Source organism: Oncorhynchus tshawytscha, linkage group LG20 (assembly GCF_018296145.1).
Source record: "Oncorhynchus tshawytscha isolate Ot180627B linkage group LG20, Otsh_v2.0, whole genome shotgun sequence".
NCBI classification, from domain to species: domain Eukaryota; kingdom Metazoa; phylum Chordata; class Actinopteri; order Salmoniformes; family Salmonidae; genus Oncorhynchus; species Oncorhynchus tshawytscha.
This window is the reverse complement of record NC_056448.1, coordinates 13316714-13553519: the sequence shown is the minus strand read 5'-3', so window position 1 is coordinate 13553519 and position 236806 is coordinate 13316714. Positions and strand designations below refer to the sequence as shown.

The 236806-nt window shown below is 41.7% G+C and overlaps 13 protein-coding genes across 31 annotated transcripts; 6 read left to right on the top strand and 7 right to left on the bottom strand.

Annotated features, from left to right (window-relative positions):
- The first annotated feature begins 34827 nt into the window (after positions 1-34827).
- Positions 34828-57645, top strand: LOC112219440 (E3 ubiquitin-protein ligase RNF34). Of its 4 annotated transcripts, none has more exons than XM_024380676.2 (9): positions 34828-34954; positions 35159-35194; positions 49720-49938; positions 51694-52074; positions 53914-53979; positions 54175-54376; positions 54606-54641; positions 54842-54883; positions 55710-57645. In XM_024380676.2, the coding sequence occupies exons 2-9, from the start codon at positions 35186-35188 to the stop codon at positions 55892-55894; spliced, it is 1140 nt and encodes a 379-aa protein (XP_024236444.1). In that variant the 5' UTR covers positions 34828-34954; positions 35159-35185; the 3' UTR covers positions 55895-57645. The 4 variants fall into 4 exon arrangements, with proteins under 4 accessions (XP_024236444.1, XP_024236441.1, XP_024236443.1 ...); XM_024380673.2 differs by having other exon boundaries at positions 34829-34954; positions 51640-52074; XM_024380674.2 differs by having other exon boundaries at positions 34833-34959; positions 51640-52074.
- Positions 57646-59439: 1794 nt separating this feature from the next.
- LOC112219441 (lysine-specific demethylase 2B) lies at positions 59440-110830 on the bottom strand. Of its 8 annotated transcripts, XM_042302213.1 has the most exons (22): positions 110363-110830; positions 109712-109778; positions 108921-109065; positions 108584-108662; positions 108115-108161; positions 107025-107203; positions 106824-106930; positions 100163-100256; positions 99593-99746; positions 99293-99408; positions 87412-87538; positions 86686-87107; positions 86476-86574; positions 66171-66407; positions 65876-66019; positions 65534-65632; positions 65043-65381; positions 63680-64752; positions 63272-63435; positions 62429-62590; positions 61938-62156; positions 59440-60355 (listed from the first exon to the last, which is right to left on the bottom strand). In XM_042302213.1, the coding sequence occupies exons 2-22, from the start codon at positions 109742-109744 to the stop codon at positions 60174-60176; spliced, it is 4221 nt and encodes a 1406-aa protein (XP_042158147.1). In that variant the 5' UTR covers positions 109745-109778; positions 110363-110830; the 3' UTR covers positions 59440-60173. The 8 variants fall into 8 exon arrangements, with proteins under 8 accessions (XP_042158147.1, XP_024236453.1, XP_024236448.1 ...); XM_024380685.2 differs by lacking the exon at positions 109712-109778; XM_024380680.2 differs by lacking the exon at positions 110363-110830 and having other exon boundaries at positions 63680-64749; positions 109712-109901.
- A 10305-nt stretch (positions 110831-121135) lies between these two features.
- On the top strand, positions 121136-125505 carry orai1b (ORAI calcium release-activated calcium modulator 1b). The gene is made up of 2 exons (XM_024380689.2): positions 121136-122250; positions 122484-125505. Exons 1-2 carry the CDS (start codon positions 122137-122139, stop codon positions 123042-123044), a joined length of 675 nt encoding a protein of 224 aa, XP_024236457.1. The 5' UTR covers positions 121136-122136; the 3' UTR covers positions 123045-125505.
- Positions 125506-133294, bottom strand: morn3 (MORN repeat containing 3). The gene is made up of 6 exons (XM_024380688.1): positions 132949-133294; positions 132415-132561; positions 126902-127059; positions 126598-126757; positions 125831-126015; positions 125506-125689 (listed from the first exon to the last, which is right to left on the bottom strand). The coding sequence occupies exons 2-6, from the start codon at positions 132557-132559 to the stop codon at positions 125627-125629; spliced, it is 711 nt and encodes a 236-aa protein (XP_024236456.1). The 5' UTR covers positions 132560-132561; positions 132949-133294; the 3' UTR covers positions 125506-125626.
- Positions 133295-133356: 62 nt separating this feature from the next.
- Positions 133357-142301, top strand: LOC112219442 (transmembrane protein 120B). Of its 2 annotated transcripts, XM_024380686.1 has the most exons (12): positions 133357-133510; positions 134387-134505; positions 134628-134744; positions 134839-134898; positions 134993-135088; positions 135181-135270; positions 135394-135459; positions 135621-135682; positions 135825-135917; positions 139159-139223; positions 139546-139614; positions 140013-142301. In XM_024380686.1, the coding sequence occupies exons 1-12, from the start codon at positions 133448-133450 to the stop codon at positions 140127-140129; spliced, it is 1017 nt and encodes a 338-aa protein (XP_024236454.1). In that variant the 5' UTR covers positions 133357-133447; the 3' UTR covers positions 140130-142301. The 2 variants fall into 2 exon arrangements, with proteins under 2 accessions (XP_024236454.1, XP_024236455.1); XM_024380687.2 differs by lacking the exon at positions 134628-134744.
- Positions 142302-146222: 3921 nt separating this feature from the next.
- rhof (ras homolog family member F) lies at positions 146223-150597 on the bottom strand. Its single transcript, XM_024380696.2, has 5 exons — positions 150079-150597; positions 149269-149356; positions 147846-147955; positions 147055-147189; positions 146223-146836 (listed from the first exon to the last, which is right to left on the bottom strand). The coding sequence occupies exons 1-5, from the start codon at positions 150211-150213 to the stop codon at positions 146672-146674; spliced, it is 633 nt and encodes a 210-aa protein (XP_024236464.1). The 5' UTR covers positions 150214-150597; the 3' UTR covers positions 146223-146671.
- A 4219-nt stretch (positions 150598-154816) lies between these two features.
- On the top strand, positions 154817-178477 carry setd1ba (SET domain containing 1B, histone lysine methyltransferase a). Its single transcript, XM_024380690.2, is given in 19 exon segments — positions 154817-156815; positions 157000-157154; positions 157449-157547; positions 157989-158259; positions 160890-160999; positions 164692-165210; positions 165212-165291; positions 165293-165821; positions 169970-170713; positions 171176-171346; positions 171471-171755; positions 171924-171999; positions 172099-172530; positions 172653-174023; positions 174333-174499; positions 174674-174799; positions 174918-175037; positions 175211-175348; positions 175465-178477. Coding segments are annotated over 19 exon segments (5628 nt in total). The 5' UTR covers positions 154817-156754; the 3' UTR covers positions 175639-178477.
- A 15-nt stretch (positions 178478-178492) lies between these two features.
- Positions 178493-185130, bottom strand: car15 (carbonic anhydrase 15). Its single transcript, XM_024380695.2, has 8 exons — positions 184211-185130; positions 184067-184096; positions 183697-183873; positions 183341-183486; positions 183107-183199; positions 182929-182995; positions 181884-182044; positions 178493-180060 (listed from the first exon to the last, which is right to left on the bottom strand). Exons 1-8 carry the CDS (start codon positions 184290-184292, stop codon positions 179836-179838), a joined length of 981 nt encoding a protein of 326 aa, XP_024236463.1. The 5' UTR covers positions 184293-185130; the 3' UTR covers positions 178493-179835.
- Positions 185131-186255: 1125 nt separating this feature from the next.
- dgcr2 (DiGeorge syndrome critical region gene 2) lies at positions 186256-202058 on the bottom strand. Of its 6 annotated transcripts, XM_024380700.2 has the most exons (12): positions 201732-202057; positions 198897-198978; positions 194332-194364; positions 192685-192807; positions 191238-191324; positions 190855-191065; positions 190666-190742; positions 190341-190523; positions 189900-190103; positions 189507-189659; positions 189043-189279; positions 186256-188897 (listed from the first exon to the last, which is right to left on the bottom strand). In XM_024380700.2, the coding sequence occupies exons 2-12, from the start codon at positions 198958-198960 to the stop codon at positions 188662-188664; spliced, it is 1608 nt and encodes a 535-aa protein (XP_024236468.1). In that variant the 5' UTR covers positions 198961-198978; positions 201732-202057; the 3' UTR covers positions 186256-188661. The 6 variants fall into 6 exon arrangements, with proteins under 6 accessions (XP_024236468.1, XP_024236467.1, XP_024236470.1 ...); XM_024380699.2 differs by lacking the exon at positions 198897-198978 and having other exon boundaries at positions 189507-189656; positions 201732-202058; XM_024380702.2 differs by lacking the exon at positions 198897-198978 and having other exon boundaries at positions 189945-190103; positions 201732-202058.
- A 1061-nt stretch (positions 202059-203119) lies between these two features.
- Positions 203120-204202, top strand: LOC112219458 (testis-specific serine/threonine-protein kinase 1-like). The gene has a single exon (XM_024380721.2). It carries the CDS (start codon positions 203120-203122, stop codon positions 204200-204202), a length of 1083 nt encoding a protein of 360 aa, XP_024236489.2.
- Positions 204203-204416: 214 nt separating this feature from the next.
- LOC112219461 (splicing factor ESS-2 homolog) lies at positions 204417-217147 on the bottom strand. 2 transcript variants are annotated; one of them, XM_042302208.1, is made up of 10 exons: positions 216920-217147; positions 208889-209057; positions 208692-208781; positions 207411-207577; positions 207125-207242; positions 206578-206711; positions 206305-206407; positions 206014-206123; positions 205792-205907; positions 204417-205092 (listed from the first exon to the last, which is right to left on the bottom strand). In XM_042302208.1, exons 1-10 carry the CDS (start codon positions 216956-216958, stop codon positions 204813-204815), a joined length of 1326 nt encoding a protein of 441 aa, XP_042158142.1. In that variant the 5' UTR covers positions 216959-217147; the 3' UTR covers positions 204417-204812. The 2 variants fall into 2 exon arrangements, with proteins under 2 accessions (XP_042158142.1, XP_042158141.1); XM_042302207.1 differs by lacking the exon at positions 216920-217147 and adding an exon at positions 210452-210890.
- A 9244-nt stretch (positions 217148-226391) lies between these two features.
- LOC112219463 lies at positions 226392-228329 on the top strand. Its single transcript, XM_024380728.2, has 2 exons — positions 226392-226629; positions 227281-228329. The coding sequence occupies exons 1-2, from the start codon at positions 226500-226502 to the stop codon at positions 228048-228050; spliced, it is 900 nt and encodes a 299-aa protein (XP_024236496.1). The 5' UTR covers positions 226392-226499; the 3' UTR covers positions 228051-228329.
- A 184-nt stretch (positions 228330-228513) lies between these two features.
- rnf185 (ring finger protein 185) lies at positions 228514-231732 on the bottom strand. Of its 2 annotated transcripts, none has more exons than XM_024380730.2 (7): positions 231576-231732; positions 231079-231301; positions 230750-230768; positions 230487-230599; positions 230310-230364; positions 229789-229906; positions 228514-229628 (listed from the first exon to the last, which is right to left on the bottom strand). In XM_024380730.2, the coding sequence occupies exons 2-7, from the start codon at positions 231252-231254 to the stop codon at positions 229531-229533; spliced, it is 579 nt and encodes a 192-aa protein (XP_024236498.1). In that variant the 5' UTR covers positions 231255-231301; positions 231576-231732; the 3' UTR covers positions 228514-229530. The 2 variants fall into 2 exon arrangements, with proteins under 2 accessions (XP_024236498.1, XP_024236499.1); XM_024380731.2 differs by having other exon boundaries at positions 231627-231722.
- Between the last annotated feature and the right edge of the window lie 5074 nt (positions 231733-236806).

The window sequence follows — 236806 nt, the reverse complement described above, 5'->3', positions numbered from 1 at the left end:
ACTGTTCTTTCCCCATGTCTGTCTCTCTGAGAGGAATAGGACTGTTCTTTCTCCATGTCTCTCTCTGAGAGGAATAGGACTGTTCTTTCCCATGTCTCTCTCTGAGGCTGAGAGGAATAGGACTGTTCTTTCTCCATGTCTCTCTCTGAGGCTGAGAGGAATAGGACTGTTCTTTCTCCATGTCTCTCTCTGAGGCTGAGAGGAATAGGACTGTTCTTTCCCCATGTCTCTCTCTGAGGCTGAGAGGAATAGGCCTGTTCTTTCCCCATGTCTCTCTCTGAGGCTGAGAGGAATAGGACTGTTCTTTCTCCACGTCTCTCTTTGAGGCTGAGAGGAATAGGACTGTTCTTTCCCCATGTCTCTCTCTGAGGCTGAGAGGAATAGGACTGTTCTTTCCCCATGTCTCTCTCTGAGAGGAATAGGACTGTTCTTTCCCCATGTCTGTCTCTGAGAGGAATAGGACTGTTCGTTCCCCATGTCTCTCTCTGAGTAGAAATGGACTGTTCTTTCCCCATGTCTCTCTCTGAGAGGAATAGGACTGTTATTTCCCCATGTCTCTCTCTGGGAGGAGTAGGACTGTTCTTTCCCCATGTCTCTCTCTGAGAGGAATAGGACTGTTCTTTCCCCATGTCTCTCTCTGAGAGGAATAGGACTGTTCTTTCTCCATGTCTCTCTTTGAGGCTGAGAGGAATAGGCCTGTTCTTTCCCCATGTCTCTCTCTGAGGCTGAGAGGAAAAGGACTGTTCTTTCTCCATGTCTCTCTTTGAGGCTGAGAGAAATAGGACTGTTCTTTCCCCATGTCTCTCTCTGAGGCTGAGAGGAATAGGACTGTTCTTTCCCCATGTCTCTCTCTGAGAGGAATAGGACTGTTCTTTCCCCATGTCTGTCTCTGAGAGGAATAGGACTGTTCTTTCCCCATGTCTCTCTCTGAGAGGAATAGGACTGTTCTTTCCCCATGTCTGTCTCTGAGAGGAATAGGACTGTTCTTTCCCCATGTCTCTCTCTGAGAGGAGTAGGACTGTTCTTTCCCCATGTCTCTCTCTGAGAGGAATGGGACTGTTCTTTCCCCATGTCTCTCTCTGAGAGGAATAGGACTGTTCTTGCCCCATGTCTCTCTCTGAGAGGAATAGGACTGCTCTTTCCCCATGTCTCTCTCTGAGGCTGAGAGGAATAGGACTGTTCTTTCCCCATGTCTCTCTCTGAGGCTGAGAGGAATAGGACTGTTCTTTCCCCATGTCTCTCTCTGAGAGGAATAGGACTGTTCTTTCCCCATGTCTGTCTCTGAGAGGAATAGGACTGCTCTTTCCCCATGTCTCTCTCTGAGGCTGAGAGGAATAGGACTGTTCTTTCCCCATGTCTCTCTCTGAGGCTGAGAGGAATAGGACTGTTCTTTCCCCATGTCTCTCTCTGAGAGGAATAGGACTGTTCTTTCCCCATGTCTGTCTCTGAGAGGAATAGGACTGTTCTTTCCCCATGTCTCTCTCTGAGAGGAATAGGACTGTTCTTTCCCCATGTCTCTCTCTGAGAGGAATAGGACTGTTCTTTCCCCATGTCTCTCTCTGAGAGGAATGGGACTGTTCTTTCCCCATGTCTCTCTCTGAGAGGAATATGACTGTTCTTGCCCCATGTCTCTCTCTGAGAGGAATAGGACTGCTCTTTCCCCATGTCTCTCTCTGAGGCTGAGAGGAATAGGACTGTTCTTTCCCCATGTCTCTCTCTGAGGCTGAGAGGAATAGGACTGTTCTTTCCTCATGTCTCTCTCTGAGGCTGAGAGGAATAGGACTGTTCTTTCCCCATGTCTCTCTCTGAGAGGAATGGGACTGTTCTTTCCCCATGTCTCTCTCTGAGAGGAATAGGACTGTTCTTGCCCCATGTCTCTCTCTGAGAGGAATAGGACTGCTCTTTCCCCATGTCTCTCTCTGAGGCTGAGAGGAATAGGACTGTTCTTTCCCCATGTCTCTCTCTGAGGCTGAGAGGAATAGGACTGTTCTTTCCCCATGTCTCTCTCTGAGGCTGAGAGGAATAGGACTGTTCTTTCCCCATGTCTCTCTCTGAGAGGAATGGGACTGTTCTTTCCCCATGTCTCTCTCTGAGAGGAATAGGACTGTTTTTTCTCCATGTCTCTCTCTGAGAGGAATAGGACTGTTTTTTCTCCATGTCTCTCTCTGAGAGGAATAGGACTGCTCTTTCCCCATGTCTCTCTCTGAGGCTGAGAGGAATAGGACTGTTCTTTCCCCATGTCTCTCTCTGAGGCTGAGAGGAATAGGACTGTTCTTTCCCCATGTCTCTCTCTGAGGCTGAGAGGAATAGGACTGTTCTTTCCCCATGTCTCTCTCTGAGAGGAATGGGACTGTTCTTTCCCCATGTCTCTCTCTGAGAGGAATAGGACTGTTTTTTCTCCATGTCTCTCTCTGAGAGGAATGAGACTGTTCTTTCCCCATGTCTCTCTCTGAGGCTGAGAGGAATAGGACTGTTCTTTCCTCATGTCTCTCTCTGAGGCTGAGAGGAATAGGACTGTTCTTTCCCCATGTCTCTCTCTGAGGCTGAGAGGAATAGGACTGTTCTTTCCCCATGTCTCTCTCTGAGGTTGAGAGGAATAGGACTGTTCTTTCCCTATGTCTCTCTCTGAGAGGAATAGGACTGTTCTTTTCCCATGTCTCTCTCTGAGAGGAACAGGACTGTTCTTTCCCCATGTCTCTCTCTGAGGCTGAGAGGAATAGGACTGTTCTTTCCCCATGTCTCTCTCTGAGAGGAATGGGACTGTTCTTTCCCCATGTCTCTCTCTTGGGCTGAGAGGAATAGGACTGTTCTTTCCCCATGTCTCTCTCTGAGAGGATTCCTGCATTTTGGCTTCAATCACCATGATGTGTAGTGAGTTGGAATGAGACTGTATCAAAACAACAACCAGTGTCTGACATTCGTGTGAGTGGATATCAGATAGGTTGGGTGACTGAATGCATGTTTCTGTTTCTGTTTCTTCTCTCTATCTGTAGCTGGTTGATCCTGGAACAGCTTGTCATAATTGTGTTCAACCAGCGGAGTGGCTGAGGAGTCCATTGAATAAGTGGAGGAAGCGAGAGAATGTGTGTGTATAGCTGTTAGCCCAACAGCTTCTCTCAGTGTGTGTTTCTCTGATGTGAGACTGAGTGGCTCCACTATGCCCAGGGTCTGTGGCCCTCACTGTTGACCTGCTGTAGTGACGGAATATTATTTTTGGTAAAGCAGGCTCCACACACACACACACACACACACAGACACACACAGACACACACACACACACACAGAGCACACTTTTATGTAGTTAAAAGCATCGACATGGAGGAAACAGGTGGTTAAACAAATATTGGAGTGAATGTGTGTGTGTGTGTGTGTGTGTGTGTGTGTGTGTGTGTGTGTGTGTGTGTGTGTGTGTGTGTGTGTGTGTGTGTGTGTGTGTGTGTGTGTGTGTGTGTGTGTGTGTGTGTGTGTGTGTGTGTGTGTGTGTGTGTTCCCCAGGATATGCTTTAGCAACAGCTTGTCCAACTTTTCCTTGGTAGAGAATCAAGAACAGGAATCAAGGACCTTTAGTTGTTCAGCTTCCACAGCTTCAACATGTGGTTTTAGTAGTTGACTATTGTTCCTGATTAATAAATTATTCATTTTTATAACATTATTATAACAACCTAATCATAATACTATCATCTATCGATTTAAAGTAACGCAGCTGAGGCTTAAACTTCTGTAATCAATAACCAGAAGTAATTGTTTCTCTGACATCACATCTTCAGTAAACCTTTGATTGAAATTTGGGTTAGAATGATATACACTGAGTGTACAAAACATTAAGAACACCTTCCTACTATTGAGTTGCACCCCCCCCCCCTTTTCCCTCAGGACAGCCTCAATTCATCGGGGCATGGAGTCTACAAGGTGTCGAAAGCATTACAAACCGGTGCGCCTGGCACCTACTACCATATCTCGTTCAATGGCACTTCAAACTTTTGTCTTGCCCCTTCACCCTCAGATTGGTACACAGAGACAATCCTTGTCTCAATTGTCTCAAGACTTAAAAATCCTTCTTTAACCTGTCTCCTGCCCTTCATCGTCAGCAGTCTTTGTTTGATGTTTCAGGCTTGTTTCTTCCAAAACAAGTAAGAAATATCAGTTTTACTACAGGGACATAGACTTGGAAATGCGTGTATGCGTGCGTGATGAAGAGGACGCGAACCTGCTAATATCACCTTCCTATTGAACATACTTCTTTCCGTAGGAAATATTATAGTTTAATTACATTTTAGGGTGACGGTTAAATAGAGACGTATTTTGACTTGTTGAAACAAAGTTTAAGGGTAGATTTTCGGATTCCTGTCTTGGCATGTTGAACGAGTGGATTACTCAAATTGATGGCACCAACTAAACAGACTTTTTGAGATATAAAGAATGATTGTATCTAACAAAACTACACTGCATGTTATAGCTGGGACCCTTTGGATGAAATATCAGAGGAAGATTTTCAAAGTAAGTGAATTTTTAATCGCTATTTGTGAATTTATGAAACCTGTGCTGGTGGAAAAATATTTGGATGTGGGGCGCCGTCCTCAAAGAATCGCATGGCATGCTTTCGCTGTAAAGCCTACTGTACATCAGACAGTACAGTTAGATTAACAAGAATTTACGCTTTCAACTGATATAAGACACTTGTATGTACATAAATGTTTAACATCCATAATTTTTATGATTATTTATTTGAATTGCGCACCCTCCAGTTTCATTGGAAGTTGTCCCACTAGCGGGACCCCTAGCCTTGTGTTGGGGGAGTGTCTGTTTGAGGTTATGATAGAGAGATCTGTGTGTAGGTAGACGTAAGGGTAAGGTGAGGAGGTTAGGGCTGAGAGTTAAGGATAGGGTGAGGAGGATAGGGGTGAGGGTTACGGATGGGGTGAGGAGGATAGGGGTGAGGGTTACAGATGGGGTGAGGAGGATAGGGGTGAGGGTTAACAATGGGGTGAGGTGCGGGTAAGGTGAGACTAGGGGTTAGGACTGGTCAGAGTAAATAGGTAATAGAGAGAGATGGAGAAGAGTGGTTGATGACCTCTGCTTCCTGAGGAGTGACTAAGTAGAGAAGTAAAATGGTGAGTGAATTTGAGATTTCTGAAGCTTTCAGATGTCCATGGTCTAGTGAATCTGGTGTCTCTGGTTTCCACAGCTGTCTCTAGAGACGACTGTTACATCAGCGTGGGAAGCGTTCATTTCCCATCTCTACTATCATAGATGCTACTGGTACTAACATCTACGATACCCATCCAGTCCAGCCATCTCAGACCCAGTGTGTTCTATACTGAAGGCCCTTTGTAGGATCCATGGTGGTTAACCTGCAGAGGAACGAATAATACCTCACCTGGAAATGAATACCGAAGTTCCCTGACCCAGGAATAAATATAGAAATACGTCATCTAGGAATAAATATAGAAATACGTCATCTAGGAATAAATACAGAAATAAATCACACAGGAATAAATACAGAAATACAATTAATCTCTCTCTCTCTCTCTCTCTCACACACACACACACACACACACACACACACACACACACACACACACACACACACACACACACACACACACACACACACACACACACACACACACACACACACACACACACACAGAGAATGTTTCAACCCCCCAGCCAGACGAGGCACTACTCTCATGTAAGTTCAGGAGGACGTTGGGATCGATAATTACAGTAATCAACTGAATCAGCACATGATTAGAGAAAACAATGTCAACCCGATGTCATACATTCTCGCACTCTTTCCTTCAGCAACTTCAAACTGGGAGGAGTTGATTACTGCAGGTAAGAAGTCACAAATAGACCCTTGTAGAAGGTCTAATATTATAACTCTGTCCTATATTAATAGGTCTAATATTACTACTCTATATTAACAGGTCTAATATTACTACTCTATATTAACAGGTCTAATATTACTACTCTATATTAACAGGTCTAATATTACTACTCTATATTAACAGGTCTAATATTACTACTCTATATTAACAGGTCTAATATTACTACTCTATATTAACAGGTCTAATATTACTACTCTATATTAACAGGTCTAATATTACTACTCTATATTAACAGGTCTATGTTACTACTCAATATTAACAGGTCTAATATTAGGATATGCATATGCACGGTAAACCTTATTTGAAGTGCATACTCATACAGTTACGACCAAAACAGTCATTTATTGTAATAAGATAAGTATGTCAGGAATGTCTTTTGACACAAAAGTTTAAGTTTGTGATATTCAGATGTACTGCTATGTCTAAATTAGTGATCTGTTTTAGTGGGTCCACTTCCTCCTTCTCCTACTTCTTTATGTCTCAGTGTCTGTCTATTGTTCTGTGATTCTGTTCACCCTGTTCACTGAGCCTCTGGATCTGAAGGGGGGTCAGGTGCAGGTCTCCCAGCTGACCTCATCCTCTGTGTACTGGACCCTGTGTATGGGCCTGCTGGCCTGGACCCCTAACAGAGCCAGACTGGACCACCAGGCCAAGGTCAATGCATGGACCGCAACCACCAACGACCACAACCTGTGGATTCAGGTATGGGGATGAAGGGGAGAGGTAGGGGGTGAAGGAGGAAGGAGAGATTGTATTTGAATTAATGAAATATCTCTCCTCCTCTCTTTCTCTCTCTCTCTCTCTCTCTCTCTCTCTCTCTCTCTCTCTCTCTCTCATGGTATAAACACATGATCATATGGATTGGTTGGTTGATTGATTAAGACACATCAACAGAAAAGAGATCTCAGACATGAGAGACAGAGACCAATTTATACCTGGTTCTAACATGTGTCCTTTCTCCTGACATAATATTAGCCTTTTTTTCTGAATGACTTACAGTCATACTTATGGATGGCCCCAGCAGGAATCACACCCACAACCCTTGGTAGAGCAAGCACTATGCTCTACTGACTGAGCCACACACATTTTCGGATAGGTGTAGATGATTAAAAGACACATTACTATCTGGTTGTGATCTTCCTGATGTAGTCAGACACACAATGTGTCTGGATATCGTAAAAGTATAGACTATTTATAAGTGAAACTATAAGTGAAACTATTTAAATCCTTATTATCCCACCTTTTAATATCATTGTCAGGTGGCACCATTGACTTATGACATCAATATGTGTCTTAAATAAATACAAACAAAAAAAATAAGAATAGGGAAGGACCTGGAAATCGGGTCACAATGCAGAAGGATATGAGACACATTTTAATACCATGTGTAGACACATCTGAAAATGTGGCACAATCAGAATGTGGATAAGGTCAGGACCAAGGACACATTGTCATGATCTTCGTAGTGATGAGACCAAAGCGCAGCGTGACGTGAATACATCTTTTTAATGAAGGACGAAAAAACACAAAGTACACTAAACAAACTAACAAGACGAATGTGGCCGCTATCAAAATTGAGTGCAAACAGGCAACATCACATAGACAATAACCCACGAAATACCCAAAGAAGATGGCTGCCTAAATATGGTTCCCAATCAGAGACGATAAACAGCTGCCTCTAATTGAGAACCAATCTAGGCAACCATAGACATACATAAACACCTAGATGGCAAACAACCCCATAAACCTACAAATCCCCTAGACAGTACAAAACACATACATCACCCATGTCACACCCTGACCTAACCAAAATATATAAAGAATACAAAGAATACTCAGGTCAGGGCGTGACACACATGTTAGCACCAGCTATAAACAAGGCTTTAGTGACCGTGTGTCTGACAGTAATTTGGATGTAAAGATCACAATAAGTGATTTTGATTTGATTGGTTTACAGTGTGTTATTGATTTATTGGATTGTAACGTTCCCTACTTCTGCTCTTAAATGTGTTTAACTATATCATCCTCCTGTGTGATACCATTTCCAACTGTTGTAAAGTAGTGTAGTGCCAAACAATACAGGGTTAGCTTTTCCATAGCCAACCTGACTGTTCCCTCCCTGACTGCTAAGGGCCACAGTTCCTGATGGAAAAACAGCCCTGTCAAAGCACAAAGCTCCACTAAATAACCATAACATTTGAAAGGGGACATCCTAGATACATTGTAAAAGAAAAGTTACAACATTATTCATGCATTATTGGGAGAATCAAGGTATTTTTTTCAGACAGAAAAAGTAATCCAAAGTGTGCTTACTACTGTACAACATAACCAGTGACATGGAATTTATTGATACTGATTTAATAAAATATTGACTGAAGTAACATATATACTTTCTATATAGTAAAACAAGCAACATAATACTTGTATTTCTCTCTGTCTGTTTGGTTACCAAATCAAAAGGGGTTGGAATCAGGTGTTGAATGGACTACTGCTACTCTTATGCTCCTCATGGTTCCTCCTGCCCCTCTAGTGTTGTAACAGAGACATCTACTGGTCAGAGAAGGTTACTGCATGTCTCTTTTAATCCTCACCTGTCAGTCATTTGGACATCTCCGTTCAGATTGAGGCTCCATCACTTCCTCTGGTCTTCTCAAACTGCTGTCCTAGAGTATGAGTAGGTGTGCGTGCGTGCTTGCGTGTCAGGTAAAGAGAGAGACCAGCTCACTGTTCAAATCAAATCAAATTTTATTGGTCACATACACGTGTTTAACAGATGTTATTGCGGGTTTAGCGAAATTATTGTGTTTATAGCTCAGACAGTGCAGTAATATCTAGCAGGTAACATCTAACAATTTCACAACATATACACAATACACATAAATCTAAGTAAAGGAATGGAATTAAGAATATATAAATATATGGATGAGCAATGTCAGAGCGGGATAGACTAAGATACAGTAGAATAGTATAGAATATAGTATATACAGTGGGGCAAAAAAGTATTTAGTCAGCCACCAATTGTGCAAGTTCTCCCACTTAAAAAGATGAGAGAGGCCTGTAATTTTCATCATAGGTACACTTCAACTATGACAGACTAAATGAGAAAAAAAAATCCAGAAAATCACATTGTAGGATTTTTTATGAATATATTTGCAAATTATGGTGGAAAATAAGAATTTGGTCAATAACAAAAGTTTATCTCAATACTTTGTTATATACCCTTTGTTGGCAATGACAGAGGTCAAACGTCTTCACAAGGTTTCAAGAATCAAAATCGAAGGGTGGAACCAAAATCCCAGAACCACACGGGGGGGACCTAAGTGTACTGCAGATCTCATTTAGATGATCCAGAAGAAGATTGGGAGAATGTCATATGGTCAGATGAACCAAAATAGAAAAACTCTTGTTTTTTTTTTTCATTGTATTATCTAAACCAGATCTATTGTGTTATATTCTCCTACATTCAATTCACATTCAAATGAAACCAAGAATATGCATATCCTTGGTTCTGCGCCTGAGCTACAGGCAATTAGATTTGGGTATGTCTTCAGGCGGAAATTGAAAAAAGTAGGGGGGTAGCTGTAAGAGGTTTTAATGGCTGTGTGTTGAGTTATTTTGAGGGGACAGCAAATTTACACTGTTATATAAGCTGTACACTCACTACTTTACATTGTAGCAAAGTGTAATTTCTTCAGTGTTGTCACATGTAAAGATATACTCAAAGATATACCCCCCCAGATACGGGAAACCTGGAGGGGCTCTCCTGTCCTATCTCCCAGAGTTATAGCTGGGTCGGTTCATACATGGGTTAACATTCCTCTTCGTTCTCTTTCGACACACACACACAGTCCTTTCTTGTGAACAAACATTATTTATCATTATAGAAAGACACGGTAGAATTCTGTTAGTTATAGTTCTACATTAAATGTATAAATCATTTAGTCATTATTCATACAAATCATAACACACTTCCAATAATCTACATTGGTTATGGATTCTGGCATAAGTCTCATCAAGATCTTTACAGACCTCGCTCCCCTCCTTCTCTTGACACAGTAGACAGGACCAGACATTATTTTGACCTGTCTTCCCCATGGTTGCCATGACACTCACATCAGAGACACATTAAAAAACATAGGACAGAACAGCTACAAATACATTACACATCATAGTAAAATATAAATTATTGAAGAATCTCGTGAAAATCAAGATTGATGTTAATTTGAGACAACATTGATAACTCACTAAGTGAAGGATAGTCCACTATAGACTGGAAACAGTAGGAGAAAGCAGGGCAATATTGATAACTCTCTGAGTGGAGGACAATCCATGCTCTGTCTCTTCCTGATTGGGAGTGTGGAACCTGTATCTGAGGTGTCTCCCCATGTTCTAAAAAATCTAATAACAACCATTTAGAATGGGAACATTTACCTCAGTGACCTACTTAAGACCTGCATAGACCTACTTAAGACCTGCATAGACCTACTTAAGACCTGCATAGACCTACTTAAGGGTAGTTCTGGGTTTCTTGTGACATGTTAATGCTAAGTATCACATATTGTGTATCTCACTCACCAGTCATCTGGGCCGAGGTCTGTCTTCTCAGTCTCTCTACCTCAGTCTTCACATCACATATCTGTTGAGCTGAAATAACAAAGGAGGACTAAGATCTGAATGCTATGTTAAAGACTTTAGACAGCGGAGTGTCTACAATAACCTGAGAATTGAGGAAATTACAGTCGGCTAAATGTATTAATGGTTGGAATAATCTTACCCTGTTCAGTATTTTCATTGTTGACATCCTCCACCTGTTTGTCTCTTTCCTTTAACTGCTTTTGTCTCTCCTGTAGTAGTTTGTCTCTCCTGTAGTCGTTTGTCTCTCCTGTAGTAGTTTGTCTCTCCTGTAGTCGTTTGTCTCTCCTGTAGTCGTTTGTCTCTCCTGTAGTCGTTTGTCTCTCCTGTAGTCGTTTGTCTCTCCTGTAGTCGTTTGTCTCTCCTGTAGTAGTTTGTCTCTCCTGTAGTAGTTTGTCTCTCCTGTAGTCGTTTGTCTCTCCTGTAGTAGTTTGTCTCTCCTGTAGTTGTTTGTCTCTCCTGTAGTAGTTTGTCTCTCCTGTAGTAGTTTGTCTCTCCTGTAGTCGTTTGTCTCTCCTGTAGTCGTTTGTCTCTCCTGTAGTAGTTTGTCTCTCCTGTAGTCGTTTGTCTCTCCTGTAGTCGTTTGTCTCTCCTGTAGTAGTTTGTCTCTCCTGTAGTAGTCTGTCCTTCTCTCCCAGTCTGTGGTTCCTGCCCTCTAGGTGAAGGTCTTTTTCCTGCAATAGAACTCTAAATTCCTCTACTTGGCTGTTCTTGTTCTACAGGTTCTTTCTAACTGCCTCTAGTTGAATCTCTCTATCATTTAGTTGCTTCTCTCTTCTAATAGTTTCTCCCTCTGTCCCATTATCTGGTTCTTCCCCTCCAGGAGTCTCTCTGTCTCTCTCACTTCCTGGGTCATATCTTCCAGGTGTGTGTCTTTCTCCTCTAGTGGTTTCCTCATCTCCTGTCTTAATATCTCTTTTCGTTATTTTTCCATCTTCAACTCTGAGAGAGCAATTAACATATTGGATTGGTTGTTTGATTCATGAATTCATTCATTCAATAGTATGCCTATAAAGACACATGATCATTTGATGGAGGTGGTACAATTATTTTGTTCTACAGTCAACCGTTATCTGAGTTGAACCAATCATCGTCTGATCTATTGACTATTTGATACATTTCCAAATGAATAAGTCTGAAAATCTAAATGACATCCCCCATGTTCCCTGAACCAATCCTCCCTCTTCCAGACTCTCTCATACTTACCAAGTTCACCAGCTGATCCCTCACTTTTCAACTTGTCCTCCTGGGTCTCACGTTGTAAATACACTGTACCTGAGTCGATTGTGTAAAACAGAGAGGTGAGTTCTGTGTGGTAGACTACATCACTATATGCAGAGAGGTGAGTTCTGTGTGGTAGACTACGTCACTATATACAGAACAAACAGGACCAATCAGATTTCTCCTGTCACTCAACCCTCCCTCAAGAAGGGACTGTGGGCACCAATGAGGTCTGGTTAATTTCATTAATAATGTTATTCTTTTTATTGGTCTATTTCTGTTCAAATGAATTATTTTCATTTTTTGTGATGACCAGCATTGGGCTCGATGGCAGATACTGTTTATTGTGGCAGGAGGCAGGGTTCTATGGTATGTACTGTACATTCAGTATAATTTGAAGAATGTCTTTGCATCATCATAATTCAACCTACCTTGAGAACATTTGGGGAGAGTATTAATAAATGTAAAGAAATTGATTTCATTTGTAGCCTTGAAGAAGACACACTGCTGTTCACAAGGCCTGTGCTTCTTTACAGCATCAGATTAACACTCTGGTCTTGTTCTTTGTCTTGTGTTATTTGTTGTCAATAAACAAAACAGACAAATAAGTAATTATTTGTAATTAGTAATTACTCACCTCCAAGATGGGGAGTCATGAATAATGGTCATGAAAAACAAAATGTATTCATTTATTATAGTTACATTCAATCCCATTTCTGTCTTATTACATCATTTAATCAAATACCATACAACTAATTGGAATGGCTGTTTGTCACCTTCCTTACTGATGTACATCAATGGAAAGGGATGTCAGCAGTGCTGTGAGCAGTCTGAGAATGACTGTCACCTTCCTTACTGATGTACATCAATGGAAAGGGGTGTCAGCAGTGCTGTGAGCAGTCTGAGAATGACTGTCACCTTCCTTACTGATGTACATCAATGGAAAGGGGTGTCAGCAGTGCTGTGAGCAGTCTGAGAATGACTGTCACCTTCCTTACTGATGTACATCAATGGAAAGAGGTGTCAGCAGTGCTGTGAGCAGTCTGAGAATGACTGTCACCTTCCTTACTGATGTACATCAATGGAAAGGGGTGTCAGCAGTGCTGTGAGCAGTCTGAGAATGACTGTCACCTTCCTTACTGATGTACATCAATGGAAAGAGGTGTCAGCAGTGCTGTGAGCAGTCTGAGAATGACTGTCACCTTCCTTACTGATGTACATCAATGGAAAGGGATGTCAGCAGTGCTGTGAGCAGTCTGAGAATGACTGTCACCTTCCTTACTGATGTACATCAATGGAAAGGGATGTCAGCAGTGCTGTGAGCAGTCTGAGAATGACTGTCACCTTCCTTACTGATGTACATCAATGGAAAGGGATGTCAGCAGTGCTGTGAGCAGTCTGAGAATGACTGTCACCTTCCTTACTGATGTACATCAATGGAAAGGGATGTCAGCAGTGCTGTGAGCAGTCTGAGAATGACTGAGTGCTTCATAATAGAACATCAAACTTAATTCAAGCTGATTCCATTTTAATGTTGGACTGTGAAATGTTGAGCTCCATGGCAGACATATTGTGGGAAGGCTGCAGTATGTCAATTCAGGATAATTTTTTTCTAGATATTCATCATAATAAAAGCTACCATTGAAACAATTGGGACAAGTGCCGAAACATGTAAACAACCATATTTACTTAGAAATCTTGAAGAAGACACACTGCTGTTCTTTAGAGTATCAGATTAACACTCTGGTCTGTTCCTTGTCTTGTGTTATTGGTTGTCAATCAACAAAAAAGACAAATAAAGGGATGTCAGCAGTGACTGTCACGCCCTGGAATGTATTTTGTGTTTATCTTTATGATTTGGTCAGGCCAGGGATGTGGCAGGGGTTTTTGAGCAGTCTGAGAATGTCTGTCACCTTTTGGTGGTGGTATCAATGGGATTGTCAGCAGTGCTGGGTTGTCTGAGAATGACTGTCACCTTCCTGTCTGATGGTTCATCAATGGAAAGGCAGGTGTTAGCAGTCTGTCTCTGATTCCTTACTGATGGTGGAACCATATTTAGGCAGCCATATTCTTTGAGTTTGTCATGGGTGATTGTGCTGTAGTGTCTTGACTTGTCACCTTCCTTACTGATGTACATCAAGAAAGGCTGTTTTCGGTTTTCTGTGAGCAGTCTGATTGTTTTGTAGTGTTTCAAATCAAATCAAATCAAATTTTATTTGTTTAATAAATATGGTTAGCAGATGTTAATGCTGCAGTTTGGTCCGCTTGTGCTTCATCACCACTGCAGTAATAACGAGCAAGTAATCACCCAACAATTCCAACGGAAAAAATAGCGTGTTAACAGGCAGGAAAAGGATATGTACATAAGGATATATGAATGCAGTGATGGTACAGAGCAGCATAGGCAGCTGCAGTGGATGATATCGAGTACAGTATATACCACCTGGAGAAATGGACATGGGAGGAAGAACTGGCTAGTGATACATGACCCTGGGCTCAGCCTGGAGACAGTATCAACGTATGCCCCATAGGAAGAACTGGAGGGTAAGCTGAACGCAGATATAAGGTAGGCATTGTTTAAAGTGGCTAGCGGATGGAATTGAGAATCATTTCCAAAAATTTCCATGATTAAAGTGGCTGGAGTAGAGTCAGTGGCAGAGTCAGGGCAGTCAGCCACTCAATGTTAGCCAACTCTCCCTGTTTATCGTCTGAGGCCTTGCCATAGAAGCTGTTTTTCAGACCAGAACCAGAGACTGTGAAGGAGTTAATGGGGAAATCTGGAGGAGAGAGAAATGAGGCAGTTGCTGTGGTTTGATGTCTTTTTGATCTTTATGGCCTTCCTGTAGCATCGGGTGGTGTAGGTGTCCTGGGGGCATTTGATGGCACCTGATGGTTGTGCGCCTCCATACCCTCTGAGGTGCGTGTTGAGGGCTGGTGAAGTTGGTGCCAGGCGGTGATACAGCCCGCCAGGCCTCCTGTGCATCTGTAGCCTTGCACATCCTGTGCCAACACTGCTCTCAAGATCTCAGCCTCCTGAGGTTGAAGCCGCTCCTGCGCCCTCCACACTCCAGTCCTCCGTGTGAGCTGGACCAATTCCAGTTTCCTGTCTGTGATCCTGATCCAGTACCACCAGTTCCAGCACCATGCACCAGGCCTTCAGTGTGCCTTGCCTGTTCCAGCGCAGTGGAGCGGGGGTTTTCTCCTCTCCTGCGCTGCTGGAGTCTCCATCTCCTTAGTTTTGCGCAGCCAGTGCCTTATTTCCTGACACAGCGCTGCCGGATCCTCCCGCCTGTTCCCAGCCAGAGCCGTTCCTCCTTGTTGGTAATCAAGCCTCCCACTGTTTAGCGCAGCCAAACTTTCTCCTTGAGTTGCCGGAGTCTCCCGCATGGCCAGCGCAGCCAGAGCTGAACAGGGAGTACATGGAGAAGCCAGAGCTGCCAGCCTGCATGGGGCAGCCAGAGCTGAGTCCGCATCAGAGGGGAGCCAGATGCTGTCAGTCCGCACCACCTGGGCAGCCAGAGATGTCAGTCCCAGTGGAGCAGCCAGAGATGTCAGGGTCTGCATGGAGCAGCCAGAGATGTCAGTCTGCATGGAGCAGCCAGAGATGTCAGTCTGCATGGAGCAGCCAGAGCTGTCAGTCTGCATGGAGCAGCCAGAGCTGTCAGTCTGCATGGAGCAGCCAGAGCTGCCAGTCTGCATGAAGCAGCCAGTCTGGAGGTGATAGCCAGAGCTAGTCTCTCAAAGCACTTCATGATGACGGATGCCAGTGCTGCATGGAGCGGTAGTCAGTTTAGCTGTTACCTTAGCTTTCTTGGGAACAGGAACAATGCTGGCCCTCTTGAAGCATGGAGAACAGCAGAGCTGCCAGTCTGGGATTGATTGAATATGTCTGCAAACACACCAGAGCTGGTCAGTCTGCATGAAGGCGCGGCTGGGGATGCCAGTCTGGGCCTGCAGCCTTGCCAGGGTTAACATTTAAATGTCTTAGCTGCCAGTCTGCATGAAGGAGCCAGATGCTTCCGTCTGCATGGAACAGTCAGTGGCACTGTCAGTCCTCATGGGCAAGAGCTGTTTAGTCTGCCTGAAGCAGCCCTGGCTGCCAGTCTGCACTGAAGCAGCCAGTTTCTTCATGGAGCAGCCAGAGATGTCAGATGAAGCAGCCAGAGCTGTCAGTCTGCATGGATTGAGCCAGTCTGCATGGAGCTGCCAGTCTGCATGGAGCTGCCAGTCTGCATGGAGCTGCCAGTCTGCATGGAGCTGCCAGTCTGCAAGGAGCTGCCAGTCAGCACGGAGCCGCCAGAGCGGTTCTGTAAGAAGCCGCCAGAGCTGTCAGCCTATATGGAGCAATAGTGCACTGTTTGTCTGCCCAGTCATGTTACCAGACCCTTGCCTGATTAAAAGCAGTGGTTCCCAGCCTTCAGTTTCACAGCGAATGCTGCCATCAATCCAGCGGTTTCTGGTTGGGAATGTTTTAAGTCTGCCCAGCGCCGACATCTGCCCAGCATCGCCAGTGAACTGCCACTGTATCAGCCAGTCTGCCAATGTTGTTGTCTGCCCAGCGTCGTCATCTCCCAGTCCACGTGATGGAAGCAGTCTTGGAGTGTGGAGTCAGCTGCCCAGCCTTGGACAGACCTCAGTCTGCCCAGTTTTAGTTTCTGTCTGTAGGCAGGGATCAACAAAATGCGCCGCTTTTCCGTCTGGGCGGGGCAGGGCCTTATATGCGTCGCGGAGTTAGAGTAACAATGATCCAGGGTCTTTCCACCCCTGGTCTGATATGCTGATAACCAGTCTGCCCAGCGCCGCCAGTCTGCCCAGCGCCGCCAGATCTGCCAGTCAACCAGACTCTTCCAGATCTGTTCAGTCAGCCAGACTCTTCCAGATCTGCCTGTCATTATAATCTAGAGAATCTTCTTGGTAGATAATGCCAGTCTACATTTGATTTCCAGATCTGCCAGGTGAACAGCCAGGATTTGAGTTCCTGTCATGTTTCCAGGACCATGCCAGTTGGCCAGGATCTGCTGAAACCACCAGCCTTAGCCAGAAAGATGTTTGTTTCTGTCTACCTGCCTGAGCCCCTGGCTGCACTCCTGAGCTTGCGTCTCTCCAGTTAGCCATGTTTCCTGAGCTTCCTCTCAGTCTCTGATGTCCCTCTGGAATGCTGAGCTTCCTCGGATTTCATCAACCTTGTTGTCAAGAGACTGGACATTGGCAAGAAGAATGCTAGAGCTTCCTGCACGATGTGCCCGTCTCCTCCTGAGTCTGACCAGAAGACTCCTGAGCTTTCTCTCTTTTTCTGAGCTTTCTTTTCCCGATGTGATCCACTCGGTTACACTGGTTGTAAGGCCACAGGATCGGTCGCTGCATGTCCCTGAGCACAGGATGCCTATTCTTGGTCCCTGATGGTGAGTTGAGTCCCGATCTTATATTCAGTAGTTCTTCTGGGTGTATGTAAAGCCATGATGACCTGGGGTACTAGTGGGAAAGGGAGAACACGTAAAAAAAAAAAAAACTGCATAGTATCCTAGGAACGCAAAGCGGGCGGCCATCTCTGGACAGACGCCCACCCGGACCCTGTCACCTTCCTTTTGATGTACATCAATGGAAAGAGGTGTCAGCAGTGCTGTCAGCAGTCTGGAAAGATTTTGTGTTTATCTTTATGTATTTGGTCAATGGAAAGGGATGTCAGCAGTGCTGTTTTTGCAGTCTGTGGAATGACTGTTTGTCTTGGGGTTTTGGTCAATGGAAAGGGATTGTCAGCAGTGCTGTTGTCTGAGAATGACTGTCACCTTCCTTACTGGTTCATCAATGGAAAGGGATGTCAGCAGTGCTGTGAGCAGTCTGAGAATGACTGTGCTCTGATTGGGAACCAAACTTAATTCAGCCATGATTCCATTTGAATGTTTGTCTGTGAAATGATTGTCCTTAGTGTCTTATTGTAAGGCTCTGTTATGTTTGCACTAGGATAATTTTTTTCTAGATATTTCATAATAAAAGCTTATTGTTTTGTAGTGTTTAAACATGTAAACAACCATATTTACGTTTTGTTTAATAAACACACTGGATCTTTAGAATCAGATTAACACTCTGGTCTGTTCCTTGTCTTGTGTTATTGGTTGTCAATCAACAAAAAAGACAAATAAGTTATTACTGACCTAGTGCTGATCATCCAAGATGGAGAGTCATGAATCATGATCATGTGAAACAGAATGTGTTAGTTATTCTCATTACCTTCAAATCACCATATGTCACATTATCCAATCAAATACCACAGTGATGTGATATACATCAGAGGGGTGTGAGTGTTCATCACATTCATTACTAATGACAATCAAGGGATGTGACCAGTAATGTTGAACTGGTTCAAATGCTTTTAGGACAAAGCTCAAATGATTGTAATATGCATTCTAACTAGTTGATATTCAGAATTCATCTAGTCTATTCATCTGTAACTCCGACTTTGAACTCCTACCTACATGATAAAGTAGGAGTGTTTTGTACAGGGAAAGACGCTGGTTGCTATTGTTGTTGTTTAGGTGTTTATAAACATTACAGGAGTTACAGAACACTTACCTCCTCTGACCCTTAAACCCACTGCAGCCTCCTCCTTCTGTTCTCCATGGATGACCTGACAGATGTAGACTCCTCTGTCTGACCACCTGATGTCTCTCAGCCTCAGAGACACGTCGCCTCTCTCCAGATTCTGGGTGTTCAGACTCACTCTGCCCTTTGTCAGGAACACAAATCCTCTCAGTACATTTATAAACACAGCTGAATAAAAACTACAATATACATACAACAACCAGGACCATGTCAATTCTGAAATGCAACACACACAATTCCAGACAGACATATTCATTTGGAGAAAAGTATATATACATAAATATGTCTTAGAAGAATGGGAATGCTACTATCTAGAGTGATATTATCCCATTTGTTCCCAAATCTTTCCCAGGCATGCCACTATGCAAATCTTATGTCACCAGTAACCCTAAGATGTAATCCATTTAGCTTCTTCTTTTTTTTATTGAAAAGTAGGTAAAAAAGTATGTTTTATTCTCGGTCACAATTGTGACATACAATGCTCTGCTTATAATAAGATGAAAATACATTCACCCCTATTCCTCAGCCTCAATATCTATATAGAGTACCTCAGCCCACTTACCCACACACCTACCCAATTACCCACACACCCCAGCCCTGTTACCCCCATGCCCTAACCCTAACACCCACATGTATACAATTAAGTACCGTTACACCCATATCTTAGCCCTAAATGCCCTATTTGCTACTTAAGACCCCAGTTCCTTTGTCAATTCACCTCATCCCTGTTACTTGCCTATCTCAGCCCTGTTACCCACTTCCCGTATTACCCAAGTCACCAACAGCAACCTATTTCCATCTATTCGATGTACACCCCAACACTGTTATTTGCATTTCTTAGTCTTGTGACCTCTGACCTGTATACACTAATCATTTCATAGATGAGCTCATAGTACAGTGGTATAAGACATGTGCCCCAGCCCCATTCACTTTTTTCCCCCTACCACTAAAGTTGTTGCCTAAAAGGATTTGAATGGGCAACAGACGTCCATCCAGCGCCATTACCTGTAATGAGCTTTGTGTATCCCTACACCCCATTACTCATTTAAACCAGGTAAATCCATGGGCATACTCATATAAAACAGGTCAACCCCAGTACCCAAGCCTCAACATTTATACAAACCAGGTCCACACTTGTACTTCAACCCCAATATTCATACAGACCAGGTGTACACCTGCACATCTAACCCAATATAGAGATCTACTGCTGCATTTCAGCCCCAATATTCTTACAGACCAGGTGTACACCTGCACATCTAACCCAATATAGAGATGTACTGCTGCATTTCAGCCCCAACATTCATGCAAACCAGGTGTACACCTGCACATCTAACCCAATATAGAGATGTACTGCTGCATTTCAGCCCCAATATTCATACAAACCAGGCCTACACCTATGCTTCAGATCCAATGTGCATACCTACAAAGTCTGCACATGTGCTTGAACCCAATTAATCAACAAAGCCAAGTCTAAATATGTTGACGCCTGAATACTCATAAACTGTAAACCAGGTCTACCCCTGCACCTCAGTTCCAGTACAAACCAGGTCTACACCTTTGACTGAGTCCCAATACTAATCTAACCCAGACTACATTGGTATATCTCAGCCCAAATACCCATAAAAACCAGGTGTACACCTGTGGCTGTGTCCCGGTACTCTGATAAACCAGGTCTATCATTGTGAAAGAGATACTAAACAAACCTAATTGACATTAAATATTTGTTCAATTATGCTAATTCAGTTTATCGGTCTACACATGGCCAATTCCCTCTGATGTTCTCCAGTCAAAATCATTGATTTACACATGTGTAACGGCTAATGGATAATGGTAAAATATTCTGTAAGATCATCTTGATCAAGTATATCCATTACCCAACTCAACTTCAATCTACTGAAAAAATAAATAATCTGCTATAATTAAATATATATAATAAATTAGGGCCCCTGTATTTTCCCATTGGTCACAAATGTGTGGCAAGTAGTCTAATGGTTAAGAACATTGGGCCAGTAACCAAAAGGCTGCTGGTTTGAATCACTGAGCCAACTAAGTAAAACACCTGTCGATGTGCCATTGAGCAAAGGCACTTAACCCTAATTGCTCCTGTATGGTAAGTCACTCTGGATAAATCATGTAACTTATTTGTGGATTAAGTACAACTTTAATGTCTCTGGAAGCCTGTGAAGTAAAAAAGTGTTTTTTCTTCAGCATTGTGATCGATTAGGTTAAATGGGTTATATAATGAAAGGAGATGTTTAGAGGGAGAGGTCACTGTGGAGCAGTAGAGCTTTTCTCACAGACACAAACTCAGCTACAACTCCTCATGTTCCTAACACATTTATTCCAATAACACACATTTCCACATAAAGAAAAATAAAACCACAAACACATTTCATTTTCAATAGTTGCCTGTACTGTTGTCCCAGATACACAATTGTAGCATGGTGACTTACTATGAACTTTGGACTAATATAATATAAAAACTTTATATTTACATAATTACACCATCTATTCATAAAAATCTCTCTTTTTCTCAATCACACAGATTACAAACATCACTTCCTCTTTCTCCAGTCCTCATTATTTTAAAACAGGAGTGTTGTATCTAGTTTGGAAAGTGAAATATACTGAGATCTCCTATTACCTTTACTGTAATTGTTGTTTTAAATCCATAACCATGCTCTAAAATTCAACAAACATATTGTACACAAGAATGTCCTATACACATACAGTGGGGCAAAAAAAGTATTTAGTCAGCCACCAATTGTGCAAGTTCTCCCACTTAAAAAGATGAGAGAGGCCTGTAATTTTCATCATAGGTACACTTCAACTATGACAGACAAAATGAGGGGAAAAAAATCCAGAAAATCACATTGTAGGATTTTTAATGAATTTATTTGCAAATTATGGTGGAAAATAAGTATTTGGTCACGTACAAACAAGCAATATTTCTGGCTCTCACAGACCTGTAACTTCTTCTTTAAGAGGCTCCTCTGTCCTCCACTCGTTACCTGTATTAATGGCACCTGTTTGAACCTGTTATCCGTATAAAAGACACCTGTCCACAACCTCAAACAGTCACACTCCAAACTCTGCTATGGCCAAGACCAAAGAGCTGTCAAAGGACACCAGAAACAAAATTGTAGACCTGCACCAGGCTGGGAAGACTGAATCTGCAATAGGTAAGCAGCTTGGTTTGAGGAAATCAACTGTGGGAGCAATTATTAGGAAATGGAAGACATACAAGACCACTAATAATATCCCTCGATCTGGGGCTCCACACAAGATCTTACCCCGTGGGGTCAAAATGATCACAAGAAGGGTGAGCAAAAATCCCAGAACCACACGGGGGGACCTAGTGAATGACCTGCAGAGAGCTGGGACCAAAGTAACAAAGCCTACCATCAGTAACACACTACGCCGCCAGGGGACTCAAATCCTTCAGTGCCAGACGTGTCCCCCTGCTTAAGCCAGTACATGTCCAGGCCCGTCTGAAGTTTGCTAGAGAGCATTTGGATGATCCAGAAGAAGATTGGGAGAAAGTCATTTGGTCAGATGAAACCAATAATGTGGATGGGGTTATAGAGTTTAATTATAGAGTTTAATTCAGGAGATGGTAACTCTTTAACCTCTTAGTGCGGAAATCCCGTTAACGAGATCAAATTCAACAACAAATCCGAGCCTGGGAAATTATCTGAGGGCAGCTCCCCGCGTACAAAAGCATTACAAACATTTTCCAAACAAGCAGAGGCGTCACGAAAGTCAGAAATAGCGATAAAATAAATCACTTACCGTTGAAGATCTTCCTCTGTTTGCAATCCCAAGGGTCCCAGCTACACATCAAATGGTTGTTCTGTTCGATAAAGTTCTTCTTTATATCCCCAAAAAGTCTGTTTAGTTGGCGCGCTTCATTCAGTAATCCACCTGTTTCCCTCGTTCAAAATGCATACAAATGAATCCCAAAAGTTACCAATAAACTTCGTCCAAACAAGTCAAACAACGTTTCTAATCAATCCTCAGGTACCCTAACTTCTTATGGGCAGGTGGGATGGTAGCGTCCCACCTGGCCAACATCCGGTGAAATTGCAGAGCGCGAAATTCAAACTACAGTATTATAAATATTTAACTTTCATAAAATCACAAGTGTAATACATCAAAATAAAGCTTAACTTCTTCTTAGTCCAGCTGCTGTGTCAGATTTCAAAAAGGCATCACAGGGAAAGCAAACCATGCGATTATCTGAGGACAGCGCCCTGCATACAAACACATGAAAAACATATTTCAAACAGGCAGGTGAGACACGAAAGTCAGAAATAGCGACATAAAAAATGCCTTTACTTTGATGATCTTCTTCTGTTGGCACTCCAAAAGGTACCAGCTACATCACAAATGGTCCTTTTGTTCGATAATGTCCTTCTTTATATCCATAAAAACTCAGTTTAGCTGGCGCGCTTCAGTCAATAATCCACACAGTTTCCCTCCATCAAAATGCATACAAAATTAATCCCAAACATTACTAACAAACTTTTCCAAACAAGTCAAACAACGTTTATAATCAAACCTTTGGTACCCTAATATGCAAATAAACAATAACATTTAAGACGGAGAATCGTTATTGTCTTTACCGGAGAAAAATACCAAAGAACGCACTCTCTTCCACGCGCTTGGAAACACTACAGTCAAAAAGGGAGCCACCTAGAAAAACTACCATTTCTGGCTCATTTTTCCAAAACCCAGCCTGAGACACTTTCTAAAGACTGTTGACATCTAGTGGAAGCCCTAGGGACTGCAATCTGGGAGGACTTGTCCTTATAATTAAAGTGATAGCCATTGAAAATAGAGGTAGGCTGAATTTAGCTTTTTTTGGGATGGTTTGTCCTTGGCGTTTCGCCTGCCATATCAGTTCTGTTATACTCACAGACATAATTTTAACAGATTTAGAAACTGTCAAATGTTTTCTATCCAAATCTATTATATGCATATCCTAGCTTCTGGGTCTGAGTAACAGGCTGAGTACTTTGGGCACGCTTTTCATCCGGACGTCAAAATACTGCCCCCTGCCCAAGAGAGGTTAAGCGTGGTCTGATATGTTAATTCTTAACCCATCATTTTATACAGTTCATTCAAAAGGGAGGTTCCATCAGGCTGACATGCTCTCTGACATCACTCAGGGGCTAGGCTTTTATCTATTATCTATTATCTCTTATGGCTCCTCAAATTATGTCCCTCTCTTAAAAAAAACACTTTCATAATTTTTCATATTTCATGCACAACGCATCGGATGAACACTTTACACATATAGTGTGTATACTTTTCAAGTTACAGTATTTCCTTTATAACATTTGTAATGACGTCACAAAATAACACAAAATATGACATTAGTGTTATTTTAGGTCACCTCTCTGTAAGATGTTTACATTTGTTACATAATTCAGCACAATGTCCGTTTTAAACTGTCCTATGTGTGCCTTTATAATTATTTTGAGAGGACACAACACCCCACTTGTTGTTTATGGTCAGTCAAGCCCCCACAGACGTGTTATTCTCCATCCCTTGGATGTGTACAGTTAGGGGCCAGAGGTCAGTGAACAGAAAGGGCTTTGCACCGGGGTTTAACAGGTCAACCTCACACTAATTGTACCCATACTTCCTCATTTATCAGTGAACATAGAAATGCGGGGGTACTCTCCCTGTCAAGGAAGAGTTACTGGAGGAAGCAGTTCATGGAATTCTAGCCCTGCAGTCTAAAAATATGTTTAATGCAATCCAATTGCACTCATCTTTGACTGTGGATAAGCAAAGGGAAATAACTTGTCATGTCAAGGAGTAATCGCAATGTGAAAAGCACTTCATACTTTATTTGTATTTTTTTAACTTCACACTGTCTTTGGGTATATGAACATATTCACATGTATTCACATGTATTAATGTCTGGTGGTATAAATAAAACATTGTGTTGTTTCACATTACTCTTTTATGTTTATGTGATATCTTTGCTCTAATGTTGCAATGTAATGGTGTCATTTTGTCATTTTGCCCCTGAACAAGGCAGTTAACCCACCGTTCCTAGGCTGTCATTGTGAATAAGAATTTGTTCTTAACTGACTTGCCTAGTAAAATAAATACAAAAAAATATGGATGGTCAGAAACCAACGCTACAATGCAACCCCTCGCTGACCTGAAATCCAGAGAGGCAGGACTGGTTCACTATTAACGAGACAGGAAAAGTCTGTTGATTTACCCCGGTGCAACGCAAGCTGTTTATTCAATCTCATAAACACATGACACTGTGACAAGATAAACATCATAAACACCATAAACATCATAAACACCAGTAAAACTAAGAGACAAACAGTTCCAAAAAAAACGTATTCCTAATAACACAGCTTGTGAGTCCCTGCATGTGTATGTAGTTATGTGTGTTTATGTCTGTGTATGTGAGAGTGTTTTGTTAGTTGCACCTAATTACTCAATCTCAGTTTCCCATGGCCCCAGTTTCACAATTCTGACAGGAACAAGAGAGATGGATGATGGGGTTGTTCACCAGGGTTGCTCTGCACAGCTCCAGTGTTTTTTGATTCAAACCAATCAGGCTTACTTTGGGGGAGAAGAAAGCCTCTTATCGAGGGGTTTAGCAGCATGTTAAAACAACAGGGCATGAAACAAAGCCAGAAAAAGACTGAAATTCCAAGACCTGATAAAAATCCTATTCTATTCTTGCATGAAAATAGGAATGAATGATCAGTTCCCCAAGTAAATTGCAGAACGGCGCAAATTTCTGTAACCACCCTTCAAGGTGAATAGACTTATAGGAAAACGTGTAGCTCTCGTTGTCAATAAACTTTTTATTGATAACCCAGCTAGCAATGAGGAATCGTCCCTGAAGCGGCCGTCTTCCGGGGGCAGGGACTGATTGAATCGGCCCGGAATCGGGTGTCGGACTCGGCCCAGAATCAAAATGAATCACTGCCCAGAATTGACCCAAGTACATCTGGCCGTTTCCGTCTATCGGAATTCAGCCGAACTTTGCCGGCATCTTACCTGAATTCCCCCAGAAGCGTCCATATGCCGGCATGGGTATCGAACTAGCATCTGTAGCAACGCAGTTTGTACTGCGGTGCAGGGTCTTAGACCGGGGCTCAATCCCCGCATCGTAGCCATAAGTAATACTGTCTAAGGCGGCCCAGACTAGGGCCACGTAACATCGGCCGAGTCTGACTCTCAGCCGGAATTGGCCCAGATCCACTGTACTAGCTGGGAACCAATTGTTCCGAGACTCCAAGAATACTCTATGGCTATTCTAAAAAATACAAAGTTCCCATAGAGGAGTCGAATAATGGAACACCCAATACTATCCATGGTAGGGATTGTAATAATTTATATAAAAACAATCAAATACAACAATTGATAAAGAAATAAACTAAAAATACACTACACCATTCAAGATAGGGAATGTTGTAAAATAATTAGTATTGAACTTTCTATTCATAATATTTAGAAATAGATCAAAGACAGCCTCAGAAGAAAGGATAATTATTGAAATAATGCATCTGGAACACGAAAATACTTAGGGGCCCGAATTTAGGTAGGAATCAACATGGTAGGGATAAAAGCACAGCGAACAGAGGATATAGAAGGCACCGTATGTGGGTATGGGCGGGTGTATTGTGATGTGGTGTGTAGTGTGTTTTTGTGTTTGGAAAAGTCTGGAGTTAAGTGAGTCAAAACGGAAAAGGGTTGCAAATGCCAGAGCCTATGTGTGTCTGCGACTTGGAGTTGTGAGAGAGAGAGAGAGCTTTCAATTTCACTGCCTGATACGGCAATTGCTCGGCCTCTGACCGCAAGGCACTACAGAGGGTAGTGTGTACGGCCCAGCACATCACTGGGTCTAAGCTGCCTGCCATCCAGGACCTCTACACCAGGCGGTGTCAGAGGAATGCCCTAAAAATTGTCAAAGACCCCAGCCTACCCAGTCATAGACTGTTCTCTCTACTACGCATGGCAAGTGGTACCAGAGTGCCAAGTCTAGGACAAAAAGGCTTTTCAACAGTTTTTACCCCCAAGCCATAAGACTCCTGAACAGGTAATCAAATGGCTACTTGGACTATTTGCATTGTGTGCCCCCCTCCCTCTTTTACGCTACTGCTACTCTCTGTTCATCATATATGCATAGTCACTTTAACCATATCTACATGTACATACTACCTCAATCAGCCTGACGAACCGGTATCTGTATGAAGCCTCGCTACTTTTATAGCCTCGCTACTGTATATAGCCTGTCTTTTTACTGTTGTTTTATTTCTTTACCTACCTATTGTTCACCTAATAACTTTTTTGCACTATTGGTTAGACTGTAAGTAAGCATTTCACTGTAAGGTCACCTATTGGTTAGAGCCTGTAAGTAAGCAGTTCACTGTAAGGTCACCTATTGGTTAGAGCCTGTAAGTAAGCATTTCACTGTAAGGTCACCTATTGGTTAGAGCCTGTAAGTAAGCAGTTCACTGTAAGGTCACCTATTGGTTAGAGCCTGTAAGTAAGCATTTCACTGTAAGGTCACCTATTGGTTAGAGCCTGTAAGTAAGCATTTCACTGTAAGGTCACCTATTGGTTAGAGCCTGTAAGTAAGCAGTTCACTGTAAGGTCACCTATTGGTTAGAGCCTGTAAGTAAGCAGTTCACTGTAAGGTCAAAACGGAAAATGTTCTATTCAGCGCACGTGACAAATAAACTTTGATTTGATTTGATATAGGATATAGATTTTAAAATAGATTATAAATATACTTTATTTATTTATTGTCTTATAATGATGGAGCAGTCCCCAACCCTGTACCCTAGACACCCACTTGAGCGACCCACACACTAAGGAGAAATCCTTATCTGTTTTATAGTCCTACTGAAAGTAGCCTATACGCAGCCAAGACAGAAAGATAAATGCGGTCAGAGACCCAATAAAGCAGCACTGCCACCTTTAAGAGTCTGAGCCTGCCTGGCAGGCTTGGTCCAACAAAGCTATAGCACCCGGACGGGTGAGCATAATATACATGGAATTTTTCAAAGCTGCTAATGAAACCTTGACGACCTTGTACCTAACTGGTGGGGATTCCAGTGAGGTGCCCCCACCCTGGTAGTGACAGTGCAGGCAACACTAGCTGCAGTAAGCCATGGGCAGGGGGTCACACTTGGACAATCAGAGAGGGGGCAAATTATTGTGGCACTGGTGGCACAAAATAATCAAAAGTGCACAGAGATGATTGGGAAAATGGTCACAACGGAGGACCAGTGTGTGTGTGTGTTTCAGGGTAGGGGGTGTATCTGAGCATCATCAGCTAGGACTTGACATTGGTTCATCAAATCTCCCCATTCTTTCTCAATTGTGCATGCCTTCTCAAACAGCTACAACTGTATGCATTCGCACATCAAGTCTTCTCTTGAGTTGGGCTCGGGGATGGAACAACAGTTGAACATCTGAGCTTGTGGTTGTTTATGGGGGGAAGTGTGTGTGTGTGTGTGTGGTGTGTGTGTGTGTGTGTGTGTGTGTGTGTGTGTGTGTGTGTGTGTGTGTGTGTGTGTGTGTGTGTGTGTGTGTGTGTGTGTGTGTGTGTGTGTCAGAACTCTTCTAATGGGGTAGTGATATTAGGGATAATACAGGATGAACCACAATAATTGTTTGCCAAAAATGTAATTTTTGTAATGCCAATCCTGGTTAAAAGTAACAATCCTTCATATCTCCCTCACCAACTTTAAACATCTGCTATCTGAGCAACTAACCTGCAGCTGTACATAGTCCATCGGTAAATAGCCCACCCAATTCACCTACCTCATCCCCATACTGTTTTTATTTATTTACTTTTCTGCTCTTTTGCACACCAGTATCTCTACCTGCACATAACCATCTGATCATTTATCACTCCAGTGTTAATCTCCTAAATTGTAATTATTCGCCTACCTCCTCATGCCTTTTGCACACAATGTATATAGACTCTTTCTTTTTTTCTACTGTGTTATTGACTTGTTTATTGTTTACTCCATGTGTAACTCTGTGTTGTTGTCTGTTCACACTGCTATGCTTTATCTTGGCCAGTTGTAAATGAGAACTTGTTCTCAACTAGCCTACCTGGTTAAATAAAGGTGAAATAAAATCAAATAAAACAGCCAACATTATGACGCATATTATTCGTTAATTTTGGAAATAAATTAAAATATGCAATGTTTTTCATATACAGCGTGTATATTTTTTATTAACTGTATACAGTACAATGGAGGTGAGTGCGTAGGAAATTATTTTGGCAGTTAATCCGCTTCTGTTCTGTGGGTGGCACTGTGTGCTCTTTTTAAATGATGGGTCTCAAAGGCCCTAGAATACAGGTGAACAGGGGTGGTCTGCCAGTCTCTTGGACGACAATTCAATTTGGGATGAAGGTTTTAGAGGACGGAATGGTGAAGAACAATTGAAGGTTTACTCAGTAGCAGTGCAAATACCATGGACTGTCAATCATTATGGTACTTTTTAATAGTAAGTTCACAAACATATATTAATTGGAAATTATGCAGACAATTACATTGAGGGAAGCCACACTCTATCTGCAATATTAAAGCTGATCCAACCCCCTAAAAAAAACAACACAAAAAAATAAAAGGATGTCAACACTTTGGAGTTTGTTTTACGATAACCCATGTGTCCATTCCTGTAAACAGAGTGCTCTGCTTCCAGTAACCTCTGCTAGATAGTGGCGTCATATGCAAGGTTATTGTAGTAAACTGAAACTAAAATGAATATCAAATAAAAATCTTCAAACTGATAGAAATTAAAACAAATGTAAAAACACAAAACTATAATAACCATGGTGCCATGCCCTGGATATGTGTTTGGGGGTTTCTGGTTTAGACTTGAGGTGGTGATCCCACTTAGCATAACTCTGTCCCATGTTCAAATCAAAACGCTTTCCATATTGGGGCCAGTAATAACACAGAGACATGCCAATGGCATCTGAAAGTCTCCTGAATAGCTTTTTATACGCAGCAGAATAACAAGATCATCTTTAAGGTAAGCTGTATCTAGTTGGAGTTGTTTCTCACTTCACAGTAAACCTCTATGAGGGCCAGGAACAAAGAAATCCCACTCTCACTTTTGATTTGTGTTTGTTAGCCGATGTTTTGGCCTACTACAGCGTTGCTGTACTCTTTACAGACCCCTCAGGAGGTCAGAGTGATCCACTTGGGAGGCAGTGAGGGGGAGTAGTTGAGTATTTATTTGCCACAATAGCCACGGGTCAGCTCTTTGGCTGAGATTTGAAAGTCTTGGTCTAAAACAGCCCCATGGAGACCTACACTCAACAAACACTCAACAAACTGCTATGTTTTCGGTATACTTTATCAGCACCAAAGGCATTCTCACAGCATTTACCATGCATACAGTGCCACCGTATGGTCGTTTGAGTGTACTGTACTGTGAGCCCATATCTTACATGGGTCTTTTCCTCAGCATTCACGTTCACTGTGTAGGGATAGGGCTAGGGCTAGGCGTTAAGGTTGAGGCTGGGGTTGGGGTTGGTGTTGAACCGGAATGTGGACATGAAGGTAGGGTTAAGGTTAGGGTTAGGGTAAGATTTTCTTTCCCAATTCTGTCTTTTTCAGTACTTCTGTTGCCATGTAATTTGATACATCCTATTTGAACCTCAACTGGCACAGAAGTCCTCATTCTACATACACTTGACACATGTCCAAATATTTAAGCATTTATCACACTGCATGACTTTGGGAACGAAGGCTCTTTTACAGGGTATCTTGTATTACCCCAAAATAGGCTAAGTGAGAAGGGAAAGAGTTTTCTTCAGAGAACAATAGGGACAGTTGACCTATATGGGTCAGTTGGCATGCACCAATCACTCTGTTTCTTCAGTTGTATCCTTTGTATTTACTTTTAGCTCCACCCCAGGGATAACACCCTTTTAGGAAAACAGATTTTTTTTTAAAGGAAAACAGCTAACTTCCTGCATTTCAACACATTTTGCCACGGGGCCAAGAGACAATGTGTAGTTTTATAATTAAATTACATTTTGTCATGATGCTGGAGATAATTTTAGATTTTTTTATGTACATTTCCTGCAATTTGACACATTTTGCCCTGGGACAGAGAGAAAAATGTGCTGTTTTATAGCTCACCTCATATTATTCTTCACATTTTGCCATAAGACTGAGGAAAATTGTGCAGTTTTATGATGGAGGCCTATTGGTAATGTGTACACATAAGCCTACTACAGTGCCTGATGTCAAAGTGGAATGATGTTTTTTAAAATGTTTTCAAATTAATAAAAAATGATAAGCTGATTTTAAAAAAAAAACTTTGTTATGGCAAGCCTAAATACGTTCAAGAGTAATAATTTGCTTAACAAATCCCCGCCACCCCCACACACACATTCTGATAGCATTTTTGTGCCCCCCAGTTTTATGATTAGAATGTGATTCAAAACCAAGCAACGGTGTGCTTTAGGACCATGTGGACGCCTCCGAGCGGTCAGGTAGGCTGTTTGCAGTGTTTATCCGACTGGATGAAAATAAAATATATATGGCCTACCGAGTGACGCAGCGGTCTATGGCCACGATGAGGTAATGCACAAGGCCCAGCATTTTCTGGGTTAGGAGAGGGTTTGCCGGCCAAGATGTCCTTGTTCCATTGTGCTCTAGCGACTCCTTGTGGAGGACATAGGCACGCTGACTTCAGTCGCCAGTTGTACGATGTTTCCTCCGACACATTGGAGCAGCTTGCTTCCAGGTTAAGTGAGTAATGTGTCAAAAAGGGTCGTGTTTCAGAGGACGCATGGCTCTCGACCTTCGCCTTTCCCGAGTCCGTACGGGAGTTGCAGCGATGGGACATGGGGGAGGAAGATATATATGGAAATATATATAAATATATATATATGGTTGAATCTGTTTGTAAAAATTCACTGCTCGACTGACGTTAAAGATACAGTAATTGTATATATATATATTACTGTATCTTTAACGTCCCTCAGTCGAGCTGTGAATTTCAAAAACAGATTCAACCACAAAGACCAGGGAGGTTTTCCAATGCCTCGCAAAGAAGGGCACCTATTAGAAGATGGATATCCCTTTGAGCATGGTAAAGTTATTAACTACACTTTAGATGGTGTATCAATACACCCAGTCACTACAGTCGTGGCCAAAAGTTTTGAGAATTGAACAAATATTAATTTTCACAGTCTGCTGCCTCAGTTTGTATGATGGCAATTTGCATATACTCCAGAACATTATGAAGAGTGATCAGATGAATTGCAATTAATTGCAACGTCCCTCTTTACCATGCAAATGAACTGAATGCCCAAATAAACATTTCCACCGCATTTCAGCCCTGCCACAAAAGGACCAGCTGACATCATGTCAGTGATTCTCTCCTTAACACAGGTGTGAGTGTTGACGAGGACAAGGCTGGAGATCACTCTGTCATGCTGATTGAGTTCGAATAACAGACTGGAAGCTTCAAAAGGAGGGTGGTGCTTGGAACCATTGTTCTTCCTCTGTCAATCATGGTTACCATCAAGGAAACACGTGCCGTCATCATTGCTTTGCACAAAAAAGGCTTCACAGGCAAGGATATTGCTGCCAGTAAGATTGCACCTAAATCAACCATTTATCGGATCATCAAGAACTTCAATGAGAGCGGTTTAATTGTTGTGAAGAAGGCTTCAGGGCACCCAAGAAAGTCCAGCAAGCGCCAGGACCGTCTCCTAAAGTTGATTCTGCTGCGGGATCGGGGCACCACCAGTACAGAGCTTGCTCAGGAATGGCAGCAGGCAGGTGTGAGTGCATCTGCACGCACAGTGAGGCGAAGACTTTTGGAGGATGGCCTGGTGTCAAGAAGGGCAGCAAAGAAGCCACTTATCTCCAGGAAAAACATCAGGGACAGACTGATATTCTGCAAAAGGTACAGGGATTGGATTGCTGAGGACTGGGGTAAAGTCCTTTTCTCTGATGAATCCCCTTTCTGATTGTTTGGGGCATCCGGAAAAAAGCTTGACCAGAGAAGACAAGGTGAGCGCTATCATCAGTCCTGTGTCATGCCAACAGTAAAGCATCCTGAGACCATTCATGTGTGGGGTTGCTTCTCAGCCAAGGGAGTGGGCTCACTCACAATTTTGCCCAAGAACACAGCCATGAATAAAGAATGGTACCAATACACCCCCTGAGAGCAACTTCTTCCAACCATCCAGGAACATAAGGCAAAAATGATAACTACGTGGCTCGGGGAACAAAACATCGATATTTTGGGTCCATGGCCAGGAAACTCCCCAGACCTTAATCCCATTGAGAACTTGTGGTCAATCCTCAAGAGGCGGGTGGACAAACAAAAACCCACAAATTCTGACAAACTCCAAGCATTGATTATGCAAGAATGGGCTGCCATCAGTTAGGATGTGGCCCAGAAGTTAATTGACAGCATGCCAGGGCGGATTGCAGAGGTCTTGAAAAAGAAGGGTCAACACTGCAAATACTGACTCTTTGCATCAACATCAACAATGTTATTGTCAATAGAAGCCGTTGACACTTATGAAATGCTTGTAATTATACTTCAGTATTCCATAGTAACATCTGACAAAAATATCTAAAGACACTAAAGCAGCAAACTTTGTGAAAATTAATATTTGTGTCATTCTCAAAACTTTTGGCCACAACTGTACAAAGATACAGGCGTCCTTCCAAACTCAGTTGCCGTAGAGGAAGGAAACCACTCAGGGATTGTATCATGAGGCCAATGGTGACTTTAAAACATATACAGAGTGTAATGGCTGCAATAGGAGAAAACTGAGGATAGTTTCACAACGTTGTAGTTACTCCACAATACTAATGTAATTGACAGGGTGAAAAGAAGGAAGCCTGTACAGAATACAAAATTCCAAGACATGTATCCTGTTTGCAATAAGGCACTGACGTAAAACTGCAAAGAATGTGGCAAAGAAATTAACACAAGGTGGCCTAGTTATAGTTTTGACTTAAATCTACTTGAAATTCCATGGCAAGGCTTCAAAATGGTTGTCTAGTGATGATCAACAACCGATTTGACAGAGCTTGAATAATTTTTTAAAGAATAATGGGCAAATGTTGCACAATGCAGGTGTGGAAAGCTCTTAGAGACTTACCCAGAAAGATTCACAGCTGTAATCGCTGCCAAAGGTGGGTCTACAAAGTATTGACTCAGGGGTGTGAATGTGTTTGTAAATTAGATATTTATCTATTTAATTTCAATACATTTGCTAAGATTGCTCAAAACATCTTTTCACTTTGTCATGGGATATTGTGTTTAGATGGATGAGAGAGAAAAAAAATCTATTTAATCCATTTTGAAATCAGGCTGTAACACAACAAAATGTAGAATACGTGAAGAGATAGTGTATGAATACTTTCTGAAGGCACTGTATAAATAGCTTTTTGTTGTAGGGACAATTTATGGTACAAATGTCCCTAATATTTGGAACAAGCTAAATGTATTTTGGACAGGCTTACTGTTTACCCATAAGAAGTTTTAAAAAAAAAGCAACTTCTGAAGTATGTGGTTTTTGCAGGTTGTGGGTTATAGTGTACATATGCACCTCTCTGTGCATAGATTATTCTTTGTATGGCTAATGCTGTCTGCATAGGTTTGTTTATTTACTTGTTCTCTTTTGTGTAGGCCTAATGTTTTGTTGTGCTGTAATCTCTCCATTGCAGCATCTCTCTCTCTCTCTCTCTCTCTCTCTCTCTCTCTCTCTCTCTCTCAGCATCTGCAAGCCTAGGGCCCATTTGCATTTCTGATCACCCTGACACACACACAAACACACACTTGCTTGTTTCCCCTCCTACTTTGAAGTTTGTAGAGCCAGATGCATAGCCTCACATTTATTTGACATTGGTTTTAGAGATTAAGTGATCTGATTAAGTGTTTTGTGAAATAATACTTATTCAAGACATCAGATGAAAATCATGCAAAATATAGTAGATATTATTTGTTTCCCAAAGAAGTATGTTTTGTGTATGCATTACTGATAATCATAGGCGAATCAAATGACCATTCAGAGGTTCACTAGGCTCTATAATTTGTTTTAGACTTCTAGTGCAGTGAAGTGATCCGCAGATATGAAGCCACAGGTGTGTTCGATGGCTCTGAGTTTGGCTAAAATGAAATCATAGCCTACTGGGATATAACTCACCTGTGCACTGTGCACTAGTTTCATGTTCACCCCTAAACATGTTGCAACATAATCAAGTTAACATCTTAATAAAAAAATGCTGAAACAGCGTTTCATAAATTCCCAATTTCTAAATGAAATATCGATAGTGCACGGCGGGTTGCCCGTATCAAGACGTGCGCGTGTCTAAGGATAGTTTAGAACGCCTACTATGCGGCAATTGAAAAGGCGATTGGCTGGTAAAGATAACCGTACCTCAGGTTATTTGCTGATTGGTCCAGGGTGACTTGTACGTTGCGTTATGCTCATTCTGCAAATACACAGAGAGCTTCTGAGAGGGAAGACGTAATGGTGTGATTCCTTGTGCCCTTGCAATGGTCATCATTCTAATATTACTCGACAAATTCCAGAACCGGGAGTCGGAATGAAGGTATGGTAAGCCTATTGCAATGTCAAAGTGTCTGTGTTATTATATTTATGCACAACCGGCTTGCATTCTATCTATTTTACAACTTTCAATTACGGTTGTCGACAAAATATTTAAACAAAATGTCAATTTCATATGCAGTCAAACCCATGCAATGTTATAAAATTACAATACATGAATTATGTTGTTTTGTCGTTTGCTTTAAAGGGTTGCAAACTCTGATTATACGGATGCATGTATAAGGTGAGTAACATTCATGTTTTTACCGGTTGGAATATTTTCTCAGGGTTGAAATATTTATGTTGCGTTCTATTTATAATGGCATCCATATATGATATTATATGTTGATGGTCATGAGCGCTTTCTGACCCTCAGTCTGACACTAGTGGACTGTACCACTGTGCACCAGTGTCAGACTGGGACCACAGTGCGATGTCTATTCCATTTCCCAGCGTTAATCTGCTATAATGAGATCAGTATACTGCAGTCAATGAGTGAGGAAATATTTGTGAGATTTCTGGTCTGTTGATAAATAAATACCCGTACTTAGTTAGCCTTTGGACTCAGTAATCTCTACAACTCACTGACCGGTAGTGCTACAACAGGCGCGAACAATAACAATGGTGATGGTGAGGTGGAGGATGGATGATTATGAAAAATAACCCCCTTGCACTTTGTCAGTGAGAGTATCCAACTTGCGGGAAAGTTATTTACCACGTTTTAATTAACCACCTCTACCCCCTTTTTAAAAGTCCTGCTTCTTGCAACACTAATGAGTATCAGAATATAGAATTTGGAGTAAAGATGTTCTAAATTGAGCAATTATTTCCAATGGTAATGTTTGGCTCCGATCCAGCATATCAGTGTTATGTTATGCAGCAGGAAGTTGTCTTTGAAATTGCAATAGTATCACAAGGCGCTTTGCAAAGTAAACATACGGAGTTTATCCCCACCCATTGTAGGGAGGTGAATACTTTACAGTGAAGACGTACTGTATCTTCCTTGTATATGCAATGAAGGAACACATTGATGTTAGACAAGTGTCGATACAAATGCTGGCGGCTATGATTGTTCAAAGGCCTATCATAAACACATGTGTATTATTGCATGTTTGTGCAACATCTATATCTTCAGGTATGCCATATTGTCCTTGTTGTCTCAGTGCAGGTGAAAGGTCATCTGGTCTTCTTTCTGATCATGACAAACCATAATCTGTCCCAGAGAGAACGCCGTGATGTTTTGTTGACTAATCTGGTTTATATTGAAAATGAGCTTTTCAGTTCATGAGAAATGGAGGATGATAGCTGAAATACAGTACAACTCATGAATTGATACTGCATTCTGTTATTCAACATGACTTCTCTTGAGTTCCATTGAATTGTCATGGGGACTTGTTCGAGACAGGTCTGTTGCTCATTGGGGCATAATTGTTTTATTGTGCAAGAGAATTCACTCAGGATAGGTTGACTGCCATGACACAGTTCTGAAGTCCAAAATGGATTTGGACCTGTGAGAAGAGCTATGGTCTGTTGGAATGAAATGTGATACATACTCAGAAAGGTATCCGTTTATTAAATACAGCAGTCATACTGTATTTAATATCACAGGAGCAGACACACCACTTCGATTTTATTTCCTGCAAACAAAATATTCCCTGATCCAAATCACTATTTTTCATTAGTAGGAGCTGTCCTCTTCCACCCCAAGAGTAAGTGTTTGAAGCAGTTGTTCTTCACTTCTTCTTTTTTTGACTGCGTAAGAATGAGGTCTTATTTCTAGATGTGCCAACAGCCTTTAACCCATTTAATCTCATCAGTCACAATATTTTGGTACTTTAAAGGTTTTAGAGAAGTTAAAGTTGTACTTATCAACAAATAAGCAATATATTATGGTGTCTAGTATGATTCAGAGAAGTTTCATATGATTTCTCAAAATGGTCACAAGACCACAAGCAGAAATCTCCAAGGTGTCCTTTTCCTGACGAATTTGGCACCAGAAGTCTGTATTCAATAGCTTAAAAACTAAGAGTTTCATTCCAAATTTGTCTGTAAAATGTGCTTTTATTGTTTAAAGAAATTCTGAAATACATTGGTGTGTTTTTTCCCACAATCTAATCAGTATGTTTAAAATCTATCACTTGACGGTTTCATTTCAGAGAGACAAGTAATCATGTTTTTTTTTTTTAAATATCCGCCTCACTCTGAGAGGAAGAAGTAGTACTACTAGGTTTTACACAGTCAAAATGTAACAAATAACTACATTTCTAAAAAGAAAATAATAATTCAATACAGTAATATGAGGTCTATACATTGGACATTTTAGTCATTTAGCAGATGCTCTTATCCAGAGTGACTTACAGTAAGTGCATTCATCTGAAGATAGAGCTAGGTGAGACAACCACCTGTCACAGTCAAATATACAGGATACCAACATTCCATTCCAGCTAAACAAAGGATACATAGCATTTTGCACACCAAAAATAAAAACAACAGCTGAGAACAGTAATATTTTAAACACACATGAAGGGACCCATTAACACAAATGTGAAAAATTTGTTGAATAAGGCGTTTTGGGAATAAACTCTTCAAATACATTCATTTAAAAAATGTATATTTTTAAAAATTGTCTTTTGTAAATCTAATGTTTAAAGGGTCTAGTTTACATATGTGCCTTCATTTTTGATACATTGAATCCATGATGCTTGTGGCATATACATATCTTAGTGGTCACATTTGTGATCTAATTTAATATATATATTTTATCATAGCAGATGATTGCTTTTTTCAGTAGATTTAAGTTGAGTTGGGTAATGGATATACTTGATCAAGATTATTTTACAGATGGTTTTTCCATTAGCGTCAACATATGTTTATGGGGAATCGGGGAATTGGCCATGTGTGGACCCATAAACTGAATTAGTGTAATAACGTAACAAATATTTAATGTCAAAAGGTGTCTTTAGTGTCTCTTACACAATGGTAGACCTGGTTTATGTGAGTTTTGCTGAATAGTCACAAGGGTTGACCTGGTTTATCAGAGTACTGGGACATAGCCAATTATCTTGGTTCGTATGGGTATTTGGGCTGAGATATACAGGTGTAGATCTGGGTTATATTAGTATTGGGACTCAGTCAAAGGTGTAGACCTGGTTTGTACTGGAACTGAGGTGCAGGGGTAGACCTGGTTTACAGTTTATGAGTATTCAGGCTTTGCAACATGATATCATAGGAAAACGTCATCTTGGCACATTTTTGCAAAAAGGTAAAATGTCGAATTAGCTAATGTTTTCTTAATAGATTGCAGTCAATGGGAAAAGATGAGCGTCACAGGGTTGATATTTTTCCTAATACTTTGTAGTCATTGGGAAAAGATGGAATGTAACAAGGTTAATGTTTTTCTCGTTTATTTAATGTCTGCCTCTCACTATTTACTTCCTCTTTATCACCCCCTCATTCTCTTTTCACTCCCTCCCCCTTTTGTAAAACTCCTCCCACTCTCACCCTCTGTCTCTCTCCCCCTCCCTCTCTCTCCCCCTTCTCTCCCTCCTCTCCCCTCCATTCTCTTTCCCTCCTTTCCCTACGTCCACCTCCTCTCATCTCTCTATCCCTCTCTCTTCCCGTTCCTCCTTCACCTTCTCCCATTTTTTCTCCCTTTCCCTCCGTCCACCTTCTCTCTCTCCCTCCGCCACCTTTCATTATCTCTCCCTCCTTCTTTCCCTGCCTCCCCCTTCTCTTGCTCCCTCCTCTCTCCAACCTCTGTCTCTGTTGACACTCTCTTCCCCCCTCCTCTCTCTCTCCTCTCCCTCTTTCACCCTCTCCCCCATTCTCTTTCTCTCTCTCTCCCTCCCTCTTACCCCTCCATTTGATCTCCCTCCTTTCCCTCCCTCCATCCCCCTCCTCTCTATCCCCATCCCTCCTTCACCCTCTCTCTCCCCTTGCCTCACTTTTTCTTTCTCTCCTCCCCCTTCATTCTCTCTCCCTCCTTCTTTTCCTGCCTCTCCCTCCTCTTATCTCTCCCTCCACTCTCCCACAGACAGGCCGATAGACTGACAGACAGACAGGCAGGCAGGCCAGCAGTTAGACAGACAGACAGTCAGTTTCAAGTCAAAAAAAAGAAAAAAAATACCAATATCCTCTTCTGAATTCATTCAGGAATTCATAACAATGCTCTTAGTTTCTGACCTGCAAGACCATTGTGTCCAATGGTGGTGAAACATTATTTTGGGTCGATTGACTTTCATATGCCAGGTCCCCCAGTCACAAATATGTACAATTTGGGAAGATTCAACCTTTTTAACCCTTTGAAACTGCCCATATGACCCCCTATTAAGTCACTTTCTGTAATCATAGGATTAAATGTACAGCCTCCTGGGGACACTCTTTAATGATGCCCTGAGTTTCAAGTCTTTACGTTAAGAATTGACCGTTCTACAGAGGATGGAAGACAGTGTTTTTGTGTAACTGCAGGGAGAGAATGAAGGACCATGTTGAGGATGAATTAAGACACTTCCTTTTGCCACAGGAAGCTGAACCACAACACAGGGCATCCCTATAAGGTCACAATTGGTTGCGTGCAAGGACGATTAGCTATCTCAATCGCAGTTTACGGAGCTTTATGATTATGTGAGGGGTGTAGGTAATTTCTATGGAGAGAAATGCCTTGTTCTCTGTAGGACCAAGTATTCAATGTGAAGAGTTCATTTCACATGGTCAGATATAGGCTTGGGTTCATCGGTAGTCTCTGTTGAACGATCCCATGCGTGAATTTTGTTTCTAGCCTCAACCATTCTGCCAATGTCACTCAAAAGCACATTAACTCTAGTTCAGGCTTCAAGCGAGGCCTAACTTTCTCCCATGTAGTGGGGAGAGGGGCAAATTAATTAATTGTTAATTTGATTAAGGTTAGGGTTATGGCAATCTGTCACATTTATTTATAAAGCCATTTTTACATCAGCAGATGTTTGTACAGAAACACAGCCTAAAACCCCGAAGAGCATGCAATGCAGATGTAGAAGCATGGTGGCTAGGAAAAGCTTCATAGAAAGGCAGGAACCTAGGAAGAAACCTAGAGAGGAACCAGACTCTGAGGGGTGGCCAGTGTGTCTAGGGTTGAGGCATTAACCCTAGCTTCATGTCCACATTGCAGCTCAACCCTCAACCTAGCCTCAATCCTAATCTTAACTTCATATCAACTCCCGGCTCAACCCTAACTTCATATAAACTCCCAGCTCAACCTTATCTGTAACCCTGTCCCTAAATCTAACCTTAACCCACACTTCGTCTCCACATTTTGGCTCAACGCTTCTGCCGATGTCACTCAAAAGCACATTAACTCCTGATGATCAGGCTTCAAGTGAGGCCTACCTTTCTGCCATATGTAGTGGGGAGAGTGGGAATTTAATTTGAGTATGGGGGTTACCTGGCCTCCACAATCATCCGACCTCAACCCAATTGAGATGGTTTGGGATGAGTTGGGCCACAGTATGAAGGAAAAGCAGCCAACAAGTGCTCAGCATATGTGGGAACTCCTTCAAGACTGTTGGAAAAGCATTCCAGGTGAAGCTGGTTGAGAGAATGCCAAGAGTGTGCAAAGCTGTCATCAAGGCAAAGGGTGGCACCTTTGAAGAATCTCAAATATATTTGATTTGTTCAACACTTTTTTGGTTTCTACATGATTCCATATGTGCTACTTCATAGTTTTGTTGTCTTCACTATTTGTTGTCTTTCTATAATGTAGAAAATAGTCAAAATAAAGAACACCCCTTGAATGAGTAGGTGTGTCCAAACTGTTGACTGGTACTGTATATGTATAAGGAATTTGAAAATGATTTATACTTTTACTTAAGTATATTTTAGCAATTACCTTTAATTTTGATACTTACGTATATTTAAAACCAAATACTTTTAGACTTTTAACTCAAGTAATATTTTACTGGTGGACTTTCACTTTTACTTGACTCATTTTCTATTACGGTATCTTTACTTTTACTCAAGTATGAAAATTGGGTACTTTTTCCACCACTACAAAACGCTATATAATTTTAAAAAATTGAAATGTTGATATGTTCACTTTTATTGTATGAAGAACTTATGAAAGAGATTGGTGTGTTTTTTCACTATCTACTCATGGTATGGGGTTGTTCAATGACAGACATGCATTTGTTTGAAATCTATCACTTGATGGTTTCATTTCAGAGATAAATAATCATTTTATTTTGCTGAACAATATTCGCCTCACTCTCAGAGAAATGAGTAGTACTGATAGTTTATACACAGCCAAATGTAAAAAAACAAACATTTTGAATAAAGAACTGTACATTTCTGACATCAGTATAAACAGTATAGTAAAATGAGATCTGTAGGTAAAACATTTCCATTAGACATTTTTGTAATTTAGCAGATGCTCTTATCCATATTGACTCACAGTTAGTCCGTTGGGCTTAAGACAGCTTGGTGAGACAACGGCATGTCACGGTCAAATATATAGGATACGAACATTCCATTCCATCTAAAGAATGGATATATAGCGTTATTTTTTAATACGCATCTAAAATCTATGAATAAAAAAACAGTAGAGGAGAACAGTAATATTTTGCACACACATTAAGGTACCCATAAGCAATCATTTCTAGTAAAAAAACACAAATGTAAAGAATTGGTGGATTTTGCGTTTAGGAAGAAAACGTAAATTATTTGCACAGTTTGTCAACCTTGTCTGGTCTTTGTTCTTTAGGGAATGTCTTACACTGTCATATAGTCTGCAAAAAAGGATGATAGTGTCACGGTCGTCCTCCTCTTCATCTGAAGAGGAGAGGCGAGAAGGATCGGAGGACCAAAATGCGGCATGGTATGTGTTCATGATGAAATTTAATAAAGAAAACACTGAACACTGAAACACACTATACAAAACAATAAACAAATAACGACCGTGAAGCTAAATGAGAACTGTGATGACACAAGCAATCAACATAGACAATCACCCAAAAACAAACAATGCAACCCGGGCTACCTAAGTATTATTCTCAATCAGAGACAACTAATGACACCTGCCTCTGATTGAGAACCATACTAGGCCGAAACATACAAATCCCAAAATCATAGAAAAACAAACATAGACTGCCCACCCCAACTCACACCCTGACCATACTAAATAAATACAAAACAAAGGAAATTAAGGTCCGAACGTGACAGATAGAAGTCAAAGGTCAGAAGCATTTAATATCCCAATGCTCATCAGCAGGTTCAGCACATCATGAGATAGACATTTTAACAGTGTAGAAAACAGTCAAACATGACAGGTGGGGTTAAGGGCCCTAAATGCCCCCCCCCCATCAGATAAAACTGCCCACAACCAGGCATGTTATAGTAATTAATATTTCATCTTCATGATCAGTGGATGAGACATTAATAAGCACAAAGAAAGTGTAGATATTGGTAACAGAGTAGTGCACTGTAGTGTAACTCTTGTTTGCAGGTATCTCTTGTATGCTTTGGCAGTCCCTCCCTGCAGAGCTTACTGGGTGCTAATTGAGGTGACAGGGGAAAGCTCTGCCTCTGGCACTGGGCCAGATATGAGTGATTTTATGGCCAGACCGCTGTGCCTCATCCTGGTAAATCTAGCAGAAAAGAGGAGGAAGGGTGTAGTAATGGCCCACTGAGTGACTTTCCAAAGGGAAGGGGCGCAGCTGAGTCATGGTGGCTCATTTACATTTTAAAGTCGAGGGGTGTGAATACTGTAGCATTGACATGCAGTGCATTCGGAAAGTAATCGGACCCCTTGACTTTTTTCACATTTTGTTACATTACAGCCTTATTTTAAAATTGATTAAATAATTGTTTTTCCCCCTCATCAATGACAAAGGGAAAACAGTTTTTTAGAAATTTTGGGAAATGTATTACAAATAAAAAACAGAAACACCTCATTTACATAAGTATTCAGACCCTTTGCTATGAGTTGAAATTGAGCTCAGGTGCATCTTTTTTCTATTTATCATCCCTGAGATGTTTCTACGCCTTGATTGGAGTCCACCTGTGGTGAATTCAATTGATTGGACATGATTTGGAAAGGCAAACACTTGTCTATATAAGGTCCCAGAGTTGACAGTGCATGTCAGAGCAAAAACCAAGCCATGTGGGTGAAGGAATTGTCCGTAGAGCTCTGAGAGGATTGTGTCGAGGCACAGATCTGGGGAAGGGTACCAAAACATTTCTGCATTATTGAAGGTCCCAAGAACACAGTGGCCTCCATCATTCTTAAATGGAAGAAGTTTGGAACCACCAAGACTCTTCCTAGAGCTGGCCACCCGGCCAAACTGATCAATCGGGGAGGAGAAGGGCCTTGGTCACTCTGACAAAGCTCCAGAGTTCCTCTGTGGAGATGTGAGGACCTTCCAGAAGGACAACCATCTCTGCATCAATCCAATCAGGCCTTTATGGTAGATTGGCCAGACGGAAGTCATTCCTCAGTGAAAGGCACATGACAGCCTGCTTGGAATTTGCCAAAAGGCATCTAAAGACTTTCAGACCATGAGAAACAAGATTATCTGGTCTGATGAAACCAAGATTGAACTCTTTGGCCTAAAGGCCAAGTGTCACGTCTGGAGGAAACCTGGCACATCCCTACGGTGAAGAATGGTGGTGACAGCATCATGCTGTGGGGTGTTTTTCAATGGCAGGGACTGGGAGACTAGTCAAGATCGAGAGAAAGATGAACGGAGCAACTTACAGAGAGATCCTTGATAAAAACCTGCTCCAGAGCGCTCAGGACGTCAGACTGGGGCAACAGGACACACAGCCAAGACAACCCAGGAGTGGCTTCGGGAAGTCTCTGAATGTCCATGAGTGGCCCAGCCAGAGCCCGGACTTGAACCCAATCAAACATCTCTGGAGAGATCTGAAAATACCTGTGCAGCGACGCTCCCCATTCAACCTCACAGAGCTTGAGAGGATCTGCAGAGAATAATGGGAGAAACCCACCAAATACAGGTGTGCCAAGCTTGTAGCGTCATACTCCAGAAGACTTGAGGTTGTAATCGCTGCCAAAGGTGCTTCAACAAAGTACTGAGTAAAAGGTCTGAATACTTATGTAAATGTGATGTTTCAGTTTTTATTTTTTATACATTTGCAAAAATGTATAAACCTGTTTTTGCTTTGTCATTATGGGGTATTGTGTGTATATCCATTTTAGAATAAGGCTGTAACGTAACAAAATGTGGAAAAAGTCAAGGGGCCTGAATTTAAAATTGATTCAATTGTGATGTTTTTGTTACTGGCCTTCGTACAATACCCCCTACACACAATGTCAAAGTGGAATGATGTTTTTGTTACTGGCCTTCGTACAATATCCCCTACACAAATTAAAAGGAATTGTCCAATGTTTTTTTTTTTTAATGTAACAAATTAATTAAAAATGAAAAGCTGAAATGTCTTGAGTGATTAAGTATTCAACCCCTTTGTTATGGCAATACAAATGTGCTTAACAAATCACATAAGTGGCATGGACTCACTCTGTGAGCAATAATAGTCTTTAACATGATTTTGTTATGACTACCTCATTTCTGTATCCCACACATAAAATTATCTGAAAGTGGATATCAGTCTAGCAGTGAATTTCAAACACAAGTTTTACCACAAAGACCAGGGAGGTTTTCCAACTCCTCGCAAAGAAGGGCTCCTATTGGTAGATGGGTTAAAATAAAAAAAACAGACATTGAATATTTTTTGAGCATGGCGAAGTTATTAATTATACTTTGGATGGTGTATCAATACACCCAGTCACTACAAAGATACAGGCGTCCTTCCTAACTTAGTTGCCGGAGAGGAAGGAAACAGTTACAGAGTAATGCCTCCAGCGTGGCGCAGTGGTCTCAAGCACTGCATCACAGTGCTTGAGGCGTCACTACAGCCCCGGGTTTGATCCCAGGCCGACCGTGACCAGGAGACCCATGAGGCGGCACACAATTGGCCTAGCGTCATCTGGGTCAGGGGTGGATTTGGCCCATCGCGCTCTAGCAACTCCTTGTGGCGGGCTGGGCACCTGCAAGCTGACACTAGTGGCCAGTTGTATGGTGTTTCCTCTGACACATTGGTACGGCTGGATTCTGGGTTAAGCAAGCAGTGCGGCTTGGCAGGGTTGTATTTTGGAGGACTCATGGCTCTCGACCTTCGCCTCTCCCGAGTCTGTACGGGAGTGGCAGTGATGGGCCAAGACTACCAATTGGGTAAAATTAAATAAATAAAAAAATATAATAAAAAATTGTTACAGAGTTTAATTGCTGTTATAGGATCTACATTGTAGTTACTCCACAATACTAACCGAATTGACAGAGCGAAAAGAAGGAAGCCTGTACAGAATACAAATATTCCAAAACCTGCATCCTGTTTGTAATAAGGCCCTAAAGTACAACTGCAAAAAATGTGGCAAAGAAATTAACTTTATGTCCTGAATAAAAAGTGTTATGTTTGGGGCAAATCAAACACATCACTAAGTACCACTCTTCATATTTTCAAGCATGGTGGTGGCTGCATCATGTCATTGGCAAGGACTAGAGTTTTTTAGGATAAAAAGAAACTGAATAGAACAAGCACAGGCAAAATCCTAGAGGAAAACCTGGTTCAGTCTTCTTTCCAACAGACACTGGGAGACTAATTCACCTTTCAGCAGGACAATAACGTAAAACACAAGGCCAAATATACACTGGCTTACTAAGACAACATTTTAATGTTGAGTGGCCTAGTTAAAGTTTTCACTTAAGTAATGTGCAAATATTGTATAATCCAGGTGTGTAAAGCACTTTTCTTTTTTTCTTTATTTACCTTTATTTAACTAGGCAAGTCAGTTAAGACATTCTTATTTACACTTAGGGACTTACCCAGAAAGACTCACAGCTGTAATCGCTGTCATAGGTGATCCTATCATGTATTGACTCAGGGGTGTGAATACTTATGTTAATGAGATATTTCTGTATTTCGTTTTCAAGAAATTTGCTAACATTTCTAAAAACATGTTTTCACTTTGTCATTATGGGGTATTGTGCGTAGATGGGTGAGAAGTTTAGCTTTATTGAACCCATTGTGAATTCTGCCTGTAACACAAGACATTTTGCAATAAGTCAAGGTGTATGAATAGTTTCTGAAGGCAACAAAGCAAAATGTTATCAGGAAAACTGGAACTAGAAAGTGAGCTGCTGTTGTCCTTTCTGTTCAGTTTCACAACAAGCTTGTTGCTGTAATGTATTTCCGAGAAGACCTTCTCTTTCTCAGTGCAGTCAGTTCCACATATTCCATCTAGCCATCTGACATGCACTTATGTAACTGAGGTGAGATCACAGAGCACAGGGCAGGCCTGAGTATTGTGGCAGGTCATGGCTGAGCAGAGCTTTATTTGTGGACAGCGGCGACCCCTGCTCATAAAATATACACTGGCTTCTCTTCTGAACTCCGACAGAGCCACATACTGTATGCTCATGTCAGCTCTTGATTCCCCAGACCATGGAACAGAAGACATATTCTCTCTCTCTCCCTGCCCCTCCCTCATCCTCTCATCAGTATGCTCCAAGGAGCTACGTCTGAGATCACACCATCTTGGGTCTCAGGCTCTGGAGTGGACAGTCTTGCTGTCAGTAAAACATTGATCAGGAAAACATGTCACATGCACTGTACGGTCCTCTTATGGTCCTTGACCACACTAATATCCCTAGGTGCACCTACTCTACCAGGTCATAAGGCTGTCATAACTGAGAAATTACCCCACTGCTCCCACAGCAACCATAGAAGTCTTTATGTAGAGAAGATGTTTTCACTTTCCTCTCATCTGGTGTTTTTTGTCTATAAGAGCTGTGGTCACCTTCCTCTCTTCAGGTGTTTTTTGTCTATAAGAGCTGTGGTCACCTTCCTCTCATCAGGTGTTTTTTGTCTATAAGAGCTGTGGTCACCTTCCTCTCATCTGGTGTTTTTTGTCTATAAGAGCTGTGGTCACCTTCCTCTCTTCAGGTGTTTTTTGTCTATAAGAGCTGTGGTCACCTTCCTCTCTTCAGGTGTTTTTTGTCTATAAGAGCTGTGGTCACCTTCCTCTCTTCAGGTGTTTTTTGTCTATAAGAGCTGTGGTCACCTTCCTCTCTTCTGGTGTTTTTTGTCTATAAGAGCTGTGGTCACCTTCCTCTCTTCAGGTGTTTTTTGTCTATAAGAGCTGTGGTCACCTTCCTCTCATCTGGTGTTTTTTGTCTATAAGAGCTGTGGTCACCTTCCTCTCTTCAGGTGTTTTTTGTCTATAAGAGCTGTGGTCACTTTCCTGCTGCAATGTTGTTATTCATTAGATAATGGACAGAAATGTATTGATTAATCCCCTTCGGACTAGCTCATTAGGACAGGCTGTTTGGGCTCTGGTGTAGAGGTCGACCGATTATGATTTTTCAACGCCGATACCGATAGCGATTATTGGAGGACAAAAAAACGGATGCCGATTAATCGGCCGATTACATTTTTTTTCTTTTATTTGTAATGATGACAATTACAACAATACTGAATGAACACTTATTTTAACTTAATATAATACATCAATAAAATCAATTTAGCCTCAAATAGATAATGAAACTTGTTCAATTTGGTTTAAATAATGCAAAAACAAAGTGTTGGAGAAGAAAGTAAAAGTGCAATATGTGCCATGTAAGAAAGCTAACGTTTAAGTTCCTTGCTCAGAACATGAGAACATATGAAAGCTGGTGGTTCCTTTTAACATGAGTCTTCAATATTCCCAGATAAGAAGTTTTAGGTTGTAGTTATTAAAGGAATTATAGGACTATTTCTCCCTATACCATTTGTATTTCATATACCTTTGACTATTGGAATATCTTATAGGCACTTTAGTATTGCCAGTGTAACAGTATAGCTTCCGTCCCTCTCCTCGCTCCTACCTGGGCTCGAACCAGGGACACATCGACAACAGCCACCCTCGAAGCAGCGTTACCCATGCAGAGCAAGGGGAACAACTACTCCAAGTCTCAGAGCTAGTGACTTTTGAAACGCTATTAGCACGCACCCTGCTAACTAGCTAGCCATTTCACATCACATCGTTACACCAGCCTTATCTCGGGAGTTGATAGGCTTGAAGTCATAAACAGCAGAGCTGCTGGCAAAACGCACGAAAGTGCTGTTTGAATGAATGCTTATGAGCCTGCTGGTGCCTACCATTGCTCAGTCAGACTGCTCTATCAAATATCAAATCATAGACTTAATTATAACATAATAACACACAGAAATAAGAGCCTTTGGTCATTAATATGGTCGAATCCGGAAACTATCATCTCGAAAACAAGACGTTTATTCTTTCAGTGAAATATGGAACCGTTCCATATTTTATCTAACGGGTGGCATCCATCAGTCTAAATATTCCTGTTACATTGCACAACCTTCAATGTTATGTCATAATTACGCAGAATTCTGGCAAATTAGTTCGCAATGAGCCAGGCGGCACAAACTGTTGCATATACCCCGTCTCTGCGTGCAATGAACGCAAGAGAAGTGACACAATTTCACCTGGTTAATATTGCCTGCTATCCTGAATTTCTTTTAGCTAAATATGCAGGTTTAAAAATATATACTTCTGTGTGTTGATTTTAAGAAAGGCATTGGTGTTTATGGTTAGGTACACGTTGGAGCAACGACAGTCCTTTTTCGCGAATGCGCACTGCATCTATTATATGCAATGCAGGACAAGCTAGATAAACTAGTAATATCATCAACCATGTGTAGTTATAACTAGTGATTATGATTGTTTATGTTAAATACTAGCTAGCAACTTACCTTGGCTTCTTACTGCATTTGCGTAACAGGCGGGCTCCTCGTGAGGCAGGGGTTAGAGCGTTGGACTAGTTAACTGTAAAGTTGCAAGATTGAATCCCTGAGCTGACAAGGTAAAAATCTGTTGTTCTGTCCCTGAACAAGGCAGTTAACCCACTGTTCCTAGGCCGTCATTGAAAATAAGAATGTGTTCTTAACCGACTTGCCTTGTTAAATAAAGATTATATAAAGGTGTAAAAAAAAAAAAATCGGCAAAATCAGCATCCAGAATTACCGATATCCGATTGTTATGAAAACTTCAAATCGGCCATTCCGATTAAACGGTCAACCTCTACTCTGGTGCTTGACTCAGTCATTTTCAACCTCAAACAGACCCAAAGAGTTCTCATAATAATGTATTTGCAGCCAGCGTCCTGTCTTTTTTTGTGTCTTTCACCCTGTTCGTTCCAGTCTGAGACACTATTAAGTCTTTCTTCTGAAGCTCTATAAACCGTAACATCCGCCTCTGCTGCACCACTGTTCACAGGCCTCTGAATACGTTCTGTTCTGAATACGCCGGCTGCCGCCATGCACTGCTACACAATTTTCAATGCACTAGGATCCCGGAGACTGTATTACAATATTTCAATGCCTTTTGTAGAGGAACTCAGGAGCCACAAAGGCATGTAGTTCATTGAGGGGAAAGGTTGTTGAGCAGCGGGAAGATCACACTGAGGCATTGTGGGATTCAGGGACAAATGACAAATAAAGTGTGAAGTCTGCGATCCTTTCCCTTAGTGATGCGACCTGCAACAAAAGTTGTAAAAAAGGGATGAAATTGGGGCACTGTATTGATTGCATTGCAGGCTACTATGATTTCAGGACTGCCAAAGGCATATTGTTTATGAACCTACTGGGATGGATAATAGGACTCTAAACTAGGCATTCAAACTTGGAGAACAGACGTGCATGCTGTGTATGTTTGTGTCGTAGGCAGGGGCATCGTCCATGTGGGCATCATGCTGCGGGCTGCTGAACGAGGTGATGGGCACAGGGACGGTGCGCGGGCAGCAGCCAGGGTTCGGGGCCGGGGCGGGGCCCTTCCGCTTTGCCCCCAGCGCCGGGTACTCCACCTACCCCCCCACCAGCGCAGGGAGTGTAGGTCAGCTCTGCAAGGCCTGTGGGCTGGCCTTCTCTGTCTTCAGGCGCAAGGTAAGTGGTGAGGGGGATGATGTTTTTAGTGTGTAAAACAATGACGATGATGATGTTGTTTATGATGAGAACGCTGATGAGGACAGTGTGTAAGAAGATGAGGAGGAGGAGGAAGAATGCGCCCCTTAAAAATAAACAAATAAAACTAACTTCCATATGAAGTACTCAATCATAATGGCCACACCAGGGCACCAGCTTAGACTGCAGACAGGTAAATGGCAGAGTGTCTCTAGGCGTTGTCTGACAGTGTGGCATGCTGGGACAGCGATGGAAGCCCCTGGAGCGTTCTCTGAGCTTCCAGGCTCAGACTGCTCTATCAGCCCGCTCACACCTGTTGCTATGCCGATGGCAGATTCAGTCCCGGGTTATATTATAACCACACGTGTGTGTGTGTGTGTGGCTCAGCTTGATATTTGTGTCATGAAAGCAGAGGTTCAGGGGGATTAACACTGATGATTGAAGAATAGATCTGTCAGAGTGGTCCGCAGCTCATTTACACACCAATGACATGGAAAAATCTCCATTCAAACTGGCTGTCTGTCAGTCGATTCATCTGAATTGCCTCAGTAAACTGAGATAAGCTTGTGAATGTCATGAATATCTGGGCAATTTGCCATATAGTATTATTTAGATTTTATGTGCCAAGAAATGAGATAAAGTCCTCCTCTGTCCTAGAACATGGTGATGTCATAGGGAATCAAATCAAATTCCCTCTCTCCCTCTCTATTCCCTCGCTCTCTCCCTCTCTCCCTCTCTCTACTCCCTCTCTCTCTCTCTACTCCCTCTCTCCCTCTCTCTACTCCCTCTCTCTCTCTATTCCCTCGCTCTCTCTCTCTACTCTCTCTCCCTCTCTCTACTCCCTCTCTCCCTCTCTCTCTATTCCCTCTCTCTACTCCCTCTCTCCCTCTCTCTCTCTACTCCCTCTCTCTCTCCCTACTCCCTCCCTCTCCCTACTCCCTCTCTCCCTACTCCCTCTCTCCCTACTCCCTCCCTCTCCCTACTCCCTCTCTCACTCTACTCCCTCTCTCTCTACTCCCTCTCTCTCTACTCCCTCCCTCTCCCTACTCCCTCCCTCTCTCTACTCCCTCCCTCTCTCTACTCCCTCCCTCTCTCTACTCCCTCTCTCTCTCTCTCTCTCTCCCTCTCCCTCTCCCTACTCCCTCCCTCGCTCTACTCCCTCTCTCTCTCTACTCCCTCTCTCTCTCTACTCCCTCTCCCTCTCTCTACTCCCTCTCTCTACTCCCTCTCCCTCTATCTACTCCCTCTCTCTACTCCCTCTCCCTCTCTCTACTCCCTCCCTCTCTCTCGACTCCCTCTCTCTCTACTCACTCTCTCTCTCTCTCCCTCTCTCCCTCTCTCTACTCCCTCTCTCTACTCTTCCTCTCTCTACTCCCTCTCTCTCTCTATTCCCTCACTCCCTCACTCTCTCCCTCTCTCTATTCCCTCTCTCCCTCTCTATTCCCTCGCTCTCTCCCTCTCTCTACTCCCTCTCTCCCTCTCTCTACTCCCTCTCTCTCTCTCTCCCTCTCTCCCTCTCTCTACTCCCTCTCTCTCTCTATTCCCTCACTCTCTCTCTCTACTCTCTCTCCCTCTCTACTCCCTCTCTCCCTCTCTCTCTATTCCCTCTCTCTACTCCCTCTCTCTACTCCCTCTCTCTACTCCCGCTCTCTACTCCCTCTCTCTACTCCCTCTCTTTCTCAGCACATTTGCTCGGACTGTAAGAAGAGTTTCTGTGCCCTGTGCTCGGTGCTGCAGGAGAACCTCCGCTGCTGCACCACCTGTCACCTCCTGCGCGGCACGGCCTTCCAGAGACCACAGCTCATGGCGCTGCGCGTTAAAGACCTGCGCCAGTACCTGCTGCTGCGCAACATCCCCACAGACACCTGCAGGGAGAAGGAGGACCTGGTGGACCTGGTGCTCTGCCACCTGGAAGCAGGGGAAAACACCTCCACACAAGGAGCTGTAGAGGAGGAGGAGGAGGAGGACACAGACAGCCTGCACTCCCTCCCCCACTCCCTCCACGCCTCGCCCCCCTCAGCCACACGACGCTCCGCCTCGGAGCAGTCGGTGCTCTCTGCCTCCCAGGGAGACGCTCCTCTCAGCCGGAGTGACAGCTCAGGGACCGCTCAGAGCCAGGTGTGACGACACACAACACACACACACACAACACACTCACACACCCACACACTCACACACGCATGCACAGTCGCACACGCACGCGGACACACACACACAACACATCCACACACACAACACACTCACACACGCACGCCAACACACACACACACAAAACTTGGTCCCATTCCCTCACGTCTGCCCCCCTCCGTTACTGCCTTCCCTGCTCTTTTGACATCTGTCCTACTTGTTTCAAAGCTAATTAATGTGAAGCTTGACGAGCACATGGCACGGATGTGGGAAGCATATTTGTCAGTGTGAAGTCACAGCTAAGCATAACAATCAGCAACGTGCAATCTGTTCTAGATCTCTAGTGCTGGTTTGTAGGACTATGATTGTCCCCAGTCCTACTGAAAGTAACCCCCTGGGAAAACCATGTAGGCTAAATATAGGAGCATAAAAAGCTCCCAAGCGGTCTAGTAATTGCAGTGTAGTATTGCAGTCAGGCCCTGTTCTTTGCAGCCAGAAAAAAAAGCCAGTTTGATACAGTCTGGTGCTGTGTGTGTTTGACATGAATGAGGTGCCTCACTCACACAGGCAAAAGCCCAGCGCCACTGCAGTGAGCTGACGTCCACTTGACTGACTGCTGGAAACAGCTGCGTTTACAGTGTCACCCTGGGAGCTGGGGCCAGTCAGCAACAGTCAAGGCTTAAACCGTTTGCCTGTTAAGCTGAGTCGGTTATGTCACGCTCAGTCGCACACAGGCTGGCTTCTGATTCCTCTCAACCGCACAGCTGTAACTGAGAAGACAGAGAGAAAGAGAAAGACAACAGTACTTCTCACATCTCTGTCCCTGGGGTCATCTTCGGCATCCCAAACATCAACATCCTCCTATTGTGATACCGCTAGCACTGTCTTTGCTGCTATCGAGGAGAGATGTACTCTGACAGTGATGTGTGGTTGTCTCACCAACTATCTTAAGATGAATGCACCAACTGTAACACCCTCGGCTGGTTATGGGCATCGCTGGTGCCCGGTGCTTGCACAGCGGTTCGATCGTTCGAGCGTGACATCTGGGCTGGGGAGGCTAGCACGCCACCAACAGGACTGCTGATGCATTATTAACGCAGGTGCATGCTGGGAGCCTGCTGGCTTATTGGTCCAGCGGAATGTGACGGAGGGAGCGCGTGTGTGTGCATGTACGACCAGGGACGTCAGCGTCCCCCGACCCCTACACACCCATCCCTCATTGTGATGTCACACCAGAAGAATGCCCGGCGCCTGCACCATTAGCTAACTGCTTTATGTGCTATGGTCCAGTGGAGACATAGACGAGGGGAGTCTAGGCTACTCTCTTCATTGCACAGAAAGGGCTGAGTTAATGCAGGGCAATATGCCGCAAGCCAAACGCATTCTCACCAGACTCACTCTGCGTTTTTGCTGCATCCCTGCCCAGACCATTGGATTCTGGTCGCAGGCAAACTCCTAATAAAGCCATCGCCTTCAAGAAAGGGAATAGTTAACCACTGATTTGAAGATTAGAAGAAGCAAATGATGCTGAATACTAAGTGGAACACGGGCAACCTTTTAGAGGACACGCCTCCATACCGAATTTCCTTATCAGACATTTTAAGAGAGCCATCAAATATCAATGGGATCAACTGCAAGTGGAAGTCTCGTGATTAGAGCCCCACCCTGTGGTGTTTTATAGACATTCTGATTTGTGGGCGAAAGAGTGAGGAGCATCCTGTCGGGGGGAAACACAAGTATTTCAAAGCTGCTTATCTGCTTTCATACCATTTCAAAAACTGAATCTGACCGTCTTTTTGATCTATGTTTTGTTTTCTGTGGAAACCCCAGCCGCATGGGGAAGCTCCAACCATCCCCCTCCTGCACCTGGAACCTGCCAGGGAACCTACCATAGAGGTGAGACAGCCAGCTCTGCCTCTGTCTCCCCGCATGTGTTTAACTGAAGAGAACTCACTGACCCACTCTTGTGAGAGGATTCACTCTGTGCTATTTGCTTCAATGACCATGGCGTTCACTACAAAAACCTAGTCGTAGTTGAACTTGTTGGCTTGCACATGTTTTCTGAAGGGCCTCCTCTTCTCTCTCTGGTAGGTCAGTCCGGTGACGCAGAGGAGGATGCGGGCCTCTTTGTCTGACCTGGATAATGAGGGGGACATTGAGAGCCTGTCTGTTCGGCAGCTCAAAGAGATTCTGGCCCGTAACTTTGTCAACTACTCTGGCTGCTGTGAGAAGTGGGAGCTGATAGAGCGGGTACATCGGCTCTACAGGGAGAACGAGCAGAACAGGAAGTCCAGTAAGCACCACGTTGAATCATTTCCTCCTTCACCAACCAACCTTAACCTCACCCAGAACCCATAGTGATCCTGTTAATAACGACCATTGTAGCTTATCAATCTCCAGTTAAACCCTATTTTCAACCATATAGAAACTGTCCAAGTTGAAACATCTTTTTTTGATTGGTGTTATTTACAGTTCCAGATACAGCACAGTATTAAAAATGCATTTCTTGATTTTTATTTTAGTGGAAAATGTCAGTAACATCAACAGCATGACCGCAGGTGAGCATTCAACTCTATCGTTGGGTTGTATATAACATGCACATATTTGTGTGGAAGTGTGACTTCTCATTCACTGCTGGATCAGATGACTTGTGTACAAGAGTTGTTCTCAGTACTACGTGAGGTGGAAGAATTGGAGTAAGAGCTTGTATCCTGTTAGAATCACTAATGGCTCTTTTGGTATGTGCTTTCATTCTAAGTGGTGGCATATCCTCCACCTATATGCACTGGTGCAGTGGGAGGTAAGGCATTATTGAGTAAAGCATGTCTAACTCCACCATCATCCCACCTGCAAAACCACAGAGTGCTCAGCACTGTCTTAAAATACAACTCTCCATATTGATGCATGCTGAAGTCTAATTCCCGTCGGATCCTGATCATATTTCCCGGCATGGTTCCATGTTGTTCTCATTCCCATCATCTCATTAGTACTGAAGGCTTGTCGTTCATCCTGTCATTAACGCGGTCCCTAACAACTCTTACCTCGTTACGACCCGTCATATTATTTGAATCCCACCATCTTCATCAGGTTTCATTGTAGTGCAGGTCTTTGAGACACCCTTCCTAATAATATAAAGGGCTTGAGGGTTGCATTATACCCTGCTGTTTAACACACTAAGTGTTGTTCTGGAGAGAGACCAGTTAACCCTGCTGTTTAACACACTAAGTGTTGTTCTGGAGAGAGACCAGTTAAACCTGCTGTTTAACACACTAAGTGTTGTTCTGGAGAGAGACCAGTTAATCCTGCTGTTTAAACTGACTATTGACGCACTACATACACCATGTAGCTACTGATCAGAGGAGGCTGGTGGGAGGAGCTATAGGAGGATGGGCTCATTGTAATGGCTGGAATGGAATGAATGGAACAGGTATCAAACAGATCAAATATATGGAAACCACGTGACTCTGTTGCAATTATTCCATTCCAGCCATTACAATGAGCCCGTTTTCTGAGGGCTCCACTGCTACCGATGTAGGGTATGTGAATGAACCAGAGAAGACGGCCATCCTCAGGCTGCGTACTGCGTAGGGTAATGCTGTTTCCTCATACCTTGTTTCTCTCCACAGATAGTATGAAGGCTCAGCTGGCCTCTGATGATCACCTGTGTCGCATCTGCATGGACGCTGTGATCGACTGTGTGCTGCTGGAGTGCGGCCACATGGTCACCTGTACCAAATGTGGGATGAGGATGAGCGAGTGCCCCATCTGCAGGCAGTACGTGGTGCGGGCCGTGCACGTCTTCAAGTCTTAACTCTGCCGTGGGCGAGCATTTCAGCCGAGGACATTGAACCTGCGGCAGAGTGTGCACATGCTCGAAAACCTGAATCTGTAGTGAGGGAGTGTGAATGGGCTGTGCACGTTTCCAAGGATGCAACAGACGTGCACATCCTCCAGTTGAAATGACATGCAGAGCAGACAGCTTCACACAGCCTAACTTCTATTACTAGAACTACAAGTCCCACTCCCCCCCCAGTGATGGTCTGGACCCCACTGGCTGCACTGACTGACCTTCTACAGGTCTTTAGTGTAACACACAATGAACCGTTCCAAAAAATAACTACAATATCTTATTTTACAGTGCTTCATTTCAGTTTGTAGCATTTTAAAAAAAACAACGTATAACGTATAAATAAACAACGTATAACGTATAAACGTATAAATAACCATGGAGTGGAGTTGGTCCCATGGATGCTTGAATTGGATGTGATCGTTCATGATGAGTGGCTGAGGTGATCAAGGTGGAAATGATGACGATATCCCAGGGTTAGAGTCGATATGGTTTACACACTCCTGTCACACCAGGCTATACTGTACGTATCTCCTTCACTGTTCTTTAGTATGTGCAATATAAAAATAAAAATAAAAGACTTCTATGTGTGAGTGAGGGACTGTCTGTCTATAAACCAGTCTGTATGTTTCTGTGCTGTTTCGTTCTACACACACATCGTAGGGTGTTTTAGGTGCCAAACTTCACACCACAACTACAGTACATTACTGATGGCATAGAAACCGCAATCAGACAAGTGCCACTCCTCACTTCAGGCCGTGCATTGTAGATTGGAGCAGCATCCAACCCAAACTCAAATTAATCAAATGTGTTCAAGCTCCGTGATTGGTTAGATTGTAGGGAAACACTTGAGCCACATTGCTATGGGTTAGTAAGGGGCTTCAGTTCAGAGTTATTCCACCCATCTCTTCTTGCATGTGTTTAGTCAGTCACAAGTGATATCACATTATGATCAATATGTACTATGTTGATGATCTTGTTTGGCTTGGATAAGGCTCCCGTCTACTGCACGCTGTCTACTGTGGTAACATGCCACTGTGGCTGGGTCATCCCGTGCTTTATATTCCTGTGCTCTGTGTCGCTTTTATTAAAGTCAGGCATGACTGGCAATGTGTCTCTGCCATTTAATTAAGCAATATCATGCCATTTATTTTTCCATAGGTGTTTTGTCCGCTTGTGTTGTCCATTGGCCGTGTTCAACTCGAGAAGTAGGTAATCGGTGCCTATACTTAAACATATATTTTATCATGTTGTGGGTGTGTCTTGTGATATCTCTAATATTTTTTTACGAGAATAAAAAGGAAGCATAACCTAAGTCTATTCTACATTAACCAGTTAATAAAATACAGCTTCTGTTCTTTCAGATTTTTTGAATGACTTTAAAAAAAAAGTAGCTACTGATGCCTGTGGTACGTTATAGCAGAAAAGCTTATTGCTGTATAATGTATTGCATATGATATCTAATATTGTTGTTTACTGATATGTAATCTATAGACAAATATATTTTTCCATTTGCTTTGGAAGTCTTATATAATTTATGAGCATTAATTGATATTTTTGAGAGGTTGAATTGCAATTTTTTTCAGAATGTAAATGCACTTATTTTGATCAGATGAATATGATGTTCTGCCAATCAAAAACAGAGCACTTACTGATCATGTGACAGCTCACAATTAAAGTTCTCTCCTTTTCCTTTGGAGAATTTCTTGTTCTTACCTGCTGGGATCCATTTATACATCACGCACGGTAGCGAACTCTGTCACTGTGTTTACATGTTTGTTTATTGTAATCCTGCTACTTCTCAAAAAAGATGCCACTTGTAGGCAGCTATATGATATTAAAGTATAATGAGTTATATGGGCATTCAATGGAATCCTGGATCTTTGAACTTCTTATTTTGGTCATTACAAGATTATACCATAAAATAATAAGCAAAGATCCTGTAATTCTTTTAACACACTTCTTGCTGTATCCGACTGGCTACCATCAATGAATTGTTTATTCCCAGTTTAATGAATGCAATATTGACGGAATGGCATACTACTCTAGATTTGATGTTTAAGGTATTTATTTCAGAACCTAAAAAACATTCATAGATACTCCAATGTATGACATTTTAAACATATTTCACACATGTTTTGTTTACATATTGCACAGACTGGTTATGAACAAAAAGATCAATTAAGACGATTGTGGGGGAAAAAAAGTGACCAAAAATAGAGAGCTCGGTATTTAGGATGAGTTTTTAATAACTCAAAAGTCACAAACTAGTTTCTCTAAGCGGAAGATTTACAGTATATACAGTTGAACCAATTATATACTAATACATTTCCCAACCACACAGGGAAGACACGGTGATTGGTAGTTAGACCTGTCCACATACAAAAAGGAGATTTATCAAAACATCGATTAGGAGCCCCTAGTAGTCATACTTTTGTCATTTCCTGTACATACCCTTTTTTTATACACTCAGTGTATATAGTCTAATAATAGCCTGCATACACAAAAAAAGCCACTACTTACAACCAGTGTAATTAAGGTATAATATAAAAGTAGTTAGTTACCTGTCAGACACTGACCGTACAGTACCCAGTAGTACAGTAGATCATATACACTGAATGTACAAAACATTAGTAACTCCTGGCTCTTCTCCAAAACAGACTGACCAGGTGAATACAGGTGAAAGCTATGATCCCTAATTGATGTCACTTATTAAATCCACTTCAATTAGTGTAGATGAAGGGAGGAGACAGGTTAAAGAAGGATTTTTAAGCCTTGAAACAATCGACACGTGTGTGTATGCCATTCAGAGGGTGAATGGGCAAGACAAAAGATTTAGTGCCTTTGAACCACAGGAGGCTTTGGAGGGGAGGACGGCTCATAATAATGGCTGGAAAGGAGTCAATGGAATGGGTATCAAACACATGGGAATCATGTTTGATACCATTCCATTTATTCCGTTCCAGCCATTACTATGAGCCCCGTCCTCCCCAATTAAAGTGCCGCCAGCCACCTATACTTTGAACGGGGTATGGTAGTCGGTGCCAGACGCACCGGTTCGAGTGTCAAGAACTGCAACGGCGCTGGGTTTTTCACACGACAGTTTCCAGTGTGTATCAAGAATGGTCCAACAGCCAAAGAACATCCAGCCAACTTCACACAACTGTGGGGAGCATTGGAGAGAAAACATAGGCCAGCACCCCTGTGAAACGCTTTCGACAGCTTGTAGAGTCCATGGCCTGAAACTGAGGGTGTCCCTAATGTTTTGTACACTCAGTGTACATACTGTATTGGTTTTATTCAAAAGCAAGTGTCTACTTAAAACGTGCATCCATAGGTGTGGGAATCCCTTGTGAAAAAACAACACAGACCATGATAATGTCACACCGGCCTGGTATATGAAGACGGACAGATTCTTGGTATGCAGTAGTAGACTTTAAATCAGCCTTATGATGCTTCCTCTTGCAAACAGTCACTGGTGCCCACTCATACGGACTTGATAAACCTTGGAAAGGACAGTAATATTTATTTGTCAAACAGTACAAATAGATTTTTTTTCTAGATATTTCGAAATTTAAGTTGAGTAAAACATGAAAAGGACAACGTATCTGTGTACTGTACAGACAGTTACACGCATAAAAATGAACCTCAGCACTTAAATAAATGACATATAAAACAGCCGTACAGAAAACAAGCTACTGCTCTTGGCATAAGTCTACAGTCTAAAGAATAAAAAACAAGAGACAGATTGAATACTGTCCATCAAAAATGGTACTGTAAATCAGTGCATTCAACCCTGCACATAAAAGTATGAAACACTTTCTGATACAAAAATATTGATGTGTAATGCATAAACTGTGCACTGCAACAACAGTACATACTAAACAAAAGAAGTCAAACTTCACCATTGTGAACATACACTGCCTGTTCATTTGCAGAAATAAAAAAATAACTTAAATATCTTGGCATAGACAAAACAGGGGTGGGGGGAAAAACATGCTTTGTCAAATGTCCAGTAATGCCAGGTGGCTTTTTACATGTTGAAAATCCTGTTTTGGAAAACATGATTGTTTCAGCAGCACAAGAGGCATTCAATGAGTATCAGAGCCACAGTCACTTGTAAAAATGTCCTCTGTCAAATGCAACACTTTCTCCATGGCGATGACGCCACCCTTGACGGTTCCTTATTCTGAAGAGTGTCCTAACTAAGCGAGTGCATACAGCGCAGTCTCTCTCTCAACCGCTAGCAGAGTTTCTGCAGTAGTTTCTCCTCTACAAGTCCGAACTGTACACTCACTGACATCTCAGCAACGAACTGCTCACAGCCCTCCTTGGTCACCTGCTTGCAGTAGCGCAAGTCAATGTGACAGATGCTTCCACAGCGCTTGAAGTAGGCCAGCGACTGGTCCGTGACTCTGTTGCACACTGCAGAGGGGAGGGAGGAGGAAGATAGGTTGATGTAATAGGAGACCATTCAGTATCTTCAGTGCGTATACAGACAGATAGGCTCCTCCTATACACCTACCGCTCGTTTGTTTTCTAGGATATAAGATTCAAACCAAAATCTCACCGTAGTCATGTGCATGGGGATTTCAAGTGCTCCATTAACAAGCTTTCAAGCGGTTCCGTCAGTGAGTGACTGACGGGGGGATAAGACATCAGTGGTGCCAGAGACCTCATTAGTCTGACTGCCACACGGTTCCCCCTGACTGTCTCATAATGGGAATGTCTATCTCTCATTGATCCAACCTTTAAGGGCACTACTCAGAGTGGAGAAACATGGGGGGGGTGATTCAGTTATGGTTTGTAGTGGAGCTTCACTCCGGGGGGACTGTGAGCCCTAGTTTTACTCCACCCCATTGGCTCCAATAGAGCATCACAAATAGGCACAATTAAAGCTATTTATATAGGGCTGCGCAATCTATAACATTTATTTGAATGTATGTTTTAGCGCGATGTTCCAAATGTCTATGTTTTTGAGCGTTCTGTCTTTTTGGTCTCGTGTCCTTCGCACCTTCTGTGCTGCGTGCACATTTCTAGTCGCACAAAGACCCCAAGTCCCTCCCCTTGCCACTCATGACAAAATAGCTTCTTCCTCTCTGACAACAATCGGTTTGAATTTGAAGTTTGGTCCAACAGAATCGCTATGTTGTTCACACAGTTGGAGACGGACAGGAGGGTGTGTTCATAACAGTTCAACTGTTCTGCCTTTTTAGCAAGAAAATAGATCCAAGTTGGCTAGACTCGAAATATGAATATTAGCTGGCTCCTCGCTAGCATGTGGGCTTGTGTTTGAGATATTGTTTATGAGACCTGTGTTCGTTTTCTATAATGTCCGCCTGAAGAAGTTCGTCATCATTAGTGGATTTGCATTACACATGGTTCTGGGTAATTTTAAAACAAAAAGGGCTTTGTCATTAACACACTTGAAAGCCAGATCAGTGATTATTGCAACACCACAAAAGTAGGTTAAACTATTTTAATGAAATAATTACATTATTAGTGGGTCTTACGGTTGTGGAACGATTCTATTTAGCCTAGGTTTAACTTAACAAGCCCTCATTAGATCATTCCTGACTGTTTGAAATGAGGTGTATTGTCTGTTAATGGCTGTGTCTTATTGTGAGAAAACATTTGAAAAAGATATATCGTGAACCGCCCCGCCCCATAAGTTAGAAAAAAAATCAAGACATGATTTTTAGGCCATATCGCATATTGGCATCCATGGGGGGGTGCATTCCTCTCAGTAAGGAACATGCCATGAGCTATGCCATGAACCAATGAATAGGAAACATGCCAAGACCTATGCCATGAAGCAACGATTGAACGTTGCAACGGACAGTCAATGGCTGTGTCTGGATTCTAACCAATATGTTCTAACTAGTGACTAGTACTGTTACTGTTAGTCGTAAATACTCTCAGTAAACAGGAGGCTGTAGGGACATTCGGACATAGTCATTGTCCGTAGTGATAGTAGGCATTGTAACACGGCCTTGTATCCTCCTACCAGAGAGGTTGATGTCAGTGAGCGAGTCTCTGGTGGTGGTCCCAGCCGTGGTCAGGATGTTGACCGACTGGTCAGTGACGTGGTTGCAGTAGCTCAAGTCCAGCCTGGTCAGCTGGGGCGTGTAGCGGATGAGGAGGCGCAGGGAGGTGTCTGTGATGTCCAGCCCGGCCAGACGCAGGTCCACCACATTCCGCAACTTACTCCTGTTGTCCAGCTGACCTAGAGAAGGAGAGACAGAAAGAGACGGAGAGATTGAATGTGTCAAGTTGTTTTTAAGCTTCCTTACTCGGAGCACAATCAGGTCCAAGTGTTTCCAGCTGTGTGGCCTGTAAAGACAGCCACATGGGGGCACCAGAGAGCACAGCAAGACCTGACATGGATGGGCTGCAGCAGCCTGACTGGATCGCAAAACACATGGACATGCTGTTCAAAACTCCCCGCCACGTGTCCAGACGGTCATTCTAACACACTGGAGGATGGTGGGAATATACCTGGCCTGTTGTCTGTGGGGGGTGAGAGTAGGTCCCTCATCTGGGCGTCTTTGAGCCCCTCTACCCACTGGACATCTAGGGTCCTCAGCAACGGGCAGCTGGCGGTGCAGAGGGCAGACACAGCCACCCAGGAGCAGCCTGAGAGCAGCAGCATCCGCAGACCTGCAGGGACAACAGTCAAGGGTTAACAGGGGTCAAAACTCGACATCACTCTCTCTCTTGCTAACACCCTAGCACTGTCACAATGCTCCCCCCACCCAAAAAAAAAAGAAGCACGACTAATACATCAGCAGGGCTCCCTCCCTCCAACTAGTGTAACATTCTCTGCTGCTATTTTCAATCCTTGGGGGGGGGGGACTAATTGTGATTTTCCATTAAGGAATCATATTAGTCTCCAACAGCTCGTTAACCTGAGGCTTCAAAAACAAGGAAACAAAAACAAATCACTATGCAAATGTAATTATAGTCGCCGCATAAATTAATAAGAAACAAAGCAAATGGGCTGAAACACTTAAGGAAACCCTGGGGATACAAGCGTCAGACATGCCGGAGCAGCTCGCCCAGCCATGGAAACAAAGACAGCATTACAGTATTGCCAAACATAAACCCATCACAACTAGTCACATTAAATATGTTCCTGTCAATGCCCTCAGTACAGAGAAGCACTGTAATAGAGAGTGGTGGTGACATCAGGTTTCCAGTGTGTACCCAGAACCATGGACAGAGATACAGACACACACACACACATACATACATACATACTATAGTTCAGACCATTCTGTTATAAAGGCACATAGGGATTTGCACATTGCCTCAGTTACAACACTGCTGGCTGGTGTTTACCTGGCAGCCTGTTGATGAGCCAGCTGAGCTGCTTCTTGGAGATGTTGGTCCAGCTGAGGTCCAGAGCCACAGGCTGTCTGCGGATGATGCCACTCAGCATGAGGGGAGTGATGGACTTACAGCGGTTCAGATCGATCCGCGTCCACAGCCTCTTATCACAGCACCTGGGGAGGCAGGGGCGAAGGTCAGCACACGATCACACAGCCGCCATAGCTACAGCTGTGGAAGGACTACACTGAGGTGAGAGCTCTAGGCTAGAGAGCCTTACAGCTTAGTGTTCATACTGTAGTTCCAATGAACAAGGTCCATTATGAGAAACACAACCCACTATTTCACAAGACTGACTGGTTTAACTTGGTATCAGACCCCTTGCTCTATCTGATAGCCACAGCACATCTGAAAACTCACCATCTGTTCCAGGTTTTGCAGACGCGCATGCAGACACAAAGGTCTCTGTGTGCGAGGTGCCCGAACACGGCCATCCACACCTCCCTGTGCATCATGTGGGTCTGTCCGTCTTCCAGGGGCAGTCTGTCTGGCGGGGGGCTGATGGGAGGCGGCCGGATCACGTGACGCTCCATCTGGACACACTTGGGTGGTGAGCGGCAGGGAGGAGGGCGTGGGCAAATAGGTGTGATCGGAGGGCTGCGATTCCACCCCAGGGGCGAGAGCTGGCGGGGCGTCCCGTTTAATTCCCGCCCCCTGGGGTGGAGCCAGTCTCCGAGGTCACTGGTGCAGTTGTTGAGTGGCCGCTTGGGCTTAGGCTCCTCCCCGTCGCTCTCAGGCTCTGTCTTCATTGGCCTGTGGTTCTGATTGACTAAGCAGTCCTCGGTCCTCAATGGCCGGCGGTTGTGATTGGATAGACCATCCTCAGTCTTAATTGGCCTGCGGTTATGATTGGCAGGAGAGTCCTCTGTTTTTGGTGGTCTGCGGTTCGGATTGGTCGAGGTGTCCTCAGTTTTCAAGGGTCGACGGCTGTTATTGGCTGGGCTGTCCTCCCTCTTCAGTGGTCTGCGGTTCTGATTGGCCAGGCAGTCCTCGGTCTTCTGAATCTCCAGATTGAGCTCTTTGCTCAGCTCCTTGCTCAGTTCTTTGTTGGGGAGGCGGCGGCGTTTGCGTGCCTTCAGCTGGCCAGGTGTCTTCTCTGGGGCATCGCACCCTACACTGCTGGGCCCTGCCCGGGGAGAGCTGGAGCAGGACTGGTCACTCTCTCTGGCTCTAGACGTCCGTAGCAGTGGACTCAGCATAGTCTTTACTGTACCGTCTTTACTGTCCTCTACACCACCACCTTTCTCCTCCTCCTCATCTCCATCCTCTTCCTCCTCTTCTCTTTTCCCTTTAGTTACAACCCTGTCCGCTGTGCATCTGTCCTCCTCTTCATCTTCATGGTCTTTGTGTTCGTCGTCCTCATCTACTTGCTCTTGCTTGATGGTCTTTAACAGCTTGGGGATCAAAAGGTCATCAGGTTTTGGGGGCTTCTTCTGTAAAGGAACATAGGCAGCAGATCAGTTACTCTGACATTCATTTCTTACAATCCACTTTACAGTTTGAAGTGGCCTTATACATATAATCTTCTACATTTTTCTCCAAATAGTGTTTCACAAGTAAGGGGTTTACCATTCTCAAATGGCAAGGGTTACGGTTTGGTAATTGAATCTTGACTAAATAAACTTGTCAATTTTTCTCAAATTAAGAGGAATGCTCAGTACAGATACTTCATCATAAACGTAATTATCCATGATCAGGCTGATCAGTCTGTTGGATAAATCACCTTTTTCTTGACAACAGGAGGCTCGTCCTCATCTTTGATGTCGAACAGCATCCTCTTCTTCCTCAGAGGGTTGTCCTCAGGCCTGGGTCGGGGCAGCCCGCCCAGAGACAGCATTGGAGAACGTTTCTTCAGAGGAGGAGATTCCTCTGCTTTCGTTTTGGGGGTGTCATCACGCTCCGCCTTCCTCTTCACTGTGGCCACGGTTGCCGTGGTCCCAGTGGGTGATGTTGGCAGACTGGGTGGGTCGGGCTCTTCCTTGATGTCACGGTTCAATCGTGAGTCCTTCAGCAGCGACCCGGGAAGGTTGGACGCGTACTTGAACCCTGGTCCTCTTTTTTGCTTGACGGCCAAAAGATGAGAAACAAGAGAAGACTACTTTATATCTTTTGCCTATTTGTTTCCGGACACTTTTAATTCTAAAGTATTTTTACGATACATTTGATGTCTTGAACAGAGGCTAGATATTCAGAGTATTCCGGTTCCACACCCACATAGATGCTTACTTTCCCTGTCTTCCCTGAATGGTTGCATTTTGGACACTCCCAGCAGTTTGGCAACTCGTCATTTACAACTCCACCAGAATCTTTCACCTGAACAAAAGAACACAATGTACTGAGTGGGTGAAGGTGATAGGAAGCACAAGTAAAAGTGAGACAGTAAGAAGCAGAGCTATCATTTATCATTTGCAGCATAGGAGTCCTCTATAGGAGGAAGGGCAACCATAAACAAATACACTGCAGTAACGTAAGTGCTCACACTGGTTCGATCGATCACGTACAGAGAGATATGAGAGGCTCAGTGACAGCATCCACACACTGCATTGAGCCGTTTACCTTGAGGCAGAGAGGATGGACTATCTCATTGCAGATGGAGCACTCCATGAGCATGCGGTTAAACTTGTCCTCCTCTTCCTCCACTGTGTCCTCCTTCCCTGCCTCTCCACACACCAGACACACCGCTGTGTGGGGCAGTACAGGCTGGAGACCACAAACATCATCTTAGGAACTCACTCTAAAACGTCCACACACATAATGTCCCTTGCAGGATAGTTTTAGTTTGACCATTTAAAACATACCACAATAAAAAGCCAAACAGACTTACTGTAGTTAAGATTAGTCGGAGACCTACCGCTATACACTGCCTCATGATGCAGGACTGTTTCATGCGACCTGGCCCTCCGAACTTCTTCATGTCTTTACAGAAGTGGCATTCTCCACACTCTGTCCTCAGGCAAGCCTCGCACTTCCGACAACGCGTCCTTCTCCTCCTGGCGCCAGACGTGCTCCGGCTGGCCGACAGCTTGACCGCCGCCGCAGGAGACGAGGCCGCCATTTTGGGTTTGGGTCTGTTGGGAGGCCGCTGCTGCTGAAAGTAGAAGTGGAGGGAGAGGTGTCTTTATAGCCCAACACTAAAAAGGTACAGAGACAGATGGAGCAGGTCTATGGTGGGCTGCAGCGTCTGCAGTATTGACCCCTGAATAAGCAGCTGATTAGGGAAACCAGGTGAATTGACTCATCTAATCAATGCTAGCGGTTGACCAATTAAGTGCCGAGTCATAAGCAGCAAAGTCTTTATTATGACCGGTTGTACAGCTGTCTGGTCTAACTAGCTACTTCCACTTTCTATGGAAAACACAGGACCAGGGAAGAAGCCATCATCCGACCGCACTCAAGTGAGAACATGACATTTTGTTATTTCTTTAACAAAGTGTTAAATAAAACAGGGAGAGGGCATAAGTTTAAATTCAATTGAAGGCAGTGAGAGATGAGGGGGACTGCTTTGATGTGAAGCACTTTCCATTATTGAGTTTATGTTCTCCTGTTATTACTGGCTGAGCCAACACTGAGACAATACTGTACATGCTGCTCATAAACACACACGTTATATAGATGTACTGTACGCAAACAAGAACACACAGGCTTTGCCTGGCCAGGAGATATTAGCTACTGAGGGTACTTGTGATCTCATCTATATAGGCAGGCTACTGGAGGTTGTTCCTACATCAAAAATATGCTGCAATCATAACCACCCTTTACTCATAGTATAGATCACAGGCACATACTGATGTATGGTTATGGCATGACCAATACCCACTTTAAGAGGGCTGTACACAAGAGGAAATTATGTTAATGTGAATTCAAATGGCAAGTATCCAACAGGCACTTGTTTCCACAGCAACCCACAGAAGAATACATGTGTTTCACCCATCAGACTATTGTCAAATTGAATCTGGTCTTTACATACAGTGCATTCTGAAAGTATATAGACCATTAGACTCCTTCCACATTGTGTTACATTACAGCCTTATTCTAAAATTGATTAAATTGTTTTTTTCCTTCTCATCAAGTTACATACAATACCCCATAATGCCAAAGCAAAAACAGTTTACATTTTTTTGCTAATGTATTCAACATAAAAAAAAACTGAAATATCACATTTACGCAAGTATTCAGACCCTTTACTCAGTACCTTATGGAAGCACCTTTGGCGGCAATTACGAGTCTTCTTGGGTATGCCGCTACAGTACAAGCTTGGCACACCTGAATTTGCAGACTTTCTCCCAATCTTCTCTGCAGATCCTCTCAAGCTCTGTCAGGTTGGATGGGTAGCATCACTGCACAGCTATTTTCAGGTCTCTCCAGAGATGTTCGATCGGGTTCTGGCTGGGCCACTCAAGGAAATTCAGAGACTTGTCCAGAAGCCACTCCTGCGTTGTCTTGGCTGTGTGCTTAGGGTCGTTGTCCTGTTGGAAGATGAACCTTTGACGCAGTCTGAGGTCCTGAGCGCTCTGGAGCAGCTTTTCATCAAGGATCTCGCTGTACTTTGCTCCATTAATCTTTCCCTCAATCCTGACTAGTCTCCCAGTCTCTGCCACTGAAAACATCCCCACAGCATGATGCTGCCAATACCATGCTTCACTGTAGGGAAGGTGCCAGGTTTCCTCCAAACGTGACACTTGGAATTCAGGCCAAAGACACTCTTGGTTTCATCAGACCAGAGAATCTTGTATCTCATGGTCTGAGAGTCCTTTAGTCATGTGTCTTTTACTTTCGAGTGGCTTCCGTCTGGCCTGATTGGGGGAGTGCTGCAGAGATGGCTGCCCTTCTGGAAGGTTCTCCCGTCTCCACAGAGGAACTCTGGAGTTCTGTCAGAGTGACCATCGGGTTCTTGGTCACCTCCCTGACCAAGGCCCTTCTCCCCCGAATGCACAGTTTGGCGGTTGGCCAGCTCTAGGAAGAGTCTTAGTTATTCCAAACGCCTCCATTTACAAATGATGGAGGCCACTACGTTCTTGGTGACCTTCAATGCTGCAGAATGTTTTTGGTGCCCTTCCTCAGACCTGTGCACAATCCTGTCGCGGAGCTCTACGGACAATTCCTTCGACCTCATGGCTTGGTTTTTGCTCTGACATGCACTGTCAGCTGTGGGACCTGAATAGACAGGTGTGTCCCTTTCCAAATCATGTTAAATCAATTGAATTTACCACAGGTGAACTCCAATCAAGTTGTAGAAACATCTCAAGGATGACCAATGGGAACAGGATGCACCAGAGCTCAATTTCAACTCTCATAGCAAAGGGTCTGAATACTTATTTAAATAAGGTATTTCTGTTTATTTATAATGTGCAAACATTTCTAAAAACCTGTATTCCCTTTGTCATTATCGGGTATTGTGTGTAGATTGATGAGGATTTTAATTTTTTTAAATCCATTTTAGAGTAAGGCTGTAACATTTTTATTTTTTTTAAAGTCAAGGGGTCTGAATACTTTCCGAATGCACTGTATAGCCTACTAATATACAGTATCAGTCAAAAGTTTGGACACCTACTCATTCAAGTTTTTTTTTTTTTTTTTAATTGTAGAATTTATTTTATTTTTATTTTACCTTTATTTAACTAGGCAAGTCAGTTAAGAACAAATTCTTATTTTCAATGAAGGCCTAGGAACAGTGGGTCTGTTCAGGGGCAGAACGACAGATTTGTACCTTGTCAGCTCAGGGATTTGAACTTGCAACCTTTCGGTTACTAGTCCAACGCTCTAACCACTAGGCTACCCGCCCCATAATAGTGAAGATAGTGAATAGTGAAGACATCAAAACTATGAAATACATATGGAATCATGTAGTAACCAAAGTGTTAAACAAATCAAAATAGATTTGATATATTTGAGATTCTTCAAAGTAGCCACCCTTTGCCTTGACAGCTTTGTACACTCTTGGCATTCTCTCAACCAAATTGACTTAGAATGCTTTTCCAACAGTCTTGAAGGAGTTCCCATATATGCTGAGCACTTGTTGGCTGCTTTTCCTTCACTCTGCGGTCCAACTCATCCCAAACCATCTCAATTGGGTTGAGGTCGGGTGATTGCAGAAGCCAGGTCATCTGATACAGCACTCCATCACTCTCCTTCTTGGTTAAATAGCCTTAACAGTTTGGAGGTGTGTTTGCGGTCATTGTCCTGTTGAAAAACAAATGATTGTCCCACTAAGAGCAAACCAGATGGGATGGTGTATCGCTGCAGAATGTGGTGGTAGCCATGCTGGTTAAGTGTGCCTTGAATTCTAAATTAAATCACTGACAGCGTCACCAGAAAAAGCACGCCCACACCATTACACCTACTCCTCCATGCTTCACGGTGGGAACCTCACATGCGGAGATCCTCCGTTCACCTACCCTGCGTCTCACAAAGACAGCGGTTGGAATTTTAAAAAACAAATGTGGACTTGTCAGAACAAAGGACAGATTTCCATTGGTCTAATGTTCATTGCTCGTGTTTCTTGGCCCAAGTCTCTTCTTATTGGTGTCCTGTAGTACTGGTTTCTTTGCAGCAATTTGACCATGAAGGCCTGATTCACGCAGTGTCCTCTAAACAGTTCATGTGGAGATGTTTCTGTTACTTTAACTCTGGAATGCATTTATATGGGCTGCCATTTCTGAGGCTGGTAACTCTAATGAACTTATGCTCTGCATCAGAGTTAACTCTGGTTCTTCCTTTCCTGTTTCGGTCAACATGAGAACCAGTTTCATCATAGTGCTTGATGGTTTTTGCGACTGCACTTGAAGATACTTTCAATGTTCTTGAAATGTTCCCGGATTGACTGACCTTCATGTCTTAAAGTAATGGTGGACTGTCATTTCTCTTTGCTTATTTGAGCTGCTTTTGCCATAATATGGACTTGATCATTACTAAATAGGGCTATATTCTGTATACCAATCCTACCTTGTCACAACACAACTGATTTCCTCAAATGCATTAAGGAGTAAAGGAATTCCACAGATTAACTTTTAACCAGGCACACCTGTTAATTGAAATGCATTCCAGGTGACTACCTCATGAAGCTGGTTGAGGTAATGCCAAGAGCATGCAAAGCTGTGGAAACTTTGAAGAATCTCAAATATAAAATATATTTTGATTTGTTTAAAATAATTGGTTGCTATAGTTTTGATGTCTTCACTATTATTCTACAATGTAGCAAATAGTAAAAATAAAGAAAAATTGAATGAATAGATGTGTCAACTTTTGACTGGTACTGTAGGTGTGGAATAATTTTTTGATTGATAATGGCCCACAGAAAATTATAAAAATCTGTAGCCTGCACTCGAATAGCGAATGTAGGTTACGCGCGGTTCCGTTTTTAATATGCAAGCATAGGCGGCAAGTTCATAAGGCGAGGGGAAACTAAGCTTTCTCTAAAGTAAATACAATTAAAATGCCAAAATTAAATAGCCGAATTAGCCTACTCCTGTCCATAAATAAGTAAATAAAATCATTCAAAACAGGATACTCATTATCTTTTTTAATTTTTAATTTTTAATGTGGTTGTGTATTGTTTTAAATCGCATTGCCTACAGTCGTAAGGAAAGGATTATTGTTGTGTTGCGACTGTCTGAAAAGTAGGCTAGAGGCCAAGCCAGGCATATTTAAAAAATGTCAAATACAAATCGCGGGAAAACAGTTTGGAAAGCAAATGGTTATTGCAGGGAAGAAAGAAGACTAATAGGTCTTTTAGTTATCAAAATTATCAACTTAATTGAGCGAATAGTGGAGAGCATAGGCAATATCCCTGGTGAGTGCGCACTGCACATATTCACTATTTATCAATGTTGGGTCAGTGATACTTAAAAGTTTGTTTTTGGACAATCATTTATTCCTCCAGCAGGAAGAAGAAACGTATCTGATATAGCCCAGGCCTACTCTACACGCTCAGCCATGCATTGAACGCTCAGCCATGCATTGAACGCTCAGCCATGCATTGAACAGTCTTTTTTGCAAACAGTGATTGAGTTACATTATTAGCCTAAATTATGACTATTCAATCTACTCATCACATTGCAAAATAGTAGGCTACCTTACACAAGTCTGCAAATGCGATGAAACATGGAATGGAATGCTTCATTATAAAAGGTGCATTTATGGTGAAAATGTTATTCCCCCAAACTTGAAACTCATGCACCGCGCCTATGTATGCCTGGTAGGCTACACCGGTTGGAATGCAGATTGACGTGCTTCATTTTAAGAATTTAGCAGCACAAGAAAGCTGGGATTATCTTTTGAATGGTGGCCAGTCAAAAATCTGTTTTCACATGCGATTGCGCAACGACTCGGCTTTTAAGAACAGCGGCATCAGAGAGCAGTTTTGGCGAAGCCTAGTTACCTTGACTAAGTGGTCACGTGGAATTTGACTGCGGTCATGACTCGTGAATGCTGGTGTGGCGGTAATACGGTCAACGTAACAGGCCTACCCGAGACACCTGTCCATACGAAATACATGGTGAAACACTCAAATTGATTGTGTTCCTTGTTCAAATGTGTTGTGTCTGACTATTCATTAAAGACTGTTGTATTATCAAATACATTTTTCTGTGTAATTATTAGTATGTGATTAAACTAATCATGTAAACTTTAATTAACTAGGAAGTCGAGGCACCACCGGAATTTTTTTATAGAGTTTCTCTTTCCCGAATCGACTATTCAGATATTATCATATCTTATCGATTAGTCTTCTATTAATGTAGCATTATTACCTGAGTTCTCATTACCTTCTCGAACCTTAGCCTAAATGATGAATCAGCAATATACAAATTGGCTTAATTATTTATCTACTAACTAAATAATCACAGAAATAGTAACCAATATCAACTGTTTATGTAACACAATGCATTGATAAGTCTCAAGTGGGCTAAACAGGCATGATGGCTTGGTAGACAATGGAAAGGGGTGGGGACAGATAAAAGGGCGGGAAAGACAAAATGGATTCACTACATACAGCTGATAATTATATTAATTGAAATGCTAATCCTTTGCACATGAACGGCAGCTCATTCGAGAAAAGTTGTATGTATATATTTACGTTCATATGTTGCTGTTGTCTTCTCTGTTGGAATCGCCGGTCTGACTGCTGGAGAGTCAGTTCATCAGAGAGTCTCTGATTAACTTCCCCAGAAGTCACAATGTCTTTCGTAGTTGTCGCTTTCGCAGCGGCTCTGGATAGTGTCTGTTGTAATGGATATGTCAGGCATACAGATGGTCGTTGCATAGAATAGATGCTTCCGCGGTTGTCAGTATTCTTGTACTAGACTTAATTTCCAGCTGCAGACTAGTAATTCTACACCTAGGATTTGCTCTTATTCTGAAGTGATCGATAGTCTCAGAGTTGAACCATTTCCAGCCGTGTAGCCAACGCTATACGCTGTATGGCCTCCAGGGCCTATAGAGTTGTAGTTCTTAACCATTTCACATGTTGCGTCACCTGCATGTTTTCTAGTCTTGGAAATTCAACCATTTGCAACCTTAGCTTACACTGTGGTTTGGTGGTCTGGTGTGAATTGCGTCACGGGGGCTTTTACACTTGGGTAGAAAAGGGCCATCTTGTCATATTTGTGCCCACCTGGGCGTGGCTACTGACTGTACATAAGTTACCATAAAACAACTAATTCTTATTTAGAAGAATAAATCACATTGTTATCTTTCCAAAAGTATTCTTATACTTATTCATCTTATACAACCTTCAGATGTAAACCTAACAGCTGGAATATGTACACATTAAGAGAAATAGTTGTGTGTTCCCTGTCCTTCATGAGATCACCAAATGAAACACACTCGACATGACTGTCCCTTAACTGTCTACGGACCATTCCCACATTCTCAAAAATATAAATACTGTTTAATTCTCCCATTTTGGGGATTAGGAGTTTCTAAAGAGAAGCTCTTTGTTCTCCATAGACTCTCTCCCTCAATACTACATGGCAGTTTCTACCAGGTATTTACGACCGTTGTAAAAACCTGATTTGTGAGAAGGGGGAGGCACGATATACACGATATATAGTGACAAATGTATACGCATGAAACGTACATTATGGAAAACATGCCTCATACTCAGTAATAGTTGGTAAAATAATAAGTGGCAAGAATTTGGAACTGTCAACATTTAAGTATTTGAAACTCAATTTCACAACTGCCTTTTCTATAATCCTGGAGACTATCATTCTCCATAGCATAGTCTATATTCCAATGCATCAAACATGCTGCATGCCCACAACGGAATTAGGCAGCTGCTGACATTTGATAACTCAACTGGATTAGAAATCAAACACTGATCATCTTATTGCAGAGCACAGTGTAAACATTTCTCCCTGCTGTTTTTTAGAGAAGATTGTATGGCAAAGTACGCTATACATGTAATATATGCACTGCTGCCAGACCCTGAGCTCACCTGCGTCAATTGTTGGTTTGTTCATAGTGATATCGCTGAATTTTGTTTTGTCTAAGTCCAAGTGCATCGCAAGTTTGAAAGTGGATTGTACGTGGCATGCGTGTCCCTCTTAATCTCAATTGCTGTGATATGCAAAAAACTTTACAATCACTACCGGAGGTTGTATGTACAGTGGTTCGTCCTTTAAAAGTTGCAGCGTACTGCGGCACAGCTTGCATGGTGCCGCAGAATTCTATGGCACAATATTTAAGTGCCAACCACTGGTACCATTAATGCTAGTTTCACCACCAGAGGGCATCTTTGAGAAGCATTTGATGGCCTTCAATAGTGGCTGTACTAGAGAATTTAAAACCTTTTTTGTAAGAATATAGTATATGGGACTGATTTTAACCTTTTATAACTAGGGGCGCTATTTTAATTTTTGGATGAAAAACGTTCCCCTTTTAAACAAGATATTTTGTCACGAAACGATGCTCAACTATGCATATAATTGACAGCTTTGGAAAGAAAACACTCTGACGTTTCCAAAACTGCAAAGATATTGTCTGTGAGTGCCACAGAACTGATGTTACAGAAAAAACCCAGATAGAAATCCAATCAAGTGCCCCATTTTTTGAAACCGCCTCATGGCAATGACTCCTTATATGGCTGTGGAGGAGCTAGGAGTCAGCTTACGTTTTCCCCAAAGTGTCTGCAGCATTGTGACGTATTTGTAGGCATATCATTGGAAGATTGACCATAAGAGACCACATCTACCAGGTGGTTGTTTGGTGTCCTCCATCGCAATTATTGCGTAATCTCCAGCTGCAGTATTTTTCTGTTTGCCTTTGATGAGAAACCGACTGCCAGGAATGATTTTTCATCGAATAGAATTGTGAAAAACACCTAGACTAGGATTGATTCTAAACAACGTTTGCCATGTTTCTGTCGATATTATGGAGCTAATTTGGAAAAAAGTTTGGCGTTGTGTTGACTGCATTTTCGTTATTTTTTCTTAGCCAAACGTGATGAACAAAACGGAGCTATTTCTCTTACACAAATAATCTTTTTGGAAAAAATGAACATTTGCTATCTAACTGAGAGTCTCGTCATTGAAAACATCCGAAGTTCTTCAAAGGTAAATGATTTTATTTGAATGCTTTTCTTGTTTTTGTGAAAATGTTGCCTGCTGAATGCTAGGCTTAATGCTATGCTAGGCTATCAATACTCTTACACAAATGCTTGTGTAGCTTTGGTTAAAGCATATTTTGAAAATCTGAGATGACAGTGTTGTTAACAAAAGGCTAAGCTTGTGTTTCAATATATTTATTTCATTTCATTTGCAATTTTCATGAATAGGAAACGTTGTGTTATGGTAATGAGCTTGAGGTTATGATTACGCTCCCGGATACGGGTTTGGAGTCACAAGAAGTTAAGAAATGTTGCTTAATTAATTAGATTAATATTATGGTGCCCCCCCCAAAAAAAAAACCTCTAGTTTTAGATGGAAGGAAAATATGGAACGGAAAATATGGCGCTGTACAACGTGACGGTCGGGAGTAGGCTACAGTACTGGGCTATTTAGCTAAAGAATCCCAGTGTCGTGCGGGCACGCAGGAGACCGTGGTTCAATTCCCGACCGGGAGGAAGGAGTAGGCTGTCCTTGTAAATAAGAATTTGTTCTTAACTGACTTGCCTAGTTAAATAAAGATTATTCTAAGAGCATAACATTTATACACCCTAATTGTAATCTAACCAATACTCAAAAGGAGATTCAATGAAAATAAAAATCTCTTTGATTTATCAAAACCAGTCCCCATGCTTGTCTCAGAGCAGCACTATAAATGGTGCTAAAATAGTTGTAGGCTATTGCTTCAAATCCTATTGCTTCAAACTTTATGCTCTTTAAATAAGAGCTACAACTACAGTAGGGCTACAGTGTATCGAAAAATATGAAAGACTCTCCGCCAATAATTACATATAGAGGATTGGAGGATATTTCAGCGATATTTATTCCCATAGTAATTCGTTATGGATCCATAACCAAATAAACATTGGCATTTTGAAAGAGTATTTTTTATCATAAATTTGACTAGCGAAAGCATAAAGATGCCATTATTAGTTACATTGTTTTAGTTTGAATGTGCAGACTGGCACTAAGCACAGCGGAAATGTTTCCCTATTCAGTGCCATTATTAGTGTAATGCCCCTTAAAGTGTTGCTCTGTGCTACCCAGTGTGGTGGGGGTCCACCCTCCCTCCCCCTTCCTTCCCCATGGGCTAGTCCGTCTTCTGTTCGCGACTCTGTGGCCCATCCCGTGCCCCCTGCCCTTGTGCCTTGAACCTCGCGCGCTTTCAGTGGATACAGCTGGAGAACTGCAAGGCAAAACCACTGTGCGCCACTCGGGAGCCATGATATATTGTCCTGCTAATAACAGGGTTAATAATGTACCTGTGAGAATATCCATGGGGCTTTCATGTAATTCTATTATTAATTTAATCGCTTTGTTTAAAAAATAACAATATTTTGGAGATGATTTTGTTTTCAAATAACGTAAAATGAGTGAGAAAAAGGCCATGGGGTGAGACATTGTTACTAATTTGTAAATAAAGCCAGTTTGTTATTCAGAATTATTTATTTATGTTTTTAGAGGGAGAGAAAACAAAAACCTACAGTCATCTCATGGGTCTCCCAGTCAAGGCCGGCACGGGTATTGAACCAGCATTGGTAACAACACAGCTTGCACTGCTATGCAGTGTCTTAGACAATTGCGCCACTCAGGCACTGTACAATGTAACCGGTCGGGAGTGGGCTACAGTACTACAGTAAGAGCAAAATAATCCTAACAAAATAAAATAATAAAAACCTCAGTGTAACAACAGTTTCAGTAAGTAATACTGAAGTCGTGCACAATTAGCAGTTTCTATGTAGGTTTATGGTCGCCCATTCATTATCAGTTAGAGACACAGTAGGACCCAAAAGCATAATCAGTGCTCTAACTCCCCCTTGCGCTGGTCTGGAGCAATGAATTGGTGACGCAGGGTACCGTACTAAACCACAAATTACCTCTAAGTCCCGCAGCATAATCCCTAAATATTTAGTGGAGCAACCACTATAGTCAGTGAGTAAATCAATAAATCAACCATCATCATCTATTCCTGTGAGTTCCTGCTCCCTTTCCGAGATAAAGCTCAAAAGCAGCCTGGCCTTGTCAAAACGTAAAGAAGAAGAAGCAGCCGCAGCGAGGCTCAAGAGGTGGTATTAGCAACAGACTACGGAGGTAGGGAAGCCATCACCCGCTCCCCGGTGATCACCCTGTCAAACGTGCAGTCACTACCTCATAACCTGGATGAGTTAGCGGTTAAATCCTTTAGGAGAAGATATCTAAAAATCTGCTTTATAGAAACGTGGCTCACGCAGGACAATATTGATGTGAACATAGATGGGATACAATGTTATTAGAACAGATTGAGACAAAACACATAAATCAATAGCCCGGGGGGGGCTATGCATCTTTGTAGATAATACAAACCACATTTTATTGGGCACATACACATGGTTAGCAGATGTTAATGCGAGTGTAGCGAAATGCTTGTCCAGGCAGTGTAATGTCATTGAACAATTGTTCACCAGAGACTGAGATTCTCGTTGTATCATTCAGGCCATTCTAACTACCCCGCGACTTTGGACAGGTTACCATTACTCTGGTCTATGTGCCTGGACTTAACAATAAGCAAGCTGTTGCCAGGACTGTTTCAATGCTTCAATGCAGCTCTTTCACCATCGGCTGACCTGACTGTGCTTGAGGATTTTAAATTCGCTCTCCCTCTCCGCACACCTCCCCAGTCTGCAACAGTACGTCACCGGTTTCATCGCTCAACTACATTGTTATGGCAATGTAGATGACACATAGAAGGCAGTGTGCAGCGCATCCGAGATATTGGCAGTAGGTGAAACACGAAAAACCTGTGGAGAAATCCATTCAGGTATAGACAGAAGGGGGCAGGGAGGAGCTTTGATGTCACAGACTGAGAGGTGTTCTTTGATTCGCGCAGGGATCCCCATGAGTCGACAGACAGCATCACATCGTACATCCAGTTCTGTGAGTATACCGTCATTAAACACAAAAACTGTTAAGAGTATTTCCCAACTACAAGCCCTGTGTGTCTAATGACTTGGACATGTGCCTCAATGAAAGGAAGTTTGCTTTCCTGAAAGGAGATGCTGAAAAAGTGAAACACGAATTCAGGTCAAAAATCAAAAACAGATATGCATCTTATTTCAGTCTTTGGGGGCTAGCTAGATGATCATCTTTATCACAGTTTTCACGTGAGAATGTGTTTACATCCTACATAGAAGCAGGCCATTGGCTGCCTTCATAACGAGGGGTAAGTACAGGAGTTCTGATTGGGTCCAAGTTTAGCAGTTCAGCAAATTTACCTGAGCAAACAGTGTTGAAATATACTTTTTACGAGAAAATGTGCAAGAATTGAAGGTGCCAACAAATGTTATAGTCATCAGAAGAATGTTTTACTGTCATAAACAAAGAAATCAGGTTCAGTAACAAACCCAGCTACCACAGAGAAAACACAAATGAACAGCAGGGTCCGAGGATAGATCCTTGCCTTGTTCTAGACTTATCCTCAAACAAGTGGACACTAAGCAGAGTGTCCAGGCTGGGGTGATCAGAGATCCAGGAAACAGCCAGAGAGGATTATTTTGGATATTGGGGGAAATCTAAATCAGTGGTGGAATCCGAGGGACTCTGTTAGTACTATAGACTGGGGGTCTGACTGATCCAAGGAACTGCTAAAACTAAACAAAGCATGGACATGTACAGTGCTCCATGACCTGTCCTGTGTCACCGGTCACTTCCTTGGAAAACACCATATATACACAACAGTATGTGGACACCCCTATTTCAGCCACACCCGTTGCTGACGGATGTATAAAAATCAAGCACGCTGACATGCAATCTCCATAGACAAACATTGGCAGTAGAATTGGACTGAAGAGCTCAGTGACTTTCAACATGGCACCGTCATACGATGCCAGCTTTCCAACAAGTCAGTTTGTCAGCCCTGCTATAGCTGTCCCGGTCAACTGTAAGTACTGTTATTGTGAGGTGGAAATGTCTAGGATAAACAACATCTCAGCCGCGAAGTGGTAGGCCACACAAGCTCACAGAACAGGACTGATGAGTGCTGAAGCACGTAAACATTGTCTGTCCTCGGTTGCAAAACTTGCCTCTGGAAGAAACATCAGCACAAGAACTGTTCGTAGGGGAGCTTCATGAAATGCGTTTCCATGGCCCAGCAGTCGCACACAAGCCTAAGATCACAAGGTGCTATGCCAAGCGTCGGCTGGAGTGGTGTAAAGCTCGTCGCCATTGGAGTCTGGAGCAGTGGAAAAACACTTTCTCTGCAGTGATGAATCACGATTCACCATCTGGGTTTGGCTGATGCCAGGAGAACACTACCTGCCCCAATGTACAGTTCCGACTGTAAAGTTTGGTGGAGGAGGAATAATGGTCTGGGGCTGTTTTTCACAGTTCGGGCTAGGCCCATTAGTTTCAGTGAAGGGAAATCTTAACTCTACAGCATAAAATGACATTTTAGATGATTCCATGCTTCCAACTTTGTGGCCACAAAGCGAGGTTGAGATCGGTGTGGAAGAACTTGACTGGCCTGCACAGAGCCCTGAACTCAACCCCATCGAACACCTTTGGGATGAATTGGAACGCAGACTGCAAGCCGGGTTTAATCGCCCAACATCAGTGCCCGACCTCACTAACGCTCGTGGCTGAATGGAAGCAAGTCCCCGCATATAAATGTTCAAACATCTAGTATAGAGCTCAGAAGAGTGGAGTCTGCTATAGCAGCAAACGGTGGGACCAACTCCCTATTAATGCTCAAGATTTTGGAATGAGATGTTCGACGAGCAGGTGTTCACATACTTTTGGTTATGTAGTGTACGTCACAAGCAACAAGACACTGATGTATCATCCATCAGATTCCCTTATGTAACCGATTACCTGACATCATTTAGTGATCTTGAAGTTAACCTGCCTTAAAAGAGTAGCTCTATCGCTGTCAGATCATACCTCGGGCCAGGAGGCCAAAGGACCACAGACCTCTCATGAGAAAAGATTTTCCAGACAGCCCTCCACATTGTCTCCATAATCACCTTGGTCTCCCACCATGTCTGGATGCAACACCCCTTGAAAGGATAAACACACAATGAGATTCCTGTAGAGCAGTGATATAAGGGGTTAAATCTCCCTCGACATAGAGGGAGAGAGTCTCAGTTACCATAATCACGGACACAGGAAGCTAGGATCACTTTCAGTGACAGATGTTCCTCATCATATTCCAATGGAGATTGTATAGGGAGCATGCCATCTCCTTGCAAGGACATGCAATGACATCAGAAGTGTAGCCTCTCCATCTCATCGGCAACAAAGCCTTTAATGCCTAGTAGTTTGACAACAGGTTTGTTATCTCTAAACTATGTAATGCATTCCCAGACCACAGACGCATATTATGTAAGGTATGAAGATGAGCGTTACTAAGCAGGCTTATTCCTTAGATCAGCAAAGCTGAGGTTCAGCAGAGGAGTAGAAGCAGATGCCACAGCATAATAATCTACTGCACTACAGCTAAGCACAGGAGAGGACCTACTCAATCTGCATTGGCCATACCCACGCATTCCCAGTCATACAGTACAAACAGACGTCTGGATCTTAGATAAAATACTGCTGGAAAACCTCAAGAGGAAAAAAGCGAGCGAGGAATAATAGATGCAGAGCTCTCAGAACCTGAGGCACTGTGATCGCCCAGGGGTACGGTCAGAAAAAGATGAATCGTTATCACGTCACCATATTTATTTTAGGCTACTTCATGAATATTCATGTTAACGGGGATCAAAAAGGCTTGTTGCCAACTGCTGTCCAAACATTGACGACACTGACACTTTCTATTGTAATCTTCTGGATTTACAAGCCTATGAAACTTGCTCTTGATACAACAAAAACTCAAAAAGGACAAGGAATTCACAAGTGACTGACTGAACAACTTCTTGTAATTTATCTCAGATCAATCTATCCATATCTCATAGCACTGTAAAAACATCTGCAACCAGACCCTTGAAATGGTGATATGTTTTCATCTGACATTGAACGTCTGCAAACTTGCACAGGAACACCACATACAAACTGGTTGTGTAAATATCTACAGCAATAACGGGGGGAAATCTTCCGCCATCTCATCTGTGGAAGGATGGAAAAGAATTCAACTGTATCCAATGATATCACAACCCAGCCTGTGTATAATTGGAAGGGGGTGTGGAATGCAGTCAGGGATATGACTGTGTGGCTGAAGAGCCTATACACAAACACAATATCTCCCTCACTGTTTACATGCACAATTTGCAGGCTGTGCCAAACCCAATTCATACGATACACATGAACTTCATTTTCTCTCATTACCATACACAATCGCAGGCACAGTAAATCTATTCAAATGCATCTGATTTATTCTTCCCTGTTCATACATGCTTACACAAGCCCATACGAACCATTTAAATATTCATCTCTAATCTGCATCTTTCTGTCTGATCACACACACAACATTCTTGTTGTTTATCTCATTTTTCTTCCCTGTTCTGGAACAACCAGTAGCTGCCCTGAGAACTAACACTGCTGTCTGAACACTCAGTGCCTTCTTCCTGCACTTACCAGGTACACACACGCACACAACCTGTCAATGAAAAGTACAGGGGAGAAAAGAAACAAGAGAAAGGAGAAACGGCATCTCTTTAGGTGGCTCCAGTTCCACACAACATCTACCAATGCTCAGCTCAATTCACCGTGCCTCACACACATACACATTCCTCTCCTTTTCTTTGTCCCGAGGGTTTGGGTTCAGTGCGCTAACCAACCTGCTCAGCCTCTGAGTCGTAATCCTCATCGTCAGCGCTCAGCGACATGGCCATGGCCGGTTTTCATACCCCGACCAGCTCACAGCAAACTGACATGGCTGAAGGCAGCCCCAGCCTAAAGCCTCCTCCTCCTACTGCTGTCTACCCCACGGCCCTCCCTCCTGCTCCACAATCACCAGCAAAGGCAAGGCACACAGCACCGCACCACAGATCAGGCTAGCTCATGAGTAGAGAAAAGCTAGGTCTGGGAGGGAGTACAGGAAGACAGTGCAGCCAATTGGAAGACCATATGCAGATAATGTATTTGAATATGTGCAAGGGAGCCCCACTTCTTCCAGTCAGGAGAGAGAACACAAAACCAATTGGGGGATATTCATGAGCAGGATCACTGGGAAGGAAAACCAGACCAGACCAGTCCAGCCAATAGAGAGACAGATGGGGTTTAATCACCAAAGGTGCACACAGAATCACCGGCTGGCATTTAAAGGGACCGACGGTGAGGAGCAGCAGTAGACCACAGATTTCTATTCTCAAAATTCTAGCACAATGCAGAGCTCTGCTATTGTGTCTCAATCACACGGCTCTGTGAGTGATTCATCTAGTCTGTTGCTTTCCTCCCTGCCCGCTGTATCAGTGGATCTGGATTTGATGGCTCTGCTATGGCATCTACTATATTTCCAGTAGCTTGGAACTGAACATGCAACACAGGAAGTTAGAGAAGATCAAAGAGCTCCACACAGACCATGTTCTATTCTGCTGCATTCCTTCCCCATTCTGTCTTAACACAGCAGTGGAAATGTGTTATTTGGTATTTTATTAGGATCCCCATTAGCTGTGGCAAACACAGCAGCTACTCTTCCTGGGGTTCACATAAACCATGACATAATACAGAACAGCTCAAGGATAGAACTACATGAATATATTTCTTTTTACAAAAAGGCACAGATGCTGTGACACAATTTCGCATTTTTGGACCTGCTACAAAAGGATACATCAGACTTTTTGTCAAGCTGGTCAGTATGCCTAGGTCATCCATAATGTACAGTTATGAATATAACTAATGTTCCCTGAAGGAGGGAACATACCATGAAGAGTCAACGACCGATTCTATTCACCTGAATCAAGCTGAAATCACACACAGCCTTCCTGGCTATAATACCGGGGCTTGCATCCATTTTCTCAATTCAGTACCGCTCTTCAGCGAGCCCAAAACCCCTGACGGCGTGGGGCCAAACATGTTATATACCTTGTTCCCTCTTTCAGGGAACAGTAATTATAATCATAACTGTACGTTACCTTTCAGTCGGTGACTCTGTATAACATACTATGGGACACACAATCACGTCATACTATGGGACACAGAGTCCAAGTCATGCATCCTAAGAGCATGTAAAAGTTTTTTCAATTCAAGTAAAAAATTAAATAATTATTAAATCTACACATGCAATGACTTGTTCAACTACAAATCGTGACCTTGGGATTACAAGGTTGACCTTGTCAAATGAGTTAGTTACATATAACAGAGCTTCAGATGGTTCTTCATACAGTATATCTGTGAAGATCTATCTGCATAAACCCATCTGAACACAAAAGCCATACCAAGGCCCCAGGCCCAAAACTTGCAACATCTAGGGGGACGAGTACTCTCTCCCCGCTAACAGACACCTAATTCGGAAGCAAATCTCGTAGCCTTCGTGTGCTTGGAAAGTTTGCAAATTGCGTGACATGTTCTTCCTTCAGGCAACCTGAAGAGCAAAGAATTAAGGAAATGGTTGCGCCATCTATTTGCCCGTTGGGCGTGATTTCAGTTTGCTTCAGGTGAGCAGGATTGATAGACCGCTGCGCCACATCGAAGGCACTGCATCTCAGTGCAAGAGGTGTCACTACAGTCCCTGGTTCGAATCCATGCTCTATCACATCCGGCCGTGATTGTCCCATATGGCGGCGCACAATTGGCCCAGGGTTGTCCGGGTTTGTAAATAAGAATTTGTTCTTAACTGACTAGCCTAGTTAAATAAAGGTGAAATTAACAATTCAAAAATACAAAATTGTTGACTCCCCATAGTATGTTATACCGAGTGACTGACTGAAAGGAAACCATTTATCATTTAGCGCAAAGCTCTTGCTTGGTAAACAAGAACACTTCAAAACAGTTTTAATTATCCAACAAACACTGATGAGGAGACCCAGCTGTGACATGAAGATGAAGAGCAACAAAGAGAATCTCATTGTGTTCCTCGTTAGGCAACCCTGCAGCCTGCTAAGTCAAAATTATGGAAATAAGTAAAGCCTCTGTTCTAGGGAAGGAGACAATGAAGTGAGAGAGTGACACACAAGCACCAGAAATAGGGGAGAGGGGTAAGTTGAGCCATTTTTTACATTCAGCATCACTCCGTCAAATAAATATAGTTTAAATATAGAAAATATTCTTTCTAACAAAGATATTTGCATATGTTTCCAGATGTTGTGTATCCCTGGAAATAATCAGAATTCATGTCAACATTAGTTTTGAAAACATAGCTTGTCCTAAAAAATGGTCTCTTGGCACAACTTACCCTGGGTAATTTGCCACTTTCAAATTTCTGTACTGAATGAAATATTACTAGGGATGCACGATATATCGGTGAACATATCAGAATCTGACTATATTAGCTAAAAATGCCAAAAATCCGTCCCGATGTCAAAGCTGACTTGCATACCTATATTATGCAAGTACATGACATAATGACGGCACGTAAAGTTTTGAGCTACACGTGCGACACAGCATTCCAAACCTAGCACACAATGTCTGCTGTGTGAATCGAGCAGTCAAGTCGAGCAGTCATTTGAAAGACTAAGAAAATTTCCGCCAGACAACTCAAAGGCGAAATCGATTAAAGCCAAGATAATGGAATTCATTGCCCTTGACAATCAACCGTTCTCTGTCGTGGGTGATGTTGGCTTTCGCCGACTGGTCGAGCACCGGTACACACTACCAAGGGTGCTATCTTTCAGATGTTGCCCTACCTGAGTTGCACAGTGATAGCTACACTGCTATTAGCTTGACGACATACATACATACATACTATGGAATGCCATTTGGGTCTATGCGTGTCAAAATAGATACAGTAGCACTGTCAAAGCAGTACAAAAAAGTCTGCAAACAAGCAAACACCGGCCACGAATTATGTGTTTACAATACCGCGTTGGTAATAAAGCATAATTTTTCAACCGCAACTTCTGGGGTAGCTAGCTATACAACCAGCCTGAAAACAATGACCAGTAGAAACTGCAGTATTTGTCATTATTCTTAGCAATGATTTAGGAATCCTTGTGAGTGTATTAGCTAGGTTGCCACTTGTTTGCCTATTGAAATTAAACTTCAGTTCATGAAAATAAATAGCTAGCCAGCTACTTAACCCTGTTGCCCAAAGCTAACGTTATAAGCAGCCAGATAGCGTCATCTGGCTAGTGAGGCTCGACCAGACTTTTATTTTGAAGGCTAACCGCAAAGTCCACTATTGTGACAAATCCTTATTGTGGCTAGCTTCACATTAATGGTGTTCAGGCCCATCTATGTGAAGCTAGCCACAATAAGGATTTGTCACAATAGTGGACCTTGCGGTTAGCCTTCAAAATAAAAGTATGGCATTGTACTATTTGTATTCATTTACATCACTGTTAATGACATACTTTTATTTTGAAGGCTAACTGCAAAGACCACTATTGTGGCAAATCCTTATTCACATAGATGGGTCCGACCACTATTAATCAAATAAGAACTGCCTTAGAAATTAGGGTTCTTTTAGATGATGACACCTAGCTATATATAGTTAGTATATGTGTAACCTTTATTTAACTAGGTAAGTCGGGTAAGAACAGATTTTTATTTACAATGACGGCCTAACCCGGCCAAACTCGGGCGACACTTGGCTAATTGTGCGCCGCCCTATGGGACTACCAATCACGGGCCGGATGTGATACATCCTGGATTCGAACCAGGGTCTGTAGTGAAGCCTCTTGCACTGAGATGCAGTGCCTTAGACCGCTCGGTCAATGTGTGTGTTAACTCTACTAGAATGCTTAAAAGGCCACTAAAATGTTAAATATCGGTTTCGTTTTTTTTAGGGGCAAGGAAAATATCGGATATCGGTATCGGCCAAAAATGTAATACCAGTCACTAAATATTTCCACTACCTTTTCAAAACCATCTTTATTTCCCAAACACAATTCCATACAATCACAATCACTTTCTTGTCTTTTAATAATTGTAAGTATATTTTAACCGCGCTTAACACCTAACAAACACTTTGTACTTTAACATAGGCAAGGCCTTGCTGTTACCTCATATCCCAGCGATAATGCCTGGCATTACACCTGAGAACTTGCCATTGGCTCAACGACACCCGAGGCAAAAAAAAGGATGCACTTTCATGCTAGGTTTAGGACCTCATGTTGACGCTTATAGAGACCCCAACTGATGTATAGAACAATATTAAACATGATCTACCTTGGTTTAGATAGAAGCATCATGAAACCTCTAACAAATTCATTTGACTTGGTGAAAATCAATTTTTTGGGTCCTAACTTGTTACTACTTTTCCCCAGGATATTTCTTCCTTCACAGACTCCATGAAATGATGACCTCTTCCTAAATATTTGGTCAAATGGTTAATTTTCTGTATAGTTTCCAATAAACAATGGTGGCTCAACTTACCCCACTCTCCCCTAGGACATGCTCACTACTTCACTGGTCCAAGACAGAGAGAATCAGGATGGGCAGGATATCAGATGAAAAATGAATAACAATTCTAAGGAAACATACATGCATTCTCACCTTGGCAGACTTCTTGGGCCAGAACACCACAGGTACTCCAGTGGCAGCCATTTTGGGGTCATCATCTTCATGTTCCTTCAAGACAACCTGGGGAACGGGTAGAAGAGTAAAGTATGTTCCTGTGTTTTGTAATGGTTCATCCAGATATATACACAAGACAAAAAAATACACGAGAACTAAGCTGGATGAGGCACATACCTTCATGTCCTCCAGCAGGGCCTGGGGGTCCTTGATGCCATCTGGAACACCCTTCTTATTTTCAGGGAGGGCTTCCAGTTTCTCCACAAGGGCCTTGAGGCCCTTCAGTTCAAACTCAGTCAGATGAGTCCATTTACTCAGAGACTCTGAGACTGGCGAGCCAAAGGGGGTTTTGGGGAACTCTGGAGGCTGGGTGGAGGTGGGGATGCAGCTGTCCTCAGAATCATTGGACAAGGCAGCTTTGAGGTGTCGAAGGCCGCTGGATTTACCCTTCCTGTTATCAGGAGAGCAGGGATCATCAAATGCTGACCTGTCACCCTGTTCATCCCGTCCCTGCTGCGTCTCGCAGGAGTCCTCCTCGTCCATGTCCTGACTCCGGGAGTCAGAGGAGGGGCTCTCTGTGCTCAGCTTAGTTTCCAAGTCTGAGGAAGACAAGGATGAGAGAAGACGAGGGGACCAATCGGCTGTGCTCCATGTGTAACCATTCCGGTCAGATTATAATTTCAGTCACTTTCATCATGCTATCATTTATGTGAGAAGGCAAACTAACTGATTAAACAGATGAGTTATATCATTGGCTCTTTCCAAAGCATTACCCACTTGTGAGTGGTAATTACAACAAGAGTGCAAGGCAAGGCTCCCCATAAGAATTCTCAGGATAGAACCGGTATTCATAGACACACTCTGGGTATTGGTTAAATAGCGGCATTAGCTGGGCTCACTCACCGATTAGCAGAGGCTCTCTGCGGAACTCCGGAGTGAGATGGGAGCGCTTGGTCAGGCAGTGCACGTACCTCTCCAGGACATACCAGCACATCTCATGGTAGAATGGGTAGCGGAACTTGGAATGAACCTGAAACGAGTTTGGAGAAACTTTCACAGACTGAGAGAACAAAAAGCTTTAAAAAAAAAGACAATGGGGGTTTCATTACTATGTTTAATCTAGTACCATTTTTGTATGATTAACAAGAGTTGATACCTTATCTTTACTGTGAGTCTAGTGATGCATTCACTGTGTTAATACCCAGACAGTAGATCTACTGTGACTGTCAAGTATTGTAAAAAAAAAAAAAAAAAAAAAAAAAAAAAAAGATAATAAATCCAACTTAAAATCAACATGGATAAAAGACAAACGTTAAAAGGTTATGAACAGTAAAAATCATGTTTTTGAAGAAATTGGATGATATTTTAAGGAACCAGATCAAAGTATGATGACCCAAGTATGAAAACTGACTTGCTTGTACATTGATTGAAAGTTTGATCATAAAGTTACTGGTCCCCTCCCCCATGTCGACCACTTGGATTCACTATAAAGGGGACAAGGTGACATCACCTTAACTCTCATTTTAATACAGCATGATATTCTCTTACCTAATATAAATAAGTACTGTCTTGTAACAAACATCGGAGAAGAAGTGTTGGCAGAGGAGCGTAGTTTATATAGCTACTCTTCTGGTGCCAAAAATGTGACTGTAGGGTGTCAGCAAATATAATTTTAAAAAGTGTACCCTATTCATCTATGGCAAAGATACTTATATGTTTGCCCTTACATCTGTGTCTGGTATTAGGTCTTCAGCCAGCATGGAACAAATCGGGCGCAGCTGTCAAGTCAACACATCCGTCAGTGCTGCTGTGAACCGCATCACAAGATACATACAAACCTAGAGATGTATGAAAAATGTGATATAACTGATGCAATTTCAACATTGTTTGAGTTGCTTTGTGTATCACCAAATTTGCTTGAGATGATTTTACTGCGACACTGCATCCAAGTTGCTTTTGACATAGGCGTTTCAATGACTGGTCAGTCAAGGCGAGCTCCTGAATATAAGCTCCCCGCCCACTCAGCCAGTATATTTCAAACTTCCCAGTAGTTAGCCATTTGAGAAAAAGTACTTTCAAAATGACTGTTCAGGACCTTTAAGTTAAGTGACACAAATGTAAGACACACTGGCAAACCAGAGGATCTTCTGAAGGCCAAGCTCTTCCATTCATTCACTTCTCCAGGCAGAGCTTGGCCTCTCATAGACACAGCAGCATGATCTGATTCCCACTCTCCTCTTAGAAACACAGCTATATTTATCTCCCAAAGACAATTTCACACAGATCAACACTTGTCAAAGTGATGATCCTTTCCTTTCTTTAGCTACATTTCTCTCTCGAGGTGTAAAAATAGAGCGAGCACAACGTGCCGAGCCCTGGGGAGCATATGAAACTGTCGCCGTTGTTACACTCATGCCTCTTTTCCAGCAGAAACAAAAATAGTACGGTACTTCCTGCAAAGCTGACTCTTCCTACAATCTATCCATCATTTCTGAGAAAGCCACATTTAGCCAAGTATCCACATAAATCGCAAAGCCTGCAGGACTAGCATCCATATTATTACAATAACTACTCTGATCATATTATTGTAAAGAATATCCGAATAAGAAGAGTGAAATCTGTCTAGGAATTCCTCTATATAGGTCATACAGTACAAACAAACGCATACACACAAAACCAATCTTACACAATATCTGATCACCATAAGAAGCCCTTGGGAGTTTGTGTGAAAAGAAGAGATAAACAAATAGGCCTACAGGCTTGACCCTCTTTCCTTGAAGTCCGTCTCTGGCTGATAATATGAAACAAGCGCCATGATTATTTTCAGCCTTTGTAAAGCTGTATTCTGATTCAACATGCACTCCTGTCACTGACTCCATTTCCACATGAATATGGATGGCATTTTTAAAAATAAAAGCAGGGGGGCAAAGCCCTCATCCTCATCGGCACCACCATTAGCATCAGTCTGCTTCTCAATTGGACGGTAATGGAAATTACTGCACTTTCAGCACTTGTGTGACTTACGGTGTCACATTCCTGCACAGTTCCATTCAAATCCCTAGCTTCCCAACAGTTTATTTCATATTACTTAAACCTATCCTGATCAGATCTGTGAAAACCAAGGAGGTCTGGCTGAGGAAGGGCCTAATGGTATTTCTATTAATTATGGATCCCCATTATCTGCTGACAAGGCAGCAGCTACGCAGTTATACAATTTTTAAAACATTACAATACATTGACAGATTTCACAAACACACTGTGTGCACTCAGGCACCTACTCCATCGCTACCACATATCTACAATACAAAATCCATGTGTACGTGTGTATAGTGAGTATGTTATCGTGTGTGTGCATGTGTTTGTGTCTCTTCACAGTGCCCGCTGTTCCATAAGGTGTATTTTTATGTTTTTAAATCTAATTTTACTGCTTGCATGAGTTACTTGATGTGGAATAGAGTTCCATGTCATCATGGCTCTATGTAGTACTGTGAGTCTTCCATAGTCTGTTCTGGACTTGGGGACTGTGAAGAGACCTCGTGGCATATCTTGTGGGGTTGGCATGGGTGTCCGAGTTGTGCGCCAGTAGTTCAGACAGACAACTCGGTGCATTCAACATGTCAATATCTCTCATAAATACATGTAGTGATGAAGTCAATCTCTCCTCCACTTTGAGCCAGGAAAGATTGACATACATATTATTAATGTTAGCTCTCTGTGTACATCCAAGTGCCAGCTGTGCTACCCTGTTCAGAGCCAATTGCAATTTTCCTAAGTCCATTTTTGTGGCACCTGACCACACAACTGAACAGCAGCCCAGTTGCAACAACTAGGGCCTGTAGGAACTGCCTTGTTGATAGTGCTGTTAAGAAGGTAGAGCAGCTCTTTATTGTGGACAGACTTCTCCTCATCTTAGCTACTGTTGTATCAATATGTTTTGACCATGACAATTAACATCCAGAGTTACTCCAAGCAGTTTAGTCAACTTGCTCAATTTCCACATTATTTACTAGATGATTTAATTGTTTAGTGAATGATTTGTCCCCAAATACAATGCTTTCAGTTTTAGAAATATTTAGTACTAACTTATTCCTTGCCATCTACTCTGAAACTAACTGCAGCCCTTCGTAAAGTGTTGCAGTCATTTCAGTCGCTGACTTGTATAGTGATAAGTCATCCGCATACATAGACAAGTGGCAATTCATTAGTAAAGATTGAAATAAGTAAGGGGCCTAGACAACTGCCCTGGGGAATTCCTGATTCTACATAGATTATGTTGGAGAGGCTTCCATTAAAGGACACCCTCTGAGTTCTGTTAGACAAGTGACTCTATCCACAATATAGCAGTAGGTGTAAAGCCATAACACATAAGTTTTCCCAGCAGAAGAATATGATCGATAATGTCAAAAGCCGCACTGAAGTCTCAACAAAACAGCCCCCCCAATCTTTTTTATCCTCAATTTCTCTCAGCCAATCATAAGTCATTTGTGTAATCAATCCATCAAATGTATTTATAAAGCCCTGTCTTACATCAGCTGATGTCACAAAGTGCTGTACAGAAACCCAGCCTAAAACCCCTAGGAAAAACTACCTAGAAAGGCCAGAACCTAGAAAGAAACGTAGAAAGGAACCAGGCTACGAGGGGTGGCCAGTCCTCTTCTGGCTGTGTAAGTGCTGTGCTTGTTGAACGTCCTTCCCTATAAGCGTGCTGGAAGTCTGTTGTCAATTTGTTTACTGTAAAATAGCATTGTATCTGGTCGAACACAATTTTTTCCCACAAGTTTACTAAGGGTTGGCAACCGGCTGATTGGTTGGCTATTTGAGCCAGTAAAGGGTGCTTTACTATTATTAGGTAGAGGAATGACTTTTACTTCCCTCCAGGCCTGGGGGCACACACTTTCTAGTAGGCTTAAATTGAAGACATAGCAAATAGGAGTGGCAATATTGTCTGCTTTTATCCTCAGTAATATTCCATCCAATTGTCAGACCCATTGGCTTGTCATTGTTGATATACAACAATCATTTTTTAACCTCTTCCACACACATACATTACAGAATTCAAAATTACAATTCTCACCTTTCATAATTTGGTAAGATATACTTGGATGTGTAGTGTCAGCTTTTGTTGCTGGCATGTCATGCCTATGTTTGCTAATCTTGCCAATGAAAAAAATCATTAAAAGTAGTTGGCAATATCAGTCGGTTTTGTGATTAATGACCAATCTGATTCAGTGAATGATGGAGCCGAGTTTGCCTTTTTTCCCAAAATGTAATTTAAGGTGCTCCAAGACCTTTTACTATCATTCTTTGTCATTTATCTTTGTTTCATAGTGTAGTTTCTTCTTCTTTATTATTCAGTTAGTCACATGATTCCTCAATTTTCAATACGTTTGCCAATCAGTTGTGCAGCCAGACTTATTTGCCATTCCTTTTGCCCCATCCCTCAACCATACATTTTTTCAATTCCTCATCATTCCACTGAGATTTAGTGCAGCATTTGTTTGCTCCTCATTAAACACCACAGACCAACAAATATTCTTTACATCAACAACATATGAATCACTAAAAAACATATTGTATGACCTCTTATACACTATATTAGGCCCAGCCTTTGAAACTTTCGTTTTCCTAGATATAGCAACTATATTGTGATCACTACATTCGATGGATCTGGATACTGCTTTCAAGCTAATTTCTGCAGCGTTAGCAAAGCTGTGATCAATACATTCCTGGGTTCATTCCTGGGCTGTTTTTAACTACCCTGGTAGGTTGACTGATAACCTGGACCAGGTTGCAGGCACTGGTTACAGTTTGAAGCTTTTTCTTGAGTGGGCAGCTTGATGAAAGCCAGTCAATATTTAAATCACCCAGAAAATATACCGCTGTTGATATCACATACATTATCAAGCATTTTACACGTTATCCAGATTCTGACTGTTAGCACTTGGTGGTCTATAGCAGCTTCCCACAATAATGGGCTTTAGGTGAGGCAGATTAACCTATAGACATATTACTTGAACAGTATTTAACATGAGATCCTCTCTAAGCGTTACAGGAATGTGGTTCTGAATATAAAACAGCAACACATCCACCATTGGCATTTCTGTAAATGTTCTAACCTTGTATTGCTACCACTGTATCAAAGGTATTATCTAACTGATTTCAGAAATAGTCAGAATATGAATGTCATCTGTTACAAGCAAACTATTGATTTCATGAACCTTGTTTCTTAAGCTACATATAAAATCAAATCGAATTAGTCACATGCGCCGAATACAACAGGTGTAGACCGTACAATGAAATGCTTACTTAAGAGCCCCTAAACAACAATGAAGTTTTTTTTAAATATAGATAAGAATAAGAAATAAAAGTAACAAGTAATTAAAGAGCAGCAGTAAAACAATAATAGCGAGACTATATACAGGGAGGGTACCGGTACAGAGTCAATGTGCAGGGGCACCGGTTATTTGAGGTAATATGTACATGTAGGTAGAGTAATTAAAGTGACTATGCATAGATGATAACAACATAGAGTAGCAGTGGTGTAAAAGAGGGGTAATATGTACTTGTAGGTAGAGTAATTAAAGTGACTATGCATAGATGATAACAACATAGAGTAGCAGTGGTGTAAAAGAGGGGTGGGGGGGGCAATGCAAATTGTCTGGGTAGCAATTTGAGTCTTATGGCTTGGGGGTAGAAGCTGTTAAGGAGCCTTTTGGACCTAGACTTGGCGCTCCAGGTACAGCTTGTTGTGCGGTACCAGAGAGAACAGTCTACGACTAAGGTGGCTGGAGTCTGACAATTTTTAGGGCCTTCCTCTGACACCACCTGGTATAGAGGTCCTGGATTGCAGGAAGCTTAGCCCCAGTGATGTACTGGGCCGTTTGTAGTTCCTTGCGGTCGGAGGCCGAGCAGTTGCATCACTCCGTACCAAGGAGTGATGCAACCAGCCAGGATGCTCTCGATGGTGCAGCTGAAGAACCTTTTGAGGATCTGAGGACCCATGCCAAATCTTTTCAGTCTCCCGAGGGAGAATAGGTTTTGTTGTGCCCTCTTTAAGACTGTGTTGGTGTGCTTGGACCATGTTAGTTAGTTAACTTCTTGATGCACCCATCCCGTTAACGAGATCATTTTAGTCAACATTCGCTGAATTGCAGAGCGCCAAATTCAAATTAAATTACAAAAAATATTTAATTTTCATGAAATCACAAGTGCAATATAGCAAAACACAGCTTAGCTTGTTGTTAATCCACCTGGCATGTCAGATTTCAAAAAAGCTTTTGGGCGAAAGCATACCAAGCGTTTATGTAAGGACATCTCTCTCAGCAGACAAAACATTACAAACAGCTAGCAGCCGAGTAGATTGGTCACAAAAGTCTGAAAAGCAATAAAATTAACCACTTACCTTTGATGATCTTCGGATGTTTGCACTCACGAGACTCCCAGTTACACAATAAATGTTCCTTTTGTTCCATAAAGATTATTTTTATATCCAAAATACCTCCATTTGGTTGGCGCATTATGTTCAAAAATACACAGGCTCGAGCGGTTACGACCGGGCAGACGATAATTCCAAATAGTATCTGTAAAGTTTGTAGAAACATGTCAAACGTTTTTTATAATCAATCCTAATCGATAATATTTAAACCGGACGATAGCTGTGCCAGCAGCGCATAAAAAAACGCTGCTGGCACCCAGCCATCCAATGACGCGATGTGATCTTTCTCGCTCATTTTTCAAAATAAAAGCCTGAAACTATGTCGTCTAAAGACTGTTCACAACATGTGGAAGCCATAGGAAAAGGAATCTGGTTGATATCCCTTTAAATGGATTGAAGGCAGGCAATGGAACAGAGAGCTTTCAGGAAAAACAGCACTTCTGGGTTGGGTTTTCCTCAGGTTTTCGCCTGCAATATCAGTTCTGTTATACTCAGACAATATTTTGACAGTTTTGGAAACTTCAGTGTTTTCTATCCTAATCTGACATTTATATTCTAGAGTCTGGGCCTGAGAAATAGGCAGTTTCATTTAGGCACGTTTTTCATCCAAACATCAAAATACTGCTCCCTACACTCAACAGGTTAATGATGTGGACACCAAGGAACTTGAAGCTCTCAACCTGTTCCACTGCAGCCCCGTCGATGAGAATGGGGGTGTGCTCGGTCCTCTTTTTCCTGTAGTCCACAATCATCTCCTTTGTCTTGATCACGTTGAGGGAGAGGTTGTTGTCCTGGCACCACACGTCCAGGTCTCTGACCTCCTCCCCATAGGCTGTCTCGTTGTTGATCAGGCCTACCACTGTGTCATCGGCAAACTTAATGATGGTGTTGGAGTCGTGCCTGGCCGTGCAGTCATGAGTGAACAGGGAGTACAGGAGGGGACTGAGCACGCACCCGACAGGCCCGTGTTGAGGATCAGCATGGCGAATGTGTTGTTACCTACCCTTACCACCTGGGGACGGCCCATCAGGAAGTCCACAATTCAGTTGCAGAGTGACCTGTTTAGTCCCAGGTTCCTTAGCTTATTGATGAGCTTTGAGGGCACTGAGCTGTAGTCAATGAATAACATTCTCACATTGTTATTTTTGTCCAGGTGGGAAAGGGCAGTGTGGAGTGCAAAAGAGATTGCATCATCTGTGGATCTGTTGAGGCAGTATGCAAATTGGAGTGGGTCTAGGGTTTCTGGGATAATGGTGTTGATGTGAGCCATAACCAGCCTTTCAAAGCCCTTCATGGCTTCAGACGTGAGTGCTATGGGTAGTCATTTAGGTAGGTTACCTTAGTGTTCTTGGGCACAGGCACTATGGTGGTCTGTTTAAAACATGTTGGTATTACAGACTCGGACAGGGAGAGGTTGAAAAATATGTTAACGTTGGCTATTTTGAGCACTTTTTTTCTGGGATGCTAACTTGTTTTCATTGCTTTACGGTGAACCTTAGCAGAAGTAGATATGCTCATGTTATTTATGTGTGTGCATGGTGAGCTGCACACAGTGAACTTCCTACTAGGGAACACCACCTCGGTGCTAACAGTATATATCTGGTTCATATGCACATGATTACTGCACACAATAGCTGAAGGATCAGCAGAGGCATTCAGGACAGCTAGAGGGACAAAATTACGCTGTTTTTGAATGAATTATTTCACCTTTATTTAACCAGGTAGGCCAGTTGAGAACAAGTTCTCATTTACAACTGCGACCTGGCCAAGATAAAGCAAAGCAGTGCGACAAAAACAACAACACAGAGTTACACATAAACAATGGATAACAATAACACAAACAATAAACAATAACACAAAAGAAAAGACAAATAGAAAAATCTATGTACAGTGTGTGCAAATGTAGAAGAGTAAGGAGGTAGGCCATAAATAGGCCCTAGAAGCGAAAAAAAATAATACAATTTTGCATAAATACTGGAATGATAGATGTGCGGATGATGATGTGCAAGTAAAGATACTGGGGTGCAAAAGAGCAAGAAGGTAAGTAATAATATGGGGATGAGGTAGTCGGATGTGCTATTTACAGATTGGCTGTGTACAGGTACAGTGATGGGTAAGCTGCTCAGACAGCTGACGCTTAAAGTTAGTGAAGGAGATATAAGTCTCCAGCTTCTTGCAATTCGTTCATGCCATTAGCAGCAGAAAACTGGAAGGAAAGGCGGCCAAAGGAAGTGTTGGCTTTGGGGATGACCAGTGAAATATACTTGCTTGAGCGCGTGCTATGGATGGATGTTGCTATGGTGACCAGTGAGCTGAGGCGGGGCTTTACCTAGCAAAGACTTATAGATCACCTGGAGCCAGTGGGTTTGGCGACAGATATGTAGCGAGGGCCAGCCAACGAGAGCATACAGGTCACAGTGGTGGGTAGTATATGGGGCTTTGGTGATAAAACGGATGGCAATGTGATAGACTACATCCAGTTTGCTTAGTAAAGTGTTGGAGGCTATTTTGTAAATGACATAGCCAAAGTCAAGGAAAGGTAGGATAGTCCGTTTTTTGAGGGCAAGTTTGGCAGCATGAGTGAAGGAGGCTTTGTTGCGAAATAGGATGCTGATACTAGATTACATTTTGTATTGGAGATGCTTAATGTGGGTCTGGAAGGAGAGTTTACATTCTAACCAGACACCTAGGTGTTGTCCACATATTCTGGGTCAGAACCGTCCAGAGTAGTGATGCTAGTCGGGCGGGCAGGTGCGGGCAGCGATCGGTTGAAGAGCGTGCACTTAGTTTTACTAGCATTTAAAAGCAGTTGGAGGCCACGGAAGGAGTGTTGTATGGCGTTGAAGCTTGTTTGGAGGTTTGTTAGCACAGTGTTCAAAGAAGGGCCAGATGTATACAGAATGGTGTCGTCTGCATAGAGGTGGATCAGAGAATCACCAGCAGCAAGAGTGACATCATTGATGTATAAAGAGAAAAGAGTCGTCCCAAGAATTTAACCCTGTGGCACCCCCATAGAGACTGCCAGAGGTTCGGACAACAGACCCTCCGATTTGACACACTGAACTCTATCTGAGAAGTAGTTGGTGAACCAGGCGAGGCAGTCATTTGAGAAGCCAATGCTGTTGAGTCTGCCGATAAGAACGCTGTGATTGACAGAGTCGAAAGCCTTGGCCAGGTCGATGAAGACAGCTGCACAGTACTGTCTTTTATCGATGGCGGTTATGATATCGTTTAGGACCTTGAGCGTGGCTGAGGTGCACCCATGACCAGCTCGGAAACCAGATTGCATAGTGGAAAAAGTACGGTGGGATTCAAAATGGTCGGTGATCTGTTTATTAACTTGGCTTTCGAAGATTTTAGAAAGGCAGGGCAGGATGGATATAGGTTTGGGTCTAGAGTCTCCCCCTTTGAAGAGGGGGATGACCGCGGCAGCTTTCAATCTTTGGGGATCTCAGACGATACGAAAGAGAGGTTGAATAGGCTAGTAGCAGGGGTTGCAACAATTTTGGAGGATAATTTTAGAAAGAGAGGGTCCAGATCGTCTAGCCCAGCTCATTTGTAGGGATCCAGATTTTGCAGTTCTTTCAGAACATCAGGTTACTTACATTGTGTCTACCAACTCTCCTGGTATAATGTACATTTGCTGAAGAATTATGACAACTCAGCATCACAATGGTAGGGATTAGCTGAGCTGGGCTTGAGTCATTGATAAGTCATTGTCTCAATGCAGCCTTAATGTTGTAAAAGGATCCAGGAACCCAAATGATTAGGGTGGATCACATCCTCCTTATAAAATGTGTTTTGTTTCCAAAAAGTTATTGAAATTGTCAACAAAAAGTTACACCAATTGAGCTGCAATAATCATGTAGCCAGTTGTGAAGAGAAAGAATCCTGCAAAAGCATTCAATGCCACTATTCAGAGGGCACAGAGCCAAATATGATGGGTATTTAATTAGCGTCTAGCAGAGAGTCAATGACCTCGTTAAAATCCAGTTTCAACAGTTCAGAGTTGCCCTTCATAATGTTATTAAAACCCACATGAACTACGATAGAATCGATTTCCATGTCCTGAAGTAGTACATTCGGTAGCAGTTAAGTAATGTAATTTACTCAAGCTCTGGGATAGGACATTGTTCCTGGTGCAAAAACATTCACATTTCTTACCACGGAGCAGCACAAAATCACGGCTGGCGAGAAGGACGAGGACACCCACCCACTCCCATGCCTCGGAGAACACTTTATGGGCGGGCGAGAGGTAGGATAACTTGAGCCCGTTGCTCCCGGCACAGGCCTCCGACATATGGAGAATCCCCGTTCGATCCAGAGCAGGGACGGAAGGTTGCCGATGTCAACTTTGAAATCGTAGGAGTAGGCACTGCGGCCGCAGACATAGGTACCCCCTGCGACCAAGGTGCAGGAAGATCAGGCTCCAGGACGCCAAAACTATTTGTTGTTTGTATCTGCTCCGGGCCTATCGTTGGGAGTGTAGACTGCTTTGCGGGAGGCCGCTGTCTTTGCCTTCCACGGCTCATGACATGCGACCATCTTTGATTGCCTTGCTCCTCTTGCTGTGCCCCATTCGACTCTGCTATCAGATGGGGGAGCTCCAGGCAACACAGGCCAGTCGGATAATGACAAAAGACAAGGCGGAGATGCAGCCAACAGGCGAGTACACCGTCCAGCCACTGGCGTAGAAAAGGTAAACATTCCACTCTGCGTTTTAACCAGTTTCTTAGGTAGGCTGGCAACCTGCGTGATCAAGGAAGCCACCTCAAGCCTATAATCCCCGGCAAGCAAACAATTGCCGCATTGGAACTCTGAGTGATCCGGTTTGTCCTGAAGCGTAGTAGACACAGCTCCTACAGCACTGGAACACTACAATTATTTCTCCAGACAAAGAGGGCTCCATTGCAAAACTCATCTGGGACTAACTTCGTTAGCTTGGTGGCAAGCAGCTTAGCGGCTCTGTCAAGCAGGCTTCAACCTGTCTGCTAAGCAGAATTTCTGGGACAAGAAATAGCGGTCCTAGCTGTTAAAAGCTAACCACGTCACGGAATCCACGCAAAAACAAGTTTGGTATTTATATTTAACGAATATTAGTTATGTTTTAATAAAAAATAACAAATTGAGTGTTTCCAGCATAGTGTTCAGCTGCGCACTCTGATGACATCACAAGGTTGGTTTGACATTCTCACACTCATTGACGCAGCAAACTAAGTGACCTTGACTTGTTTGTATGAGGTGAGGCTGTTTCCTCATCCATCTTCATTGTAGAGACACAGTTTAGTTTAACTAATGGTCATAGGTGGAGTGAAGCGTCAGTAGTGGGACACCTGTATGACAGCCTACCTTAGTCCTATTCTCTATCTCATAGATGGAGAGTTGCATGGGAATGTTAAAGCTGTGCAGAATGTTGCCTCCAAACACCAGCGTGTCCTCAGGGGTGTAGACTGCATGAATCCAGCCTGAAACAGGACAGCCAGCCAAACATCATGAGAACCGGCTGACCCACTCAAAACAGATAGCATGCCCAAACATGTCCTCAAACACATGCTTGAATAAAGCAGAGCATGTAATGTATGGTTTGCTACAATAATATTAACGTCAATATGATAGGAATACATCAAAATTAAATGCTAGGCAGTTCACCAGAGGGGATGAAGAAGGTGTAGCCCTGTTTCAGCTCCACCCTCTGGCAGCCATCTGCACGGTCTCCCAGGAAGATGTCACTCTGCTTGCCTGACAGAACCCAGTCCTCATACAGGGCAAGGTTATGAGGCGTCGGAGGCACCAGCCAGAACACCTGGGGACAGGACAGGGTATGAAAAGCTGTGAATGTAGCTTTGGTAGTCATCTAAAACAAGGGTGATATTTCTATGTTCACAGCACTCAATGTTACATCTTATACTAGAGAAGCCGGGACATTTCTTAGATTTGACTATCCTACCGCAACATTTCTCTTCCTCTAGCTTGAAATTTGCACGTTTATATAATGAGATCCCTCAACGGACTACCTAGCAACAGTCCTGTGATTTCTGCAGCCGTCGCTAAGAAAAACAGGGGGCAGGTTCGTTTGTAGCGCCTCTGCAGAAATCTGATACATTTACAGTACCGGCATTGGGGGAGGGTACATCAGAGCCTCAGGTGGATGCACTGCTGTTATCCACATACTGTGAAAGAAAAACGAATACAAATAATAATACAAATAAATTAACTTACCTTCCCTCCCTTGAAAACGTGATACCACACAGACGTGCCCCCGAAATCAATGTGGAAGTCAGTATAGCAGCCCTTCACGCTCATCAAACAGTACCTACAGAGGAGGGATGAGAGGGATGGTTGATGAGACCCTGCATCTATCATAGTTATGATGAACCTGAGGGATCAGACCGTGGGTTAGATACTGAGCTGAATGAACATCATGAACAGAAATGGGTAAATAAAACATGTGCAGTATGGTCACCAACTTTGTCAAAGAAGCGCTCAGTGAGCAAACTTTTGTTCACTGTTCTTACCCCAGAAACTATCCAGAAAGTGTAGCATTGCAACATTCCAGTACATGAAACGGAGCTTGAGTATGGAAGCTATTTGGCCGAAAATGTCTATTTATTCCTTCAAAACAAGCAGTTCAACCAATTTGGAACAGCCCCAATACCTGGTTGAAATCTTCTACATCTACCAATATCAATCAATAACCACAAATGTGTGGACACACACACACAATACCCCATAATGTCAAAGTGGATGGTTATTTGCAGTTTTTACTAATTAATTAAGAAAGAAAAGATGACATGTCGAGTCCATAAGTATTCAACTCCTTTCTTATGGTAAGCCTAAAGTTCAAGAGTAAATATGTTGCTTAGCAAGTAATATAAGTTGCATGGACAATTATCTGTAAGGTCCCTCAGTCGAGCAGTAAATTTCAAACACAGATTCAACCACAAAGACCAGAGAAGGGCCCTCGCAAAGAAGGGCACCTATTGGTAGATCTTTTTTTAAATTTTTAAAGCAGACGTTGAATATCCCTTTGAGCATGATGAAGTTATTAATTATACTTTGGATGGTGTATCAATACTAGAGGTCGACCGATTAATCGGAATGGCCGATTAATTAGGGCCGATTTCAAGTTTTCATAACAATCGGTAATCGCCATTTTTGGACACCGATCACGGCCGATTACATTGCACTCCACGAGGAGACTGAGTGGCAAGCTGACTACCTGTTATGCGAGTGCCGCAAGGAGCCAAGGTCAGGTGCTAGCTAGCATTAAACATACCTTATAAAAACAATCAATCTTCACATAATCACTAGTTAACTACACATGGTTGATGATATTACTAGTTTATCTAGCTTGTCCTGCGTTGCATATAATCGATGCGGTGCCTGTTAATTTATCATTGAATCATAGCCTACTTCACCAAATGGTTATTTAACAAGTGCATTCGTGAAAAGAAACACTGTCGTTGCACCAATGTGTACCTAACCATGAATATCAACGCCTTTACCTGCATATTTAGTTAATATTACCTGCTAACATGAATTTCTTTTAACTAGGGAAATTGTGTCACTTCTCTTGCGTTCCGTGCAACAGTCAGGCTATATGCAGCAGTTTGGGCCGTCTGGCTCGTTGCGAACTGTGTGAAGACCAACTTAGCCAAACGGGGGATGACTTAATAACAGCGCATTTGCAAAAAAAAGCCCAATCGTTGCACGAATGTACCTAACCATAAACATCAATGCCTTTCTTAAAATCAATACACACAAGGTATATTTTTTTAAACCTGCATATTTAGTTAAAAGAAATCCAGGTTAGCAGGCAATATTAAACTAGGGAAATTGTGTCACTTCTCTTGCGTTTATTGCACGCAGAGTCAGGGAATATGCAACAGTTTGGGTCGCCTGGCTCGTTGAGAACTAATTTGCCAGAATTTTACGTAATTATGACATAACATTATAGGTTGTGCAATGTAACAGGAATATTTAGACTTATGGATGCCACCCGTTAGATAAAATATGGAACGGTTCCGTATTTCACTGAAAGAATAAATGTTTTGTTTTCAAAATGATCGTTTCCAGATTTTACCATATTAATGACATAAGGCTTGCATTTCTGGGTGTTATTATATTATAATTAAGTCTATGATTTGATATTTGATAGAGCAGTCTGACTGAGCAGTGGTAGGCAGCAGCAGGCTCGTAAGCATTCATTCAAACAGCACATTCGTGCATTTGCCAGCAGCTCTTCCCTGTGCTCCAAGCATTGAGCTGTTTATGACTTCAAGCCAATCAACTCCCGAGATTAGGCTGGTGTAACCGATGTGAAATGGCTAGCTAGTTAGCGGGGTGTGTGCTAATAGCGTTTCAATCAGTGACGTAACTCGCTCTGAGACCTTGAAGTAGTTGTTCACCTTGCTCTGCAAGGGCCGTGGCTTTTGTTGAGCGATGGGTAACTGGCTGTTGTCAATGTGTTCCTGGTTCGAGCCCAGGTAGGGGCGAGGAAAGGGACAGAAGCTATACTGTTACACTGGCAATACTAAAGTGCCTATAAGAACATCCAATAGTCAAGGGATTATGAAATATAAAATGGTATAGAGAGAAATAGTCCTATAATAACTACAACCTAAAACTTCTTACCTGGGAATATTGAAGACTCATTTTAAAAGAAACCACCAGCTTTCATATGTTCTCATGTTCTGAGCAAGGAACTTAAACGTTAGCTTTTTTACATGGCACATATTGCACTTTTACTTTCTTCTCCAACACTTTGTTTTTGCATTATTTAAACCAAATTGAACATGTTTCATTATTTATTTGAGGCTAAATTGATTTTATTGATGTATTATATTAAGTTAAAATAAAAGTGGTCATTCAGTATTGTTGTAATTGTCATTATTACAAATAAATAAATGTTTAAAAAATAATAATAAGCGGACAATTAATCGGCATCCAATAATCGGTATCGGCGTTGAAAAATCATAATCTGTCAACCTCTAATCAATACACCCAGTCACTACAAAGATACGAGCGTCCTTCCTAACTCAGTTGCCGGAAAGGAAAGAAACCGCTCAGGGGTTTCACCATGACGACAATGGTGACTTTAAAACAGTTACAGAGTTTAATGGCTGTGAAAGGAGAAAACTGAGGATGGATCAACAACATTGTAATTACTCCACAATACTAAACTAATTGACAGAGTGAAAAGGAAGCCTGTACAGAATGAAAATATTACAAAGCATGCATCCTGTTTGCAAGAAGGCACTAAAGTACAACTGCAAAAGTTTTGCCCTGAATATGAAGTCTTATGTTTGGGACAGATCCAATACAACACATTATGGAGTACTACTCTCCATATTTTCAAGCACAGTAGTGGCTGCATCATGTTATGGGTATGCTTGTAATCATTAAGGACTGGGGAGTTTTTCAGGATAAAAAAAGAAATGGAGCTAAACGCAGGCAAAAGGAAAACCTGGTTCAGTCTGCATTCCACCAAACACTGGGAGATTAATTCACCTTCCAGCAAGACAATAACCTAAAACACAAGGCCAAATCTACTGGAATTGCTTACCAAGACAGTCAATGTTCCTTAGTGGCCGAGTTACAGTTTTGACTGAAATCTGCTTAGAGATCTGTGGCCGTGGCCAATGGCGCAGTCTCTAAAGGAACATTTTTAAATGCTGTTCTCTTGGCCGCAGAGACTTCCTGCAAATTTTGCCTTCGGAGGGGAGAAAATGTTAACGTTTTAAGCTCATTTCCTGCAATTCTACACATTTTGCCGAGGCTTATGTAGTGTTCTTATGCAGCGGAGTGAATCAAACATTCTAGCAGCAGGCCGCAGCTGCTAAATTTATATAGGGAAAACTATGCAAATTATGGTTAAAGCCACATTCATGATTGTTGTAAGATGGTTTGATGTGTATGTAGGCTATTGCACAATGGTGCATCCATTCTCCTGGTATCATTTTAAAGTCAGCACGGGTATTCTACTCGCCAGGTTTCTCAGATCTATACCCTACAGTAAATCAGGCAACAACAAAAATTCTAGCTACAGGTCCATACATACACTGAGTATTTGATGAAAAAGGTTATGACATTTCTAATTCAAAGCCTTTCACAGGGTTGTAATTCCACTATTCAAGCCATGGGACATCCATCATGAATGATGAACAAACAATACACCAAATCTATACCAAACACTGATCGACACAACCCATTGTTCCTGTTGTAGGACAAATGACCTCTCTTGGCAGCACGAGTCCACCAGGGAGCCTCCATAACACCAGTTGATCAATACAAGCTTGTTTGCCTCCTCTGATCCAGTCAGTTGCAAGAGCTCATAAAATACAGACCACTTCCCATCCTGTCAACGCGGCTAATTTCAGCCATACATATTTAATTTGGTCTATTACATAAGTCGGGGGCTAAGATATAGTTCTCCAGCCTCCGCTGGCTCCTACTGTCTGACGCTAGTCAGAAAGATACAGGCTTGTCATCCATCCTACAGCAGTGTATCTGCTCCCTCCCACAGAGAGACCTGAGGAAAGGGTTTACAGGAGTATGACCTTGACTGAGGTAATGGGTGAAACTGCCAGTTTAAGCACATAAATACTCAGAGAGAAGGACACCTCATCCATTTAAGTGATAATGCCCAAGAAGCCGGTGTTTGGAGGTTATATTGCCACGAGTGTCGTAGAGGGCCGGCAAACCGTGCCAATATATCCTCCAAACACTGGCATCGTGGGCATTATCATTTTTATACAAAGGGTTACCAACATATTCAAATAATGATTGACATGTTTTCATAAAAAAAAAATAATAATAATTTATTCATACTATTTCATCCTTCCACAAGATATAGTCCCAACACAAATCTAAGGTTGCCAGCCAAGCCGACTGGTCATTCGTTCTATCGGTTCGGTTGCAAGAGATGTGACCCATCCGTCATTTCTGTTCTCTATCTATGGACGCGACCCAGTCACTCATTCTAAATGTTCCATTACCATACTGGCTGGCAACGTTCTTATTCCTTGCTTGCTTGCTAGCCAGTTATGGCTAAATTACAGTCACGTCAAACAGTGCAGCCAGAATAACAGCAAAGTAGCGGCATTTGCGTTTGTTTAAGCTGTTTTCTAGTGACATTTATTTGGATACATCCATAACAATGAGCTAATGGGGCGCGATTTCGCCTGGCATAGAGAATGTGTTCTCTCGTCAGGACACTGTTGTTCAGAGGAGCTAGCCAACGACACAGCTAACACAATCACAACAAACTGAAGCTGGAAAGACTGCAAACAAGCTGCATTTCGTTTTGTTTTACCTGTTTTCTGACATTACCTGTTTTCTTGACATTTCTTTGTATATATCCATAAAAATGATGCCAGCTGATTCATGAATTTAACTGGCTGAGAAAAGTGGTCTGTCTCGTCCCGACACATTCATTACTATGGGACAGGTGGAGAAAGAATTTCAATATTGAAATAATGTTGCAAATGTCAGAGGTTTATACAAATCTCAGCTGTGGAAAACCAACTGCTTGTCTAAAAAAAATGGGATATAATGTCTAGATGCTTTTTATAGTGGAGATCAAGTTTATAAATTGCCTGGCTGGGTTGATGAGACAGTGAATTGCGCAGTGAGATGGATCAGAGTAAATATGCATTTCAACGTCATAGCTTTAGCCGGTGGTAACTTGTTGAATAGACACCAGTTGGAATGCGGTTTTAAACAATCAGTGTCCAGGATTAGACCACCTTTTGTATAACTAGACACAAATATCACCTACACTCAACGGAACATGTAGAGACGCATAATACTGTATGGCTTACATACTTCACATTCACTCTCTTTATATTATGAATACCATACTTGCAAACTAAGACAAATCATTTTCAAAGAAGCACATATAGATAGGCCTCCTACACATTCACAGATGTTTATGATAGAACTATCTTCACCCACGTCTGTTGCAATTATCATAAACTGAGGGCCCATCTGCTGAACCTGTGAGACACAACATAATCACACACATAGATCCCCATCCTATTGGCTGCACAGCAGTTTCCCCTATGGACAGAGTGACCAGACCCTGGGCTAAGAGCCCAACATCCCACTACAAACACCACTCACAATCAATCTCAGCACCCCATAAGCGTCTCCATTAAAGAGGGGGTAAATAAATCGAAGTCAAATGACATGGTAGAGTACTCCCGACATCTCTAAACCCCAGTAGCTTTCCCCCAATGAAAGACAGAGACGTACCCGATAGCTATTCCTCTCTCTCTGAGGACCAGGACCCCCCCCACGCGCTTTTCACCGACCGGACAGGAGAGAACTGCTATAGCTTTTATTTCTGGCTTTTATTTCCCTGCCTCTCCATCTGCGGAGGGCTCCATTTAGTAAAGAGAAAGAGTGAGAAACTGGGAGGAGAGAGAATATTATAGTGAAAGAGAGAGAGCAAGATAGAGTGTGAGAGAGGGGAAGAATGAGGATGAAAGGGAGGGCACAATTGGCTCTGGAGTGCGGGTTATGCCCTAATGCTGGCAACTGATTGGCTGAGGAGGATCTAGTCACTTCTGCACCCTGTGAAGAACCGCCCTCCACCATGAAAGAGCCCCGCTGCCTAGCAACCATCTAGAGCCATAAGAGGAAGTGAACAACAGCAGTGCGCAGCGGGCAGAGGGACTTTGGAAAAGGGAGGAGGAGTAGGCTAATATTTCCTCCCAGCAAAGCAGCTTTTAAAAATAAAATTTGCCCTGTGCTTGAGCATTTTCCTGTTAGGTACAATCCACTACGTTTTGCAAACAGGTTAAAACATCCAAAGAAACTTTCTGACATTGCATGGCAAATACTATGCAATAACTAAGGACATTTCTAAAATACTTACTTCTGTACTTTGGGGTACTTCATCTCTGAGATGACATTAGTGGCTTCGGTTTGTCTTCGTTTCAGTTTTAGGGGCCACATGTTGTCCACCCAGTCCACTAAATCCACCTATAAGAGAGTTGACAGTTGGCTGGCATTCACTATCAAATTTGCTCTCGTTCATAATGAACCAATGAAATAAAAACTGCCAGCGTCATCTCACCACAGTGGGCCTCTTGATGAGGTTCTCCAGTTTGGTGTGGCTGAACTCTAGGCTGATAACATTGAAGAGTTTGTCCCTCTCTTCCTCAGGCGTCTCATAGTAGCGGACAAACTGGGCCATGCTCATCTCAGAGCCTTTCTGGGTGCTCACATCCATCACATCAACGGCACGACGGCTACCTGCAAACACCAACACAGCAGTCTTACGGTAAACCTGGGTACAACTGTACAATTTGTATGCGCTTTGTTCATAACCTTTACCAACAGGTGGAGTTGCTGAACCACAGCACACATACATTATGTACCATAATTTTAAAAAAGTACACCCTGTCCTGAACACTTTCATCATCTGACATGAGCAGGGCTAGCCTACGCCGGGCAAATAAACTAATGTATGTAGCTGTCCTTGAGCTGTTCTTGTCTAATGATGTTCTGTATTTTGTAATTCTGTATTTATGTTTCATGTTTTGTGTGAACCCCAGGAGGAATAGCTGCTGCTTTTGCAACAGCTAATGGGGATCCTAATAAAATACCAAATATGTGTGCACTAAGTTGAAAATGTAGGCACTTACAAAGAAATGTAGGGGCACAATTAAAAATCTTTGAGGTAGTAAAGCTAGAATGCTACATTTGTCTGGGCACTGGTAGTCCTTAATTAAAATTCTAGGGCGCACAGAAAAATATTTAAGCGCTTATGCGAGTAACATCGTCGCACTGAAGAACCCTGCCGAGATCTAATAAGTGGTCATTTAGCCTAAGTAAAAAGTGCCATTTAACTGATGTCAGTCTGATTAAAATATAGAATCTATATGACTAGGCCTATATCTATTTTGTCTGTAATGCAAATGTATAGAAATTGTCTTGGTACAGTGAATCATCTCATTTTTGCATTACAGGCTTATAGAAGTTTACATCAACACCCACATACTTTTTTGACATAACACCTTTTCCAGTAGCATGCTTTTCATTCATCAAGAAATGCAGGGTATTGTGGAGTACATCAGCACTGCTGACTAAGATAAGAATTGATGGAGGGAAAGGAAGCATTTAGCAACTTTTTTTGCCTGCTATTTAAAAACAGATAGACTTACCAACCAAACCTTTAATCTCACTGACGGTGAACTCCGGGTCTGGCATTCTGTTTTTGTTTTTTTAAAGAATATAGTCAAGATAAGCATATTAACGTCAAACCATTTCATAAAGCCCAATATTTAACCAAGGCAGAAAAAGAGCATGTAATAGGATAAACATGATCAAATCAAATTATATTTGTCACATGCTCCAAATACAACAGGTGTAGACCTTACTGTGAAATGCTTACTTACAAGCCCCTAACCAACAACGCAGTTCAAGAAAGAGTTAAGAAAATATTTACTAAATAAACTAAAGTAAAAAGTAACTGTAAGAGTCAATGTGCGGAGGTCCAGGTTAGTCAAGTTATTTTGTACATGCAGATAGGGGTAAAGTGACTATGCATAGATAATAAACAGTGAGTAGCAGTAGTGTAAAAACTAATTGATTGTATTGGTCACAGGTCATCATATTTGACTCATGTCTCACCTGATTCCCAGTCCATCTTTGGCTTTGAAAATAAGAGGGGTCTGAAGTGCCTCTCTCTGAACATACTCATAAGTGAAATCTGAGAAGAAGAAAGTGTAAGTAGTCAGTGGGCCATAACTTCTGCATATATATTCAGGTAGAGCAATTTGTGATGTGTTTGTATGTCATGGATTTGTGAGGACATCCTGCACAAAAAATGAATTAACCAACAGGAACTTTTCCCTTATCATGTGTGAATTCATAAAAGGGTAGAAATTGTGCATGTCCAGTCAGTTATGAGTCTGCTTGGGGGACTGTGAGTGTGTGGTAATATTTTATGAATGAAACAGATGTGTACCTTTGCCATCCATCAACTGAACGAAATGTGTGTTGTATGAGTCACTAACAAGTTTCTCCTCCAAATTGAAACCCCTGACATTTGCAATTTCTTCAACGTCAGAGAAGTCCTCGTTTTCGTCATACATTGTCCGGCAGATGGAGCGCTAGAGGAATGAAAATAACTGTTATAAAAGTATATATCAATATCAATATATTAATTTATCACATCTCACTAACCGCGTTTAAAAAAAAATGCATATAATGAATATGTATGCATGGCTTGGAATAAGAGCTGTCGTTTCAAATTAGAAAAGAGTAGGCCAGTCAGTGCATTGTTGTGTAGGCTCGAAATAATTCACAATAAAACAGTGGTGCACGTGCACATGGCTAGGCTAAACCTCTGAATGTGTGGTTGTAGATGGGCCTTCTGCTGCAAACACCTTTACAGATGATTAGACAATGTTCGTTAATAACATCAATCGCTGATATCATGTCCCGGATCAACATTGACATAACGTGCTAAAATAGATGCAAAACAATAACAACAACGTTGGAACTGCTGCACTTGCCACAACGTTGCGCTGAGTGGGCTTGTGAATAATGTAATGTAGCCAACTACCTAGCTATATAATTTACCAAACAAGTCAAATGTAAGCAACTACATTAAGTTGAACTTTGTCAACATTTTAACATGGCACTTCTTCTGACTAATGAGGATCACTGTAACGCTAGCTAGCTATTGATGATAGCTCAGCTAACGCGTACACAGTAGTCAAACAAGGCTAGCTATAATAGGGTAATGCTACACACCAGTTTGCGTCCAGATTCTGCACTCGCTTCCATGATCTGAGCCCTTGCCTAGTATATCCGTTTACACCTTAATTTAAAAAAAACAAATAATCACATTGAAAGTAATTATCACTTTACGTTTCGACACAAAACTAAGTGGGAACCATATTTGTTGTGTTCTGGATTACGTCACCGATTGAATCAAAACATTGTTGGACAACGTCATCCGTAGTGGCTGATTTCCAACACTACTTATTCATGTCAACCCAAATAGTTGTGAACGTTTATAAAAAACACTACAATTTCTTTCTGCGACCATTCCACACTGTCCGTCACAGATCTGCAATTTCATGAACGGCATGGCATTCATGCGCGATATCCGTAGCGGAGACATTGAATTATTTAGACAATCTATTATAACAATTTGTTAGTGTGTAACTACAACGTGTGACACGTATGGCTTCGTTATAATCACCCGCTACAATTCAAATAATTTGCAATTGGCTTGGTGCGCATTCTCCAGTATATGTTTCCGATTAGCAAACTAAACTCAACCCCACATGGTGAATGAAGTTTCTGATGAACTGCAACAGAGCTGAGCAGGGACATATTCACTAGAACGATCCGGCTGCAAAACGTTTCTTAAACAGAACGAAACCGGGAGGAACCTACCTTAATTTGTCTAATATAAACTCATTTTTCTTCCATTTTCTTCTTAAAGTGGTAAACGATTTTCGTTCAAAAATCGTTGTACCTGTTTGTCCTCTGTATTGCCTTTAATTGTTTACTGAAATCCAAACTTTTTAACAAAACATTCAAATATAACCACCGACCGTTGACTAATTTTCTGTTGCTCTAAAATGACTTAATGCACATTACTTAACGTAATCTGCGATTGAATTAGCGTATTCTTCCTGATATGCCATTTTGGAGACAGAAACGAGGAAACCGAGGTTGTATTTGACGAACGTATTGTTAAAAAGTATGGATTTGAGCAAACAAATAAAGGGACATAACTACAGAGGTTAAACATTGGTACAGGGTAAGATTTCAACAATTTACATGTTTAGAAGTATTGACCTTGGGCGAATCGATGTAGTCGGGGCTAAATTTCACAAGAAATCATCTTCTATGGTATTATGGCGGTCCGTAAACGACGTTTGTGGTGTGTGCCGCCACCTACTGGATGGGGTGAAAATGTATCACTTTAACGCAAAGTAGTAGGGAGAAGGGAAGGGTGAAACAATATTTCTTATATTCAAAAGTACCCCCCAGCTGCAGCTGCCTACAACCCTAAATTGTTTAACTTTTATCTCGTTTTAATAGATGGTCCGAGATGCCCTGACAAGTAGACCTGGTGGGCAAGACGTATTGGAAGAGTACCAGACAACCAAAACATTAGACCACAGAACCAGGAGAGATGATTGCCATCTTAGTCAGCCACATCCAGGCGTTATCACATCCGGCTGTTATTGGGAGTCCCATAGGGTGGCGCACAATTGGCCCAGTGTCGTCCGGGTTTGACCGGAGTAGGCCATCATTGTAAATAAGAATTTGTTCTTAACTGACTTGCCGAGTTAAATAAAGGTCCAATAAAAAATCTAAAACATTTAATGAAAGAGATGCGTTGGTAAGCTTCTCATTAGCCAATCTGGACACAAACACTGGATCAAAACAATCAAACTATACATTAATGCTTTTTGGCCTGATTATGAAACTAGAAAGATACAGTACCTTCATCAACAAAACATATTTGGCATGTGTATGCTTTAATATGTGGACTGAAAGGGGCATCAAACAGTCATAGAATCAAGTCTAAAAATAACAATTTGACGACCATGTTGGTCACCTTTTCCCACATCTAAGTAACACTTCTATGTTCCTGACACAATTCAGATATCCTTTGCCTATCAGCTGAAGACTGTGTCAAGGAAGACCTCACTTCGACCCATCAAGAAGAGTATTTCACCCCAGTCGGGAGGCACAACCCATAGGAGGAAGACTGTCCTGGACCACCAGCTTGTTGGTGATGCTTGCAAGGAGGCTATTTTATTTTATTTTTTAAATATATATATATATCACCTTTAATTATCCAGGTAGGCTTCTTTTGGGGGTTTGTCTCTTCATTGTCTTAACATGTGGGGAGTGACTTAGAAAGACCCTTTGTGTGTTGCAGCATTGTAGACCATCTTGATGGGAGCCATGGTCGACAGACATACCTCCTTGCCGTCGGAAGAAGACAGAGCAAGATTGGCAACTACTACATCATGGTGGACAAGAGGTTTGTTCCCTGCCAGGCAACTAGCGGTCTGTGTGCGTTTGATGAACTGTTCAATGCCCACTTTGTCTTTAACCTGACGTATGACGATGCTCTTGTCAACTTCTACACATTTGTGCAGACAACCATCGACAACATTGATGTAGACAAAACAAGAGAGGCCCCTAGCATGATAGAGTTGAGGAAAAAAACTTCTTAACTAGATAAATGTAGGTTACGGTGCTTTTGCTGTCAAGTGTTGCACAGAAACAGCCAGTCCTTGATATCTCATTTGAGAATTAAGCACAGTTTCTATCCCTCCACCAAGTTTAGATTGGTCGGTGCTCAAGATAATTGTAGATGGCAGTTTTCAACGTACTCCGGTTTCAGAAAACATTTGAATAGTATTCATAAGGATATATTGGTAAAGTAGTTGATGCATTAATCTTAAAAGTGCCCTCTCATGTTGCTGATTCTCCAGTCCAGTCAGAAGCTCCACAAATGGGTGGCAACATTGGTGTCCCACACGATAACACTCAGTGATTGTTTTGAGAAGAATGGACAGTCTTGCTAAAGATATGTGAGCCTCCTTCATTGCCATGTTGCAAGCTAGCGGTGTTGCAAATAGTTGTGTCAACAGTAGTTTGTGATTTAGAAGAGCTCACTACTGGGCTGCACTCCCAAATTGAACAAGATGTTCTGTCAGTTATGCCTATGGATAACCCCTCTACATCTGCTGTAAAGGATCGTTTGGAGAACTTTGAAAACCCATTTGCCAGTTTTAACACAGAAACCAAGAGATGTTGTGGAGTCAGTAGAAGTAGTGTTGAGAGTTAGATACGACAGCAGGCAAAATAAACAAACATGCATGTATGATCAAGTCCCAGTGAAAGATACATTTGTATTCCTACACTGGAAATATTGACGTTCATGTGTCGACAATTCTGAAATCTGTAAGTTATTGGAAAATGCACCTAGGGATAGATCTGTGGAAGACACATATGAAGACTTTTGTGTTGGAAGTTTCTTTGAGACTCATCCCTTGTTCTCAAAACCTAGAAATGCTTTACAGATCCAATTGTACTATGATGACTTTGAAGCTGCCAACCTGCTTGGATCCAAGCGTGGTGTTTACCAGATAGGCACCGTTTATTTTGTCCTCACGAATCCCCACCAAGTTGAACTCTGCAGTGATGAATATTCATTTATTTTCATTATTTCATTATCAAGATCTAAAAGAAATATGTATTTTATGCCATTCTAGAGCCCTTGGTTAATGATGTTAAATTGGAGTGATGGTGTAAAATTACTTTCAACTGATAGAGTTTATGGCACTATCTGCCAAATAACCGGAGACAATTTGGGGGTGCATGCAGTCCTTGGTTTCAGAGTCCTTCAGTGGTCATTACTTTTGCCGGTTCTGTTTGATAGAAAAGTCGAATGCTCAGACGGTTTACAGTGAGGATGACCTTTGTGTGGTAAATATCAATTTGAAATGCATTTGAATCAGTTGCAGTCAGACCCACAGCTCCCGTCTGTGAATGGTGTAAAGAAATTCTAAACTGAACAGTTTGCAGCGCTTACATGTTTGTAGTCATTGTTCTGTGGACATAATGCATGACATTCTTGTAAAGGTGGCTCAGTTTGAGTTAAAATTGTTTTTTGAATATGTCTCTGAAAAATTTCTTTAGAAACGTGCACTTCTCTCTAGAATCTACTCATTTGACTATGGGTACTTGGAACGCAAAAACCATCCAAATAAAGTCAACCTATAGAACAGTGGAACTGGCATAGCACTTAATTATTTTCCAATTGTCTTGTGAGAAATGTTCCCTTGATTTTGGGGGATGTTTTTCCACCAGAAAATGAGAACTAGAATTTGCTGCTCATCTTACTGCAATAATCCATTTTTTTTCTTAGCCAGGGCATGACTGTATCTGAAGCATTTGATAACTGAACATCACACACTTTTCAAACAGTTGTTCCTACATAACTTAATACCCACACATCACTTTATGAAAACACCCAGCATGCATAAGACAAATCAGTCCTGTATTACATATGAGGTTTGAGGCAAAGCACAAACTCTTTAGAACACCCTCAAAAACTTCAAGAACATTACTAAGTCCCTTACCAAAAAACACCAATTTCCTATAGGTCATCACTGGGAGACATCACCATTGCGACAAACGGAGTATGGACCGATGAAAGCATTTTCCCTGAGTGATTTTACTGCTGGTGAGGAGTTTGCAGCGTCAGTTCAGGTCACTATGCAGAAAGCCATTTACTCTACCAGCTGGGTTAAGATGGATGGCATGGAGTACATAGAGGGACTGTTAGTTTGCATTAAGATGGAGCATGAAATGCCAGTCTTGTGTAAGAGTTGGGTCACACCGATGGGTCATTTGAACAACACCTGAAGTGTTGTATCTTAACACTCGAGGGTGTTTCAATACTAACACTGAGTGGACCTATATAAACACTGGACGAATGTTAAAATGAACACGCATGGTGTTAAATAAACACTTTCAAATTTGCTGTGAAGGCGAGGTCAGTACAGGTGCATCAAAGCTGGGACCGAGAGACTGAAGAAGCAATCTCAAGGCCATCAGACTGTTAAATAGTCATCACTAGCCGGCTACCACCCGGTTACTCAACCCTGCACCTTAGAGACTGCTGCCCTATATACATAGACATGGAATCACTGGTTACTTAAATAATGGAACACTAGTCACTGTAATAATGTTTACATACTGCTTTACTCATCTCATATGTATATACTGTATTCTATTCCACTGTATTTTAGTTAATGCCACTCCGACATTGGTCTCAATGTAATCAAGATTTCTCTTCAAACTATTGCACGCACAAAGCTCTTATGTTATCTTGAATAAAAGCATAAACATCAAACTGGTTTCATTCGGTGAAGGGAAGTGTGAGCTGAGACGGTGACAATAGTTTTAAGTTTAATCAACATCTTTAATCATCCAGTTCAATTGCAACAGTGGACACATTTAATTAGAACACCTCAAAGTACACTATAATTTCACGTCTGTCGTTTGAATGAGGAGACCAAGGTGCAGCGTGGTAGGCGAACATCTTACTTTTATTAAATGACACCAAAAAAAACGAACGTAAAGCTATATGCAGTGCAGAAAGCAACTACACACAAACAAGATCCCACAAACTAAGGTGGGAAAAAGGCTGCCTGAGTATGATCCCCAATCAGAAACAATGATAGACAGCTGCCTCTGATTGGGAACCATACCAGGCCATCATAGAAAATACAACAGATTGCCCACCCTAGTCACACCCTGACCCAAGTCAAATAGAGAATAAAAAGGCTCTCTAAGGTCAGGGCATGACAATAACAGGACAAAACAAGTATTTCCCCCATTTTAGAGCTGGCATAATATGGACATGTTATGCTTTGCAATGTTGATGACAATGGACTATTTATCTACTAGTAGCACACACCACAAAACATATTTAAACTGGCATAAAATAGACATCTTATGATCTACTAGTCAACAACTCAAAGTTCACTGTAATATAGAATAACCAATTATTTTACCTCATGTTTTAAGCTGGCATAATATGGCCATCGTATGGTATGCAATGGTCATCACACTGGATTAATGATCTACTTGTGGCACACTTTAAAAAAAAAGTATACCAGCCATTTTGAAAGTGTTTTTTTATTACATTGGGATCATCAAAGTTCACTGTAATATAACAACTTAAACACATGATAAAGAATGTGGGGGACCAAGTAAATGTTGTTATTTATTTATTCATTTTTATTTATTTATTTGACACTTTTTTAATGACATACAAAGAGAAAAATATCAAGCACACTTAGATATTGCTGTGTGTGTGTGTGTGTGTATATGTCTATAGTGTTTATCATGACTTATGACTATGGGTGTGTTCTTAAATTCTATCTGGAGTGCCAGAGAACGCTCAGAGTGCGCTCAGGGTGTTCGTAAATTCAGAACATTGTCGGATTGTCCTTTGGTAAATTCAGAGTGTTTCGTACTCGGAGCATTCAGAGCGCATTCTGGACACTCTAGAGTAGGGTTGATCCGAGCATTCTAACCTCACAATGGCAGTCAAGCAACCAAGCTAACAGGCTAATGTTGGCTAGCTTGCTAGCTACTTCCAGACGCAAATGAGAGAACAGTAGAAAGTCTAAACAGTATATTTGACCTCTGAGCTTCCCTATCAAATCAAAAAATATTCAATCAGAGAACCTAAAAAAATAACAACAATGACAAATGGTTTGATGAAGGAAGCCAAAGCTGAAGAATGAAATTGAGAAGCCTATCCAGCCAAAAACATAAAGACCCAGGAAACCTGAGTCTACGCCTTCACTATGGTGAATCACTAAAACAATACATAAATACACTATGGAAAAAGAAGGAGCATCATGTCAGAAATTAGCTTAATGTAATTGAAGAATCGATAGACTTTAAAAAATATAATATTAGTTTACCTTTTTTTAACCAAATAGGCCAGTTGAGAACAAGTTCTCATTTACAACTGCTACCTGGCGAAGATAAAGCAAAGCAGTGCGACAAAAACAACAACACAGAGTTACACAAACAAACGTACAGTCAATAACACAATAGAATAATCTATGTACAGTGTGTGCAAATGTAGAAGATTAGGGAGGTAAGGCAATAAATAGGCCCTAGAGGCGAAATAATTACAATTTAGCATTAACACTGAAATGATAGATGTGCAGATGATGATGTGCACGCAGAGATACTGTGGTGCAAAAGAGCATAAAGATAAATAACATATGGGGATGAGGTAGTTGGATGTGCTATTTACAGATTGGCTGTGTACAGGTACAGTGATCGGTAAGCTGCTCTGACAGCTGATGCTTAAAATTAGAGAGGGAGATATGTCTCCAGCTTCAGTGATTTTTGCAGTTCGTTCCAATCATTGGCAGCAGAGAACTGGAAAGAAAGGCGGCCAAAGGGGCTGTTGGCTTTGGGGATGACCAGTGAAATATACCTGCTGGAGCGCGTGCTACGGGTGGGTGTTGCTATGGTGACCAGTGAACTGAGATAAGGCGGGGCTTTACCTAGCAAAGACTTATAGATGACCTGGAGCCAGTGGGTTTGGCGACGACTACGTAGTGAGGGCCAGCCAACGAGAGCATACAGGTCGCAGTGGTGGGTAGTATATGGGGCTTTGGTGACAAAATGGATGGCACTGTGATAGACTACATCCAGTTTGCTGAGTAGAGTGTTGGAGGCTATTTTGTAAATGACATCGCCACAGTCAAGGATCAGTAGGATAGTTTGTTTTATGACGGTATGTTTGGCAGCATGAGTGAAGGAGGCTTTGTTGCGAAATAGGAAGTCAATTCTATATTTAATTTTGGATTGGAGATGATTAATGTGAGTCTGGAAGGAGAGTTTACAGTCTAACCAGACACCTAGGTATTTGTAGTTGTCCACATATTCTAAGTCAGAACCGTCTAGAGTAGTGATGCTAGTCGGGCAGGTGGGTGCGGGCAGCATTTAGTTTTACTAGCATTTAAAAGCAGAAGACTCTAACTACTTTGGGAAAATTGGAACACACTAAACAAACAACAACACGAAGAGTTATCTAAACCCCTTCTCCAATCTTTTTGGTTCTTTAACAAAAAACAAACAGCGAAAACTTTACAAATCTTAGAATCAGCTATTAAAGACTACCAGAACCCACTGGATTCTCCAATTACATTGAATGAACTACAGGACAAATTACAGGACAAAAAGGCCTGTGGTGTTGATGGTGTCCTACATAAAATGACAAAATATACAGACCACAAATTCCAATTGGATACTTAAACTCTTTAACATCATCCTCAACTCTGGCATCTTCCCTAATATTTGGAACCAAGGACTGATCACTTTTGTGGATTGGGGTTGAGGCAAATTTGACACCAATAACTTCCGTAGGATATGCATCAACAGCAACCTTGGGAAAATCTTTTTCATTATCATTAACAGCAGACGTGTACATTTCCTCAGTGCTGTACTGAGCAAATGTCAAATTGGATTTTTACCAAATTACCGTACAACAGACCACATATTCGCACTGCACACCCTAATTGACAAACAAACAAAACAAAGGCAAACTCTTCTCATGCTTTGTTGAGTTCAAAAAAGCTTTTGACTCAATTTGGCATGAGGGTCTGCTATTCAAATGGGGGGAAAGTGGTGTTGGGGAAAAACATATGACATTATGAAATCCATGTACACAAAAAACAAGTGTGAGGTTAAAATTGGCAAAAAACACACAGATGTCTTTCACAGGGCCGTGGGGTGAGACAGGGCTGCAGCTTAAGCACCACTCTCTTCAACATATACACGACCGGTCAAAAGGTTTAGAACACCTACTCATTCAAGGTTTTTCTTTATTTTTTAAAACATTCTACATTGTAGAATAATAGTGAAGACATCAAAACTATGAAATAACAAATATGGAATCATGTAGTAACCAAAAAAGTGTTAAGCAAGTCAAAATATATTTTACATTTGAGATTCTACAAATAGCCATCCTTTGCCTTGATGACAGCTTTGTACACTCGTGGCATTCTCTCAACCAGCTTCATGAGGTTGTCACCTGGAATGCATTTCAATTAACAGGTGTACCTTCTTAAAAGTTAACTTGTGGAATTTATTTCCTCCTTAATGTGTTTGAGCCAATCAGTTGTGTTGTGACAAGGTAGAGGGATATACAGAAGATAGTGTGTCTTTGTGAGATGCAGTGTGGGTGAATGGATATCTCTGCATGTGTATTTCCCACCATAAAGCATGGAGTAGGAGGTGTTATGGTGTGGGGGTGCTTTGCTGGTGACACTGTCTGTGATTTATTTAGAATTCAAGGCACACTTAACCAGCATGGCTACCACAGCATTCTGCAGCAATACGACATCCCATCTGGTTTGGGCTTAGTGGGACTATCATTTGTTTTTCAACAGGCCAATAACCCAACACACCTCCAGACTGTGTAAACAATTTTACCAAGAAGGAGAGTGATAGAGTGCTGCATCAGATGACCTGGCCTCAACAATCCCCCGCCCCGACCTCAACCAAATTGAGATGGTTTGTATGAGTCGGACCGCACAGTGAAGGAAAAACAGCCAACAAGTGCTCTGCATATGTGGGAAGTCTTTCTGTTGGAAAAGCATTCCATGTGAAGCTGATTGAGAGAATGCTAAGAGTGTGCAAAGCTGTCATCAAGGCAAGGGGTGGCTTTTTGAAGAATCTAAAATATATTTTGATTTGTTTTACACTGTTTTGGTTACTACATCACTCCATGTGTTATTTCATAGTTTTGATGTCTTCACTATTATTCTACAATGTAGAAAACAGTAAAAAATAAAGAAAAACCCTTGAATGAGTAGGTGTTCAATTTTTTTTGACCGGTAGTGTATATAAACAAATTGGCGAGGGCACTAGAACAGTCTGCAGCACCCGGCCTCACCCTACAAGAATCTGAAGTCAAATGTCTGCTGTTTGCTGATGATCTGGTGCTTCTGTCCCCAACCAAATAGGGCCTACAGCAGCACCTAGATCTTCTGTACAGATTCTGTCAGACCTGGTCCCTAACAGTAAATCTCAGTAAGACAAAAATAATGTTTTTCCAAAAAAGATCCAGTTGCCAGGACCACAAATAGAAATTCCATCTAGACACCGTTGCCCCAGAGCACACAAAAAACTATACCAACCTCGGCCTAAACAATCAACCCCACAAGTAACTTCCACAAAGCTGTGAAAGATCTTAGAGACAAGGCAAGAAGGGCCTTCTATGCCATCAAAAGGAACATAAAATTTGACATACCAATTAGCATCTGGCTAAAAATACTTGAATCAGTTATAGAACCCATTGCCATTCATTGTCTTGGGTCCACTCATCAACCAAAAATCAACCAAATGGGACAAACACCAAATTCAGACACTGCATGCAGAATTCTGCAAAAATATCCTCCCGTGTACAACGTAAAACACCAAATAATGCAGGCAGAGAAGAATTAGGCCGATACCCGCTAATGATCAAAATCCTGAAAATAGCTGTTAAATTCTACAACCACCTAAAAGGAAGTGATTCCCAAACCTTCCATAATAAGCCATCACCTACAGAGAGATGAACCTGGAGAAGAGTCCCCTAAACAAGCTGGTCCTGGGGCTCTGTTCACAAACATAAACAGACCCCACAGGGCCCCAAGACAGAAACACAGTTAGACCCAACCAAATCATCAGAAACAAAAAGATAATTACTTGACACATTGGAAAGAATTAACAAAGAAACAGAGCAAACTAGAATGCTATTTGGCCCTAAACAGAGAGTACACAGTGGCAGAATACATGACCACTGTGACTGACCCAAAATCAAGGAAAGCTTTGGCTATGTACAGACTCAGTGAGCATAGCCTTGCTATTGAGAAAGGTTGCCGTAGGCAGACGTGGCTCTCAACAGAAGACAGGCTATGTGCACACTGCCCACAAAACGAGGTGGAAACTGAGCTGCACTTCCTAACCTCCTACCAAATGTATGACCATATTAGAGACACACATTTCCTTCAGATTACACAGACCCACAAAGAATTCGAGAAAAAAAAATCTAATTTTGATAAACTACCATAGCTATTGGGTGAAATACCACAGTGTGCCATCACAGCAGCGCGATTTGTGACCTGTTGCCACGATTAAACGGCAACCAGTGAATAACAAACACCATTGTAAATACAACCCATATTTATGTTGATTTATTATTCCATTTTTCTTTAACTATTTGCACAATCATTACAACACTGTATATAGACATATTATTTTGGTACTTGTGTGAGTGTAATATTTACTGTTCACTTTTTATTGTTTATTTCCCTTTTGTTTACCAATTTCACTTGCTTTGGCAATGTAAACATGTTTCCCATGCCAATAAAGCCCCTTGAATTGAACACCTCACTTTGACCATTTACTCCCCCTAGCAGGACTGGTTAGACTGTTTGCATGTTTCCTAGAGTATTGGTAACTGTGCTAAAACCGGTGTTGACCGTTCTTAAATTCATCAGTATTATGTGCTCTGGCACACTCCAGACGCGAGTGCTCTAAAATCGGAATAGATAGCCAGAGCGAATTTACGAACGCACCCTATAACTAAACACATGTTGCTTTCACAATTTAACATTGGCGGAACAGCACCCCATGGAGGCTACTGCAATCTCACTCTACCCGTGACGTTAAAGTAATAACATGAAAAAAAGCGTGCTATTTAAAACAAATACGAGTTGGTATCATTTTTATTGGGGAAGATTGAGTAAGCGTGTGTCAGACTGTTTGCTTGGAATGATTTGTAGCTATCGTCTCAATCTATGCATGAGAGTGCATCCGAAAACACGCGACACCGTAAAGTGTTTGCGCACTCAAATTCAGGAGGACACAGATTGATGGATTGACTGCGTTTTGCAAGTGTCGGCTCACTTGGCCCCATTGTCTCAGTGCATATCTCATATACCCAAGTGTTGCATGAGTCGGGAAAAACTTTTGTCTTGATCAAATTACAATAAAACCGATAGACTTCACTCTTTTCTTTCGATCTATCATTCGGGTCAGTCGACGTGCGTCTACCAGTTCTGACGTGTTCTCTCTAAACCACGAAGACCCCTTCGAGACGCCAGAGAAAACATCTCCTGGGTGATCATCTTCAAAATCTTCCTTCATCATGGGGTCAAGTAAGCTTGGTGACATTTTGCACAAGTGACCCTACATGAAAAACAATGACCGTAATCTAATCATTGTACGAACTAGAAATAGTTTTGTGGTGAATTAGGTAACTACCTTGTTTGTATGATCAACTATAGCAATAACTCACTTATTTTACATAGGCAAACTTGTTCCAAGTTTATTTATCTTTACCGCAATGGTTTATGGGTAATCCGGGGGTGCAGCCAGCCATCCAGCTCGATCGAAACCGCGGTGCGGAAGAGGTGGACGTTACAAAGGTAAACAGGAATACTAGCGAGAATCGATAGAATGGACCTCAACCGATAATTTTTCTACATCGATGTCCGTGGACACCGAGGATGTTACTATCTAGGCTAGCTAATGCCAATTGTTGAACAGCCACATAGGCTACGAGTCAAACAACAATCAGCCCGTTCAGTCTATTCAATTTCAGCAGTGCAATGAGTCTGAACGAACATTCATTACAAGCACTGTCGTGGAGGAAGCTTTACTTGAGTCGAGCAAAACTGAAGGCTTCCAGTCGAACGTCTGCTCTACTGTCTGGGTTCGCTATGGTAAGGAATAAACTGGCCCAAAGTCAGATGCATAGCAGCAGAGGCAATTATTTGATGTGCATAGCATGAGGACCAGCATCATCCAAAACCAGAAACGTTATGTATTAATCATGTATGGATTTCTTGCACTCCCTAGTTAAAAAAAAAAGAGTTCTGCTTCATTTTGGAAGGTCATGTTCCAGACAGCCTGTCTTGTATGCTTATGCCACAATGTTCTTCCCCCCTTCTCTCAGGTAGCAATGGTGGAGGTTCAGTTGGACACAAGCTATCCATACCCACCTGGTCTCCTCATTGCCTTCAGTGCCTGCACCACAGTGTTGGTGGCTGTTCACCTCTTTGCCCTGATGGTTAGTACCTGCATCCTGCCTAACATCGAGGCAGTCAGTAATGTTCACAACCTCAACTCGGTGAAGGAGTCGCCACATGAGAGAATGCACCACCACATAGAGCTGGCCTGGGCCTTCTCGACAGTCATTGGCACCCTGCTCTTCCTGGCTGAGGTGGTGCTCCTCTGCTGGGTAAAATTTTTACCCATTAGGCCTAAGAACCACAACCCCAATAATGGGACCATATCTGCAGGTGTGGCTGCCGCCATCACCTCCACCTCTATCATGGTGCCTTTTGGCCTGATATTTATAGTCTTCGCTGTACATTTCTACCGTTCCCTTGTCAGCCACAAGACAGACAGGCAGTTCCAGGAGCTGGAGGAGTTATCCAACCTGACCAGGCTGCAGAATGAGCTGGACGGTAGAGGGGAGTCCCACTTGCAATCCCCTAGCTCTCATTTCCCATAAAGACTGACCTCTCGTTGATAATGTCTATTTCAAGCCAATCCTTTGTTGCCAATAGTTATACATTTCTGTTAAAACGCTACATAATCTGCTCATAATTTCAAAACATTTGAGATGTTACTCACCGTTTCCAAATGTTCACATTTCTAGAGATTTTTTTAAATGATTTTTAAAAGAATGATTCCAGACAGTGTTACTTTTAACTGTGAAACTATACCAGTTAACAGTCTTAAAGATGCACTCCAACCAATCGCAGCGCTCCAATGGATAGCACCTGCCAGCAATTCCAACACCACGGATAAGCTCATATGTGAAACGCATGAAAGCCATTACAAAAACAGAATTTCTAACCAAAAACAAATCGTTTTAAATGGCTTTACAATTGAAAAGTGCGCAGGTACTTGCTACTGTGATTCCTGAAATGCAGAGCCTGTTAAATTATTTTTCTAATTCAAAATTATACTTTAGTTACATTGTTTGCTAACTCAGCTTGCTTAACTAGCTCTGTCTTATTGACCACCTAATATTGCAGTTAATAACTTTTTTTTTATATAAAAAAAAAAGCTAAATTAGCCATGCTAGAATACAACTCTCATCTGCTGTCGACATCGGGATACGATTTAAGAGCACTAGTTAGCTCCAAAAGTGGTTAGTAACTTTGGCTGCATGCTGACAGTGCATTCAGAGCTGTCCAGTGGCTAGCCACACTACAACCTTCATTTTACCAGGTTCCCATGAAGCAATTGCAATGACAGTCAACCACAACATACCCAAGAGTCTCCTGACTTTCACGGGGTAGTCTGTGTTTAATTTCATTGTGTATTAAAAACACAGTTTGTCATTGTGAGGGGATTACGCCAGTGGTTCGAAGGGGGAATTAGGCTTCCTGGGAAAACGTGGTCCAAGGTTGCAACAGTAACCAAGGGGGCCGGGGGCTTAGCAAAGGGTCATTTGGATTCGTAACATACCACACAAATTGCTAAATCTTATGAAATCATACAAATTGCTATATTTGTAACATATCACACAAAATGGATGACATAGCACACAATTGGATGAAGTCGTACACAAAAAACGGGTAGCACTTTTGTCTCGTGACCAGCACTTTCAAAACTACTGGCTGAAGTTATACAAATGTTTGAGAATGCATCTTTCACTGGCACTTGGAGCATTTAGGCCAGTTTTTTTTTTTTTTTACCTTACAGGTAATGGTAGGAGGGGGGCTAAAGAGGCCTCTCATTAAAAGGATCGTTCACCCAAATTACAAAATGACGCTGTTTTCCTTACCCTCTAAGCAGCCCAAGGACAAGGTATGAAAGCAATCTATGCTTTGGTGTCCCTGGCACTGTTTCCACATGTTAACGTTTTAGCATTTGTGGCACAAATCACATTGATGGGTCGATATTAGCAATTTTCACGCATCGTGTCCAAATCATAAGAAAGTATCTCAAATTGGTAGTAAAGCTCAAAAGTCACTTAAGTTTTGAACATGATGTGCAAAAAATGACGAATGGGATTTGTGCCTCAAATGCTAAAACGTTAGCTTGTGGAAACAATCCCAGAGAAATTAAACCAAAGACTGGATTGCTGTCATACCTTGTCCATAGACTGCTTAAAGGGTAAGGAAACCAATATGTCATTCTGTAATTTGGGTAAACTATCCCTTTTAACTACTATATTGTGACACGGTGGCTTGCCTCATTGTATTCTATGAGCACCAATGAACGGGCACGTACCTCTGCCCAGGCGTTGCTGATGCATGCCAGATCTTACAATGCCTGGATAGGTATTTTAAGTACCAGCTAACCACATATGTTATAACAATCTGGTGTCCGAAGGCGCAGTCGACGATGTGGCATGCAACCATTGGTTGATGCATGCAATGTCTGACCAGCGAAACGCGACCATTGTCTTACTTCTGTCAGTTCTGTATTCAACCTAAGGTTCAGGTTTCAATTCATGTTTGAGAGATTAAATGTAATCAGCCTGCTTAAGTTATTTTTAGTCTAATCGGTTGGCCAAATGTTGCTGCATAAACTCTACAAAAAGTGTTTTCATAGTTGTAACCTGTGGTATTGAAATAGCATTTTGTACCATGATTATTTGGTCGGAAAATATGAATTTGTGACTAGAAAAGCGTCAAGTTATTTTCACTGCTGCTTAAACAGTGAATACAGAGATTAACTGCACATATTCTTTCTAAACACAATTGGCTTTGTAAAAGTGTTATCTGTTGATTTCATTTTCTGTTCAAAGTGCACCCTTTGTGACTTGTTTGTACACTGAGTGGGTTGGTCTTGGCAAATGTAACTTTACTTTTTGTTTTGCTTCTAGGAATGTGTTTGTAATACCTCGAGTTGCCACTGGGAATGATATCCAGATGGCACCATGATCTCATTACAAGTCAAATCATGTTCAGTGGTCCCGTTTCATAGAAGTAAAATTACTCAAATCTTCCTCATGATGATGTGCTCTCTTTATTCGTTACATGATGGCATTTAACAGCATGGTAAGTGAGCATGGTGTGCAGAGATCAGCAGAGATGGAGCACTTTAGGGTGTTCTGATGTTCTTCTTTGGCTTGTCCTATTCACTGTGGTATGTTGATTGTGTTTCCATTAAAACTGATCTCACATCCAACAGATGTACCTTTTTAAATAGAGAAAAGGGGGAGACCTCACCATACTGTGAATTGATATTCACATAAGCAGGTAAAGTGGCTTGGCTCAACACTTGCAACACCCGGTAAAGACAAACCTCTTAAAATACTTCAAAAGACAACGTATGTACCTTAGGAATTGGGTATATTGTTGGTGTTGGTGCCTCAGCTCTTCCAAAGTCAGAGACTGTTCCACATTTGGCCACTCCGTCCACCCAGAAGCCCTCATAAAGCTGACCTTTGTCCAGGTAAAAGAACTTTCCATGCCCATTCTTCTTCCCATACTTCCAGTTGCCTTCATACCTGTTTTCATTGGCTTCAAAACAAATGAGAGAAGTCGCAACCTGACATACTGTATATAGTCTACGGCTAAATCCATTCAAACCCACACAGAATTAATTAAAACCAAATTACAACTTTTTTTCACAAAAAAATCACTGTTGGCACAGTAGTAAGACTTGTGTGCAATATTGATGTCTTAGTGTTTCATTGAATTACATCCATATTGTCAAAGTACACTAATGAAGATGCAATAAAATGTAGTCTACAATTACTTCATCTTTCTCACCCATCCACTTGCACACTCTGGAAATCAACTTATGTTGTCTTCCACACACCCCTGACAACAGTCATTCCTTCTTTTTTTAAATGGTTATTTTTTTAAAAATTTAACCATTTTAACTAGGCAAGTCAGTTAAGAACAAATTCTTATTTACAATGACGGCCTACCCATGAACAGTGGGTTAACTGCCTTGTTCAGGGGCAGAACGACAGATTTCTTGTCAGCTCGAGGATTCAATCCGGCAACCTTTCGGTTTCTGGCCCAACGCTCTAACAACTAGACTACCTGCCGCCCCAGTCATGAGATAGTCTTAAATGTAAAATAATGTGCCCTTACCGAGACGAAGCATGCCCTGTCCGTGATGTTTGTTTTTCAGCCATTCTCCCTCATATATGTCTCCATTTTCATAATACATCCTGCCCCAGCCACTCCTCTGATCCTCACTCCATTCTCCCTCATAGCAGGCAGTGTCACTGTAGAAGTAGGTCCCAAACCCCTAAGGTAGATGAGAAGACATAGAAACCTGCCCTTGTTTCACTGAGGCCAGGTGTCTTATAATAAATGAAGAAATAGAATAGGCCTAGGTTAACATTATTTACATTCTTAGCCTAACAAAACAAACATTGTCCTGTGTACATACATGCTTTTTGTCATTTTCCCATCCACCTGAGTATTCCCTTGAATACTCATTGGTTACAGACAGGAGTTTGCTGTAGGTCCCGTATCCATCACGTTTGCCATATTTCCAGTCTCCATCATAAATGGCCCCGGCCTTCTTCCAAATTTGAGTTCCTTTGCCTAGAAAAATTAAAGGAACAGTGAGAAAAGCCACCCACATATTCATTGCAGATTTAAAAAATAATAAAAGGTCTAGCTGGTAACAAATTAAGTGATGACCAATACTATTGAAGTTATAGTGGGAAAGAAAAAAAGTTATCTACAGTACCTGACAACTTTGGAAACACCTACTCAATCCAAGGTTTTTCTTTATTTTTTTACTATTTTCTACATTGTAGAATAATAGTGAAGACATCAAAACTATGAAATAACAGATATGGAATCATGTAGTAAGCAAAACAGCGTTAAACAAATCAAAATATTTTATATGAGATTCTTCAAAGTAGCCACCCTTTACCTTGATGACAGCTTTGCACACACTAGGTATTCTCTCAACCAGCTTCATGAGGTAGTCACCTGGAATGCATTTCAATTAACAGGTGTGCCTTGTTAAAAGGAATTTCTTTCCTTCTTAATGTGTTTGAGCCAATCAGTTGTGTTATGACAAGGTAGGGGTGTTAGAAGATAGCCCTATTTGGTAAAATACCAAGTCCATATTATGGCATGAACAGCTCAAATAAGAAAAGAGAAACGACAGGACATCATTAGTTTAAAATATAAAGGTCAGTCAATATGGAAAATTTCAACAACTTTGAAAGTTTCTTCAAGTTCCAAAACCATCAAGCGTTATGATGAAATTGGCTCTCATGAGGACTGCCACATGATTGATTTGATTTGATTAGGATCTTTTAGTCCTCATTTGGACTAATCTTCCAAGAGTCCTTAAACATTAAAATACAATTTATAATACGATCACATTTTCACATATAACACACTGCTACAAACAGACATAATACACTAACATATTGACCCGATTAATACCCTAACAGTCTAACAAGATAGATTGATTCTTCATCGACCATAGTCCAGCACAACTTTCATATGTATTATATTTAAATGGTTTTAAAGTATTGTTTGAATTTATATATTGAAAGGTTTCTGGTTTGCTCAGCTAAATTATTCAATTTCTTTATTGGTCTAAATCGAAATGTTATTTTGACTATTTCTCTTTTCTGTCTGGATAACACATACAGAGCCTTGCGAAAGTATTCGGCCCCCTTGAACTTTGCGACCTTTTGCCACATTTCAGGCTTCAAACATAAAGATATAAAACTGTATTTTTTTGTGAAGAATCAACAACAAGTGGGACACAATCATGAAGTGGAACGACATTTATTGGATATTTCAAACTTTTTTAACAAATCAAAAACTGAAAAATTGGGCGTGCAAAATTATTCAGCCCCTTTACTTTCAGTGCAGCAAACTCTCTCCAGAAGTTCAGTGAGGATCTCTGAATGATCCAATGTTGACCTAAATGACTAATGATGATAAATACAATACACCTGTGTGTAATCAAGTCTCCGTATAAATGCACCTGCACTGTGATAGTCTCAGAGGTCCGTTAAAAGTGCAGAGAGCATCATGAAGAACAAGGAACACACCAGGCAGGTCCGAGATACTGCTGTGAAGAAGTTTAAAGCCGGATTTGGATACAAAAAGATTTCCCAAGCTTTAAACATCCCAAGGAGCACTGTGCAAGCGATAATATTGAAATGGAAGGAGTATCAGACCACTGCAAATCTACCAAGACCTGGCCGTCCCTCTAAACTTTCAGCTCATACAAGGAGAAGACTGATCAGAGATGCAGCCAAGAGGCCCATGATCACTCTGGATGAACTGCAAAGATCTACAGCTGAGGTGGGAGACTCTGTCCATAGGACAACAATCAGTCGTATATTGCACAAATCTGGCCTTTATGGAAGAGTGGCAAGAAGAAAGCCATTTCTTAAAGATATCCATAAAAAGTGTCGTTTTAAAGTTTGCCACAAGCCACCTGGGAGACACACCAAACATGCGGAAGAAGGTGCTCTGGTCAGATGAAACCAAAATTGAACTTTTTGGCAACAATGCAAAACGTTATGTTTGGCATAAAAGCAACACAGCTCATCACCCTGAACACACCATCCCCACTGTCAAACATGGTGGTGGCAGCATCATGGTTTGGGCCTGCTTTTCTTCAGCAGGGACAGGGAAGATGGTTAAAATTGATGGGAAGATGGATGGAGCCAAATACAGGACCATTCTGGAAGAGAACCTGATGGAGTCTGCAAAAAACCTGAGACTGGGACGGAGATTTGTCTTCCAACAAGACAATGATCCAAAACATAAAGCAAAATCTACAATAGAATGGTTCAAAAATAAACATATCCAGGTGTTAGAATGGCCAAGTCAAAGTCCACAACTGAATCCAATCGAGAATCTGTGGAAAGAACTGAAAACTGCTGTTCACAAATGCTCTCCATCCAACCTCACTGAGCTCGAGCTGTTTTGCAAGGAGGAATGGGAAAAAATTTCAGTCTCTCGATGTGCAAAACTGATAGAGACATACCCCAAGCGACTTACAGCTGTAATCGCAGCAAAAGGTGGCGCTACAAAGTATTAACTTAAGGGGGCTGAATAATTTTGCACGCCCAATTTTTCAGTTTTTGATTTGTTAAAAAGTTTGAAATATCCAAAAATGTCGTTCCACTTCATGATTGTGTCCCACTTGTTGTTGATTCTTCACAAAAAATACAGTTTTATATCTTTATGTTTGAAGCCTGAAATGTGGCAAAAGGTCGCAAAGTTCAAGGGGGCCGAATACTTTCGCAAGGCACTGTAGATGGTGGACAATCTATTCCTATTATTTACTGAATGTCTGTCTCTTACCAACATTCTCTTTTGTCCAAATGATTTAATGATCCACTAAATCAAATGCTTCACTAAAATCTAAAAATAGTACTCCACAAAGCTGCCATTATCCATAGCATTGAGCCAATGGTCAGTCATGTCAACCAATGCAGTGGTAGTAAAATGTTTTTTTTTTGCGATAAGCATGCTGATTGGCTGTAATCAGATCATTCTTTTCCATGTACTCCCATATTTGTCAACTCACAATACCCTCCAATATCTTACTGAGTGAAGGGAGTAGACTAATTGGTCGACTAGTGGGAGGAGTAATTGTTTTTTTTTTTGCTGTCTTTCAGGATAGAACACAGTTTAACATGCTTCCATACATTTGCAAATGTCCCCTTTTCCAGTTACCAATTAAATATGTATTTCAGTGGAGCTGCTACCTGGGGAGCAGCATAGCGAAGTAAAAAATTGTCCATAAGATCATAACCTGTAGATTTACCATTGGGTAATGACTTCAATAGGTTTAACACCTCTACTGACACCATTTGTAGACTAAAAGAGCATGTTGTTTTGCTCATAATATGATCATCAATCCATTGGACAATAGCTTGTTTGGAAGAATGGGTGTTTACATTATCGCTCATTAAATACATTTTCTTTGTAAAAAAACCTGCTAAATTATTGGCAATATCAGCTGGTTTTGTGATTGTTCTCCCATCAATCTCCACACTAGATGGGTATGATGAGATAGATGTACCAAGTAAGCCCTTCACTGTATTCCATACCTTTTTACAACCACTAAAAGCATTTTTGTAAAATAACGTTTTTTTCTTACGATTTAATTTAACTGCATAATTACGTAATGTTCTATAATTCTGTTCATCAATTTCTATTTCAGATTTGGCTGCTAAGACTTTTGCCATATTTCTTTGAGAAAAAGCTGCACCCAGTTCCTCATCAATCCATGGAGATTGACGAACCTCAACTGTACTCTTTCTTACTGGTGCATGATGGTCTATTACCTCAGTGAGCAAATCAATAAAGCATTCAGTAGCGTGATTTAAATCATCCTCTAGATAAATCAGCGCCCAGGGTACAGCAGCCAAATAATTTTGAAATAGCTCATGATTACATTTTTAAAAATGTATCATGACCACAATCCTTTGGGGTTTCTTTGGAACATTGGTGTTCATGGTAATGGCCACAATATTATGGTCTGTCCAGCCCACTCGCATTGATCTGGCTTTTAAGCATTGCAATGGTATATTACAGAAGATCAGATCAATGCATGTATCTGAACGATGACCCAACTTAGTTGATGATCTAGTAGTATCATTAACCATTTGTTTCAAACCACAGTTCTACATCTCTGTTACTATCTGTGGCCTGGTCAAACCCAGTGCATAAGTAATCCAGATAGGACACCTTAGAGCTAGGTCTATACACACAACCTACCAATATGGGTGCCTGGTGAGGCAGATGTACTTGAGCCCATAGTGCCTCTATTTGACATACATTAAGGTCATCTCTCCTCTCAAAAGGTATATGATTCTGAATGTACAGTGCTACACCCCCACCATTCCTATTTCTGTCCCTTCTAAGTAAACTATATCCATGAATGTTAATTTGCCCATCATTTACAGATCAGGAAAGGAAGACCCAGAATTACCTCTGCTGCAGAGGATAAGTTCATTGGAGTCACCAGCCTCAGAAATTGCAGCCAGAATAAATGCTTCAAGTAACAGACACATCTCAACATCAACTGTTCAGAGGAGACTGCGTGAATCATGCCTTCATGGTCGAATTTCTGCAATGAAACCACTACCAAGGACACCAATAAGAAGAGACTTGCTTGGGCCAAGAAACACGAGCAATGGACATTAGACTGGTGGAAATCTGTCCTTTGGTCTGAGGAGTCTCAATTTGAGATTCTTGGTTCCAACCGCTGTGTCTTTGTGAGACGCAGAGTAGGTGAACAGATGATCTCCACTTGTGGTTCCCACCCTGAAGCATGGAGGAGGAGGTGAGATGGTGTGGGGGTGCTTTGCTGGTGACACTGTCTGTGATTTATTTAGAATTCATGGCACTTAACCAGCATGGCTACCACAGAATTCTGCAGCAATATGCCATCCCATCTGGTTTGCGCTTAGTGGGACTATCATTTGTTTTTCAACAGGACAATGACCTAACACACCTCCAAGCTGTATTAGGGCTATTTAACCAAGAAGGAGAGTGATGGAGTGCTGCATCAGATGACCTGGCCTCCACAATCACCTGACCTCAACCAAATTGAGATGGTTTGGGATGAGTTGGACCGCAGAGTGAAGGAAAAGCAGCCAACAAGTGATCAGCATATGTGGGAACTCCTTCAAGACTGTTGGAAAAGCATTCAGGTGAAGCTGGTTGAGAAAATGCCAAGAGTTTATTATTCTACAATATAGAAAAAAATAAAGACAAACACTTGAATGTGTAGATGTCTCCAAACCTTTGACTGGTACTGTATGTTCTTAGAATCTGTTGAAAGATTATTATTTTTAAATTGGAGAGAACCAATCACAGCCCATGTGTCTGAACGGTGACACAGTAAGCCTAGGCCTAATACTTGGTGTGTGGAAAATCTATGTCATGCTACAGTAGTACCATGCTTCTTGCTGTCCAGCCAATCCCCGGTGTATTCATCTCCATTGACTGAATAAACAGTGTGTCGCAGTCCACACTTTTGTGCCTTTCTGTCCCATAATTTTGACAGGGGCTCCACTTTTCGAGGTTTCTTCAGATGAGGCATGGCTGTAAGCAGAACATACATGATTTTCAAACATTGTTTATTAACTTAAAGGCACAATCCTTAATCAATTTACAGCATAACTGCAGCCCCACCACCAACTGGTTTGGAGGATGCTGTAGAAATAAATGTATCTGGTAACCACTAGACTACAGCTATGGATGCAAAGACTTGACAGTCCATTCATGGAACAGGTAGTTGAAAATAGTTTATCATTTGAAGCTAGCTATAGCTACATTGTTTGTTTACATTGACTGATCAAATGACAACCAAAACTGAAACAAAATAAGAACATTTCGCAGATTATGCCAACAAAGTTAGCTAGCTAGCAAATGTGACATTTTTATACATTACTTTTACAGCTAAAAATAATTGATTAACTCAAATTGTACCTCGTATGTGTCCAAGCGAACGACTCCTATTAGCTCAATCCACTTGTCTTTTCAATTTTCAAAGTGAAGTCAAATTTAACATTAGGTCAACATAGCTGGTTAGCTAGCTAGGTGGTAAAAGACAAGCGAGGCCACAATGACCAAGCGTCCTATCCCCATAGCAACTAACTTGCATAGATGTACAAATACTAGATTTCGTTCGGGCTGAGAAACTTTCTCAGTTTTTGTAAATGTGTCATTATATTGCCCTCAAAATAATTATTCAAAACATTCATACAAATACAGTTCTGTTTATGAAAATGTTACTGTAGTAGGGGTTCCTGTCTAGTAAGTTTGTTTCTGCACTTTAGAACATGTGACGACACAAATGTACATTTTTTCAGTAGTAGGCGGTCGGACGCATGCGCTCTAAATGAAATAAGAAAATAATCGTGGACAGCTGTACTGGCGGTTGGAGGTTCTGTACAGTGGGAGTCGGCGAGTGCCGCTTACTGACACAATGTCACTGCAAAGGTGTCAAACTGAATGGGGAGAAATTGACCAAGAATATCAACAGTTACAGGTAGGCCTATGTGAAGCCAGTTTGATAACTAGCGAGGTGCGTGGCATGACGTGGACTATCGCCAGTTCAGAAAGAGAGGTTGGAGGATGATAACTGATATAACGTTACTATTGTCAGCTCAGCTAGCTTTCTAGCTAGTTTAGCTAACCCAGCCAACATGGCTAGAAGCTAGCTAGCATACTAACTTGATAAAGGGTATTTTTGTACACAACATCAGGTATTTTTGTACACTATGTTGTATTTAGGAACTTTCCAATATAACTCATTCGTATACTGCGGTATCTGCTAGTCAGATTTACTTAAAGTGGTACAGCTAGCTTTTAATATCCGCACATTTGAAACAATGAACAGGCGAATGTTAGCTAACGTTAATTATCTAGCAATAATAACGTTCGCCTGTTAAAGTGCTTATAACCAGCAAGCTAGCTAGCCAACTCCGATTAATAACAATGATTAGGTAACGTTAGTTGTGTTTTAAGTGAAATCCACCAAGTTTTCACTTCGGCGCAGTTAAATCCGTCAACCAATGCGGATAAGTAGCAAATAAATGTCACTTAACTCCGGGTGTAGTCGTGTCTTCCTCCCCGCTTAACGTTATTTCCTTCTTAATTGCTATCATTTGAAACGACTGGATAGGTTTCAATTATATTTTAATATTGCCTTCCATCCACCTGTCATATACTGCTAGATCAGGGACCATAGAGAGAGGAAAGATAGAAAGTAAGCCACTGAGACAGCCTCAAACTGCAAGAATAAGAGGGGATCTGTCCTAGACCTTCACAGCTTGTCTAAATTTGGACTTTGAAAATAATTATTCAACATATTTGAGTACTGGTGAGCAATGTGCAGTCATTTGCGTTCCATTCTTATTTCTAGGAAACTCACAAAGTGTACAGACAGAAGCTCGATGAGCTCACCAACCTCCAGGCAACATGCAGCAGTGCCATTAGTAAACAGAGGAAGGGTCTAAAAGACCTCCGGCACAGTCTGCGCAAGTAAGTAGCCTATTATTAGTGCTTGCAGTTATTGACAAAGAATGGTCCATCCAGTCTTGTTTTCCTGTACCAAAGGTCCTCATAATTAGGACCTGAGCATTTAGTGTGTTGTTCTCCTACAGATGTACAAAAACAAGCGATGAGAAAGAAACAGAACTGATCAAAGACATCCAAATGCAAATTAAAGACAAAGAACATTTCTTCTTTGATATGGAAGCCTATTTGCCAAAGAAGAATGGGTCAGTGTATTTGAGGACATGGTTATTTTTTGGTTGGTTACAGATTTGATGCAGTTTGTCATTAGAGGGTGTAAAAGTATGTGTCTCTTTTCAGATTGTACTTAAATTTGGTCCTTGGCAATGTGAATGTCACACTCCTCAGCAACCAGGCTAAGTAAGTGTTGCTTCAGCTTTAACAAAATATCTGTATTCAGTCATCTGTTTGGTTGCTGCATCTGATTCCTTGTTGCATCTTTTCGCACGAGCAGATTTGCCTACAAAGATGAATATGAGAAGTTCAAGCTTTGCATGACAATAATCTTGATGTTTGCTGCCATAACCTGTCTCTTCTTGTTCAATTACCGGTGAGTTGGTTATATTATACATTTTGATGTTTCCTCGTAGCATCTTTTAATGTTTCGTTAAAGCAAGGTAGTTGTAAATGTCTTTGTTTCAGTGTCACAGATGAAATCTTCAACTTCTTGCTGGTTTGGTACTATTGCACTTTGACCATAAGGGAAAGCATCCTCATGAGCAATGGGTCCCGGTGAGCTACTAAGCTTTTTATGTGACTGAATTATTTATTTACTCCGTGAGATTCAAATAATAGACTAGCATGTCGACCTAGTTCTGCTTCTTTATTCTAATTCCACTCAATGTGTCCTTTCAGGATCAAAGGGTGGTGGGTCTCCCATCATTACGTCTCTACCTTCCTATCAGGTGTAATGCTTACCTGGTAAGTCCTTTTTTATTTATTTTCAACTTTGAACACTTTCATTAATTGCTGTCGGTCAAAATCGATTGGCAGTTATCATCAAAGGTTGCTTGATGAGCAGTTTGATTGATAAATGTTATTTGATTGCCTGTATTGATTGGTTCCTCTGTTTCTTCTCAAAGGCCAGAGGGGTCCATGTATCAGATGTTCAGAAGTCAATTCCTTGCCTTCTCCATATATCAGAGTAAGCATCTACTTTCTCATTTTATCTTCAAACGAGTTTTTTGAAAACAAGTCGCACAATATAAGTCCATGTCATTACTCATATATGATTGATTGTAAAATTATTTGATTAATTTGTTGAAATTCATCCCTGTGTTTTTCAGGCTTTGTGCAGTTTCTTCAATATTACTATCAAAGTGGCTGCTTATACAGGTTACGAGCTTTGGGGGAAAGAAATCAGTTGGACCTCACAGTGGGTAAGATGAGTTCCTTTTCAGTTAAGACAGTTTCTAAGGCTTGCTTATTTTGTTATGACTTGGGAAAGCTTTTGAACCATTAAGTCACAACCAAAATTATTGGCACCCTTGATTAAAAAAAAAGTTTTTTAAAGGCTGTATAAAATAAATAATACATACTGAGCCATATTGTATGCAAAAAAAAAATAGAACATTGTGTTTGCATTTGTTGGATGACTCTTTGGCCACGCACACCACGCGCATATACAGAAAAAAAATCCATACCTACTGTAAAATATAGCGGGGGGGGGGGTTGCTTTATTAAACTGTCGCCAGTTCAAATAAACCCTATTCCTTGGCCAGAGTGTCCAGTGTGCGCTCAAACGCTTCAAGAGCAAAACGCTCAGAATTTATGAACGGACAATCTGACAACGCTCTGAATATACGAATGCCCAGGGCACTCCAGCGTGAATTTACGAATGCATCAGAATAATCTGGAAATATTCTCAATGGAGGAATGGTCTCTTAAAATCCCTTCCAATGTGGTCTCCAATCTCATAAAACATTTTAGAAAAAGGCTCTGTGCCGTTATCCTCGCAAAGGGAAGGTGCAGGAGTATTGAAAACACGGGTGCCAATAATTCTGACCCCTATCTTTTTGAGAATAGTTTTTTATCACTTATTAAATAAAATATTTCTCTCTGAGCAATTGTATAAAATGATATAATTTTTGCATACAATATCTCATTACTTTTTAGTCTTTTTCTCTCTCTCATCTTGATCAAGGGTGCCAGTAATTTCAGTCATGCCTGTAAATCAAATAACATTTTATTGGTCACCAACACATGGTTAGCAGATGTTATTGCGAGTGTAGCGAAATGCTTGTGCTTCTAGTTCTGACTGCAGTAATATCTAACAGTACTCTAATAATTCCACAACAACTACCTAATACACACAAATCTAAGTAAAGGGATGGAATAAGAATATATGGATGAGCGATGAGCGGGCACAAGCAAGATGGTATAGAATACACATGCATACGAGAAGAGTAATGCAAGACATTATTAAAGTGACTAGTGATCCATTTATTGAAGTGGCCAATGATTTAATGTCTGTATGTTGGCAGCAGCCTCTGTGTTAGTGATGGTTGTTTATTAGTATGATGGCCTTGAAAGAAGCTGTCTCTCGGTCCCAGCTTTGATGCACCTCGCCTTCTGGATGGTAGCGGGGTGAACATGCAGTGGGTCGGGTGGTTGTTGTCCTTGATCTTTTTGGCCTTCCTATGACACCGGGTGCTGTAGGTGGCATGGAGGGCAGGTAGTTTGCCCCCGTGTGATGCATTATGCAGACCACACCACCCTCTGGAGAGCTTTGCGTTTGTGCGCGGTGCAGTTGCCGTACCAGGCGGTGATACAGCCCGACAGGATGCTCTTAATTGTGCATCTGTCAAAGTTTTAGGTGTTAAGACAAATTTATTTAGCCTCCTGAGGTTGAAGAGGCGCTGTTGCGCTTTCACCACACTCTCTGTGTGAGTGGACCATTTCTGTTTGTCTGTGATGTGTACGCCGAGGAACTTGAAGATTTCCACCTTCTCCACTGCTGCCCATTTCGCTGTGGATAGGGGGGTGCACCCTCTGCTGTTTCCTGAAGTCCACGATCATCTCCTTTGTTTTGTTGACGTTGAGTGCGAGGTTATTTTCCTGATACCACACTCAGTGCCCTCACCTCCTTCCTTTAGGCTGTCTCGTCATTGTTGGTAATCAAGCCCACTACTGAAGTGTTGTCTGCAAACTTGATGATTGAGTTGGAGGCGTGCATGTCCACGCAGTCATGGGTGAACAGGGAGTACAGGAGGAGGCTGAGCACACACCCTTGTGAGGCCCCAGTGTTGAGGATCAGCGAAGAGGTGTTACCTACCTTCACCACCTGGGGGCAGCCTGTCAGGAAGTCCAGGACCCAATTGCACAGGGCGGGGTTGAGACCCAGGCCCTCAAGCTTAATGATGAGCTTGGAGTGTACTATGGTGTTGAATGCTGAGCTGTAGTCAATGAACAGCATTCTTACATAGGTATTCCTCTTGTCCAGATGGGATAGGGCAGTGTGATGGGGATTGCGTCATCTGTGGACCTATTGGGGGTGGTAAGCAAATTGAAGTGGGTCTAGGGTGGCAGCTAAGGTGGAGGTGAGTCTCCCAAAGCACTTCATGATGACAGAAGTGAGTGCTACTGGGCGATAGTCATTTAGTTCTGTTTCCTTTGTGTTCTTGGGTACAGGAACAATGGTGGCCATCTTGAAGCATGTGGGGACAGCAGACTGGGATGGGGAGATTGAATATGTTTGTAAACACACCAGTCAGCTGGTCTGCACGTGCTCTGAGGACGCGGCTAGGGATGCCGTCTTGGCCGGCAGCCTATTGAGTGTTAACACGTTTAAATGTCTTACTCGTGTCGGCCATGTTGAGGGAGAGCCTGCAGTCCTTGGTAGTGGGCTGCATCGGTGGCGCAGTATTATCCTCAAAGCAGGCAAAGAAGGTGTTTAGTTTGTCTGGAAGCAAGACGTGGCTGGTTTTCTTTTTGTAGTCTGTGATTGCCTGTAGACCCTGCCACATACGTCTCGTGTCTGAGCCGTTGAATTGCGACTCCACTTTGTCCCTATACCGACATTTCTCTTGTTTGATTGCCTTGCGGTGGGAATAATTACACTTTGTATTCCGCTATATTCCCTGTACAAGACATTTGTATGTGTTTTAATAGTTCTTACAAAGAAGTGGGCCACAAGCAACCCCATGACTGGAAAAAATGGGACAAAGGTGATGTTTTAACCTTGAGCAAGTCTCTACTGTGATGTAGTGATGTCCCAGTTGTCGGAATGCCCTGCATGAGTTCACACACATCCTCCACACATCCTCTTTTAATCAAAGTTTACATTTCTACTGCTCAAAATTCCAATTATGATAGACTGTAGCAAAATATATTTAGTGAAATCTTGCTGACCAGAGGGAGCTAATGGACAAAATTTTGCAATCAGTTTGCAGCTGCCCTTTGAACATAACCTTTATCCTCTTGACCAATACTTTGTCCCTCTTGTTTAGCTGTTTTTGATATAGCTTACTTTACTCTACCATGTGTTTTAGTCTAATGATTAACCTGTACTCCTGACAAAGCCAGTTGAACTGGATGTAAACATACTGTCTTTCGGGAAGGTTATGCATTATTCAATGTTCTGGATTTTCCACCAATTTATTAATTGTTTCTGTTTTGCAGAGGGGTTCCAGTCATGGATGTGGCGAGGGCTCACCTTCCTCTTGCCATTCCTCTTCTTCGGACATGTAAGTCTAACACAACTGTACTAAAATGGTTATCCAGGGATGAGGTCTGAGTGTGTGCCAGCTTGTTTCACACAGACTAGGATGAGGCGTTATGGGGGAAGAGTGTGGAGTGGGGAGACTTGAAGAAGTTAAAAGATGGTATTGCAAAATCTGTCACACTTGTAAAATAAGTGTTGCCCAACATGATTGCAAAGCTTACATTTTGTTCCTTATTTCAGCTGTTTATACTTTTACATGTACACACGCCAGCTGCCATGCTTGTGTTCTTGAATAAGGTTTCAGGTCTTAGATTGAACTTTTCTCTCTCCAATCCCATTCACAGTTCTGGCAGCTGTACAATGCTTTGACCCTGTTTCGGTTGGCAGGACATAAAGACTGTAAAGAGTGGCAGGTAAGGACAGAAATACTACCATCCAATCTCTGTAAAATCCCTTGTTTTCATATAGAATACAGTACAACATGCCGCTACATCCACCCCTGTCTCGTTACAAGACTACTCTCTATTCAGTCACTGGCCACATCATCATGATGATGCAAAATGCATCCATTTTGTGTCATCATGAAGTAGCTGGTGACACTTTGCTTTTTAAAAGCCCAATATCTTAACTACACTACTGACATGCCACATTTTTGGAACTGTCTATTAAAATAAAAATCATTTTAAGAATGACACCTGTGATGTCATTGTACTAGATGTCCTCAATGGAAGGTTTAACTTCCAGTGTCAGTAGTCTTGTAAAGATTTTCAGCATAAATGTGATTTCTTTAATGCCTTTTTGTGTATTTCAGGTATTTATGTTGGCACTGACATTTCTTGTCCTATTCCTGGGGAATTTTCTTACCACATTGAAAGTTGTTCGCCAAAAAGTCCAGGAAAACCCAGAGAAGGTGCAAAAGCAAGAGTGACTACAAGTCTGACTACAGCTCAGACTCCCAAGTGGCCAGTGACCATGAAACAAAATGGCACTTTGAAACGCACAAATCGATGGGAATATGGACTGCAGGGGGTTTTTGCCAGGAAAAGACAGAGTGAAGAGAACGATGTGTCTCAGCCTTGATGACAGCTGCAACATTAACCAATAACCTTGGCTGAATGTGCTTTTGTTTCCAATAGTTTGTCGTTGTCCTTGCTACACATGCAATCACAACACAGAGCGGCCTTCTTCTGGCAGATGAACCACTGCGATCCTGGACCATTTGAGGCTTGATCCTGTAGATTTAGAGTAATTGGACAGACTTATTCATTATGGTGTGGATGTATTTAGGACAGAGCATGAACTACATGTACAGAGATCCACTCTAAACTATATGCAACTAAACAAAGACGGGTAGCATTAGGTCATGAGAAGAGGTTAGATTTACCTACAAAGTATATGTACTGTCAATACTTCACACAGCTGTTTTCGGTATGGAATATTTGAATACATGCATGGCACAGCAATTTTCACTGTTCGCAACAACAAGTGTCTCGTTTTGATATATTCTTCAGTAAAGATGCATTGAACTATACAATTCTTCCGGTGTGCTGTTTGAAAGTAAACATGTTTCTTTTCTCTGGATATTGACATGTTGATGCGGGTACATCTTATATAAAGAACTAAAGCCTGCTTTTTATTTTAGCAATGTACCAGCCAGGACTTGTTAACTGATCATAGACATTTACAAACTTTAACAGCAGCCATTTACTACCATTGTTTGGGTTGATTTGGCAACCATAAATTACAGCTGTTCTATTTTTAAATAATACTATTTTAAATAATGAATATACTAATACATGTCAAGGTTTTAGAATACAAGGATTTTCTTTCCCTTCTGCAATGCACCTTGTTAACCTGAGTTCCTGATGTCTTAACTTCAGTGGGTTCAGAATTAAGACAAATCCATTTTTAAATCATTCCTGTAATCTAGTTCAAAATTATAACCCTTTCAATGAATGATTATTTGAGTCCTGTCCAATTCAGGCTGTGCTGGTTGTTTTGAGTTCACCTTTGTCACAGTATGCTGTGTCTACTTTAAACAATTGCTGCTATGAGCACTGGTACTTTGAGCAAATGATTGGGAATAATGTCTTCAGTACAAATGTGCTGGCGTGATCAAATTCTATAACTCTGCTGACATACCGTATGTATTGTAATGCATCAACTCTGAACTAAGGCAAAATCTCATGAGCTTGTGTATCCCTTTTCAGTGTCCTTTAATTTTGAACTGTAGTATTAGATCTGAACAACTTGGTACTTAGTGACAGCGCTCTAATGCCTTCTCTCCCTGTAGCCTGTCACAATTACTTGATTTTTGTTCCATTTGGAATCGATTGTTTTGTTATTGAGGAAATCTAAGGTCTTGGATATTAGTCTTGATTCCGTAAAGAAGAAGAAGAAATCCATTCTACGCTTGAAGGGAGCCACTCTTTTTGTTATACTTGTCGGCAAAAGCCTGTTACTGACCATTAGTCCAAAATGTTACATTCTGTTTGTAACATCAAAACTGCCGCAATGCACTACACAACAGCACCTATTTCCTCATATGTTGTGGTATTGGTTTCATGTCATGGCTTGTCCCATCATAAGACTGTACCTTGTGCCTAAACGTATCACTGTAACAAGAGAGTGATTTCATTGATTCTGTCTCTGATTACAGGATGTTATCTGAGAGGCATTTATTTACATTGATATAAGGCCCTGTGTTTTGGAACTAGCAAATATTAATTGATAAGTCTTGTAACAAATGTATTTGCTTAGCAAAGAAATATATACATCAGCTTTCACATTTTATTCAGTTGCCTATCTACAGTACTACTGTAGGACATTGCTATGTCAGTGTTTTTTCATAGCAACCACCACTAGTGGGCACTGTCATTAAACTTTAGAAAACTGCAATAGATATTTGTCCAGACTCCAGCTCTGAAAGGAACTGATGTCTATCAGCTTTCAACCACAATAGTAAATAGTTGTAAATTGTCCTGGCAATGTAAAAGGTGCAGTCTACTTATCATCCTCTGCAGAAAGGGTAAGTCGCTTACATGAACATGTGTAATGGCAGTGGTGTAAAGTACTCTAGTAAAAATACTTTAAAGTACGACTTAAGTAGTTTTTTTTTGAGTATCTCTACTTTACCATTTATGTTTGACTACTTCTACTCCACTACATTATGAAAGAAAATAATGTAATTGTTCCGACATCCAAAGTACTTGTTACATTTCAAATGCTTAGCAGGACAGGAAAATGTTCAAATTCACACTTATCAAGTGTAGGCCGTCATTGTAAATCAGAATGTGTTCTTAACTGACTTGCCTATTTAAATGTTTGTTTTTCTTTAAAAATACCCCTGGTCATCCCCACTGCCTCTGATCTGGTGGGCTCACTGAACATATGTTTTGTTTGTAAATTGTCTTAGCCAGGGGCACACTCCAACACTATCTTTTAAATAAAAAAGAAAACCATGCTATCTGGTTTGATTATTTATTACAAGGAATGTGAAGTGATTTATACTTTTATTTTTGATACTTACAGTACCAGTCAAAAGTTTGGACATCTACTCATTAAGGTTTTTCTTTTTACTCTTTTCTACATTGTAGAATAATAGTGAAGACATCAAAACTATGAAATAACAGATGGAATCATGTAGTAACCCAAAAAATTTTTTTTTAAATCTAAATATATTTTATATTAGAGATTCTTCAAATTAGTCACCCTTTGCCTTGACAGCTTTGCACACTCTTGGCATTCTCTCAACCAACTTTGAGGTAGTTACCTGGAATGCATTTCAATTAACAGGTGTGACATTTTTGGAATTTCTTTCCTTAATGCGTTTGAGCCAATCAGTTGTGTTGTGACAAGGTAGGTGGAGGTATACAGAAGATAGCCCTATTTGGTAAAAGACCAAGTCCATATTATGGCAAGAACAGCTCAAATAAGCAATGAGAAACGACAGTCCATCATTACTGTTGGAAAAGCATTCCAGGTAAAGCTAGTTGAGAGAATGCCAAGAGTGTACAAAGCTGTCATCAAGGCAAAGGGTGGCACCTTTGAAGATTCGAAAATGTATTTTGGTTTTGTTTAACACTTTTTTTGGTTACTACATAATTCCATGTGTTACTTCATAGTTTTGATGTCTTCACTATTGTTCTACAATGTAGAAATAGTACAAATATAGAAAAAAAACATACATTTTTGACTGGTACTGTAAATATATTTAAAAACAAATGCTTTTAGACTAACTCAAGTAGTATTTTACTGGGTGACTTCCATTTTTACTTGAGTCATTTTCTGTTCGGGTATTTTTTACTTTTACTCAAGTATGACAACTGGGTACTTCTTCCACCACTGTGTAATGGGCAAACTATTCCTTGAGTGGGTATTTATTTATAGACGACTTCGTGAAACAAATCTTGCCAGGTGATAAAGTGATCAGTAGAACCAAGCTCTTCCTAGAAATTGAATTGCTAAAGAAAATGACGTTCAACCTCAAGTTTAAATGTTAAGTCCCCTATTTAGGGGACTATGAGCAAGTTCTTGGACCGGTTCTGACTGACGTGTGTGTACGGGCGCTCTGAACTGCGCAACATGTACAGGCAGAATTGACGTGTTCATGTAAGCCAATGATGAGATCATAGAGATCCTATTAAATTCAAATTCTATGGCTGAGATGCAGTAGGTGTAATCTGACACCTCATTTGCATAGAGAGCACACGTCACATTTTCTGGCCTATCCAGACAAGGGATCGATTTCCTCTGCCTGTGAACCTTGCAGCGCAGCTCTGAATATGGCATATGAGATGGGAAAGCAACTGCGGCAAAAGCAATCTTGCTGTGATGTTCTCAGATGGATTTAGAGACCAACATGAAAAAACGTAGAATTCAAACAAGAGCACTTTTTCTTGGTCACAGGGGGACTAAATCACTTTGTGCTTAAAGCTGAAGTTGTAACGAGTTAGCAGGCATTTGAATGGCGTCTCTGGCAGAAATGGTACCAATTTTGTACTGCCACTAAGTACAGTCGAAGTCCGAAGTTTACATACACTTAGGTTGGAGTCATTAAAACTCATTTTTTAACCACTCCACACATTTCTTGTTAAGAAACTATAGTTTTGGCAAGTCGATTAGGACATCTACTTTGTGCATGACACAAATTATTTTTCCAAAAATTGTTTACAGACAGATTATTTCACTTATAATTCACTGTAACACAATTCCAGTGGGTCAGAAGTTTACATACACTAAGTTGACTGTGCCTTTAAACAGCTTGGAAAATTCCAGAAAATTATGTCATGGCTTTAGAAGCTTCTGATAGGCTAATTGACATCATTTGAAACAATTGGAGGTTTACCTGTGGATGTATTTTAAGGCCTACCTTCAAACTCAGTGCCTCTTTGCTTGACATCATGGGAAAATCTAAAAATCAGCCAAGTCTACAAAAAATTGTACACCTCCACAAGTCTGGTTCAATTTCCAAATGCCTGAAGGTACCACGTTCATCTGTACAAACAATACGCAAGTATAAACACCATGGGACCATGCTGCCGTCATACCGCTCAGGAAGGATATGCGTTCTGTCTCCTAGAGATGAACGTACTTTGGTGCGAAAAGTGCAAATCAATCCCAGAACAACAGCCAAGGACCTTGTGAAGATGCTGGAGGAAACAGGTACAAAAGTATCTATATCCACAGTAAAACGAGTCCTATATCGACATAACCTGAAAGGCCGCTCAGCAAGGTAGAAGCCATTGTTCCTAAACCGCCATAAAAAAAAGCCAGACTAGTTTGCAACTGCACATGGGGACAAAGATCGTACTTTTTTCAGAAATATCCTCTGGTCTGATGAAACAAAATAAAACTGTTTGGCCAAAATGACCATCGTTATGTTTGGAGGAAAAATGGGGAGGCTTGCAAGCCGAAGAACACTATCCCAACCGTGAAGCACGGGGGTGGCAGCATCATGTTGTGGGGGTGCTTTGCTGCAGGAGGGACTGGTGCACTTCACAAAATAGATGGCATCATGGGGTAGGAAAATTATGTGGATATATTGAAGCAACATCTCAGGACATCAGTCAGGAAGTTAAAGCTTGGTCACAAATGGGTCTTCCAAATGGACAATGACCCCAAGCATACTTACAAAGTTGTGGCAAAATGGCTTAAGGACAACAAAGTCAAGGTATTGCAGTGGCCATCACAAAGCCCTGACCTCAATTCTATACAAATGTTTCGGCAGAACTGAAAACGCTTGTGCGAGCAAGGAGGCCTACAAAACTGACTCAGTTACACCAGCTCTGTCAGAAGGAATGGGCCAAAATTCACCCAACTTATTGTGGGAAGCTTGTGGAAGGCTACCTGAATCAAAGTCAAACAATTTAAAGGCAATGCTACCAAATACTAATTGAGTGTATGTAAACTTCTGACCCATTGGGAATGTGATGAAAGAAATAAAAGCTGAAATAAATCATTCTCTCAACAATTATTCTGACATTTCACATTCTTACAATAAAGTGGTGATCCTAACTGAGCTAAAACAGGGATTTTTTACTAGGATTAAATGTCAGGAATGGTGAAAAACTGAGTTTAAATGTATTTGGCTAAGGTGTATGTAAACTTCTGACTTCAACTGTATGACCATATTTATTTTATATTTAGAAGGTGAAATATTATAGTAAGTTAGTAAGTTACATAGTAAGTTATAATTTGTTATTATATTTAGAAAGCATATCAACCATTTCCAGCCCTATTCTTCCACTTTTGTTGAATAGGGGAAAAATCATATTTCTATCATATTTGTACTGTGTACATGAGCTTGTGTCCTCAAAAGTGATTACAACTCAGCAATTTCTAACTATTTTTACCAGAAAGGTGAGATTTGAATCTTTCTGGCAGTATAAGCACTACTTGGTATTGTTTATGGCCTTCTCATGACAAATAATTACTTTTGCTATGTCTATTCAGGCAGAAATCTACATTTTGATATTACATTTAACTGGTTAAAAATAAACTAATATATCACAGACCAGCAATGGGTACAACAAATTATTTATAAAAGTAAAAATAGCAATTCAGTCACTGATAAAAAAAAAAAGGATATTTGACTCAATTCTATGGTACACAATCTCAATCTACTTTATCATATTCCCACTTATACTTTGGCCTAACGTGGAGACAAAACCACTCTGGAATCCCAGGATAGACCTTGCGCCCACAGAACTAGCAGGATTACCATCTTGACCCTAGCAGACATTAGTTCAGTGTTGAATATCATTGTCCAGATTCCAAGGGCATGAGTTGGCTGGGGATGGTGTCTCCAGACAGGCTCTTGATGAAATTGAATTAGGTTGACCCAGGATGTGGCAAGCAGTTGTTTATAATAGACAAGCAGCAGATGGTGTAGATTTGACATGTAAGACCAGGGGACAGGGTGTCCTGTTGTGTCAATTGACTTCAAGCCTCTGTCCTTTCACTAAGAGGTCACAGGACGACACAATGCCTCTTCCTCGTACGGTGTTTTGCTCTGCGGCAGGATGCCAGGGCTTTTTTAGTGGCCTCTCTGAAAATGTCCTCCACGTTTTCACGATATTTGGCTGAACACTCCAGATAAAGCTCAGCACTCATGTGCCGCCTGGTCTCCTCACCCTGTGAAACCAAACAAAGAGTATTCATTGGAAGACAGGGGAGTACTGGATCAGAATTGGAAACTGACACACAGGGCAAATCAGTTGGACTAGGATCAAACATTTGAGAAGCAATTGAAGGCCATCATCCATAATTCAAATGAAATGGTTAAAGTCAAAGCTGCACACCGTAAGTTATGTGTATAAACCCTTTCATCAGGAGGACAGGTTGATCCTCACCTGTGTGTAAGTAATGGGAGCCTGGTCCATGGCTTTGAGCCTTCTGGTACGTTCCTTATCCTTTCTCAGGTCAGTCTTACAGCCAATCAGAATGACAGGAACATCGCGACAGAAGTGGTTCACTTCTGGGTACCACTGTGTGAGTCAGCAGATCACAAAAGTTAATATAGGGGTCAGAGGTCAAGGTAGGAAGGAAGGTGGTCAAAATACCACATTGGGATTGCAAAAAACACTCCATAGACAGGTTGTTTGGTTTGGCTCTACGCCCATTGCGTCACACACCCAGGTATCGGTTCTACAAATAGGTGTGTTTTCTTTTGTGTTTACCACCCCCCTCCCTTGCTGTAGTGTTTTACGCGTAAGTCTCACTCTGACTGCATTCCCCATGTCTTTATCACACTGTTTGCATTCATGGCTCTGTATTGACATTTCCCTGTTCATTGAGGGAGGCTTCCAGCACAGTCCCAGTTTGTGCTGTGGTTGATTCACATGTAGCGAGGGGAGTCAAAAGAAAGTACACCACTATATCAAAGTCAATCATTTACAATCATTCATCAAACTAAATTCATACCTAGACATGACGTCTAACCACTGATAAGAGGTGAACTCACACAATCCTTTTCCACCTCTCTGTAGTGACTAATGTTGGGTTTGTTTAAAACACACCGGCCTGTCCAATTCACTCTATGGTGAGCTGCATTAGCGTTGGATATTGTTGGGCAGAATATGAATGTCATTGGCTGTCACTGCATAATGGAATATCGTTGATGAATCATGGTCAGTGAGCTTACTTTGATTAAGACATTTTCAAAACTGGTGGGGTTGGTTACGTCATAACAGACTAACACCAGGTTGGCATTCTGATAGGAGAGTGGCCTCAAACGATCGTAGTCATCTTGGCCTGAAAAAGGTACACAGAAATACACAATGTTAAGTGTTTGATGACATTTTTTAAAGAAAATAGAGACAATGGCAAACAAGGATCTGATCCATTGGGCTTATCCTTGCAGTCCAAGAATGAAAAATAATGGCACATTCATAAAATAACAATGTTAAAAGTATGTCAAATTAAAATGTTCCACTTTTATCTAAAAAAAGAAACTAGTATGGAACAAGTTGATACAGAACCATGCTGGGGGTGAGTTATAAAACCACATCCTGGCTTCAACTTCCATTTCCTGTAAAATAAAGTGGCTGGTGCAGGGGTGATGACTCACAGTAAACAATGTGCTGGGACGTGATACTATGTTCCAGGAACAACCTAAGTAGATCATTCTGCCACATATTAGTCAATACGTGTCATGTGCATATCTAGAGGGGAGTTGAATATCCAGTATTGATAGAGAACAAGTATAAAGTCATTTCTGAAACTAATTTCTCAGGAAGCCAAGTATCCTACGAGTCTGGATAAAAACCCAAAATCCATAACAAGGAGCTGAAAGACTAGAAATCAAGTTTGACATGATCCTAATCAAATAAAAAACTTTTCAACATAGTAAGGCATTATTTTGAAACTACTTTGCAAGTAAGTAACAATAAAACAAAGATTTTCAAATCAATATCTAGCCATTTCAGCTGATAATCTGAGGATTCGTTGACAATGTCTAGTTAAAAGTTTCAAAGACCAGTCAGATGACAAACACAGATAGAAACAGCATTTCTGTCTATAGATGAGCCTAGGCCACATCCTGTCACAACAGCTTTCTACAAAACGGCTGCTTATCAGTGCAGGAGGGAAAGGTGTAATGCTCAGTGAGATGTCGTGTCATACTCATAGTTTACCAAAAATGTTTTATTAACTACAAAGTCAGACAGTATTCTACAATAATCCATTATGACATTTCAACACAACACCTTGTTCGGGAAAAAGGAGCCAATCAGAGAAAGGCATTAGACATGTTCAGTGCTCGTCCTAGTCCAATGTTAGTTTTTACTGCTTATTCTCCAGAAAACAAGAGTATCTTTTTAAAACGGGTGGCTATATTAGTTTCTAATTGAAACCCTTTCAGAATCTCTGTTTTGAATGCATTGACGTCTGACACAATTCTATCCTTCTCTAGCTTTATGTTCCACCTAGCTGATCAAAGATCTGCTATCAGAATACCTCTGCTCAAACAGGACAGGCAAGGTGACTCCACATTCACACCCTGCATATCTGCCCACGTGCAGAAACGTAACACTCTTGTAGATATATAGATACTTAATAATACTTACCAGCTGTGTCATAGAGGTTGAGTCTAATCTCTTTCCCTCCATACTTGACTGTGGTGACATATTTCTCGAACACAGACGGAGCATACTTCTGTTAAACAGAAATGACAAAGGGAGAAAGAAATTCCGTATTTCAATCCTTTTGCATTTCCTCCATGGGCCATGGGATAATATTAAAGCACATAATTGAGACATAATAGAACCAAAACTGGATAGTGCCATAGAACACTACATGTATTCAAAATCTGTCTAGGACAATACCCTAATTATGTAACAACATTATCTTTGGAGATGGAAGCCTATATTTAGAATAGTGTTATTTTTCTGTTCTCAAATACCATGATTTTGTTAAGGAGTGTTAATGCAGTGTAAAAGGAATATATTTGCCTTCATTATTTGAAAGGTTCATGTTTATGCTGGACCTTTGGCATTACACACACTTCAGTCTGAACTTGTATAATGAACTTAACATAAATCTGCTGACCAAAATTAAATAATGGAGATGTCAATAGAATAATTGTTTTATTTGTATTAAGACATTTTAGTAAGATGAAATATTTAAACAATGTACTTTTATATTAATTTCATGATAGAGAAGTGGAGATAATCATTAGGCTACTCATAACATTTTAGTTTCACAGCCAACCTCTTGAGTTTGGCTTGGTGATGACACCGTCAACAGGGCACAAATGAATCATGACTGCATAATTCAATATATTTTTAAAGGGTGATTATCTTAATCTAAACAATAAAATTCAAGCACATTTACCTTCTTATACTCTTATATTTAAAGAGATGCCATGCTGTCCTTACCTCTGGAAAGTCTCCTTTAGCATAGACCATTAGAAGGGATGTCTTCCCACAACCCCCATCACCCACAATAACAATTTTGAGCTCTTCTCCCTTCTTAGCGGTGCCATTGCTTGTCATAGTACCTTTCTGTGTCATATCTCTTCTGTACGGTCCAACAGGTCGCCGTCAGACAGAAGTCAGGGTAATGTCAGTTCCTCCAAACTGAGTCTAAACACATGTCAGTGTTGCACGATAAGTTAATTTAAAGAAACAGAGCTTGGCTAAGTGAGAAGAATAAGTGAGTAAAAACAGGAAAGGAAGAAACAAAGTTCAGGCTCATCTTAACCAGGTCTTTCCCTCTGCTCTGCTCACCACTTCTTGTTCCTGTCCAAACACTTCTCACCCACATCAATTTGTTCACCGGAAGAGTCTCTGTGGTAAGAGCTGTCATGCAATAGTCAACAGCAGTGCTCTCTCACCTTCCCGCTCTGTAGTCATCTGGCCTGTCCCTTAACATCACTAGGTGGGGCTGAGGCTCACACAGAGGCATTGTCTATATTTAAAAAGGTGTATTGAGTGTGCTTCAGCAAAGTTCTGAGTAGTTCACTCTCCTCTGTGCCCTCCTCCTCCCTCTCAGAAGAAATCAATAATGATCAGTGGCATCTGAGAAGTATTGGTGCTATGTGATATAGAGGGCTATTATTGCAAGGACTCTGATGAAGAGTGGGGTTAGATGGGGTCAGGGATCACACAGGCCTAGTAACCTTTGACTTGATGGATCTGTGCCACCTTGAATTCTGGAGCTCTCTTATTTTACTTAGAGTTAGGGATATAACCACTATGGATGAAAAGGCTATTCTATGTCACCCTGTGTGCCTTCACTGGGCCTCTGAAATTATACTGGAAATGTGACCACTAAACCACAATAAATGTAAGTTGGCAGTTTAGTACTAAAGATACTTTTTTCTTAGTGTAAAGATGCAATTTTCTTTAAGAAATCATCATCTCTGAGATGGCTTCTTCATTTTGACAGATGTCAGTATTTTAAACCACCAACAATTTCAAAAGCGCAAAGACAACACAAGACAGACATCTTATTGATTTATATTTATTTACAATTCAAAATTATATTTCTTAAACAATTTCTTACAAAAGTAACATGATATTTTGATTAACATTTTATAAGAGAAAGTACATTTGAAAGACCATTGGGTAAACTGTTAAACATTTTTTTATGTTTAAATGCATACTTTTATGTAACTCTTTTCAACCTAGTGCTTCATTGCCACCTACAGGAATGCCACCAAAAGGGATATTTCATTTTGGCTTCTGACAGGCAGTATGTGTGTGAAAAACAATAAGGAGAGATATATTTGGTTTAGATAGCATACAGTTTGTGGCAAAATAAATAGACCCAAAGAAAAATAAAGGCAATTTCAATATACACACAATATCTACATTTGTATCAGTGGATTTTGTCATGTTTTTCTAATCTAAATTGTGGGATTTATGTGAAGTGATGTTATATGAATAATAACGTTGGCTATATTCTGTTATTATTGCACCAATAACAGTTAATCAATTTCTCTTAAGATTTATTTCAGCCCTTTGGAGAACAGGCAGCTGCCCTTTTGAAGGGCTAGGCCTATAAACACTCCTATGCTCTCAAGCGGTCATGGAGCAGGGAAAAGACTATTCAGAAAAGAGAGTGAACGCATATGAATAATGTAGGCCCTATGTTTAAACACATGCATAAACATTCAATAACCGCATTAAATTGGAGTAAAATATAGTTTTGACTAGCGGTACTAAAATGGCCGCTCTCTCTCTTCTGTCCATTTCGTACTGTGCGCAAATGGTGACGCTGGAGTCGAGGCCAAACTCGAGGAAATCTTGACAGAGTCCACATAATGTATTCGCCTCCAACACTATCCAAATCAAAACGATCCATGGGATTCATTTTGATTTGGATAGTGTTGTAGGCGAATACATTTTTAAAGCAACATTTGTGTTTAAATCTTACGATTATATCTTTATTTTCCTGTGACATAGGCCTACTGAATTAACACAATTTATGAGCTAAAATACCATCGTGCACGCAACATAAATCAACGGGAGTAGCCCAATTTGATCATTGTAAAACCCTCCTCCCTATAATCGATTATATTTCTGTGGGACTGCAATCCAGATTAGAATGGTCAAAATGTGATTCGAAAAATTGACGTGTTGAATGTATAGTCTATGTTAAACGTTTATAACGGTAAATATACATTTTGTAACTTTTAACAGTGTTTAGTCATTTGGCAAATTATCTAAATTACCCTGGGTCTATTTATTTTGAAGACAATTTTATTTTGTCTATAGGCTCCAGGCGATGAATGCTGGTGGAATACATTTAAATGTATTATTCTAAATGAAATGCAAAAAAATGGTGCAGTAACCTGTGTCCAGCTCTCCAAATACATTCCAAAACATTTTATACAACTATCGAAAGCAACATTATCCCCAAAATATATAAACATGAATTGAGTTAAGCTATCATTTTAACTATTAACAGATTGCCATAAAGGCCTAAATAGATAGCCATCTTGCCTGCATAGAACAGCTTGACGTGCAACGGTCCGAGTATTAGGCTCTGTATTTACGAACGTGCAAAGAGAAATAGTGTAGCCTACTGTACTGCGAGCAGTCGTTGGTCTTCTGCTCAAGAGGCCCATTCCCTTCCCCCCCTGGGTGTGCTTTTGTGTTCCTTCTATGCTTACGTAATGCTAACATTGCACAAAACAGCTGTCCGGTTTTGCCATACAAAGAACTTTACTATGATTCAGTCGGATTTTTAATAGAGGTCCGCCGGTCATAGAAAGACATTTAGCCAAAAATAATTAATTTTTTACATTTTACCTTCTACTCTAGTTGCTTCTATAATAGTAAAAAACACGCCCTGCAATAATTTGAGCACTGAGGAACGAATGGAATGGTCTGCATGGTTATATTCTATATGTTATATTCTCTACGAGAAAGGCCCATCAATTGCTGGTATCTGGTATGCCCAACGCATCAATTTTGTTTTCAGAGGGTGTAAACACGTCGTTGGATGGCTGGTTTAGACTAGTTTAGCCTCGTGACCTTATGGTTCGAAGATCCTTTTAACCTTGGCCAATTACGCAGCAATTGTGCATTGGGTATTGAACCCTTCCTGGAAAACCCAGCTCCTCTACAGTTGACTCTAAAACAGTTCCGACATGTAGACTATGTTCTCTGTTTTTGACAGTGAGGTTATTCAACCGCTGTGTTGATCAAGAGACTAAGATTGATCAGCATTATGCATGGCATAGACTACTGTACGCATAGCAACTGTAGCCAGACGAGCACACCTGGAGACCCTTACTCAGGAAAACAACCTCACCACACACACACACACACACACACAGCTTTGTTCCTATTGTTCTGCTTTACCTATAGGATGGATTACATCTTGCTTGTCTGACATGTAACATCTTCTGAGTAGCTGATCAACACCTCGAAATACAACATCGAACCATTATCTTGAAGGGGAAATAGAGAGAGCACGAAGAAGTCTGAAATCCCCTTTGAGTATCCTGAACGAAATACAGCACTATGTTCGAAATCGTTTCTTCTGACCTTATATGGCTGTGTGGGTGCAGTTCTCTCAGACGCGTGGCAACCGGCCAGATTCTCAGATTACTGTCGTTCGCCAAAACCGGTTTAGATCTACAAGCAACTAGACTGAATGTGCCATGTTTCTCCGCTCTGTCGTTTGAATTCTGCTGTAGCCTACACTCTTTTACACACAGATACACACACACCCGTTGAAGTCATATTTCTTGCGCACCATTGATATGCTACATTTCCAGTGAGCAAACAGAGACCTGTGTTGGGAGACTCAGTTATTTTTTGCGACTGACTATTTCGCCCAGCAATGGCGCAGCAACATAACCAGCACATAGTGATCTCGTTTGTCTGTGAAGAAGCCATTTTGAAATTGAGAACAGAACAGCAGAGAGAAGCCATTAAACAACAGTACATATAAAAAGGTCGTTTTTGGACAAGTGGGAGCAATGAGATGTCTACAAGATTAATGACCCCTTAAAGCATTTCAGTGCTCCCAATAAGACATCTTTCTATTGGATTACATGTTTAATTAACTGTAAGTGTATGATTAGTATTTAATTCCAACAATATAATTTCACTTATTTCAATATAATACTTGTTAAGATAAACTTGGATAAATACATCCTTGGTGAACCTGCTTCTTAAAACAATCAACTTTCCCATTATTGTTGTTTAGAACTATAGCCTATGCTTTGAGACAGCTCAAAATCCATTACCTTTAAAATGACAAGATTTCCATGGCACTATGTTATGTCGTGTAGCTTCACTTTTAACATCTTCAAATTCGAGGGTGAGGGATTTGACTGCAATTCTGTCTTCAGGAAGAGAGAGGGGAGTTGGTTTGCATACTGCTCTCACTGATGCTGATGGAAGATTTTCAGCATTTGTTATTCGTTGGTCAAATGGCAGTGAAGACTAAGTTAAAAGCTTCAAGTGAAATAGTTTTGGGCTAATTGTTTTCTTCCTTTTTTTAGGTGTTGCATCCCCACCCTTCCCTTAAGCCAATATTAGAGGATCCGAAGATGGGATTGAAAACGTTCCATTTCCCCCTGCATTTAGGCCTGATAAATGTATTTCATCACAATGTTAAGGTAAATATTTTCATTAGTTTCATTTTTCATCTGCTTCCTGTTGGATTCAGTATCTATGTGCTTAGCCTTTGGGGATACTAATAAGTAGGATTGAGTCTGGAATTCTACAGAAATAAAAAATATGCCCTTGAAAACAAGGTCAGGTAAATGTTACCCTCACATTCGTTCTGTCTAATGTCCCCCCACAAATGTAGGCCTATAGCCTTCTCCTTACTATGAACCTTTATCATTTCACACATTTAGTGCATGAGCCATCATTTGAAGGAAGAATACTTACTGACTTTCAGGGCATTAAAGGTATCTGTTGTGTAACTAACTAGATGCTGTAGCCTACCATGTGAAAGATGAGAAGCAACCACTCTTTAATGTAGAAAAAGGGGGTTAGCTGAGAACAAACAGCCAACTTCCAGATTCAGCATTTTTGAGAAAGGCCATTTGCTCTCTGGCCTGTTTTGTGCTGACAGAGCAGCAAATATACTTAGCCTCTGATGGATATAGTTAAAACAGCAGGCAAATTAATGTATTGAAGAGAGGTGGCAATTCTACTGACAGCATTACTCATAAATTATCAATGTATGATAGAAGTCAATGAATAAACAGAATTGTGATATTTTAATAACAGTAACTGCACATTTCCTACATTTAAAAATGTACAAAAGTTAATAAAATGTCATTTACAAATGCTATCATACATGGCCATTTACAGTGCAAAATGCCATTACAATGTCATTATACTTTTTCTCTTCATAGCAATTACAAGCTGTTTATTCACTATTTTTTACTTTAGAATCACAAATACTTTTATGGGTGTGCCATGACCTAGTTAGGACAAAGATGGATTCCAAGCAGAGGAGGAAAAAAAGGTTAAAAATGTCAAAGGGATAACATCCAGTATTTTATCTTCCTTCTTCTCAATCCTTTCAATGAGGAATCATTGTAATTTATCATAGTCCATAAAGAGATGAGGAAATCAAGTATAAGATCCCTTTTGGAACAAAGGAAACCCATATTGGCCATTGAGTCCCATTTCAGGAAAATGGCTGCTGAGCGCGCGCTCAGCCCCCTCTCTGCTCACTGTTAAAGGATTCCTCAGCCGTGCCTCTAATAGCAGAAGCTAAAATGGAGCTTCGCTCTGATTGGCCAGTGGAACTGCTACTGTTAACCAGCCAATTGCCCAAGCACTGCAAAATATCATGCAATGGATGGTACATCTCCTTAGCATACTTAACACAAAAGCTCAAAAGGACAATTGAACAGATTAATAATGCAAAACGTGTCGGCTAAGATAAATGGTTACTTTAAAATCTCCCCATATTTGGCTTTTGGATATTATAAGGGTATTACAGACTAAGTGCATAGGTTATAATGTAGTCTGCAGTCGCAAACTGTTTTTGAGTAATGTTTTATTTACGTAATATATTGTAAACAGACCCAACAGTTTTCATGAGAAGCACCATTAACACAGCTCTAGGGTCAGGTTTTAAAATTCATTTGTCTAACCTTTTCAAGCAGGAATTAAAACGTAATACTGACCCTAGATCTGTGCTTAGACAAAACTTGCGTCTGCCTTCTATGTCCATCTTGTTTCCCGTATGAGTAAATGTAGGCGGTAGATTCAACACTTATTACATGCCCAATGTGCGAGCTATAGTTACTATACAATTACTTTTAATATTTGCATTAAAATGAATACATATCTTGATTTATTAGTGTGATTTTGTGTTTAAAATTGTCCCATAATATTCCAAAATATACGCATACGTAAAGAACTTCGAATCGAAAGTGCGAATGGTATGAGGGAAGGGAAGCTCAATAGTGGTGTATTGTGGGAGAGACCGAAACCCCAGACTGGAGGCACAATATGTGTTGGCTCGCAAAAAGGAGGCAGTATCCTTTAAATCATGTAGTGTAATCAGTGGGAGGTAAACGATCTCGCCGTTTGATTATTAAAATATCGTTCGATCGGATAAATCATGTCCAAGCCAGGGGAAAGAAACAGGCTAAACGAAGACCATGGCAGAAAGCAGAGTTCAAGTAAGCCTGCTCTTTTTTTTCTTTCCTCTGTAATGCCTGTTTCGGTTACTGGGATACTCTTCTGACCCCCATTTTCTTCCTCAGTATTTGCAAATTCAACCATCTACTACTGTAGGCTATCGCTACAATGTAACGAGTGTTCGTGCGTGAGTGTTGCTCTCATCTTCTTGAAATTTCTACACAGGTTTGGCGAACGGCATGGACAACCACCATCCCGTTTGCAGTTCGGGAGAGAAACGAAGTCACCATTGGAGAAGTTTCAAGTTGATTATTGACCCAGCGTTGAAAAAGGGATCGCACAAACTGTATCGTTACGATGGAACTTCATTTAACATGCCCGTAAGTGTTACATCCGTATTAGAAAAGAGAAACCCCTTCACTACATTGTTGCATAGTGTTCGCCTCAAAGATTGACACAATGTACATTGTTAGTGGGCAGGACACGTTACTTTCTGCACCTGACACAGTGCATCAAAAGTGTCACTATCCCGGCGCTACAAACGCAGTCAAGGGTTTATGTAAAAAAAAAAAAAAAATCCAATCAACTTGATTGATCGGCAATCGGCCTGTTATAACACTCCTGCTTGTCAGAACTTTGAATGGTTAGGCTACATTTTATCATTCATTCTACAGAACCCTGGGATGCCACCCGTCGATATCGTCCGAGACCCAAGAATCGGTCGTCTCTGGACAAAGTACAAGGAGACCGATCTGCCGGTTCCAAAGTTTAAGGTAGGCTAATGAGTTAAACACTAAGATCTTAAACGAATGTGCAATGATTTAGACATTTTCGGTCTGTTACAGCCTTCTAAAGTTCCGAAGTTTTAGGTATGCAGACACACCCCCTCGCTGATGTTGATTGTGTCATGTTTTTTTATTTAGGATGTAGTGCGCCAGGCAGGCAACACATGCTACTGTCCCTTTATAGAATACACATTTTGCATGTTGTAGCCTATGTCAACACCATTCTATGGTGGTTATTATTATTTATTTTTTTAATTGAACGGCAGCTGTCCTAAAAGGATGATATTTAATCAGATATACATGCATTTTATTTTTGTTTGTAACATTGAAGCCTGTAACTCAGGTTTCAATGGCTAATGGATACATATGCTGTAGCCTAAATAAATGTAACATTCATAATGTAATGCAACTATTATTTTATTTCTCCAGATTGACGAATGTTACATCGGCCGTGTTCCACCCAAGGAGGTGACATTTGCCAGGCTGAATGATAACATCAGGGAAGGTTTTTTGACTGACATGTGCAAGAAATTTGGAGACATAGAAGAGGTGGAAATTCTCTACAATCCGAAGAACAAAAAGCATTTAGGAATAGCTAAAGTTATTTTTGGAACTGTAAAAGCAGCCAAGGATGCTGTCCAGACTCTACACAACACGTCTGTCATGGGCAACATCATCCACGTGGAGCTGGATCCTAAAGGTAAGCAATCTTTGCATGGGCTAAATATATGAGAGTATTTATAAATAATGTGCAATTAATTCTGTTGTAGGAACTACATTTACACATATGTGATAACATGATCCTTTATTTATAAGGTGTCACTAATTAAACTTTTGGAGGAGAACATTTAGTCACGTGTATACATTTACTCTGGTTGCTTGGTTACCAGAGTAATTGCATCTCAATGTCAGTACGATTTACATGGGATTCAGCCCACGAGCATCAAAACAGTGTACAAACTGCAGAACGGTCTTTTTTAGACTAGAATACAAATACAAATGAAACACTGTTAGGCCTATATTGGTTTGGACTTGTTTATTTTTCTTATATCTGATTATTGCAGTAATCATTGAATTAGTTATACTTGTAGTTTGTTTCTTTCTGTGCACAGGGATGGCCTATAATCAAACAATTAGGCTTGAAATATGTTAAACTATAGCCAAAATATAGTTGCTTAATTTCAGCCTATAATTAAACAATATTTTACCGGTTCATGCTAGCTGCATTTTACAATCTTAATATCTTTGGCTGTAGCCATTAATATTGGTAATGTATCTTATTTAAAGTTGACACATCAAGAACCTGCAACAGTTTCATTCTCTTAAAGAGACAGTGGTTCCTCTCATGTCAGCAGAAGGTGCTCAGTGATGCATTTGGTTTATAGGCCTACTGGTAGCCTATATAGAAAGGCTGGAGATCATGCATAAAATCTTAGGCCTACTGAGTACTGTCAATTTGTTATTATATTTTCACCTGCCAGCAGTAGTGGGCATATATCCCTGAAATTGATTTTTCAACTAGGCTAATGATCTCCATGTGTAGCTGCTGATTTAAAATGTCCATGAAATGTCACGAGAAAATGTCTTGTTATAAATCATGCAGAAACTCCTACAAACCATAATTTTCTGTTTTATAAAATAAATTGAATAATAATGCCTTCAGAAAGTATTCATACCCCTTGATTTATTCCACATTTGGTTGTGTTTCAGCCTGAATTCATGTTGGATGAAAAAATATATAATTCTCATCCATCTACACACAATACCCCATAATGACAAAGTGAAAACATGTTTTTTGAAATGTTTGCAAATCTATCTCATTTACATAAACATTCATGCACCTTTGGTAGCAATTACAGCTGTGTGTCTTTCTGGGTAAGTCTCTTAAGAGCTTTCCACGCCTGGATTGTGCAACATTTGTCCATTTTTTTCTTTTCAAAACTCTTCAAGCTCTCTCAAATTGGTTGTTGATCATTGCCAGACAACCATTTTCAGGCCCTGCCATGCATTTTCAAGTAGATTTAAGTCAAATGTTATTCGGACACTCATGAACATTCACTGTGTTCTTGGTAAGCAACTCCAGTACAGATTTAGCCTTGTGTTTTAGGTTATTGTCTTGCTGAAAGGTGAATTCTTCTTCCAGTGTGTGGTGGAAAGCAGACTGAACCAGGTTTTCCCACTAGGATTTTGCTTGTGCTTAGCGGCATTTGTTTTTTTTTTTTATCCTGAAAAACTCCCCCTTCATTAAAGATTACAAGCATACCCATAACATGATGCAGCCACCACTATGCTTGAACATATGGAGAATGGTACATAGTAATGTGTTGTATTGGATTTGCCCCAACATAATTTTGTACTCAGGACAAAAAGTGTATTGCTTTGCCACATTTGTTGCAGTATTTCTTTAGTGCTGAAGCAAACAGGATGCATGTTTGGAATATTTGTATTCTGTAGAGGCTTCCTTCTTTACTCTGTCAATTAGGTTAGTATTGTGGAGTAACTCAAATGTTGTTGATCCATCTTCAGTTTTCTCCTATCACAACCATTTAAACAATGTTTTAAAGTCACCATTGGCCTCATTGTGAAATCCCTGAGAGGTTTCCTTCCACTCCGGCAACTGAGTTAAGAAGGGCACTTGTTTTCTTGATGTGACTGGGTGTATTGATAAACCATCCAAAGTGTAATAATTCAATTCACCATGCTCAAAGGGATATTCAATGTCTATTTGTTTTTATTTGTACCCATCTACCAATAGGTGCCATTCTTTGAGAGGCATTGGAAAACCTCCCTGGTCTTTGTGGTTGAATCTGTGTTTGAAATTCACTGCAGGACTGTGGGACCTTACAATTATCTGTATGTGTGGAGTACAGAGCTTGAAGTAGACATTCAAAACTCATGTTAAACACTGTTATTGCACATAGAATCCATGCAACATATTACTTTAATTGTTAGGCATATTTTTACTCCTGAATTGTATGCTTTCCATAACAAAGGGGTTGAATACTTATTGACTCAAGACGTTTCAGCTTTTCATATTTTATTTTTTGGAAAAATTTCAAACAGCATAATTCCACTATAACATTATGGGGATTTTGGGTAGGCCAGTGACAACTCAATTGAATCCATGTTAAATTCAAAATGTGGAAATAAGTCAAGGGGTGTAAAGGCACTATATATCACATATTATTGCATATACATTATTTTGTATTTATTGCTGTGCATGATGTTCTTTTTACGCGTCAACTAAGGGTAACTGAGAAATATAATTTTCTATTTCAGTATGGTGCCACCAAATCTTTATTGTACCATATCTTAACCTTATCCATTCAGGAGAGAATCGCCTTCGATACTTCCAGCTACTTCTGAATGGCACCTTCACCCCTCGGACACTTCCGGTGGGAGGAGAAGTGTCCCCTCGTAGCCTGGCAGAGGCTCTTCTGGTAAGACCACCCTTTTTGTGTTGATGTTTAGCAGCACTTATGTTGTATTTGAGAAAATGTGCACGTGTTCCACAACAGGCTCGCAGGAAAGGTCAGCATTTTTAATTTGTCTGAACATTCTATTTGATGTAACTTTTGTAGCAGTGCCCACTGATAGACAAGGCCCTAGTCCCTTGAATTGATTGTAAAGTTCTGAGCATAATCCTGAGTCTCCCAACTTTCAAGGAAAACTCCAACCAAAAATGATCTTTTGGTGTTTGTCAATTGTTGACTTAGTTTTCAAGATATGTACTTTTCAAAATGCAGAAATCCTCCCTGTATGTTCCATTGTCAATATATACTGCAGAATAGCCAGTGTATCTCACCTGAAATGTATTTCAGTTGAAGGACTAGTTAAGTAATTACTGTCAGTAGTTTTTCCAGCTTCAAAGGTTTGTTTGGTGAATCATTTTGCTCTATGCCTGACTCATTTACCCATTTCAGACAGATGTGGTTTATTACATCTAATAAAGAATATATATATATATATAGATATAAATAGAGAGAGATATGGATATATAGCAATGTTTATATAACCTCCTTTCATACAGCCCCTTTACCATGTTCTTGCAAATTGTAACTTGCAAATTGTGATGGGTGGGATGTGTTGTAAAACTATGGGGGCTGTTAGCATTTCAAATTAGGGAGGTGTTACATTTTATTTGACCTTTATTTAACTAAGCAAGTCCATTAAGAACAAATTCTTATTTTCAATGACAGCATAGGAAGAGTGGGTTAACTGCCTTGTTCAGGGGCAGAACGACAGATTTTTACCTTGTTAGCTCGGGGATTCGATCTTACAACGTTTCGGTTTCTATCCCAACGCTCTAACCACTAGGCTACCTGCCGACGTGTTAATGAATTTACCTACAAAAAAAGCACAGAACCATTTACACAGACACAATACCTGTATTTTGGTTACATGGTCTGTGAAAATGCAGGAATCATGTCTAGGTCTTTAGGTGGCTTTTCATTTGCTATGTTGTTGTTTTTACCCCCTACCCCTTTCAGATCTAACATAAAGCATGTAAAAAGAAGTATGCATGGTAAATTAGTGGGATTTTGGTCTGTGTATGAAAGGGATAATTGTTACTGCCCTGTAGTCAAGTGAGTCCCAGTGAACCCCTAGCCAATCTAAGCTGACACCCTTATCTCTAATCTCTATCAGTGCAGCAGGTGGTAAAATGGGGCCCAGGAAGGAATGTTGTCAAGAACGTCTGCCTGCCTGCAGAGAAAAGGGGCTGCCTGTACTTTGAGCCGTAGCCCTACTTCCCAGCTGCTCCTGCAAGCACTGCTAGGCTGTTTTTAGCTGTTTTAATTAATACATATTGGGGAAGTGTTGCAAAAACTCAAATCTGAACATACATCTTTAGATATAACTGTTGGCCTGTTAAGTGAAATCATAACTCTGGTGCTGATAATCTGATGTTATCTACAGTCAGGCCCGAAGTTATTGGCACCCTTGATTAGCAATTATAAATAATACAAATACTGAGCTGTATTGCATGCAAAAAAAATTTACAACGAATATATTATTTTAATGGGAGTCAAAATCAATGGCACCTCTGTTTTTCAATACCTCACCATGTGCGGATAATGACACTGAGCCTTTAAAATATATAGATATATAGAGATAGATATTATTATTTTTTAGTTTGGAGAACACACTGGGCGGGATCTTGGACCATTCCTCTGTACAGAATCTTTCCAGATCCTTGATATCCTTTGTCTGCGCTTATGGCAGGGACGTAATTTCAGCTAAACCTAGGGTATGGCAAAGTGACGGGGGGATTCAACCCGCTAATACTGCTAAACTGCATTTGTATTATTAGAATGATTTAGTAGCCTATTCTACATTGTTGGTGTTGAGCTAGGGTATGGCGACTGCCATAACCAATTTACGCCCCTGGCTTATGGACTGTCCTCTTCCATTCAAACCACAGGTCTTCAATGGGGTTCAAGCCAAAGACTGAGATAGCTATTGCAAAATGTTGATTTTTGTGGATTTTAATGTGTGCTTGGTTATTGTCTTGCTGGAAGATCCACTTGTGGCCAAGTTTCAGCCTCATGGTAGAGGAAACCAGTTTGTTTTTTTGCTAAAATGCCTTAGTACTGGATAAAGTTCATGATGCTGTTGACCTTAACAAGGGCCCCAGGACCAGTGGAAGCAAAATGTCTCCTTAAGATCAAATATCCACCACCATATTTTACAGTAGGTATGGGGTTCTTTACTTCATATGCATTTTTCTTGTGACGCCAAACCTACCACTGGTGTGCGTGGCCAAAGAGCTCTATTTTCATGTCATCCAATAAATGTAAAAGCCTGGAGATTGCCAAACGGGATAGACACTTGGATTTGACCCTGTGCAATGTTCAGATTACATGGACGTGGATCTCTATGGCCACACAAACCATGTTTTCATCCACAGTTTTTATGCAAATAAACTCGTATCGTATTAAATTTTTAAAAATAATAATCTGTAATGGAAACAGGTGATTTCCGGTTAATTGTTTGTTTGACATGGGATCCCTTTGTGTCTGTAAAATTTGTTATGCGAGAAATGGCAGTGGAAATGCCTTTATGCGCAAATATTTCAATAATAACCATCATATCGAGGTAAACTTGGAGTCACGCGATGATATGGTGTGTGTGGTCTTCCCACTACGACTCGAGAAACCAAGCAGGTTAATAGACTACAGATCAAATTTAAGTTATGAACTTCACAGGGTGGTGAAAGTGCATGTTGATGAGCTTGATGCTCCTTTCCAATAAATATCTAGGGTCATATTCTGATGACATGATGCTTCACTGCCATTTGATAAATACAAATATTCTTGCTCTTATCCATAATAATCTCATGCAGACAAGCCTACCCTCACCGTGTCTGCTAGTTCTTGGCTAGAGCACCCTTGCCAAGACCAGACATTAGTTATTTAATGCAACAGTTTTTGTTAAACTAGTTTAAATTTGTTGACATGTGATGGAAACACATTGACCTTTATATTTTTATTCAGTACATGAAAACATAAGCGAAAAAATGAAATTTTCTGTGCACTACGTCGTCATCACTTTAAAAAAAAAAAAAAAAAAGGTTTTATCCGCAAGTCAGTTGTGTGGAAACGCACCACTGGTGGGTAAATGCATACATTTTCTTTATGCAGATTTGAGAATATTTGCATGCAAATATGTCGCCCATTGGATGGAAACCTAGCTACAGAGGGCAGTCCATACACGCAGACTTAAGGATATCAAGGATCTAGAATGGATTATGTATGGAGGAATGGTATAAGATCTCTGTGTTGTTCTCCAATCTCATTAAACCTTTTTCTAAAAAGGCTGTGGCATTATCCTTGCAAGGTGAAATATTCAAAACACGGGTGCCAATACTTTTGACCTATTTTTTTGAGAAAAATATGTATTGCTTGTTAAAATATATTTCTCTGAGCAATTGTATTAGTATAAAATAATATAATTACCCAATTTTCTTTTTAGCAGACTGCACAATAAAGCTCAGTATTTGGATTTATACGGTTCTTTTTTTGCTCCTCTTTATCAAGGGTGGTAATAATTTAATTAATTTGACGCGACTGTGTTTCATCACTGCCTTCTGTGAGTGGATTTCCTAAGCAGATTTTGGTGTGTCCCTCCCCAGGCCTGTGAACCCTTGCGCCGGCTCTCTGAGAGCAGCTCATCTGCTGCAGTGGGAGGCACAGTGACCCCCAGCGGCACCGGCACCAACACCACCCCACTGTCCCAGGACACGGCTTACTCTAGCCTAAGGCAAGACACGCCGCAGTCCCAGGGCACCCCTCATACCCCTCGCCAGACCAGCACCCCCTTCTCTCAGGACTCCAGCTATTCCAGCAGACAGGGCACCCCAGCCTACCAGTCTAGCCGGGCCGAAGGCTCCGGAAGCTACAAGTCTCGCAGACACGAGAGCAAGTTCCAGGATGCCTACAACCGGAGACCGGAGAGGCGCTACGTCCATGGCGCTGGGGGATCGGGATCCTCTTCATCCTCCTCCTCTTACAGAGGAAATTTTGAACAGTCTGCCTTTAAGCAGCACCAACCTGCCCCACCTGAACCCCCTCCCTCTGCCTCATCCTTTGCCCACACACCACCTCCCCCTACCAGTGCCAGCTTTAAGTCAGCCTTCTCCCCCTACCAGCAGGCCCCCATGCCCCCGGCGTTCCCCCTCAGAACCTCCGATCCACCAGCCCGTCCAGCGGGAGGCGGAGTACCGGAGACCCCCAGCCTCCCATGGCCCCTGCCACTGACTTCATGCCAGTCAAGGATAAGCCAGGTACTCCACCCATTCCAGAACCCCCACCTGAACCCAAGGCCCACCCCAGCACCCCCCTTGCCCGGAAACCAGAGCCCTGCCCACCTTCTCCCGGCACCCCGACGCTGGAGTCAGAGCGAAATAGCCTGGACTCCCGTATCGAGATGCTGCTCAAGGAGAAAAGGACAAAGCTTCCCTTCCTTCCTGGAGGCGACTCATCAGACACTGAGGTGCGTATGGAGGGGAGCCCCATCTCCTCCTCTTCCTCTCAGCTGTCACCCATCCCTCCTTATGGGGGCACCCACACCTCTCGGCCCTCTAGCACAGGCCTGGAGGATGTCAGCCCAACGCCCCTGCCTGACTCCGATGATGAGGAGCCCATCCCTGGAACAGGCTTGCTCCTCGAGAGGGTCATCTCCCCAGACCATCTCCATGGGATGAACACCAGTGACCCGAAGGATGGTCGCCTCGGAAACCACACACCCACAGACAAATTGGAGGTAAGAACGAACAGTATCATCCTAACTTTGGATAGATGCACTGTTTTTAGAAAGTTAGGGATGAGAAGGGGGAATAGAGGGTCCATTCCATACATGACATGTTATTTGCCAGAGTAGTAGTTTTGCTATGGAGATGTCTGCTTGCAGCCTGATCTATTTGGCAGTTATAGGGGGGGCACAGGAAGTAAACATAGGCCTGCACTTTGTCTTGTTTCATTCTTGTGCTACCAGAGGAAATGGTTTATACTGGTTTCACAGCAAACAGTGACTGTTATTATATGGGTTTCTTCCAAACTTGGTATGCTGTGAAGTTATCAACAACATACTGTGATACAGAACGTTTGAGTAGTGTGTTTTTCTCCTGCCGTCAGAACTCTCAAAGAAACACACTTCACACACTCTTCATGTACTCTGACAATCTGTTTCCATGGTCTTTCTGTTTGTTTGGCTGTGTGTTTTAAAAAGCATGTATTAATCATTTTGCAAAAAATGCAAAGCTCCTACAGTTGCTAGTTAATTCTCTACATAGCACAATTGAACATTGCAGCCAGCCTTCCAAAGTGTGGACATGTATCAGGGAAACATCAAACAAAGGCTTTATAACCTGGTCCCAGAGCAATTTGACAGGAAAAGTAAGTGGCAGTACAGTAGCGGTACGATTTTATGGCCTAACAGGGTACCTCTATCGGTTCAACTAGTCTTTGATAGTTAAAGAAAAACACTTTAGGAAGTAATTATTCACTTGATGAGTACACAGTTATTTTCCTCATGTTTGATACTCACCATTTGTAACTAGCTTTGTGCCCTGGTAGTAGTAGACCCACACCAAGTGATGTGACTGGGAAAGAGAAACCGGACTCCTGCTGTTGGGGAATAGAAAGCACTTTCACTTCCTCTTTTTAAAGCTCATGGGACACGTCGTCAGGGGAGAGGAGTAGCCTACAGGGCCCGCTGGCCATTGGCCCCATTCAACACTCATCACTTACTGCTTCTGTTGAGCCTGACATTCAGGATTGGCCACATAGCCCTGTATGTTTCATGTTATCACAAAGAAAACATTTCAATAATATGACTAGTTTGGCACACACACACCACTCCCCAGGCTTTTTAAGTCTTTGTGAGTTTGTTTGTTTCATGAATCATGATTTCATTGCCACCCAGATATGGTTTGTTTAACAATGATGGCTATTATTAATGGGTTGGGGGAAACATTTTGTCATTTTATTCATGCTTGTGTTCAGAATCCATTTAAGTTACTAGGGTGATTTCGGTGTTTTTGTGCATTGCATTTTTCACACAAAATCACTACTTTAATGTCTCACAGAATGGACAAGCAAAATGTAAATGAAACTTTTGATTTGTGCGTCAATAGTAGCCCTTGGGGGAGTGTATACCCCAAAAAGTGGCCTTGTAAATATTGACATGTTGGAGAAATAAAGCAATTAAGAAGTGCATTATGGATGTTACGTGAAATGGACAAGCGTTTTGGGGAGACTGAACATATTAGCAAAGGTCGGAGTTGGTAAGTCTTAGGTCAAACAGAACAGATGGCAATGAAAACAATACCATTGAGGCTCAGAATAAGTTAGAGGAAAAAGAAATTGAGGAACTTATTCGACAAAGATCAAGTGTAATATATTATAATAATAAAGCATACTGGATGGGAAATGGGGAAAAATTCAATTAAAAAAAATATATATTACATTTTCATCGTAAAAATGCCACCAAAAATAATTGACTAAAACTTCTTACAAATGACGGGGTCACCTATGATTCACCAAATTATATTTTGAAAGAGGAAGCAAAGTACTTTAAGTATATGTTTTTGTTTGTTGCCTCCATCTATTAATAATGTAATATTAACAGCCATACAGAAATACTCATGTGAACGTGAAATTACAGAGGAGGAACTTCTGGATGCAATTTAAAGCCTTTTAAGTCCAGTAAAACTCCAGGGCTGGATGGCCTACCAGTTGAGGTATACCAAACCTCTTTTGATATACTCAGAGGACCGTTATTAGCATGTTTTAACCACTCCTATAAAAATGGTAGATTATCAGACACTCAAGGTCTGATTTCATTATTACTGAAACAGGATACAAGTGGGAAATAGAAAGATCCAGTCCATTTAAAAAAATGGGAGGCCTTCAGTGTTGTGCTGCAAAATGTATAGCGCATAGGTATTGTCGGACATTATTAATTCTAATCAGACAGACAGGTTTTTTACATGGACGATACATTGGAGAAAATATAAGGCAAGTACTGTAAACAATAGAACACTATGAAAATGTGGCAAACCAGGCCTGCTATTCATAGCAGACTTTGAAAAGGCTTTTGATAAAGTACGACTGGAGTTTCTATATAAATGTATGGAACATTTCAATTTTGGAGAATCTCTTGTAAAATGGGTTAAAGTTATGTATAGTAACCCTAGGTGTAAAATAGTAAATAATGGCTAATTCTCAGAAAATTTTAAACTGTCAAGAGGAGTAAACCAAGGTTGTCCACTATCAGCATATCTATTTATTATAGCCATGAAAATATTAGCCATTAAAATCAGATCCAACAATAATATCAAGGAATTAGAAATACAGGGCTGTCATTGTACGCTGATGATTCATGTTCTTTTAAATCCACAATTTGGATCCCTCCACAGCCTCATAGAGGATATAGATACTTTTTCGAACCTCTCTGGATTTCAACCAAATTATGATAAGTGTATTACGTATTGAATCACTAAAAAATTCTACTTTTACTTTACCATGTAGTTTACCAATAAAAGGGTATGATTGTGATGTGGATGTACTCGGTATACATATCCCAAAATAAATATATCTCACTCCAGTAATTTTTTATTCTTTTAAATAGAAAGTTAGAAAAAGTAGATAAGATCTTGCTACCATGGAATACCTTTTTATATTTGTGGAAAAATCACCCTGATTAACCCTTTAGTCATATCCCAGTTTATCTACTTGCTTATGTACTTGCCTACACCTAGCGAACATTTGTTTAAATTATATGAGAAAAAAAGATTCCATTTGATTTGGAACGGCAAGCTAGACAAAATTAAACGGGCCTATTTATATCATGAATATGAATTCGGAGGGCAGAAATGATTAAATATTAAAGCATTAGACCTCTCACTAAAGGCTTCAGTCATGCAAAAGTTATCCAAACGGGTTCTCTAGCAAATTAGTAAAACTGTCTCCCCCTATGTTCACGAAAGGCCTTTTTCCCTTGATTCAGATTACAACCTCTCACTTTCAGTTATTTTAAAAGGAAATCATCTCTCAAATATCATTATTTTTAAAACAAGCCATAGAAAGTTGGTTGCAATTTCAATTTAATCCACCAGAAAAGACAGAGCAAGTAATATTGTGGTCAAACTCAAATATACTAATTGATTTAAAAAAAAATTGCAAACATTTCTTAAAACCTGTTTTTGCTTTGTCGTTGTGGGGTATTGTGTGTAGAATTGGGGTGGGGGGGCACTATTTAATCCATTTTAGAATAAGGCTGTAACGTAACAAAATGTGGAAAAAGTAAAGGTGTCTGAATACTTTCTGAATGCACTGTAATAATGGGTGGACACCTGATGAATGACATAGGCCTAATTGGGCCTCAACCCCATTGAACACCTTTGGGATGAATTGGAATGCTGACTGCGAGCCAGGCCTAATCGCCCAATTTCAGTGCCCGACCTCACTAATGCTCTTGTGGCTGAATGTAAGCAAGTCCCCGCAGCAATGTTCCAACATCTAGTGGAAAGTCTTCCCAGAAGAGTGGAGGCTGTTGTGGCAGCAAAGGGGGGATCAACTCCATATTAATGCAGATGATTTTTGGAATGAGATGTTCGACTAGCAGGTGTCCATATACTTTTGGTAATGTGGTGTATCTGCAATGTTGTAGACGATAACCATCTGATAGTGTTTGTTAAGCTGCATTTGAAGTGGCATGTGATTTGCATCCACTGCTTGGTAAACAAAGGTATTTCTGATGTCAAACTGCACATGCAACTTTTCATGACTGTAGGGATGAGTAGAGAAGCTGGGACCTGTGCTCATTGTGTGGAGGCTTCCTATTTGACTCTATCAGGTCATGTACTGTATAGAGATGTCCTGACACCTTGTCCTTTCCCTCTCCCACAGAGCCATCAGTCTTCTGGGGAAGACATGGAGATCTCGGATGAGGACGACATGCCAGGCACGCCCACGCACAGTGGCGACTGTGCCAAAGGCATCGTGGTCCACTCTGCTGTGTCCCCCATGCAGTCTATGCCCCTCCCACCCCCCGGCTTCCATCCTCTACCTCCTCAAGCAGGCTTCGGTCTTCCACACCACCTCTCTGCCGTCCCGGGCCCTCACCTGGCACCTGGAGTGCCCCACCCCATGCTGCCTCACCTCTACCCCCATGGCATGGTGCCCATGATGCAGATGGAGCTGATGAGCTGCCTGCCTCAATGGGGCAGTGTTCACATGTCCTTCCAGATGCAGACCCAAATGCTGAGTCGCATGGCCCAGACCCGGGGGCCCTACCCCTACCCACACTTCATGAACACAGGAGGGACGGCTTCAGCTGGGTCAGCAGCCATGCAGTTTGGGGGTCCCTACCTACCCTTGTCCATGAGTAGCACCCCTGCTGCCAGTGCAGGGGGCCACGGGCAGCAACCTTGGCCCCATCCTAGCATGCCCAAGTTCAACCCTGCTGTTCCTCCACCGGGCTACGAGGCTAAGAAGGAGGATCCTCACAAGGCCACTGTGGAAGGGGTGCTGCTGGTCATCGTCAAGGAGCTGAAGGCCATCATGAAGAGGGACCTCAACCGTAAGATGGTGGAGGTGGTGGCCTTTAGGGCCTTTGACGAGTGGTGGGATAAGAAAGAACACTCAGCCAAGGTGAGTCATACTTCAAATCCAGCTCCTGTCTAGTCTCACTTCAGTCTCGCGTGAACAGTCAATTCTGAGATTATGTGGAATTTTTTATTTTTTATTATTCTATATTTTATTTAACTACGCCCTGGAACGTCATTGTTGGTTTAGCTCAAATATATATCCCTCAGTCTTTTTGTGGCCATTGTTGCTTGGATACAAAATGAATGTTTTTAGGAAAGCCTCATTTAGAACTCCTGGAATGTTTTGTATCAGAAAAGCTCAACTAACCTCATATTTTTGCGAAGTTGAGGTTATGAGTGAGAATTTATTTGAATGCGTTGAAATGATGGACTTTGCTATTTCACAAACTCTAGCTACCATTTAATTGTAATGACATGACTATTCAAGCCAGGTATTCTCCTGCGTTAACTAGCCAGATAGCAAACAGGCTTTCATGTCAGTACCATGTTGTTGTTCGTCCCCCAGGCGTCCCTGACCCCGGTGAAGGCTGGCGAGGAGGAGAAGGAGAAGCCCAAGCCCAAAGAGACCATGGGCTCCAGTCTACTGGAGAACTGGAACAAGGGAGAAGGCCTAGGCTATGAGGGTATGGGCCTGGGCATCGGCCTCCGAGGAGCCATCCGCCTGCCCTCCTTCAAGGTACCACCAGCCACTTTTAGGATTTATTAAGAATATGTCTAAAGGGCTCTGATGCTTTGTAAAAATCGTTCAACAATTGTATTTGTCAGAGATGATTAATGTGTGTGTGTGTGTGTGTCTTCAGGTGAAGAGGAAGGACCCTCCTGATGCCACCTCCACCGGGGACACTAAGCGAGCGCGACCGTCCACGCCTGTGGACGATGAGCTGGAGGACATAGCGGAACTTCCAGAAGACGGGTCCAGGATGGACGAGGACAGTGCGGCATTACGGAGGCGACATGCGCGGCCGCTGGAGCTGGACAGTGAGGGCGAGGAGGAAGAAGAGACTTCTGGGAAAGAGGAGTCTCTGTCCGATAGGGAGGAGGAGCCTGACGAGACAGAGGCTTCTGAGAGGTTGTCATCGGGCAAGGTGAGCTGTCAATCAAATGACCACATGTCCTAGAATGGTAGATGAACTGTTGACCATCACAACCTTCAACAGGTGCTTCAGCTCATTGGGAGAAGGCAATCTGAGGCATCATACTGTAGAACAATGTTTTTAATAAAAGCTTTTAACCTCTGTGATTGGACCTTTCAGGAGAGTGGAGAGGATGAGGAAGAAGATGAGGTGGCCTCAACCAGTGATGGTGAATCATCGGAGTCGTCGGATGAGGGTAAATCCATGCTTATGTCAATGACCATAGTTATTTGGTACTGTGTGTAAACTCTGCCTCTGTAACTTGTCCTATTCTCTCTCCTCCTCGCTCCCACAGACGTTGCCAGTTCAGCATCCTCGAAAGTTGTCTCTGACTCCTCTGCGAGTGGGGACTCCTCTGACTATGATTCCAGTTCAGAGGAGGAGGCAGAAGAAGAGGAGGAGGAAGAGGAGGAGGAGGAGGCGGCGGTAGACGTGGAGAGTCTACCAGATAAAGACGAGGACCGGGTTCGGACATCTTCGTCCTCATCCTCCTCTTCGTCTTCCTCATCTGAGGAGGAGGTGGAGCCCAAGGCGCCCAGCACGCCCTTAGGTCCTCCCCCAGAGGATGAGCCCTCCGAGCTGGCTGGTTTAGAGGAAGACCAGAGGCCTAGGGAGGGGCTGAAGCTCAAGCCCAACCACAGATCCCTCAGCGAGGTCACAGGAGCAGCGGAGCCTGGCCAGACCAGCCTGGAGGACCTCAGGCCCCCTTCACCCAAAGGAGTCCCAGGTCTTAACCCTCTCCTGTTACCTAACCACACAAGCTTTGTGTTTCAGATGTAATTTCAGATGTTACACTCTGCATATTGCTTTTAACTGACAGATTGTCATGACATGTTGGTTGTCTTTCAGCTGAGGAGTCAGACCTTGACCTGGAAGTCGCCATCCCTGTATTGAAGACAGAGCCCCAGGATGATGTTACTAACCTGCGGCCTCCCACCCCGACGGGCACCCTGGCTGACAGCGACCAGGACTCTCGACCCAAGGCCCACACAGAGGACAAGGATCTGCCCTGTACGCCAGGTAGAGGGGCTTCCACATCCCTGGACCCCGACGCAGTCCTCCTTAGATCCCTAGTAGTCCCACCTATGCACCTCCCCCCTTCCCCAGCCATGGGAGGCCACTCCCTCCTGCTACCGCCTCCCGGCCCCATGCCGGACCTCCCCCTCCCCTTTAGGGCCAGGCTGTCCACAGACGAGGATGTGCCCCGCACCCCTGGCAGGGACCTGATGGACCGGGCAAGGGGCCTGGGCAAGTCCCAGAACAGCACTGAGAACGTGCCTGTCACACCTGGCAGCGATGCCCCTCTGACTGGCAGCAGCCTGGTCAGCCTCAGCTCCCCCCACATATCCGGCAGCCCCTTCTCCTACCCTGCCCAGTCCCCCGTCCTGAGTGCAGGTATCCCCCGAACCCCCGGCAGAGATTTGACCTTTACCCCTGTCTTCCCAGACCCCACAGCCCTGGCTGCTGGCCTTCCCATCCACCGGAAAGCCTCTTCAGAAAGTCCGCTGTTCAAGGAGCCTCCACTCAGCACCCTGGCCAGCCAGACCTTCCCCCCCGACTCCCTCCAGGGACAGGCCTTAACCAGCGTGCCAAAAGACCTGCCTGCTGTCCCGGCCTTAGACCTCCCAGTGCCCCCGGACATAACCCCGCCTAAGAGGAAGCCTGGGCGACCCAAGAGTAAAAAGGCTGCAGCTCTGGCAGCTCTGGCAGCACTGACTTCTCCTAAGACTGAGCCTATGGAGCTCTCGGCGACTCCCACCTCCATGCCCCCCTCTTTGCCTCACGATGCCCAGCTCCGAGAACTCTCTGCAGACATGGCTGCTGCAGACACTCTTCCTGGAATCCCCGGCTACGTTGGGCTAGACTCCTCCACAGTGGGCCTGGACTTCCGGGAAGGGGAGCCAGAGCCGCATACGGTTCTGCCCCTTGACGACCGGTTCCTCCCCTATGAAGAAGAGGAGCGCGTGCAGAAGCCTGCCCGTAAGGTGCGGCGAGGGTGGGAAGAGCTGCTGCTGGCTAGCCACTCCCCCGCGTTCACGCCGCCGCGGCCCCACCTCGCTCCACGCTCTGAGTTTGAGGAGATGACCATCCTGTACGACATCTGGAACGACGGCATCGATGAGGAGGACATCCGGCACCTGCAGGTCACCTACGACAAGATGCTGCAGCAGGACAATGGCAACGACTGGCTCAACGACACACTGTGGGTCCAGCACCCTCATATCCTTTACTACTCTCCGTTGACAATATTACTGCCCATTTATTGCTAGTACATTTATATTTGCCTTTAACTGTATAGCAATGATAGGGCCCTCTGCTGCCTCTCTACTCGAATACAATCAAGTTAGTCTGTTTTTGTCCTAAAGTGTTGTTCCTTTATTGTCCTTTTTTTCCCTGTTCTTTTTTTGCTTAGTCATCAAGCAATTTATATAGGTGTACATTTAGAAATGCTTGGTCATGGTTCGACCAACCCAAGGTTTAGCCTTCTCCAAAAGCCTTTTAGAATGATTTCCCTTGACTCCCCTGTACCTACCAACATCCCAGCGGTGAAGAAGAAGAGGAGGGACGATGGCATGAGGGATCACATGACTGGCTGTGCCCGTAGCGAGGGCTACTACAAGATCGACAAGAAGGACAAGATCAAATACCTCAACAGCAACAAGCACCTGCTGGAGGAGGGGCCCATAGACATGCAGGTGGGTCTCAGCAGAGAGTGGGCTGATGGGCTTGAGTTCACATCAGCAAAGGGTGTCTGTTCATCTGTGCGTTTGTGTGTCCGTTTGCCTTGAGTAGGAGGAGCTCATTGTGTTTTCCTTCTTAATTTCCCCTCTGTCATCTTCTTCTCTCCCTTCCTCCGTCTCTCTCTGCAGGGCAAGAGCATTCCCGCGCAGCCCCTCGTCTCCACCAGAGCTGGCTCTGAGCGTCGGTCTGAACAGCGCCGCCTGCTGTCCTCTTTCAGCTGTGACAGCGACCTGCTCAAGTTCAACCAGCTGAAGGTACCAAAGGCCAAACACAACCCACACACAACCACTGTTATTTTACTCTGTTAATGTGTCAATGCAATACTGTCACTTCAATTTGTCTTGTTTAAAAAAAAAAAAACTCTTTCCCTAGTTCCGTAAGAAGAAGATTCGGTTCTGTAAGTCGCATATTCACGACTGGGGTTTGTTTGCTATGGAGCCAATTGCTGCTGACGAGATGGTGATTGAGTACGTGGGTCAGAACATCAGGCAGGTGAGTAGAACACGACTGTCTTCTCAGTCTGAGGGAGGTGATGCGCAGACGGGAAGCATTCCAGAGATTATCCGACAACACAAACGTGTACTTTGTGCCCGGCTGCAAATCGTCAAGTCCTACAGGTGAGCGTTAAGCAGGCTAAGTGTAAAACCATCCAATCCTGTGACCAGGTGATTGCTGACATGAGGGAGAAGCGCTACGAGGACGAGGGCATCGGGAGCAGCTACATGTTCCGTGTGGACCACGACACCATCATAGACGCCACCAAGTGTGGCAACTTCGCCCGCTTCATCAACCACAGCTGCAATGTAAGTGTCTCCTCTCAATCAAAACGGAACCTAGTCAATTCGTTGACCCAATTTCACATTGCTACGCTAGCCAACACGCTGACGCTATAACACCTCTGTTTTGTTCGTCTTCTCAGCCCAACTGCTACGCCAAGGTGATCACAGTGGAGTCCCAAAAGAAGATCGTCATCTACTCCCGACAACCCATCAACGTCAACGAGGAGATCACCTACGACTACAAGTTCCCCATCGAAGACGAGAAGATCCCCTGCTTGTGTGGGGCAGAGAACTGTAGGGGAACGTTGAACTAACGTTAGTCTCTGGCCAAGGGGAAACTCCCGGAAAACAACAAGCACTGTTACCAACCAACGTTGTCCCCTATTCCCTGGACACGCACACAGAGACATCATGCTAAAAACACAAGGACAAAAGAGGAGGGGTGGAAGAACCAGGAGATGGGTAAACAACCCATCATCTGGATACAGTGCAGCTACCTGTCTGGGACTCTTTTTATACATGCAGATATTTACTCAAGATTGTTTACGATTCCAGGTGCTCTTTAAAATGGACATAAACATGAGTTTTCTACTACTCTGCCAGTGACCTTTTTGAATTTCCACAATGCTGTACACCATCTGGCTTCCTGGTGCAGCACCCTTAATTGTTTTGTGTTCTATTCAGCATGGTTCCCCCCAGGTCTGGTCTTGGCTTGTACAGTTTTACCTACTCCAGCTTTTCTCATAAGCTTTACAGAGACCACGTGGAACGTAGCCCTCCATTTTCTATGTGTACACACACACACTTCTAGCTCTAGCTGCTCATTAATACTGTTGACACGCACAATGAAAACACTTGGCAGTGGGAGGGACACCGCTTCCCCCGCGGGAGATGACACTATTCTCACCATTTTGGTGGTCATAGTGGCACAGACAGGAAGTAGGTTTGGGGTCTTGAGAACTGGGTTTGCCACCCAAGGAGAAGCCTGCGGGGATGCCTCCATTTGCTTAACCCCCCCCTTTGTTTTCCATAGTAAATGCAGAAAACTGATGTAATTGAAGCTACAGAATGAGTCATTGTGTCATCAAGTCACAAACATGTGGAGATCGCTGGAGTGCAGATGAATCCACACCTGCTCATTCCAGCAAAGAATATAGAGTATGCTGCTGTCTGTTACTTTATTTAAACATGAAGGAATACGTTTTCAGAGATTTATAAAATGTTATTCCAATGGTTTTGCCATCCTTTGTTGTCGTTCAGAAATGACCCTTCGTACTGTTTTGTCTTCCTCCAAAAACACTATTGTATTTTGCGTGCAATGAGTGAAAGTACTGCCCTCTGTAGGCCATACGAATGGGAAAATAATGCAAGATGGGTTCCTTAAAAAGTGGAACACAATCGAACCTCTACACCATAGTGTTGTGTTTCCAAAAGCAACCATAGGCGCATCATTCCTTCCATAGCAAACTTTATCCCTGCACAGTGAGACTGCTGATGCAGATTGTATTGAAATGTTTTGACTTCATGATGCCTGCTCACCTCCAACATGACATCCATCCATGTCAATCTGGTTGCTGAGGTTACCATGTTTATAGAGGTGATTGGCCATTTAAAAGACTGTTCTAAGGAAGGGTTCCGATCCGTACAGCTGATGAGTGAATAGCAATTTGAACTAGTATTATTAGGTTTAGGCTTTTCGTCATGCTTAGATTTCTTCCTAAAGCTTGTCCAATGCTGTCTGGAAGCCATACAGATGTCCATTGCATTTCCAGTGTTAAATGCTCTATAAATGCTCTATAAAGTTGACAACAGGAAAATGATAGTAAAAATAGGTGAAACCTGGGTAAATGTAATTCCAATGTTCTCACATGACTGCAGTTACGAGGAACTTTTTACATTATAATTACCTTGGGGGGCTAGAAAATAAGGCAGTTTATAAACGTAAGTTAAATCACAAGTGTCATATACATGTCTACGCTTCTGGGGTTTCCATGACTACAGGGCAAAAAGTGTTTCTGATATCTGCCGCTTGTAACTGTTAATGCGCATGCACTATTATGAAATGCTGTCTGCTTTCGCCTGTGTGGATGTGTTTTGTATTGTATGTCATGAATGTGTGTGTTGTACGTGACATTGTCTTTATTTTACTGTCTGGTGGTGTGTTGGTGATGACTGGTTTAGGTGTTCTCACCCCATGGTGCTTCCTTTGTAACATGTCTGGTCCCTCACGGTACAAGTTAGTTCAGTGTTCTACTCGGTTACACACAAGTGTTTCTAATCTCAAACAACCCAAATAGACCTTGCACTATCACCACACTAAGAACCCCGAGCTTCAGTCTTCTGTTTGTGTGTGTTTGTCGCGTGGGTATCGTCTCTTGTCATTCAGTTTCGTGAATCATTGCCGTTTTTGAATGCACTGGAGGCTTGCACTTCTGCTTACGCCCTCCTAGCCAATCAGAAGTCTGACGACCAAGTCATTCATTGCTTCTCATTCAGTTGGATAGCTCAGTGTTTTTGCTTCTTTTTTTTTGAACAACTGATGTTTATATTGTACAGGATCACTTGTATAGAAAAATACCTGAAGCTTTTTTAAATTTTATCTATCGTCATGGGGAATACATAAAATGATGCATCTTTTTATATTTTTTTAACAAAAAGGTGAGTAATTTGAAGTGGTCTTTTCAGGGATCAGTAAAAAATATATATATATATCTTTAAAAAAACATGGGTTTAATTGTTTATCTAAAGGAAAGGTGCATCTTGTACAGAAAAAAAATCTCCACTTCCCTTTGAAAGATTGTTTCTTGTAGAAACGTCTTCATTTTTTTCTGCCCATTTCCTTTGTAATCTTAAAATGAATAAATACTTTAACTGTGAATATATATATATTTTTGTTCCGGGGGATTTGCTACAGCAATACAGCTGAGAGATCTGTGTCAGACAGAGCTGGTGAAGCTGGTGGCAGTATTTTCAGCTTGTGTCAAGCTTTATTTAGTAGTTTTTGTTGTAAATTCTATGAAAACCTGTTTGCAGTGTGGAGAAAGGGAATGACATGGGAATGGGGTGGAATCATCAGCCTGTTTCTCATGTCTATTTATTACACAAATGTATGAAAAATAAAATCATAGAAAATAAAGGCATTTTTTTTTCAAATGATTGAGTTAATTGAATGAATACATTACATTTCAGTGTTCAGACAGCAATTACTGGATTGTTTATGTACAGTAAACCATTAGTATTAACTGACACACAGGACGTTTGATAAATAACATTTCCTTCATGTTGAAAATGTTAATGGAGAATGCCTGCATACCTTCACCCATAATAAGAAACATTCAGAAATGGAGAGATGTCTGTTTCATAAAACAATGCCCTACTGTCTGTAGGCTACAGTTTAGTTCAGGACCAAATCATGTGATTTCTCCCCCATGTCAATTCTAGTGATCATATGGACTCCCAACAGTATTAAATCAGTATACCAATAGCATCAATCTCCAATCATAGCAATAGCATCAACCACTTAACAGGTATGGTCAGTAAAGAAATGTAATTAAACTACCTGTGATTGAGGGCCCCCATGATGCCAGTGATCTCATTCTCACCCAGCCAAGTCCTGATAGTCACACTCAACCATCCGGACTGACAGAGACAGAGTGGCCTCTGTGTGTCTGCCCTCTGCCACCCCAAGTCAGTGACAGGAGGTGGATGGTGTGACTAGCAGTAGGGGAACAATACAGTCAGCATGGATACACAGGTCAGGCTGTCAGGCTTCCCGGGATCACCATTCTCTTTATCGTATTGGATTTGGTCAACCGCCAGAACTGGACAAAGTGTGAGATGTTGTAATGCCACTACTTGATCAATCCACATCTCACTCATACAACCCCCCAGTATAAGCATGTCACACCAGTCATTCAGAGTGAGTCACCCCTGGTAGCTGCGGAGCAGTGGTGTGACGTGGGGAATATCTTCTGATGACAGTTTCAAGTGGATCAAATTCATACAAAATAAAGGGAGGGAAGGCAGGCAGGGAAATAATAGCTCTGCTACCTGCCCATAGCAGTTGCTGAGGGAATATACATCAATGTCATATGGCCACCAGGGGGAATGTAAACACAGTGAGTTCAAATTCAATTATTTGTTTAATTAACATTAATATTGTAGGTTAGGTAGTGATTGAATGCAGTACAATCAGAGATGCATACACGGTAGCATTGATGAACAAAATTTAGTCTAGTCTACACAATGTTATGAGTTGAACTGTTAAACATGTAATGAAACATTAAACCATTTCTAATTGAACGCAATGACAGTAATATGATGAAAAGATAGAGGTCAATCACAGTAAACAGTACTCTTATTTTTCACAGTATTTTATGTATCCTCTGCATTAAAAAAAAATCCCCACAAAAATCTATGGTATTGGCAACTTCAGAGTTTCTCGGCTATGATGCTGTCCCACAAGTAGAGAGTGTAAAGCTAGCATCAACAAAACAGCCCTGAGCGAAGAGCTAGAGCACATAGATAAGCCCAACAGTTAAAGTCAATTGAAGGAGAAGTATTGAGAGTGCTGGGCTATAGAGGTGATTGGCCGTCGCTGTAAGCAGCTTGGCATCTTTGGAGGCGTAGACGCTGCGACTGAAGGTGGGATGGATGTGTCGGAAGTTATCATGGAGATGTGCTACAAATTCTTCATCCTCCTCTGTGGAGAAAATCCCAGTGACAAACTGTTCAAACTAGGAAAGAAAAAACACATTTACAGGGTGGTTATTTATAAACTGTGATGTAATTAAGCATGATCATTCATTAGATTCATCAGATCATTCATGGCATTGTTTTCCATCACTAGTAACAATCCTAGTATAGCTGTTCGCCCAGGGTTGTTCCATGGTGACAGTATCCTGGTGGAACACAATGATCAGGCTGGTTCTACCAGGCTATGGTGAAAGCATAGATTCAGGACTTTTTCGCTAGAACAGACTGGAATATGTTTACCACATCAGTCACCGGCTTCATTAATAAGTGCATCAACAATGTCGTCCCCACAGTGACGTACGTACATATCCCAAACAGAAGTCATGGATTACAGGCAACATCCGCACTGAGCTAAAGGCTAGAGCTGATGCTTTCAAGGAGCGGGACACTAATCCGAACACTTATAAGAAATCCTGCTACGCCCTCAGACGAACCATCAAACAGGCAAAACGTCAATACCGGACCAATATCTAATCATACTACATTGGCTCTGACATTCGTCCGATGTGGCAAGGCTTGAAAGCTATCACAGATTACAGCACAGCTCTGCGTTCAACACCATTGTGCCCTCCAAGTTCATCACTAAGCTGACCCTAGGATTAAACACCTCCCTCTGTAACTGGATCCTGGACTTCCTGATGGGCCGCCCCCCAGGTGGTAAGAGTAGGCAACAACAAATCCGCCCTTTGACCCTCAACACGGAGGCCCCTCAGGGATGCGTGCTTAGTCCCCTCCTGTACTCCCTGTTCACCCACAACTGCGTAGACGCACACAACTTCAACACCATTATTCAATTTGCTGCCTACACAAAGGTGGTAGGCCTGATCACCGACAACGATGAAACAGCCTACAGGGAGGTAGTCATAGACCTGGCAGTGTAGCGCAAGAACAGCAACCTCACCCTCAACGTCAGCAAGACAAAGGAGCTGATCGTGGACTACAGGAAATGGAGGGCCGAGCACGTGCCCATCCACATCGACGGGGCTGTTGTGGAGCAGGTTGAGAGCTTTAAGTTCCTCGGTATCCACATCACTAAGAAACTATCATGGCCCACAAACATCAGCGCAGTTGTGAAGAGGGAATGACAATGCCTCTTCTTGCTCAGGAGGCTGAAAAGATTCAACATGGGCCCTCAGATCCTCAAAAGGTTTGACAGCTGCATCATTGAGAGCATCTTGATTGGTTGCATCACCGCTTGGTATGGCAACCGCTTGGCATCCGACGGCAAAGCGCTACAGAGGGTAGTGCGTACGGCCAAGTACATGAGGCCAAGCTTTCCTTTTATCCAGGACCTCTATACCAGGCAGTGTCAGAGGAAGTCCCTATAAATTGTCATAGACTCCAGGCACCCAAGTCATAGACTGTTCGCTCTGCTCCCGCACGTCAAGTCTGGAACCAACAGGACCCTGAACAGCTTCACCCCCAAGCTATAAGACTGCTAAATATTTAGTTAAATAGTTAACCAATAACACCCTGGAATATCTGCATTGACCCTTTTTAACTCATCACATACACTGCTGTTACTGTTTATCATCTATCCCATTGCCTTGTCACTTTATCCCTACCTATATGTTCATATCTACCTCAATTACCTTGTACCTCTGCACATCGATGCGGTACTGGTACCCCGTGTATCTCGCCAAGTTATCAATACACATTGTGTATTTATTCTTTGTGTGATTATCTTTATATTTTTCTACTATTCTACTGTAAGCAAGCATTTCACTGTTGTTCACAAAGGATGTAAAAAATACAATTTGATTTGACTTGAGATTAAACCCATTCCATGTGTGTGCTTGCTTACCTGTGACCATGAGATATAGGTGGGGACTTCATACATGGTCCATATAACAGCTTGAGAACAAGGTGGAGTGGTGAGGCTACCATGGTAGCGGTAGTACTGGGACAAATGGCTCTCAGGCAGAAGGCCGATCAATGGGAATGGCTTGACTGTAGCCGTTTGACCTAGGAGAGGGAGAAAGACCTTTATTAAACATTTATTAAACCCTCCATGGGACTGAAGAATGTTCACAGTCACCACACTATATCTATACTGAACAAAAATATAAACGCAACATGCAAAAATGTCAACGATTTTACTGAGTTACAGTTCATATAAGGAAATCAGTCATTAGGCCCTAAACTATGGATTTCACATTACTGGGCAGGGGCGCAGGCCCACCCTCTTGGGAGCCAGACCTACCCACTGGGGAGCCAGGCCCAGCCAATCAGAATGAGTTTTTCCCCACAAAAAGGGCTTTATTACAGACAGAAATACTCCTCAGTTTCATCAGCCGTCCGGCTGGCTAGTCTCAGACGATCCCGCAGGTGAAGAAGCTGGATGAGGTGGTCTTGGGTTGGCGTGGTTACACATGGTCTGCAGTTCTGAGGCCAGTTGGTCGTACTCCCAAATTCTCTAAAATGACGTTGCAGGTGGCTTATGGTAGAGAAACTAACATTCAATTATCTGACGATAGCTCTGGTGGATATTCCTGCAGTCAGCACACCAACGGCACGTTCCCTCAAAACTTGTGACATCTGTGGCATTGCATTGTGTGACAAACCTGCACATTTTAGAGTGGCCTTTTATTGTCCCCAGCACAACATGCACCTGTGTAATGATCATACTATTTAATCAGCTTCTTGATATGCCACACTTGTCAGGTGGATGGATTATCTTGGCAAAGGAGAAATGCTCACTAACAGGGATGTCAACAAATTTGTGTTTGTTGCTGATTTGAAATATCTGGGATCTTTTATTTCAGCTAATGAAATATGGGACCAACATTTTACAAGTTGCGTTGATATTTTTGTTCAGTGTACATTTGTAGAAACATAAGTACTCTGACCTTTGTAGGCAATGGAGGGAAGTAGTCGTGATATACGTCCAAAGTGTACATTTTCAATGTAATAAAGCTGCAAGAAGTTAGAGGTTTAGAATATATGACTTCATCATGACAAAATAAACAGATATTTTTATAAATATGCTCTAAAATGAACTACATAAAGTATTTAACTATACTTTACATCAATAAAGAACGCAAGAACTGCAAGGCCAGTTGGGTCATCCAAGGCAGATGTCAAATTGGGATGACTTGACTTCATGTTGACTATGTGCATCTGCAAAAGAAAATGCACTGTCAATTAAATATTAAACCAGGATGCAGGCACTGACTAGTGCTATTTATTTTGTTCACCAAAGATATCCACCCTTCAGAGTAAAGTTGACTGGATGTAGAGAGGACCATCACCCACACTTACCTCCATTGGATACCTGTGCCTGTCCACAGTGTGCTCTGAGCCGTTGGTGTTGAGGCTTCCCCAGTGAAAGTGGAGCTGGACAGTGTGGTACGTCCCTGGAAGACCTCCACCACTCACAGACATCCCATTCCCAACCTCCAACACAACTGCATACAAACACACAGAGCACGTATAAACGTCTACACAAAATGCACAACCCATTCACACACATGCATTCTCACAAGCACACACGTAGTTGTCCTGTGATGTGATAAGAAACGGGACACACAGGCTAAAGTCTCTAAGTAGAAAATAACTACTCAGTAGATACACCTCCTCACAAATCAATTTCTATGGTAATGATACAGGATATTCACCAGAGTGGCCATTGTTTTTCAGCTTCCAGTGTCCTGTATGAACAGCATGAAAACCATCCAGATGTAAAGCCTCCAGTGACTCATTTCTGGTCATATGATGATCCAGGTTGATTGGAGAGTGATGTGCTTCAAGTATTGGGTGGCAGGATGGGAACGCATCTCCCCATGCATATGGATCTGAGGACACAAAAACACACGCTGCTGACATTCAACGTGTAAGTCTACAGACACCAGAGTTAACACGATAAGAATATTACAAAAATGTTACAATATCGATTTAAAATCTACCAAAAATCATTTGAGAAAAAAAAAAACATTTAAAAGTGCATTGTCTCTACTTTTGATACATTGAATAAACATAGACACTTACCACAATGACTCTCATCATAACAGAAGTCCACTGAAATAGTAAAACAAGGAGGATATCAACTGTAAAGCATTCTTAACCATGACGGAATACACACTCAAACAGCTGCCTACCTTGGATAATATCAAGGACAAGCCGGATACTCACCAGTGTGTGAACCTGTAATAAACATCATTAGGAAAGTTATGATTGCCAAAATCATTTTTGCACCAGTAAATGAGCACAGCATTTCAATAGGTCTAGTTAATGTCTAAATAAAAATCACAGAGGCAGGCCTAATCGGCACTTAGGGATCTGTGCAAATGCCAAGCTTAAATAGGACTGGGAAAGTGAATGCTGAGCGCTTTTCTTTCTTTCTCTGTTTGGTCAGTGGAGTGTGTCATTGCCAGTGGTCTTTACTGATGAATGTCACATAACAGGACATTGATGCGAGGAAAGCTTGCCAACTCTCGGCTGAGCACCGATGCCCCCAAGCGGTAAGGTCAATTGTTTTTTTATAAAAACGATTAAGTAGCAGGTTGGAATATGTTAAATGTTAGCACTGTTTATTTTGTCAATGTATCTCCTAGTGGTCTGCCGATAAGGGTGCCTGTCGAAGGAATGGACAGGTATAGGTGTAAGTATAGCCTAAGATCAGGTGAAAACATATGCTGCAATAGGCTACTGATGCTTGACACGGTCTGAATAATAAAGCTTACATCTTTTGGTTTCAGCCTCACTGCGAAGATAAGTTGCCTTATTGGAGCGAAGACAGATAAGCCCATCTCCTATAGCCTGGGAGAATTAATTAACTTACAGGGCTTCCCTTATTCCCTGCTCCGTCAGCAACACACAACTGACCGTTTAGGGATCTCCCACATCTCATCTTAATCCCCCTGACATTTGGTTACAGCGGCGGAGGGATTTCCTTGACAAATCAAGAGAACTCAGTGAAATGCCAAGACTGATGAAACACATACAGTGCCTTCGGAAAGTATGTAGACCCATAGCAAAGGGCAAACTTTTTCCACATTTTCTTACATTACAGCCTTATTCTAAAATGGATTAAATAAATAACATCCTTAGCAATCTACACACAATACCCGATAATGGAAGAAGCAAAAACAGTTTGTGTTCAAATTAATTAATAAAAAATTTAAAAAAAACAGAAATACCTTATTTACATAAGTATTCAGACCTTTTGCTATGAGACTCGAAATTGAGCTCAGGTGCATCCTGTTTCCAATGATTGTCCGTGATGTTTCTAAAACTTGATTGGAGTCAACTTGTGGTAAATTCAATTGATTGGACATGATTTAGAAAAGGCACACATTTGTCTACATAAGGTCCCACAGTTGACAGTGCATGTTAGAGCAAAAACCAAGCCATGAGGTCGAAGGAATTGTCTGTAGAGCTCAGAGACAGGATTGTGTCAAGGCACAGATCTGGGGAAGGGTCCCAAAATAATGATGTAGCATTGAAGGTCACCAAGAACACAGTTGCCTCCAACATTCTTAAATGGAAGAGAAAGGCCTTGGTCAGGGAGGTGACCAATAACCGATGGTCACTTGAGCTCTAGAGTTCCTCTGTGGAGATGGGAGAACCTTCCAGAAGGACAACCATCTCTGCAGCACTCCACCAATCAGGCTTTATGGTAGAGTAGCCAGACGGAAGTCACTCCAGAGCCAGGACATTAATCCAATCACCATCTCTGGAGACCTGAAAATAGCTGGACAGCAACACACCCCATTCAACCTGAAAGACCTTGAGAGGATCTGCAGAGAATGGGAGAAACAACCCAAATACAGGTTTGTCAAGCTTGTAGCATCATACCCAAGAAAACAAGGCTGTAATTGATGCCAAAGGTGCTTCACCAAAGTACTGAGTAAAGGATCTGAATACTTATGTAAATGCGATAGAAAAACATATATAAATCCTGTTTTTGATTTGCCATTATGGGGTATCGTATGTAGATTGATTAAATTGTCCCCCCACCCCCTCAATTTTAGAATAAGGCTGTAACAAAATGTGGAAAAAGTCTAGGGGTCTGAATATTTTCCAAAGGCACTATACAGCATAGGCAGAAGCAGGTAGCCCTATTCACCCACTGCGGTCAAGTGCGCAGTCAGCCATCTATGGTCTCAAGTTCTCTGCTAAAACTACAGGCTTAACCTTCTCAGAGTCCTTACCCAAATTGAGACAACAGGCATCTGTCCTTCATGATACAATTTATTTGGCATTTGGTTAGATGTACATCCACCCCAGAAAAATACATAAAAGCCCCCTGCAAAAGAAGCAACAAAAATTTTACAATTTAAAAGCTATGAAATTAAAGAGAATACAATTAAATGTATCAACGGTTGCATTTTACATGTTCTAACTCACTGAACATGTCGATAACAAAATCAACTACAGTTTAAATCCAGCAGTTGGGGATGGAGTAGGGGTTCCAATGCATTTATCCATGTCAACCTGTAGGCAAGCCTCTGAGCTAAGCCTGGGCAAAGATGAGCAGAACTTTGATTAAATGATAAAAATCTGTTGGAAACCGCAGCATGCCTAAAGACTAAAACATGCACTATAGGCCCTAAAACAAGCTGAAAACACACTCAAACCAAATATTGAGATCTGACCCCCAAACACGCATGCACACACCAAAGTTTAAGATTTTTTTTTTTTAACAATTCAAGACATTTTCTTGGATAATCCACAAAAGGATTGTCTATGCTAAAAAAAATAAATGTAATACAAAACTTGAGACTTACCAAAGAGAAGGAAAAAAAATGCTACATACAACCATACATAAAACACATAGTACACACAAAGCTGCAATTCTCAAGATATCTTCAACCATTTCATTGCTGCTGGTGATAGACTAAAGCCATATAGATGGCCATGCTATGCAGATCCTGGCTGGTAAGGGCTTGGACTAAAATGACTCCAAAACCATCATAGGGACCTTTGTGCTTTCATAGGCCTGGCATTGTAGCCTTTAAACTCCTATGACCATTCAACGCCACAGGTGAACAAGCAACAGGGCTCTCACAGGTCTACAGTATATACATCAGGAGTGTAAAGAATGATTGTCATAATGGGGACAAATTGTGGTTTTCCTAGTAGCTTTTTCACTACCGCATTAGACTTTCCTGTCCGTCATCATGAAACAGGAGAAAGGTGGTTGACCACTCAATCCCATATAGGCTACTATTAAAACCTAAACAGGTAAATCCCCAATGTCATGTTATAGTCTGAATCTTAACTACACTGACATGACAATGTACATTGGTAAGAAAAGAAATACAGCAGATCCAATGGCTTCCAAAAATGAGAATTGATGTGTACATAAACCCTCACACATACATACAGACAGTTGAAGACAGAATTAATTTAGTATTCATTGTTATTATCATTTCATGAGAACACTTTTTTAGCTTAAGTTCACTTCTACAAATTTCATGAGGGGGTATAAAACAGTAAGTTACCCTTACACATCCCTAGGAGCTACAACTGAAAAGCTAACCGTCATTCACCATTCATTGACATTCTCTTTCATGAGGTGAAGTCATTGACTAAGGTGGGGGGACCCATCAATGTTCAGATCCCACAACAAGCAAGTCACAGCCTACTTCTTACCCAAGAAAAGGGCACAATACTCAACCTACTTCAATTAGAACTCATAAAATGAAATTCAATACTGTAGCAAGATTATTTGAAAAGTTGTAGCATTTTCACCTCAGAAAACACAGTAATAGCAGTGTGTTAGTTGGAGCTAACACTAACCGTACCTAAATATTTTTGCAAGGTTAAAAAACCTTTTGTAGCAGAACCTTTCATTTTTCTATTCAAATTTGTGCCATCAATCTGGAAGACGTCTTAGCATATCAGATTGATTGGAGAGTGCAGAAATCCCAGTTCGGAGGCAGTGCTTGTGATGGAAAAATAATGCATTTCATTCATGGAGGAGACTTGGAGATCTAGTAGGGAGGGAGAGCAGAAGCACTCAATGCTTCGAGTTGTGTGTGATGCTCTCTAAGTCCAACAAATGACAATCCAAGCTCTGCCTCCAGGATATAAGCAAAAAGACGCAAGCCATCTACCCCCTCCATTATTACCTGGTGTAATGCCTGAGGGAGTACTTACATCAGGGGCAATCTGGAGCATCAAGCTCAAACAACACAATTGAAAAGCTTTGTCCAATGAAAAATAGAAGCAGAAACTCAACCTCCTCGGCCCGGTGTAGTACGGTTAGTTCTCTGTACAGAATAATCAGTCTTCATCAGTCTTCCAGATCCTTCTTCACCTGTAGGAAAGTGGTCTGCTTCACACTATTTTCTCCAAGTTCAAATGACAGACACCGACCGGTTTCAGTTCACCTGTTTAAGAAACATACCAGTCCGATTCTCCTCACCGCTGCACACATCAAGGAGTAGACTGATCCCTCAATCCATCCTGATAGTCTCTACCCTCTAATGCCATTCCAGTCTCTTCTCACCCTCTCCTCTAACTAATGGACCAGTCCGCTCCAGTCCACCCTCCACATGATGGACCCGTCTGACACTGTCCACCTCTCTCAATCTGAGGGTCCAGACCGTAGCAGTTCCCCTCCCCTCATCTCAGTCCTATACCATGGTGCTGAGGGAGGAGCTGCTGCTGCAGTCTGCAGGCATGGAGTCAGGGGCGTGGCCATCAGTAGAGGGGTCAGGCTCCACCAGGAGGGTACTGCTGTCGATGGAGTCCTCCCGCTCCTGGGAGGACATTGGCACAGAGTCTGGCTCAGGGACAAGTGGTGGGGCATCTGTCATGGCATCTACCACATCCCTCATCTGACTTGGGATCATCTGAACTCCATGACGTGCTGTGGAGAGCAGTGAGGACAGGGTTCAGAAACAGCTAGATACTTAACATTATTATTAGATACAATCACAACTGTTCTATCACAGGAAGTGAGTAAATCATGGTAACAACAACACAGGGTGGTCCATAAGTTATTTTAGGCCTACCCAGGTCCATATAGAGAAAGCTGTCGGGGTTGATGGAGGCTTCGTAGGGAGGAGGGGGGTCGTCTGGGTGCTGGATGTCTGGGTATTTGTAGGCAGCGTAGGGTGGGGGAGGTTCCTGGAAATGAAATGCACCTCCCTCTCCATCATCAGAGAGGTGCAGGGGAGTGAGACCAGTGCCAAAAGCATCTGGGCCATAGTCAAAGCCTGGGACTCGCCGCCCAAGGTTGAAATGATGCACTGAAGATAGAGAGAAGGAGACAACATTTCCACTAATTGAAACCAATGTAGACGGATACTCACAAATAAAATGTGAATACACTGAAGTACTGGAGACTAATACAGGCTAGCTAGGAGAGGTGTTCCGGGTTTGTTAAAAAGGCCAAAAAGGGCTGTTTTTTCAAGGGATGGCAGTGAGCTTGGTGACATACGTTGTTCGTATGAGTGTGATAAAATACGCTGCTTACGGTTTCCTCCAATGAGTGTTTCGATGCGCTCGCGTCTGCGTTGCCGGAGCCTGTGCACCATGAACAGCAGCAGAGAGAGGATGAGGAAGGAGGAGACACAGCTGACGATCAGACGCATCCCACTGGCCATGGAGTCAAACAGGTTGCTGCCTTCTGAAAGACAGTGTCCAGATTTTAATACAATTCATACATTTTAATTTTTAAAATAATTTTATACAACCGTTTCTCAACTTTTGTCCTTTTACTTCCATCTTCTGAAACTACAGGGACAAACATTGAGGCACATGACAAGTGAGATGTGTTAAGAGCGCCACCTTGTGGGACATTCAAACACCCATAGTTTCTATTTTTATTTTTTTTAAATAGGGAATTGTGTGAGTGTTTAGGCAGTACCTGGGTCCAGGCAGGTGAACTTGCAGCACTCCTTGGGGTCCTTACCGAAGTGCTTGCAGCCCTCCGGCCGATTACACAGTGCAGCCACACACATCTCTGGCTCGCCGTCGTGACATGTGCAGCTCAGGCACGGGTCTTCCCCCTTAGGCGTGAAGTAGTACCCCTCAGTCACCACCTGGTCCTTTATGTCCACACATGTCTGCCCTGTTAAAGAAAATCAAAGGTTTACAACCAGAACCAAACAAAAACTTCACCTAAACTAACTGAGGATGCTGGACTTCCCAAATTTACATACGCATTACAGCACCCAATATTTTTTATGAAGAATTATGACTCAAAACAACCAGATTTCCACTGAGCATCTACACTTGTTACAATCAAGCTACTTTGATCTCCTGTGAAGCTACATAAGTCATTGGGTTTTAATAAGAGCAGACATACTCCTCTTGCACAGGAAAGGGAACTTCTTGTAGCAGTTCTCGGCATGCCAGCTGTGAAGGCCGCGTTCGTTCATGCTCTTGATCTGAAAGCGCTGCAGCTGGGCACAAAATACGTTGTCCTGGGTCGGAGATGCCTCTCCAAATTTAGTCAGGCCCTCCGGGGGGAGGAATACCTGCATTGACCCTGAAGAGGAACAGAGAAGGGAACAAGATTAACCTAAACCAAATACAGGTTTATTGCTTTGGTTGTTTGAGCATGACAATTAGTGCTCCTTGAGTTCAACTGCTCCCTTTTGCCTATTTTCATTCATATTAACTGCACCCACCTTTATAAGCCACCTCCCAACGACCCTCCAGTGAATGGTTCCGATTGGTTATGACATACTGGTAACCCACCCAGAACCTGAATTGGAGAGAAATTGGATGAAATAATGACTATGGGACAGTAAAGCACCAGCCTTCAGATCAACACTATATCACATCATGTAACCCATCCTTAGCAAACACATACTCACTTGCACTGGTCTCTGCGCTCGCACACTGTCTCGTCGAAATCCACCTCGATCTTGAGGATGAACTGCAGTTCCTCGTTGGTAACGAAAGTTGCCAACGAGCCATTGACTTTCTGGCATGTGTCCACAGCTTGCCAGTAGTTCTCGTTCCTCAGGTATACCTTGTAGCAGCTGGCTGTCTTCTCGTAGTGATGCCACCCACTTGGGCACTTCTCTGTGGAGGGGAAAGGTGCTTTAGCGCTCCTACAGTGTCCAGTAACAAAAGCTTTCCATCTGTTCTTTTAGCAACACTTCCAGTAGTTTAGATACTGTTTTAAAATCTCTCTAGCGCATCTTAGATGAGTACTGAGTGAATGACTGATGGAGGTAGTTAGGTGGGGTCTTACTGTTAAAGCGCATCGGCTGGGCCACGCCGATGACATCTTCCACTTGGTCAAACTCATTGGCAAAGTGAAACGTCTCATCCTTCATGGCTGTAAGGGAGGATCCGAGACAGAGAGATACCAGAGTAAGCAGTGTTTCAATAAAAGGTATGTAGTGGCTACTGGCTGAAGATCATAAAAAAACCTTCTGAAGACAACTTTGTTTGGACTCAAGGAACTTCTTATTAGGGGATGGAGAAACTGCCTTTTTAACCCAGTCACAAGTCATCAACATTAGTTATTTCTCATGACAAGAAATAGTCCAATGTTGACTGCTTTTGCTACAATTGATCAAATAATGTAATTTGCACACAGTCCAGATGAAACAAGATGGCCGTGTTATGGAGGTCAGATGCTGTGTGTGTACCCAATCCTTTCCAGAATTCCTATAATGCAGCTAGCGATCAGCGCTAGTTCAGGAATTAAGTAGCGGAAACAATAGGATTTCCTTCTATCGCTTACTACTGCAATATCTAACCACATTAAAGTTCTACAGCTGCACCATTGAGAGCATCTTGGCTTGCTGCATCACAGCTTGGTATGGCACCTGCACAGTCCTCGATCGCAAGGCGTTACAGAGGGTGGTGCAGACGGCCCAGTACATCACTGGGGCCGAGCTCCCTACCATCCAGGACCTCTATACCAGGATGTGACAAAGGAAGGCCCGGAAAAATTGGCAAAGAGCCCTGCCACCCAAGCCATAGACTGTTCTCTCTGCTACCACACAAAAAGCTGTATCGGAGCACCAAGTCTAGGACCAAAAGTCACCTGAATAGCTTCAACCCCCAAGCCATAAGACTTCTGAACAGTTAATCAAAATGGTTAACCAGACTTAATACCCCTTTTTGCACCAACTCTTACACGGACTAAGCACACTCACTGGACCCTACCCACATTCTCACACTCTCCACATAAACAGAGTAACAGAAGTGTATCTATCCTGATTGCATAGTCACTTTAACCCCTACCTACATGCTCTATTTTTATTTGCAAATTCTTAATCTTTTAAAAACGTGTTTTGCATTGTTGGGAAAGGGCTCGTAAGTAAGCATTTCACAGTAGTCTGCACCTTTTGTATTTAGCGCATGTGACGTAAAAAAAAATAATAATTTGATCTCTCCAAAACTGATCAAAAAAACAAAGCTCTAAATGAAAGATGTTAACAAAACATATGCACGTATGAGTTCGTTGGTTCCCATGACATTTAGAAAGTTGTTTTCTAAGAAATCTAGAGCTGCTCTGACTGCTGTTTCAGATGAGCCTTATAGTATTGTGGGGAATGTAAGAAATCTGTCCTTCACTTTGGAGCATGCAACACAATATAAATGGACATAGAGTATCATGATTGTTAGGGAGGGGGACTAGAGTTCAGGATGAGGTCTAGGTACAGGGTTGAAGAGGTGTTACTCACGGGGGCAGTCCAACTCATCGCTCTTGTCCTCACAAGCAGTCCAGCCGTCACACTGCCAGGACAAGGGGATGCATTGCATCTTCCCACTGAGGCAGGCAAACTGCCCAGGGCTGCAGCGCAGCTCTGAAACACAGCACAGAGGGAGGCTAACATCACACAGTGCCCCCAGTAGTTTTGACATGGCCACTGCAACAGAGCTCCTGGTCTCTCAGTTGAGTACCAACTATAAAAACACGAGTCTATGGAAGATTGAGCATTTCCAGCTTTAAGGATCATTACTTAGACACTTGCCCCTGTCTAGTGATAAATAAGAAATAAGGTTTTCACCATTTATCATAAACATTACATTAATGCAACCGATGCTTAAAATAATGAACATTTTCTGGGAAACAAAATTAATAAAAAGAAAGCATCAAGGGAAAAAAAACACAAAATATTTATTGGAATTCAGTTATGCAGCAATCTCTCTCAAGTATTCTGACAGAGTTCAATTCAGGTCTGGTGGTTAAAATAAAATCAGAGTAGATACTAGCTATTAAACAAGACAAAAATCCTTATAACTAGAAACAAACAGTGGTCATCATTGTGAGTGCTATTGAGAACTGCGCTTAGAAACAAATTATGAGAAACCGGCGAAATGAGGGACACGTATCAGGGCATAACAATTATCTAAAATAGTCCGCGATAAACAAATGTATATAAACATTTTTTTTTTTTAAAGAAGAAGGGGTCATGACAGGCTAAGACAAGACATAAGCCTACTATATACCATTATTTTAGTGTCTAGCCATAAATGTAAGTGCCAAAATAAAAAAATGTATGAGGGATACAAAGTATTTTGAAAGCAGGTGATTCCACACAGGTGTGGTTCCTGAGTTAATTAAGCAATTAACATGCCATCATTCTTAGGGTCATGTATAAGAATGCCCAGTTGCCCATTAAATTTGGCTACAATGGCCAGAAGAGAGGGATCTCAAAGGAGCATAGGGAGTTTAAAGGGTGTGTGTCTCAGTCATCAGATCTCAACCCAATTTAACACTTCTGGGAGATTCTGGAGCATCTGGGACTGTTTTCCAACATCAATTAAACACCAAATTATTGTGGAAGTATGGTGTTGCATCCCTCAAATAGAGTTCCACACTTCAAATCTGTGCCATGGCACGCTGAAATGGTTCTGGTGGCTCAACGCCCTATTAAAGACACTTGTTGGCGTTTCCTTTATTTTGGCAGTTCTGTATATTCCTTAGTAACAGAGAAGCAGAGTTAAGTGGGTCAGCGTCTCGGTGTCATGTGTGATTAACATGAGACGTGCCACAGCATCAGGGGTTCTCCTGTGAGAAGGCCTAGCTTTCTAAAGCAGTTAGAACTCTTCTCACTATGGCCCTGAGCAGATATAGGCCTGGCGTCTAGACAATCACACAGGATACTTTGAAGGTAGTTAAAAATTGTTAAAGGACTTGAACGTATAAATAAAAAAAATAAAAAAACTGTTTAAGAGTAAATATCTGAGTTCAATGGAAAAACAAAGCACTGCTGTGAATGGGAAAATTCAACAGAGGCACAAGCTGAGGATAGAGATGAGTAACCCAAATAGCTGGAGCCTGGCATACCTATACATCCACTGCACTAAGAGGAGATGCTGCTTACCTGACAATAATCTTGCCAGTGCTAGCCGTGGACCTGAAACAAAACAAAAAAGCAATTTCTGATGAACTAACCCTTTGAATCTCAAATTCCAGTTTGGAATGTTCCACCACAAAGGGAAGGGAAAAGTTTGAAGGAAACTGTATGATGACAGAGAAATGACATGTGAAAAAATGTTTTACCGAAAATGTCATTCGTATTTCATGTCGCACTCACTAGATACCATTTCTGAGCAAAGTTCAATGTAACCGAGGAAAGTATGGGTATTTAACGATCTGTTATTTTGATGTTTGAGTTGACCCAAAAGTCACCAGGAGCACCCACTCTTCCAATAAATGTTGAACATTTTTGTTCTGTCTTTTTGAAATAACATCCCATTTACATGAACGCATAGAATGTATCCAAGGTTGGAGCCATACATTGTGTGTGTGTGTGTGTGTGTGTGTATGAATATATAAGAATGTAGCCTAGGCTATTCACAACTAAGCAAGTCGGCCAAATCCACCCGTGTTTGTATTTATTAAAGGCCCCAATTAGCAGCAGCTACTCTTCCTGGGATCCAGCAAGCTTAAGGCAGTTATATATTACATTTCATAACACTTTACCCAATACATTTAGTGTTCCCTCAGGCCACTACTCCACTATCCCATATTTACAATACAACATCCATGTGCACGTGTGTAGAGTGCGTGTCTTCTGTGTGCATCTCAAAGTCCCCGCTGTTCCATAAGGTGTATTTTTATCTTTTTTATATATATTTTTTTACACAATCCGATTCTACTGCTTGCATCAGTTACCTGATGTGGAATAGAGTTCCATGTAGCCATGGCTCTACTGTGCGCCTCCCATAGTCTGTTCTGAACTTGTTATAATCTCTACCCGGCACAGCCAGAAGAGGACTGGCCACCCCTCACAGCCTGGTTCCTCTAGATTTCTTCCTAGGTTTTGGCCTTTCTAGGGAGTTTTTCCCTTGCAACCGTGCTTCTACACCTGCATTGCTTGCTGTTTTAGGCTGGGTTTCTGTACAGCACTTTGTGACATCAGCCGATGTAAGAAGGGCTTTCTAAATACATTAGATTGATTGAAGGGACCTCTGGTGGCAAGTCTTGTTGGGTATAAATGGGTGTCCGAGCTGTGTGCAAGTAGTTTGAAACAGACACCTCGGTGTATTCAGCATGTCAATCTCTCCTCCACTTTGAGCTATGAGAGATGTCCATTCATATTAGTAATGTTAGCTCTCCGTGTACATTTAAGTGCCAGCCGTGCTGCCCTGTTCGGAGCCAATTGTAATTTTCAGAGATCCCTCTGTGGTACCTGACCACACGACTGGTGCAACAAAACTAGAACCTGCCTTGTTGATAATGTTGTTAAAAAGGCAGAGCACCACTTTATTATGGACAGACTTCTCCTGATCTTAGCTACTGTTGTATCAACATATTTTGACCATGACAGTTTACAATTGAGTTACTTCAAGCAGTTTAGTCACCTCAACCTGCTCAAATTCCAAATTATTTATTACAAGATTTAGTTGAGGTTTAGTGGATGATATGTCCCAAATACAATGCTTTTAGTTTTGGAAATATTTAGGACTAACTTATTCCTTGCCACCCATTCTGAAACTAACTGTAGCTCTTTGTTAAGTCTTGCAGTGATTTCACTCACTATAGTAGCTGATGTGTATAGTGTTGAGTCATTCGCATACATAGACACTGGCTTTACTTATTAAAGCCAGTGGCAATTCATTAGTAGATAGAAATAAGGGGCCTAGATAGCTGCCCTGTGGAATTCCTGATTATACCTGGATTATGTTGGAGGCTTCCATTAAAAAGAACACCCTGAGTTCTGTTAGACAGGTAACTCTTTATCCACAATATAGCAGCGGGTGTAAAGCCATAACACAGACTATGATTGATAACGTTGTAAAAGCAGTACTGAAGTCTAACAAAACAGCTCCGACAATCTTTATAAATTTCGCTCAGCCAATCAGTTATTTATGTAAGTGCCATGCTTGTTGAATGTCCTTCACTATCAAGCTCTCACCCAGCCCCCGAATGAAAACCTTGAGGTTAAGTCAATAATAGGTTCTTCCACCACTTGCAGTTTAACAGGTGATGGTTTATGAGGTTAGACAAATACACTACATGGACAAAAGTGTTTGGACACCTGCTCGTGTTTGAACACCTGATATTCCAAAATCATGGGCATTAATATGAAGTTGGTCCCCCCATTTGCTGTTATAACAGCTTCCACTCTTCTGGGAAGGCTTACCACTAGATGTTGGAACATTGCTGCGGGGACATGCTTCCATTCAGCCACAAGAGCATTAGTGAGGTCGGGCACTGAAGATGAGCAATTAAGCCTGGCTCGCAGTAAACGTTAAAATTCATCACAAAGGTGTCCGAAGGGGTTGAGGTCAGGGCTCTGCAGGCCAATCAAGTTCTTCCACACCATCAACAAACCATTTCTGTATGGACCTTACTTTGTGCAAGGGGGCATTGTCATGCTGAAACAGGAAAAGGCCGTCCCCAAACAGTTGCCACAAAGTTGGAAGCACAGAACTGTCTATAATGTCATCGTATGCTGTAGTGTCAAGATTTCCCTGCACTGGAACTAAGGGGCCTAGCCTGAACCATGAAAAACAGCCCCAGACCATTCTTCCTCCTCCATCAAACTTTACAGTTGGCACCGAAACCATCAAAACACATTTCATGAAGCTCCCGATGAACAGGGACAGTTTGGAACTGGGTAGTGAGTTTTGCAACAGGGGACAGACAATGTTTACGCAGTACGCGCTTCAGAACTCAGTGGTCCCATTCTGTGAGCTTGTGTGGCCTACCACTTCGTGGCTGAGCCATTGTTGCTCCTAGATGTTTCCACTTCCCAATAACAGCACTTACAGTTGACCGGGGCAGCTCTAGCAGGGCAGAAATTTGACGAACGGACTTGTTGGAAAAGTGGCATTCTATGACGGTGCCACGTTAAAAGTCTGAGCTCTTCAGTAAGGCCATTCTACTGCTAATGTTGCTCTATGGAGATTGCATGGTGGTGTGCTTGATTTTATACACCGGTCAGCAACAGATGTGGCTGAAATAGCAAATCCACTAATTTGAAGGGTTGTCCACATACTTTTGACCAAAACGAATGTTTCAAGGCAACAATCAACAATAGCTAGTCTAAATTATCTTTAAGTTACTTATTGGGACAATGAAACAATAGCTAACAAAAAACAGCAGATGGCCCAGTCTTGTGTTGCTCCTGCGATATAGCAATCTTAAATTTGCTAGCTGAAATATTTGCTAGCTAAAATGCAGCTTGCGAATTACACTGAACAAAAATAAAAAAGCAACAATTAAGATTTTACTGAGTTACAGTTCATAAGGTAATCAGTCAATTGAAATAAATGCATTAGGCTCTAATCTATGGATTTCACATGACTGGGAATACAGACCCACAACTGTTGGTCACAGATACCTTAAATAAAAAAGGTAGGGGCATGGATAAGAAAACCATTCCGTATCTGATGTGATCACCATCTGCCTCATGTAGCACGACACAGCTCTTTTGCATAGAGTTGATCAGGCTGTTGATCGTAGCCTGTGGAATGTTGTCCCCTCCTCTTCAATGGCTGTGTGAAGTTGCTGGATATTGCCGGGAACTGGAACACACAGTCATGCACGTTGATCCAGAGCATCCCAAACATGCTCAAAGGGTGACATGTCTGGTGAGTATGCAGGCCATGGAAGAACTGGGACATTTTCAGCTTCCAGGAATTGTGTTCAGATCCTTGCAACCTGGGGCTGTACATTATGCTGAAACATGAGGTGACGGTAGTTGGATGAATGGCCCAGAAATGGGCCTCAGGATCTCATCATAGTATCTCTGTGCATTCAACAAACAAAAAAAGATTCATCAGCTGTCCTGTTGGCTGGTCTCAAGACGATTCCGCAGGTGAAGAAGCCAGATGTGGAGGTCCTGGGCTGGCGTGGTTACACGTGGTCTGCGGTTGTGAGGCCAGTTGGACATACAGCCAAATTCTAAAACGACATTGGAGGTGGCTTACGGTAGAAAAACAAACATTCAACTGCACGCTCCCTCAAAACATCTGTGGAATTGTGTTGTGTGACAAACTGACAAATGTGTGGCCTTTTTATCCCCAGCACAAGGTGCACCTGTGTAATGAGCATGCTTTTTAAGCAGCTTTTTTTATATATATGCCACACCTGTTAGGTGGATGGATTATATTGGCAAATGGGAGAAATGCTCACCAACAGGGATGTAAATAAACTTGTGCACAAAATTTGAGAGAAATAAGCTTTTTGTGTGTATGGAACATTTCTGGGATCCTATTTTAGCTCATGAAACCAACACATTACATGTTGCGATTATATTTTTGTTCAGAATTAGCTAGCTAGTAGTGTTGCACGGTATACCGAAACTTCTCTACTTTTCAATACTAGATGATGAAAATGTGTTACTTTCAGTACTTGTGTCAAATGTCTCACAGATCAAGCCCCGTTTATCAGCGCTGTCGACCCATTATTATAGCTCACAGTCCCTACTCCACTTACTCATTGCTAGCTGTAGCCAGTCCTGAGGAACCGCTTCACTCACTGGGAGTCTGGGATGCATCATGTCAGCTCCTCACTCATGCTACACAGAAGTTAACACACTTGAATAATGCGACACGGTGTGTAAAAATGTTGAAACTGTTAATGAAACAATATCCACACAGACTAGAACACTAAAATGCAAACTGATACCGGTAGCTTCCAGCTTTGTATGCCAACTTTCCTTGTTAGCTGGCAGCTAAAATCAATTCACTACCTTAGCACTTTGCGATAATATGCAAACCATAGCACAAAATATGCTGATTGATTTCAAAGCTGACAAAAAAATAATAATCACAATTCGTTCTCTCTCCCTCTCACGTTTCTCCCAAAGATTATCACCGAGCCCCTCTTTGCCTAGAGAAAAACAATTAATTGTCCCAATGGAAGGAAAACTGATTGTCATCTGTAGCCCCATGTAATCAGCCAAAACAAGCTCAATAAGCCAGTGCATGCATGCATTCCTATTGAATATGCATTCAACTGTATTGTGGATAGGCTACATCTTGTTAATCAAGAGATTTACCATTCAAATAAATGACAACCATATTGTTGTCGTTAGATTGTTTTTACCAAAGTCAAATTGATTGTATGCTTGCATAATTGATTAATTAATGCATAAATGGCTGTCTCTGAAAAATGACATAAAAACGAATGTCCAATGTAATAATATTGAACAGGGCCCAGTTTCCCGATAGAGATGGAATTCAGGCTTCCGATTGTTTTAACGATGCCTCGTTCCAACGATGGCCAAAGGCTTAACATGCATTTGCCAAAACACCAAGCAGGGAGAACATTCACTAAGTGTGTCATTGAGGCATACAGTCAATACTGATAGGAACGAAAGAAAGTCAACGCTGCTCTCAGATCAGCTTTATCCATTCAAATCTTACCTTGACATTATAATTATTCCACAATACTGACGATGGGTCTGCTCCTAGAAAGATATTACCACGGCTGCAAATTTTGAGCCGGCTTATTCTAATGCTTAGTTTACCCAATAATAATGCACTAAATAAAGATTTGGCACATCATTACACACGTGTTGTTACACATCATAAAACAGGTAAAAATGACAGAAGGCAGCCTACAATTAGCTAAATAGATCTCAATTGAATGAAAATGAAATTGATTTCAATATTATTGAATTATATATGCTTATGTAACCTTTCTGAATGCAGTCATCTCAGTTCTCATTTGAAGTATATTTTTATCATTTATTTGCAGTGCAGTGACTAACTGAAATGTCAGCTATTTTTTGGTTTTTAAACCAATTATTTGGATTCCCTTTAGTTTGTTATTCTTTCCCCCTGTGAGGCCAATTTCTCTAAAAGTCAGACCTAGCCTGAACTGTGGGATATTGTAGGGAGTTTCCAACATGCCCATATTCGACATAGTTTTGCGCATAAACCGTGGTAATTAACTGTAATGACAATAATCCATTGAGCATCTACTTGTCCAGTCTGTTTTTCTTTTATGACTGCTACTGAAGAGACAATAATGTGCGATTGTGAGAGGATAACAGAGAGCAGCTGTTGCTTCGCCAGGTATCTCTACCTGAAATATACAGTATCAATGTGATAGATAGTTGGTATTCAGCAGTCATACAAGTATGCCTTAGTTACTTTGAAGAACTACAAAATAGTGATTGTCAGACAGCAGCTCTATAGAAATCAGATGACTTGGAATGAAATAAAGTAATCAAATAAAACAAACGTAATATACAAAACTGAAATATTTTATTCATGTAAAGTAATGTAATTAAATGGTTAATAGGTGATAAGCAATAATGGGCAGTCACTACCATCATTGGACTTAATTGTTTTAAACTCAATCGAAACTGAACACGTGATTATTTTTAATAATCGAAACGAACCGATTTAAAAAATAATAATAATAATAATTTTTTTAAAACTAACCGCTCAGCACTATTCGCTTGTTTGTAACAATTGCAAAGTCATTGGCAACTGTCTTTGTAGTCAACTTCTTAAAATGATCGGCGGTCAGAGACAGAAAAACATATTGATTATATGTTTAGCAGAGATCTGTGGTGACCCTTTTTTGGGGAAAGCGTCTACGGACGCGCGTTACTAGTTATTCTACTGGCGGTCGGTAAATAACGAGCGTTTTCATGTGCAACTTTAGAAATTCAACGATGGGTTTGGGAAACAGTTCGGAGATCTAGCGATAATCGGGCCCAGAGCAGTAAAGGTTAGCTAATTTACAACCTGGGTTTGTCTAGATCAAGTGCGATTCAGTGACTAATATGTTTTGCCGTGGTATCGAGTATTGCGATACTAAACCTGTTATCGAAGTCAAAATGCTAGTATGGTGACAAGACTAGTTAATACTAGGTTCTGGAAATAAAGTGCAGCAGCTAAAGCTAACGACGTTAGCTAACTAAAGCTGCTAACTAGTAACGTTAATGCTAAACTTTCATCGGGCTAGCTATAACTTGTAAACGTTCTCTCCAGCAAAGTGTAAACCATACCGACGATGGAACTGCAAAATGGATCTAACTAGTTACAACTCAATATTGATTAATGTCCCCATATAACTAATTTGAAAACAAAATGATTTACGTTGGATAACTACGCAGTAAGTGGGCTAGTGAGCCAACACCGCGCGCTGTTCATCAAAGGCAGCGGCAAAAATTGAGACCAGTGGATAAGCTAGCTAGAAACGCCATTTACACTAGCTAAATTCCCGTAGAATTAGGCCTACCATAGCTCACGGGTATAACGTTACATACATGAGCAAGTTAGCTGACAACCAATTGCATTTCACCGGTCTTACCTGTTCGTGGTGGGTCTGTTAAAGTGAGGACGAAGAGCAAAGAGAGAAGGACGTAACTGCTGCTGTCAGCCTTTGGCAACATTTATCCTCCATTCATAGTAACTCCTCTACTTAGAAATAAAATAAACCGAGATCCAACGTTTGCTTCCGACCTATCAGCGCCAAATATAGTTCCTAGCCATTCAAAAATATGAAAATATATGGTAGATAACGAGCTACATCCTTATTATTAAGCCCTGTTTTTCATTCGGCCTGTCCAACAATGTATTCCAGAACGGAAATAAAACAAGATGGCTCCGTCCTTCCATCACAACAATCCCAAACGGCCACAAAGCCTATCAGCTGGTCGGTTGGAGGCGGAGTTTTCTAAAGTTATTGTCATGCAGTCATTGGTTATTGTATACGAAATGTGTTACGGTCAATGACTGTATATATGAACGTTACAGTAACCTAATTGTGTCCAGAGTGATACAGTATTAATTTTCTATTAATCGGTTTGTTTTGAGTCATTGCAAATAATGCTACACCTTAACCTAATGGACAGCAGCATTTTTCTTTTTTAAAACGTTTATTTTATCAGGGAGTCATACATAGACCAAGGTCTATTTTACAGATGAGCCCTTAACTACATAAAATAGAGACATCAAAGTATAAATATAAATGCCAGCAGAAAGAAAACACGATAATAAAAAACAAACACATCGATCAGTAATAAGGTCCTCAATCAGCTTTCTGAATTGCTAGAGGCACCAGAACATCAAATGTGATAACTTTTTAAAAAGATTGTTCCACAAATAAGGTGCAAGACCAAAGGAATTTCAAGAGTTGGCTATCCCCGATACCAGATGTGGTAACTCGTATGTCTAAAGTTTAGTAATGATGTTGGGTACCGTGGGACTGGTACAGGGATCTATATATGAAAACAGCAATGTACCAACCTACGTGACATCAGAGGCCAACCAACTTTCTGTTAGAAAATGCAGTGATGAGTCCTACAATTACCGCCTTATAAGTATTGTAAACATATTTAGCATGGCTATTAAAATGTAATTGATCATTATGAAAATGGTTGACGCCCGAGTTTCCGATTAGTAATTCCAAATTGGATGATCGTTCAAAAAAAATGTCCCAGTCCGAGCTCATTTTCCCCTCACCAAATTGTCATGAACGCACCATTATGGCGTAAATAAATGGCTCTGCTTTTGAGGAATTAAACGTTCCATTTTGACACAAATTGATGTCATAGAAACAATCTTCATACGTAATTGCCCACGTTTATGATGATAAAATATTGAATGTTAGTAACATTGACCCCATGTGTATCTTTGATATTCAACTATGAAACGGGAGTTCAACATGGTGTCGATAATGGTGTTATAAATCAGGTCATGGACGACTCACTGGTGCTGAAGAAACGGGGATATACACTGGGCATCAGTTTAGGCGAGGGGTCATACGCCAAAGTAAAATCCGCGTATTCTGAGCGTCTGAAGACCAATGTTGCTATCAAAATTATTAACAGAAGAAAGGCGCCGGCGGATTTTTTGGAGAAGTTCTTACCCCGGGAACTGGAGATCCTTGCATCCCTAAATCACCGAAACATCGTCAAGACCTTCGAGATATTCGAGACTTCAGAAGGGAAGGTGTACATGATTATGGAGCTTGGTGTGCAAGGGGACCTACTCGAATTCATCAAATTCAGGGGTGCTTTGCCCGAGGATTTCACCAGAAAACTGTTCAAACAACTGTCACTTGCAATACAATTTGCACACGACCTAGATGTTGTTCACAGGGACCTGAAATGTGAAAACCTGCTATTGGACAAAGACTTCAACCTCAAAGTGTCAGATTTTGGATTTGCCAGGAGGATCAATTATGATGATGCTGGACAAATGATTCTCAGCAAAACATTCTGTGGCTCTGCAGCCTATGCAGCACCAGAGGTATTACAGGGGCTCCCATACAATGCCAAAGTGTATGACGTTTGGAGTATGGGGGTCGTTCTATTCATCATGCTCTGTGGGTCTATGCCATATGATGACTCCAATATTAAGAAGATGCTGAAAATTCAGAAAGAGCATCGTGTTGACTTCCCACGCAGCAAAACTGTCCCTACGGAGTGCAAAGACCTGATGTATCGCATGCTTAATCCAGATGTAGCCCAGAGGATAGAGATCGATGATATCCTTGAACATGTATGGGTGCAGTCAAAATCCAAATCACATGATGGTTCTAAGAGACGAGAAGATGGACCTTCATCTGAAGCTGCTTGCTCCAAAAAAGAAAGGAAGGGTGAAAGTAGTAAGCATCCTCATGGCAATGAGAACAAGAAAGGGGAAAAAGTGGAGGTTGAGGCAGAATTGGGCCCTAAACTTTCTGTGGAGGGCAAAAAGGCAGCTGAACCATCTAAGCACACCAAGAAAGAATCATCCCCAGATGCAAGGAATGACATCCCTGCTGATTCATGTTGAAGTGCTGGATTTTTCTCCACCAAATTAGTTACAAATAAATGAAGCATACATCTTTGTTAAGATTAACCATATAGACTTAGTTACATTTCTTCAGATGTTGAGTCTGCTACGATAAAAGGTGAGTGTCAACATTTCAGGTTTACAAACAAATCACTCGAAGGCATTTTTTTAAGATGAAAACTGAAATATATTGCAGAAAGAGGCATACAAAATAGAGGCTTACATGAACATTATATTTACAAAAATCAATGAAGCCTCATCGTAACATTCACTAAAATTCTAATCATTTTAGTCTATGTACAATTATGGGATCTCTCTGGAACCCACAGATTTCAGTAATCCAGTCTTGGAAGGTTTCAAACACAGTACATGCTATGCCTTTCTTTCCAACACCCTAAGAACAGTAATGACCTGAGCTTTGCAACTATCCTTGAATTCAGAGTTTACATTTCGACTCTTTGTCCTTTGTGCACAGACTGTTCCAGTCATAAAAGTCCATAAAATCCAGAAGGAGGGCATGGGTTGGGGTAGAGAGAAACACCCCATGGCCAGTAATTTGCTTGAGTTCACTTCAAGATAACTGTTCTTTCTCGATTTTGCTTTACCACGGTCAGAAGAAGTCAGAGGCTTTCCTCCTCTTGGGGAGCTGCAGTAGGTCGTCTGTGATGGACGCTGGGTCCTGGGAGGCGGGGGTCCTGGCTTTGCTTGGTGTCGGAGTGCCTGAGGGAGTGACTGGACCACCCAGGGGGGTTTTGGAGCCTGCTCCTCTGTGTGTGGGAGATGGTGTGTAGCTTGCCCTTAGAGCTTTATCTGTGTATTTGCTGGAGGTCCGGTTTACAAGCCTCTGAAGGGCAGGGGTCAATGCTGGGCTCAGGCCTTTTGGAGTGAGACTGCAAGACAGAAATTAGGTCAAAAATAATTAATACAATCATTTAAAAATGACTAAGAATTGTGTATAACCAGTGGTGGAAAAAGTACCCAACTGGCATACTTAAGTAAAAGATACAGTAATAGAAAATGAGTCACCCAGTAAAATACTACCTGAGTAAAAGACACAGTATTTGGTTTAAAATATACTTAAGTATCAAATGTAAATGCTAAAATATACTTAAGTATCAAAAGTATAAATCATTTCAAATTCCTTATATTAAGCAAACCTGCACTATTTTTATTTTTGGATAGCCATGGACACTCCAACACTGAGATCATTTACAAATTAAGCATGTGTTTAGTGAGTCCGCCAGATCAGATGCCGTAGGGATGACCTGGGATTTTCCCTTTAAGAGTGTGGATTGGACAATTTTCCTGTCCTGCTAAGCATTCAGAATGTAGTAGTACTTTTGGGTGTCAGGGGAAATGTATGGAATAGAAAGTACATTATTTTCTTTAGGAATATAGTGTAGTAAAAGTAAAATTAAAAAAATATGAATAGTAAAAATACCCCAAAAGTACTTTACACCATTATGTATAACAAGAGGTCATAGAAATGAGCTGTGGAGGATTTTTTAACGATTTTTTTAAAAATCAGCTTTTGCTAAATACAAATTACCAAAGCAATGCACTTATGTAAATCATCCATCAGTTTTTACCTTGCAAGATTTTCTGTGACCTTTCGCAATGCTTCTTTCTTCTTTGCCCGGTTTTTGGCTGCAGCCTCATTGGCCATTTTCAAACCCAACCGCTCTCTTCTTCCTGGTTCTGGAATCTGTGTGTGAAATTTTCTCAGGTTAATCAATTATTCCAAAACAAACCATTTTGGGGAGAAATCTCAGCAAAACAAAACTAAAGAACTGTTAGTCATCGGCTTGTACCTTGAACGATGGGCCAATATTCCGCTCTTGAAACGGTGAGTCAGACCCATCCAAGCGAAAGGGGGTGCTCTCTATCTCTCCCCAGGTCATCAAGGGGGACTCAGCCATACCTGATAGGACAATATCAGGTTAGAGTTAGGTTTTTATGCAGTTGAGTGTTTTATGGAAGCCTCTAACATCACCAAATGCTGGAAAAACATATATTACCCAAAATATAAGTATTTCTAATAGTTATTTTCTAGTTGATAATATTGAAAATTATCTATACTTGAACATAACATAAATACTTACCTGGGGAAGGGCAGGGAGTTCCTTCAAACCCATATCCGTTAACATTAGGGGAATCCTGGGCATTAAGCTCTTTGCCATCTGGGCCTACTTTACCCTGTTTGAACTGGAGAAACACTAGCAATGTCAGATAAATCATTCAGGATCAATCCACTTCGTTAGATCTTTAGATACCCTGATCTTAACATTTCTCAACTTTAAACTTTAAATCCCTTCACTAAAAATAGAATAAAACCATTTACTTAAAACCAATAACTTGTAAGACGAGGACTTTACCTGTGCATTAAGGGCTGCAGCCTGCTGAAGCTGGCATTTGTTAAGGGCTTTGCTGAAGGGGTCTCCCACAAAACGAGTGTTCTTGTGAATCACCTCCCTAGGCTTCTTGAAGAGGGTGTCATCATCCTTGACACCTTATTAAAAAAGAAACTCAAGTAATTCAACCTCAAACGCAATTAATTCAATCATGTAAGTACTAGCTTATCCTACACATGCAGTGCATTCGGAAAGTATTCAGACTGCTTCACTTTTACACATTGTGTGACGTTACAGCCTCATTCTAAAATGGATTAAACACATCTTTCCTCAATCTGCACACAATATCCCATAATGACAAAGCGAAAACTGGTATTTTGAATATTTGCAAATGTATTAAAATACATAAGTATTCAGACCTGTTACTCAGTACTTTGTTGAAGTTTTTTTGGAATGCACTGCATGGTGTTGGTAGGTGTGACTCCATGGCTTCATGCACCTCATACAGAGCACATTAAATTCAAACAAGATAACAGGAACATTTCTCATGCAGGAAAACATCAATCCTCACCCTCTGGATAGTACATAAGGGCATTCTTTGCTTTGTACTCCCAGGTCTCTAGTCCTGCCTTTACACACTCAAGGGCTTGCTTCTCTGATGACGGCAGGGCAAGGTTCTCTTCATGCCGCTAAAAACAACAATAATCTCTGTTAATTGAAGGCAAAAAATAACATTGCTTTCAAATCAAGACATAACACTCCATGAGCATTACATACTTACACATTTGAGTAGTGTGCAATTCACATCAACAAAACGAGAGTTCAAACTATCAAAGGAGCGATTACGCCAAGTGTACCTGTTTAAATTCAGCCTCCGCCTCATATAACCACGAATGCCTCAACTTCTCCTTGTCTTCTGCTAGAACCATGATCTGTTCAAAGGATGCATTATCCTCGCTTGTGTTCTTAGCCAGGAAACGATCAAGACATGGCAGCTCTTTCTCCTCATCTCCTTCCTTATTCACTACAAAATACACAATATCAACAAACACAGGAATGAAGTATTATTGCTGTAATTACATTTGTTACATAGATAGGAGGGGTTGAGTTGAAGGGTGGGATTAAAAACAACAAGATAACTAATGTAAAATATACCATGTCTGTAAAATATATTTAGGTTCAGAACTTTTGTGAAGCAGCACTGTTTAAAATATATGGCAAAACAAATCAAACTGGATGGTCTTCAGAGATAGACGAGAGGGGTTGATGGTAGCTGAAGGATGGGATTAAAAAACAAACAAAAGGTAACTATTGTAAAATACATTGTGTCCGTAAAATGTATATATAAACTGGTTGTAGAAGCCAAAGTGTTGTTGTCCATTAGTTTACTCCAATTAGGGGAGAGGTGGTAGGGTTAGGAGAAAATATATATATATTTTTAAATATGGGGCTAGTTGAGATTCTCATTTACAACTGCGACCTGGCCAAGATAAAGATGCAGACAATTACATTGATGGAAAACAAAGCTACAATCAGCGGTATTAAAGCTGAGATTAACCAGACCATGTACTAAAAGTGTGTAAATAAATAAAAACAGTATGGGGATGTATGTATGTATGTATGTATGTATGTTAGCTGCTATGTATGTATGTATGTATGTATGTAAAAGTGTGTATGTATGCATGTATGTATGTATGTATGTATGTATGTATGTATGTATGTATGTATGTATATATATATATATATATATAAAAAGACCAATAAAAAAAAGTTATTTACATAGTACTATATATTAAATCAACTTTACATAGTACCATGTCCCGTGTTGCTCAGTTGGTAGAGCATGGCACTTGCAATGCCAGAGTTGTGGGTTTGATTCCCATGGGGGACCAGTACGAAAAAGTATGCCCTAACTACTGTAAGTTGCTCTGGATAAGAGCATCTGCTAAATTACTAAAATGTATTATATAATAAATCAACAATCCAATGACTACTAGATCATAACAGTAGGAAGAGCTACTTTCTACATAGTCTTGAGAGCTAATGTAATGGTTTTCATAGTTAAAGTTCAGTGTCCTCAGACTGACTAGTGCTGTGAGTTGTGCCATTCTCAGTCACTATAGTGAACAATAACTTACCACAGTCTGCTCCTTTCTTGGTTTTGCCCAGTACAGAAGAGGGCGATCCAGGACGACCCTCTGGTGTCTCAAAAGAAGCTGGAGTAACATCTAAACAATCAAGTGGGGGGGATATTAGTATAACACCACTGCTGCATTCATAGACAAGTGCATTATGTGAAAAAGATTATAGTGGACAGTTCACTTCTCTTACTCACATGGGGCATTGGAGAGTGGTGTGGACTTGGCTAAAGATGACCCATATTTAATGGATATCTCCCTCATCTTCCCAAGATCCCCATTTTCCTCAGCTTCAAGGTAGTCCTTCTGCGCTTGTAACTTTGTCACATCTGGAAAAAAGTCCCTCTGGATGATCTTCTCTAAATTCTGTTGAAAGTCATAAACAAGTTAGGAAGAAATTGGTAAATGTCAAAAGTATGACGAGCAGGTGTCCGCAAACATCTCATTCCAAAATCATGGGCATTCATATGGAGTTGGTCCACCCCCCTTTGCTGCTGTAACATCCTCCACTCTTCTGGGAAGGCTTTCCACTAGATGATGGAACATTGCTGCGGGGACTTCAAGAGCATTAGTGAGGTCGAGCACTGATGTTGGGCGATTAGACCTGGCTCGCAATCAGTGTTCCAATTCATTCTAAAGGTGTTCGATGGAGTTGAGGTCAGGACTCTGTGCAGGCCAGTCAAGTTCTTCCACACCAATCTCAACAAACCATTTCCGTATGGACCTCGCTTTGTACAAGGGGGCATTGTCATGCTGAAACAGGAAAGGGCCTTCCCCAAACAGTTGCCACTTAAGTTGGAAGCACAGAATTGTCTAGAATGTCAAGATTTCCCTTCACTGGAACTAAGGGGCCTAGCCCGAACCATGAAAAACATCCCCAGACCATTCTTTCTCCTCCACCAAACTTTACAGTTGGCATGCATTGGGGCAGGTAGCATTTTCCTGGCATCTGCCAAACCCTGATTCATCCATCGGACTGCCGGATAGTAAAGCGTGATTGATCACTCCAGAGAACGATATTCCACCGTTTCAGAGTCCAATGGCGGCAAGCTATACAACACTCCAACCGGCACTTGATATTGCGCATGGTAATCTTAGGCTTGTGTGCAGCTGCTCGGCCATGGAAACCCATTTCATGAAGCGTCCAGCAAACAGTTCTTGCTGATTTTGCTTCCAGGGGCTGTTTGGAACTCAGTAGTGAGTGTTGCAACGGACAGACAGACAATTTTTACGTGCTACGCGCTTCTGCACTCGGCGGTCCAGTTCTGTGAGCTTGTGGCCTACCACTTCATGGCTGGGCCGTTGTTGCTTCACAATGACAGCACCTACAGTTGACCGGGGCAGCTCTAGCAGGGCAAAAATTTGATTAACTTGTTGGAAAGGTTGCATCTTATGATGGTGCCACGTTGAAAGTCACTGAGCTCTTCAGTAAGACCATTCTACTGCCAATGTTTTCCTATGGAGATTGCATGGCTGTGTGTTCGGTTTTATATACATGTCAGCAACGGGTATGGCTGAAATTGCCGAATCCTCTCGTTTGAAGGGGTGTCTACATACTTGTGTATAACATCACCAGTATGTGTGTTTAATCACATTGACCTGTATTGACCTTAAAAAAATATATATATATTTGCACTAACACTATAGGCTTACTGCATTATAAGCCAGCTGCAGGTAACGTTAGGATATAATCTGCACTGGCTAGCTAACGTTACCTACTGTAATATAACTCAGCTGTCTGTTCCACAACGGTAGGTTACCTCTATGTAGTTCTCTTCATCGAGCACCTTTCGATTTGTTTTCTTTGTTTCCTCGGGTGGCTGTCGAAGAGCAACTGTTGTTACAGGATTAGCTGGGACAAGGGTTCCAGACATCAGCGCCTTTCCAAATCCTTCCATTGTCGGTGGCTACTAGAAGCTAGAGAAATGCTCTGGGGCCTTAGCTTCTGTTTGTTAGCTAACGTCAGCTAGCTAGACCAAACCTCGCTGGAAAAACACGGATTATTTAAAAAATCCGGTTAGAAACTCTAAAGAGCCCCTGAAAATAGACGTCTGTGAATACCTTACTTTAATTCGCGTAGTAAAACTACCAAGAGTTCTTAGCTAATGTTTTGCTAATCAAGGAACCTCATGCGAACAACGTACACAACTCGACTGCGTGACTTCATCCGAAATTCTTCTTCTTCGATTATATTCTTCGGCTGGTTGGCATCCAATAAATATTGCATTACCGCCACCTACTAGACTGGAGTTGGTGGCAGCATATAAATAAGTGTCATAAATAAATAACACACTCCACTATTTAAATCTATTTAGTCCTACTTCAGGCCAACAGCCTGAAAGGATGGGACACCACCACTTAGCACTCTGTAACTCTTCTAACATCAAATCTTGCACAGCCAAATACCTCTCTGCAGCCTCCACCACAACCTATATTTTCTGCGATTTATGTACCATCCCTGCAGTACAGTTGATAACCATTGTTTAAATGCCAAGTCCAATCTTACTGAAACATACAGTACCAGTCAAAGGTTTGGACACACCTACTCATTCAAGGGTTTTTCTTTATTTTTACTATTTTCTACATTGTAGAATAATAGTGAAGACACCAAAACTATGAAATCACGTAGTCACCCAAAAAGTGGTAAACAAATCTAAATATATTTTATATAAGGTGCCACCCCTTGCCTTGATGACAGCTTTGCACACTCTTGGCATTCTCTCAACCAGCTTCACCTGGAATGCTTTTCCAACAGTCTTGATGGAGTTCCTACATATGCTGAGCACTTGTTTGCTGCTTTTCCTTTTTTCTGAGGTCCAACTCATCCCAAGCCAACTCAAATGGGTTGAGGTCAGGTGGTTGTGGAGGCCAGGATATCTGATGCAGCACTACATCACTCTCCTTCTTGGTCATAGCCCTTACACAGCCTGGAGGTGTATTGGGTCACTGTCCTGTTGAAAAACAAATGATAGCGCAAACCAGGTGGGGTGGCATATCGCTGCAGAACGCTGTGGTAGCCATGCTGATTAAGAGTGCCTTGAATTCTAAATAAATCACTGATAGTGTCACCAGAAAAGCATCCGCACACCATCACACCTCCTCTTCCATGCTTCACGGTGGGAACCACCCATGCGGAGATCATCCGTTCACCTACTTTGCGTCTCACATAGACACGGCGGTTTGAGCCAAAAATCTCAAATTTGGACTTATCAGACAGACAAAGGACAGATTTCCACCGGTCTATGTTCATTGCTCTTGTTTCTTGGCCCAATCAAGTCTCTTCTTTTTATTGGTGTCCTTTAGCAGTGGTTTCTTTGCAGCAATTCGACAATGAAGGCCTGATTCACGCAGTCTCCTCTGAACAATTGATGTTGAGATGTGTCTCTTACTTGAACTCTGTGAAGCATTTATTTAGGCTGCATTTTCTTAGGCTGGTAACTGTAATGAACATATCCTCTGCAGCAGAGTTAACTCTGGATCTTCCTTTCCTCCTCATGAGAGCCAGTTTCATCATAGCGCTTGATGGTTTTTGCGACTGCACTTAAAGAAACTTTCAAAGTTCTTGAAATTTTCCGCATTGACTGACCTTCATGTCTTAAAGTAATTGATGGATTGTAATTTTTCTTTGCTTATTTTAGCTGTTCTTGCCATAATATGGACTTGGTCTTTTACCAAATAGGGCTATCTTCTGTATACCACCCGTACCTTGTCAAAACACAACTGATTGGCTCAAACGCATTAAGAAGGAAAGAAATTCCACAAATTAGGTTTTAACAAGCCACACCTGTTAATTGAAATGCTTTCCAGGTGACTACCTCATGAAGCTGGTTGAGAGAATGCCAAGCGTGTGCATAGCTGTCATCAAGGCAAAGTGTGGCTTCTTTGAAGAATCTCAAATATAAAATATGATTCCATTTCTTATTTCATAGTTTTAATGTCTTCATTGAGTAGGTGTGTCCAAACCTTTGACTGGTACTGTATATAAACATATATTTTAATTACCCTATCAACTAACTCTATGCTCATTATTCCACTACTTTAATAACCCTATCTGATCCTAACCCAGGCCAACGGCCTGAGAGGACAGGACACTACCACACGCTGTAACTCTTCTGAAGTCAAAACTCATACCCCCAAGTACTTCTCCGTAGCTGCCACCACAACATCTATTTTCAGTGATTTACGTTCCATTTCTGGGGCACAGTTGATAACCATTGCTATGAACTCATAGAAGCCAACCTTACCTAAGCATATATCACTCATTGGCCTATCCTTCTGTGCTGGCACAGATCTACTATTCACAGGATCCCTCACCCTTGACCCATCCTCCTCTACTTTCTTCACTGCCTCAGCATATGACACCTTCTGCACTACTCTGATTCTAGCCACCTCAACCTGCCTCTCTCGCACCGGATACTTCCGATCCCCAGCAACATGGGAACCCCTACAGTTGACACACAAACTTTGTCCACCGAAACTACACAATCCTCTATCCAATGCCCTCCTTCCCACGTCTTAGAATCTCCCTCCTACACACAGCTGCAACATGACCATAAGCATTGCAACTAAAGATTCTTACTCAAAATTCAAAAGGACTGACGGTGACTCCTCTGTATCACCATACTCAGCACTGGGTCTGCGTTACACCAAAAGACAGGCGTCAACTTCAATTGCTCCATCCTCACACGTAACACTACCCCAGAAACCACTCCTTTCAATGGTGCCCTGTTCCTAGAAGCAAAGCAGGAAACAGATCTTGACCCAAGTTGCGTGACATGGAGCGCCCGCTCCCTCTGGTCAGAAGAAACACAAACACATATCACAAGCCAGCAGGTTACCTTCACTGATTCAACTGCACCCAACTCCTTTCCCACCATGTCTTGTTTTGCACAAAATAATCAAATTAAGTCCGACAGGATCTTTCTAAACGTAGCTCTTTATTAGCTAGCTATAACTGGCATGTCCATGTGTCTCCGGCCATGATCAACTGAAAATGACTACCGTCGTATCGGAGCGCAGTATGATATGACGGTAGATTGCAACCAATTACAATTCAGTATGTTGATACATGAATATTACATCCCCCTTCTATAAAAAATAAAAATGTTCGACATATGTTCTCTGTAGTTTGAACTCAAGGTAAGTAACCATTTAAATTGCATAATGGACCAACTGCATCAGCATAACAGACTCTGAAACAATGATTCAGCATACTGTTACTTTTAGAACAAAGATTTCTCAGCAACTCAGCTTTACACTGTATCAATGACATCAACATTTCAAACAAATACAACACCAAAGCATTTCAACTATACCCTTTGACATTTCACAGGTATAGGACAGCTCTAGGCTTGACCTCTCTTCCTGACCTTGTGTGATATGATGCTGAGAAAGCTTCTATGTCAGTCAACCATTCTTGTGGTATTGCAGGTAAGTATGTTTTATGTTGTGTGTGTGTTTAGTCCATCACATTCTCTTTCAGGGAAACAGTTAATCTCGTCAGTGTGTTGTTCTTTTGTGGTCAGTAGGTGATGATGATTACGGTGGTACACCGCTCCTTCTGCGGTGCGGACATGATATGAATGTTCAGTGTCAGCTGGCTGGATGACGGCTGCTGGCTTTTAGTGGCCATGCTCCAGGATTCTAACTGACTCTCCGTTGTTCAGTGGTGGCAGTGGTCTACCTGACCTGACGTAGTATCGCTTCTGGTGTTGTTGTCTCTGTGCACGGTTTGCATGCATTTCCTTGTAGCTGACGACCTCAGGTTGGAGCTGCTGGTTGGTGCTGGATTGAGCAAAGCGGCTCATCAACTCATCTGCGGCTCATCTGCGGCTCTTCAACAGCTGGGCTGGTGATTTGAAGTTGTCAACTGGAGTGTTGCGGTATTCAAGGAGACTGAGGTAGGGGTCTCTCTTGTCTGTTTTTGCTTTGTCCATGAGTGATTTAGCAATCTGCAGATTTTTCAGCAAGGCCATTACTTTGAAGGTAATGTGGGCTTGTGGTGGGTGACGTGTTTGAACTCCCATGCTTTTTTGAAGGATTCAAACTCCTTTGATTTGTCAGCTATTAAAGTCTCTACAATGCCACGTCTGGCAAAGGCTGCTTTCAGCTTGTGGTTCACAGCTGCAGGTGTGGTGCTGTGAAGCTTGTCGAGTTCGAAGTATCTGCAGTAGTATTCCACTGTTACGATGTAGTCCTCGTTCCAGGTTAACACACCGGTTGCCACAACCTGCCAGGGTCAGTCTGGGACACAGTGAGGTAACATTGGCTCTTTGGTGTTTGAGGGGAGTCATTCAAGACAGGTGGGGCATTTACCAACAATGTCCTCTATTTGCTTGCACATTCCGGGCCAAAACAAAATGTCCCGCTCTTTTCCATGCCCACGTGTCCAGCATGGATATTCCGTTGATCTGTGATAGTTAATCACGATGGTTCCATTGTCACGCCTTGACCTTAGAGATCCTTTTTATGTCTCTATTTGGTTTGGTCAGGGTGTAATTTGGGGTGGGTATTCTATGTTCTATTATTTGTATTTCTATGTTTTGGCCGGGTAGGGTTCTCAATCAGGGACAGCTGTCTATCGTTGTCTCTGATTGAGAACCATACTTAGGTAGCCCTTTTTCCTACTTGTCTTTGTGGGAAGTTGTCTTTGTTTGTTTGTTGGCACTATAGCTTCACAGTTGGTTTTTGGATTGTTTGTTTTTGTTGGCATCATAATAATAAAAGGAATATGTACGCTCACCACGCTTCACCTTGGTCCAGTTAATTCGACAGCCGTGACATCCATCCTGTATGACTTTTCCTCAGCTGTGTGAGTTGTGTCCTTTTCTGTTGCCGCTCAGATCTTCTTCAGTTTTGTGTCACTAACTGGTAAGTTGCTATACACAGTGTGGACCTGCATGTCCATGTCTTCACTGAGGGTGCTGTCCTTGTAGGTAAGAAACTTCCTGGAGAGTGTCTGCAACAGGGATGTCTTTGCCTGGCATGGTGAGTGATTGTGAAGTCGTAATTTTGTAGTTGAATAATCATTCTCTGTAGCCTTGGCTGGGTTAGCGGTTTCCTTATGAGTGACTCAGGGGGCTTGTGGTTGGATTCCACAATGACTTGTCGTCCATAGACGTCCTGATGGAAACGCTTAGATCCTAACAGAATGGCATACAGCTCCTTTTCGATTTGAAAGTAGTTGATTTCACTACTCTCAAAGAGATTTGGAAGCATAGCCGATGTGCTTTCCTTCTTGCAGTAGCACTGCACCTAGTCCATACTTCAACACATCCACTTGGAGTCTGAGCTCTTTGTTAGGGTCGTCGTAGGCGAGGATTGGTCTTGGTTCTCTTGTGATCAAGTCTTTCCCTTTCCGGAAAGCAATGTCGTGTTGCTTGTCCCAGACAAACTCACTGGACTGCTTTAGCAGCTGACGCAGGGGTGCATTAGCATTGGCGAGGCTGGGTGCGAACTTTGCTAAGTAGTTGACCATGCCAAGCACTGTTTCCAGCTCTGCGTGGTTCTTTTGTGGCCCCATTTCCTTTATGGCTGAGATCTTCTGTGGGTCTGGCTTGATTCCATTCGCTGTGAGATGTCCGAAGTAGCTGACCTCTGTAGCGCCGACTAAGTGTCCATGTGTTGGTCTCTGTCTCCTTTTTCACCGATCCACAGGAGCAGGTAGCTTCACTTCTCCTCTTTCCTTCAGAGGACCAGTGAACATTATCTACACATGCTGTTTGAACCTACCCACTGCATGGCGGAAGTTTGTAGACCGCCAGTCCATTCGAGGTGAAGGAACTCCAGCAAAATCCATATTTTCATCCTTTTACTCTGACACCATGTCTTGTTTTGCACACTTTGTACAAAATAATACAATGCAGTACGACAGGATTTTTCTCAACGTAGCTCTTTATTAGCTAGCTATAACTGGCACGTTCATGTGTTGCCGGGCCATGATCAACTGAAAATGACCTCACGACCTGGATGGTATTAACCAATCATAGCGCAGTATGATACAACCGTAGAAAACAATTAAAATACAATATGTTGACATATGACTGTTACACCACCCACCCTGAATCCAAAAATGTCACTTCTACTGGACCAAACATTTCTTTATCATTACCATGTTTATCAATACAAGCTCCTTACAACACCTTCTATCCCTTCCATTTCACCTCCAGATCTAGAGCTGGCGTCCAGCTCACTCTGTTTGAATTTGACACCAATCTTCCTCAACATACCTTCCTCCTTTTTGCTACCTTCAACAGATTCAAACCCATCCTCCGTCTCCCTTAGTCTTTTCAACCTCCTCTCTCTTTCCCCCCAATCCTCTTCCCGACTCCTGAAAATGTGTAACTCTTCCAAGCCAAAATCTACTTTTAGCCTCGTCAAGAGACATGCAAAGCCCTGTACTCCCTCTACTTCAAACTCGAGCCTCCTTTCTACTCCCATTATCCAGCGACAATTTCTCCGTCACCGGAAATGTCAGTCAGTGACGCTTTTAGAATTATTCTAGCCTTCATCATTACATTGGATAAAGTATCCAAAAATGTCTAGAAAATATCTACAAGTGCATAATACGGTACACCATTTTCTAGTCTTCCAGGTCTTGCACACCAAATGCTGTTCTTTTTTGTCGCCTCCACTTCGCTCTTCGGTTTTTAAACCATACCTATCGAAATAAAAGTAAATTAGGCTACATTGACAAACCGTTTTAAAACGTAATGAAACAAAAAATATTTAGAAACTGACAAACACAAGGCGCTTACCTCTACTCGCTCTTCGCGTAAATGAGTGCGTTGTGCCAGTTTTTCCCTCGCGTTAACATCTGGATACTGGTTCTGAAGGAATAGCTCCTCCAGAGCATCCAGCTGGTCCTCAGTGAATATGGTGCGGTGTCGCCGTGTTCGCCTCTGGACCTGACTGAAGGACTGCTCCTCTCTGTTAGTGTTTCCGCCTGGCCTGCATGGCTCTGGAAACATTCTTCTGGACCATGCATACTGCCAAGCTGAATTAAAATAACTTTACATGTAAGTGTTTGGCACACTGATTTCAGGTCAACGCATAAACGTCTATACACCTACCTGGCTAATGGTAAAAACAACTGATCTGCTAGACATAATCATCAAACAAACATGTCATAGGTTTAGGTCTTACTTTCAGGAGGATAGTCAGCCTGGAACACCTCTCCACAGTGGGAGCAGTACCAGAAGCATGAGCAGGTGTGCTGTGGAGGTTCTATGTGGCTCCCAGTAGGAATACTCTCTGATCTTACTCCATCCTCACCTGGTACAGTGTTGTGGGTCGCACCAGACTGCCTGCTCTCCTCATTGTTAATTGGAAATCTGTTCAGTATATTGTCAATGGTGAATGGAAACTTCTGTCTCTCCATCCTAATTGACCCCTCCATGACAAGATTTCTGCCCAAAGAATTCACTTCAAATTCAACCTAGTGTTTAAAGTGCCAGCCAAGGCAGTCAGTTAATGCTTTTGGGTGAAGCATATACCTTAGTGTGGCTCATTCTCCACTGTGCTGAACCACAGACACACTCATTCTGATTTTATAACAGAAATTTAGGAAGAAAAAAAAGGACATAATCCCCCTATGGACTAGACAAATACAAAATGGTTTAAACTTAATTCCCAGCTAATCTGGGCAGTTTTGTGAGGGGGTTAGGGAGGATGGGACTTTGCTTTGCTTTCTGAAAAAGAAATCAGATTTCTCTGTATTAAATTAGGGGTAGAGAGCTTCTAAGATCCTTATTGTTGTGGTTTTAGAGAAAAATAGATTGCTTGGTATTAGAAACCTGGTCTTAAAGATGAACCCTTTGGTGTAACCAAGGACCTATTGGGGATTAGCCCCTGAATTTGAACACTTGCAGTCCTCGTTGATTTGTGCTCAGAGTTTATTCCTAGACACGAGGCTACACGTCTGGTTTTCAATCAATCTGAATCATACAGTTCCAATAAAATGTTTACAATCTTTATTTATTCATTAAATAGAGACAATGTAATTTGGTGATGTTTGTTTGTTGCTGTCACAGTACCAATCCTCACCACACAACACACATGGCAGGCTGGGAGCAGCAAATGGTCAGCTGTAGAGCAGCATGTGTTCATCATGTTTGAGCATTACAGCCATTCACAAAGGGAGCATATTCAGAGGTGAAATATAATTCAGAATGTACAGGTATGGATAGCCAAGGCTTCTGACAATCTCTCTCTGTTAGTATTCACAGCATGAGAACTAGACCTTATCTATGAAGTGCAGTCATTCAGCCTGACTTTTCTGACAATGTGCACGGCTGAGGTAAAGCTATTACAGGTTGTATTTATTCTCCAACAAATCCTTTGATTTCATATAAGGCAACACAACACCTTTTTATCAAGGAATTAATGGATTTTCAAAATCTGTCCTAAGCTCCTCAGATAAGGGTTTTTTGAAAACAGATAACAATAAACATCACCTCATCCCTTTCACTGGGGTTTAATGGCCAGCAGATTGTTGATGTATAGTTTTTAGAGCTGTTGAGATAGCTATCTCTGGTCTTTGTGATTTTTTTCAATGAAAGACATTGTATCACATCCACATAGGTTTAATGGTGTTAAATTCATTACTGGGGATTAGTATGATAGAAGCGCCTTATATTGTTGTTGTCAAAGGCAATTGGTTTGTAAAAACTTTGAATCCTCTTGTGGAAAATATAAAATAAACATAAAACAACACATCCTTGCCCAACGGCACAACCTAATGGTGTAAGATCTAGCCGGAAGATTGGTTTGACCAATATTATTTTCTAGACTGCAAGAGGATCAAATATGTTAAGCATAACTTCTGAACTAAATAGCTGAGAAATTACATGGATGTAAATTAAATATTACTCTGTGTTTGCAGTTACCAGCAGCCAATTATTAGGTGGATCAGGGTTATTTATAAACCCTGAATGTGGTGCCAAATTATTGAAATTGTCACATATTTTCAAGTGATTGTGGAATGGTTTGCATACGGTTCAGTAAGCCTAGCCTGTAATAAAACAGAAATTGCTGCAATGCCACCTAAGCGCTATTGAATGAGTTGGATAATACGTTCTTTAACCCGAACATGAAAATCAAAACAAGTTTTGGCCAAACACATGTCCTGAGGTTTGGAATGTGATTGAGTACAAGGATTTGACATTGCTGTGTGGAATGTGTTCAACGTTCCTTCCCCTATGCTGAGGGGAAAAATGACTATTCTGCTCAAGCCATGGGACTGATTTCTTAAACATTTTATAGAATAGAAAGGGAAATAGGGTGGCTATATGTGAGGCTACTTATTTATTTTTACCTTTATTTAACTAGGCAAGTAAGTTAAGAACAAATTCTTATTTTCAATGACAGCCTAGGAACAGTGGGTTAACTGCCTGTTCAGGGGCAGAATGACAGATTTGTACCGTGTCAGCTCAGGGGTTTGAACTTGCAACCTTCCGGTTACTAGTCCAACGCTCTAACCACTAGGCTACCCTGCCACCCCACATATACACTATGTAGTCCTAGTGGTGCCTTTAGTGAAAATTGGGGAATTAAACAACAGTAGACTGTTAAAGTCATTTGTTCTGCTAACTCCATTTTGTTTTTTGTGGAAACCCATTGCCTAGAACAATTCAAGTAACCCAACTGAAGGTATGTAGTGTTCAGTACTTAAAGTGACATCGTATTTGTCAGTTCCCCAGCTATGTTCCCAGCTTCTGCATTAATGTTTGTATGTTGTTGTTACCCGTGTGCTGACGCTGTTCCTGTCTTGTTACCTGTCTGTTCCACATTAAACGTTCAGGTCCCGTACCTGCTTCTCATCTCCAGCGTCGTTTCAATCAAATATGTTTTATTGCCTCACAGGTGATATGGATAATTACATTTATTTCAGGGTCTTTGTTAAACTCTCTGTAATCTTAACTTTCTAAACTGACACACTTTCATGTTGTCTGTTGTGTACCTCCGTTAGGATGCCTTCTTTTCAGTGGGGCCCAATACAATGGAGAGCTGCAGGTGACAAGTCAGTGGCCAGAGGTGCCTGAACAGGCTGAAAGCAGCCAGAGGTCTTAATTCAACAGTTCACCTTGGCATTGAAGAGGGTAAAACTTTTTCAGTGTTTTTAGATTTTTCTTTTTCAAAACATTTGAATATCTGTTTTTTTATTTATTATTATAGGTCAGTAGTCCAACAGGTTTTTATTTAGTACGATTCCCACAAATACATGATATCAAGCCATTTGCAGTTTCAACTGTAAACAATTACAATCTTTGAATAGATGGAATGTAAAGGGAATGTGTGATCTGCAGAGATGATGCCTGCTTCTCTCTACACTGCTTAATGTCCACATTTTGTGTGCCTTGCTTTTTGGGGCTACTTTGCTTTTTTCTTAGGAGGACCTTGGGATCACAATTATTACCCCAACCCAGAAGACTCAGAGAGCCTATGGTGCTTTGTTATTGCCAAGAGGACTATACAAAGACAAACTTCTGCCAGCGACCTCTGCCAATGTATTTTTGATTATCTACACTCTGTGGCCTGGTGTGAAGAGCGCTCTCTAATGATAACTTGATTGTTTTCAACCCTATTATTTGAGGTCAATCAGTTGGTCATCAACTTGGTCTCGTGTGTTTTGGTGGGAAAGCTTTTCACGTACCACCACAATTTCTAATCTCACAAAACAAAGTCACGGCCTTGACTTATACACAACACACGTGCATGTTTTTAGAAATAAAGCTAATAATTCCCCTCAGTGGGACAGCATTATCAGTGGCATACCGACATTTCACAGTGCAGTTTCATAGCCATTATCATGCTATTCTACACATTTTACAATGAGGCTGAGAGAATTTTTAATTTTCAAGGTAATTTCATGCAATTCTGCATACATTGTCATAGGGCAGAGGAAAAGTTGTAGTTTTATAGCTTATCTCATGCTATTCTACACATTTTGCAATGATAATGAGATCAAATGTTACAGTTGTACAGCTTTTGCCATGACGTGCTCATATGCTATCTGGGGAGGCGCCCCCCAGATCCCATGCTTATGTTGTTACACAATGTGTTCAATTGAAGGGCATTTTCAACATGAAGTTAATTTAATAACTCACTGCCTTTAATACAGACATGGACAAGATGTATCAATTATTTTTCTTGTGGATGTTATCTGATAGACCAGCAGCTGTCTCACACTTCCCTTTGTCCTGCGATGCTCAGCCTAAGCAGTGGCAAAGTGTACATGTTAACCCAGATGTGGGGATCAGTCAACGGGTCCACACTGGGCCCAAGAAGAAGAAGGACTTGGGAGTGCTGGGTAAATACTTGCAATATTTCCACAATGAGCTGAATGTACAAATATACACTTTCTGCATCAAATATTAGAATATATCATAGTCTTGTTGCGGTGCTTGAGGATCGGAGTTGGCAGTGCGTTCCATTATCATCAGCTGCTAAATAGGTTCACATGGCTGAAATCCTGAGAATGAGTGACAATCAAATTCAACTAATTTGAGTGCTTACAACTGGACAAAAAAATGTTAATCTGAGAATACAACACAGAAATGCAGATAAATTACTGTCAATGCCAGAGGTGGCCATCCTCACTTCACTGATCCCTGATCTACTTGGTAAGAGGACTACTATTCCAGCCCAGCAATTACACATTTGATTATCAACTAATTAGGTTTTGTGAATTTAATCAGGTGTGTCAGTACTGGGCTGGAATAGAAGCCTGCACATCCAGCAGGGTTGGTCTGCTCCAGATGTAATTGGTTTATACATTGTGCGTGACTTTTAATTGTATTTTTGTTTACAACATTTGCAAACATATAACCCATGATATACAAGGATACACCCTTATTACCTTGGGACATTCACAGGAACCTCTTAATTTGACAGCTCTCTGTATCTGAGGACAGAAAACATCACAAAGAAACAGGCTTCATTATACTCAAATTAGACAGTACTGGCTATTATGTTGCAATATCTCTCTGTTCTCATAGTTTTTCTAACTAGGTACTGGAACTGGAGAATATTTTTATAATGTTCTCCCACAAAGGTATCTGTCCTGTCCAGAGTAGCCTACTCTCTCCCTTATCTGACAGCCAGAGTTGCTAATCCCTTCACCCTTTTCCATGTCTGTTAGCTAGCTAACTATAAATGCATTTCGAGTTTGTGTTTTTAATTTACAATGATAAATACATCAAGTTGGCTAACAAGCTAATATGACGTTAGCTGGTTATATTTAATTCAATTAGCTAGCTATACAGTATGTAAAGTTAGCTAGCTAGCTAACATTACAATATCAACTCATTTAAAAATAATAATAATAATATATATGTCTAAGTGAAAATGAAAAAAAAAATCTTTCACTGTGATATTTCACTGTGATATTTGTAAGTGTATCTCCAAATTCCAGGTTATGTCTTAGCACCATCCTTACGGCCATCATTGTACTGCTGGGATCAGACATAACAGCCGGCTACTTCTACAATAAGTAATTTTAGGGATTCATTCCTTGTACATCCCACATGCATAGCAATGGAGAGAAACAAGGACATTTATAGAAACCAGCAAGGAATCAGAGATACAAATGACTGCGACTTTCCACCGGCATAGAGCCTGTCTCACTGCACATTATTAGGCTATAAGATATCGCTGCACGAATCTGGAGATCTATATTTAGGCATCCAATCTAATTAAGTGTCTGCTTGTCTATTTATGATCGTAGTTCATCACAGCATTTTATATAACAGGGGTTACTCATTTCTTATACAAGGATTCAATTGTTATCATTCTCATTAGTTAGGAGTGTGATTGGCAGTGGACAACAGTTTGGAAACAAATGAAGCAGAATGAGATGATCTATTATTTTTTATTTCACCTTTACTTAACCAGTTTGGCTAGTTGAGAACAAGTTCTCATTTACAACTGTGACCTGGTCAAGATAAAGCAAAGCAGTTCGACACATACAACAACACAGAGTTACACATGGAATAAACAAACATACAGTCAATAATACAATAGAAAAAGTCTATATACAGTGTGTGCAAATGAGGTAGGATAAGGGAGGTAAGGCAATAAATAGGCCATAGTGGCAAAGTAATTACAATATAGCAATTAAACACTGGAATGGTAGATGTGCAGAATATATATATATATATATATATACATACAGTGGGGCAAAAAAGTATTTAGTCAGCCACCAATTGTGCAAGTTCTCCCACTTAAAAAGATGAGAGAGGCCTGTAATTTTCATCATAGGTACACTTCAACTATGAAAGACAAACTGAGAAGAAAAAAAATCCAGAAAATCACATTGTAGGATTTTTAATGAATTTATTTGCAAATTATGGTGGAAAATAAGTATTTGGTCAATAACAAAAGTTTATCTCAATACTTTGTTATATAACCTTTGTATTTGGTCACCTACAAACAAGCAAGACTTCTTCTTTAAGAGGCTCCATCGGTCCTCCACTAGTTACCTGTATTAATGGCACCTGTTTGAACTTGTTATCAGTATAAAAGACACCTGTCCACAACCTCAAACAGTCACACTCCAAACTCCACTATGGCCAAGACCAAAGAGCTGTCAAAGGACACCAGAAACAAAATTGTAGAAGCATTTCAAGGTCCTGGAGTGGCCTAGCCAGTCTCCAGATCTCAACCCCATAGAAAATCTTTTGGAGGGATGTTGAAAGTCTGTGTTGCCCAGCAACAGCCCCAAAACATCACTGCTCTAGAGGAGATCTGCATGGAGGAATGGGCCAAAATACCAGCAACAGTGTGTGAAAACCTTGTGATGACTTACAGAAAACGTTTGACCTCTGTCATTGCCAACAAAGGGTATATAACCAAGTATTGAGATAAACTTTTGTTATTGACCAAATACTTATTTTCCACCATAATTTGCAAATAAATTCATTAAAAATCCTACAATGTGATTTGCTGGATTTTTTTTTCTCATTTTGTCTGACATAGTTGAAGTGTACCTATGATGAAAATTATAGGCCTCTCTCATCTTTTTAAGTGGGAGAACTTGCACAATTGGTGGCTGACTAAATACTTTTTTGCCCCACTGTGTGTGTGTGTGTGTATATATATATATATATATATATATATATATATATATATGAATGTGCAAGTAGAGATACTGGGGAGCAAAGGAGCAAGATAAATAAATAAATACAGTATGGGGATGAGGTCATTGGATGGGCTATGTACAGGTGCAGTGATATGTGAGCTGCTCTGACATCTGGTGCTTAAAGCAATGCAGCAGTAATGTGAATGGATATTAAACAGGGACCTGCTTGGGTCTTTAAGCCCACAAGCCAGAAGCTCAGGAGCCAGCAGGAACAAAAGGCAAGTAAGCGGGGGCTGCAGTGGATCAACTTGCCTCTCTCTGCCTTCTGTAACCTGACATGTGAAATGGTGGATGAGAATACGGTGGCAGTCTGTGTCCAACAGACACCTGCTGAAGAGGACAGAGTGCGGGAGGAAGGGGAACGGGAAGGTGGAAAGAGTGGGTGGGGAAAGGGAGGTGGAGGGTGGGGACCCACTAATGAACCAGGCTGGTACCCCTGAGGTGTGAGAGGAGCTGGGTGGATATATGTGTTGTGGAATGATGCCATTTCTCTCTATTTTTCAAATGCTGTTTTTGAACACCGCATGTAACAACTGGAATGCCATATGTGAACGGTCAATTAATGGGAATGGTACAGAGGTTTTGGACTGCTTGGACTGACTACACACAATGAAGACTTTAGAGTTGTATGAGCAACAGAAGATGTATCTACACAAGCATGTAATTATGTTTCTCCAGTGGTAAAGGCTTGTACTGTGTGTTGAAATAAATGCTAGTAGAGGCCTACAGTACTTATACTAAACAAAAATACCAACCCAACATGCAACAATTTTACTGAGTTACAGCTCATATAAGGAAATCAGTCAATTAAAATAAATTAATTAGGCCCTAATCTGTGGATTTCACATGACTGGGCAGGGGCACAGCCATGGGTGGGCCTGGGAGGGCATAGTCCCAGCCAGGCCCAGCCAATCAGAATACATTTTTCGGCACAAAAGAGCTTTATTACAGACAGAAATACTTGTCCATTTCATCAGCTGTCCGACTGGTTGGTCTCAGACGATCCCGCAGGTGAAGAAGCCGGATGTGGAGGTCCTGGCGTGTTTACATGTGGTCTGCGGTTGTTAGGCCAGTTGGACATACAGCAAAATTCTCTAAAATGACGTTGGAGGCGGTTTATAGTAGAGAAATTAACATTACACTCTCTGGCAACAGCTCTGGTGGACATTCCTGTAGCTCCACTAATGTCTGGGATGATATGCCAGTTGTCATATGACACAATCAGATGGTTTAAATTTTTTTTGAAATAATAGGCTACTGCTGCATGAAATGAGACAAAGCATGAGCACCGATTTTCCGCTAGCCTGTTTGCACTTCATCTAATATAATAATTTGCTTAGCTATAGCCTAGGACTAATGTCTGGTCAATTATTTATATTTGAGAGTTAGGTTGACACTGATGAGCCCACCTTCAGGACAGGTGTCCCAGAGATGGTATATCATGCTGCCAAATCCTTTGGTTGTGTCCTCTCTAAGTATTCAGAACACGAGATTGTACTGCCCTCTTGTGATGAGTAGGCATATGACAGATAAAGGGAGACAGGTAGCGCAGGGACACGCATGCGGCAGCGGATCGGCTGGCGATATTCTGTACAGTACATACCGCTTTGACGTAACCACGCGCCACACAGGCGGGAGACCGTCGCTTCCGCGTATGTCAAGAAGTCAAGATGGACGAAAAGTTGATATTGTCTGTTTTTAATTTTCCTGAGCTGTATAATACAACTTTGCCAGATTACCGCAATGGTGACACAAGATCACTTGCTTGGGGGAAAATAAGCTCATTGACAGCTCTTCCAGGTGAGCTTTGGTAGCCTATTTCTACAAATTATGAAGTCACATTAATGCAAATGTTTTAGCTAGCTAACATTAGTTGTAAGCAAGCTGACTTTTTTTTCAAGTTTGTTTATATTATGTTTTAAATCACGTGAGTAGCATGAGTACGGTGAGTTTTAACAGCACCTCACTGCAAGAACCGCATTGTAGTCAATGGGGAGGCAGCGGCGACGAATTCGTGAGATCAGCGCAGACGGCAGTCACTGGCGCACAGGGAGGGATTTTTCTTCTCCGTTCCCCACCGCGCGATGAGACAAGTAGCGTCACTTGAGGCATCGCATTTTCCGCGCATGAATGACATTAGCTACCAATTAATCACTGATAGAACAAATGTCAAGTAGCCAGCCTGTCGACATTTTGACATGAAATGGAGAGCACTGCAAATTTAGTACCAACTCCAATGGTAGATCCTTCTATTTACAGTTTATAAGTAGGAACCCGATGAGGCTCCATCGATGGGATAGAGACAATCACCTCTAACGTTATCTGAAGAAAAAAATATATATAAATAAATAGTTATATTCATACTACTTTAGAAAGCTTCATGTTCGATATCCAATGCATAAAACAATATTATTTTGAGTATGATTATTCTATATTTATTTATCCCTTTAGCTGAAGAGTGCAAAAGGAAATGGAAGAATCTGAGAGACCGATACTTCAAGGAAGTAAGACAGGAGAAGAGGAGTAAGGAGGAGACAGGGGAGCTCGCTCCAAGCCGATGGAAATACAGACAGCATCTGATCTTTCTTCAACCATTCATTAAACCAAGAAACAGCAATGTGGCCCCTGCCAACCTGGAAAGCCCTGATACAATCAATAAAAGCTCACAGAATGAAATAATACCTGTCAAAACACTCAACACAGCCCTGGTGAACGACATGAAAACCCCTCGCACCCAGGTTGGCACCATGTCACAGCTAGCTTTTGTGACCCAGCTGTCCCCAGGGCAACAAGGCGCCCAACTGTCTTTTCTGGGCAAGTGTCCACCAGGCGCCCAGACGTCCCCAGCGCCCCAGACATCCGCAGTGCTCCAGTCATCAATTTACGCGACCAAGGAGAGGCCTCAGACAAGACAACCTGCTTCACCATGTTCCTCAAGCACTCCCTCTAAGCGCTCCGCTAAGAACAGGATGCTGCTGGCCAAAGAGAAAGATCACAGATCAGATTCCACGATCCCTATCTGGCAGTGTGACGAGGATGAGATGTTACTCCTCAGCTTCGTTCCTGCTTTGAAGAGGCTAACCCCACAAAAAAGATGTGAGACCAAAATTAAGATCCAACAGATTATGTATGAGGCCGAGTTTAGTATGGATCAGCCAGTGACTGTCAATGAACCACCCGTGACGGTGTCCAAAGAACTGCCAGATCAAGAGACGTCATAACTCATTCATATTGTAGGGTCGACGGGTTGTTCTCAGGTTTATGTTTTTTGAAATTTTGACCGAAACAATCTTTTTCTAAAATATATATTTTTAAATCTCTCTCCTAATGCACATGAATAGGCAAGTTATTCATGTTCTGTTTTTGGAATATCACATTTTTGGTGGTATCATAGAGAGGTGCAAAAAACAACTTTTTTCATTTTTATAGATCTTCTAATTTTGCTGTTGTGAATGCAAGTTCTTAACCCAATTGAAAATAAAATGGGCTGTTATTCTGTTTCTAATTTTGAATGTTTGTCTGGAATTGAGTGGTCAAAGCCTGACGAGAAACACATTGACAACCCATATAAAAGGTGAAATTAATGTTTAGGTAAAGATCTCGCAGTAGGATATAGTACAAAGTCTTTATTACAGATGCTAATGCTATTCTAACCATCCAATGTTATTATAATAATCCACTCTATATATTTTACTATATTTATTTTAGAATAAATGAGTAAAAGTTGTAAACAAGACAAAAAATGAAATAGAAATTAGAGGGATTACTCAAATAACTGCATCAGTTACTCATGCATATTATCATGACCGTCATCTTGTTTAGTTGTGTCAGGTTGAAGAAAACTATATCCATGTTATACCATTTGCATATTTTTTCCCAAGCTCTTTACTATGTATGCTATAGAAGCGTTTGCATTAGAATTCTACATTTTTCAGACTAAATAATAGTCTTACAAGTGGCAGACAATGACAGTATCATTCAACAAAAAATAACTCCTTTAAAATTGTCTCAACTTTCATCCTTCAAATATTGTAACCTTAAGATAATTTATTCACTTATTTTCTGAAACATAAGAAATAGTCTTACCAAATCGCTCCTAGCGCAACTGAGGACATACTGGTATAGTATGTCATTAAATAACTTAAAACCATACCAATACGGCTCTTCACGACTATTCCCCTGCTAACACCACACATAAAAATGCACCACTGTATTGTTTATATGGCTTCATACTGGTAGTGGTACTCAAAAGGCAATTGTTGTGTCATTTTTAAAGTATCACCAATGATACGCCTCTTCCTGAATTTATATATCATATTTAGTTTAGAAACAGGACATACCACTTGTAATCTATATCAATAGAAGCACAGAGGATACATCTGGTAGCTTACATTTACCATCTTTCTTTTAGTATCTGGTTCTATATTGCCAACCTGGTACACTTAAAATGTCTAATAAAAACACAATAACCTTGATGGAAATGAGAGGCAGGGCCATTGTTCGAACAAAAAAAACTATTTCAGACTTCTGTAGGATTCATAGTACAGGTGTAATCAAACAGTAGTGATATTGATTACTGAAATTAAATCAATAGCTTGTCAAGTCTAAAGGACAATACTTAAATGTGGAAAAGCACAAAAATCAAACAAGTATCTGCAAACAACTGTCCAACTTGAGCCTTGGTCCTGGCTGCTCAGACATTTATGCGATTAGCAGCCAAAACATGATCACCAGAGCAACAAATAGAAAGAGTCGAGACAGGAACTGTTCATCCATGTGCTGAGGGGTTCCAGGGGCAGCTATGTGTGTGGGGGCGGGGCAGGGGGGGACACACGTTGAGAGAGATTACTTTAACAGGTGAACAACTGCTTTTCAAGGTAGAGGGGGCCATTTACAATAATCACATTTTGATCAAACATTGTTACAATACACAATGCGCAACCTGCAGAACTAAAGTACCTGGGGGTGGTCTTCCATCATTGATGTTAAAAGCTGTAGCAAAAATGCCAAATGGAAAGGCACCAATGCCAAAAGACATCTGGAATCCTCCATCTCCAAAACCAAAACCCTGAAATCCCTGTAATGGGAAGAAAGAGAACTTTACAGTAACATTGCATTGATAGGGTTATAACATTACTATTCAATATGTACAAAAAAACCTTGATTTAACAGGTGTTGAGGGAGAGGTGATGCAATCGTTAGTGCCGTGTTGTCATTCTCAAGGGGTCAAATAAAGAGCCTTTCTCTCTTACTCATCAGATAGAGCTTAATAGGTCCCAGTAGAAAAGGTAATTCTGCTAATGAATTAGGCTATGGGCAGGTTTGCACTACAGCAACTACACAATACCATGTAATAGTTTCATCATGAATGGGTAGTGCAATACAGCAGTCAACATTGCAAACAGGTGGTACACAGTAGAACAAACTGGATTGAACTTTGCTCACATTCTTGCAAAATTAATTACAGTCTGAAAACTTACACCACGATTTTCAGGCTCTGGCCTCTGTCCTTGTGGTCGAGGAGGTGTTCGCTCCCTATAACAATGAGAGATTAGTTGTTTACAGCTGTAGTTTGGGATGTGGAATTCAGAGTAGATAACTGAGGAATGTATGAAAACTGTGCGTCTTGCTTTCATTTATTGAGTGCATCAACCCACCTTGGGTCCTGTTGGCCCGTACTTCCCCTGCCATATAGTGGGATGACTTTCTCTCGACTGATGCCTGCTTTGCATACTGGACACACTTGTCTGTTAGGTCTGGTCTCCAACCACTGCATAAACATGGGGGGGAATTCAGACCTCCCTGGTTAAGATCACATGATACATTCAGAGAAGCAGTAAAGTATCCCTTGGGATAGGGTCAAGTGACAGCTGATCATGACAGTGGTTGTGTAAAATAAATTCGGTATCACCTGCCTTACCTGATGTAAGCAGGGCCAACTAGATGTGCAAGGGGACAGGGAAGGTAAGGGATGGGGGATAGAATAATTAGATGACAGTCAAGTCATAGTATCTCATCTCATCATTCATCCTGACATCTGAGGATTGCACTACAAAAGCTAAACATGGCATCAATAACATTTCCCCATATACAACTAACATGACATGTGAAATAAGACCACAGAGATACATTAAATTACTCTATTTAATTGTGAACGAGACCCTTTACCGAGTACAGGCGACCAGATAATAAGGATTAATGTCCCTCAATCTCAAATACAGAACATTGTCAAGACAAGAGGGTGCTTACCAAAAGAGATGCCCACACAGACTGATCACTGCATCCTTGGAGGTGTCCAGGCAGATGTTGCATTCGAATGTGCTGTCCTGGTTACCACCCTCCCCCGCTGTCGAGCTGCTTGCGCCGGGGATGGGGTTCTCAGTGGCAGTCGAGGCAGCTGCTGGTGGAGGGGCAGCGCTAGCCATTGTTTCAGGATGTAGAGTGAGGTGACGAAAGTAGCCGACCCCCTTGCCTGTAAATTAGCATGTGATAATGAATCCAAACATATGACAATCGATAGTTCCGTAAGTTGAATTAGGTTACAATAGTGAAATGTTCAGAGAACTGTTACTCAACATTTCTCCAGCGACGTTAGTAACGTCACCAAATAGACTGACGCAGCAGATAGATCCAGTGGCTAGCTAGTTTAGCAAAACATGTATGCTAAAGCTAGATAGAAGAATGTGCTATTGGTTTAGCTAACGTTACATAGCTAGCTATATCAACATACAAATACAATTGACTACCTCCTTGCTTTCATCAAACAAATCCTCTGTGTCGTGGGTAGAGTTATCTACCTAGCTATGTAGGACGCCACCTATTTACTCAAGTTGCCAAGTTAAATTCCACTTTTAGTTTCAGATGATTGCGTCACTGTATTATCCGGAAGTTGTGTGGGGATTAGGGATACAGATTGGTTGCCCTAGCCCCAGGTCGTCACCACAGCCACCCTTTCTACAATTTTTCTTAAAATCGGATTTTAAACCTTACCCTAACCACACTGCTAACCGTATGCCTAACCTTAAATTACGGTTAAAAAAAAAAAATTAAAATCATAAAGTGTACGTTATAGCCTAGTGCTGGTGTCGTCAATAGTTACCACAGCCATCAGGGACTACTGATTTAAGTGCATTCAAAACAACTGTGAATTAAAAAAATAAAATAAAAACGAGTTCCCGACAGGGAAAAACAATGTTTAACGGTCATCCAATTCGGAATTCGAAGTCAGAAACTCGGGACATCGTTTTTCTAGTAGAGCAATAGATCAAAACATAATTTAATACTTAGCCTAGATAATTGTTTGTACAGTGTGTCGACTTGTTTATTTCAGACTTTATGGCATTTAAGGATGAGCATAAGTGTATTAAAAGGGGAAAAGACCACTATAGTCTGAACATGGCGAAAGTGCACCTATAGTGAGGGGCAATTTACCAGTTTGGTCAGGGCCAGCATGAGGGATAAAGTTTATCCTGTGTCGGTGAGTGAAGCTATTAAGTTAAGTTTGAGCATCTTGTAAATACAGTGTGTTCTATAAAGCTGTCATTCTACAAGAGCCACTTAATGATATAATCATTAACCAGATTATCCTGAATATCAGACTTAGATGATTTATAACTCAGTTCTAGAATGTTGTCATTGATGAGAATGAATCTAAAAATCTATTGATATTCAGAATTGACTGTTAAGACATCAAGACTGTATTGTAGTTTCATGACCAGAGACAAATCTTCAAAGACGAAGACTACAACGCTATATCCCGAGTGCCCACACAGGAGGATCTTCAGTGACTAAGGAACCATCTCCAGGGCAGGTTCAGTTGAATGACAGGGCTCCTGAACCTGAGCCAGAACAACCACTACCTTCCCTGTCATCACTGGACATTGTTAAAAAACAAGGACACCTGGGGAATGCAGGCATCCTGGCTGGCATGGCGCTGTCGGTGGAGCAGCAGGAGGCTATACGGCAAGCAACAGTAGGACAGTGCATCAACCCCAACTGGCACACCATGAAGAGAGGGAGGTTGACAGCCAGCAGTTATAGAGCAGTGGTTAGGGCCAAGTTCATTACTCCGTCTCTGCTAAAAAGGGTCCTCAGATCACAGTCGTTGGATGGGGGTGTTGTCTGTAAAGTGGGGCACATATAATGAAAAGGTAGTGCCTCACCGGATGGCCTGGTGGGCACCATAGCAGTGGTGGAGGTCAAGTGTCCATATGGTGCAAGGGAACTTATTTTTTTAAATGTATTATTTAACCTTAATTTAACTAGGCAAGTCAGTTAAAGAACACGTTCTCATTTACAGTGACGGCCTACCTTACCATTGATGAGGCAGTCAAATTGAAGGATTTCTATATCAAGGAGGTAGGGTCTTATCGCCTCCGGGAAGACCATCCCCACTGGCACCAGGTCCAAAGTCAGCTCCACATTACTGGAAGGAACACCTGCTTCTTCGTTGTGTGGACTACCAAAGCCTCCATTGCCATTCAGAGTGACGACCTGACAGACTCATATTGCACCTCCTGTTAGTACCTGTTTTCAGGGAAGTGTCCAAAAATATTCCACATAGTTCACACACTAGGCTCTCAGAATACAATGTATTACATACTCATTTTACTCAAAGCAGCCAACTAAAGTAATGTAGTTAACTTTACCATGGTCACAGTTGGATTTTATATCTGTAATGTAAAAATGATTTCTTACCCCCTGTGCCTTCTTACCCCCTGTGCCTTACTTACTGAAGGCCCCAGTCAACCCTACTTGTACCTGACATTGTTGACAAAGAAGTGAACAATTATTAAAGGTCATACACAAACAATAGGCTCCTAGAATAGGTTATATTACATTCACGTTTTGGTGAAATCAGCCAACTGAAGTAGTTAATGTAATTTTGGTAGGATGTGTTTATAGACCTCCTAGCTCTAAGGTGTCCTATATGGATGACTTATGCACTGGGTTTGACCAGGCCACAGATAGTAACAGAGAAGGATTTATCTTGGGTGATTTTAATATAAATTGGAAGGATCATAATAGAACTAAATTGATGAGATTTGCAGAGAACTGTGGTTTGAAACAAATGGTTAATGACACTACCAGATCATCAACTAAGTTGGCTCATCATTCAGACACATGCATTGATCTGATCTTCTGTAATATACCATTGCAATGCTTAAAAGCCAAATCAATGCCAGTGGGCTGGACAGACCATAAGATTGTGACCATAACCATGAACACCATGGTTCCAAATAAACCCCCTAGGATTGTGGTCAATATACATTTTAAAACATTTAATCATGAGCTATTTCAAAATGATATGGCTGCTGTACACTGGGCGCTGATTTATCTAGAGGATGATTTAAATCACGCTACAGAATGTTTTATTGATTTGCTCACTGAGGTAATGGACCATCATGCACCAGTAAGAAAGAGTACAGTTGGGGTTCGTCAATCTCCATGGATTGATGATGAACTGGGTGAGGCATTTTCTCAAAGAAATATGGCAAAAGTCTTAGCAGCCAAATCTGAACTAGAAATTGATGAATCGTAAGAAAAAAAACGTTATTTTACAACAATGCTTTTAATGATTGTATGGGAGAATCAAAAGAAATCAGCCAAGGCCTCAGAAAAAAATTGTAGACTGCCACAAGTCTGGTTCATCCTTAAAAGCAATTTCCAAATGCCTGAAGGTACCACGTTCATCTGTACAAACAATAGTAAGCAAGTATAAACACCGTGGGACCACGCAGCCATCATACCGCTCAGGAAGGAGATGCGTTCTGTCTCCTAGAGATGAATGTACTACGGTGTGAAAAGTGCAAATCAATCCCAGAACAACAGCAAAGGACCTTGTGAAGATGCTGGATGAAACAGGTACAAAAGTATATTTATCCACAGTAAAACAAGTCCTATATCGACATAACCTGAAAGGCAGCTCAGCAAGGAAGAAGCCACTGCTCCAAAACCGGCATAAAAAAAAGCCAGACTGCGGTTTGCAACTGCACATGGGGACAAAGATTATACTTTTTGGAGAAATGTTCTCTGGTCTGGTGAAAAATATATATAATTGTTTGGCCATAATAACCATTGTTATGTTTGGAGGAAAAAGGGGGATGCTTGCAAGTAGAAGAACACCATTCCAACCGTGAAGCACGGAGGTAGCAGCATTATGTTGTGAGGGTGCTTTGCTGCAGGAGGGACTGGTGCACTTCACAAAATAGATGGCATCACGAGGAATGAAAATTATGTGGATATATTGAAGCAACAAAGCTTGGTCGCAATTGGGTCTTCCAAATGGACAATAACCCCAAGCATACTTACAAAGTTGTGGCAAAATGGCTTAAGGACAAGGTATTGGAGTGGCCATCACAAAGCTCTGACCTCAATCCCATAGAAAATGTGTGGGCAGAACTGAAAAGGCGTGTGTGAGCAAGGAGGTCTACAAACCTGACTCAGTTACACCAGCTCTGTCAGGAGGAATGGGCCAAAATTCACCCAACTTATTGTGGGAAGGTTGTGGAAGGCTACCCGAAACATTTGACCCAAGTTAAACAATTTAAAGACAATGCTACGAAATACTAATTGAGTGTATGTAAACTTCTGACCTGCTGGAAATGTGATGAAAGAAATAAAAGCTCAATTAAATAATTCTCTCTACTATTATTCTGACATTTTGTAATTTGAATTTGGTGCGCTCCAATTTCTCTGGATGTTGTCAAAGTGTCCCGCTAGCGGTACGCGATCCCTAAGAGTGGTGATCCTAACTGACCTAAGACTGGGAATTTTTACTAGGATTAAATGTCAGGAATTGTGAAAAACTGAGTATAAATGTATTTGGCAAAGGTGTATGTAAACTTCCGACTTCAACTGTATATACTGTACTGGTACCCCCTTTATATAGCCTCACTATTGTTATTTTACTGCTGCTCTTTAATTATGTTACTTTTTTTCTTACTTTTTTAAGGTATTTTTCTTAAAACTGCATTGTTGGTTAAGGGCTTGTATGTAAGTAAGCGTTTCACAGTAAGGTCTACACATGTTGTATTCGGTGATTTGATTTGACAACCACATATCACAGGCATAGTAAGTACACGTTTCCTCAATAAAGTAGTTATCAGTTAAGTCAGAGCCAGAAAGGGTGCAAGTGTTTATTATTGTATTCTTATTATTTTGTTTTTGGGGGGGGGGGGTTGAGATAGACTACATCCAGTTTGCTGAGTGGAGTGTTGGCTATCACAGTGCCATCCGTTTTATCACCAAAGCCCCATATAACACCCACCACTGCAACCTGTATGCTCTCGTTGGCTGGCCCTCACTACATATACGTCCCTAAACCCACTGGCTCCAGGTCATCTATAAGTCTTTGCTAGGTAAAGCTCCACCTTAACACAGCTCACTGGTCACCATAGCAACACCCACCCATAGCACGCGCTCCAGCAGGTATATTTCACTGGTCATCCCCAAAGCCAACAGCCCCTTTGGCCGCCTTTCTTTCCAGTTCTCTGCTGCCAATGATTGGAATGAACTGCAAAAATCACTGAAGCTGGAGTCTTATATCTCCCTCTCTAACTTTAAGCATCAGCTGTCAGAGCAGTTTACCGATCACTGTACCTGTACACAGCCAATCTGTAAATAGCACATCCAACTACCTCATCCCCATATTGTTATTTATCTTTTTGCTCTTTTGCACCCCAGTATCTCTACTTGCACATTATCATCTGCACATCTATCACTCCAGTATTAATGCTAAATTGTAATTAGCTTTGCCTCTATGGCCTATTTATTGCCTACCTCCCTACTCTTCTACATTTGCACACACTGTACATAGATTTGTCTATTTTTCATTTATTTTGTGTTATTGACTGTACTTTTGTTAATGTGTAACTCTGTGTTGTTGTTTTTGTCGCACTGCTTTGCTTTATCTTGGCCAGGTCGCAGTTGTAAATGAGAACTTGTTCTCAACTGGCCTACCTGGTTAAATAAAGGT

Bases quoted from the DNA above. Each gene is read 5' to 3' on its own strand.
- LOC112219440 (XM_024380673.2), top strand. The intron at 49,939-51,639 runs GTAAGTGGTGAG...TCTCTTTCTCAG, and splicing joins TCTCTGTCTTCAGGCGCAAG to CACATTTGCTCGGACTGTAA. The intron at 52,075-53,913 runs GTGTGACGACAC...TGGAAACCCCAG, and splicing joins CAGGGACCGCTCAGAGCCAG to CCGCATGGGGAAGCTCCAAC.
- LOC112219441 (XM_042302213.1), bottom strand. From the start codon at position 109,744: ATGGAAGCGAGTGCAGAATCTGGACGCAAACTG. The intron at 63,436-63,679 runs GTGAGTTTTCAG...CTGCCTCCCCAG, and splicing joins TGCAAAACCTGGAACAGATG to GTGCTGTGATAAGAGGCTGT. The intron at 60,356-61,937 runs GTAGGAGGATAC...TCCCCTCTGCAG, and splicing joins CACTGACATCAACCTCTCTG to TGTGCAACAGAGTCACGGAC.
- orai1b (XM_024380689.2), top strand. From the start codon at position 122,137: ATGAGTCTGAACGAACATTCATTACAAGCACTGTCGTGGAGGAAGCTT. The intron at 122,251-122,483 runs GTAAGGAATAAA...CCCTTCTCTCAG, and splicing joins TACTGTCTGGGTTCGCTATG to GTAGCAATGGTGGAGGTTCA.
- morn3 (XM_024380688.1), bottom strand. From the start codon at position 132,559: ATGCCTCATCTGAAGAAACCTCGAAAAGTGGAGCCCCTGTCAAAATTA. The intron at 126,016-126,597 runs GTAAGGGCACAT...TTTGTTTTGAAG, and splicing joins ACAGGGCATGCTTCGTCTCG to CCAATGAAAACAGGTATGAA. The intron at 125,690-125,830 runs GTACATACGTTG...CTATTTAAAAAG, and splicing joins CAATATACCCAATTCCTAAG to GTACATCTGTTGGATGTGAG.
- LOC112219442 (XM_024380686.1), top strand. From the start codon at position 133,448: ATGTCACTGCAAAGGTGTCAAACTGAATGGGGAGAAATTGACCAAGAA. The intron at 135,683-135,824 runs GTAAGCATCTAC...TGTGTTTTTCAG, and splicing joins TGCCTTCTCCATATATCAGA to GCTTTGTGCAGTTTCTTCAA. The intron at 139,224-139,545 runs GTAAGTCTAACA...TCCCATTCACAG, and splicing joins CATTCCTCTTCTTCGGACAT to TTCTGGCAGCTGTACAATGC.
- rhof (XM_024380696.2), bottom strand. From the start codon at position 150,213: ATGACACAGAAAGGTACTATGACAAGCAATGGCACCGCTAAGAAGGGA. The intron at 147,956-149,268 runs GTAAGTATTATT...TACCTTTTTCAG, and splicing joins CAACCTCTATGACACAGCTG to GCCAAGATGACTACGATCGT. The intron at 146,837-147,054 runs GTGAGGATCAAC...TTGGTTTCACAG, and splicing joins CTCCCATTACTTACACACAG to GGTGAGGAGACCAGGCGGCA.
- car15 (XM_024380695.2), bottom strand. From the start codon at position 184,292: ATGCTGTGCTCATTTACTGGTGCAAAAATGATTTTGGCAATCATAACT. The intron at 184,097-184,210 runs GTGAGTATCCGG...TTACTATTTCAG, and splicing joins TATTACAGGTTCACACACTG to TGGACTTCTGTTATGATGAG. The intron at 183,874-184,066 runs GTAAGTGTCTAT...TTGTGTCCTCAG, and splicing joins TTATGATGAGAGTCATTGTG to ATCCATATGCATGGGGAGAT.
- dgcr2 (XM_024380698.2), bottom strand. From the start codon at position 201,813: ATGTTGCCAAAGGCTGACAGCAGCAGTTACGTCCTTCTCTCTTTGCTC. The intron at 190,743-190,854 runs GTGAGTATGTGT...TCTCCAATTCAG, and splicing joins GAGCGCAGAGACCAGTGCAA to GTTCTGGGTGGGTTACCAGT. The intron at 189,660-189,899 runs GTACTGCCTAAA...ACTGTCTTTCAG, and splicing joins GTTCACCTGCCTGGACCCAG to AAGGCAGCAACCTGTTTGAC.
- LOC112219458 (XM_024380721.2), top strand. From the start codon at position 203,120: ATGGACGACTCACTGGTGCTGAAGAAACGGGGATATACACTGGGCATC.
- LOC112219461 (XM_042302207.1), bottom strand. From the start codon at position 210,589: ATGGAAGGATTTGGAAAGGCGCTGATGTCTGGAACCCTTGTCCCAGCT. The intron at 209,058-210,451 runs GTAACCTACCGT...GACTTTCAACAG, and splicing joins ATGAAGAGAACTACATAGAG to AATTTAGAGAAGATCATCCA. The intron at 207,243-207,410 runs GTACACTTGGCG...TGTTGTTTTTAG, and splicing joins CGGAGGCTGAATTTAAACAG to CGGCATGAAGAGAACCTTGC.
- LOC112219463 (XM_024380728.2), top strand. From the start codon at position 226,500: ATGGACGAAAAGTTGATATTGTCTGTTTTTAATTTTCCTGAGCTGTAT. The intron at 226,630-227,280 runs GTGAGCTTTGGT...TTATCCCTTTAG, and splicing joins CTCATTGACAGCTCTTCCAG to CTGAAGAGTGCAAAAGGAAA.
- rnf185 (XM_024380730.2), bottom strand. From the start codon at position 231,254: ATGGCTAGCGCTGCCCCTCCACCAGCAGCTGCCTCGACTGCCACTGAG. The intron at 230,365-230,486 runs GTGGGTTGATGC...TCATTGTTATAG, and splicing joins ACGGGCCAACAGGACCCAAG to GGAGCGAACACCTCCTCGAC. The intron at 229,629-229,788 runs GTACTTTAGTTC...CCACACACATAG, and splicing joins TGATGGAAGACCACCCCCAG to CTGCCCCTGGAACCCCTCAG.